Raw genomic sequence first — 288,358 nt, 5'->3', positions numbered from 1 at the left:
CTGATTTTTTAACAAAACAGTCAATTTCAGTTTTCATATGGTCTTTGCTGGTAGCAGCCACCATCTGATACTTAAATTTAGAAGAAAAGCATAATAATAAAAACCCTGAATAGCACAGTCAGATCTTTCAAGAAACAAGTTCACACAAAAAAAGCAAAATACATCTATTAGGTATTCAGAGGCAGAAACAAAACAAAACAGGCACACAAAAACATCCATCAAGTGATCATCACTAACATTCTATTATTACCAAAGTGACTGCCAATATGTGAACTGTTTATTAGACTTAAACATCTAAAAACAAACCAGTAATCAATAATGCATACAGAAAAACTAACTTAAAGTCACTTTTGAACACCATCAACAGTTTGGTACAGCTGACATACGTTGAATTCTTTTTACTTCATTACTGCGACAAATTCCTTTAAAATGTTCTTTTCATAATACGTAATTACCTAAAGGAAACACGGTAAGATGCTTCCCAATATGCATCCAGTCTTTCATCCACCATTCAGTAAACACTGCAGCAAATTAAATAGTACCTATTAATCAGACCTAAAATACAATGGCTGCATAACTAATACAGAAAATACTTTTGAATGAACTATTTAGAGTAGACTGGCTAATGCTGCTGAAGACAGCACTGACACACACTACACACACTGTACACTGACAGATGGAAGGGCTGATCCATGGACATTTTTTAAAACTTCTGCAATATCTATAATTGTATGACCAGTTACTTGCTGAAAGAATAAGTATGAAAATTTAACATAACCCCCTCAACCATGTTTCTCTCACATATTCACACATAATTATTTTGGGGGTGGGGGAAGTATGGGGAGACAACTTTAGTGTGCTGTTAGATTCTAGCTAAGTAAAATTAAAAAAAAATTGGGCTCAGGTTTTCTTGGGCAATGGTTCGAGTCTTTATACTGGGAAGGAAACAACCAACTTTGATATATTAAAGAGAAAACTTGACAGCATGGTGGAGAGTGCCTTTGTACATGCACCTGACGAGTAAAATGTTTGCTATTAGTACCATATTTTCAGCTTACTGAAACAACAACAACAAAGTGTCACTAGTTCTAAGGTAAGTCATACAAATTATAATCCTAATCAATAGGGTGTCCTTTATTTATGAGAGCACGGTTCTAATGCAAGAAAGTCAAGTTTACTGTTACAAGTTAGGAATGGTTCAGACAGAATGAGACAATGCTTATCACTGACTTTAACATGTTATTTTAATGCTAGTTCCTTCTCATTTAATATATTTCCCCCAATGAAAAGCTAGTGTGTTTGATTTTTTTTATATTACAAGATGAAAATATATGCATGAATCTTAGAACAGGTTATTGACAACATCAAGAATAGGTATTAAGTAAGTGCCAACACTGCATGGAACTTACTAGGCACTGAGTCAAGATAAAAAAAACTACAAAAAAAGATGAAATACGACAATCAATGTACATACGAATATTCTCTGGGACATCAGATTAATTATCAAACCCAAGGTTCTTCCTATTTTATCTTCTGGTGTTTGAACATATGAACATGTTATTACATTGACTTGCATTATTTTCAACAACGTATTATTAATGGACTCAAAAACCTGCATTTTAATTTCTAATTATAAAAATCCAGATTAATCCAGAAAACATAAACCACATGTAATTGAGGTAGGTTTTTTACCTTAAGAATACATTGCTTCATGTATCTGCCCCGATAATTTTCTATGTATTAAACTACTTGAGCAAGTATGACAGAGCTAATCTACTATATTTAGTAAATTCCCTTAGAAATATACACTCTAATGCCTTCTTCTTCCTCTCTAAAGGTAACTGTAGTGCAATAAAACTAATAATTCTAGAAAGATGAAATAGAGATTATTTCTTCAGTAATATCCAAGTTAATGCGTATCAGAAATCAAGGAGGCAAGTCACATTCATTTTAAAGATACAAACTTATTGTTTTGAAAATAACATCATAAACACATTAGAACTCTGGATATTTGGATATGCTTTATTATGCCACAAATTCCCAGGAAATATAAGAAATAATTATTTCTGAATGGGACTAATAATTTCACACATACTAGCACTTTACTGACAATAGCCCAAGTTTTTTAAGGTAGTGTACATGTATTTAAGTAACCTTTCTAAAATTTCAATGCTTTTTATAAATTTTAAAGGGAAATTGTAGCAGATCCTACTTATTTTTCAATATTCGGTGTAAAAAATCATTAAGTGATACAAATATACATTTTAAGCATGGGAGAGAGGACTGCACGTGAACTGCTTTGCCTCAATTGTCGGGCTTCTCTATTTGCACTAGGTACCGTTATGTATAAGGTCACTGTTGGAAATGTTCCTCATAAACTGAAACAGAGGAAAAACTTTAAAAGAGCTCAGTCTTTAAAAGCCTTAATAGCTGGTATAATTTTAAACGGGGAACTGAAATATTCCTTTAGTTACAAATGGATTAAACAGAAAATTCAAAATACTTCTTTTATTGAAAAATCAGTATATTAATATATTTTAAGGTTGGATACTAACAGCGTTTTCACAACATCCAAATTGTGGTTGGGAAGCTAGACAATACCAGTACTTCTGCCACACAATTAAGGGTAAATTATCCAAGGGAAATGAGGACCACACAGCCAAAGGCGCTGCCTGAGCCTCGAACACCACTGTGACATATGGGCAACAAATCACTGTTACCATGCTGGGACTATTCTCCAAAAAAGATGCCCTAATGCAGTAATTCCACAACTATATCGAGCTTGGTAATTTAACATTGAACTTTTTGGTAAATACATATATTGACATATGTGAACTTCTCCAGAGACCAAGTTAATTATTAAATAAACCAAGAGGTTAAAAAGTGCTGGTAGCTAAAACTATGTTAATTCCAAGGTCTCCAACGGAAGATACAGGAAGAAAGTGGCAAGGGTAGCTGTTTCCCAATCTAGGTTATGACCAAAATCTTCAGATGTTGAGTTTAAAAATTCTATCCAAGGTCTCAATCTAAACCAATCTAGAAGCTATAACCCGATAATTCTTAAACAACCCAAGTGATTCTGATGATCAGCCAAGGTTGGAACTTCTGAAGCGGGGTGGGCAGGGGCAGGGGCACGGGACGGGACACCTAGGTTATTGCAGAGAGTATTAAAATTCAGCATTTACTCTGCGCTTTTTCTAACTGTCTTACCTTCCCTATCTTTCTAATAAAACAAATAATGAAGGGGCTTAGCAAGTAAAAGAAAGAGTCAGAAGGGTACCCAAAATGGATTTTACTATGTTCAAGACATTTACATACATTAATTGGATAAAAGGGCATTAGTACACTATCAAGGCTGACATTTCTTAATGTATTTTAAAGGAGAGGGCTTTCTTACTCAACATGAAAATGTAATATAAAACAACTCTAAACACTAATGATATTTAATAGAAGAGAAAATCTGTATAATTCTTCAAAATAATTCTGTTTTTAAAAAATCCAATGTTAGGAAGAAAATCCCTTAAATTTGAGGTAGGGGCATAATTCTCCACATGAGAACAACTGTGTTACAGTGTTACTCTCCAAGTTAGAAGTTAAGCAAAGTATTTCAGTATGATTTCTGTTTATGTACTGTATTATTAACATAAGTATAAATGTTTTGTGTGGATAAATAGTTTCCTTTTGGTTTTAATGCATATGATAATTTAAAATGTGGATTTTTTTCTTATATGCTGAAATTGTACACACTCTAGGCTTCATGAATAAAAACACCTTTTAAAAACCCCATGTTCACTTATAAACCTTGGAATAATAAAAAGAGTACCTACATAAGAAATTTTACTTTAAAAGTACAACTGTATGTCTTTTAGAAGTCAAAGTGACTTAAAGTTTTTTCAGTACTTGAAAACAAAATAGTACATTTTAATTTACGAGAGCACAATTCAAGTATTCTCTTAAATTTTATATTTAGTCAACTAGTACATGATATTAAGTGACATTTTATAGTAGTTTTCCTTTTTAAAGATGACTGTTATACAAAATAGCGTGACTCTATATTCCTCTAAGTTGCTTAGAATAAGTTGAAAGAACAGACTGTAGACAAAGACCTTTATGAATAAAAGGTTGCACATATCAGTGATAAGGCATTTGCAGGTAACTCCCCAAAAAGTATTTGAATTCATGTAAACAAAGACTATGTATATTCTCTTAGGGAGAAAATGCATTCCCACAGATGAAATATATTCAAATGGTTGTGACTTTAAACTATGTATTACTTGAATACCACACAAAACCAAAAGAGGCATAAACCTACAAGTTTAATAACTAAAAGTGGTTACTTCTTTGTGAAATAAATGGTTGATTTTTTTTGAAACTGATAATGAAAAAGAAATATTTTGAAAATAAACATCCACTGTTTTCTAGAAATAAATATACATACTTGCATAGGAATATTGTCCTAGCGTTAACCATAACATTCGATCAGTAGTTTTAAAATATTTTTTTCCACACTGAGCCTTGAATCTTCTACCTTGTTAGCTGCCCAACAACTTTCAAAAGAGTTTTATTCTCCTGCTTTAGTTGTTCATTTTCATCTTCTATGTCATCTAGGTCCTTAAGGAAACAAAAAGGAAAACAATACGTGAGTTTTTAAAATACTTAAAAATATTCTGAAAGTGATAAAAAAAAAAACTTCAAAATACACATTCAAAGATAATTCTTACAAGTAATTCAATTGGAAACAAGGGCTACCTCTGAAAAGAGCTCTGGATAGACTATGCCCCACCCAAAGGCAGCATCCACTACTCGACTCCTCATTGGTATCACGGTATTACAGGCCAGCTCTCGCCAGATCTCTCAGTTTTTAAACAGAAGCCAGAAATCAGAATTAATTGTGAATCTTCCAATTTTTAATCATTATAAATAACTTTAAATTTTTAGTTAAAAACAAATCCCTCCTTCCTCAAATTGAGGGCTAAACAAAATACATAAGTAGCAAGTATGAGGTCTAGGGCCTTAGATAGCAACTTTGTGTCAAATTAGGCATCAGAAAGATCCAGGTGCAAGTTCTGAATGTACTCCTACTACCTGGTGTGATCTGTGTACATGTTGGGGGATAAGAACCCGGGAGGGGAGAGAACTCAGGCCCACAGAAAAGGAGATCTAGGGCTTATAGAGTTCATCTGGTTCAGCTTATGTTAGGCTTCTCTATGACGTTTTGTTTGAGAGAAAGGTTTTTGAGCTTAAAAAAAAATGTGAAAGCCACTAAACTAGGTAATCACCTCCCAGCTTTAAAGTTATCCAATTCCAGCTCCACATTCCATAAATTAATCCCAGTGCCACATATACAACCATTTGGTAAACATGAGAACAATCCACTATAAGTTTTAGTTAGAAGAAACACTATTTTAAGGCAGATTATTTATTGATGGTTGGAAAAGCAGACATTTATATTTATAGCTTTATCCTTGAAATTCAAAATACTAAACTTGGAGAAATCAATGTGAATTCTAAGTATGCTACTGAATAGCTGCATTCTGATACATTTAGTATACTGTCTTTGGACAATTAGGTAAATGATTTAAAAATGTACAGACACAGAATTTGTATTTACTCACAAACTGAATGATAATAGGAAATTAATTTGTTGAAAATAACAATAATGAAGATATTAGATTGCTAAAATTACTACAATTGAGACCCACCTAAGACTTACAGAATTAAATGAAAAAATATACTCATGTATCATTACTAGATTATAAACCTGTAAGGGCAGGTGGTTCATTTTTCTTTTTAATGCACACAGTGTCTAAGACAGTGCCAACAGATCACAGACATCAAAAATATTTGCAGATTTTATATCATATTACAGAAATAATAGAGGAATGCTTGTGTTCTGAACCAAGATGAAAGGCAGTCTATAAGAATGGAAGAGCTTCCTTAGTATTAACACTGTCAAAGACCTGAGGTCAAATACTGGCTCAGCAGATTTCTAGGTGATTACTATGTATGACCTTGAGCAAGTTAAACTCTTGAGTTTCAGTGTCCTCATCTACACCCTGCAGTTAATGCCTTACAGCTTCATTAGACCGAGTCTGCACATAATGAAGCTTTCTATTTTCTCTTCTTCTAGAATTAGAGTTAAGACTGGATTAGGAATTTGTTCATTCCTTTTCTCCCTGAACCAAACTTGTTCCTTTCCTCTATCTTATGTAAAGCCTTCTAAAAGGCAAAACTATGAAATCTGTTCTCATTATCATTACCTAAGTATGGCCTAGCATTAATACCTGCTTCTTAAGCAGGAAGTAAATTCTAGAGCTGAAACTGATTAAAAAAAAAAAAAAGAGTTATGAACAGTAGTAATAGAGACCCTAGGGTAAGGCTGAACCTAAAGCCAGGACGCATACATATAACTGGAGAAAAAAAAAAAGTGAAAATACACACAATGACATATAGTTTCTTATGGCAAGAAAGCAGCAATTTTAGTTCCTCACTAAGGCAACTCTATGCCAGAGCCCTTTTATGTGGCGCTGACCAAGCTGCTTCTCACCTCCAGACTCCAACAGAACACAGACTAAATCCATTCACCTGGTCCATCCCCAAAAGAATAATATTAAGTAAATACAACTGATAATTGGCCAGAGGAATCAGTTTATGGGATGAAATGATGGTTCTGATCACCACAAATTACTATCTCATTAACAAAAGAATGAACTAAAATATAAAATTAAATAATGTTTTCATATTTATGTACTTTTTATCCAATTGCCATAAAAATGGAAACCGTAAACAGAAATATATATGAATACTCACTCTATTTAACAAATCAATTTCTTCTTTGAGTTTTCCAATCATTTCCTCTTTATCTTGCATTAGTCTCACAAGTCTTAAGTTTTCTTGCCTTTCTCTTACCACTTCCTAGTTGATACAATTACAAAGCATTAATTGGTAAGTAATGGGTTATTTATAATCTTAAATAGCACATCTGCCAAGTTTGATGAAGTACCTCAGATATATGAAGATCTCCAATTAATTTCTTAAGTCACTTGGTGAGGAAAGGAAGAACCCATATCCCAGAAAAGAACCGGAGAATGAGAGGGATACAGGAGTTGTAAAATATGCTTCTGATTAAGTCTGTTTACCCAAGTTTTTAACAAATACTAATAGTGTGACTTTAGCTCTTTAGCTTATCACAATCGTTAGTAATAAAATATCTTATATTTTCATGAATAATATTCTGTTTGGGGACATTCAAAATTTTTATTAAAAACACAAAATTTAAGAAAAAGACATGGCTCTATGGAAAATTCTAAACAGACAAATAATGGTCCTCAATTTTACATCTGGCTCTGCCAGTTAACTGACAACGGATGAAAATGAAGAAACTAAAAATGATTACTGGTTTTTAAATTTTTTTGTCTTCAAATAATGCAGCACCTTTTTCAAAGAAATCTTATGTAGAATCCAGAATCTTGAGCTAGGTCAGCCACTTTGGGGGCAAAAAAGAAGCAGAACTGAAAAGGTCTTGCCCAGAACTTGGCTTCTTCGTTACTAACCCTCAGAGAAAACAGCCAGCCAGCCTCATTAATCAGCTGCTGCCAACTACTAGCAACACAATCCAAACTCATGTGGAACTTCCAAAGCCCCTCTGAAAAGCCCCCTCAAAAATGATTAGACTACGTATTCCCTAAAGTTTTTAACTTAAACCTATAGAAACTAGTGTTAAAGCTCAAATGTGAACTAAAAATAATCATAATGTTATAAAAATTCTTTTTGTAATTCAATCTCTACTTAAAACAACCTTTATATTACAGGGAACAGTTTCAATTCAGCAAAACAAAACATATTTCCAACAATCATAAAGTAATTAAGCACCATTATTAACCTTAGCAGATGAATGTCTATAGAATAAACTTGAGACCCCATAGTTGATAAATTAATGCCAATATTCACTTGAGATGTTCTCAAAGATATTCCTTAACAGGTTTATTCTTGAAATTGTTTCAAACTCCACAGTGGCTCTAGGCTCTAACTCATAACTCAGAAGAAAGTCTATAAATGACAATCTGTAGATAATAAAATAAACACTCAGTAGTACATATCGCCAGCACAGACTTCTAACCATTTCGAAGGCAAAGATTTTCTTTTCAATATATTAAAGATAACACTTGGCAAAATGAGAGTATCCATTAAATATTAAAGAATACAAGAAGTGGCTCCATTTCTAGAAGTTTGAACATCAACAGAACTGGATATTAAAGTTTTAAGAAAATCAGAAGATGCTTAGCCACTATGCATCTAGAAAATATATATTTAAGACAGTGATTCAAAGCTGCTGCTTGACTACACATAGAAATACCAATTAACACTACTGGCATCTTTCATTAGTGCTCCTCATTCCTTCCCTTTGTTGGCATTGGCTTTTCCTCACAAATTTCAGTTTACTTTCTCTCAGCTGCTATGAAAGTAAAAAAGGAATCCTAATAGAATATTAATTTTATAAATCTTAAATAATTTGCATTTCATACCTTTTCAAGATCTTCAATTTTCTTTTCCAATGTGCTACTTGAGACCAAATTACCTGAAGCACTTACATCCCTGTTATATCTGCTGAACCCACTTCTATCTGTTCGGGGATATCTACTTGAGACATCTTCTTCAGAGGCAGTGGTCGTGCTATGGAAATAAAGATACAATTTTTTTTTAAAAATACCTAATATTCAGTAAGAAGAGTGCCAAGAGTATTTTCTATTCACCATAAACAATTACCATTCCCCTGAGGACATATAGCTATAAACAAGTCAACTTATTTATAACTATGGAAGTTAATCACTATTCTAACAATTAAAAAAAAAACAAAAAACAAAAAAACAGTAATTCTTTCGACCAGTATCTACTGAGTAGCTGCTAAGTACCATTCACTGTTCTGAATACTGAAGATGTAACAGGAAACTCACACATGGAGACATGGACTATGACATTCATAAAGCTTTCAGTTTAACATGGAATATAATCAATTATAATAAAGCAAGACAACCCTCACAATAAGGTATTATGAAAACTATTACAGGGGACCTAATGTGGACTGTATGTGGTGAAGAACCGCTTTCTTTTTCCTTCTACTTATAAATTTCATTCCATCATGGGCCAACACTTTGGTGTCGAACTACTGGAAAACACTGAAAATGAAAAATGAACTACTGAAAAAATAAAAGTAAGAAGGACAATACAAGATACAAGTCCAAATGTTTTACTAGATTCAGACCCACAAAATTATATTTTGATAATAGAATAAATAGAAAAAAGAAAAGAATTACAGAAAACTGCATAATTTTCACTGGAAGTATGCATATAATTATAGAAAATAGTCATCATACGAGCAACTTTTGTCATTTCATAATTCTTATTAACCAAAAATTATGAGTGAAACAGCAATTCCTCACATTAAATACCAATTCACACACTTTGAACTAATAGCATATAAGTCAATATTTATAGTCTTTAATGTAATAAATATGCTTGCTTCTTGTTTTTTGTATTAGTTATCTACTATCTGCATAAAAAATTATGCCAAAACTTAGTGGCTTAAAACAGCATACATTTATTATCTGACAATTTCTGCTGGTCAGGAATCTGGAAGCATGTTAGCTGTGTGGTTATGATTCAGGGTCTCTTATGAGGTTTTAGTCAAGATGCTGGTCAGGGCTACAGTCATCTGAAGGATTTGCCTGTAAGCTCGCTCACATGGCTGATGCCAAAAGGCCTCAGTTTCTCACTGGCTCTTGGCCAAAAGACTCAGTCCCTCAGTCTCTCTACTGGGCTGTTCACCACAAGACCGCTGGCTTCCATAGAGAAAGCGACACAACAACCAAGACAGACACTGCAGTCTCTGTCATGACCTAGTCTCAGAAGTGACAGGCTTTCACATCAACCCCATGCTGAACGTGGAGGGGGATTACACAGGTGTCAATACCAGGAGGTAGAGCTTTCCAGTGGTTCTCCTGGAGGCTGGCACCATTCTTGTTAATTTACCTAATCTAGGTTGGACTGATGACAACATTGATCACAAGGGATACGGTATATCTAAACTACCTCTACGATTTCTTTTAACAGCACTTACAACAGAGAAATTAGTTTCACAAGAGTAGGAGAAGAGGCTTGAAAGCAATTTCAGCAAGCTCAGGATTTTCATTTTTAACTCTTACCCCAAACTCATAAAACGATGCCTTTCAAAATTTGTCCTCAATTTTTATTGGTAGCCAGTTCCAATCATTTATCCAGCAAAATTATAGTTAAATCTAAAATAATTCTGACAGAGGTGGGAGGGTATACCTCAGTGGGTGAGCACATTTAGAATGCACGAAGTCCTAGGTTCAACCCTCAGTACCTTCATTAAATAAGTAAACAGATTAAAAAAAAACAATCAAATCAATTACCTCCTCCCTTCAAAAAAAGAATTAAAAAATAATTTTGATCAAAAATAATGGATTCTTGATCTACTCATTCCTATCAGTGGGTTTTCTTTTGATAGAATACAAAATTCAAAGTGTGTCTTAACAAATCCATAAGGTATTTATTTGATTATAACATTCTGCAAATGTGCAATACTAAAATCATCACCTATTTACTAATATATTGTGGAACTCTTCATAACAATTTGGAAAAATTTTCCCCCCAAATTTCTAACTTTCATTTTTGCCCTTTGACCATATGTAACAATGAAAACATTTAACATTCCTTTCTTGCATGGAAGGCTAAGATCATTAAAAAAAAAAAAAAGAATAAAGCTGTCAGACAAATAAGTCTAACTCATATTTTAAAGCTGGGGACCAAACTAGTTTCTTTCTTTTCTTTTTTTAAATTGAAGCACAGTTGATTTACAAACCCTGGTTTCTTATCTTGCAAAAACATGAAGTATTCATCCTAAAGATCAAATACTTTTATCTGAAAATTTCCCTTTGAAAATGATTGTATAATGCAGCATATGGTAACAGATGATTGGCTCAGCTTCCAAACTATCATTTACTTTTTCTTAAACCTGAGGTTTAATGTATTATGCTTAAGTAATTTACACTTTAAGTGAATGGTTAAATTTAGCTGATTAACAAGTACACTGTTTAGTTCAGCTGACGTAACAAAGACTTTCTCAATGAAAGAAGCAGGACAAAGATTTATATTCTGGCACAAGTTCTAGTATTTTTTCCCTGTCACTATCTCTATATAGTCAGAACATTCTCCTGCAAAAAGCAAAGGAAAACTGTGAACCACATATGTTGATTTGCTAACCCTTTAAAGTTTTATATACTTCAGAGCAAGCAAGCTTGTCAGCAAGGAAATTGAAAAATAAATGTTTCCTTCACATTACTGTCATGTCAGCACAATCAATATGCTCATCAAATTACAATAAAAATTCCTTTGCTATCCTGATTTGTCTAAGAGTTGGTCTTCTATATCACTAAACTGTTCCCAAATGTATCAAGCTATGGGTGTTGCTGGCAAGTATTATATGAACTACCTCCATTGCTACAGACTTATCCAACATCTCCAAGCAAACATCTTTGTCTTGTCATTTATGTATAGTTTTTTTTAATGTTAGCAACCAGAAGTCAGACTATAAAAGAAGCTCACAAAACACTAATGATCACATATGGAATACTGACGATCTGCTTCTGCCAGCTTCTTAACTATAATATTCTTTCTTTCAAATAATGCATTTCTGGCTGTGAGTATAATTATGTCATGCATATAAATGCCACTTAAATTTTATTGGGTTTATTGTTTTAGCAGCCAGTATATCACTGCAAATAACCCACTGTGGTTTTAACACTTCCAAATTAATAATGGTTAAAAACTGAACTCAATATAGGAGGGATTAATATTTCCCAACAAAATCAGCACAAACTCTTTTGGTCTTTATCTCTTTGAAATTACTTTAATCATCATCATTTGGTTTACTACTACTGTCACACTCAGAAAAGACGTTATCTTTTCTTGTTAAAAAAAAAAAAGTATAGTAATGCTTGTTTTACCATTGGTAAATTAGGATTGAAAATAAAGAACATAAATTTTACTTCCTAGATTTAGATAATACTAACAAAAGCAGAAACTGAAAAGATTTAAAAAAATTTTTTTACTTTCTATTTATTTGCTTATTTTATTTTGATTTAATTATTACATGTTTACATTTGAATTATTTTATTTATGGAACAAGAATAAGTGTGATTAAATTTAACACAAGATTTTTAAAAAATTTTATTTTATTGAGTCATAGTCAATTTATAATGTCAATTTCCAGTGTAGGACACAATTTTTCAGTCATACACGAACATACATATATTCATTGTTGCATACTTTTTCCACCGTGAGCTACCACAAGATCTTGTATATATTTCCCTGTGCTATACAGTATAAACTTGTTTATCTATTCTATATATACTTGTCAGTATCTACAAATTTCGAACTCCCACTCTGTCCCTTCCCACTCCCCTTCCCCCGGCAACCACAAGTTTGTATTCTATGTCTATGAGTCTGTTTCTGTTTTGTATTTATGTTCATCTGTCTTTTTTTCTTTTTTAGATTCCACATAGGAGCGATCTCATATGGTATTTTTCTTTCTTTTTCTGGCTTACTTCACTTAGAATGACATTCTCCAGGGACATCCAATGTTGCTGCAAATGGCATTATGTTGTCATTTTAATGGCTGAATAGTATCCCATTGTATAAATATACCACTGCTTCTTTATCCAGGCATCTGTTGATGGACATTTAGGCTGTCTCCATGTCTTAGCTATTGTAAATAGTGCTGATATGAACAGTGGGGTGCAGGTGTCTTTCTGAAGTAGGGTTCCTTCTGGATATATGCCCAGAAGTGGGATTACTGGGCCATATGGTAAATCTATTCCTAGTCTTTTGAGGAATCTCCATACTGTTTTCCACAGTGGCTGCACCAGACTGCATTCCCACCAGCAGTGTAGGAGGGTTCCCTTTTCTCCGCAGCCTCTCCAGCATTTGTCATTTGTGGACTTTTGAATGATGGCCATTCTGACTGGTGTGAGGTGATACCTTATTGTAGTTTTGATCTGAATTTCTCTGATAATTAGTGATATTTAGTATTTTTTCATGTGCCTATTGGCCATTTGTATGTCTTCACTGGAGAATTGCTTGTTTAGGTCTTCTGCCCATTTTTGGATTGGGATGTTTGTTTTTTTCTTATTAAGCCATGTGAGCTGCTTATACATTCTGGAGATCAAGCCTTTGTCAGTTTCATCTTTTGCAAAAGTTTTCTCCCATTCCGTAGGTTGTTGTTTTGTTTTGTACATGGTTTCCTTTGCTGTGCAAAAGCTTGTAAGTTTAATTAGGTCCCATTTGTTTATTCTTCTTTTTATTTCTATTACTTGGGTAGACTGTTCTAGGAGAACATTTTTGAGATGTATGTGAGATAATGTTTTACCCATGTTTTCTTCTAGGAGGTTTATTGTATCTTGTCTTATGTTTAAGTCTTTGATCCATTTTGAGTTTATTTTTGTGTATGGTGTAAAGGAGTAACACAAGATTTTTAACATAAGTAAATCCTTACATTTTCTTCAATTCTTAAACATTTTGGGGTACAAATGACTAACATGAAAGTAACACTGGTACAGCATAAAACAGTCTTCTCTATCTTGCATGGTACACTGACCAAGATAAACCATATTCTGGGCCATAAAACACATCTTCACAAATTTAGAAGACTAGAAATCATATAATGTCTGCTCTTAGACCACCATAGAATTAGACTAGCAGCAACAGAAAGATAACTGGAAAATCCCAAAATTACATGGAGATTAAGCAACATACTTCTAAATAACATAAAGGTCAAAGAAGAAATCTCAAGAGAAATTTTAAAACATTTTGAACAAAAGGAAAATGAACCCACCATTTAAAATTTGTGGAATGCAGTAGAAGTGCTTAGAGGGAAATTTTAGCACTGAATGCATATACTAAAAAAGCAGAAAGGTCTAAAATCAATACTTTTAAGTTTCTATCTTGGAAAACTAGAAGAGAGTAAATTAAATCCAAAGTAAGCAGAATAAATGAAACAACAAGAATTAGAGCAGGAATCAATGAAATTGAAAACAGGAAACCAACACAGAAAAAATTAATGAAACCAGAAACTATTTCTTTGAAAATATCAATAAAATCAATAGGCCTCCAGTCAAGCTACCTAAGAAGAGAGGACACAGATTACTAGTATCAGAAATGAAAGGGGGAACATCATTAATGATTCCATGGACATTAAAAGAACAATAAAGGAATATTGTGAACAACACTGCCCCCAAATTTGATAATCCAGATAAAATGGATCAATTCCTTGAAAGATACAATCTGCCAAAACTCACATAAGAAATAGACAATCTGAATAGTCCTGTATTTGTTAAAGAAATTGAACCAATAATTAATAACTTTGCAGAACAGAAGTAGCAGCCCAGATGGGTTCACTAGTGAATCCTAGCAAACATTGAAGGAAGAAATTATACTGATTTTCTAACATCTCTTTCAGAAGATAAAAGCAGAGGAAATACATCCTAACTCATTCTATGAATTACCCTAATACCAAAACCAAAGACATCACATGAAAAAAAAAAACAAAAAAAAACTAAAGACTAAGATCTCTTGTTGACACAAAAATTCTCAACAAAATTTTTGCAAATCAAATTCAAAAATGTATAAGAAGAATTATAAGTCAAAATCAAGTGGGACTTATTCCAAGTATTCAAGGTTGGCTCAATATTAAAAAATCAATTAATGCAATCTATCACATCAACAGGCTAAAAAAGAGAAATATCACATGATCATGCACAGACACGGAAAAATTACTTGACGAAATCTAACACCTATACATGATAAAAACTGGACAAACTAAGCATAGAAGGGAACTTCCTCAACTTGATAAAGAATATCTACAAAAACCTGTATCATACTTAATGGTGAGACACTCAAAATCTTTCCTGCTATGATCAAGAACAAGGCAAGGATGCCCCTTCTTCCCCACTCTTAGTCAACGTCTTATTGGAAGTCCTAGGTAATGCAGTAAGACAAGAAAAGGAAATAAAAGGTATACAGATTGGGAAGGAAGAAATACAACTGTTTTTGTCCACAACTGATGTGATCATCCGTATTGAAAATTTTAAAGATCAACAGCAACAAGAATTTGTAAAATAGTAAGCAGTTATAGCAAGGGTGCAGGATTCAAGGTTAATATACAAAAGTCAATCACTTTCCTACACATGTGTGATGAACAAGTGGAATTTGAAATTAAAAACACAATACATTTACATTAGCTCCCTTCAAAATGAAGTATTTAAGTATAAATTTAATAAAATATGTATAACATTTATATGAGGAAAACAACAAAACTGATGAAAGATTTCAAAGAACTAAATAAATGGAGAGATATTCCCTGTTAATTATGTTAATGAACAGGAAGAGCCAATACTGGCAAGATGTCACTTCTTCCCAGCTTTGATTTCCTATTGACCTATTGGCTCAATGCAAGCCCAATCAAAATTCCAGCAGGTTATTTTGCAGCTATTGACAAACTAATTCTAAAGTTTACAGGGAGAGGCAAAAGATCGAGAATAGCCAACACAGTATTAAAGAACAAAGCTGAAGGGCTAACGTTATCCAGCTTCAAGACTTACTATAAAGCTACAGTAATCAAGACAGTGGTACTGGTGAAAGGAAAGACTAATAGAGCAAGGGAACAGCAACAGAAGTAGAACTAAACTCACATAAATGACACACAACTGATCTTTGACAAAGGCACAAAGGCAATGCAACAGAGCAAAATAGCCTTTTCAACAAATGATGCTGGAACAACCAGACATCTGCAGGCAAAAAAATGAAAAATAAAACAAAGACCTTATATACTTCATAAAAGTTAATTTAAAATGGATTGTGAACCTAAATGTAAAATGCAAATAAGATGGCAAATAAGCTAAGAAGATGCTCCATATCATATGTCATCAGGGAAATGCAAATTAAAATGAGATACCACTACACATATATTAAAGTGGCTAAAGTCAGAAACAATGCTGGCAAGGATGGAGCAAAAGGAACACTTATTCATTACTGGTGGGAATGTAAAATGGTACAACTGTTTTGGAGACAGTTTGGTGGTTTCTCACAAAACTAAACATACTCTTAACATACAATCCATCAGTCATACTCCTTGGTATTGCAGCTCCTTAAGGAGCTGAAAACATGTCTACAAAAAATATGCACATGGATGTTCACAACAGCTTTATTCATAACTGCCAAAATTTGGAAGCAACCATGATGTCCTTTTATAGGTGAATGGACATCCAGAAACTGGAATATTATTCAGCACTAAAAAGAAATAAGCTATCAAGCCATGGAAAACGTGAAGTAATCTTAAATGCATATTACTAAGTGAAAGAAGTCAATCTGAAAAGACTCCATACTGTATGATTCCACACATATGACACTGTGGAAAAGGCAAAACTATGGAGACAGTAATAAGATCAGTCATTGCCAGGGGTTGGGAGGAGAGGTGACAAGGAAAGGGATAAATAGGTGGAGTACAGAGGATTTTTAGGGCAGTAAAAACACTCTGCATGATACCATAATGATGGATATGTGTCATTACACATTTGCCCAAATCCACAGAATATACACCACCAAGAGTGAACCATAATGTAAACTATGGACGTTAGGTGGTTATGATGCATCAGTGTTAAGTTCATCAACTGTAACAAATATGTCTCTCTGTTGAGGAATGTTGATAAGGGGTGTGATGATGACAATGTCAAAGTGCAATTCAAGTTTCTAAATGTTTACTCTAGAGTTCTGTTCTTATCTTGTCATAGATTAGTAACAAACAGTTCAAAAACCACACCTGGAGTAGCATTATGCTAGAGAATGCTTAAACTTAGACTTAAAAGAGGAATAAGAATTCAAATGTCTAGAAACAAAGAGTATGTGGCCATCTGAAAACAGAAAAATCCAATAGGGCTAAAGTATGAAATGTAAACATAGGAGCAGTAAGATATGATGCTGGAAAAACGAGCTGGAGACTTGAGAGCTATTTTATGAAGAACTTAAACTAATGTCTCCAAAGAACAGACCGGTTACCAGTACTGAGATTGAATCGGTAATTTAAAAACTTCCAACAAACAAAAATCCAAGACCAGATGGTTGCACAGGTGAAATCTACCACATATTTAGAGAAGAGTTAACACCTATCCTTCCGAAACTATCCCAAAAAATTGCATGAACACTTCCAAACTCATTCTATGAGGCTACCATCACCCTGATACCAAAACCAAAGATATCACCAAAAAAAGAAAAGTACAGGCCATTATCATTCATGAACATAGATGCAAAAATCCTCAACAAAATACTAGCAAACCAACTTGAACAATACATTAAAAGGCGCACACACCATGATTAAGTGGGATTTATCCCAGGGATGCAAGGATTCTTCAAAATCCACAAATCTATCAGTATGATACACCACCTTAACAAAGTGAAGAATAAAAACCATATGATCGTCTCAATAGATGCAGAAAAAGCTTTTGATAAAATTCAACATCCATTTATGACAAAAACTCTCCAGAACTGGGCACAGAGTGGGCAGAGAGGGAACATACCTCAACATAATAAAGGCCATATATGACAAACCCACAGCTAACATCATATTCAATGGTGAAAAGCTGAAAGCATTTCCTTTAAGATCAGGAACAAGAGAAGGATGCCCACCGATGCCACTTTTATTCAACATAGTTTTGGAAGTCCTAGCCACAGAAATCGAAGAAGAAAAATAAATAAAAGGGATCCAAGTTGGAAAAGAAGAAGTAAAACTCTCATTGTTTGCAGATAATATGACACTATACACAGAAAATCTTAAAGATGCTACCAGAAAACTACTACAATTCATCAATGAATCTGGCAAAGTTGCAGATTTCAAATTAACATACAGAAATCTACTTCATTTCTGTTCACTAGCAATGAAATTTCAAAAAAGAAATCAAGGAAACAATCCCATTTACCACTGCACCAAAAAGAATAAAATACCTAGGAATATGTGTACCTAGGGAGGCAAAAGACTTGTACTCTGAAAACTGTAAGATACTGATAAAGGAAACTGAAGACAACACAAACAGACGGAAAGATATACTGTGTTCTCGGACTGGAAGAATCAGTATTATTAAAATGGTCATATTATCCAAGACAATATACAGATTCAATGCAATCCCTATCAAATTACCAATGGCATTTTTCAGAACTGGAATAAAACAATTGTTAAATTTGTGTGGAAACACAAAAAGACCCCAAATATCTTTCTCATGCTAAGAATTTAAATTTTTTAAAACTTTCACTTAAAACTCCAAAACAAACATCAAAATATTTTTCTACTTTTTAAAAAATTAAAAAAAAATTTTAAGAACAGATGTGATTTTACGTATCTTGCCAGCTGAACAACCACATGATCATTTCTGCACTTACATACTTGATTTGATATTCTCCTTAAACTACTCCTCCAGACTTCCCAATTTTGTGGGTGTTGGTTGAACTACATAATAATTCATAAATCCACTTAACCACTCAAATTACAGTATTGTGCAATTCTTAGAAGGTGAACAAAGAACACTTCCCTCAGGATACCTCCAGTGCTAAATGATCATCAGACACACAGAGCAAGGGAGTAATACGCAAATAACTAGTACACAGTACTACCTATTAAGTACACAGTGGGCCCTCCAAATCTGTGTGTTCTGCATCCACAAATTCAAGCAACTTGGATTGGAAATATTCAGGGGGTAGGGGGAGAATTCCAGAAATTTCCAAAAAGCAAAACTTATATTTTCATAGCATTTATATTGTATTAGGTATCATAAGCATTCTAAAGATGATTTAAAGTACATGGGAGGCTATACATAGGTTATATGCAAATACTACAACATTTTAAATAAGGGACTTGTACATCACAGATTCTGGTATCCTCCAGGGTTCCAGACCCAATCCCCTCCATGGATACTAAGGGATGACTATAAATGCCTTAGTGTTTTTTAGATTAAGAGGTAAACATAAATACAAGATCTATTTTCCCTCCTGTACCCTAACATTATCTTATGTACCACCTGCCTTGGAGACTAGTTTAGACTTCATTTAAAGGTCATGGGAAGCCACTAAAGCAGGAAAAGTGACAGAATCACTTTAACAAAATGCACTGGAAATGAGGAAACTGGAGGCAGGGAGGCCCAGTTTGGAGGTTATTGTAATTATATGTAAGAGACTATGGGTGTCTTGGATTGGTTTGCTGGCACTGGAGGAAGAGATAAATTCAACAAGTTTTGGTAAATGACTGGATGTAAGTGAGGTAGTGGGGTGGGGGGAAAAGGTCATAAACAATGTCCAGATTTCTGGCTTGAGCAAGAATGGATTTTGATACCAACTGCTGAAATCCACCAAGTTTCACAAGTTTACTTTTGAACATGCTGAGTTTAAGATGCTTCTGAGATATCTAAAAGTAGGTATTTAGAAGTTGTTGGTTGTACAGGTAATGATTTGGAATCATCAGAATAGGTATCGAGAGTAACTGAAGTCATCAAAGTTAAAGAAATTTCTAGCACAAATACACTAAAGAAAAAGAACAAAGTCTAAGACAGAGAGCTGAGTAACACCAACACATAAAGAACAAGTAGGAAAGAAGAACGACGAGACTGGGAAATACCAGCAAAGCGGCAGGAAGAAAATCAAGAGTAAGGTATCACTGAAGCCATATATAAAAGAGCATTAGAATCATTTTAAAGGATCTCTTTCCACTTAAAAAAAAAAAGTCCAATTATCTTTATCTGCATCAACCACAAGGTTATTCAAATAGAAACTACAACAGTGACAACTACAAATGAAAACCTAGAAATGTGGATATCCCTTAATAACTTTGTATTTGCTTAAAGTACAAGCTTAAAACAGCATTTCAAAAAGTTTAACCTATTAACAATTTTAAAAATTCTTCATATCAGGCTTGTCAATATATAAATGACACTATCACACAAATTCAAGACAAGGAATAATTATCACTGAAAAATAAATCATGCGTCATCACCATTACATATTAGGTTTGTAAAGAACAGTCATAATTGTGAATAACTGTGTTACTTGATCTTATTGCCAAATTTAACTCTGTTTATTCTAAAAACAGAAATGTTTTAATCTATTTTGAGGGCTGCATATGTACAGTGCAAAATACCAAGAATAAAAAATTGTTTTATTAACTCCAAAAAGATTATAACATTCTACTCAAGAATGTTAACACAAATCTCTAACTAATATAATTCCAAAAAGAATTCCCCTCTGCCCTTAGCTACAAAGTTACTAACCATAATGTTCACAAAAGGAAAAAGAATAAACAGTATCATCAAAGATAAAAACCACCTTTTACTGAAAATTTTCCCCTCTGGGGATTTTCATATCTTCTGTGGAAAGCCTAGAAGGTGTTGTGTTGGGGGATAAAGCACTGTTATTCTAAAACTATCATGAGAACAAGATTGGCAGCATTATGAGATTACAGCTAGAGGAATTTTCCACTAAAATAGATATTTTAAAGCTTAGCAATTAGAAGAAGTACAAGACTCATGAGTAAAATCCTACTTTTAGAATGGATATCAAATATTTAGAAGTACTGGATAAATCATGAAATTCTTAAATAACCAATAAGTACATGACTGGTCTCCGTGTGTTTTATGTGTTTCTCTACCTTATTCTATTCCACCCCTACTCCCACTGTTAAAAAAAACAGCCTCTTACTCTATATAGGTCTTCTCTCTCTCCCCTCTTTAAACACACACACAAACACACAGAGCAACAACTAAAGATCAAAATTACCTCTCAGACTCCTTATTAAAATTATGATACATATTCACTGTGGGAAACAAATAATACGAATCAACATCTCCAGTAATCCTACCAACCCAGAGATAACTGCTGATATCAGTAGTTCATAATCTTTTGGGACTGCAGATCCCTTTGAAAATCTGATGAAAAATACAGCTCTTCTCCCAGATAAATAAACATTATATTCTTTTACATAGAATTTCAGCAGTTTATTAATAGATTTTAAGTTAAGAATGCTTTATGTATGTTATGATAGACTTTATTTGATATCATACTATTTGTAATATGCTCCCCCTCTTCCCATTTAACATAAATAGGTAATAATTTTCCTATAATTATTAATTCCTATCATTAATAGTTTTCTACAGACTCAGTTTAATGTCTGTATTATAACTCTGTATTAGTATGTCACAGCTAAACCCTATCTCATTGTTAGAAATTTTTAAGCTTTTCCAGTTAGGGGCCACCATACATGCTCATTTTTGGTATATTAAATATGGTGGATTATTCTAAAAAGATCACTATAAACTTTACCAAGTAAACATTCTACTAAGAACATTACACACTGGGAAAAAAACCCTACAAAAACACAACCACTGACCCATCTTTCCTAAGCCTTGAGTTTCAGAAATTTTACAACCACTGCCTCTAAGTAGTTTTCCAAAGGTTTTAAAAAGGAGATCAGTGAATATGTAAGAGATGTTCTAGAGAAACAACAGTTGATTAGTAAAATAGAGCATAACTAGAATGAGTGCTTAACAGATTCAATGCTTAAAAAGGTACAGCCTTGATACTTATGAGAAAAAAATAAGTATCAAATTCATAACTTATAAGAGCACACATACAAACTAGTCTTGCATGTGCTTGTATCCTCTAATGACTTTTTAAGAATTTGCCTATTTTACTGAAGTTATTTGATTTACTGAAAATATTTTCTAACATATAATGCCAAATTTCTATCCTTTAGCCCATTCCTTTTCTCCATCTTCATTCATCAGCAAACACTCTCTAAGAAACATCCATATTCTAGTCTTTGTTACAACTTGCTGACAGATTAATGAAAGTAATGAACTGTTGATGTACAATACAACTCCTCTAGAAAGGAATCGATCATTTCAGATCTAGATTCTAGATTTTGTGTTTGTTCTTTTTCTTTTTAGATAGTATTCAAACTACAAGTTGCCATGAGTCAGTGAATAATGACTAGAAACAAATTTTTTTTTGTTTTATAACAGTTATTAAATGTGGCTAAACCTCTGAGAGCTGCAAATTAACAAACCGCATGCTCTAAGCTATGAAAATAAAGGAAGTAATAGGTATACAAACAGGTCACAAGTAAAATAATGGTCTGAAAATCTAAAAAATAAAAACATACACCATGTGAAATCAATTTTCTTCCTGATTTAACACAATGATATGTAAATAAACCTTTTGATGAGGATTTATAAAACCATTCCCCTAACGATTCTAACTAAAGAATACAAATCTGAAAAGTATCAATCATAATTTAAGGTTTATTATTTAATAAGAACTAAATATGTATGAATGATACAACAAACTTGTTAAGTTACTGAAGTTTGTCTTTACTCTCCAAACCAGAAACTGATGATAAAATGTTTTTTGGCTTGACAATGTAACCTGGAAATAGGCCAAATGAAAGCTATTTGATTGGTAATGATTGCTAGAAAAGGAAAGATTCTTTCCAGTTTAAACTATTCATGTTAAGTAAAAATTATCAAGTAAAAACATAAATGTTAGAACCTTAAAAGAATCACAGGTTTCGTTATACCTACATCAAAATACTCATAAATGAAAATGAAAGCAGCAGCAGTGACAAACATATCAGATCCACTTATTCAAATGTTGATTATCTTGGCCTTATCTCTTCTAGAAGTTAAAAACTAAATTTTATTTCTATAATAACTTGGTATTAAAATTAGAGATCTTCTTAATCAGTGTTTTATTTAGATGAACTATAAAAACTACAACTTTTAACCAAATATTTTAAACTTTACCATAAAATAGAGGAAGACAAAGGTTTGATATGTATAAATCTAGGTGGACTGTCTTGTGCAAGCATGTGGGCTCTGGAGTTAGGTGCCCTGAGTTCAAATCTAGATTCTTCTACTCACTAGCTATGTAACCACAATGAAATTATTCTACCTCTTTACTGCATTTCATCTACAAAATGAAAGTAGATATTATACCTACTATACTTACCCTATAAGGTAACTGAGAATTGAATGAAGTTTCTATGCAAAGCACCTTGCACATTATAAGCACTTGATAAGATTTACCACTATTCTATAATTATTAGCACAAGTATGACCACATCTTCTGAAACTTTCATGGCTTCAACAGGGAAGGAAGCTAATATCCCAGGCATCTCCATTAAACACCTTCTCATACCTAACTCTGATTGTTCTTCCTATACATGTGCATACACGTTCAAACACGTTTTCTGGTAAAAGCATTACTCATTGTGTAAAGGTGGCGCCATGGACTTGCTATGGTCTGAATGTGTCCCCCTAAAATTCATTTGCTGAAATCCCAATGCCCAATGTGAGGGTAATAAGAAGCGGGACGTTTGGGAGGTGCCTGGGTTACAAAGGTGAAGTCCTCATGAATGGAATTAGTGCTCCTGTAAAAGAGACCTCACACAGCTCTCCAGCCCCTTCCACAGGTGAAGACAGTGAGAGGCTGCTATTTTGCAACTGGCAAGAGGGTCTCACCAGAACATCACCGTGCTGGCAATCTGATCTCTGACTTCCAGCCTCCAGAACTGTGAGAAGGACATTTCTGTTGTCTGTGGTATTTTGTTACAGCAGCCTGAATGAACGAAGCTCGGAATGAATTGTGTACTCTACTCCCAAAATTCATATGCTGAAGCCCTAGCCTCAATGTGATGGTATACTTGGAAGCAGGGCCTTTGGGAGGTACTTAGGTTCAGATAAGGTCGTGAGGGTGGGGCCCTTACGATGGGATTAGGATTAGTGCATTTATCAAAGGAGACACCAGGGAAGTCACCATTTCTCTCCCCACCATTTAAGGACACTGCAAGAAGGAAGCTCTCTGCATGTCAGGAGAAGAATCCTCATCAGAATCAGACCATGTGGCACCCTGACCTTGGACTTCATAACCTCTAGAACTGTGAGAAAATAAATTTCTGTTTTAGCCATTCTGTCCATGGTATTTTGTTATGGCATCCCAAGCTGACTAACAAGGTGATACACTTGTACTTTCAGTGTTTAAATACACAAAACAAAATGATTCTAAGTTTTTTCTTTTGCTAAGTTTATCAAACCCATACAAATTCATGGTGTGCAGTTTTCAAAGACTGCAGAGTATGTCAGAATAAGTTACGGTCAGACAGACATTACACTCTTGCCTACAATGTAATTTATTTTTAAGAGCACAATAGTAAAATTCCTTATTTTTCAAACAGCGGCTTTAAACAGTTTTAGTCAGTTAAGCCATGGTCAGAAAGACATTATACTCATGTCTACAATATGCTTTTAAGTCTTAACTTATGGATTCTTACCTCTTATATCTGCCTGTAACTGTTCTAGATGGCTCCTGTAAAGTAAAAAGGACATATCAGTTTGGGTATGTTTATAAGCACACAATTCCAAGTTACATAAAACAACTGATAGTGCTAGAACAACTACCACTACTTTTAAAAATTCACATTGCTGGTCAAACAAAACAAGACTATATGTCTAATTTTTCAGACAAAATCAATCACTTTTTATAAATTATATCCTTAATTCGGAAGTATTTTACAAGCTCAGAAAATGAAAAAAGGATCATCATTCATCATCCAATCAGCTTAAACCTTTTCAGAAGTCAACAAGCATTAAAAAATACAACACATCTCCCTTCCAGTCTTTTTTATGCCCTAAGTTTTTTTAAAAAGCTACAACTCAACATACATATAGAATGATTAATGCTTATTTTAAAGACAGCTAAAAATGAAATGTGAGAAAGTACTTTTTATGCTGATTCTAAGCTACCCATAAAAGAAAACAATTGCTGAAAGTTAACATTAAGCATTGGGATGAGAAAGCTATTACCTCACAATTAACCAGTCAGTCATTTCTCTGTTCAATCTTTTGCAGTTTCATCTTAATAACACTGGTCAAAATTAAATAAGTCTTCTTAAAAACTGATGAGAACTCTTTTTTTTCTAGTTAATCATTAAAAATCTCCATGAGAGACTCTCTGAGTTATTTCTGATCTGGTTAAAATCAGAGAATAAGTTCCCTTTGTAAGATGACCAGATTCCAGACTGAAACAGCAAATACTGACTGCTTGCTGCAATAAAGAACATCTCAATGTGGGAAAACAGTGCGAAAAACCATACGGTTAAGAGTAAGATTTAGATTCAAGTTCCAACCAGATTGGCTACCCTAGCTGCGAGACTATGGGTAAGTTACTTAACTTCTCTCAGCCTCAGTTTCTTCACCTCTAAAATAGGAATAACAACTATGTCTATTTTACTGGGTTGTTGTGGGGATTAAATGACATAAGTGATAAAACAATTGGCAAAACTCTTTACAACAGGCTAATAATTTAAATTTGACAGCTAAGATATTAAAAAAAAAAACCCTGGGGTATAGAAAAACCATTATTGAATTTTCTATGTGGAATTTTAATAAATCTGACAATTATTCCAAGTCAGTAAATTCCCATTATAATAGACTACATCATTTACTTAAGTATAACTTTAAGTACAATAGAAACTTCTGGAAGGCAGGGACCCCTTCCAGACTCTTTTCCCCCTCCAAAACCTCAGCTCAAATAGTATGCAATAAATATATATTGGCAACTTACAGAAATAACTTCCTTAGTAATCTACAATTATAGAAAAAGCACCACTTTGGAATTAACCAGTTGCAGGAAGTAAACCAGGTGACAAGGTACTAAAAGTACCCATGTGTGTGGGCCTGACCCTTTACCAGGATTACCTCTGGAGAAGCCATGCTTTGACAGTTGGTTCAAAGACATTTTAACCCTCCCCTGGGCATCAGCTGTTCTTACAGCAGAGACAGCAACAAAAGCCTAGCAAGAAAACTTTAAAGAGTTCTTATCTGCCTGTTATCTGCCTGTCATTAAAGTGTCAGCCTCTAAAGATGAAGCAGATTAATCTTTGTACTCTGTACACCAAACATGTAAAACAAATCTCCTATTTATAAAAATATGGTATCTCTAAGTGAATAACAACAAAGAAAATACTTCATAAAATCTAGCTTTTAAACTACTTTTGAAACCATAGTAACTAGATTAAAATGTTTAATCACTGGTTATTTAGACAAAGTAGAAAGAAATAAGAAGGTATGTGTATCCAACTCAAAGCACATTTTATTGAATGCAGATAATAATGACTTCATATGGAACGTCCCCCTAAAGTTTCACAAAACAATATTCCAACTAACATTTTATCAAGATTCTTTCATAAAATTCTCTTATCTTATTCTATTATAAAGCTATGGCATAGACCTTAAATGATGTCTATCTAAGTATGCATTAGAAAAAATGATAATAATGCCTTAAGTTCCAAAACAACACCTCTCTCATTTTAATTATAAGTGAAATATTTCAAAACATGACATCAGCTTGAATTATCCAGACCACCTCTTGCTGAAATGGAATAAGCAGAATTTTTAAATAAGAATAGCCTTTGTTGCATTTACCGACTTGTGCGTAACTGATGTATCAATTGTCTTGGTATGAACAACCGGGCAATAAATAACATTTCTGAGGCATTTTCGCCTAACATGGTAAAACTTAATATCATGACAGCAGAATTTTAATAAACACAAAAATGTGAAATGGAGGATGTTTTCAGCAACACTACACTATATTGGCATACTACTTTTAAATACTTTGACCCAACTAGAAATGACTTAAAGTCAGTACAAACAACTTTCCACTAAAGCATACTAATAGGAAGTTGTGTAATATCAATTTTCATCATTTTTCACAGCTTAAAAAAAAACAATAACTAGTCACTTGAAACATATCTCAAATTTTACATATTTTCTATACAGCTAGTTTGGTGCAACTGATGAAATTACAACTCGGGCATATTTGATCAAATCACTCCATGCGCATGTCCAAGATATGTAAACAATTAGAATGTAAGCCTATTTCTATAGAATATTCAACAGTTAAGATTCTAAAGCAGATAGACAACACTTAAGCTTATTTATTTGTCAGATTTGAATATAGCTTTTATTAGATTATACATTTTGTAGCTAAATGTTCTTTCACGGTGATTCCAGTAATCAAACTCCATTGCTTAACATTGGAACGTTCCCTAAATCAAATAAACTATATTAGTATTGGCAGAGATTGTGAGGGATGGTAGCCTGTTCCTCATGTCTATTCAAAACTGACATTTACAGATGGAATTTAAAGTGATCTGTATGCCCTGCCAAAAAGAGGAAAAAGAAATGTTAGATAGAAAAAAACAAAATCAACCCCTATAGTGCAGTGAACAGTCTCTTATAATTTTAAGAAAGAAAATGCTTGCTGTTTCTATATCTATTAATACAAAAGTCTGTACAAATATACACCTTTGATTCATTAACTAGAAGCCTTTATATCTCTGTGGCCTCAAAGATTTCCAAGTAAAGAGTGAAAACTTAATAATGACTGTAACTATTAAAGTTGACAATTCCATTCTAAATGTTAGTGGGGTGGAGGAGAAATACCAGTATCACTGAAACTGCTTATAAACAATACAAATGCTAATAAGACTCTACTGGTCTTAAAAGTTTCAAAGACTATGTAATTAGACCTTCCAATAACCCTAAAGTCTATTATACAACTGATTTAAAATGTACTTTCCTGAAATAATCTTCCTTGCAGTAGGATGGTTTACATTACTAAAGGGAGGAGGAAAGATCTATGTAGAGCTTAGAAAATGTTGGCAAAGCACAGACTGTCTGGTGTAAGTTTAAATAAAACAATCCGCTTCATTTAAGCTTAGAATGGTCAAAAAGGAAATCCCATGAACATTGTCTTTACAGGTGCAATGGCAGATCAGAACTTGTGAAGTATAAACAAATACAAAAGCAGATGTGAAATAAGATCAGACCAATACATGCCCAGGAGAATATAGTAAAATAATACTGAAGTGATTGAAATAAACTAATTATCAACAAAGCTAAAGCCTTCAGTAGAACAATGGCATGATGTATTCACTGGCCCTCAACACCAACCCCTCAGCACTAACCTAAAACACCCATACTGGGGTACAGAATATAGTAAGGTGCACTGGTTAAGATGAATGCAGAACAAACTAACTGCAATGTATAACTGACAAAATAATTTTAAAAATGGAAGTAAGAACTTCATCAAATTAACAAAGATTAAAAAAGCAGAAACTATAGTCAATATTTATAGTAACTATAAATGGAGTATAACCTTTAAAAATTGTGAATCACTAAATTGTAAACCTGTAACATATCTAATATTGTAAAGCAACTATACTTCAATTAAAAAAAAAAAAACAGAAACTGTCATCATTCCCCCTCCTTTCCTGAACTAAATCGATTTAGTCCTAAAGCCGTTACGTGGGGCAGAGCAAGCTGCGAAGGAACACGGTGGCCCAAACCGGGGTATCAGGATACGGAAATGCTACTCGATAAAGAGCTGCCTGGCAGAGAGGAGAGTCCAAGCAAACTGAAGAGAGCGTCCATACAGTAAGTAGGAGGATCTGGCCTGGCCTGAGAAATCAGAGCCTAAGCAGAATGAAGGGGGGTCTCAAAGCAGGAAAGGGAAGTCAGGTATCAGGTCTGAGGCAAGGGACGCTGAGAGTCCCAAGTAGGGTGTGATGGTCATCTTTTCAGGAGGGCAGCCCAGAATGGGAATTTAGAGCCCAAGAAGGGTAAAGAAGGTGTTCCTTCAAAGAGGCAGGCTGGCATGGGGAATTCACAGTCCTCGCAGGGTGTGGAGAGCATCTCTGGAGGGGATGACCAGGGCTGATATGCCAGAGCTCAAATACGATGAAGACAGTATCCACAGAGACTAGCAGCTGGGCCTGGAGGCCAAAACCCAGTCAGATTGATGAGGGGTCCCCATGGAGAAGTAACCCAGCAGGATGTCTCAGTAGGAGCAGGAATAAAGAAAAGAACCTAGGGAAGAGCAGCCTGTCACAGGATGGCAGAAGCTAAGCAGGGTAAGGCGGGGAACCACAGAGGGGTTGATCCAGTGTGGGGTGATCTGGTGTGGGGAGCCACAATTCAGGCAGGGTAAGAAGGGTGTCCTGTAGCCTTACGTGGGATGCCCAGGCCTGAACAAAGTAAGGAGAGTGTTCATGCCCAAGGTAAAGCTAATGTGTGATGTCAGAACCCACTTGTGGTGAGGAGGACTTAAGTGTGGGGAAGGAGTGGCAATGGGAGATAGGTTATGCACAAGGGGAACTAAACAAATAGGAAAACATACTAAGAATAACAGGAAATAGGTTCCTCGATGTCACAAAAGGGGGTTACAAATACTAGATTAAGCCTTATGCTATGAGATTAGAATTGGCCATATCAGTATAAATTAGTTTCAATATCTACATAGATAGACAGATGTAGCTAGCTAGGTAGGCAAGCAGCAGACATATATATATCTGTATATACATCCATTTTGTAGATCTGTACATAGAGAGGGACTGGGAATGGTGACATCTCAATAACATGAAGATACCTACAGCCCAGATCTCGGCTTCAAAGTATCATTCTCTGGTAAAAGGAATCAGGGCTCCTTAGAGAGAAATAGCTGCTTCTAAGACTGGAGTAAGAAAGCTAAAGATGAGGCTGTAATATTTCATTATGCCAGAAAACAAGTATTCCAAGAATGATGGAGGCGCAGTAAAGGACACAAAAGGTTGAAGGGGCCCCCACAGGCCACATCCGGGATAATATGAATATTAAAGTAAATAATGATGGTATCATAGGCAGATTAATGACCCTTAAAGATGTTCACATTCTGATCTCTATAACCTTCAAACATATTAGGTTACACAGCAAAGAAAAACTAAGGCTGCTAATCAATGACCCTAAATAGAGAGATTATACTGGGTTATCTGATAAGCCCACTGTAATCACAAAGGTCACTGAGAGTGGAAGAGAGGGACAGAAGACGGGCAGAAGGAGATAATGGCAAAGAAGAAAGGTCACAATGACACCATGTGAGAAGCACTCAACCCATCGCTGCTGACTCTGAAGAAGGAAGAGGGACAAGGACTACAGGGAGCAGCTAGAAGCTGGGAAAGGCAAGGAAACTAATTCTTCCCTAAAGCCTCCAAAATGGAATGCAGCTCTGATGTTAGCCTTTGATTTCAGTCCTTGATTTTAGCCCATTGAGACTCATGTGGGACTTCCAACTTACAGAAATGCAGAATAGTGTATTTGTGTTGTTCAAAGACACCACATGTGTGGTAATTTGTTATAGTAGCAAGAGCAAACTAATACAGATGCTAACAAGGTATAACTCATCAGATAAAATAGGTAATAGTGTGTCAGTATAGATATACAGATATAAACACATGATAAATGGATAGAGATAAACAGAAAGTCCAATGGGGATTAAGATATCTACATGGTTCAAAGCACTCGTGCACAAAATATTTATTAAGAAGGGGCAGAGAACACTGGCGGACATCACCTTAATCACATGACCAAAGTGATCATCATCAGCAATGAAACAAATTAAGATCATTGATCACCTGACAGGATACACAGTAAGAAAAACAGCACCAATCCTGTGATATTTCTGACAAAGACGTAAAACCTGAATCTAATTATAATTAAGTATTAGATAACCTAAATGGAAGGCCATATCACAAAATAAATGACCTATAATCTTAAGAAATGTTAAGATTAAGAAAGTTAAGGAAAGACTGTGGAACTTTTTCTGACTGAAGAAACTAAAGCTATATGACAGCAACTAAATACAGTGTGATTCTGAACTGGAACCTTTTGCCATAACTTAGGACATGATCGGGACAACAGAAGAAACTTGTTAAGATCTGACTATATTAGATGGTATAAAAATATGTCAACTGTAATTTCCTATTTTTTAAAGTTGTATGGTGGTTATGTAGAAGACCTTGATTGCAGAAAACACACAGTGAAGTTTGAGGATAAGAGGGTATCAGGTTAGCATCTTATTCTTAGACAATTTAAGGGGAAAAAGTTCTCTGTGCACAATACTTGCAACTTTTTAGCACACTTGAGATGGTGTTAAAAGGCACATCAATAAATGATCAAATAAAAGAAAGGAGAAACATAAAATTTGTAATTGCCCTTTCACAAAATGCCATTGATTATATAAACTGATAAACTTTTTTCATAAGTAATTTAGGCAATATGTATTACAAATTTTTTAAATCTTTAAAACAGTTTATGGCTTTTGGCCAAATAAGTTTATTTCTGGTAGAAGTTTAATCTATACAGATGTTAATTCCAGTATTATTCTTAACAGTAAAAAACGTTAACCACTGAAAACTTCTATTAATGAGAAATCTATGGCAACTATCATACACATTAAAAAAGTAAATTCTATACCACTGAATATAATACACAAAGTGCTTTGAATAACATGAAAAAAATATTCATGCTGTAACACCTACAAAGATAATTTTGGCAATGTGATCAAAATTACAGATGCACATTCCTTTTCACCCAGAAATTCTAGTGGTAGGGTTTTATCCTACTTATTTATACACACATATGCAAAATAACATATGTTGAAAGTTTTTTCACCAACATATTGTTTGTAATAGAAAAAATATATATATATAACCCAAATGACCACCAACAGAAATGAGTTAGAAAAATGATACATCTATAAAACAGAATATTTTGCATTTACAAAAAATAATAGAGAAGCGCTTTATGTACTATTGTGGAAGTCTCTCCACAATATTAAATGAAAAGAGCAAGATGCAAAACAGTGCTTAAAATTAGGAACATATACACACACATACGTACAGATATACATACAGATATATTCGTTTATGGACTATCTTTGGAAGGACAGACAAGAAAAGCACTAGTTGCCTCCAAAGAAGGTAATTAGGTAGCTGAGGGAGACTTTTCACCACATAGCTTTCTATGCTTTCTACATTTTTACCATGTGACAGTATGCTTCTTCTTAAATTAACTAAGTCTAAAGTTTAAAATTTAATAAGTAGTTCACAAAAACACAAGAGTAAAGAAAGAGAGCAAACTAGGTAATTTCCTCTTTGTTTTACATTTATATTATTTTTAAAATTTTCCATTGATTAAGTATTATTTAATCAGATAATTAATGTATCACTTTAAAAACTGGCATGATTATCTAGGGAAAACATGGCTAATAATGTGTAAAATTACAGTTAAAAACATAAGAATTTTAACGGCTCATTTCTTATTACTACTACTGCATATTACCTGAAAAATGTCAAACAGAATCATAAATTACTCTAACCTTTCACAAAGCATACTGTTGTGTCAAATTCCTATTCCCATTTCATTCTTCATTTTTAAAAATCTGTTTCATTGAATGGCTCAAGTTCACATAGATAATACTAAGGAAGTCTTTCTTTCTGTCCTATTCAAAAAAGCCTTTAAACAACCAATGATGCCTTTCTTTTCTCCCTTTTTGTTGTTTTTTTAAGTTGGAGTTGTAAATAAAATCAATCCTATACGAGTAACAGAATATATGAGTTTAGATAGTAACTCAAAGAGAAGTCATCTACGTAGACACAGAGTTCCTGTTCCCATTCCAACTTCAGTGTGGCAACCTGGGACCCGTGGGAGAGTCTTCGCCTCACTTTCATCCTAAGCACACAGCCTGGCAAAACAGAAACTTACAACCAAGAGCACCAGTGAGTCACATCCTAATTGCTAATGAAACAAACAAATGAACAAAAATGAGAGCAATGAAGGGTGGATCTAGGAAGAGGTCAGAAAAGCTACAGGAAAGAAGATAAACCAGATGAGGCAGAAAGCTCCTGAGAGCTCAGATCAGCTGAGACTGCTCCATATCCCGGTATGCACCTGGGACTGAGCTAAACACTAGGCTCCCCAGCTTTGCCTGGGTAAGGATTTCATTCAACAGAAGGAAATCAGCCCTCTTTCTAAAAGCTGCTGCCTGATGTTTTGAGTATGCCAGAATTAAGTGACATGAACAAGAACTGAAAACAAGACTCAATTCTTAATCAAAACGCTATATTGCCTCTATCCCAATAAATTAAGCCTATTTCTTCACGTGGAATAGGCATATTCAATTTCAACTTTGCTAGACAAAGGATAGATACAAAGATATTTTAGACTCTGAACAGTCACAGAGGTGCTGAGAAGCACTGCTGGTGAGCCTACACCACGTTATAATAGGGTAGTACTCCTCCTAGCAGTAGCAACTCGACTACAAGGGAGCAGATAAACCCGCATCACTCTACGATTCTTTATGTCAATACATCTGCCTCAAACAGCAGAGAAGAAAGAAGCCTTGCACTCGCATCCAAACCACTTCAGAGCATTTTGCCTCTCACTGCGAAATGTCTTTTATCATAAATTTGCAAATTAATAGACAGGTTTGTATGTCATTTTTTTATCAATAAAATGCGAAGATGTTCGTACTGCTCAGAAACTCTTTTTAAAGTGGCATAATAAAATGCATTTAAAAAGTCAAAGCTGTACCTCTGAAAAGACAACACAGTAGCTGAAGATCTCAAAATGTCGTCAAATTAATTTAAGATTAGATTATATCAAGACCATTCCCAAATGACAATTTATATGGAATGATTTTGCAGAGGGACTTGCTTCAAACTGAGGCATACCAATACCGACAACTTTCAATTTTCAGCACCACAAGAACCCAAGATAACAAACAGCTAATTCAAAACTGACTTAATTTTATTTTTACAAATATTTTATAATTACAAAGAAATATTGATGTTTCTGTTGATTCACAATACTATATATTGTGTTTTATTATTATGCTTAAATATCTGAATTTGTAGGATCTTGTTATTCAACTCTTTATTTGCTGCATAATTCTAGTGTAAATATAAGCCTAGAGCAGAACTGTCCACTCACTTAAACTCACTAATTCTGACTTTTTAAGAGCAAAAAGGTAATTATTTTTCCTGGTTATTTTACAGTTGATACTGTTTAAACCTGCTTAATCAGTCAGTCAGCAAATACTGATCAGGAACTAAGGACCAAGTACTGCTTACATTAAAAAAGTATTTGCATATAAGGAAAGTCAGTGGTTAAATCCAGTGAAAATACTTAAATGGAGTTGATGCAACCAAAATGAAACTGGAAAAAATTATTAACAGTAACTTAAAAATTATCATTAAAACAGCTAGTGACATTTCAGAATTTTTAAACACTCACTTGCAGCAGATAGGAACTGCCTGGATCTAATAAGCTTGCAGCCTCATTCTGCATCGTGTTCTGTTGTGTAATTGCATCTTCTCGTTTCCGCTCTTTCTGCCCAGCTTCGTCATCTTCATATTCATCTAAGCACTGAATGAAAGAAGAGTTTCCATTTTATTTCCATATAATATTAATAAAATGTTTTGACAGTATATGAAGAAACATTTGATAGCATTACAAAGTATTTGTGCATTCAGAAACTAATTTACACAATAAAGGTGTTTCTTTCAACAACAGGTTCATTTAACTCATGTAAACTAAATTATCTGCTTAAAATCCAAACCTCCACATTCACACCCCTGCCAATGTATCTTTTCTCTAGGCTCTAACTACCAGTGACAGGGTTTGCTTAAAGGCAGGGTTCAGTCTAATTTTTTATTACTTAATCAAGTAAATGGGCTGTCCATGGTAAACCAAGTAAATGGACATGTGTGCGGATAACTTACTGAGACAGGCCATTTTCTAGCTTAGTAGTACCTTTATGAGTATTTTCACCTGGGGAGGAAGTCGTCTACAAAGACTGTAGGCCAGCTTATAATTTAAAGGATGGGTTTAATTTCAAAATGCATATATAGGGGAAAAAAGTATTTCTGATGATGAGAAGAGCATATGGAAAAGCTTACAGGAAAGGGTGCTGTTTAAAAAGCTGAATCAATACCTGTGTAATCTATCTCCAAACTTTTTACGTGAAAAGAAAACCCATAAACAGAAACAAAACTCTATCCATTACATCCATTGTGAAGTGGGTCATCTGTTCCTTGCAACTAAACACATTCTTAACCAATACACTATCCTATAAGAGACAAAAATCAGTAGTATCTCTGCAGGCGCTCTATAAACACTAAGACACTGACAGCACAGAATGGCAGAAAAAAACAAGAGGATTTACAACTTGTGCAAAGAGAAAAGAAAGACTGAGGCCGCTATGATAACCAAGAAAGGTCACTGGGGCATGTGTAATAGGAGAACATAGCAGATAAGCAGAACATTCAAAGACACAAGGTCCATGGTTGCAGGTATGGAAGAAAGCATCTATTTGAGTCTTAAGTTAGGATGATGTGGAGAGAAAGTCGGGGGACAGAATGGAAGGAGTGAATTAATGAAACAAGTAGGCTGAGATTCCAGAGAATGTCCAGGGTCCTCTCCTGTAATGCAACTAACTGTGTAGAGGTGTCACCTGGCCCTCATCTCTTCACCCTGGGGGAACTGGGGTTAGGTAACTGGTACAAGAAAAATGATAGTACTGTGGCTTCTGCTATTTCTGTGAGTAACAAACTGTCCTTGACTCTGACCCGGAGACAAGTGTCTTCTGCCAGGATCCATTAAACTATAGCAGGCCAATGCATTAACTTTCAAGCAGGGTAAGATCTCAGAACCTTCACAGTTCTTGACAGAAGTGAGGACTGGAAAGGTACATACTCTGATCACAAAGGAACATAAATAATAAATGGCCTGAGAAGTCTGGACTTTTCACTACGTAACATGGAAAGATGTTATAGTGTTATAATTCTCTGGAATAGAAGTAAAACATGATCAAAACTGATTTGAGGGAAAGAGCCTGTATATAGCAATTCAGAACTCTGATTAACAGGGACAGGGACCAAAAGTGGAGAGACTACTTAAAGAACACAGTAGGCAATTTGATCCTATGAAGAATTATATAACCTAGGAGGAAAACAGAACCAATCAAAATCTAGTAAAGGGTAGCAAACTTTAAGAAATTAGTCCTGATTAGAAAAAGAATCTCTCTTAAGACTGTTAAAAAGACTTTCTCAAACCAATAGAGAGTATCATGTTTTAGGCAAAATATCAACAAAATTCAAAAACAAAGCCAAAATTAAGATAACTGATGACCACTATCAACACAGGTGTTAATATCATGCTGAAAGTGCTATCTAATAAAACTAGGGAAGAAGAATAAGAGATTTCAGCATTAGAAAGGCAAATTTCTCATCATTTCAAATGATACAATTTTGTCAACCTAAAAATATTTCAGAATTATTAGAGTTCTTTAAGATGGTTTTTCATTAAGTATACAAAAATTAGTAACCTCTCAAAGTAACATCAATAGCTAGGTAGCTTATATAATTTTAGTAGTAACCATAAAAAAACTAAAAAACTATAAAACTTTACAGAACTTCAATAAAAATAAACAGATATCAAAAAAAAACTTTACTGAGGGATATAAACTAAAACCTATTCTTAAATTAAGGGAAAAATTAATATTGTTAAGGTATCAATAGCCTATAAATCAATTCATAAGTTGAATTTACTTGGAAAGGAAAGGTGGATCATCTGGATGAGTAAATACCTCCAGAAAAACTGCTTTTTAAGGAAAGTTATGACAGAACACTCACTCTAGTTAACATTAAAGCGTATAAAACCACAATACTGAAAACTGTATGATAAAGATCTTGGAAAAGAGAAAGAAGTAAAGAAATTCTTTAATACACAGTACTGAGACAAGAGGTCAACAAGAGTATGAGATCTGGAAAGAATAAAGAGCGGTCTCATCCAGTCTTCTACTCTGTGCAAACAATCATTCTCTAGCACCTAGACTGCAAAACCCCCTGACCACAGGGTCAAATGTCAATAGCATGAAGCCAAAATTCTTAAGTCAGAGAGTAGTACAGACTCCCTTGCCAGCACATTAAAAGTAAGATAAAGAAAATAAACCGGTGAATGTTTGCTAAATGAATGAATGAGTTACCAAGACGAGACAAGTCAGGAGATGGACTATGGCACCCCAAGTCAAAATTCTGAATGCTCTTTCCTTCACAACACTCTTACCCACTGACCCGAGAACCTATTTATCACACATACTTCACACATACTATCTCTGTGGAGAGTGTGTACATCTTACTTTCCAGGAAGCTTTTGGAACAGGGACTACAGGATGAATCACAATTTCCCTCCAAAGTTCTTCTAGAAACCAGTACGGTTCTTTTAGCAACAAGCATCTTACAAATTCTTTAAGCTTTCTTACTTAACTGGGATAAATACACCTGGAGGAACTATTTGGTCAAAATGGTGAGAAATAAGAAAAGAATGAAAGCAAAAAAGAGCTGAGTTAATGGACAAAGGTGGGTAAAGATATTCTCTATTTCTATTTCTTGCAAAGATTAATAATTCTCTGAGCACAGAGTTGGCTGGTATCCTTAAGGGAGAGAGAGCTGCTATTTAAACAAGTACTAGCAAAAAAGAACCAAAAAAACCCTCTAAATATTTTTTAAAAGATTCTTTCTGAATTATAAGCTTTTTATCTGCAAAAGAAAAATATGAGAAGAAAATAGTTACTGATTTTATATTATACTTACATCAACAATGTGAAACTGAATCTCCTGTCTTTCTCAGATCTCATTTATAGATAAATGTAAACATGTAAGTTATTCTCTCCTTTTAGACAGGATTAGACAGGAAGTTGCATGAGAACTGGGTTAACAATTATTTGAAATTGAAACCAAAAATGGAGATTTTATGAAATAATAAGCATCACTAATTCTCATCAAGCTCTTCCCTTTTCCCAAAGATGCATTTTAGAGTTCTAATATTTTAGCAAATAAAACCTCAGAACAAAAAGAAAATGTATTATTTTCATTGCTAATTACAACATACCAATGTTGAAAAAAAAAGAAGCTATTTTTACATGCTATAAAAATTATTCAGATTTTTGCTACAGATCTGACAAAGTAACCAAATTTTAAAAAAGAAACTGGGTGGGTGTTTCTTTTTTTTTTTTTTTTAGGTACTATTAGTTAGGACTTTAAAAAGCTGTACTTCATAGGAACACAACAGAAAGTTCAGAAATAGATCCAAATACAAAGACAAATTGTGTTTACAGTACAAGTGGAAACTCACACCGGGGGAAAGGATGGTCTTTTTTTAAATATGTAGTTTGGGGATAACTGAGTACCTATATTTAAAAAAATATATGACACTGGATTTATTCACATACCCAGATAAATTTCAGTGCATCATTAAAAAATGGGCAAAAATTGGAAGACACTCCACCAAAGAAACTACAGGGATGGCAAATAAACACATGAAAAAAGGCTCGTATCATTAGTTATGAGGGGAATGCAAGTGAAAACAATGGGCTACACACCTACTTGAATAATAAAATTAAAGACTGACTAAAATTAAAGGGTTAATGAGGATTTGAAACAACTGAGCATCTCGTATATTGCGAATAGGAACTAACAGTGGTACGGTCACATGGGGAAAAGTTTGGCAGTTCTTATAAATTTAAATATACACTTACCATATGACCCAGCAATTCTACTCCCAGTTATTTACCAAGAGAAATAAAAACATATTCACTTAAAACTTCTATAAAAACTTGCAAAAAAATCAGTTTTCATAATAGCCCAAAACTGGAAGTAAGTCCAAATGTACATCAACTGGTGAACAGATAACCAAAGAGTAGTGCAGCCATGTAGTGGAATACTACTCAGTCACAAAATGAATGAATCTCAGAAACATTATGCTAAGTGGAGGACACCAGAAATGAAGACTATATAGTGTATGATTCTGTTTATATAAAATTCTAGAGAAAGCAAAATCAGTGACGGAGAGCAGATCAGTGGTTGTCAGGAGCTGTACCTGAGGGGAGGGGCCGGACCAGAAAGGGAGCAGGAGTGATGAAATGTTCTATATCCGGATTCTCATGGTGGTCTACCCAGTTGTGTACATTTGTCAAAATTCATCAAGTCACACTCTTAAAACAGTAGCACGTTATTATACGTAAAAGATACCTTAATAAATGATTTACAAAAAAATAAATATCATGGAGGTACTGAATAAATATAATGAGTATAAAAACAAGACTGAACCTAAACCTGATTAAGAGTCTAGATCCAACTGCCAATGATAGGAAACAGAGAGGGCAGAAAAACATTAGCCAACACGATGGAGATACAATCGTGAAAAACCAGACTGTGGGAACTCCAAGCAGGTGCTGGAAAACTGTAAAGGACTAAGGAGCAAATATTGTCATCTGGGGTTCGTAAGGTCTGTTGCTTTTTTTTTAAATACTTCAAAAATGTAAAAACCATTTTTAGCTCTTTATTATACAGAAACAAGACCCCTGCTATAACTATAAAATACAAATGGCCAGTTCTACAACTAATAAATTGTAAGAAGGGAAGAGAGAGTGTAAAGGAGAAGAGACCCACACATTTGAAACTCCAAGGATATAGGAACAGATACCAATATACTGATCTCACTGGCATCCTTATCCAAAGAAATTATTTTTTAAATTATCATTTAGGAGACAGTTTGAACAATGAATATATGATAAAATCTGAAATTAAGTCTAAGGAGTTTCATGAGATTAAGGTTTGACTGTGATATTGTTCCTTTGTTTGAAAAAGATTCTTTAATCTTTAGAGATATATACTGAAATATTTAAGAATAAAATACGTCATCTGAGATTTGCTTGAAAATAACAGAGATAGAATGGGTAGTGCGTGGTGGTATAGGTTAAGACGCAACCGGTCAGGAGCTGATCCCTGCTGAAGCTGAAGGATGTGGACATAGGACAGAGGTGACTTCATTACACAATCCTCCTTACTTTTGTGTGTGACTGAAATTTCCATAATAAAGTTTTTTTTAATAGCAATAAAATTTAACTGCACATTGACTAAATAACTAGAACTTCATAAGTATCTTTCCTATGTAGCACAACATTTCTGCCTCTAGAGAATGAAACGATGGAATATTACTTGAAAACTGTTTTCAAAAAATGGAAAATGTCTGCAATTTGATGTAGAGTGGAAAAAAACTATGACTAACAAAGAAAAATAAACATTATCTCTAGATTTTCTTTTTTAAATGTTATAATTGTCTATAAATTATATGTTAGATTAAAAATTACAAGACAAGAACTAAAATTTTAGAATCAGAGAGACCTAGATTCAAATCCCAGGTTGGTCACTTAAAGTAGTAACAGCATCTGCTAGTAACTGAGTATTTTCTAGGTGGGTAGAGCATGGTTAAGCATTAACACCTAGTATTTCAAATACAGGTAATTTTCACAAAAACCTTAGGAGGTGTGTACTATTTTACATAAGAGGAGTGTGAGGATTAGAATTAAGTAACTGGCCTAAGGACACGAAGTTGTTGAGGAACACTGTCAGAACTCCAACCCAAGCAGTCTAACTACAAACCCAAAACTCCATTTTCTAAGGACCAGGTGTAACCTATTTATCAGTCACAAAATCCACTTAGTGCTTTGCAACCCAAAGTTTTTATGAAGAAAAAGAGAAGGAACAGAACAGAGAGTATCAGTGAGTACTTGTCTGTGAAACTTTGGTTTCAGATTATCTGTGAGTGTCCTGGGTCACTTTGCAGAACACAGAATTACTCAAAGTTACAGGAAAAAAGAGTGGCTATGAGTTGACTACTATTGTAGCTGGATGATAGATATATAAAGGTGCATTTACTTTGTGTATAATGGCATTTTTATCTTTTTTTTCCATTTTAAATTGACTTCTAGGAATTCCACCAGGTCTCATGTCCATGTTTATTTCAGTCACTGACAGCAGACCAAACCTCCCCAGGTCTCACTCATTACTGTACAAACTCTTATTTCCATATTGCTCTGTATGTTCCCTAATCTGATCCAACCCTGAGTCCCTACTCTCCCTTCCATTCCTTTGTGCCCTCTGGAATTCTTGCTGATTAACATTTTGTTCTCCTCAGCTGCAGAATGAAACCTAGCTGGCTCCTTGAAAAAGCCCTTTACCCTGTAGCTCACTCAACTGGGAGTTATTTGTTTTTGAAGTTCTTTCATGCCTTCAGGCCTAGTGGGAGGATTATTCTTCTCTGACTATCTCTCTGGAGCAAGTATCTCCACTGGCCACAATGCTCTAGGCCAATGATTCTCATTCAGTCAATACCATTCCCTACAAGGCGTGGAATTTAGTGGAGGCATTTTTTGGTCATATTGATGACTAAGAAATACTACTTGTTTATGGATGAGAAGCATGGAATGGATATTTTGCATCTGAAAAATTAGCCCCTCTAAGAAAGAAATGACCCACATCCCATTCAAATACAGAATGTAATACTGAACAGTCATGCAGATGAAAAATCTATTTATAACTATTCGAGCCTAAAAACATTTTACAGGGGAATGGGGAGATGAAGGTTCCAGGGTTTTAAAATATGTATTGATTTTTTTACACAAAATGTTATGATAAATCACAGAGAAAAAAATGTGACAATGAGTGTGTATATGTCCATGAATGACTAAAAAATTGTGCTGAACACTGGAATCTGACACAACACTGTAAAATGATTATGAATCAATAAAAAATGTAAATAAATAAATAAATAAATAAATAAATAAATAAATAAATAAATAAATAAAATATGTATTGATTTTTCCAGGAAGACAACTACCTTTTAAATCCAGGGAATATAATACGTTGTTTGTTAGTAATCTTATTTTTAAAAAGTTGCTCAACATTTTGGAAAATGTCACTAACAGCAAAACTATTCATGGTATTTGACTTACTAATAAAGCACACTTTTATCAGTCCAAAAAATGTTCTTTAATATATCAAACATTTAGTAAGTTCATAGACTGAAATAGCTAAAAAGGATCCATTTCATGGTAGCTTTTCCCTATCAATTTTATAAAGCAGAATTCCACAAAATTCAGGAATCCAAAAAAGCAACCAACATACCATTTGCCTACTTTAAACACAATTTTTATTAAAATATTTTAAAATGCTTTTAATATACGGAGAAGAGCATATTCCATGGGGCTTTTTACTTATGTTAATAAGAATTCTTGGACACTAGGGGTATACCTAAGCACAATAGACAATCATCACAACTATTATTTACCTCAAACTATGCACACTGAACCAAACAAGAAAATACAACTTTAAAAAAATATTTCAAATACATTAAAAACTGTTAAAATTAATTTAGAAAAACAAATGCTTAAGATAAGTTTTGACACTTTTATAATCTGACAGAATAAACTGTGTAGTATGCTATCTAATTCTTGGAAGAGCTCACTAGAGATTGCTTCACATTCCTTTCTCTTTTTTCACATTTGTTCTCTTAAGTGAAGGGTCTTACAAATGATAATTCATTCATCTTCAAACACCATTGACACTAGTTCACAAAAACCATTAAAAAATACTAGTTCCCTTAATTTTCAGAATTCCTCCCAAAAAATGTACTATCACGTTCTTCTTTCCAAATGCCTCAGCCTATGTAATCTATGCACATCTGATCTTAATATAAAGAATCCACACAAATTCCTTAGGTGTTTCAGTTTTCCAATAATTTTTTTAAAGTATAATTACTTCTCTATAAAACTCTAACACTAGGGAATAATGCAACACTTTCTTCATATAAATCAGAATGAGGAATAGAATTATAACAGAATAAAATGAAACTTCAAAAGCCAAGTAAGTTTAATTGTATTGATGTACAATAAGTCATATAAATGTGGCTCTAGAAGTATGCTGATTTCCCTTCCCATTTAAAAGAAAATCAATTAAGCAATCTTAGCAAAGCTTTAAGGGAAAAGAAAAAATTATATATAGCTCTATGAAAAGGAAAGAAGTCTGTATTTGGGATCACACACTTACAAACCATGAAAGGGTAAGTGCCTGTGCTCTCCAAAATGCAAGTTATTCTGTCCAGGAAAGGTATTAGGGGAGTTAAGATAGATTCTACTCGTGTTCTTCAGAGAGACCATGCCAATCCTATCAGTGCTGCTGCTTCCTTATCTGCTTCCCTCTCTGGTAATACCCTTTTTCATCCTCCATTAGTCCTTTATCTAGCATATACCACTCTGTCATCACTCACCCTCTGCCTAGCTTTTCCTTACCTTCCCTCTCTGCTCCCAAGCCAAGAGGTTTATTTAAAATGGTTAAACAAAAGAAACTTTCCAATGTAACAAAAACTGAAGTAAGATCAAATTAATAAGAATCCCTATGTGAAAAGAACTGAGCAAAATAAATGGCTGCTCTCTTCTCATCAGGTAGCTAAAAAGCCACATAGATGTATATAATACAATGATTGAAAATTGCTACACCTACACACACAGTCCTAAGCTAGAAAGTTTGGGGACTAAACGGAATGACTTAAAATGTATGAATTTCTAAGACTAATTATTAAATACCCTGATTAACTTTGTAAATTAGCAATCAGTTTCATTGATCTTACTGAATTAGTTATGCTTTCTAACTTGGTAACATACTTGATTTTATGCATTTAAAAGCTGAGTTTGCACCAAGGGTAGCATTTCACACAAAAAAGAAAACTGATTTGTAAAGAATCCGAACATGTAACTCTCCAAAAACCAGGAAACGAAAGCAGAATTTCATTCTTCCACAATTTTAAAGTACCTTCCCTGCCATTAAAATTCTACACCAATACTATCAGATATGACTCAGCCACGGATGATCCAACCACACTACCCTGTGCTGGGATCCCATCAGATCTCAGGGGGTAGTAGTGTCAAGTTCTCTGAACAGCAATATTCATGATTAGAGAAGCAGCATTCTCACTTTCAGCAAACTCAATAAATAATAATAACTTAAAAACTATAGTTGGGTACTTTTTATTTAAACAGAAGATGATATTTTTCCTAACTGCTAAATTAACGTACATTACAGGAAAAATTTTAAAGTAGAGAAAAGAAGAAATTTAAAATCACCCTTTATCTTAAAATAAAATAAACCAAACTGTCATCAGTTTGGTACAAATTATTGTAGTAGAACTTCTTCCTTTTAAAATCCAGATTAATTGCAGGCATCTTATTCTGAGATCTACTTAGCTCATCTCTTCATTTTCAACAAAAATATTAGCAGCTGCACGGTATTATTATGAATTATGAATACAGCATGATTTGTTTGACCAGCTCTATGTTGTGGGACATACAGGCTAAACTGCCTTTCAAATAAATTTTTGTGCCTACTTCTAATTTTTGCAGTTCTTTAAACATGCTGCCAATTTTTCCTTCAAGAAAGTTAAGGTGGTCTCATCCTTACTGTTATTTTTTTAAACTCTCTCCAAACATATTAGACAAATAATGGTTTCACTGAACTCTAGTTAGCAGGATGAGTGTGTTCTCTTTTCATTGGCAATATGTATTACTTTATGTCTCTTCACTTTCTTCACCGATATCTTCTCTCGATTTTAATACTGGTTTATTCATTTTCTTAGTATTTCCAAAAGCTCTTCATATAATAAGATAGTAATCTTTATCTGGCATACATTGTCAATTTTTTTCTAGCACACTTTTCAATTCTGTTTAATTTTGTTTTCCTTTTGAAATTTTCTTCCTGTGGTTTTATGTTAATAAAATGTTTTCCCACTTTAAGATCTAATTAACATACATATTTTCTAATTTTACCATTTCATTTTTAAACTTTGTTAACTCAGGTTTAATTTCTTGTATAGTGAGTGAGTTTGGAATCTAATGATTTTTTTTTTAAATGAAAAGCAATTGTTCTAGGCACAGACATGGAATAACCCAGAACCGCAACACCGGCAGTAGGTTGAATGAGCAATGTTCTGGGAGGAGTTCAGCATCCCCTCTAGGTTTCATACCTAGGAGCTCTGAGCAACTCCTATCTCCTCACCACCAATTCAAAACTGCTATCTTTATTATATATTTTTACACATGGCTATGGTTTAGCTTTCTATTCTGTTCCATTGATCTACCTATGTTAAAAGCCAAATCATATTAGTTTCATCATTAAAAGTTAATACTATCTGGTAGTATCTAGCCATTTCCTTCATTATTATTCATTTTTAAAATTCTCTTGACCACTACCAGAAAACATATTCTCCTGGTAGAATAATTACTTAAATACATTTGAATTAATGCATTTGGAGAAAACTACTGATAATATTAATTAGCTGTGTGATCTTGTAAAATGGGAACAGCAGTACCCACATATTAGGGTTGTGCAGTGAGTCAGAGCTAAGAAAATGCAAGTAGATATGCATCGTGGACAGACACGGCAAACAAGTGGAATCTGACTGCACTGGAAAGAGCCAAAAGCAGTGAAGTAGCAGTAACAAGATGACTCCTAGTTCATGGTATCATTCTTGCACGTAGATAATTTAAAAAGAGGAGAAATGATGAGGAGTTTGGTGTTGAGCATTTGAAATATTTGTGGGATATACAAGAGGAAGGGAACGACCAAGGTAGAGATCAAAGGCTAAAATAAACCTTTTCTACTAAAACTGCAGGGGAAGCTCTCAAGATGGCTCAAAATGCAGATAAACTGGATGATAACAGGCAAAAATTGAGAGTGCTCTGAGAGAGGGTTCTCTAGTTTCTCTGAGCAGTAACTGTGTAACCTCTGCTGACAAACATGGGTAAAGGTTTAGGATAAGGTAGTGGGTATAGATGGATTAAAAATTTTAAAAAGCTATTTGTAGAAAATACAAAAGTGAGTGAAATAAAAATACAAAAAGGATTTCCAGACAAGCTGAGGATCTAGCTTAAAAGGAAAACCTTAAGACTTCAAAGTGGTGCCAATCCGTAATATCAGCTGTTACTAATTTAAAGCTTATTACTGCTATGAGTCCAATTCTACCACAGAAACTTATTCATAAATATTTTCAGCAAGTTGTCTAATTATTTTTTGAATGAGTAAGGAGGAGGGTATCCCCATATTCCTTAACTGTTCAAACAGGTAACTCATTAATTGTGCAATTATCCTTGAATATAACAACTTTTGTTATTATCATTTTCCATCAACATCTGGCTTTCCCCCACTGGATTTTTTTTTTCTTTTAAGTTACTGAACTTAGTAAGAAAGATTCCAGGATCATATAAATTTTAGGTGAAAATTCTTCCCACAGTTTTATATTAAACACTTTTTTTATTATCTACAACTCAGGTCTCAACCTATTTATACTTGTTTTAATGCTTAGCAATTGAGAGTACTGGGCTTGGGTATTTATAACATAAAAATTCCTCAACATGAGTCACACAAGCAATGCTAGGGAAACAAACTAGCCACCAGTGTAGGGAAAAAGACTATCCTCAGAAGGAACTACCAAAGGAGACAAATATGTAAAATATATTCTTTCTTAAATGTATCAATGATAGCTTTTAAATAAGAATAGTGCTGAAGTTGGAAAAATAAACACACTTTTGTGTGTGTGTGTGTGTGTGATATATATTTTGAAGTATAGTCAGTTTACAATGTGTCAATTTCTGGTGTACAGCATAATGCTTCAGTCATACATGAACATACATACATTTGTTTTCATATTCTTTTTCATAAGTTACTACAAGATATTGAATATAGTTCCCTGTGCTATTCTGTAAGAACTTGTTGTTTATTTATTTTATATAAGTAGTTAGTATCTGCAAATCTCGAACTCCCAATTTATCCCTTTCCACCTCCTTCCCCGCCTGGTAACCATAAGTTTGTTTTCTATGTCTGTGAGTCTATTTCTGTTTTATAAGTAAGTTTGCCTTTTTGTTTGTTTGTTTGTTTTTTAGATTCCACATATATGGTATTTTTCTTTCTCTTTCTGGCTTACTTCACTTAGAATGATGATCTCCAGGTCCATCCATGTTGCTTGTTGCTGCAAATGGCATTATTTTATTGTTTTTTATGGCTGAGTAGTATTCCATTGTATAAATATACCATAACTTTTTTATCCAGTCATCTGTTGATGGACATTTAGGTTGTTTCCATATCTTGGCTATAAACATCACACTTTAAGCTCAGTAGCCCACAAATTATTGCTTATACTCCTAGAGAAGAAATGAATAATCAAAGGAAACAAATAACCTAATATAGCTATATTTGGCTTTCAACTATTATCAGATTTAAACAATCTAATACTCACTGCCTTTCTTCAGCTACACCCAATGACTCAATCTAATCCTATGTTAATTCTTGAACTTCTTAAGATGTTTGGGCAACATACTTATCTGCTCTATGCTTCAGTTTTTTCTTTCCATCTGTAAATAGGGATAACATCAATAATTATGTCCCATAAAATTGTAAAGATTAAAGGAAATAACATATGCAAAAAGCTAAGAACAGTGATGCAAAAAGCAACTTAGTAAATGTTTTAACATTATTGTAACTCCCATCAAAGAACACTCAGATGTGCATGCTAATAATAATAGCAATAGCTAACTTTTACTGGACATTAACGATGCACTAGGCATTATTCTAATACTTTATTAGGATTATATCATTGAATCCTCACAGTTAGGTACTAGTATAGATTTCTTTGGTCAATGCTGTTTCCACTGGAATCACTTTCTCCTTACTTCTCCACGCTAATTCAGACAAGTATCCAATTCTCTCACGTAGTAGACACTTTCCATTTATTGAATATTTATTGACCAAAACCTTGTCTGATTATTTCAAATGTAAAAACAGATTATGAACTTTCCATTTTTAATTAGTTTTAGTTCTTCATTACGTACTGTATAGCATTGTTCCTTTCTTTCATGTTGCAAATCCTATCTACTTACTTAGGTTTTAAGGTTTCCAAAGGCAGAGACCTCATCCAGTATTGGTTCTGGATCCTTAGGTCTCTTGTCAGTAATATCTACATAATGGGACCTTAAGTACAAATGCAAATTCTCTAATTTAATATTTCCTAAGACTGTCCTATAAAATTTTTAAGCCATTTTAACAGCAAATTTATTCACTTTTATTCAAAAACATTCCTTCTGCTTAAAAATAGTTTGAAAAATTCTCCTGTACACAGAAATAACTTCTGTTAACTACTTCCCATTTTATCACAGTCAATTTCATTATAGATTCTAATGAGAAACACAGGATTTTCAAGAACTCTCATACACAGTATGCTTAAAGAAACACTATATAAATGCAGTAAAGCCCTGTTTCTTCAGCACCGAACCAGCAAAACTTCCCTATCTCACATAATGAACATGGATCACTCTCAGTCTCAAATTCCTCCTCCCAAAGAATGAAAAGCAGTGATTAATAATTTAGAGGGTCTGAAATGAAGTCTAAAAGCATTATAGCCAGAAGCCCTTTTGAAACTTTTAAAATAAGTTATCTTACTCGTTCTTGTGGGAATGTTTATTTATAAACACACTCAGAATTTCCTACAGTCAAATCACCTATTGAGATTCTGGGAAGGGAGAGATAAGATTATAAAACAGAAGGCAATCACCCACATGTTGAGATCTCTCCAACGCAATATGCTTTTTCCAAGAATTCAGAAATATTTGGATAAACACACTGACAGAATAATTTGTATACATACTTGAACAAAAGGAATGATAGCACCGAATCCTTTGGAACTGAGCAATTATCCTGGAATCTCTTTCATGCTTAGAGAAACAAAACCACCAAACAGCTTCTCTGTCTCCTCTGCCAGAATTTTCAATAATGAGTATCACCAATGGTCAGTACTAATAAAAAGAAATTGCTAACAAGGGAAGATTATAAGAAAAGGGATCCTAGAGAAGAAGAGGTGGAGAGCCATAGTTTTGCTAAGGTGTCCACGTGCACAGCATAAAGCTCCGTAGAGGTCCTACAGGGGACCTCCCCTTTTGGTCTTGTGCGTGTAAAGTTTATTCATCTCAGTCCTCTTTTGCCCTTAGAAACATCTGTCCAGCCCCTCTCAAGAAGCTTTACATTCCTGTTTAACTTTCCTTGTCCTCTGTGTACCTCCTTCCCTCCTCCATAGAGTCAATCTGAAAGTAATTTAATTTAAACTTATGAAATAAATCATTCATACTAATATATATTTTCAGTTTTAAGAACAGTTCCTCTCACAAAAAAATAAAAAGTTTTGTCTATATGAATCAAAATAAAATTGATCCTGAATATAAGCTAGCACTTAGCACAGAGGCTGGCACACTACAGGCACCTGAACAGAAAATTAATGAACAACTTAACAGGTAAATTAATTCATCTACTGGAGTTTAGCATGCTCCCCATACATCAAGGATCTTTCCTTAGCACTCCCTTCATCCTAAATCTTCCATGTCTCACCCATCCCTTGGCCCCAGGACTCAAGGACTCAGTCCTATTTGCTGTACCTCCTTCCCTTATCCAGGCCTGCAATCATAAAGTAATCCAAGGAAGCAATCCAACCTGTATGACCGAGAGATTCTGTCTTCCCAAGCTCTTTAATACTTTGGATACCCACATCTCGGGCACGAAGAGAAAGGAACTAGGAGAGAACTGATTAGCTGGGAGTACAGGGGTACAGCTTAAAGAAACTCAATCCTGGAATGGTTTGATAAATAGGGATCTTGGATGAGTGCTTATGAGTATATGTGTATACGCATCTAAGAGTCTGAAGTTAGGGGGAAAAACTAAATTGTACCGGCAATGACTAGATAAAGGAAGTAAAGAGAGAAAAAAACATTTAATCTCAATTTTGTCTAATTACCAATATAACACCCATCATTAAACAATGGGTTAATTTTAGTTTAACTTTCATTAAATAACATTAAGCTCTATTTATGCCCTTAATTAATTCTCAGCTTCTATTGATTATACAGAGGTAGTTAACGAATATTTAAAACATTTACAGAGAGAACACAACTCATGTTAACTCAAATACAATAGCAACACTAAAACTATACAGCAACTATCCACCAGACAGTGTTCCAAGTACTTTTCAGAGCATAACTCTTTTAACCCACACAACTCTATGAAATAGGCACTATTATTATCTGTATTTTACAAATTGGGAGCAGGTAAGCACAAGCTAACAAGTGATGGAGCCGTGATTTAGAAGCAGGCAGTCTGGCTGCAGGGCCTACGCACTTAACCACTAGGCCGTATTTACTATTCTGTGGTGCCTAGGTCTGAAATACAGCAGACATTTTATACAATGTTTATCAGAAGGATTAAGAAAGTCTAATGATTTACCAACGGACACTGCATAACAACTCCTTTCCCAGCATTTTAAGAAATCATAAATATTTACAGATTATCTGAGATACTTACTACAAGGGAGAATTTGGGGTGGGGAGTGGATAAAAGGAAAAAATATATTTCATTGAATTTAAGGATGTCATTGATTGAACATACACCATTATTTTGTGTGTCCTGAGGAAAAAAAAAATGTGCCAAACTATAACATGCCATTATTTTAAAACATATCCTTAAATAAAGAGTGGAGCAAAGTATAACTAATCAATGAACTACACTTATTACTTATCAAGGGCACTTCCAATATATGGTTGCTTAACAGATGAGGCCATGTAAAAGAAAATTAGCATTTCTTGAAATCTGCTTTATCATCCTGGGAACCTACATATTTGGAAGAAATTAAAAATCTGAGTGTAAGTTCTGGTTGTAGAGAATGTCAAGGTAATATGAAAAATTGGTGAGGGCATGTGTACTAGTTTGTTGGGGCTGCCACAATAAAACACCACAGACTGGGTAGCTTAAACAACAGTTTATTTTCTCATAATTCTGGAGGATCCAAGTGCAAGATCAAGGTATCAGCAGGTCTGGTTTCTACTGAGGCCTCTCTCCCTGTCCTGCAGATGCTGCCTTCTCACTGTGCCCTTATATGGCCTTTTCTCTGCACGTGCATCCCTGAGGTCTCTCCCTCTTCTGCTAAGGACGCCTCACTCTTACAATCCATTTAACCTTAAATATTTCCTTACAGGTCCTATCTCCAAATACAGTTGTATTGGGCGTTAGAGCTTCAACGTATGAATTTGGGAGAGGTGTACAAAATTCAGTAGATAACAACATATAATAGCTGATCCTAGTGAAACCCATTCCTGCAATACAAAACATCATATCTGTTATAGCAAGCTATTATTGAGCTAGCAGTATTCAATAGAAGTCATTTCTACACTAGGATTAACAACTCAAAAAAGAAAAAAACAGAATAGCTCTTCATTTGAGACTAAAACAAATTACTCCATGGGATTTTTAAAAATTGTTTTTGAAGGCTCAAGAAAGTGTCCTTATTTTTGGTTTTTGCTATATTTTTATACTAGAATCAATTCACATTTTATATTACAAAGGCAGATCTTGCTTTCAGGCAAATTTGCACATTATTCCCACATTACTTAAGAATAAGAACTACTATTTACCTTTGACTCACTAGCACCTCACAAAGTGCCTGGCATATAGTAGCTGCTCAACAGTATCAGAGGAATGAAGAGTAGAGGGAGAGAAGGAAGAACTAAGTGAGATAATTATCAATTTAGGGTATAGCACTCAAATCTTATCTGCTTTTAGTTTTGTATCCTGCAGATTCCTTGAACCAAAATACTTAATGTTCAAAGAAGGCAGAAAGATATAGCAAGTTTTAGGTCTAACAGACTTTGGCTGGTTCTTAGCTTCATGTCACAGCTCATAAAAGTAGAAAGCAAGAAAATCTTATGAACAAAATGTCCAGCCCCCTGAATGAGTATTCAAATACTATCTGAAAGCAGAAACAGACACAGTTTAAAAGACTTTTCAGATCTTATGGGCCTATATAATTGCCAGGATGTCTACTAGTTCAAAAGCTGGTTTCTGAAGCCAGCTGATTCTGCAGTTTCAACAAGAAATTTTTACAAAATTTTTTACCTCCTTCCTCCCCCAAAAAGCCTTCATGAAACACAGTATTTTCATATAATACCTACTCTAAATCCTAGATATTCAGAAACCACCCAGTGAGTAGCCAACTCATTTAGAATTTATCATCTTTGTGGCTGCAAATCTATAAAGGGAAAAGTGGAAGCACAGAGTTAGGCTAGAGCTATGCAAAAAGAAATATTCTTAAATGGTTACCTGCTATTTTCAACTGTCAAGGGATATCAGAATGTACACAGCCAAAAGAAAGCAATATTAAAATGTTTCATTGGGTCTTAACTACATGAAAGATGGCACTAGACTAAATAGTAGATAGGTGGAATATTTCTGGTCTATTATTTGATTTGTGTCCATGCTTCTCTATAAATTTAGACTATTTAGTATGAAAGCAAATGGTAAGATAATAACTCTAATTTGACACATCTGAATCAATGAACATTAACATACAATAGTTATTTATTATTTAGAATGAAAAGCATTCCCTCCACACAAATGTGCTTATTATGTGGTTTCTTTTCTTTGTAATTGAAATTTAAGATTTGTTTAAATTGCCAAAATCCTGTATCATTGAGTTTTAGTTTATTTTAAAAGGATCCAAAGTTCTTGATCTCATGTCAGAACTGAACAAGCCTTCTATGAGAAAACAAAATTTCTACAGTAAATGATAAGTTCATTTTGTCTTAACTCTGATATTTACTGAAAAATGCTCTTTTGTAGCCTACTTTTCAAAGGCTTTTAAAGAATGATAATAATATGCCTTTCTCACTACATAGTTCAGATCAAATTATATACCTAACAATTACAAGCATGAAGTATTCATTTACATACCTTCCTTCAATACTCAGAGCACAACTTCTATTGACCAAATCACTTACATAGAAGATGTAAATACGACACTAGGTAACAAAAATTCCATTTCTCCATGCCTTGGTTGTTTTCCTATTCCCTTTAACAGGTATTGCAACAATGCCCTCCAGAAAGTTTCAAAAAACAACTTTTACTTACATCAATGATTCACTTTTAAAAAGTCTGTGAGCAAAGAGAGGAAACTTTGTATTTTTGTTATTTTGTTCGTAAAACTATATTTTCCTTTAAAGACTAAAAACCCAAGGTAAAGAAAAGACAACTTATTTCAAGTTTAAATTAAAACTAGGATTTTAAATTCTCTTAGATTTCAAATAGATTTGAGTTAACACATTCTATCCGTAATAATTCTTAAATAAGGATGATGGTTCCTATACAGTGCACCAAGGTACAGTGAACTCACAGGCTCCTCCAGGGGAAATTAAGAATATTTGACATCTGTGGAACACTATATAAGCCACCTGCTCAAGGTAGTTCAGCTTCAAAATTAGACCCTGCTGCATTCCTTTAAAGCACTTGCATCTTCGCAAAACTAAGTCTCTGTAATTAAAAAAAGGAAGGTTAAAAAAATTGTACCCAGCCAAAAACAAAATAAAATCAATATGGAATAGGAAATGAGAATAGAAGTTCCAATCTGATTCCAAGTTTTAAGAAGTCATATACTATGAGATATACATATCCATTAGAAAAAAATTTTAGTTAATCAAGAATAAAATAAAAATATTTCTTCAAAGAATAAAGTTAAATAATTCATATGCATTATTCATTCAAGTTGTTAGGACAAATACTTAAGCTGTTTGGACATAACCACTAAGTAAATGGAATTATTTGGTATAATTTGTTAGTTCTAAGGGCATCGTGAAGAAATTACTGACACACTAAGGATGTGGTAAATTGAGAAAGTTTGGGAATCTTTTGCTCTGAGTATAAAATGAAATGCCACTAGGACTGAACTTAATGTAACATTAAGTGACTGTATTTTCATCAAAAGACCATATATAAAAGTTACTGTGTGGGCTTTAATATACTCTACATAACAAATATCTGACGTCCTCACCTTTTCAAAGAACATTCTATACCCTGCCCTCCCGCACTAACCAAAGTCCAGCTCCTGCCTAAAGAGTCCAGTTTCTCTGCAGTTGTCTTCAGAGTATAATACTCCTCTGTCCTCATTTGGGCTTGTACAAATCCATTTTCCTTTTTTCCATACTTAGGGAAAACAACTACATAGCATTCTTATGATAAAAGACTAAAATTCTTCAACAAATTAACACAGTTCTTGGTAACAACATATACAATACGAATAGTAACAATATTAGTATTATATAAAACTTCCCATATCCTGAAATAGCAATATCCCAGCAATACTGTTTCTCTGTATAATTTGAAGGCCCACAAAGCCACCTCAATGTTGATCTGACTACAGCAATTTAAAGAGCCAGCAGCCTTCAATATCAAGCCCAGGACCTCAATTAAAAACAAGTGGTGGGGAGGGTATAGCTCAAGTGGTAGAGTATATGCTTAGCATGCACAAGGTCCTGGGTTCAATTCCCAATGCCCCCTCTAAATAAATGAATAAATGGAATTACCTCCCCCTCAAAAAAGAAAGAGAAAAAAAAAAGACTAAATGTGGAAAAAGAAGTGGGTAGCAGTCAGGTTCTGCTACCATGTAACCTTAAGCAAGTCCCTCTACCTCCTAGGTTCCCATTTCCTAAACCATAAAAAGGGTCATTTATTTATATAACCACATTTAGGGATGCTCAAATAAAATTATGCTTTTCATAAAATGCTACTTATCACACAAGCAAATGGATACATCATTCCTCCAAACAGTGATATGCAAAGCACTGTGTTAGCAAATGGGGATAGAGCAATAAACAAGACAAATAATCCCCTCTTCATGGAACTTAGGTTTTAGTTGGGAAATAATATACATAATATCAGTTCTCTTCTACTAAAGTGATAACAAAGACATGTGAAAAAGATCTTAGCACATATTGACAAAAATTAAGATAAAAGAATGAGATGACAGCTAAATTTTGGAATACACAAAGCAAATGGACAATTGCTGATATCACAGGTCAGAGAAAGCTGAAATCTACATGTCAACCAAAAAAAAGGGGAAAAAAACGTAGAAATTGGGGAAGAAGTTCAGAAGCCCCTAAAGGCAAGGGAGAGGGGTGGGCAAAAATAGGAGGAATGGTGAAACATCTACATAAGAGGAAGTTAGGACACTGTACTCCCTACCCTCCTCAGTCAGGCAACTATCTTATCCTGTGGACAAGGTTTAAAATCTACAAATACTGAACCAAAGAAGTGCTGGACTCTGAGACATCAGTAGTAGTCAAGGGTGAAGGTGAGGAAGGAATCATACTGAAACTAGGAGTGAACATCTATTATAAAATAGTGGTATTTCCAGTCCCCTCTCCCCAAGTGAACTCAAAACATCAGAATGAAAACAGTAAAATAAGCAAATATTCTCCGTATTTTCAGAATTACCAGATAACTATATACAGTAAGTATTTATGATGATTCTTCTTTATCATGAAGCTATATTTCACTATAAAAACAATTTATTTCAAGTATATATAAGAAAGAGTAAAAAATGAGAAAGGGAATTATATTCAGAGCCTAGAAGATCATCTTATCAGGATTCTTTGGGCAATGAATTAAGAGGTAATTCAATACAATTTAAAATAGTACATAAAATGGTTATGTAGTTATTTTAATATACAATTAGAAATAATACAGCTAATTTACTGAACCTGTAATTTCACAATTATTGCTTAGCTAAGGCTAAGTTTAAAAACTATTAGGTATATTAACATAGGCACATTGCAGAAATGGCAGTAGTATGTAAATGTCTAAACTATGAGGTACACTACTGCAGAGACAATGACTAAATTGGGTGGTCAAGTTAAGGCCAGATAAACTAAAATTCCTTCAGACTCCCAGGATTCCTTCAATTCTGATTCTAGAACATTTTTAATGGACATATTTTAGAAAGCAAGTGTTTTTTTGGAAGTATACTGACATACTGTAGGTTGGTCAAAGGGATGCTTTTTCAGAGACATTTTCCCAAAACAGGATATAACATTAGATAAAAAGTATTCTTTGAGCTATAGTTATTTAAAGTTCTAAAAACAGAATAATAGACTAGATGAACAAGAAAGCATTGACATAAGTTAGGGAAGAGAATCAGAAATTATATTAACAGAAACTACCACTTATTGAGCTTCTACTACATACAAGGCACTGAGTTAGGCAATGAAAACAGGAAGTCCTTACACAACTCCCTTTTACAGATGAAAATTCTAAGACTCAGAAGTTAAGTAATTTAATTGTGGTCGCAGTCGGTGAGAAGCCAGGTAGCTGAAGGGGAAAAACTGTGACATAAGGGGAAAAAATCTTTGATAATCAACAAAGTATCACAATTAAATTCCCAACCCTATAGTTTTCTACACTCCTAATATTTGGAAGTCATTATGAAAATCCATAAAGTAAAGACTAGCAGGTAAACAAATGGCCAATAAATTAGATTTACTCCATTTAGCACTCTATAGAGGTACTATACCCAGAAAACTCTTCAGTTCAACAGAGTAGATTCACCATGTTCATCTTATCCTAGCTGAGGACTTAATTACATTGCTGGTTCAGCCAGTGAAGAGTCATAGCAAAAAGAATGTCCCCCCAAAAGGAGACAAATGAACGTATTTACAAAACAGAAACAGACTCACAGACATAGAAAACAAACTTATGGTTACCAAAGGGGAAAGGGATGGTGGGGGGAGGGGTAAATTAGGAGATACAAGCTATTATATATAAAATAAACAACATGGTCCTATGGTATAGCACAGGGAACTATATTCAATATCCTGTAATAACCTATAATAAAAAAGAAAATGAAAAAATTATGTGTATATATGTACAATTGAATCACTATGCTGTACACCAGAAAATAACACAACATTGTAAATCAACTATACTTCAATTAAAAAAATGTTTAGTTAAGAAGAATGTCCAGAACTTCTTAAATGGACACATCTCTATTTTTCAATTAAACATGGTCAGAAGTTATTGAGCAGCCCAACAAAACAAAACAACAAAAGTAACTTTGCCATATGCTTTATAGTTCTACAATTTGTGTCCTTAAAATGTCAAAGAATGTTCAGCAGTTAAACAAATTCTCTACGTTTTCAGAAATCCTCCCATATTTGCACTATCGTAAAAAGCAGCAATTCTGTGAAACTGAAGGGAGACTGCTATTCATGCTTTTAAAATGTGCTTCTAATTTTTCTGACTACTAAAGGCTATAATAATGTCACTTGGAAAACAGAAGGCTGAGTGAGCATCTGAGGGTAAAAAGGAATGTTTTCACAGGCGCAGTGGGTAAATACCACTGGCTCTACATGAACATTCTTCCCTAACTGGAAGCCGATCACAATTTAACTTTAAAGATCTCCTTGTTACACAGCCCACTGGGAGATGGTATTATCTCAACTATCCCTTCACATAAAACTCAAAAGGTTGAACTAATACTTTAAACATTATCAACATCCATTTCTTTTTACTGTGTTTCCAACCGAGTCCATATCCAGAGTTAAGACTTTGTTAAACTAGTCAACAGGCTTAGATGTTAGTTCTCCAGTTTGGGCACTACGCAAAGCTGAGTTTTATACTCCATGCTTTCCATTTTGATTATGCAAACATTCAATTTGCAAGTTACAATACAATATAAGTGCTCTCAGGGAAGAACAGCTTGTGAGACCCAAGCCAAACTTCAATGTCATAGCAATCCTTCATTCTCTTACAGCACAGAAGTGTGAATAAGGCCAGTATGGCATGGGAAGATTTAATTTTATACAAATACATTTTATAGTAATAAATCTACAACAAACAAATCTACTTGGGGGGAAGGTTTAGTTCAGTGGTTAAGCGCATGCTCAGCATGCACAAGGTCATGGGTTCGATCCGTTAAATTAAAATAAATAAGTAAATAAACCTAATTACCCCCCAAAAAAATTAAATAAATAAAGCTACCTGGATGCTGGAGTAAATGATCTTGAAGAGAGAAGTAGGTGCCTCAGAAATAAAGAAAGCATAATCACATGAGACAAATACAAATATTAAACTAAAACAAAATATTACATTTCTGAAATTTAGAGTATTTTGCTTTCTCCACACATACATTTTTTACTCTGTGTAGAAAATGCACCATAAACATCAACAGGCAATTCAGAAAATGCAAAACCCAGTAAGTAGATGTAGTATAAACATACATAATCTCAAAGAAAAGCAAATTACAACCAAAAGAGAGAAAGCTGGTTAATGAAATTATGGCACATATGTAATCTGCATTTGCTTTTCCCTTACAAGCCGGAATCCTGGATCCTAGCTCTCAGCTTCCATGACTCGGCTCATATAGCTGCCTCATGTGGTATTTCAACTTAGATCCGGCCCAAGGATCAGGCTATTCTCCTAACCAGGCTGGACTACCAAAACAAAAGACTCCAGTGACAATGAGGAAAACCAAGGAGGAAAGGAATAGTCAGTCCCAAGGCTTAAATCCCTTGACCCCCTTCCACAGTGGGTTTCTGAACCACTTGTAAAACACTAGAAAGGACTGATCTGATCAGTGTTTAAAATTTTTGTTATAAAAGGAAAGAAAAGGGAGCGACCCATGAATGGATAAATAGAAAGTGGTGTATGTACATATATATATACATACACACACACACTGGAATATTATTCAGCCTTAATAAGGAAATTCTGACATATGCTACAACATACATGAACCTGTGAAGACATTAAGCTAAATGAAAGGTACTAACAAGGGACAAATGTAGTAAGATTCTACTTCTCCAAGGTACCTAAAGTACTTAAATTCATAAAGACAGAGAGCAGAACGGTGGCTGCTAGGAGTGAGGGCAGAGAGGGAGGGGAAATTGTAGGGAGTTGTTTCTTAATGGAGTTTCAGTTTAGGAAAATAAAAAACTGGCTGCACAACAATGTAAAGATACTTGATGCATTGAACTGTAAACTTTAAGATAGCTAAAATGTTAAATTTTATGTTATGTATATTTTATCACAATAAAAAAAAAGAAAAAGAATGATAAAAACAATTGAGCTCACAACCACAAAGACTGAAAAACTTTCAAGTGTATTAGTGGTATTTAAATATTTAATTTACTAAGTAATACAGAGATACTCATTGGCTAAATATACCTTGTAATACAGATCACAACTTGATGAATATAAATACTTGAGCTGATTAAAGAAAGGCTTTCAATACAAGTCACTTTAAATCTTTTATATGAAAAAGCTTCAGATTTGTGATTATGCAGGGAATGTCTTTTCAAAAGCTCTTTGGAAAGAGTTCAATCATAAAATAAGATAAAAATATGAACCATCATGTGCTTACTTCATTTTCCAACCTTTATATTAACCTGTTCCTGAAATGTATTTACAAAGAATGCAGCAAATCTTTTCATCAATCACCATGTGAAAACCTTTGGCAGGGACACTGTGCATTCCTGGGAGGATTTAAATTGGTTTGTGAGGGACTGAAACCTGGCTTAAAAGCAAAGAATTGGATTTAGGATTTGACAAAGAGTTTCTTTTCTGAAGAACTTAAAATGTTCTATCATGAGTTTTCATATTTATGTTCTTAATCATTAGCAAAGAAACAAAGTAACATAGAATTTCAATTAAAATTATCCTTTGGTAGTTTTCTACACATTTTTGGGTTAGCCTTATCTGCCTACAACAATATAGTATTTGAAATCACATTTCTACCTTGAGTAAAAAAGGACTAAATTAAATATTCCAAATGTAGGAAATCTTGTTTCAGTTGCATCATTTAAAAACTCTTAACTGATCTGCTTTTGAAGAACAAGAGTTCTCCACCAGAAAGTGGGATAATTTTTTAATTGACAGAATTTCAATTTCCTTAAAGACTTTTCACTTGAATGTATCAGTGCTTATTAAAAATAAATTCAGTCTATCTTTTTCATTTCAAATTCTAGTTTATTTTTTAAAAAGCTAGTTTCATAAATTATTTTAATTATAGACAACAAGCGCTTAATTTAATTCTGCATTTTTAGTTTAGGCCTAAAAACTCAAATTGCTCTGAAAGATCCTTCTATGTGGCGTGGTAACTTACAGAAACGCAAAGAGCACTAGAGGTACTACCTGAATGATAATGCTTTCTTCCAATAACAGTCAATTTGTCAAATCAGCTTAATTTAAGCACTCAAACATGTTAAATAGCTGCAGTAAACGTGACAAAAATAAGAAGAAAAGATTTACAAAAATAAATTGAATGAAAGAACAGAAATGGAGAAAACCAAAAGGATCTTGTGGCAATGGAAGACTACTCCAGTCCTATGACTCAGGGAAATAACTCAAAATCTACCCATAATGGCAGCACCCTTCAACTGCATAAACAATATGTTTGGTTAAATATGACTGTATTTTAATTTTATCTTAATTACAAATACTCTTCCACTAAAACACCAGCAAAGAAGGTGTGTACAGAAGGAGAAGACAGGGACTAGCCAACCCAATTGTTCTAATATGACCAAAAATAGTTAACAATGGTCATAGCAATAAGGTAGTACCTATGGTCAATACACTAAAAAGAGGGGATAGAGTCCCACAGAACAAAAGCTTTGCATCAATTCTAAAACAATGGCTCAAAAGATAGCCCTCTTGTCCCTCTGTGCAAAAGTAGTGTGTTCCTCCTTCCCAGAAATCAACCAACTAAGGAAGGCTCTGGGAGAGTACGTTTCCCCTCAACATGGAAAGCTGCTCAAAAAGCCTAATTCTAGGGGTGCTTTACCACTCCTTGGGCAAAAGAGTTACCACCTAGATACTGGGGACTGCAGCACTTAAATGCCTCTTCTTCTGTTCAGTAACAACCAAGGAATACTTCTCGCTTGTGAAGTATTGCTGCTGGACTCTGAGGGGAAAACTAAGGAAACAGGAGGAAGCACAAGTTTGTTTTATTAAAGTCTCTTAACATCTCTTAGTTTTCTAATGCATTCAAGCTTGCTAAAATGCAGAATCTCAGGCCTCACCCTAGACTTTTCCAACAAAATCTGCATTTTACAAAAAAGCCTTGGGTGATTCGTATGCACACTTAAGTCTGAGGGTCCCGGTCTAAAGTGCCACACCTGCCAGCCTGACATCCTCAACTCAAGCCCCATGCCTCATTACACATCACTTCTCTCTAAACATTTTAAAGCTTTAGAATGGAAGTGTGAAAGTAGCTCAAAATCTGAATATAGTTCTGATATTGGCTTTCTCCAGTGTCAGACTAAAATGAGAGAAGACATGAACAAAAGTATAGGTTCTTATTCCTGGCTCTCCTTAGGGCCCCCTAGGGAGTGTTGCAAAAATCTGGATGCCCAGGACCTACACCACAGGATTAAATACTGAGCATCAGTTCCCCAGGTGACTTTAACATACAGCTAAAAAAGATAATCAATAAACTTGAGCTTGGCTTCTCACACTTTAATGCACTCATACATCCACTGTGGATCTATGAAAATGCAGGTTCTAATTCAGTAAGTTTGAACTCAGGCTTGAGGTCTGCATTTCTAAGATGACTGATTCTAAGAAGGAACAGCTCAGCCTCTGTCCATGTGGTCTAAGAACTCAGGACAAGTTGTCAAAAACTAAGATTTTGAGTTTTTGCTCTCAATTCCTTTTTCTCACAGTCAAGTGTGAATATGATCTCCAATTCAGAATATTCACATACGTGTCAGACATCGTTTTAGACAAAGCCAATACAAAGATTAACAAGACACATGACACTCAGACCTTCATGTCGTCTAATGTGGGAGAGGCAAGCAAACAGTGCTGATGGAGCCACCTAACCCAGATCTGCGGTGGAAGAAGACTTCCCAGGTAACATATAAAGGAGATGAGCATATTTGGGATGGAATTCCTTCAGGGGCAGACGGAGGTACACGTGAAGTCCTAAAGGTGAGGGAGAGCATGTCATTTGAGGAACCCAGTATTCACTATTTCTGAAAGTCCAGAATATGAAGGATAAAAGATGTGAGAGATGAGACTTAAGGGGCACAGGGAACAGAGGTCAAAACATGAAGAATCTTGTAAACTACCTTAAAGAGTTTGGATTTTTCCTAACTCCCTTTCCAACAGGAAAACTGTATGAACAGATTTGTGCTTTGAAATCTAGCTCTGACTACAAGGTGGAGAATAGACTGGAAGCAGACGAAGTAATTAGGAGTGACTACAGTGATCCAAATGAGAGACAACAGTGATCTGAAAGAGTGCAGTAGTAATGAGGGTGGAAGAGAAGACGACGAACCTGAGCCACATGCAGGAATAAAGTTGACAACATGTGGTAAAGGAATGGGTGTGGCATGGAGGTGGGGCAGGGAACTATAGAAGATGCTCATGTTAATTCAGAACACTCACATCAATAACTTGGAAAAACTAGGTAGATGGCTGGACTATTCACAAGTTAGGGAACACAAGAAAAATAAGGTTTAGCAGGAAAAAGATTATACATTTTTTAAGAAAAACAGCAGAAATGTTCAGGTGGCAGTCTGGCACACAAGTCTCAAGCTAAAGACGAAAATAAGGACTGGAAATATATATTAGTAAATTAACAGCAATGACATCCACTTCTGACCAAGCTGGAGAAACAGGAACCAGATTTACTTGCCTGCCTGAAACAATGAATAGAGCAAATCCATGAAATAATAGTTTTCAGACAATAAACATAAGGCAGCACATACTAATGAATCCTGAGAGACAGAAAACTGACAAGGTGAGCTCTGGAATTACTGCCTAGGGAGTTTCCAGACTGCAGCACAGTGAGAAAGAATGTGGGCAGAGACCAGCAATCTCTGAATCAGAGAAATGGATGTGGAAGTCAAGGAAGGCCAAGGTAGCTAGAGTTCGCAGGGTAGAATTCTGGAAGGGAGAGAGCTGCACAGAAATCTCCAGACATCTGAAAGGGTTGCCTCTCTAGAGTCAGCTAAGCACTGACCAGCACATGCATACGAGGAAGCCCCCCAAGCCAACTCAACTAAAAGAATTAGAGAGAGCGAATCTAAACAAAACTGATACAAGCAACATGACTGTGCTGAACAAGGACAGATTTTAAAAAGAGTGCACACTCTATGACTACATTTATATAAAATTCTAGAAAATGTCAAGTAATCAACTGGCAGATAGAAAGCAGATCAGTGGTTGCCTTGGATGGGGAAGAAATTTAAAAGGATCATGGGTAAACTCTTGGGAGTGACAGATACGTCCAATATCTTGGTTGGAGCAATGGTTTCACAGGTTCATACATATGTCAAAACTTGTCAAATTGTATACTTCAAATTTATGTGTCTTACTATATGCCAATTATATCTCAATAAAAAATTTTTTAACTGTTAGCATACACATGGAAACTGAAGCTATGGGGGGGCTGAGATTGCTGAGCAATTATATACAGAGTCAGAAGTTCTAAGAAAGGACAAAAAAGAATACAAACATTTAAAGAAGCAATAAAGCAAAGAGATTGTGAAGGAGTGCTCAAACAATTAGAGGGGAAACTTGTTGAGTGTGGCACCACTGAAGCAAAGGAGTGTTCCCTTAGTCTTTCAAGGAAAGAGCAATCTACAATGTCAAATGTAAGATAAGGCCTAAAAAAATGTTCAATATACAAAAGAGAAGAGGATAATGAGGCAGGCAACATGGTGTAGGAGAAAGAGCACTAAGACAGTCCTTTTTTTTTTAGGTAGGGAGTGGGAATTTCGTGCATTCAAAGACAGTCATTCTTGATCCAATCATTTATGTTATTTTAACCAGAAAGACTAAGAAATACAAGAAAAATGTATCTGAGGTTTGACAGTTTAGAAAAATCATGAATCCTAGATGCCAACAAATTATCTGCCATCTGGCACTGGCACCCTCTTAAATAATATTCTATATTCAACATAAACAACAGTAATTAACTGTCCTTAACTGAGTCTTTAAGGAAACTAAATCAGAATCAAGCTAAGAGTTATTAATGCATATACTCATTAAGCATGAGGGAAATTCCGACTTGGAGGTCTATCTTCCCATCTAAATTTAATAGGAAACTAAATACTTGAAATTCTTCCAGTTTTTCTTTTTTAATGAGTAATGGAGTTATTTATGTTCTTCCTATCAGCCAACCAAGCATAATATTTTTTTGGCCTAATGTTAGAATAAAAATTTATGTTTACATACAGATGCACATCATGAGTACACATAAGAATTTAATTCAGTAAATTAAATTTAGCGAATAATCTTCAAATAAAATGTAGATTTATCTATGTTATATAACACTAAATTCCAACAGGCTAAACTAATCATCCTTCAAAGTAAATAACACCAAAGAGCAGTTATGTTTAGCTGCTTTTAAATGTTTACACAGAATGAATTTACTAAATATTCCAAAGTGAAACAAAAAAAAAAACAGTTTTACAATAGATTCTAACTCTTTTGATTATTCATATACATTTTAAAATCTAAGCTCAAGCTAAAAATATCTAATATTTTGTAGCAGGGGCATTTTAGACCCTGCATAAAATAAGCCAATGTAGAAGGCCAAACACTGTCATATGATTCAGAGACAGGCTATATTTGTTCTTGTCATTAAAAACACTTTCTCTGCTCTCTACCCCATCTTAGTAGCTTCATCTCCATTTGTACAGTAATAATGAATGTCTGGAGAAAGCCCACTAGTTCGCAATATTGTCCACACCAACCAATCCCTAAATAAGACATTTTAAAATATTAAAAAAAATGTTCACAGTAAATCCCACTTTACAACTATGAACATTTTTACCTGCAATCATTCAGAACATCAATTGCATTCTTATATAACTTAAGAGGAAAATAAGCTATATTAGCTTGAGACCAGACATTCATTAAAAAACTTGTCAATGATAAAGACAGAACATCAGAAGTTCTAAAAAATTATTTTCTGTGCTATTTAGAAAAGATTTTGTTTTGGCCCACCCTGTTTCCATTTTTTTCTTTTCTGATATTTAACAAAAGAAAATACTTGGATTTAAAATTACATACTCCCCAAAAGCAGTTTTGCAAATTGTTCAAAAGAAGATATTAAAGGCGGATTAGGGGCTGGGGAAAGATGGGTGTGGAAGAAAAAGATTCACTCTTCTTAACCAACTATTTCAGAACACAAGGCTGCAAGAAATAATAGTAATAAAAAATGCTGAAGACAATATTATCACTCACTATGATTAGTGCTAGGCCTGTGTTATCAGTTTGGGAAACATAACTAGCCTTTTAAAGGTATTAAAAGCCAATCTACTCCAGACATTGCGGGTTATAAATGCCAGTACTTGGAGCTCCGCAATCAACCACAGTGAGTAGCCTCTGATGAAATTACCCTGGTCAGGAGTAGCCAGAGGAAATGAAATGAGGGAAACAGGAAACAGCACAGATAAAATGCCTTCTCCTGAGGTAAACTTCAATGTGGCATTGACAGGAATCTGGTCCTCTCCTGATCAACTGACCATGTTAGACGGCAGAGAATAAAGCAGTTATTAAGTACCACAGGACACTTCAAGATGACAGAGAAACAAGCAATGAAAGTGCTGAGGGAAGGCATTGAGAAAAGGGAAAAAGAAGGGGAGGAGAATGAAGGAAAGCAGAGCTTAACAAACACTTCATGTGGATAATCTTCACATACACACACCACCCGCATCACTTCACAAGAACGTCGTCCAGTGTTACACGATTTCATAACAGCCTACACCAAAGCTCTCAAGCTCTAGCATGCATCAGCATTATTTGGAGAGCCTGCTAGAACAGTAGGTCTGGGGTGAAGCCCAAGAATTTGCATTTCTCACAAGGTCCTGGGTGATGATAATGCTAGACCCCAAATCACACTTGAAGAAACACTGCCCTATACTTTCCCTTTTGTAACACTCGTCCTACTCATGATCACTTATTTAATACCTGTTTCTGTGAAAAAGAGACTTAAATTCCTCCATGTTCCGAGCATCCAGCACAGTGCTGGACACACCACAGTCTTTAAATATTGTTTGCCAAATAAAGACTGCTGTGAAAAACGTGGAACGTAGTATACAGAAACAGGAGTGAATGTGGGGAACCAAAAGAGAAAAGTACAAAGACGCAGAAAACAAAAGCACAATGTATATGTACTAGTATTTACAATGAGAATGACAGTAACTGGACACCAATCTAATTTCATAGAGAGGTCATAAGCCAGAGAAATGTAAGAGACAAAGGTAGAAAAAACAAAAAATCTGAAGTGAAAGAAGAAAAATCAATGAATATTTTATATCATTAAAAGGATGGTCGTTTTAAATGGCAAGTTTTAAATTCATGTGGAGAAGAGAATGTGTTATGGATACACTGCCATTAGACATCTATGACATCGTCATCATCATCATCACTACAGTTCATGAAGTACCTACGAGTCAGACACTACACTACGCAGTCACATTTACTCAGCCACTCCGTATAACTCTTCTCCACATTTGACAGATAAGTAAACTAGGCTGTAAGTGATGAAAGCATTTGTCTTTAGAGTCAGATGGACCTAGGTTCAAATCCTAGGTTTTCCTACCTCATCTCCTAGTAGAATGGCCTTGGGCAAATATTTTGGCCTTTTAACCTCTTGCCTAACTATTATTCTTTCCATTGCATCAGTTTATTTGTTATAGTTGTTTTGTTTTGTGTTTATTTTTAATCTAACATTTAATGAATACCCAGTGTGCTCTGTAACATGGTAGTGAAGGGCATTAAGGTATAAATTCAATTAACACAATAGTGCATGGGTCTGAATTCTAGATAAAGCCAATTTCTTCATTTATAAAACAGAATAATAATAATATCAACTACACAGGGCTTAGCAGAGTATTTAGCAATAAAACCCAGCTTCTACTGTTATTATCCATTCTTACTACTAATCATATATCAACATCAAGATGAGTGTTAGTCTCATTTTACAAGTAAGGAAATTGAGGCTAAAACAGATTAAGTCCTGGGATCTGTAATTAATTCTTATTTGATTTAAGTACTTGTTGAATTTGTTTATTTTATCTCTACTCAAATTGCTGTTACTAAAATTTTGTTTCTAAAAGTTGCAATTTGTAAAACTTATAGTATTGAGTCTTCTCATTTATAGGAAAAAATTGTGTTTATGTGATGGGGGTTGGGGAGACATTGTGTAACAGAATTAACCTCCAGTTAAGAACAGGTAGAGAGGTGGGGTAAAAGAGAAAAGAAAGCAGGGGCATCATCTATCCAATGCTACATCTAGAACTCATAAAACAGGCCTTCAAGAAATACTTGATCTGACATAGTTCCACTTTCTGTATTTCTCATTTCAGGGTACATATAACCCCTTCTAGGAACACACATCCTGGTATGCAGAGGCACAGCACATAAATGGCCTATTCCTAGACCACTAAGTATATTCAAAGACTGGGGAGGAGGGCAGTTGAACAGACTTCAAAGAACAGGGCAATCATAACTAGTATAACTCGGGACCCCTGGGGTACAGAACTATGTTCTCTTCTAGCCAGGAGTCATTTGGTGGCAGTTTGAGTAGCACCAGTTTGTATAATAAACCTATCAGTGGCATGACATTAAATCTGTTTCTACAATTACCAAAAGTGAGGGCTATATGATCAAATCAGATAATACATGTGCATTTTCCTCAAATTGTCAGACCCTATCTATATAAATTAATACAAATGTCTTTGTTTTTTAAAAACTATGGCTCACCTCCTTGAGAAAAAGGGCACGTGTAACAAATAGTCGTTTTTCTCTCCAAAGTCATTTTTATAACTAACATTTATGTAAGATTCTCTATCGATGGATCTTTTGAATATATAATGCAAATTACTATTGCCAAGCAACTGTTAAAGTAACAGATCTGTGTTAATCTTTTCATAACACTATATGATTCACTATCTGGTTGACCTCTTCCCTTCCATACGTAGTTTTTTCATCCACTGACAAATGCCAGAGTATTAAAAGTTAGGTATTTCCATTGTGATTTTCTCCCCCCCATATCTAAGCTGTTCAATGGAAATAAAATGCAAGCTACATATAATTTGAAATGTTCTAGTAGCCATATTTTAAGAAGTAAAAAGAAACAAGTAAAATTAATTTTATTTAATCCAAAAGTTCAAAAGTATCATTTCAATATGTAATTCATACATATTCATGTTATATATGAGCATTTAATATTTCAATAGTGTTTTAATAACACTAACATTTTTTCAAACAAAATCTTCAAACTTCAGTGTGTATTTTATACTTATAGCACATCTTAACTCAGACTAGTCACATTTCAGGTGCTCAACAGCCAGCTGTGGTAGTGACCGTCTACTAGATAAGGAAACTTACATGGTGATGCAAACAAGTTTCACTGATCTTAAGGCTACAAATTCCTGACATTCATGCCTACCTAATCTGCTAAAGCAATCAGAAGAAAAGGCCTTTATTTACTCCCTACTCTTTTATTATGTATGAGAGTAAAACTGAAATTGAATGCAAAAAGGTGTAACTCAACATAATAAATACAGAAAGTATAAATCTCTGCATTAGCAAAATTAAAAAAACTCTAAATATATCTACAAGCTAGAAAACAAAAAGCCTGTTTTGTGAAAGTTAAATTTTATTGAGTAACTACTGTGTCTGACATCGAATCTATTAAAAAAAAATACAAATACCAGTATTAGTCAGTGATTCTCAAACAAGGCTGGAATTCAAACACAGCAAACTGACTTCAGAATTAGGAAACTCCACTAGGATCTTTTCATTGGGATCATATAGTTTCTACCATAACTCAGATGACTTTCCTTTTGTAACTGCCAATAACTCTCCCACTTTCATACCACACCCACCCTCCCCTGGCCAGCCAGGAAAGGGAACAGTCCCTATTGCAACCCTTCCCTTCCGTCCTAAGGCAGATATATAGAACCTTTCTATAAAACATGTGTAATTCTTTCCTCGGGAACTTTATCATGTTTGTGCGTACTCTGAAACTTCCAAGAGAGTGATGTAACACAAAAGATCTTCCAAAATTACTTAACTACTTGAACTTTTTTCCTCCTCCTGGCAGGACCTCACCGTACCTCACCCAACCCCTTGCCTCCATTAAGTAAAGGTACTCAGTTCTCAGAACTCTGTTACATCCAAGCTAACTCTCTGGGTGATCTACCTACTCTCACCTGGTTTAAACAGCAAAAGTCACTGGTTCTCAAAGTGTGGAATCAGAGTACCATCAATATCCCCTGGAAATAAGTCAGAAATGAAATTCTTGGACATCAACCCAGACCTCCTGAATCGGACCCTCCAGGTGCACCTCGGCAATGTGTGTGTAACAAGCCCACCAAGTGATGATGCGTGCTAAAACTTGAGAACCACTGCCATAGACCAGCTAGCTCCAAATTGTCATCTCTGGGCCAGGTCTCCTCCCTAAAATCCAGACTTGGTCTATCTAGTAGGATAGTCTAAAAGCATTTTATTGAACTTTGAGAAAGATGAAATCATACAAAGTAGAGAATATATATAGTAAATATATCTATTTACAGCTAAGGGGAAAAAATCTGCCCTTTAGAACTTGTATTTCATACTCTTAACCATAACATTTCTAACTAGAAAACTTACAAAAGATTTCAAATTCATGACAGTATTTATTATCAGCCTTGAAAGAAAGAATCTCTGATGATATCCATACATATTTGTTGGCAAAAGTAGAGAATATCCCTGGAAGCTACACAAAAAAATAACAGTGGTTGCCTGTGCCATCTGAAATTTTACCAGGGGCAGGTAACTCTTAAAAATTAATATATTTAAGTTGATATTTCACTTTTAGTTATATGAAGATATTTTCTTATTTACTTTCTAAAAAAATGTTTTTATCAGTACCACTTTAACTTAAAGCCCTGTAAGAACCAGGAATTTTGTTAACTACATAGTTTGATGCTGCCTCTACATTATTATGTTACGTTAAACCAAAGCCCCCTCCCCTCACCGTGTTCCTCATTTCTCCACAAAACATTTGTTTCAGAAAGCATCTATGAAAAAGCCCATGTGTCATTCATAAGAGAGAATATGATCAATTAAGGGCATACCTCAAGCAGAGCTCAGAGTCAATAGGATTCAGGGAATTATAATATAGAAGAGTTACTGCCTGGATAATCCTATTCAGAAAGTCAAATGCAAAAGCAATAAACTTTAATAAATAAAAATATCTCAAACAAAAGCCCAAATGTTGTCACTCGAGAAAATGGTAGAAAAGATTTTCAAACTAAAAAACAGCCTTCTCAAAAGAAGTTGAAATGCTACCTGAATTACAGAAAAATCTCAATAAGTATAACACAGCTGAAAAGATCCAGACAGCTGAGATGGGAAACAGTGATAAAAATCACTTTACTTTTAACAAAATAGGTTTTATAGATAACTCTTCATTTGATTCTCACAATAATTCCTTTAATATGCTGTGATATTAGAAATAACTACGTTGTGAAGTATTCTAATTAATAAAGAAATCAAAGGTCAGAGAAGACAGGTAAATACACAGAATCATACAGCTACAGTAAAGTCAAAAATCTTTTAGTCTTTAGCCTGTATCTTTCTTCTGTATCTAGTCCTATCTCCATATGGGGAAATCTAGGAAGCCTGGGATCACTAACCTCTTACTTCCATTCACATTCTCATTCTGGCCCATTCACTAGTGGACAAATCACATTATCAAACTGAACTAGAATTCAGATTCAGTCCAACTTGCTTCCCTTTATCCTTTCTGTAAGGCACAAGCATTACTCACACATAAACACGAAAGAAGGAGCCCAGCTCTTGGGGATTTCAGAGTAAGAAATCCATGAAGGATTAAACTAAATCACATAAAATCCATTTATGCATCTGCAAACTGTAAAGTCATAAAATGGCACCCATTCCCATCAGGTCTATTCCTAGAGGACAGAAGATAAATATAGAAACAGTTTAAAATGCGTGAATCAACATTTAAAACTATAAGATAGACAGGAAGAATGGGCAGGGCACCAACAAGAATCTCAGCAGATCGCCATACCATGGTAATACCAAAAATATGGCAGAGAGTCAGCCATTGGGGGTTCCAATGCAAAACCAAGGGAGCAAGCCCCATATTATCAAACACCTATCCAGTTATTATGGAATATTAATTATTAATGATATTAATTTTTAAAAAGATGGATTCAGAAGTTAGTTAAAAGTGGATTTTAATCTCAGTATCATCAGTTACTACTTGTGTTAAATGGAGCAGGTACAGATTTCTCATAAGTAAAATGGAGATTCGCTTACCTAGCTTTAAATTCAGGACTAAATAGTGTTTACGCAAAAAATTTGTCAACTAAGAATACCCAGATAAGTGGCAGTTATTTTTACTTACAATAACAACATAGTATCATTTTTATCATTTCCTTATGATTAGCGATAACATTTTTTAAGTAGCATTTTTTCAATGCTTCTTCACTATACCTTCACAGACAAAATACCAAATGTTTAATAACTCTGAGAAATCTTTTCAAAAAGTAGGATTTTAAAAATGAAAGTCAAGAAAAACAAACCAGAGACGAACTGAGTAATCTGTTTTAGTTAACAAGAAGCTATTAATAAATTCTGTACATCAATGTTTCTCAAAAGTATTGTTGATGGTCCACTTTGATCAAAATTATCTGGTGAAATCTTTAAAATATAGATTCATAGGTCCTATCCTAGACTTAATAAATCTCCCTTAGTGATTCTTTGGCAACTAAAGCTTAATAAATTTGTTTTAAGTTGGCTAGTGTAAACTTTAAACACAGCAATTTATAAGTGAAATAAATTATTTACTAACACCTCAGTTAAGAATGTAAAATTAACTAGGCTATGTGTTTATAAAGTAATAAATTGACAAAGATAGATCCAACTACAAAGCATATGGAAAATACACATTCCAGGAAAAGTTCTAAGTCTTGGCAAATATGAAATTGTCAAAGGGAGTAATAGCTCATGTCTTAGTCCCTTTGGTCTGCTATAACACAACATCATAGACTAGGTGGTTTATAAACAACAGAAATTTACTTCTCACAGTTCTGGAGGCTAGAAGGTCCAAGATCAAGGCCCTGGCAGGTTGTTCACAGATAGAGGTCTCTTTGCTCTCCTCACACAGTGAAAGGGGCAACGTAACTCACCAGAACCTCTTCTGTAGGAGAACTAATCCCATTCATAAGTGCTCCAACTTCATGACTTCATCACCTCCCAAAGACCCCACCTCCAAATACCACCACACTGGGAATTAGGTTTCAACATACTGAATTGGAGGGGAAGAAAAGGGGAACATAAACATTTAGTCAACAGCAGTTCATAATAAAGTAGTTCATTTTACACTCTAAACAAAAAACTGTATTAAAAATAACTAGACCTAGTGAGAAACTTAGTAGGACAATATTCACCTATTTTTCATAAATGATTATTTTCATAATCAAAAAATAGTTCTTAAAATAGTCACCAGAGGCCACTAGTTCAAGGGCTGGGGCCTGCAACTAGCCCCTCAATTTTTTTTGAAGTGAGTTTTCATCACTCAAAAAGATTTAGAGATTTAAAAAAGGAAGGCTAGAATGATTTTTTTTCACCACACCTCTGCAAAAACCTCCCTCAATTAAAAAAATTATATTATAAATTAAAAATTCAAAGAGAAAGTTTTTTTACTACCTTAGAGTCTTCTCTAAATGTTGGCCCTTTAGGGTCATGTCATGCTTTTAGATCATTAATTACCATAAACCACAACTACCAAATTTTTTGACTAACTATATTTACTGGAACATGCCCTGAAAGTATATTTTTGTTTATGTTTTTAAACCCATGGCATTAGCCTATTTTGGGTCATATATTGTTTTCCAGAAAGTCAACACTTCTAATGCAACATTTAAAAGAAAGTACTAAATGGCACCAAATTATTTCAAGGTCAAACTAAGCATTTTTTATAAAGGTCCAAGGTTTATACTTTAAGAAAAGAATGAGAACGAAACTCACTTATAATTGTGTGAGCACAGTCAATATGCATCTACTATACTACCTTATGTAAACTAAATTTTTTTTTAACTTTGGAGTGAACATTCAGTCACTGCATTCATCACTGACAACTGGAAAGTTCCTCTTTAATTTCTAGGAAGGCGGGGCAGTTCACCAAATATTTTTCCAAAAATCAACAATATTTATATGTTAGGGTTTAACTATTAAAAGGTTTGATATATACCCCCAATAAATATTTTTTAAAAACAGATTAGGACAATGAAAGAAAAGATTTAACTTTTCCAAACTGAGATCTTTTTCCATGGAATGATGGTGGTTACTCATAAGAGTCTCAAAAAAAAAAAAAAGTAATTTTCAAAGAAATTTTATAAATGTAAAAATTACTCAAATTAAATTTTTTGTTATAGCATACAAATAAATCTAAAACAGATACCTTCAAACCACAACTATGCTATTAAAGTCTAATCTCTAAAATAATTTTTATCAGTTCCAAAAACAGTAAGAGATTAAGTCTAACAGGAAAAGATTTATTTTGCTGACAGATTATTCTGTTTAGTTCAGCTTCTTTCCATCCTTCAATTCACATCCTTCTCACTTCTAACCCACATTAAATGGCTATTTAAACTGCCAAATATTTTAAGATCTACAGATGGTTGGCTCAATAAACTCATCTCAACATATTTCTATTGTATCGTAAAAATTCCAGAAGTCAATTAAAATAAAAATTAAGTACAGGAAAACTGATTCTACATTTCATCTCAAGTACACACAAGTAAGAAATTAAGACGACCTCCCTCTTTTACTTGTGTTTAAGAACAAGAAATTAAATTTTATTATGCCTAATTAATCTATTGCTTACACTACTCTGACATACATCTCCTCTCTCCAGACTTCATTCCATTCCAAGTTTCAGTCTCTGGATTTTATCATTTATGACAGCTTACAACTCCCAGTCTTGCTTCAAAAGTGCTCAAATTTTGGAAGCAATTCTGGAAGTAGATTAGAAAGTTCAGTTTTCTAAAATCAAACTGCAGCAAAGCTTAACATCCCATAACAGTAATATATCTCACAATATACAAGAACTTTAAACCATTCAGACATTATCCTGTTAATCTTTACAAAATTTCTATAAGGAGACAAATAGGTAAAAGCATCAGATAACTTGGATGCTTCCAATTCTTTTTATACTCTTCAAGCAGTTTCTTTAAGAGATTATAATGTTATATGATATCTACTAAAATAAGCAACCTGTAAGATACAAACTGCACCTCAATAATTTAAGAAGGCAACTCAAATGTATTAGCAGAGGGCTTTCTTTCCCCTGCAGGAGTATCTACCTGGAAGAAATGGTTTAAATTAGTACAAGGGGGCATCATGGTCCTCTCTTTTTCTTACATGGTAGAACAAATGCAATAAAGCTTCTATCTCTCTAAAGGGAAAGAACCAAGCATGTAGCCTACCTTATTTGTACAAACCGTATCTCCAGGTAACTAGGTAAGTGATAAAAATTCTCTATATAAAATACTTCAGTACTCGCTTTGGCAGCACATGTACTAAAACTGGAACAATACAGAGATTTAAAAAATATATATATTTCAACTTATAAGTTACAATGGAATGAAAGAATTAGAATATCACCATTTTGCAACCCCTAAAAAAATGGAGCTAGACCGGCAGTCCCCAAAGCACAGTCCAGGCACCCTCTATGGGTCCCCAAGACCCTTTCAGAGAATCACAAAGTAAAAAATATTCTACATTACAATAATACTAAAGTGTTACTTGCTTTATTTTCCCCTCATGCTCTCATAAGTGAACATGACGCTTTCAGACGCTACATGATAAATGATAACACGACAAACTAAATGACAAAGCAGCTATGAGAATCCAGCTGTATTCTTTTAAGTCAGACAATGAAGAGATTCATAGAATGTAAAAATATGCTACTCTTCTAAGTTTTTGTTTTGGACAATAGTTTTCACAAAAATGTTATTTATTTAAACATGCAATAGGTTTATTATTATTTTTAAATAAATAACATATTTCTAAATTTTCTTAGTTTTAATTTCTAATAAAGTAAACAATAATAGATGTAATAATATTTACACATAAACAAAAACTCTTTAGGGTCTTCAATTATTTTTAAGATTATAAAGAGGTCCTGGGGGGGAGGATGTAGCTCAGTGAGGATTAACACCATGGGGAAAGTTATTGTTTTTAATGGATTACTCTTCTAAGAAAAAGTCAATATGTTTAACCTGTGTGCACAAAAAGCTAAAGCTAGATGTCTGTTTGAAATAGGAAAGAAACAAAAGTTGTCAATCACAACTTGTTCCATAGCAAACTTTCATTATTTTCCCCCACCTTAACAACATAAATAGTTTTAACAACAACAACAACAACAATTAAAGAACTCATTGATAGTATGTAAGCAAGGTCTAAAAGAAAAATGCAGGAAAGTTACTAAATTACAAAAGGGTTTTTCCTTTGCTTGTTTTTAAAAGTATCCTCAGAGATTACCATGGAATCAGGTAATTTAAACTTAAAAAACAAAACTATAGTCCCAGTTAATGCAGTAAGAAAAGGAAATAAAATGTTTATAGATTGGAAAGGAAGAAATAAAACTATTCATTGACACAACATTGTAAAATGATTATAAATCAATAAAAAATGTTAAAAAAAAAAAAAAAGAAAGAAAACTATTCACAGATGACATGGTCACCTATGTGGAAAACCCAAAAGAATCAACAAAGAAACTCCAAAACTAATAAGCAATTATAGCAAGGTTGCAGAATACATGATTATTACTTAAAAATCAATCATTTTTCTACTTATCAGCAATGAACAAGGGGAATGTGAAATTAAAAACACAGTACTTTTGTATTAGCTCCTTCCAAAAATGAAGTATTAGGTTTAAATCTAACAAAATATGTACAACATCTACATGAGGAAAACTACAAAACTATGATGAAAGACATCAGAAGAACTATATAAATGGGGAGATATCCCATATTCATAGTTAGAATGATTCAACATTGTCAACACACCAGTTCTTCCCAACTTGATCGACGGATTCAATGAAAACCCAATCAAAATCCCAGCAAGTTATTTTGTGGATATCAACAAATTGATTCTAAAATGTACATAAAGAGGCAAAAGACCCAGAATAGACAACACAATATTGAAGGAGATCAAAGTTGGAGGATTGACACTACCCAACTTCAAGACTTACAATAACCCTACAGTAATCAAGATAGTGTGGTACTGACAAAAGAACAGACCAGCAGGAGCAATGAAACAGATAGCCCAGAAACAGTCACGTAAAGACAGTTAACTGAAGCAAAGGTAATACAATGGAGCAAAAATAGTCTTTCCAACAATAGTGCTACAACAACTGGACATCCACATGTTAAAAAAAAGAATCTAGACACAGACCTTACACCTTTCACAAAAAAAATTAACCTAAAATGGGTCACATACCTAAATGTAAAACCTAAAGCTATAAAACTCCTAAAAGATAACTAACACAGGAGAGAAGCAAGATAACTCTGGGTTTGGCAATGACTTTTTAGATACAACACCAAAGGCACAATCCATGAAAAGAAATAATTGATGAACTAGACTAGACTTCATTAAAATTAAAATTTTCTGCTCTGCAAGACACTGTCAAGAGAATAAGAAGATAAACCACAGTTAGGGAGAAAACATTTACAAGCCATAGTCAGGGAGAAAATATTTACAAAAGATCCATCTGAAAAAGGTCTGTTATCCAAAATATACAAAGAACTCTTAAAACTCAACAAAAAGAAAACAAACAACCCAATTTAAAAATGGGCCAGAGACCTGTTAACAGACATTTCACCAAATAAGATATACAGATGGGAACACATGTCATCAAAGAAAAGCAAATTAAAACAAGGTACTACCACATACCTATTAGAATGGCTAAAATCCGGAACAATGGCAACTCCACATGCTGTCAAAGCTGTGAAGCAACAGAAATTCTCACTCATTATTGATGGGAATATAAAATAATACAGCCACTTTGGAAGACAGTTTGACAGTTTCTTACAAAACTAAACATATTCTTAAAAATACAATCCATCAATCATGCTCTTTGGTATTTACCCAAAGAAATTGAAAATTATTTCCACACAAAAACTTGCACATGGATATTTACAGCAGCTTGATTCATAGCTGACAAAACACAGAAGCAACCAAGACGTCCTTTAGTAGGTGAATGGATAAATGGTACATCCGAACAATGAAATATTCAGCACTAAAAACATACGTGTGATCAAGCCATGAAAAGATATGGAAGAAACTTAAATGCATATTACTGAAGTGAAAGAAACCAGTATGAAATGACTACATACTGTATGATGTTCTGGAAAAGGTAGAAATACAGAGACAGTAAACAGATCAGTGGTTGCCAGGGGTCAGGAGAACAACTGCATAGATGCAGCACAGAGGATTTTTAGGGTAGTGGAACTACCGTATGGTGCTATAATGGTGGATACATGTCACTGTGCGTTTGTCCAAACCCACAGAATATACAACACCAAAAATGAACCATAATGTAAACCATGGACTTTGGGTGTCTGTATAGGTTTATCAATTCTAACAAAAATACCACTCTGGTAGGGGATGTTGACAATGGGAGACGCTGTGCAAGTATAGAGACAGGAGATATATGGGAAATCTCTACATCTTACACTCAATTTTCTTGTGACCCTAAAACTGCTCTTAAAAATAAAGTCTATTATTTGACACAACATTGTAAAATGATTATAAATCAATAAAAAATGTTAAAAAAAAGTCTATTAAAAAACAAACCAAAATATTGAAACTATCAAATCTGTTCCTGGAACCAAAATAAAATTAAATGGGTAAAACATTTTACCATTATAATGTCCATCTTACGTGTTACACAAAGTAATAGTAATTTTTCTTGAAAAAAAAATTCAAATCAATAACAGTGAAAATTCTTCATAGAAAAATCAGTAGGTTTCAAAATGCTAAGAATATCTCTTATTGAGTTTCATTCTGAAAATTTCCACTTGACATAAAAAAAGAGGCTTCCTGAGACTCAAATGTTGTAAAGGGAGTTATTTACAAAATATCAAGCTAACAGCAATTACTGTAACTGACTTTATGTCCACACAAAATTTTCGGCAGGTATTTTCTAGCATGTTATGTTCAACTATTCATTGGAAGACATAACAACATTAAAAGCTGCCCGTTCACAATAAAAAGGGACTATTGTAAGCTGAATTCCAAATTTTAAGTCAACTTCAAATTTTGTAATTTTAGAGTACAAATCTAGGAGAAAATATAATTTATAAATGAAATTATTTATTGAAGACACACCACATTCTTAATAAGTCAGTCTTGATTCTGCATAGCAAACAATGAGCTAAATATTGAGGATACTAAGTTAAGTAGCCTCTTATGGAAAACTGAGGGTAAAAAAAGGAAAACATTACATTCAAATTATTATTTCAGAACCAGTGATAGCCTAAAGTTCTTTTGTGTTCACTCTTTTAAATTTGAATTCAATGAAATGAAAAGTGTTGAAGAAGATAATTGAAGTCCTTTTTCTCTAATCAATTTACCATGGAAAATATTCCACCAATCTCAAGACTGAATCCCTCCCTTGGGAGAAGAAGGGACAGATTTCATTGACACAGGAAAAGTTTTAATCAATAGACTAGAAACACAGGTCTTATGTTCTATGTGCTGAAGGTGGAAGTAACTTCTCTGAATTCAAACATAGTGCCATCTAGAAATGAAACCAGGCAGAAAGAGAGCACTTAAGCTCCAGATGTTTACCTTTTGATGTACCAATTTGCCAATCCATCAGTGAACATCCCTTTCTAAGGATCCCTGGAGAGTCAAAGATACATTAGATTTGTTTCTTTGTGAAAACATCTGATCAGATATTTAGTGGAAAAAACCACATAAAAAGCTACAAATATGGACTAGAAAGTAATGATTAATTTTCTAACACAAACATACTCTAATTGACATGATCAAATAAGCAACAGGATCTTCTCAAAGCATTACATACACCTTATGAAGATGCACATGTTTTATGAAAATATCATCATCAACCAAAATATTTTAGGGGCTCCTCTTTTGGAACTTCCATTAGAGCCTTGGCATATTCTGCTGAACAACTGTTCACTTTATAATCATTGATTCGTCACTTTATTTGTGCTGTAACTCCTCAATGGTAATAAATGTTTGTCATCTGGCGTAACTTAGGTAATTAGGTTAATACAATTATTATATGATTTATAAAAATGAAATGTTGGGATCATAAATTCATTTTTCTAAAATCAAAAAGCCAGTCTGAAAAGGCTGCATTGTAGGATTCCAGCTATAAGACATTTAGGAAAGGCAAAAGTATGGAGACAGTGGAGACATCAGTGGTTGCCAGGGGAAGGGGAAGAGGTGCAAACAGGTGAAGCACAGATTTTCTAGGCATTGAAACTATTCCCTATGGTACTGTGATCACAGATACATGACATTATGCATTTGACAAAACCAAAAAAAAAAAAGTACAAAGAGTGGACCTTAATGTAAACTATGGACTTTATTTAATATTGGTTCATCAATACTGATTCATCAACTGTAACAAATGTACCACACAATGTAAGATGTTAATAATGGGGGAAACTACACGGAGTAGGGGAGTACATGGGAATTCTCTATTTTCTACTCAGTTTCTCCATAAACCAAAACTGCTTTAACAAAGTCTATCACAGGCATACCTTGTTTTACTGCACTTTGCTTTATTGCACTTTTCAGATGCTGTGTTTTTTTTTACAACCCTGCCATCAAGCAAGTCTATCAGCACCATTTTTTTCCAACAGCATTTGTTCACTTCCTGTCTGAGTCATGCTGTCGTAATTCCTGCAATATTTTCATTATTTTATTTGTTATGGGAACCTGTGATCAATGATCCTGGATGTCACTATCATAATTGCTTTGGGGCGCCACAAACTGCACCCACAGAAAACAGCAAACTTAACAGATAAATGTTGTGTGTGTTCTGACTGCTTCACCAACCAGCTGTTCCCCATCTCTCCCCTTCTCAGGCCTCCCTATTCTCTAGGACACAACAATATGGACATTAGGCCAATTACTAACCCTACAATGGCTTCTAAGTGTTCAGGTAAAAGAAAGAGTTGCAAATCTCTCATTTTAAATCAAAAGCTAGAAAGGATTCAGCTTAGTGAGGAAGGCACATCGAAAGTCAAAACAGACCAAAGCAAGGCCTCTTGCACCAGGTAGCCAAGCTGTGAATGCGAAGGGAAAGTTCTTGAAGAAAATGAAGTGTTGCTCCAGTGAACTGAATGGTAAGAACACAAAACAGCCTTTTGCTAATATGGAGAAAGCTTTAGTGGTCCAGATAGAAGATAAAACCAGCCACAACATTCCATTAATCCAAAACCTAATCCAGAGCAGGGCCCTAACTCTCTTCAATTCTATGAAAGCTAAGAGGTAAGGAAGCTTCAGGAGAAAAGTCTGAAGCTAACAGAGGTTGGCTCCTGAGGTTTAAGGAAAGAAGCTGTCTCTACAACACAGAAGTGCAAGGTGAGGCAGCCAGTGCTGATGTAGAAGCTGCAGCAAGTTCTCCAGAAGATCGAGCTAAGATCATGAATGAAGGTGTTCCACTAAACAACAGATTTTCAGTGTAGGAAAAAACAGCTTTATACTGGAAGATGTCACCAAGGACTTTCACAACCAGAGAGGAAAGGTCAATGCCTGGATTCAAAACATCAAAGGACAGGCTGACTCTCTTGTCAGTTAGGAGCTAATGTAGCTGGTGACCTGAAGTTGAAGCCAATGCTCACTTACCATCTGAAAATCCTAGGGCCCTTAAGAACTATGCTAAATCTCCTCTACCTGTGCTCTATAAATGGAGCAACAAAACCTAGACGACAGCACGTATGTTTACCACATGGTTTCCTAAATATTTTTAAAGTCCACGGTCAAGACTTACTGCTCAGAAGACTCCTTTCAAAATATTACTGCTCATTGACAATGCACCTGGTCACCCAAGAGCTCAGATGGAGATATACCAACAAGATTCATGCTATTTCCATGCCTGCCCATATAACATCCATTATGCAATCCATGGATCAAGGAATAAGTTCAATTTTGAAGTCTTATTATTTAAGAAATATACTGTGTAAGGCTATAGCTGCCATAGACAGTGATTGCTCTGATGGATTTGGGCAAAGTAATCTGAAAACCTTCTGGAAAGGATTCACCACTCTAGATGCCATTAAGAACATTTGTGATTCATGGGAAGAGGTCAAAATATCAACATTAATAGGAGTTTAGAAGAAGCTGATCTCAACCCTCGTGGAAGACTTCGAGGGGCTCAACACTTCAGTGGAGGAAGTACCTGCAAGTGTTGCGGAAACAGCAAGAGAACTAGAAGTGGAACCTGAAGATGTGACTGAATTGCTGCAATCTCATGATAAAAACTGAATGGATGAGGAGCTGCTTCTCATGGATGAGCAAAACAAGTGGTTTCTTGAGAGAGAACCTACTGGTGAAGATGCTGTGAAGACTGTTGAAATAACAAAGGATTTAGAATGTTACCTACACTTAGTTGACAAAGCAGTGGCAGGGTTTGAAAGGACCAATTCCAATTTTCCTTTCCTCTCCTCTCCTCTTCTTTCCTTCCTTCCTTCCTTCCTTTTTTAATTGAAGTACAGTCAGTTACAGTGTGTCAATTTCTGGTATACAGTGCAATGTCCCAGTCATGCATATACATACCTTTATTCCTTTTCATATTCTTTTTCATTAAAGGTTTTTTTTTTCTGACCTATTCCAGTTTTGAAAGAGGTTCTACGGTTTTTGGTTTTTTGTTTTTTTGACCAATTCCAATTTTGAAAGAGGTTCTACTGTGCATAAAAACAATATCAAACAGCATTGCATGCTACAGAGAAATCATTGGTGAAAGAGTCAACTGATGAGGCAAACTTCATTGTTCTAGCGTAAGAAACTGCCACAGCCACTCTCAAACTTCAGCAACTACCACCCTGATTATTCAGCAGGCATCAACATTGAGGCAAGACCCTACAGTAGCCAGAAAAAAAAAAAAAAAAAGACTTGCTGGAGGTTCAAATGTTGGTTAACATTTTTTAGCAATTAAGTATTTTTTAATTAAGGTATGTACTTTTTTTTTTAAGGTATAAGCTACTGCACATTTACCAGATTACAATATAGTGTATACATAACTTTTATAGGCACTAGGAAACCAAAAACTTCATGTGACTCGCTTCATTGCAATGTTCACTTTATTATGGTGGTCTGGAACAATCCACAATATCTCTGAGGTATGCCTGTCATTTAAAAAGAAATGTTACTATAAACAACTGTGAGTGGTTCAAATGATCCACAGAGTAGAGCTTTGAAGGTAACATCAAACCAAACTATCAACTATAATATCTGCATCCCACCACTATGTGTCTGAAAGTTGAAATATTATCTATCTCCTAATATAAACCCTCTACCCCAATCAGGCTGCCACTCTCACCTTTGTACCACTGCCCACTCTGCTCTCTCAGTCTGAAGTATGACTCTCTTCATCAGCTCATTTCTTATCAGTCCTTCAAGATCAGCTCAAATCTTATACTCTCTTCCCAGACTATTCAGTCCTCTAGGAACTCTCACCTCTCTGTACTAACAGTATGACATAATATTTAACACTTTACTATACATTTTTTAATGTTTCAAAATTATCTTATATAACTTTACTTCTCCAAATTAGATTTTAAATTGCCCAAGGACAAAATCACGAATTAGTTTGTCCAAATCACGGCAATGCTGATAACAGAGCAAATACAACAAATCAAATGACTGAGAGGCCTAGTTCAGTGTCTAATATTCAGGAAGTACCAAGAAGGTAGTAAATGTATTGTAGCTTTATTGGAACATCCAAATTATGGAATATTCTGTAGCCAACAAAAGAAAAACAACACATTATTATTGCTATGAAATGATGGTATTTGTGTGTGTGTGTGCTATTAGATTCTAAGCTCAGTGAAGGCAGAAGCTTTGTTTTCTTTACTGCTGTGTCCCCACTGGGGCATAGTAGGCTCTCAGGAAATATCTGCTGAATAAATACTTTAGGAGAGTTAGTAGAAAAAAAAAGAATAACACAGCCACATATTCACTGGCATAGAAAGATGTTCATAAGATATGAAAAAAAGTTATATTGTAAAATTATGAAGTTTCTGGATATGTATTATTTTATGTGTGTGTTCTCAAGAATTGTATACCAAAATATGAAGTAATAGTTATCAATCATTGCATAGTGGGAATTACATTTATGAAACAAAAATATGTAGCAATTAATACCTCTGCTTTCAAAACATTTTTAATAGGAAATAATATTCATGATATGATGTCAAGTTTAAAGGTAGGTTATAAAAATGTACATACAATATAATTCCAATGCATAAAAATAATAATGAAGGAATATAAGTCAAATTGAAAGCAGTAATCTATAGCTGATGTTTGCACAATCCTGCTTTTGCTGTTTAATTTCAGATTTTCTACAATAAGAAGGCATTACCTTTATACCATCAAAAATAAACACTATTTCTAAAACGTGACTTGGGGAAGCACTTAATTTTCTCTAAGAGAGGGTAAAAGAAAGGGAGTGAGGAAGGGCACATTTGTAGAAGCTGAACAAATAATATGCAGAAAAGACTCAAAGGCAATGCCATCCTTTAGTACTTGTATTCCAAGCATCTGCACTCTAAGATGAACCAGAAGAATCTGGCAATGGAATTAACACCTACTTTGATATCAAGTACAGGGCAAAGTCTAAACCCAGGGACAATATTAAGCTAAAACCTCTCCATGACTACTCAGAACAGGATCTCGCAATTCAGTATCACCAGAGGCCCCTATTTCCATTCCATCCTGTCCCCCACAAAAAGTCATTCCCAAATCTATCTGTAGTACAGAATTATTTTTGTAATAAAAAGAATCACCTGGTAAAATTTTGCTTAGAGCCTATAGTCTCATTTTCTTTTTAATCTATGTGGAAATTTGGATTTATTCTATTATATGCATATTATTTTTACAGGATTTTGTATTGTTTTCTATTCTTAAACAGATACTTGTCTCTGAACAAGAAAATTCCTTTAATGACTTTAAATTAGGCAGCCAAAACTTCTTCCACTCTAGAAACTGTGAGTTATTATATAACTAGGTATGAACAGGGGAAGGAAATGCCCAGCCAACAATACTGAAAAAAAAAAAAAAAAAACCAAAAAACCACAACTGAGTAAGTTTGAATTCCCTGGAACGACATTCAGCTCTATCACAACTGATCAGTATCATTCCTCTTTAGCTGTTCTCCATTCACTCCCAACCATGAATTTCTCTGCACATCAAAGTTTCCTCTGTTAGAACATAGCTCTCCTTCTTTCCATCAATGATAACCAATGTGTGCATATAGGCACCTAAACAAATGTGGAGTCAAATCTAAATTTGCCAGTATGGACTCTGGGCGTCACATCTTCTCTGAGGCTCAAGTTTCTCATTTTGTAAAATGAAAAAAAATAACAATCATCTACCTTGTGAGTTAATGTGAAGATTAGAAATGATGCATAGCAAGCCCCCAGTGCAGTGCTGGACACACAGTAGACGTGTAATACAATGCTACTATCTCCTGCCTGTGTATCTTCGACCATGCTATTTGCTCTAGCTAGAATGTTACCGAGTCCCCTCTATGCACTTGGGGAATCCTCCCTCATCAGTCAAGGCCCAGGGCTTAACACCACTTCATCTTAATAAAGCCCTCCTTGACTCCCTTACGGAACTGGTGGCTCAGCTAGCTCAGTACTTTGTTCTTTTCTCCATCATAGTTTTTATTACAACAAATTCTAGTTACTTGTTATCTGTTATGGACTAAATATTTGTGTCTCCCCAAAGTTCCTATGTTGAGATTGTAAACCCCGATGCAACAGTATTAGAAGATGGGGCCTCTGGGAGGAGATTAGGGCACAAGGGTGGAGTCCTCATGATAATCCCATGGATTAGTGCTCTGATAAGAAACCCCAGAGATCTCTCTCACCCTCTTCCATCATGTGAGGACAGAGAGAACAGGAAGCAGGCTCTCACCAGATTCTGCTGCCACCTTGATCCTGGACTTACCAGCCTCCAAAACTGTAAGAAACAAATCTGTTGCTCATAAACCACCCAGTCTATGGTGCTCTGTTATAGCTGCCTAAAGGAAAACATCTTTTTCCCAGAAAGAAGGCTGGAAGTTCCTTGAAAACTAGTGATATGTAACTCACTGTATCACCTAGCACTGGACCTGGGCACACAGATGTCACTGAAATGTTTCTGAGTAAATCAACTAAAAAACATTCAAGGGAAAGTGACAAGGGCAAATACTACAGAGAGGTCAGATAGGACAAAAATAGAAAAGTTGCCACATTTGGCAATTATGAGGTCATAAGCAACCTTGAAAAGATCAATTTTAATAAAGTAGTGGAAACTGAGCAGTGAAATGGGAGTTAGCAGACGAAAACAGTGCCTTTAAATTGAGTCATTAAGGAAAGAAAACTAAACTGAAGGTGAAGCAGTTTAGGGAACATTCCTTCATGGCAGGGTGAACCAAGAAAAAAAGGCCAAGTATTTACAAAAGGAGGAATAAAATACGCAAGCAAGATTCTAGATAGGAAGGAATCAGGGTAGAGTTAGCCCTGGGGCAGGGATGGGGTGCAGGGTGGGGTTGGGGGGGGAGAACTGTTACACTCAGCTAGAGGTAAGAAGGTTGAGGCTGAAATACAACATAAGTTTTGAGATAAAAGTACTCTGGGAAAAATTAATACTTTTTTATAGCAGACTAGATGGTCTTTTAAGACTTTTACAGCTCAAAACATCCAGTTATGTAATTTTCTAATACCAATGAAATTCCTCTCAAATCCATCCACTCCTTTTCTCCCACCATTGCCCTAGCAATCAGTATTAGTATACTCTTAGATGAGTGTTCTCAGCTCTAGGCACTGTCTGCTCCCTAGACCTTTCTCCACCTCACTACTTGGAAGATCTTCTCATGGCACTGTTTGACCTGTTTTGGATACATGGATGTGGACATGCATATAGATGTGGATATATAGGCAGATGTGTATGTATGGGTGTGTACATACACACTATAACATTTGTTGAGAAAATTGGATTTGTTCCGAAGCAACTAATATGTTAGGGAGCAAGCTGAGCCTAACACAAATTTCGCATTTGCTTCTGCGCAACTGCATGAAACACTAGATGAGCACAGAAAATACAACCCAGACATACAGAAACACACAAAATGCACACGCCACAAACATCTGCATGTGCTATGAGCCACGCCCATTCATATCTGGTGCTACATTTCCAGTCCAATTTCAGATAACCCTTCTTACACCACCTCACAAGTTGCAACCCTCTTGATGCCCAATTCTATGAGCAAACTTCAGGTCTTTTTCAAAGTAATGTGTCATATTTACTGCCGTACTTACATACTGCTTAACCATTTAACATGGATAAAACTGTGCTAGTCTTTATTAGATTTCTTTTTACATGTCACTGACAAAAGTTTTCGAGTGCTATGCCCCTAAAACTCCATTTTTCCATATGCCCTGTGGTTTTTATCATGTGATTTTGTATATCATGTTGAGTTTCATGAACTTGTAGGCTGAGTTATAGCTTACACACCCTTATAATTACTGCCACTATAATCACCAATTTCCCATCAAAATCGAAAGTAATAGATAAGGTAAAAGAAAAAAATCTCTGGGCCTTCTTCACAATTATCTGAAGGTCCTACTATTTATGAGGCAGTCTGATCCACTTTCCTTGAAGAATGTTTCAGGAAACATAATATATGAAAAGAAATAAACAGCTGTTTAGAAGTAGGGTCCTTTCCCAATGAAATAATGTTTAAATATTTTAGCATCAAATAATACAATAAATCTACCCTTGAAGACAGAAAGTACAATGGTGCCTGTTAGGAGCTGGAAGGAGGGTAGAATGGGACTTACTGTTTAATAGGTATAGAGTTTCAGTTTTACAAGATGAAAGAAGTTACAGGGATGGACAGTGGTGGTGATGGCTGCACGACAGTGGGAATGTATTTAACACCACTGAATGTACACTTAAACATGGTTAAGATTTTATGTATGGGTATTTTACCACAATAAAAAAAAATCCATCCCTGTTTTTGAAGAATAACACTATAAAAATGCTCATAATAAACTACCAAATACACATAAATCTGTATAGTGTGGTTCCCTTTTTATGTCAATACACAGAAAAAGGATTAGAAACAAATGCTAGTATGTATAAGATAACAGGTGATACGTTTCTCTATCTTTTCTTGAATTTCCACAAGGGAAATACAATGAACACGTAACTTTTTTTTTTAAACACATTACTTTCACCAGTAGAAAAAAATTAAGATTACATGAATGTGGTTTTGGATCAACTTTTGCTTGCATTATAGAATATCAAGAAGCCTTGTCAAGAATTTGAAACCTAAATTAACTTCTTTAACTATTTCAGCTAAAACAATTTTTATTCTTATTCCTCAAGTACCATCTTTGGAATGTTAATGTTGTTCTTCATAACTTAGATTTCCATTCTTTTTAAAATACTACTAAAAATAGTCTGCAGGGAATTCCAAAAGTAATAGAAAATCATTTCATATTTTATATAACTTGAAAATTTCTCAAAGAAGTAAGATTAAGTAGTTCACTTGTATGGTCCATAGATAAGCTGAGTATTAGTAACTTTTAAAATTAATTTTATTACATGCTTTCATCTGTACCACAAACTATATTTTACTATTTTTACAATTTATAAAAAGAACCTGTAAACAAATCTTTAACTGTCATAGAATCGTAATCTACAACATAAACTCTCCTATCTATTCATTTCCCAAAACCCCTAAAACATGCTCACTTTCAGAATATAATGGCCCTTTTTCTTTAAATTCAACTTATACAACAAATGAAAACTATTACTGAAAACCACACTGTAACAGGTAAAAATCTGGTGAAGAAAATTTCTAAAGACTATCATAGAATAAATGCTAATATACATGCTAAGTTTTGAACTCACTGAAGCTGATTCTACCTTTGAAGCATATAATTCTGCTGCTTTTAGAACTTAAATATTCTTACCATTTCAGTCAGACATAGCATTTTTTAAGTAACCTGAGGAGAATGTAATAAATGGCTGAGACTCAATCCTAACACCAGTATGTATACAGCTGTAAACAAAAACGTCTAAGACTTAAAGCTGCTTCAGCAATAACCAAATACATTAAGAATCAATTGGCTGGCCAAGGATATCTGCAGGTTTAATGAGAGAGCAGTGAACAAAAGGGAGTCTTGAGAACATTTGGATAAGAAGAAAAAAACCTATCTTAAGATTAAATTTAATAATTTGAACTAATCATTAAACACATTTATACACATAATTATACACTTCTCCTTAAAGAATACAACAAAGAAAAATGAGTTGAAGTTCAAATCGCCCATTAAGTGTTAGAAGTTTTTTCTGTAGTCTAGGCTTCTAATAAATTCTGGACAAGAAACAAGGCAGACACAACATTTTGCACTAAATATATGACATTACATAAATGTTTAAGGTGATTTGAATTTCCAAGTAGCTCCATCTGACTCTTAAAATATCTATAAAGCTCTTAATTAAAAGGGAAAAATGAGAATGATTAAAATCCCAGTAAGAAATTTCCATTAGACATCAACCAGCTATCAATGTAACCTATACAATAGCTATAATTTGTCATTTGGTCATTCTTAGAACATTTTCACAAACGTTCTCTAATAAGATTGTTATATGAATTAAATAATCAGTATCAATTTCATTTCATAGATCAATAACCAGTACAAGGCATTTAAGTCAGTTCTTCTCAAACTTCAGTGTACACAAGAATCACTTAGGAACATGTTAGAATGCAGTTCCACGTAACCCCTCCCCACTCCTAGACTGAGGGGGGTCCCAGAAATCCACAATAAGCAACCACAGTTGATACTGGTACAGGTGGTCCTTCCCTCCCACACACACATAGCCGGATGTTTTAAGACCCTAATTTAAGTAACATGAGTTAAGCCATTAATGGTCTAAAATTCCATTTTTACTCTGAATCAAAGTTTCCCAATGTTTAGATTATAGAGCTTTGCAGATCTCCATGAAAGATTTGTCAAATTTTAAATAAGTTGAAAATCCTATATTCAGTTAAATTAAATACCTCTTATACTAAACTCCAGTAAAAATAAATGGTAGTAGATGTCTAAATTTTAAGAAACTTAAAACTGGGGCGATTCTGCCATTTTTCTCTGTGAAATGCAGGGAAAGCGGATATTAAATTATATTAATTTAATAACTACTCATGGTTTGAATACTGCTGTAATTTACTGAGTAGGGGAAAAATTTAGGTACCACAGGTTTTAGGAACATGATAAAAAATTAAGATGAAAATGTAAAAGCACTTAGGGTACAACTTTGTGAATATATTAAAAACCAATGAACTGTACACTTTAAAAGGGTGAATTTTATGGTAAGGAAATTATATCTCATTCTTTAAAAAGAAAAAAACACTTAGAAAATTTCAAACTCTAATATTTTCCAGTAATTTTAAACTTCTAACATACTATAACAGCATTACTGTTAAACAGCGTAATTGTGTTCTGGCCTATGTCACAGGTGCTAAAAACCAGTGTAGAAATAATAAAGAGCATAAATGGGGTCACTAGCTTCATAAAGATTTTAAGAATTTTAATGCCACTGTTTATATATTTATTTGCTCTCAAAATTTTCCAACAAAGTCCCACTTCATCTGCCTTTTATAATAGGACTATTTTCAAATTCTAGAGTAATGAAATTCTTAGAAAATAATCTTGGCATTTCTTAACCTAGGTATATAGTATGCGATACACTGAAATATAAGAAGATGGTTATTAAGCACAAGGCTTTGAAGACAGACTTATCTCTACTCTGTTTCTTACCACACATATGACCTCAGGCAAGTAAGTAACTTACCTTCTCTGCTCCATTTTCCCATAAGGTTGTAGTGAGAGTTAAATGCACCAATACAGGTAAAGCACTTAGATCAGTGGCTGGCACTTAATAAACAAACCATAAATATCACCTACCTTAATTACATAATTATTATTTTTATGGAAAAAGGCATCTCACCTTAGAAAATTCATTACAAATCCTGATAATATTAAAATGTTCATTTACTTTATCAAGGAGTGCAAACATTTAGGAAAGTAGGGCTTGATACCTTAGGAAGGAGCCTCAGTGTTTATGCTGTATCTACCCTATACACACGTCCAATTTTCTCCAACTCTGAATCACTATTAGTTCTTCTCCTGACTCATCACATAGAAAGGTAAACAGTCTGGAATATAATGGGCATACCAAAAGGCATTTCTTAATCTACCTGGATTTATAAGATTTACTAAGTGGAACTTGTCCTGTATAATGGTAAATAAATATACCAAATAATTATGAGTTGAATTGTGTTCACTTAAAAGTGTTTCTATATATCAAGTGCTCCTTCAAACTATGGAGTAGGTGTTAATAACCCGATCTTGACAGAAAAATAACATATCACTTGAGCAAAATCAAAGATTCACATTTTCTGACTGCTAGCCAAAAGCAGACTTATTTTTGCTATGACCTGGTGTTCAAAACTTTGCCAAGCAAACTACAGATCAGACGGTCAGAAGCAATCTTTGAGCTTACAAATTTGACCTTAATTTCTATTCAATTCCATACTTTGACTATTTTCCCCATTCAGATGTTTAAATTATTTAAGATAACCTCTAATAAAAAGTTATTGAAAAAATCTAGAGAAATAAGCCAAATAAAGTAAGATACACTAATTCTTAAAAACCCTCCTTTCCCTAGACACACAAATACAAAAAAAAAAACAAAACACAAAAACCTTTAAATTACTGCTGTGCCACTTATTCACTTTCCATGTGATCTTGAGCCTTTTAAACGTAAGCCTCCATTTTCTCCTCTGGAAATGGAGATAAAAAGAGTAACTACAACTACCATATGGGATTGCTGTGAACATTAAGATAATACATACAGCACTTTAGCCAACCACTATGGAAACAGTAAGTTTAAATATGTTAACTTTTATATTTGAATCAATACTTTAGTGTCATTTGACCTCTATCTATTGAAAGATTATATTTTCTACGAAAAACATCTCTGTTAACCCATTCATGCAAACCTACTCAATGGCAGTAACTTCACAAGCACTTGGAAAATGGGGGTGTAACTATCTAGGAAGCCTTCCTCAACTATTCCCCTCCTCTTGAGTTAGGGACCCTGCTCAGGAAAGAGCCTGTACTTCACACTGTACTACTTAACACAGTTTCCTAATATTACGTGAGAGACCCTTGTGTGCAAGGCCTGTGTTCTATCTATTTCTGTGTCCCCAGACTGTAACCCATTAGTTCTTAAACCTGACTCACAAATGAATCACATGGGAAGCTTAACAAAATATTAATGCCTGGGATCCATCCCAGACCCACTAAATCTAAGGGCATCAGGGAGGGAGAAGACAAGTCATCAGTATGAGGGACCATTTTTTTTTAATATCCTCACATGATGTTAATGTGCTGCCACAGTTAAGAACCCACTACACTCTGACATTTAAAATATGTGAATTTATGTGTTAATATATGCATAAATACATAAAGAAACTTAAGTCTTAGCTCAAGACCCTCAACTTCAATAGCTTCTCTCAGCTCCATCATCTCTTCCCTTTAAACACATATTTTTAATAAACAATTAGTTACATACCGCATTAAGATGGCTTTTAAACTGTTAACTCAGTACTTAAGTCCCTCATGTAATTATGCCTTAGTCTTCCTCCCAGATTACAGTCTTGCGCCTTGAAAATACACTATTCCTGTTTTCTCCACAGTGCTTACGATAGTGCCCTTGAACAGACATGTAATGAACATTTGGCTGATCTAATGAATGTATACAAAAATTACTGGCACGATGTATGTCACATTCAAATTATCCAATTTGGGCTTCTACCCCCAAAAATAGAAAAAGTAAAAACTTAGGGTAAAAAGAAAATCTTAGTAAATGAGAATAACTGAAGTTTTCATTAATGAGCAACTGTATATTCACTCTTATTACAGCCATCACACGCCCTACCATCATCAACCATTTTCAGCTTTTGGACTGCATCCTTACTAAAACCATCTCCTAGTTGCTTGTGGTGGCTTTAGCTGCGGTCAGGTTCCTTTATAACAACTTTATAACACTCAGTAATTAGTAAAATAAGTTAATGAAAGTCACAATGCATCAAACAGATGCTTAATAAACACCTCCCAAAGGAACTTTTTATCAACCAATAAAACTGGCCCTTTGCATGCAAGTTAATTTACTAATGGTTGGGAATACTGTCTGAAAACAAGAAAGTCTTACCCAATACTGTATATAATACAATACAATATTGACGGGTGATTTTTTGCTTTTATAGTATTTTTACACCTGATAATTTTGTAAAATATTATATGACTTTTCAAAATCGGCGTGGTAGGCTGTATTACACAAGAGCTCCACAGCAACTGGCTTTCTCAATGTTGAAACTACTAAGCGAAATGAATAGCACACAATTCTAAAAAAGCTGACAACCTAAAGATATGAAAATGATTCACTTTTAAAGTTTTGTGTCACATGTTTTACCACTATCAACATAATATGAAAGACTTAACTTTTTTTTAAAAAGTGAAAATATGGGGAGGAGGCACTGAAGAAGTATGTCAGCTAATCAGACACTGTGGTAAAACATTACCATGTTTTGCTGGGTCCTACAGCATGAAACAGATAGAGCCACAGTTAGCACAAAAAGGACTCAATTCCCAACTCAATAAAAAAGGTTAGGTTCCACAGGCAAGAAATGGTACCCTGGGTTGTTTGTTTTTCAGGAAGATTAAATTTAGGAGTTGCCAACACCCAAACGAAAAACATTCCAGAGTATTAGACTCAATTGTAGTGGGGAGTCATCTACATTCTCAGCACTATGTTCCCTTACCCAAAGCAGAAAATATTAACAAAGGATGTTTCTTAGGCTCTCAAAAGATTTACCATGCTTATTCCTCCCAGTAAACACTACCCTTGTTAAAAAAAAAACAAAAACAAAAAAAGATATTTGAGAATAACTATTTTAGCACAAGTAGCCAGACAAAAAAATGAAGTTTAACATCTGCCAAGATATTTTCCAAAATAAGACCCCTGTCATATGAACAATGAGGAAAAGATTGGAAATGACAAATTCTTTTATTTGGACCATCAGCTACTTTAAAAAATAAAGTTGAGGAATGTAGCTTTTCCAAAGCCTTGTCTTCAATTTCCCCTTAATCTTCATATTTTTAACTTAAAAAAAAAAACCCTAGAAATTTGATTACCACTCTTATGAATTCCTTTTAAAGCAATTTAATGAATAACAGATCTTTTGTGCAAGTAGCAAACCACAGAGGACAGTTTTGCTGGCTGATAAAAATCTCTCTGAAACACTCATAAAAATACACCCTTCAAAGGCAAACTCTGATTTTTTTAGGTATGGAAACAGTATTAAACCTTAAAAATGTGGGTATGTTTGATATACACCCTAACTTACTGCAAATGCTTTTATTTGAACCACGATTAAAGTTTGTAAATTCTACCTATTTATCTACTATGTCAAAGTTGAATAAACTAGAAAGCCAGGAGGCAAAAAAAAAAAAAAAAAAAAAGGAAAGAAAGAAAAGACAAAACCTAGAGCCAATGAGAAAAAGATGCAACCTACTTTGAGTGAAACAAGGTTGTTGAATTACTTCCCCACCGGTCAGTTACTATTAAAGTAACCAAAACTTGTTAAGGATTGTTTCGTTTTGTTGAGGGTAGAAAGAGGTACCCCAAGTAAAAAATGTTTCACCAGTCACACTATTGGGAAGATGCTGCTGCTGCTGTCGCAGGAATGTTTTTGAGACTGCTCAAAAATACCAGAAACAAACAACATGCAAACAAAACAAAAAACCAACCGTACCAGAAATGTTTCCCAGGATACACAGAGTCAAATACTTAAATACAAAGAGAGATCGTCTTAGCAAAAAGTATTGCGAGTTGATACAGTGTTCCTACTGTGCTGAATATCACTCAGAAAAAACGGGTGGGGGGGGCACTATTTCCAAAAGCAGGTTTATATATGAAATAGTGCTCATTTGGATATACTTATCTTGGGTTCATTGAACTTATCTTGGGTTCATTCTCGGACTGTGCTAAGGCCACGTTTTCTTTACAGGTGCTATTAAACACTGTTCAGAGAGAAGAGATAAACTATCTGATAACTTGAGACGGACACACGTGGGAAACTAAACAGTATGTCGTCATCACCATTAATCAATTTCTCTAACTGATCAAGCATAAACAAACCAGTCCAGGGGAGCAAGTTCTGGAACCCCGAGTTGTATTTCCAGCACTGAAAAGGATCCTGGGTCTGAGATCCCAGCCAGGAAGCCTGAAAAGCACGTGTCCTACTCTGGGTTTGGGGAACTTCCCAGGAAGCAGTTGTTCCGAGTAAAACTCCATCACCCTCTGCCTGCCCAGCGCAGGGAAAGGGAAAGCAGTACGAGCTCGAGTGGGAAAGCTCTGCGCCCCGGGGGGAAGACCCAGGGAGGCGGCAGCCCTCCAGGGTCCGGCTGCGGCCCCAGCCAGGCTCACCTCTGCGGCTGGGATGTTGACCACGCCGGTGGAGCGCCGCTTCTCCCGCAGCTTCCTCTTCTCGATCTGTCCCTTGCCCTTCCTGGCGCTGGGGCCCGAGCTCTTGCCCTTCTCCGGGGCGCCGTCCCGCTCCTCCTCGTCGCCCCGGGCCGGCGCTGCCCCCGAAGCGGCGGCGGTGGGGGCGGCGGGGGACTCGTCCTCGGGCCGCCGGGAGCCCGGGGCCGCGCGGCTCAGCGGCGCGGGGCCCACCGCGCAGTTCACGCCCCCCGGACCGGGGGCGGCAGGTGCGGCGGCGCCGCCCGGGAGGTTGTTGTTGAGCTCGTTGGCCGCCGCGGCGGCTGAGGTGCCCAGAGACCCCGGAGGGAGCTTCCCGGCCGCGTCGCCGGTGCCCCCGCCGGGCGCGGGGGGGTTCTGCTTGGCGCGCATCTTCTCGCGCTTCGCCTTCCACTCCTCCAGGAAGTCTGTGGTGCTGCCGCCGCCGCCGCCGCCGGTCCGGTAGCCACCGGTCGCCATATTCCCAGCGGGGCCAGCCGGCCGGGCTCTCACCTCAGGCCGCCCGCCCCAGCTCCGGCCGCCGCCGCTGCCTTCCCGCCGCCCGGAGGAGGCGAGGGAACGACCCCCGGGCGCGGGGGTGGCCGCGGCTCCCCCAGGGACCGGCCGGTCTGCGGGGAAACACAAAAGGGGGCGGGGAAGGGAAGCGTCAGGTCCTCGCCCGGCCTGAGGGTCTGCCCCGCGGCCGCGCCCCTCAGAGCGCCCCCCACGCCCGGAGAGCGCGCCCACTCAGCGCCGCCGGCGAGGAGCCGCCGCGTCCCCACCCTGCAAAGTTTCTCCGACGCACCTACACGGCGGGTCCGGACGATCGCCGCCCCCGAGGGGAGGAGAGAGGCGCTGTCCCCACCCCCGGCCCGCCCGCCCCATCCCCGCCGGAGTCCGCCCCGGCGGCGGTCGAGGGGCCCGGGCCCGACCCCGCCACCTGTTGGCCCGTCGCATCTCCGGCCCCTCGCTCCGGTGCGGGGCCCCCGCCACCGACACCCTCATTCCCCGGGCGAGGCGCGGAGTCCCCTCACCGGCTCGCGGAGAGGTGGGACGCGTCCCGACCCAGCTGTCCAGCCAAGTCCGGGAGGGACGGGTGCGCGCGTGGAGCGCGGGCGGCCCCTTACCTGAGAGGAGTTGAGGGGACGAGGAGCGGGGCTGGGAGCGGGCGCCCAGGTGAGCCGCAGCGCCCGCGCGGAAAGAGCCGAGGCCAACTCGCCGTCCCGAGCCCGCGGCTCTCCCCGGCTGGGAGGGAGGGAAAGAGGGAGGAGAGGGAGGGGAGCCGAGCGGCGCCGAAGCGCGGGCGGAAAGGACCGAGACGGCGCGCGAGGGGCGCGGCGCGCGGCGGGGGGGCTGCGCCCGCCGACGCCCCGCCCCCGGCGCTCAGGTGCGCGGCGCCGCGTCCGGCCCGCCGCCGCTGCCGGCCCCGCGCCCGCCGATGGGACCGCACGTTCCTGGGCTCGCAGCCTCGCGGCGTCCGGCCTCTCGGCGCCTCCGACTCCGGGGCGGGAACGGCCCTCCACGCCCTTCTCCCCGCGCCTCTTCTCCGCCTCCCCAGGCTCCCACCACTCTTCCTTTTAAGTACAAGACATATTCTTCCAGGGAAAATCTCGAGTGCTGCTGGCTGAGGGGGAAAGTGCAATCGACTGGTGATGATTCAGGGCCTGACTAGCCAAGATGGGAAAACACTCGCGCGTCACTTTCCCTCGTCGCTGCCCCCTTTTCAGATGCTCTAGGGTAGCAGGCAGAAAACTAGAAAGAACTGAAACCCAGGACCCTCCTTATGAGTCTGTTGGTCTCAGGTGAAATGGTCGGCTGAAAGGAGGGGCTTAATTGTCAGTGAATAGTCAAGGCTTTACTATTTCTTAGGCTCGCAGGAGAAAATGTAAAACTCGCTTTGACAATGGGCGATCCCAGTCGTATTTGGAGTTTCCTCTTAACTCTGTCTCGACACCTCCTCTTTACAGATAGTGGTAGCAGCAAAGGTCCCTACCAAAGTCCTAAAGCTGCACAGACGCTGATTTGATGTGAGCTCAGCGATGATTGTCGCAATTTTTCTATCTTTAACATGCCATAGGGTAAATCTTATCTTCAGATACAAGTCATCTCAGATTTCTGGATCAGGGCTGGATGGACAGCCACCGTCAGGCATCTGAGGAGATAGATCTCAAGGTATCCAAGCAATGCCAGGGCACATCATTGTCAGAGGGTACAAATGCCAGGTTACCATTTTGTAAGAAGTAGGCGAGCCCTGAGTCACATTCTTACCTAACATAAATCTTTCTTCCTACTTAGTACCTGTCTTGCCCAGGTGGCACCTGGTGGGTGAGCAGTCAGCGTGTGCCTGCACAGGAATGAGAAAAGGAGAAAGTGTTTCACAAGGGATTTATTTATCAGAGGGGAAAGTCACTCAGTTCTGGTCTTTGGTCTGGTTGCTGGGGTGAACATGTGGATAACCCAGAGAGAGCTCTGGAAAAATCTTTAGAAAATTAAAGGCTTTCCTTGGGAATCGGTTTAAAAGGCTGAGCCTAGCTGCTACCAACCTGGGTGCGCCACCTGAAACTCCTCATTAATGATTCATTACTTTGTTTTCTGAGTTTTAAGGGGGGAGAGGGAGGGCTGGGCATTAAACAGATTCACATGAATATGCTTTGTAACTTACCAGAGGATTTTCTCTTGGAGGGACTGCAGGATGTGGAAAGAGGATATCATGTGCCTGAATACAAAATATAAATAGCTGAGCAATCTTGGGCATGTTGTTTAAATTCTCTGAAACTCGGCTTTTGTTACTATAAAACCAGTAATAACAGCATATGTTTTTGAGTTGTTCATAAGAACTGGCAGTTAATAAGAATTTCCTTGGTTCAAGGAAATCACCCAGTAAATATAGTCTCTTTAATTCCTAGGACATTATAAATAGAGTCCTGGGTCTCTAAGAAGGGGAGAGGGGCCGACAAAAAATATAAGGTCCTAAATATACAATATTAACTTGAAAACAATAGACTTTGAATGAACTAGGATAACACTTATGACACATAATTTATCACTCCATCTCTTAGACCAGTTCTCTTAGTATTAATAGGTGCTGAGTCAGGAATGTTGGCTACTACTGACTTGTGTGACTTTGGGCAAGTTGCTTAACTTCTGTGCCTCTGTTTACTTACATATAAAATGGGGATAATAATACTTCCTGCTCTGTGAGAGGGTTGTGAAAGTGCCTGAGATCCTTAGATAAAAGGTAGGATGTGAGTACCAGGGTAGTTATTATTAGTCTATAAAGTGCCCTAGGAACCATGGATGAAAGAGATGATTGAGGTACAAAGCAGTGTGTATTATCGTTATCGTTTATTATACCTTCTGTCTTTACCTTACCATTCTCAATATTCCCAAAGATACATTTCACAGCCAGATGGCTGCCAACATTGCATCAAGATATTTAGCTGAGTCAGTCCTAAATTGCCATGTTTACATGTCATCAATCTTTGTGTATAGTGTTCTGATGAAATAAGCCTCAAAGACTCGGAGCTTGGTTTCCCAACTACAGCATTACTGATATTTGGGAGTGGATAATTCTTTGGGTAGGGGGGCGTTGTTCCATCTATTATAGGATGTTTAGCAGCATCCTTGGCTTCTAGTTACCTACCAGTATCTGTCCCCCACCCCTAGTTTTGAATTTGCCAAGTATTTCCTGGAGGGCAAAATCTTCCCCAGTTGAGAACTTCTGAGCAAGCCTAAAATAGCTAATTTTGGTGTTACACTTGTCCTTAATAATAAAGGGGAAATACGGTGATACTAAGAAAACAAATAAAAAGATTCATTTTAACAAAGGCTTAATTTCCAGAATATATAAACAGCTCATACACCTTAATAAAAATTTTTTTTAAAAACCCAATCTAAAAATGGGCAGAAGACCTAAACAAGCAGTTCTCCAATGAAGACATACAAATTGCCAATAAGGACATGGAAAATATGCTCAATATCACTAATCAGAGAAATGTAAATCAAAACTACAATGAGGTATCACCTCACACTAGTCAGAGTGGCCATTATTCAAAAGTCCACAAATGATAAATGCTGAGTGGCGAGGGTGTGAAGAAAAGGAAACCTTCCTACACTGTTGGTGGGAATGTAGTTTGGTGCAGCCATTATGGAAAACAGTATGAAGATTCCTCAAAAGGCTAAAAATAGACTTGCTGTATGATCCAGCAATCCCACTCCTGGGCATATATCCAGAGGGAACCTTAATTCAAAAAGATACATGCACCGCAATGTTCATAGCAGCACTAGTTACAATAGCCAAGACATGGAACAACCTAAATGTCCATCGACAGATGACTGGATAAAGAAGCTGAGGTATATTTATACAATGGAATACTATTGAACCATAAATAATAAAATAATACCATTTGCAGTAACATGGAGGGACCGGGAGATTGTCAGTCTAGGTGAAGTAAGCCAGAAAGAGAAAGACAAATACCATATGACATCACTTATATGTGGAATCTAAAAAAAAAAAAAAAAAAAGACAAACTTATTTACAAAACAGAAACAGACTCACAGACATAGAAAACAAACTTGTGGTTACCAGATGGGGAAAGTGGTGGGAAGAGATAAATTGGGAGTTTGAGATTTACAGATACTCACATATATAAAATAGATAAACAAGTTCATACTGTATAGCATAGGGAACTATATTCAATATCTTGTAGTAACTTATACTGAAAAGGAATATGAAAATGAATATATGTATGTTCATGTGTGACTGAAGCATTGTGTGATACACCAGAAATGGACACAACATTGTAAACTGACTATACTTCGATAAAAAAAAGTATATTTAAAAAAAGGTTCATTTTAATATGTCAGAATGAAACTGATTCTAAATGTTGTCTTACTTAATGTCTTCCAGGCATAATGTGGTACAGCCTATTTGTATATGTTGAAATAATTAATATGATATTGAGAAGTGATTTACCTTCAATGCAGATATTTCTGGGACATATGCAATTCACCCTCTAAAATTAAAATAATACATGTACATAGTCTTAATGGTTAAATACTTCAGTTCTATAAGGATCATAACAAAAGACAGCAATCCTCTACCTAACCTTCCCACTCTCAAAATCCTACCCAGAACTTTGAACTCTTATAACTATTTCTGCTAATATAGATCTTCCTATTTATTTTTTAATGCCCTTACTTGCTAGCTTCTACCTGGTTTCTCCATTTTCGTACATTCTTTATTGACTTCTTGATACAGAGGAAGAAAATTTAGTTTTCTTATCCTTGAACTTACACATACACCTTTCATATTCTTAAATTCTTGCTATATTTATACTGCAATTTTTACTGAATAAACATTTCATGTTTATAGTTATGACTTCGCAAATGTTCACAACTGAGCCATGCAGTGTACTACGATTGCTTTCCTTTTTTTTAACACCTTTTTTCTTGTTGCACAATTACTTTTTTCCTACAGTTAAAACTTGCCTTTCTTTTTTTTTTTTTTTAAATCATTGGCTTCTTTTTCTATATATCTGTCACAAATTTACACCCAAACTTCCTCCTCTCAATGCAGTTAATTGTGTCAGATGATCTGTTCCTTCTGTCTCTTTAGCTTGGAGATATGTCTTCTAAAGCCCTTCATCCGCTGCTCTGGTCTGGACTGACTTTAAGGCTCATTGCTACATGGTCATCCTGGGACTATGCTTCCCTAACAACCTGGTAATCATCTCCTGTGCAGACTCCTTGTTTCCTGAATCCCACACTGTCCTCTTTCTTTTCTCTTCACATTAGTGGAGTACTTCTTTGGTATCCTCGGGAAATAGGATTACACATTCTTGGAGAACTTACGTGTAAGCAAACGTTTTTAATGTATCTGCACAATGGTTAACAGTTTGGTGAGGCATAGAACTCTAGGCTGGAAATCATTTTCCTTTATAATTTTGAAGATAGCACCATATTGTCTTTAGGTTTACAGAGTTGTAGGTGAGAAAACCCATGTCATTCTGACTCCTTTGTATTTTCTCTCTGGAAGTTTTTGGAACTTCTTACCCAGATCTTCTGAAATATCTTGAAGATTTGTCCTGATTTTTTTTTTTCATTATTATGTTAGGCACTCAGTGGGTCCTTTAAATCTGCCACTGCCCTTCAGGTGGGAAATGTCCTTATCTTATACCTTTGGTAACCCTTTCCTTCTGTTTTCTCTTTCTGGAATTCTTGTTAAATAGATTTTGAACTTCTAAGAGTTTTCCCATAAATGTCTAATCTTTTCCCTCCTAGTTTCCATCTCTTGACATGTTTTTCTACTTTCAGTGAAACTTCCTCCATCTGATTTGCCAATCTTTCTTTTGAATTGTTTTGTATCTGCCACCATTTTTCAGTGTTCTCTTAGCCTCTGTATGTCCTTCTTCCATTTTATTGTGTTCTTGTGTCAGATTCATCATCTTTTTTCTCCCTGAGGAAATTAACTTAACTTTTCTTCTGCTAGTCCCGCACTGTGTCTCTCACCTATATGTTGCCTTTTTTCTCTTTGTTTTAGCCTTCATCTTTCATGCCAGAGGATTTCCTCGTGACTCTGCTGTTCATTTTTAAGACTGAAGCTTTGAAGAGCTGATTGGATGCTTTTCCGTGAAAAGGCAGAGCTTGTTGACTACTGGTCCCCATTTAGGGGGCTGGGGTGTGGATCTAGACATTTTTTGGAGGCATGTGTCAACTGTCAAGAGTATCTACAGGGCTATTCTCTTGGCCAGATCAGTTTGCCTGAGAGAAACTCTGTTTCTGCCTGTTGCCAGTTGTCAACTGTTTCAAGTAAGCAGACTAGGGGAGTCTCCTTCCTCAATATTCAGGTTTCACTCCGTCCCTATGGTGTGCTCAAGTTCAGTACATTTTAATTCAACAACTCCGAAGAAGAACCTTCCAGTCCCCTGCCGGGATCAGGAGAAACAGCCTCCTTGCTTCTGGGCCTTGCCGGAAGCACTTGAGAATTGAGAATTGAGACTCTAACTGTCCCTTATGCAGATTTTCAACTAACCTTTCTGTTTTCACCACCATTCTTTCCTCTCTCTCAGAAGCTTATGCTGCTGCCTCTGATTTCTGAGCTTTCTTCACGATAGAAAGGATTCCTTCTTGCTGGCGTTGCCCCTTGCATGTGGTTAGAACTCACCTTTCTCTTCTCTGCTAACATCTGTTTTTCCTCTTCCTTATCTTCCACAATTTTGTTCTCATCTCTCACCCTCTTTTTTTGTTACTGGTTTATCACCTTACTTTTGTTTTAGCGAAGTTACTTGAGGGAGTAAACATGTGCGTTCAATCGGTTGTGTTTAACAGGAGGTCTGATCTATCCATTTTGCAGATTTCCAGATACCCTGACATCTAATCTGGGATGAAGAGACCCCTGCCTCTGATTTCCCCCTCACTGAATTACAGCATAAGCCCCTATTAATTGATACTATTAGAAACAGCTCTGTGAAATGTGTTGTATTTTCTGTAGGCTGTTTAAGAAAATGTGGCCCATTACATTACATAATATTCCCAGGAAAAAATGCCTGACATTCATATTAAGAATTGCTGGGGGGAGGGTATAACTCAAACGGTACAGCGCATGCTTAGCATACACAATCCCCAGTACTTTCTCTAAAAATAAATAAGTAAATCTAATCACCTCCTCCCTACAAAAAAATACAAAATAAATACAAAAGTTTTAAAAAGAATTTTATTTCCTTGTGTTACTATTTTTTTTAACCATAATAAAACTACGTGTTTTATAGCTTAGAGAGTTTCCCTTTTTTAATTGACTACTGGTAATCTTAGGCCAGATTTGTGGCCTATTCAGGAAAGATCTTATTCTTTTGTGGTGCCTGAAGCTTATAAAACTTAGGGGACCTTCTTCAAGAAAAAGAATAGGTGAGGGGAGGGTATAGCTCAAGTGGTAGAAAACATGCTTAGCATGCATGAAGTCCTGGGTTCAATCCCCAGTACCTCCATCAAAAAACTAAATAAATAGATGAACCTAATTACCTCCTCCCTGCAAAGAAAAAAAAAAAAAAAGAAGAAGAAGAAAAAGATAAAAAAAAATATTTAGAATGAGCATGAAATTTTAAAAAATTATATATTGTAACAAATTGAAAAATGCCATAAACATCACAAAAATCCAGAAAAACAACCTGAATTTTTTTATTAATTTACTCTCTGACATATTTCCATAATACTACTTTATCTGGATTTTTATATTGATTTTATTATTTATGGATGCATAAGATATCTGACTTCATACACAGATGTAGCCTCCATTTGTAGTACAAACATATAGATTTGTGCACCATAAACACAGGAACTCTGGTAAATTCTATTCCATATATGCTCGTCAGAAAGGAAAATAGCCTATTGGGCATGTATAATTTTAAACCTTGAATTCCAGAATATATTCTTGATAGGAGAGAACATCTGATTTGACTAGACATCAATGAAAACACTCCTCTGCTGATTTTTCACGCCTGATGACTGGAAGAATCTCCCACAGACTGGATTTAATGCTGTCAGACTTGCCCTGTCCAGAAGCAACCTCCTTGTTGTGTCATCAACCACCCTCCCATCACTCCAATTTACTAAGGACCTTAGCTCCTGGCTGACTGTCCTCTTCTCGTATTTATTTATGTCAGTTCTTAGTGATAACATATACAAAATAATCTATTCAATCTTTTGGCATCTCAGATACTTGAGCTCCTCCCTTCCAATAACCATTTCCTCTCTACCCTTCTTTAGCCAGGCATTCCCAGATTCAGGCCCTTTGTCATCACCAGTCAGTGCACCTCCAAACTCAAATGCATGACCATAGTCTGAACTGGGCAGCCCACACTGTCTGACAATCATGCAAGTCTTAGAAGGCTTGCTCTCCAGTGCTGCAAACAGACTAGTTCACATAGTCCCTTAAACCTCCAGAATCTCATCTCACCCTCACTCTTAGTTGATGGGTTTGCCTTCTTCATACGTCATTGACTAAATTGAGACCTACCAAGGTGGGGCCCCTCGTCTTGCTAAGACAACTCTCCCCACTCTCCTCTATCTGGATCTGCTCTCTGCCTTCTTACTTGTAGATGAAGTTCTCGACTCCTTTCAGAGCAGTCCTGTCATCTGTATCTTTCCCCTTTCTAGGACTTGGCTCCTACAATGACACTCTCCTCTTGTGTAAAATTAATTTCTTCTTTATTAAATCATTCTGTTCAACATACAAATGAGCTCTAGTAATCCCCTCTGTATTCGTTTTCTATTTACCATGGTAACAAATTTCCACACTCCTAGCATCTTAAACAACATAACTTTGTCATCTTACAGGTCTGTAGATAGACGTTCTACATGGATGGGTCTTACTGGGCTAAAATGAAGGAACCGGCAGAGCTGCATTCCTTTCTGGAGGCTCTCTGGAAGAATCCATTTCCTTGCCCTTTCCAGCTTCAAGAGGCCACACACATTCCTTGGCTCTTGGTGCTTTTCCCTCATCTTCGAAGCCAGCAGGGCCTGGGTCTCTCTGTGCCTTTCTTCCATAGTCACATACCCTTATGATTCCCTCTGTTGCCTCTTTTCCACTTTTAGGGATCCTGTGATTATACTGGGACCACCTGGATAATCCAGGATACTCTGTTTACAAGTCAGCTGCTTAGCAACCTTAATTCTATCTTCAATATTAATTCTCTTTTGCCAGGTAACTAATATTGACAGGTTTCAGAGATTAGGGCCTGGAAGTCTTTGGGGCCATTATTCGGACCACTACACCCTCCTAAAGAAAAAAACTTTCCTTGACTCTAGAGTCTAATCTGGTCAGTGTCCTGTTTCTCTGTTCTCATTCACAGTCGAAATTCCTGGAAGAGTTATCTTTACTCACTGTTGCAGCCTTCTGGGACTGAGCCACTGATCTGTGGGGTCTGTGCTAACTCTGGGTAGTTAGTGTCATCAGTGAATTGTAAGACTTTCTGTTGGTGTCCAGAAAGTAGGAGAATTGGTTAGTGTGGGACAACAGCACACACATTTGTTGTCAGAAGTGTTGAGAGTAAAGGAACAGAGTGTTTGCCCTTTCACCTGGTTAAGATGAAGATGTGATTTCCTGACAGTCCAGCAATTACATTCCGAGAGAAACCTTGACGTGTACACAGGGACACGTGGACATAAATGTTCATTGCAACACTAAGTATAACAGCGAAGAAAATGGAAAAACTACTTGCAGTTAGCAGGAGAGTGGATATATAAATTATAGTTTATTAGTACAATAGAACATTTATAGCCCTCAGAAATATCATTAAAAGCCAGTTTCAAATGGATATGTAAAGTATGATACTACTCATAAATTTCTAAAAGGTACAATAATATATATATATATTTACAGATACTTATTTTTGTAATACAATCACAAATACCTCAAATTCAGCACATTAGTTATTTCTGAGACTAGATGGAGGGAAAAGGTACAGGAGCTGTAATGTTGTTATTTACGTTTCATTTCTTCAAAAAGAAAAGAGATCTAAGACAAATGTTGCAAGACATTAACATTTGTTAAATCTCAGTAGGGGGCTACCTAGGCTATTTGTTATATTATTTCCTGTACTTTTGTATGTTTGAAATACACTACAATTTAAAGCAAATTTTAAATGAAAATGCCTGGGCTTGTATAAATAGTTTCATAAGAAAAGGCTTGATTTTTAAAGTCTGAAAATTTAACACAATTGAATTGCCCAACATGTCTTGGGGCAACCTTAAAATATCCCCCCTTTTTAGGCCAAGCAAAAGAGGACACAAAGTTATAGAAAACTTAATGAAGCCACATACCTTGGACATATCTGAAATGGTTTATGGCGTGGGGCAAAGAAGAAAACGGGAGCCATGCTAATTTCAAAAGGCACAATTTCCTTGAGCATCACTGATTTTTCTTTTAGTATCTGGAAACAGATCCTTACACTGGCTCCTAAACCACTTTCCTTCAAAACAGGCAAGAACTGGATGAAACTACTGCCTCTCGCTGTAATCAGCTCTTTGATTATCACTCTTCATCTGCACACTGAAGAACTATTCCAATTTTTCTGATCCCCTTTTGAAGACTTGACAAGCCCTTATCATTTTCCAAATAGTGAAAACATATCTTTGTCCAGGAAAACTTTGTGTGGACGGAACGTTTTGGTTCTCTGGGCACAGGTGGAGAACCTGAGCTCGCTAACACATTTGGTTGGGCTGCTTTGCTGAAGACACTCCATGCGTTGTCATGACCCATTGCTCTCAGCATCAACAAGACTGGAGCTGTGCCAGCAGTTCTGAAAGGAGTCTTGTCTATGGCTGTGAATGCCGATGACTTTTATACAGCCTGGTCCTGATCTCAATCTTTTCAAGAAATTTTGACTAGAAAATCGGTCGGAGTAGGAAGCCGACTTCCCAAAGAACACATCTTAAAATATGTGATTGAACTTCATGCATAAGTCATATGTGTGCTCAGTAGAGTGGGACAGAGAGACGGAGAGAAAGGAAGTGAGAGAGAGAAAGCCTTCTCAGAACAGTTTAACTGGGAGGTGCTCATTCCTGGTTTTGTTACATCATAGGTGTCTTTGACCATGAGAATAAGGTAAATATTTTGATTCAAGGTCCTAAACAGAGCATTATGGATGCTGCTAAAAGAAACCCCACCAACTCTTACAGCTCAGCCGCCTTGTTGGGAAGGGACAAGAGAATGCAAACAACAATGTAAACTTTCCAATGAGGAGGAAGGACTTTCTGCGGTGTGAAGCCCACAGAGAAAGTCTTCTTAGTTTCTCTGCAAGCAGAAACTTTCCATACCTGCAAACACCATAACATTCTTTTGAATGTTACTTCTGCTTACACGACTTTAAAATTGAAACATGAATTAATCATCCTTTTCGGTCCACAGAAAGCTTCAGTGATATACATCTCACCCAAGATGGTTCCATTGATTTACAACGATGAGGGGGAGGAATGAATTCAACTCAGTCTTGCTATATGTCCTTTGACCTATATTAAGCCCATATTTTGAGAACTTTTTGCCGTATTAAAAAAAAAAAAGAAATTAAATGGGGGACATAGATGACATAACCCAACCTCTTATTCAAATCAAAAGCAACCTTTCACTGGAATTTACTATTGAATAAAGTTGAGGTTGCCTTTCATTTTATAGACACTTGGATTTAATTCAAATTAATGAAAAGAACATTTTGCATATTAACATTTATAGCAGTTATTTACTGTTTATGACAAGCTAAGCACTGTGCTGTCACTTCAGATACAGTGTCTAACTGAACCCTGTGAGGGGAGCACTAATATTACTTCCCTTTAGCAGATCAGAAAATTGAGAGAGACTGTGTGACTTGTCCAGTGCCACACAGTTAGTATGTGATAAAGCCAAATATTTCAGCACATATTTGTCTGATTCCAGAGCTCATCCTTATATGTCAAAGGAATTAATTTTCAGTGCAATAAAATAAGCAATTCGAACACTCAGTTTCTGTGCATTTTTCTGTGAAAGATTTGTTTTGATCTTCTCAGAATATTAGGGCTTTATAATCAGTGCTTCTTAGGGTGAAAAACAACTGGACTAGATAAGCCACATGACGTGGGCTCCCTGAGAAGCCCCTTTCCTCTCTGCCTTTGCATTACTGTATGTGACACACAGCAGGTGCTCTGTATACAAATATCTGTCAAACAGCACACAGGCAGGACGGCTGTCCTAAGGTTGCCCTGGAAGTATGCTGACTGTCTCCCAGGGCTTTACTTGGGAGATGGGGACGGTTTGGGGTGGGGAATATTCCCTGGCGTCTGTACCACAGCCAGCCTTTGATCCTCAGCTTTGCAGATTCAGAACTCAGATTTTATCAGCAGTTAAAGAGCTTATTAATGTCTCAGGGACACAGTCACATTACTGTAGCCCACTTGCCCTGGCTACATTTGTCTAAGGACCAAAGAACTCAATTTATAATGAAAAGTATGAAGGTCAGAAACACAGGAATGTTAAAGTCATCACAAACAGCGTGTATCCTCCAAGAAGGCAGACCTACATGGGAGTGGAAGCGTAACTGGAAGCTTCCTTGGTAAATATGGAAAATGAGCAAGAGGGGTTGATTTGAGGAATCCAGTGTGTACTGGCTTCTGCTAAGAGAGCCTGAGACATTTATCTTAAAAATAAGGAGAGTCCTGCCAAGCCGCACAGAACAGAATGGCTCTCCCCAGGACCTTTGCATTCCGACTCTTGTTTGCTAAGGGGGCTGCTGACTCTGCTGCTGATGGACACATTCTTCCTTTGTATATGCTAATGACGTTCCTCTGGTTACGGTCCTGACTGATTGGTCAGACCTCTTTCAGGTGAATTTGCATATCGCTGCAAGGTCCATTTAGCCAATTTTTTTAAAAGTTTAATTCCCCCAAGGCAGTTTTATTGGTGGGCATTCTACTCTAACTTCACTGTACAAAGACCAGCATTTTCTAAGGCCATTCCATAGCGGGGTAGTCCCTTCATCTTCCAACAGCGATTGCTCCTCCTAATTTTAAAGTCAGTATATAAGCTCCGTGAAGAAAAGGATTAGAGTCATTTACTCAATGAACATTTTAGGGGTGTGTCTACTGGGTGTCAGGCTTGTTCCGTGCAAATTACCCTTTAAGCAATAGGGTACAAAGGCGAAAGACACCAAAAGAGTATTTATATTAAAAGACTTATAAACAAAATGATGGTACTTCATTTTAAATAGAAATGAGAACCAGTCACTGTGGGAGCACAGACTGTGGAGAGATGGCTTCACCAAGAAGGAATGGAAGATTTTTTTAAAGTAGACAACAGAGGGCATTCCAATAGATGGAACCACTTACGCAAAGGTACAGAAACAAAGTGCTGCCTGGGAATGGGGGAGGTGGTGGCCCTGGATGGAAGGCTGGGAGTGGAGGCGAATGTGGGCTGGAGGGGACGCAGGCACAGGGATGAGGCTCCTTGAGTTCAGGGTCAAAGGCACAGGAGACCTTTCCCACCATTCCTGTTGCCCCTGGAATACTCACCTCTCCATGTTTGTCACTTGTGCCTCCGGCTATTAATTCTCTGTCACCTTCAGAAGCTTCTGCTTTCCTCAGGTCATTCTTTAAATCAGTAGATTTTTTAAAAAAATATTTTTATTGGAGTATAGTCAGTTTACAATGTTGTGTCAATTTGTGGTGTACAGCACAATACTTCACTTATATAGGAACATACATATATTCATTTTCATGTTCTTTTTAACCATGTTACTACAAAATATTGAATATAGTTCCCTGTGCTTTACAGTATAAACTTGTTTATTTATTTTATATATAGTAGTTAGTATCTGTAAATCTTGAACTCCCAATTTATCCCTTCCCATCCCCTTCCCCACTGGCAACCATAAGTTTGTTTTCTATGTCTGTGAGTCTGTTTCTGTTTTGTAAATAAGTTTGTCTTTTTTTTTAGATTCCACATACAAATGATATCATATGGTATTTTTCTTTCTCTTTCTGGCTTACTTCACTTAGAATGACATTCTCCAGGTCCATCCATGTTACTGCAAATGACATTATTTTATTATTTTTATGGCTGAATAGTATTCCATTGTATAACTATACCACAACTTCTTTATGCAGTCATCTGTTGATGGACATTTAGGTTGTTTCCATGTCTTCGCTATTGTTAAATCAGCAGTTTTAAAAATTGAGTTTTTTCTTTTTTCTTTTTTTGGTGGGGGGAAATAAATAGGTTTATTTATTTATTTATTCTTAGAGGAGGTCCTGAGGATTGAACCCAGAACCTCACACATGCTAAACATGCGCTCTACCACTGGAGCTGTACCCTCCCCCGAGCCACACTGTTCTGCTCCCCTGCTCCCAGGGACAACCTCTGGTACCAGCTTCCTGCATATCCTTCCAGAAAGTCTCTGCATTGTCAAGTACACACACGTGTGTATACACACAGGCATTTATAGATAATTTTTCTATACAAAGAACAGAATACTACTGCATCTTGCTTTCTTCACTTTAAAATAGATTTTGGAGATCTTTCCATTTTTATTTATTCTTTTATTCTTTCACTTGACAAGTATTTATGGCGTGCCTACTGTATGTCAGGCATACTTAGGTCGTGAGGATGTAGCAATGGCAGAATAGGTAAAATCTCTGTCTTCATGGAACTTATATTCTAGTAGAAGTGGTACAGGAAAGCAGACAAAACCCAAATAAACATTGAAACACACACAGTATGCCAGATGGTGATACGTACTATGGGGAAAAATAAAGTGGCGTCCTGGGAGGGCAGAGGTGGGAGAGAGGCCGTAGTGGTTACAGAAGAGATGGAGACAGAGAGATCCTGTTCCTTCTTGGTCCAGAAGCACTCTATCAGATGAATATACCATAATTTGTTTAATCAGTCCCCTACTGATAGAAATTTACCTTGTTTCTAATATTTTGCTGTTAGAGGGATGCAATTTTTGCCCACATGCCATTTGACACATCCAAGAGTATATGTGCAGCTTAAATTCCTAAAAGTGGAATTGCCATTTCAAAGAGTCTGTGCAGTTTTAATTTTAAGAGATATTGCCAAATTCCTCTCCGAAGAGTACCAGTTTACTGACCTTTCAGTGATGAAAGAGAGGGCCCTGTCTTCAACAACACTGTGTGTGGTCAAGATTCATGATGCTTGCCTATCTGATAAGTAAACCATGAAATCTTATAAGTCTAATTTGCATTCACTTTTTATGACTGAAGTTGAGCGTCTTCCCACTGTTTAAAGGCCATTTTTATATCTTGTAAACTGTCTATTTATATCCTTTGCCAGATTTTCTATTATGTGTGTGAGGTGGGGGGAGGGGGCTGGTTGTTTTGTTTTCTTTCATTTCTAACTTGTGGAAACTCTTTTCAGTAAAGAATTTATATCCTCTTTGGGATGTGAGTAGCAAATATTTTACCCAATTTGTCATTTCTCTTTTGACTGTGTTGATAATAAATGGCTTTTGTGATACAGAACATTTTTATTATTATGCAGTCCAATTAAACCATCTTTTAATGGCTTCAAAAACTATTATTCTTTTTAACTTCCCGTGTTTTCTTCTAGTATTTTTACAGTTTGTTTCTTAACATTTAAATATTTGAAATTCATTCTGTATAAAGTGTAAGGCATGGCTCCAGTTATGTTTCTTTCCTGACTCATGACCCATTTGCCCCAACACTATTTATAGAATAATTCCTCTTTTATCCATGATTTTAAAAATCCCACTTTTTCACATGCCAAATTCCAATAAGCATTTGGGTCCAGCTTGGATTTCCCAATCAACTTCATAAATTTGACTGTTCATTTGTTCAACAAATGTACATTATATGTGTCAGGCACTAATCTATACATGCATCAGTGCCTATTTTAAAGTGTTTTAGCTTATAAAATAGGTTTTACTGTCTGATAGAAAAATGCATCTCATTTATCTTTTTCTTTCTTTCTTTTTTTAGACTTTTTAGGGCTCTTTTTATTTGCTTGTTTTCCATTTGAACCTTAGAATCAGTTTTCTAGTTCCAAGATAAAGCATCTTTTTATTGGGATTATCCCAAAATTTATGGATTAATTTTTGGAAATTGACATCTTTGTCACACTGAAATTTCCTGAACAAGAGCATGGGATGTCATTTGATATATCTTTTCTCGTGTCCCTTGGTAGTTTTCTTTTTCTACAGATAAATCTTTCCCATGTTCTATACATTTTATCTTTTCTTTTGATTTTTGTCTTCTAACTGGTTATATAAGTCTTAAGTTTCCATATACTAACTCTGAATTCTCTTATTGTTTCTAGTAGTTTTTCATTTGATTCCCTTGAGTTTTCTTGGTAAACAATCATACCATCATCAAATAATGATGATTTTGCTTCACTTTTTCCAATTTTTAATTTTTTATTCACTTCTGTTACCTAATTATGTTAGTTAAATAATAGTGGTGATAAAGAAAATCCTTAACTTACTCCTGATATTAATAGGAATACTACTCTTTGTCACAGCTAGAAGCAGCAATCTCCATTCAGTAGCTTTAATCATAAAAACCTGAGGTGCTTATCAGAGATCAAACTTTTTGAAAGAGAAGAGACTTATACAAAGTTTCTTTCTAGTGATGAGTGTTTATCATAAGACTATTTAGAGAAATGAAGACGATAAGAAACAATAACGGTCTCGTCACTAATTGCTCGTTGTTTCACTCTTCTTTTGTTTTGTTTTGTTTTGTTATCCCAACACTATTCTAACAATTTTACACATACAAGATTGTCTGAAATTAATCTCCTTAAAGGTTACAGGCTCTACACAGAGGCAAAATGCCCCCAAAGGAAACTCAGTTGATAGGAGTTTCAGTGTCTTGCTCTGAAATTGCTCATTCTTTAAGGGATGTACAAGAGGAGAAGTAAAGTACCAAATAAAAAGAATACAAAGGGAGTATGAGACCCAAATAATCTAGTAGTACAATAACTCATCAGCCTCTAATTAGCTAAAACTTGGCCTTAATTTAGAGGCTATTTCTTTTTTTTCTAAAACATGCAAAAATTTGGCGCCTGCTTGTCTAATCTATCAATACTCAAGCTTTCCTGCCTAGAAAAATTGCTTTTAGATTGTGCAAAGGCATTCACCTTTGTTTTCCACAATGCCTTAAATGTAACAGATGTTTAAAAGGATCGGTTGAAAGTGTGTTAGGTAATTAGTGCACCCTGTGTGGTTCTATATTAGCGATGTGTTGCAATGTCTCCTGAACAAAGGAAAGGCTTTAGTTAGTCGGAATATGCATCAGCTTTTAAAAAGATGATGATTGTAGATAGTTTCAAAATGTTACATTACTAGAAAACTAGGTTTATGGATTATTAACAATTGGGTTTGTACTGAGTTATGGTTACATTTTACTCTATCTTCTGTTTTATTTTTCATTTTCCTTTCAAAACACCCAAAAGGCACTGTAACCCTCTAACTCTGTTATTCATTAACAGCAGGCATGTTGACGTAAGGACATTTCTAAAGCCCCAAATTGCTGACTTTAAGGTTTTAGTGTCTGGTTTTTTTGAAGTTTGCAACGGTGGGAGTAAAGAGTTGAATAATTTAAGTACAACTCTACATGTGATAAGACAAAACCGGGACAACTTTAATAGCCTGGAAAAGGCTTGTCAAAACAACCCCTTTGGTTTCAGTTTCTAAACTCTATTCGGAAGATCTGATTGATTCAATTGTCACAATACAGTATCACTTTCCCACTTGGATTAATCCTCACCTCAGGTTCCTGACTAACCTGTGCATCAGCAGCTTCTAAATATTTTGACCACAATCCACAGTAATAAATATATTTTACATTGTGAATTTGTGCATAGATGCATAGAGTTTCTTAAGGTAATATTTAGGCAATCTACTGTCTTACACTCTCATATCTTCTGTTCTTAATCTAGCCTATCCCATTCTTCTCTATTCATTAAAAAAATTGCTAGTCAGAACTTGCCAAATTGACTTCGTAACTCTGCAGCTTGAAAAACAATGCTATAGATCAGTGCTTCTCAGATTTTAACACTCATGCAAATCACCTAGGGATCTTGTTAAAAGTGCAGATTCTAATTGGGTGGATCTGAGATCCTGCATTTCTAACAAACTTGCGGGAGCTGCTCTGCTGCTGTTGGTGGAGCCCACCTTGAGGAAGTAAGCCTGGAGGTATTTCTCTTTGGTTCTTGGGGCCCGATCTCTGGTTCGACTGCTTAAGGTGAGGGTATTCAAATCTTCTGGCATAAAGCACAGAGCTTTGTACAGGATCTCTGGCTGCATTGAGAAAGAGCCATGGCCACGGTAGGCGTTGAGAGCAGCACAGATTCTCATTAGTACAGTGACATGTAGCTCAGATACTGAAGACTGTAGCATTTGTGTAATGACTGTTTACTTATTTCACTGTTTACTCTGTGCCAGGCCCAATTCCAGGAAAAGATAAAAATCTTTCTGTATTTTACATTGTATTGGGTGAACAATTAAATCTATACCTTCAGGTTGTGGTAAGTGCAGTGAAGAGAAATGAAGCTGAGGGGGAATGATGGTGATGGGGAGGGGCACCAGATGTTTCTATCAGGTGTTTGGACAATGCCTGACTGGGTCAGTGACATTTAGCAAAGACCTGAGGGAGAGGAGAAAAGTCTGGGAAGGTCTAGAGGAAGGACAGCCCATGCGGAGAGAACGATGTGCAACAGAACAGAGAGGACTTTTTGTTTCAGGTAATCAAGTGATGTACCCGGTTAAAAGCATCAGCCGGCTCATCTCTCATAGGTGATGACCTTCTCCCTCTCACCCTCCTGCCCAAATCTCATCTTCTTCCTGTGTCCCTGATCTTACTTCCCATATTATACTAAATCTAATTTGTCATCATGTGGCTGATACACTATTATTTATTGTATCACAGAGAAAGGAAAAAAACTACTTATATTAAAAAATTAAGTTTGCTTTAGGATAAAGTCCAGTCTTAGCATAACCAAAGCATACTTTGGAATCTCGTCTCTGATTCCTTTTCAAGCAGGATCAAGTACATGGAAACAAACCAGCGTATAAAAATTGTGTTGTCTCTCTGTAGTAGCTTCCTCTGCTCCCTTTTCTGCCTTGAAAACACCTACATACTCTTCATAAATCAGCTCAGATGTCACCTCGGCAGACTTGGATGCCCACTGTGCCCACTGTCAAAGGAGCTCAGCGCTTGTTCCTCTGTAGCAGTCGACCCACAGACCCCCTACTTTAGCCTTTATCATATGTCACAATTGTTTGTGCTTCTGGATTGTAAGCCCCTCAAGGTCAATACCACGTTCAGTCCATGTTTACGTCCTCAGCACGTAGCATGAGTCCTGGCACACAAGCAGGTCCTTAGCAAATGTTTGCTAAATGAATGAGGAAATGATTCACGACCGAAAAAGAGCTCCCCTTAATAAACAACAAGATGTAAAAGTTATGAAATATCCATCACTCAAGCTTCGACGAGGGAGCCAGGCCAAACGGAAGACTTGGTCCCTCTTGTCCTCCTCAGCCCCCAGGGTAAAGTCCACGGGTTTCGCATGGGCCCAGAGCCCTCTGGACCCTGATCTTGGGACCCTTTTCACCCTGAACCCATGTTTGTGAGGCCAAGCACTCTGGGTGACCACAGAACTTGGGGTGCCTTTCTGACTGCCTCCTCCACAGTCAAGAAAAGGAATTTAGATTTACAGTCAATTGATTCATATGGCTTATTATTAGAAATCATTCTATCAACCACCATTCCAAAAAATCATAATTGGTAATTTGCAAAGTACATCAACAATAAGGGGAGAGGGCAACAGCCCCAGGCAGACTTTCTGTGTGCGTAACTCTCCCTTATGGACAGATGGCAGTAACCAGAAAATCCCAAAGAAAGCTTAATAGCTTAATAGTATATAAGCTGGCCTTTAAATTCTTCTAGGGCCAAGATGATGATTTTTTCCCCCTCATTTTACATCTTTCAATACCTTATTGCCCCATAGAGTGCCAGTACTTTGTGAATACTTAATACATGTTGATTGAAAAACGTTGAAAGGAGACACTTTGAAAATTGTTTCCAACTTTATTTTTGCCTTGGGCTTGTTTCTTCCAGACTGGAGTAAATACCAGAGGGAAAACATACTCAATACTCCTAAGCCACTAAAATCACAACTGGTATTTCCGTTGCCTTATGTTATTGTAATATAAATATCACAATAAATGTACAGTGCAGGGTTCAAAGGTAGTAGGTTAGAAGTAAACAGGCCTGCATCACAGGGAAGTGAGGCCCAAATTTCTTATTCTTCTATGGTATGTTTCTAGTTGTATGGTCAACACAGTTGCAAAAGTTTTTAACAGTAAGATAGAGGATAGCCTGTTCAAGAAGTCAAGGGAGGGGAAAGAAAAAAATTATACTGAGAAAGACAGCCATTTTGTAAATGATTGAATATCACCAATTTCATATGGTTCAACCTACTAGCAAAAAAGGAAGGGAAAATGGAGGGCAAGTATTTCTGAAAGTACAAGATAGGTTCTTGCCATGTTAACGCTTGGAAGGACTCAACAAAAATGAAGATGGCCCTTCAGTATCAGAATCAGCCAGAGGCTATACAGTGTATTGATTAACATGCGAATTTCAAAGTTAGACTTTAACTGAATTCTGTTTGATCTTGGCCTTCTGCCTCAGTTTCTTCACCTGTAAAAGGGAAAAATAATACTTTTCTTATTGGGCTTTTGAGTAGATTAAATGGAATAAAAGTGTACTGTGGTTAGGAACGTGCCTTAGTAGGAACCAAGCTTTTACTAAATGAACGATGTTATTTCTATCAGCCTTTTTTAACCAGAAGGCAACCATGACATGATTTTAGCAGTCATTTACATGAAGGCAAATAAGAATTTGGAGTTCCTGAGTATTTTTATGTATTTACTAGAGGAGATCAGGCTTTAGGGTCAAATAGATCTGGGTTTGTCTTTGGGGCAATTTATTTACCTTTTCTAAGCATCATCTGAAAAATGAGCAAAAGATGTACCTAATCCATATGGTTGAAAAGTAAATGAAAAGATGAAAAGTAAATGAAATTATTTATGTAAAATCCTCAACAGACAAGTCACAAAGTGTTTAATAAGTCATAGCTATTGCTATTAATATTAATTAACTACATTGGCCTGAACATTACAAATGTATCTTATTAAAATTGGTTTCTAACATTAACGAATTCAAAAAAGAAGTTAAAATGTTTATTTTACAAACTTATCCTTAAATAGTCTGTATAATCATTGCCTAGTTAATTTTTTAAGTGAATTAGAATTTTTAAAAACATAAAATTTGAAGATATTCAGTTGCACATAATTCTCATGTACAGTGTTGTAATTTCAAAATAAGTACCATATAGAAGCATTAAAAATAGTATTTACTGTATCTTAAAATATTATTTAATGCATCTTAAAATATTATTTACTACATCTACAGTTTCTAGTTGTAAAGTTCTACTGACAAATACATAAAAAAATATAGAAAGAAACAAAAATTGTTTGGTCTTTTGGTAAACAAAGGCGTATTTTGTTGATTATTACAATGAAGGACAGGCGACAAAAGAACTGACAGGCCTGCCATGTATCTGCTCCATTTCCCTTCCTTGAATCTTCACATAGCTCTGACTCAGTGGTACTGAGATTCACAGGCTTCAACTCTAAGGAGATGATCTTCCAACCAAAATGTTCTTGTAAGTGACATAATTTAAAAGGCAAGCAAGAAAGAGCAAACATCTTTGCTAAAACTGACTCCAAAAATTGGGAGAAAAGCATATAGAATATGAACAAGAAAAGATCAGCTCAGATTGAGTCTTCAGATTATTTTGAGAGGCATTTGTTCAGAAAGATGCTTCAAGGGATCTGTAGGTTCAAAGAGAAAAAGGATGAATTCAAAGATGATATCACTGTGATGTATTTGATTAATGTAAAGGACAACATTAATGGTTATAGAAAAAGTGCTTTTAATAACTTGAAAAAATAGAACTGATACACAACTTCATAAAACTTCATTGACCAGGAATGTATTTTCCCCTGAGGCTCAAGAGCTTTAAAGCCACATAAAATATTTCATTGTCTTGTGATTCATGATGCTGGCATATCTTACATCACACTCAGTTAAAGAACAGTGCCTGTTTCTCCGTATCATCTTCCCACAGAGAAACTGAGGAACGTGAAGGAAGGCAAGTGACATTGTCAGGAGGAAAATCCTCACTTCTGTATCAAATGTTTTTGTTCATTTCTTGTTTGGTATCTCCATATCTCATTTTGAAGTTGTTGCTTCTAAATGTGACTGTGTATTCAGATATTTTTCTGTATCAATCAGTCTGCAACAGTTTGGTTTTGGTCTGAACTAGACAGATGGTGCCTGAAGGTCCCCTCTACATGCATTTGTTTTGACTTTGAAAGGAGTGAGTCAGCATGGCAGAGTGGTTAAAGTTCAGTATTTGGTTTCAGACAGGTCCAGTTCAAATGCAAGATTTGGCTTCTTTACTTTAAGTCTTACTTTCCTTAACAGTAAAATAGGTAACTATGATGATGCTTACTGCATTTGGTTGTTGAGAGCATTAATTATATGTAAGACAAGCAACATTGTGTTGGCATGTGGTAAAAGCTAAGGGCACAATAATTATTTTTGAGCTCTTTATTAGGATAATGCTTGGAAAATTATAGGACTTATATGATAGCATTTACTTATTAGGATGGACTCAAGTCCTTCTTGACTCATGAGGTTTCCTTAAGCTATAAGAATCTCTTCTGTATTTGATACTAATTGCACACTTTAAGATAACTTTATTATCTTCCATGGCAGGATTGTCTCAAAGTAGGAGATAAGAAAGACCAGAAATGAGACTTCTACTTCTGCAAACAGGGAGGAGATATACTTTCCCTACTTCTAATGTTATGCATAACTTAAAAATTCTGTACATTTTCTATAAAACAAATACAAATACACTCTGAAAGGTAGAGAGAAGAAGTCAGACCAGCTAGGAACCTTGGGACCCAAGGAATGACATGATGGTAAACTCCCTGGCTGTTCTTTTTGCTTTATGTATCCTGGAATGGGTACTGGAGAAGCCCACAAAAACCAGAAACACCAATTGATAGAGACCACCACCACCACCAACAAAAAAGCCTACTCTCTCAAACCAAAAGACGAGGAAAGGGGTGGTCTAGCTGGGCAGAAAACTTTGAGACAATAACCACTCTATTCCCACCAAACATCAGAGAAAAAACTGGCGTCACCCTTACCCATACCAGCAAAGGCCAAATGGAGGGTCTAGATTCTACCCTCTCCAGGCTGAAATGAAGCGCTCCAACTGCTCCAATGGTGTGGTGTCAGAGAAGGCTAAGTAAGGAGCTGGAACTTTTACCCTCATTAGGTAGTAATGAGTTCCCTACCCCTATACTCCACACAGATGGTATAAACCATGTACAGAGCCTGGCAGTAGACAGTGAGAAGTTATATATGTAATGTAACACCTAGAACTACCATTAAAAACTATGTAAATAGTTATACTCAAAAACAGTATAAATAAATAAACATAGAATTCTAAAAAAAGTTTAAGCGACCAGCAGAAAGATAGTAAAGACAAAATAGAGAATAAACAGAAAAAAGTATAAAATGGCATACTCAAGCCCTAAAATAACAATAATTACATTAAATGTAAACGGTCTAAACATACCAATTAAAAGACAGATGGAGTAGGGAAGGTATAACTCAGTGGTAGAGTGCATGCTTAGCATGTACAAGGTCCTGGGTTCAATCCCCAGTACTTCCATTTAAAAAAAAAAAAGGCAGATTGGCAGATTGGGTTAAAATACATGACCTAAATATATGCTGTGTATAGGAAACTTACTTCTAATATAATGATACAGGCAGATTGAAAGTAAAAAATGGAAAAAGATACATCAAATAAACATTAATGAAAAGAAAGTAGGGGTGCCTATATTAATATGAGATAAAGTAAATTTCAGAGCAAAGACCGTTGCCAGGGACACAGAGGAATGTTATAAATGAAAAAAAAAAGTCAATTTACCAAGAACACTCAGCAATGCTAAATGTTTACACACCAAACAATAGAGCTGCAAAATATGCGAAGGGAAACCTGATAGAACTGAAAGGAGATACAGGCAAATACAATAATTCAGTAATTCAATAATGTCAATAATTCAACACCCTTTTCTCAGTAATGGACAGAACAACTAGAATACCAGCAAAGACATAGAAGAAACCATCAACCAGCACAACACCATCAACCAACAAAATCTAATCAACATTTATAGAACACTCCACCTGACAACAACAAAATACACATTCTTTTCAAGTGCCCACTGAATCTACACCAAGATAGATGATATCCTTGGCCGTAAAACAAACCTGGACAAATTTAAAAGAAATGAAATCATATGGAGTATGTTCTCTAACCATAAGGGACTCAAACTAAAACTTAAAAATTGAAAGGTAACAGGAAAATCTCCAAACGTGCAGAAACTAAACAACATGCTTGAAAATAATCTATAGGTCAATGAGGAAATCTCAAGGGAAACAAAAAAATACATTAAACTGAATGCAAATAAAGACATAACATACCAAACTTTATAGGCCATAGCTAAAGCAGTGCTGGGAGGGAATTTAAGCACTAAATTCTTATACATGAAAGAGAAAAAGTCTAAAATCAGTGATCTAATCTCTTACTTAAAGGTCCTAGAAAAGAGGAGTAAAACAAAACCAGAGCAAGGAGAAGGAAGGAAATAATAATGACAAAGCAGAAATCAGTGAAATTAAAAACAGGAAAACAATACGGAGAATCAGTTAAGGAGTTGGTTCTTTAAAAAAATAGTTCACCAAATGCCTCGGGAGAATGAAAAAGGGGAAAAAAAAAAAAAGGAGGAGGCACAGATGATCAGAATCTGTGAATGAAACAGTGATATCACTATACACTTTGCAGCCAACAAAAAGATATGAGGGTAATAGGAACAACTCTACACACATAAATTTGACAATTTGATGAAATGGAAGAATTTCTTGAGAAACACAAACTATCACAATTCGCCCAATGGGAAACATAATTTGAATCCTTATAACTGTTAAGGAAATTAAATTTGTAATTTAAAACTCCTCCCAAGAAATATCCAGGCCTAGATGATTTCACTGGCAAATTCTACCTGTTGTTTAAAGAAGAATAACCCCAGTTACATAGAAACTCTAGTCTCTTCCAGAAAGTGGAAGGAATATTTCCTAATTCATTTTGTGAAGCTTCTATTACCAAGAAACCAAAACCAGACAAAGACAGTACAACAAAAAGAAAACTACAGACCAGTATTCTTCATGAATACAAATGCAAAGATCCTTAACAAAATACTAGCAAATAAAATTCAGACATCCCTATATTTACATATATACATACATGTACACATAAAGAATTATACACAATACCAAGTGGGGTTTATTCCAGGAATACATGGTTGGTTTAATATTTGGAAATCAACTGCCATATTTGTTTGGCTATATTAATAAGCTAAAAATGAAATTTATTTAGATTTATTTGCCATATAAATAGACTGAAATTTTAAAAATCATGTGATCATATTAATTGATGCAGAAAAGCACTTAACAAAATTCAACACTCATTTATAATAAAAAAAGCTCATAAAAAGAGGAATAGAGGGGCACTTCCCCAATTTAATCAAGAACCCCTACAAAAAACCCCGAACATAGCCTTATACTTAATGGTGAGTGAAAATGCTTTCCTTCTAAGATCAGGACCAAGGAAAGGATTTTTGTTCTTACCATTCTTCTTCAAAATGGTTCTAGAAGTTCTAGTCAGTGCAATAAAGCAAGAAAAGGACATAAAATCTTACTGATCAGAAAGGAAGAAATAAAACTATCCCTATTTACAAATGATATAATTGTCTGTATAGAAAGTCCCAAGGAATCTACCAAAAACTCTTACAGCCAATAAGTGAGTTCATCAAGTTTACAGGATATAAAATAAGCATATTAAAATCAATTTTATTTCTGTATGATAGTAATTAATATGTGGATACCAACATTAAAATATGGTATTATCTCTAATAGCAAAAATTGAAATTCTTAGGTGTAAATATCACAAAACATGTCTAGGTCTTCTATGCTGAAATCTAAAAATCACTCTTGAAAGAAATGAAAAAAGACTGAAATAAATGGAGAGACATACTGTGTTCATGAATTGGAAGAATCAGCATAGTAAAGGTGATGATTTCTCTGATAATGACATACAAAGTCAATGCAGTTGCTATAAAAATTCCAGTAAGATTTTTGTAGATGTAAACAAGATTATTCTAAAATTTATGTGGAAAGACGAAGTACAATAGGTAAGAATTTTGAAAAAGAAAAATGATGTGGGAGGCATCAGTCTATTCAATTTCAAGATTTATTGTATAGCTTCATGAATCAAGACAGTGTGGTATTGAGGGAGAGACAGACACATAGATCAATGGGATAGATTAGCGAGCCCAGAAAAAAAGCCTACATAAATATGCACAACTGATTTTTGACAAAGGTACAACGCAATTCAATGGAAGAAAGATAGCCTTTAAAAAAAAAGTGTTGCTGGAGCAATAGGACATTCATTTTTAAAAAAGAATCATAACCTAAACCTCAGATCTTATCCAAAAAACTAACTTAAAATTGATCATGGAAATAAACGTAAAACACTAAATGATAAAACTTTTAGACAAAAACATAAGAGAAAATATTTGAGATCTAGAAATAGATAAAACGTTCTTAGACCTGAGACCAAAAGCATGATCCACAAAAGGAAAAACTGATAAATTGGACTTCATCAAAATTAAAATCTTTGGCTATGCAAAAGATCCTGTTAAGAGGATGAAAATACAAACACTAGTGTTTAGAATACGTAAAAAATTCTCAAAACTTAACAGTTAAAAAAAAATCCAGTTAGAAAATCAGCAAAAGACACAAAGAGACATTTCACTAAAAAGAATACATAGACAGCAAATAGTCACGTGAAAAGATGTTTAATAACACTAGCCATTAGGGACATGTAAATTCAGACCACAAATGACATCATTACGGGTCTCAGAATGGCTAAAATAAGAAGTAGTGAAAATTCCGGTGAGGATGGTGGGAAACTCGATCATTCCTACATTGCTGGTGGGAATGTAAAATGGCACACGCTCCGGAAAATACTTTAGCATTTTCTTTAAAAAATAAACATGCAACTACATAATGCTTGTGCTCCTGGGCATCTATCCCAGAGAACTAAACACTTACATTCACACAAAAACCTGCACGTAAGTGCTTATAGCAGGTTATTCGTAAGAGCCCCAGACTGAAGACCACCCAGATGTCCTTCAGTGGGTGGGTGGCTGTAAGTCTGTGGTACATCCATATCATGGAATACTCTTCAGCAGTAAAAAGGAATGAACTCTTGATACATGAACAATCTCCAAAGAATTATGAGTGAAGACATAAATCATACAAGGTTATGTACTACATGATTCCCTTTATAAATCACTCTTGAAATGACAAAATTATAGAAGTGGAGAACAGACTAGTAGTTCCCAGGGGATCAAGAGGGGGTAGGGGTAGTAGGGAAGTGTGTGTAGCTATGAAAGCACAATAAAGGGATTCTTGTTGTGCTGTAAGTGTTCTGCATCTTGACTGTAATAATATCAATATCTCGGTTTTGAAATGATACTATAATTTTGTAAAATATTACCATTGGGGGAAACTAGGTAAATGGTACATGGCATTTCTATGTTCTTTTCTTTTTTTATAACTGCATGTGAATCTGTAATTTTATGAAAATAAAAAAAGTTTATTTGAAAAAAAAAAAAAACAGAGACCAGGAGTCTTGGACTCTGATCCTATGCCTAGGGGATTTTTAGTAAGACATTGCTCAGCCTCAGTTTATTCATCTGTAAAATGGAGGAAATAATATATGCACTATATCCTAGGAATGGACAAAGGAAGAGGAAATTTTAAGAATTTTCACATAGCTATACACTTGGAATCAGACTTCTGGAACAGAAGGGACCTTAGTAATCTCCTATGTCATTGTTCTCCAAATTAGTTTTTCCTGGACCACAGAGACCATACCATGGTTGGACACAGGGCAGAGTGATGGGAAGCATACCTCCTTCTCTTTCTGTCATTCCACCTCCGCTCCCCTCCCCACTCAGCCTTGCTTTCATTTGCTTTCCATATTAGAATTCTGAGGGGTTTATATGAGAAAAATGTTTCTTACTCAAGGCATTTTTGAAATCAATTCTTCCAATCCCAATCTTTGACTTTACTGACTAGGAGAGTGGTAACCAGAGAGCTTTAGAGACTTACTCAAGACACTAAGATAATTGGTGGTGAGGCTGGGAGCAGAACTAGGGCTATCGACTCTCAGTCCAGTGTTTTTTGTTCTTTCATTGAGTCATGGTGCCGTGTATTTTGATTGCTTTCTCAACATTTTTGTCACCAATGCAAATAGCTTAAGCAGGTAGTAAATCTGCCAAAGTAACAGCATTTATTGTTGTCCAGAACCATAACTTTATACAGTCTTCCTCAACATATGGGTTGAATTTGTTGACATGTTGATAATGGTGATACTGGGTATCGTTTATAGGTGAATGGAATTCAAGGAGTGTCTTACACATTGTTTAGTGTACATATTTGGAAAAAGCTTGTTGGTGCCACCTAGTGGTCCAAGTGACAGATGCTAATAGCAGGACTTTAGAAGACATTTTAAACCCCTATATTTGTTAATGCTATTTCAATTAATATACTAAAAGTCATTGCCAACTACTTGAGTCACTTTATCTCTTTTAGGTGAAAATGCTTTTCTCAATAAAAAGGAAGAGGCTCATTTTTGGTTTAGCTATAAATTTTATCTCTGCTAATTAAAATTTTTCTCATTGACAGAGCAAATTACTTAGATGAATTCTTTTCAGGCCCCGATTACCTGTTAACTGCAACCAGTTTTTCAATCGGAGTGGTGAATCCTTACTTAGTACAGATCTTTAGGATTCCTGTAAAGCTAACAGTGAAGTTACAGTAGGGACTTAAAAGCACTAACATATTCTTTTTTACAAAATCTGGAATTTAACCCTTCTCCTAAATCAAGTATTGTTCTGTGTAAAAAAAGCTTGTGACCATGTTAAAGACTAATGTCATAAGGGCTGCAATTAGAATTAAGTGCACAATTTAATCATTAGAAGGGCTTTAACTCTGAAGTTTTCCAATGAACATGTATTTTTAAGTGAAAACTTTAACAGATACAACCTTTCTCCTAACATCAAAGCAATTATCTGAGCAGACCAAACCCATCCCAACAACTACTGAACACTTAAAACACTTAATTACTTCTATATTCTCACCATATAACAATTTTCTTTCTTTTATGAGGGGTCATGAAAGGAGTGAATCATAAAATAATTTGTTTGCTAAAGGTGTTATTAACTTTAAAAATTGTCTTCTGGGTTGGCCCACTTACCAAAGCTATTTTTGGAACAATTATGACAATGATGACTAAGTACTCAACTACACAGAAGATATTTGGTTGACAAGGAAAAGGGAAGTTGTTAGTAAGTCTGTGGCGGGAACCTGAATAAATCCAAGAATAGCAGGATACAAAAGCAGCCATTGCGAGAAATGGAACCAGTGACAGAAAGAGAAGAGAAAAAGGTTTTAGAAACAGAGGTGAGGTACCACCGTGGCAAAAGGAAAAGAGATCTGAGACAGTGCTGAAAAAGTTTAACTAACAGGAGAAATCTGGAAAACAAATTTAAGTGTCCATTTAAACATATCAACCGGTGCAAAATTTTGCTTTCTGCTGTTCCAGATTTATTTTAATTGAATATTTTTAACTATTGAGTGAAGGCATATTTTCACAATGCCAATTCAGAAAAGATTTATTATGAAAACATGATGCAAATGTAGCCCATCTCGAAGGGCTTGGATCAGAGGTGAAGTTTATGGGTAGCCCTCATTGGTCACGTCAGGCAATTTTAAGTTCTTTGTGTAAGTTACCCACTGACTAACTGAAGCTATTTCCTCCTTTAAAAAAAAATCTGAACTCTACTGGATCTTTCCAGTTAAAACAGTTCAGACTCAATGCTGAAGACAGGTGGGAACAAAGCAGATTTTGAGGAAAAGTACCTGAAGCCTTTTGTGCTGACTTCCTGAAGTCACATGAAATAGAACGGACGTTGGGTTGGGTATTGTTCAGATCCTGACTTCACGGCTTATGCCCTGAGCTCATGACTTCAGTTTCTTCTTCTGTAAAGTGGGAATCATATTGCCTCTTATGTCTGTTGAGATGACTAAATCATATATATGTAGATATACACATCTGATACGCATGTGATTATACGTATGTGCTATACATGTGATATTATATGTGTATATATATGCGTAAGGTGCTTCTCAATGCTTGGAACACAGTGGGTGATTAAGAAGTGTTAATTTCTCTTTCCTTTAAGACTGAACATACCAGGCAGTATTTAGTACAGCCATCAGCAACGCATTCTAAGTTCCTTCCCATGGTCTTTTGGTTTCACTGGCAGCACAGGCTTGCACTGGCAAAGAAGTCACGAGCTGTTTTTAATAAGTCTCACATAAAACTCTTAATGCCCTAAGAATCTATTATTACACATAATTATAACAAGTAGATTTTATGCCTAGGGATACATATTTTAAACTCTTCTAATAATTACAAGATAGCGAAACTCACTTGTTCCATTTTAACTTGAGGTTGCAAATTTTTTAGTTTAGAAACTAAACATGGAACTTTTTAAAGAATAAGGGAATAATAAATATGGAGGGTACAAAAAGAGCATTTCTATTTTGAGGATCAGTATCAGCCCAAATGTGAAAAGCTGGTGGCATCTAATGAGATTTTTGTACCAAGATTTGAGAAAATACTCTTGACTCCTATTAACATTTGCAAAGATGTATAAATGAATAGAGAATACAACTTTTAAGAATTCTATTCAGGACTCACTACCTGTTCTGTTATTCCTGTCTAAAATCCAGAACATAAACATGCTTTAACTGGTAAAATGTCACTGTTGAGATGCAGTGTCTATGTAAAGGATCTTCAACAACAGTTTAAAACTCATGCACTCTCACATTAATTAGTTGTGCCTATAGACATATCCACTTTTAACTCAGTAGTTTACTGATGAACTTAACAAAAGAAAAAAAAAAGATTCACATATTTGTAAAGGGCAAGTTTAGCCCTTTTAAAAAAATCTGGCAATAAAGTAAAATTATAATTTTTGAAACTCTGAGTACTAATCTTATGTAAGAAGTAGCACTTTAGTAAGTATGCCTATTTATATAGCTTTGCCATTTGGAATCTTGCTTAACATTTCTGTTATTAAGCCATGAAATGTATTTTGTCTCCTTATTTTTTCCCACTAGATTATTTAAAAAATTAAAGCCCCTCAATGTAATTCTTTGCTTTTTCAAATTCATATTATTCTCTCTTTATTTACATCAAATACTATTTTACTTAGTTAGTTATTCAATCATTCCTTGGTTCGCTCAGTCTCGGGTGTGTCTGATAATACGTGAAGGTTTGGATTTGCCGGGGTTCCTTCTGCACGTAGCTAGCCAGGGCTGCAGGAGAAACACCTACACGTGCATTTCTTCATTCTGAGGGTTGTTGAATTTGTCTTTAGTGTAGCTGCAGCTCACCTCTTAGCCTCATCTCTCTCTTTCTGTCTCAGGGGAAGAGGTATTTATGTGAGTGAGGATGGGGGCTTCCAAATGGTGCTCTGGTCCCCAGGTCCAGATGGAAAGGAAAGATGGGGTGACCTGCACAGTTACCACCACTGGCTGGAAGAGGAGGCTCTGAAGGTGTGGGGATGGAGAGGGCCTTTCACATCTGGGATCAGAAGTTACCAGCCCCGGCTCTCTGCTCTGACTCTTCCTTCCACTCATGCCTCGGTGACATCCTAGCCTATCTGGCCGATGATTCTCTGGCCCGGCAAGAAGAATAGTAAATTAGTAAATTTCATCATTGACAAAATGCTTCATTAAAGGTAGATATTACTATAACATTTTTATTAGATTCAATGAATATCTTTTTTTCTTTGTCACTGAACTAGTCTTACATTCTAGCATATCAGACACATTGTTCTTTCATGCTTAAAATAGCCTCTAAAATGGATTCAATTTGTACTAGTGTAAAAGGAAGAAATGACTCATTTCGGGGCCTTGAAAAAATAAGACATGCTGCCAGTTTATGGTCTGCTGGGAGGAACTGATGGACTCAGGGCCGATTACAACTACTGTGGCAGAGGCAGAAAGGAGTGCCGTGAGAACCCAGAGAAAACCAGGCTTCTTGAGAAAGGTGCTACTTCAGCTGAATCTTGACAGCTGCCTTGGAAACAAAGTGGGTGGTGGGCAAAGGCTTGGAAAATCTCAGACCTGTTCTGAGTGCAACTATGCTCGCGTGGACGGGGGTAAGGAGACAAATCACAGTGGGATCGAAGAAGTAGGCCTGGCACAGTGCTTGACATATGGTGAAAGAAATGAAGATAACCAAATGTCTCTTCAGTCTGTTCAGTCAATGGTGAAAGAAAAGAAGATGTATGTATCATTCCTGTGCTCGGAGTCTTCCCATCACATTCGGAATACCATCCCGGGGCCTTACTCTGGTTCATGTGGCCCTTTGTTTCTTGCCCCCTTAACCGTCTCACCTCATTTCTTACCACCTGTCACCTTGGCTATCCTGCTCCAGCTCACTGGCTCCCTTCTCTTCCTCACCACGCTACATCTGTTTCTGGTTCAGAAATGGCAGTTCCCTCTGCTAACACCACTGTCCTGTCAGATGTGCACACAGTCCCATCTGTCCCCTCCCTCAGGTCTCTCCTCCTCAGAGATGCCTTCTCTTCTGGAACAGTCACCCCATACCCAGTTACTATCCACTCAATTTTCACTTTTTTGAATAGCACGTATTGATGCTCAATATTACATCCTTTGTTTATTTGTTAATATTCTATCCCCCCCACTAAGCTGTAAGTTAATTCACTGAGGATGGGCACCATTGTGTCTCCTGTGCCTCATACGTAGTAGGTTCCAATACATTACTTGGGGAAGGAAAGGAGAGAGCAAGGGGGCAATTGGTGGAGGGCGTTGAATACTGTGTCCGGTTATTCTGCAGGACACTGTCTCACTAGTCATACTTCTTTCGTCTCTGGGCTTACATGTGGACCCTCCATAAACTCTTATCATCTCCTCCTTCATTAAATAGGAATACATTCAATATGTAGCATGTAGTTAATATGTTATTATATGCACGAGGGAGAAAAAAGCCCCAAATCAGTGGGTGATTCTTTAAGTCAACAAAGGGCACTTCTTATTGCCAGATGCCAGGCTAGGTGCTGGGAATAGAGCAATGAACAAGACAGGTTTATTCTCACAGAGTTTAGAGGCAAGTAAGGAGAGGTATAGGGAAGCATGAGGAGCCTTCTGTATATGGGACAAGAGCAGATACTCTTGTCTACTCTTATTAGAGGAAAGGATGTTCATGCTGAGACCTGAGGGGCGAGTTAGCCAAGTAAAAGGGGAACGACAAAGTATCTCAGAGTGAGCAAACAGAATGTGCCAAAAATCAAGGCAGTCTGATATGGCCGGCGCCTTAACTCTCTCTCCTCCAGTGACTGACATTCCAGTGGGGAGAAAAGATATGGACATTTGAAGCACTTAAATAAGAATGTGAGGTCCTTACAGGAAGAAGATCAGTGGTTACAGAACTGAGTGAAAAAGCTCCTACAGAAGAATCTTAGAGAAGAGGAGAGAAATGAGGGGAGAGTCTGGGCTGAAGGTAATACAAGTCTTCAAGGAGCAGATGAGATGCAAGCAGAATGTGGAAAGGTGGTTGGGATGTGCCTGGACAGACAGAGAGGGAATGGACCTTCTAATCAGGAGAACTGGTGTTTGAGGGACTAGGATAAGATAGGACTGCCTGGACTATCAAAGTGGGAGAGGAGGCAGAGATCAGGTTTGAGGCCCTCAAAGACAAGCATGAGGAATTTGGACTTTATCTTGAGAATGATGGGGAGAGAGTAAAATGTCCAGAAACAAGTAATTCAATAACAAATATTTATTGAGCACCGACTATGTGCCAGATACAAGGTGTGCCAATACAGCAGTGAATAAAACAAAGTTCCTGCCCTCGTGGAGGTTACATTATAAGAGAAAACATTAGGTGATAAAAGTATAGAGGGTAAACCACGTGGGAAGGTTAGTACTGAGAGCTGAGAGAAAGTGATGCACATGTGATACTATTTAAAGTAGGGAAAAGGACTTGGGCAGACATGAAACACGGTGAACAAAGGCAAGACAACAGTTCTGGATCTTTGCTTTGCTCTACCTTTCTGGCTTCCAGTTTGTTTATCCTCACTATTGAGAAGTTAGTCAAGACTTTTAAGAAACTGAGTATTGACTGAAGCCTGACATATCTTAGGTTATTAAAAATCTATACATGTAACTTTATAACAATCTGAATTATTTAAAACAGGGATTCTCTCAATCTCTCTGTTGCCTTCCATGGGTATCTTATCTAAACCAGTCATAAATTGTATAACCAATAATTTTCAATAATACAAATACAATTCAAAAAGAATTGATATGTTGTATATGGCAGGCATTCAGCAAATGTCTATTAAATGAATGAATGTTTTATAATTAATAAGTTAGAGCAGAATCAGAGCTTTCCCAATCATAATATTCTCATTTACTTGAATTCTAATATACTACCCGCAGTGGGAGAGAAAAAGGCAGGGCAGCATCTTACTGCAGGCCAAAGGGAAATTTCCCATAATCTCCAGTGTGTCTTATCTATACCAGAGGCCACCACCTAAGAATTCCCTGGGAATGTGAAAGTCACTCATTAAGTGTGTCCCTGGGGGAAAAATGGAGTTTTACTGTCTTAGAAATCATCCCCAAATGTCATCGCTCTACAAGTTCCTTGTTTTCCCTTTTCCACATCCCTTGCTGATTTGCATCCAAATACATACACATTAGTTGGATATGTATACTTTATTATTTTAAGAAATATTGAGTTGGACATTTTAAGTAAAATTTTCAAAGTTCTCTATGGCAGTTTCGGTTCAGTTATTCTTCTACTACATAAGGTAATCCAACAGGTTTATAATAACTCAGGCATTTGGCAATGAGTTGAGGCTAACTGCCTTTGACTATGGTAGAGTTTCCTTGTTTCTTTATGCTTCTCCAACACTGCTCCACCCTTGCAAAACCAATCTGTCCCTACCCAACAGCTGATCCAAGGGTGACTCATGTTCTTCACGTAAACACACCTTTTACTTTAGTTTATATATTACCTACTATCTTGGATATCTCTCACTTCATGAAAATTCTATAAAAAGAAGTTTAATTTAAAAAGATATTACAGAAAATTTGGAAAACAGAGGAAAAACTATTATCTATCAAGCTACCCCCTAACACAAAATGCTGTATTTGGGCCCATTTGTTCCAGCCTTTTTTAAAGCTAGTTTTCAAATTATAAAATTAATACAAAGGTTTTGTTTCTAGTAATGGCAGAGTATGTTAAATTGGACTAAGCCTTCCTACAGATAACAGTTATGGACTTTGGAACACTTGGAACACAAAATAACTGGAGTGACCAAAAGCAGGCACAAACTGGGGAGGACTCAATCCTGAGAAAAAGAAAAATCACACTTGGTGAGATCCATGTTTAAACAAATTTACACCTGAGAGTATTCCCCAGTGAGTGCAGTAAAGGGAAGCTAGAAGTTAAGCTGAAGTCTTATTGGCATGAGGCATCAGAGGACAGAGTTTGGGGTTGCCAGAACATCTGGAAATTAAGGGGGGAAATTTTGGAAATGAGAACCATAGAGATGGGAGTTCTGAAATCTGTGCACAAATTTTCTTCAAATTTTTGGATGACCTTTGATTTACACACACATGATCTCATAAAAGCCCAGGAAAGCAACAGTCAGAAGATGCTGAGTGGAGATTTCTGTTGTTGCCCAGTATAGAAGAGACAGAGTTTAGAGTTTCAATCCTACTCTTAGTCTGCTTGGGCTACCATAACACAATATCACAGGCTAGGTGGCTTATCAACAGTGGAAATTTCTCAGCATGGTTGAGTGAGGGCCCTTTTCCAGGTCACAGGCTTCTCACTGTACCCTCACATGGCAGAAGAGGCCAGGGAGCTGTGCGGGATCCCTTTTCTTAAAGCACTAATCCCATTCATGAGAGCTCAGTCCTCATACTAATCACCTCCCAAAGGCCCCACTTCTTGACCTAACACCGTAACATTGAGTTTGGGATTTCAACACGTGAATTTGGGGGCAGGGTGGGCACAAATATTCATAGCACCTACCAAGCCTGAGGTGCGTGGTAAACACTTCAACCTTTCAACTGAAACTCAACAGGGTCCACACCTCTGAAGTAAAGACTATTTCCTAGGAATAAAGATTTGCTCTAAGATTAAGTTTAAAATTGAAATAGATGTATCGTAAAAATATAAAAAGTAAACTTACATACAAATTCAAAGTCATCAGCCAGAACTCAGCTCCCTGCAAATCAGAACTCTTCAGAGGAAGATAAACTCACATATCATCTACAATGTCTAGAATAAAAAATATTAAACATGTAAAGACACAGGAAAATATGACCATCATCAAGAGAAAAAGTAGTCAATAGAAACAGACCCTGACATGACCCCTATGTTAGAAGTAGCAGACAAGGACTTTAAACAGTTATTATAAATGTTTTCAAAAGCTTACAGGAAAAGATAGTCACAGTGAGTGAACAGATAGAAGAATTTCAGGAGAAAGATTAAAGCTATTTTAAAAAAAGAACTAAAATGAAATTCTAGAACTGAAAAGTATAATATCTAAAATGAAAAATTCTCTAGATGGGCCTGAAGCCAGATTGGAGATGGCAAAAGGGTCAGTGAATTGGAAGAAAGATCAACAGAAAATACCCAATCTGAAGATCAAAGAGGAAAAGGATGGAGAATAATCGACAAAGACTTAGTAGGTTGTTGGATAACGTCAAGCAGCCTAACTTGCATGCAGTTGGAATCCAAAAAGAGACAAGAGAGATAATGTAATTACAGTCTAGAGTTTGTCCAGTGCTTTGAAACGAAGGGTTGCAGGAATGGGCCTACTTAGAAGACTTTTTTTCCAATCATATTAACCAGCTGAATAAATCCCTGTGAGATCTTGTAGAAAAGGTTTTGATTTCAAGTGGCAAGATACTTGGACCTTAAAGGAAACTGAATCTTTGGAAAAATCATATTGCAAAAGGCAATTCTGAAATGTTTCTACTGCTGCTAGGGCTCGAGAGTGAGGAGGGACATCACCTTTTGTACCACTGTCGTATGTTTTACTTTTACATATGTTATAAACCATCAATATATTGTCTTTATTTTTGATTTAGTCGATTATTTTAAGAGGTATTAAGTATAAGAAAAATGTCCTTTATATAAAACCTACATTCTAACTACTTCCTGGAATCTTCGTTTCTTTGTGGAGATCCAAATTAGTCTTGATATCCTATTGCTTCTGCCTCTAGGACTTCCTTTAACATTTTTTTTTTGTAGTGTCAATCTGCTACTGGATTTCCCCAGTCTTTGTCTGAAAAAGCATCTTTCCTTCATTTTTAAAAGATAGTTTTGCTGGGACTAGAATTCAGAGCCATCAGTTCTTTTTTCTTTTAGTACTTTAAAGACGTCACTCCGCTGTTTTTGCTTTTCTCCCTTTGGTTATCTACAAGATTTCTCTGTAACTTTGGCCTTTCAGCAGTTTGAATATAGTGTATCTAGTTTTTTGTTTTTGAAATCCTTCTTGGCATTCTCTGAGCTTTTTGCAACTGTGATTTGATGTGTTTCATAATTTTTGGAAAATTCTCCAACACTATCTCTTCAAACATTTCTTCTGTTTCATTCTCTCACTCCTTCTGAGACTCAAATCACACATACATTAGGCCACATCTCTTGTGTGTTGTGTTGTTTCTGGGTTTTTCTTTTTTTTTTTCCCTTTTTGAGCCTCATTTGGATAATTCCTGTTTATCATTTGCCAACTTCACTCTTCCCTTGGCTGTGTCAAATCTGATGTGTATGCAGGAGACATTCTTAAATTTTGTTATCATGGTTTTTTATTCTACCATTTTCATTTGACCTTTTTTTGTAGTTTCCATTTCTGCTGAATTTCCTTGTCTGTTCATTCATGTTCCCCACTTTTTCCATGGTAGGTTAACATGTTACTCATAATGATTTATTTATTTTTATTTTTCATTTTTACTTTGTTCTCATGATTTTATATTTCCTATCAGAGAGTTCCAATATTCATGCAACCTCTACATCTGGTTCCGTTGATTGCTTTGTCTCTTGACAATTGATTTGGAAAAGCTTTTTCTCTATCCTGTACTTATTGATTGCTTGCTGCACATAATGTGAATAGCAGAGACTGAGATAAATAGTATTCATTACTGGAAATGACACTTCTTCTGCTAGGCTAGAGGACTGAGTCATTATACTTAGGATTGTCTCTTGTTGTTGCAGTGTTTACATAATCTATAAGACTGGTTTTAAATTCCAATGGACTCACTTTGTGGTTAGGGTGAGAATTCATCTACTAGAGACTTTTTCTCAATGGTCTGCTTCTACCTTAATCTTTTCTATTAGTTTGTGCCTCACAGGGGCACTCTCCCTGCACTTGCTCCTTCCCCAACCATATACTTCCATTGTTTGTTCCCTGGTACTTATTTAATGCTGGCTGGGGGTGTGGGGTGGGCGGTGAGAAGCTGGAAGAGTTTTCCATAGTCCTGTTTCAGCTTCAGACTTAGCCAGACCCTGTATCTCTGGTCTCAGGAGTGGAGTTTTCTCAGTGATCTTCTGTCTCACCCAGAGGTAGGATACTTCCAGTGGACTGGGACTCCACTTGTACTTCATAAGCACTTAATAATAAACTCATTTTATAGTATAACCTTATCTTCCCTTGAGTAGAAATCCGTTGGATTCCTTTTGTAGGGAACCGTTAAAGGTGATGCTCTCCCTGTGAGATGAATCTGCTCTACGTCAGATTAATTCATTTGATTATGAACTTCCCCATTATAGTTTCAAGAGTAAAAGTAAGATTATCATTAGTATTTTTCAGGCTGAGTGGAACCAGCAGTATGCTCCCAATGTAGCTAGAGGTTTCTCACTCCCCACCTGATAATTCTTTTCATTTTCCACCAATATTGTCTTTGAGAATTTTTTTTAAAGTTACTTCCATTTCAGTCCAAGTGATCCAGATTTGAAACCTACACGCTAGTAGTTCTCAAGTTTTATCTTCCATCATAATCCTTTTGAGGGGCTTGTTGAAAAGACTGCTGGGCTCCGTCTTTGGTTTCTGATTCAGTAGGTCTGGGGTGTGGCCTAAGAATTTGCATTTCTAAGAAATTCCCAGGTGATACTGATACTGCTGGTCCCATGACAACAACTTTAGAAATATTGATATAGATTAAATATATATGAACATATATATGAACTGGTTAAGTACATCTTTATTAATCCAAAGGAGCTTATTTATTTAGTTATTTTGGGGGGGAGGTAATTAGGTCTATTTATTTATTTCTAAAGGAGGTACCAAAGACTGAACCCAGGACCTCATGCAGTTTATAGTTATAGTAACTAGCAGCCCTGGTATATCTAGCCACTTAAGACATGCAGCAAAGTGGATGCCCATGTTAGATGTAGTCCAGCCCCCACAGCATGCTGTGCGACGTTTGTGATGCACCGTGTGAAACGCAGGCAGCTTGGGCCTCCCAGGTGAGAAGGCAGTTGTGTTAGGCTTTTCTGACTTAATTTAAGCTGGCAAGAGACCTAGATTTTAGGACATTTGCCTCCCTACACCTGGAGTTTTAGGCTTTTTCTCTCTCTAGCAAGTAGAGAAATGTTGGAGGACTGGCTACCCCTTTTCTAATGAAATGTATGGGCCTATTGTCAACTTGCTTGTCTCATATAAGAAAATCCTTTTCTGTTTATACTTGATTTCCTGGTAAAATGGATTTGATCTGTCTGCATGTATCCTTCTCCCTAGCCAGGTATACGTGGTCTTCTACTTTTTAATGTAATTTTACTTTATTTTATTTATTTACTTTCTGGAGTAAAGGTAGGTTTATTCAGAGAGATACATACTCCATAGACAGAGTGCAGGCTGTTTGAGAAGGCAAGAGGTGTGGGGGTTGGGTGCTTGGTAGATGCACACTCTGTAGACAGAGCGTGGTCTGTCTCGCTCAGAAGGGAGAGTGGCCATGATCTTCTATTTTTAAACTGTCGTTGGTGTTATGCAAAGTTTGGTCTACTTGATCTCCTTTTAACTATTAATGTAGGACACGTACCTTTAAGGTTCTCACAGAGGATTTTACTTTTGAATTCTCCATTTTCATTTAGAAGATGAACAGTTGATATTGTAATACAGTAGGTCTCAAAATGTCATCCCTGGACCAGCAGTGTCAGCATCATCTGTGAACCTGATAGAAATACAGATTCACTGGCCCCATCACAGACCCTATGTGTGGAATTAAAAAACAGGAGTGGGGCCCAAACTGTGGCTGAACAAGCTGTCCAGGTGATTCAAGTTTGAGAACCACTGGTGCCGGTGAATGATTAAGGTAACCAGTCCTGGGACATTCCTAGGACAGGAAAGACATTGGATACCACACGTTTGGGTAATAGTACTCTGTTCCCTTTTGGAACTATGTCATAACATTTATGGAAGTCCATCTTTTATTCTAGATTTTGGTTTTGAAAGCAGAAATAAGAAATGACCATCTGAAGAAAAATACTACCCCAAAATGTAGACACAAATGAGGACAATGTACATTAGGTGTACAGACCAACTGTAAAACCAACGAGGAGACTCCTTCCTGAGCTCTGGTCTGAAGTGTTCATTCTGCCCTGTGAACTGCTGTGCTTCCGTTACATAGTAATGATGTTTGTAATAATCCTTTTTTCCATTTCTAACTTTGCTGTCATGGAGTCTTAGCAAATATTTTACATTTAACTCAGTAAGTTTCCCCTTAGGGGAAGGATATAGTTTAGTGGTAGAGTGAGTACTTAGTATGTATGAGGTCCTGGGTTTAATCCCCAACTTTCATTAATAAACAAACAAACAAACATAATTACTACCCCCCCAAAATAATAATATAAAATAAATTTTAAAAATAAATGAAGTTAAAAAAAATTCAGTTTTTAAAAAAAGTTTTGGCTTAGGAAGCTTGGCCTAGGTTTTCTAGTATAATTATTCTCCCCAATTTATAATCCAATTCTCTCCTGTAAAAAATAATCTTACAGTATGTGGCTTTTATTATAAAGAGCTACAAAATATTCTTGGGAAAAGAGTACACACAAGAATAGCCAAGTTCTTGAAGGAGCAGGTCTAGAGAAGAGAATGTGGTTAATACTCGTCTAAACAAGTCCCTAACCCAGCTCTCAGTTGCGTCTCCGATCTTGTCTCCTATCTCTCTACCTCTTGCTTACTAGGCTATAAGCCTTACTGTTTGTTGAAATACTTGAGAACATCGGCATCTCAAGGCCTTTGCTTTTGCTTTCTCTGCCTGGACATGCTCTTCTCCCAGAGTATCTGCAGTTTTTGTCCTCCTCTTCTTCCAGTTTTGACTCAGATGATACGTGCTCAGGGAGGCCTTCTCTGACAATCTCTCCCTCATTCCTGAAATCTCTTATCTTGCTCTATTTGCTCCATAGTACCTATTATCTTCTAAAATAGTGTAACTGCTTGTTTTCAATCTTTCCACTCCTTGAATGTAACCTCCACAAGGCAGGGGTTTTATTTCTGCCTGTTTGCCCCTGGGTGTATTGCCACCACTCAGGGCAGTCTGGCCTGGAAGCGCTAACAAGAACTTGCTGAATGACTGAGACAAAGTCTGTAGGAATCAGAACCCTTACATTTAATATCTTAAAAAGCTTTCTTAAAAACCTAGAGGCCAGTCAAGATTTTTTTCCTCTGCAAAATGTATATATCACAGTTGAATTATTCAGATTTACTCTTTCCGTTTAATAACATCAAATTAACACCTACTGTTTGCCAGGCACTATACCAGCTGCTGAGAACAAAGATGAAAAAGACCTTGTCAAGAGTAAAATAAAAGGAACAGATTACAAAGAACTTAACAGCAGAAAACCAATCTATGTAGGGTCTAGAACAAAGAAAATACTAAAATGTAGCTCCCTTCCTCTGGTTTTCCTACTGCTGGTTACTGTGAAGGAAGTACTACACATCAGAGGTGCAGTGTAGCACGGAGTACAAATGAGATGGGCAGGACTCTAAATTTCAGACAAAAAGAACAGATGAGATTTTATAACTCTTATGCAGAAAATCATTATCTGACAAGGTTAGTCTTATCTGAAGGCTGATAAATGGCCCAGATGACCTCAGGATGTTTTATGAGAAGCATTAAGTAAACTTAAAAAGCATCCCAAAGTAGTGATAATCCTGACATTGCAACAAGTATGAATTTTAACGAAAACAAGAAATACAGAGTAGCAATTAACAATAAGTAGTAATTAAAACACTTATTAGCCCATACTTACCATCCATCTCTTCTATGGCAAATGCATTTTGTATGTCACATTTATAAGCTCCTTGACACTCTCCCCTATCTGTCCCTTTTTCATAACAGCAACTGGGGTCCACAATGGATTGGATTCACACGAAGAGTCAGAGTTCCTGGAATCTGTTAGGGCAGATGGGGCATGGTTACAGAGGTGTACTTTTTCCTTCTTTCCAATGGTTGAAGGAGGTCTTCTGAAACCCATCTCTTAACCTCTTCCTCCCTTACTGATCCCAGAGTTTAAAAAAAAAAAAAGGTGTTTATGGTAACTGGGTAAATTATTCCAAAATTTTGCTCTAATATATTCTAAGACACAATCCTATTAAAATTTTTTCACAATAGAAGATTCTTTGGAAATACTAGTTATCAACATTTATCAAATGATCCAACCAAAAATAAATTACATTCCAAAGTGAATTAGTACTTTTGAAAGTCACAAATTTCTAGTATAATTTCTTCAGAGTAATAATATAGTAATTGCATTTGTTAAGTCTCTAGCCACTAAGCTCCAAAAATTGTCCAAGGCACTTTACACAGATATGTTATTTACTTGAAAAAAACTGAGCCCAAATGGTTAAATAATTTGACCAATGTCACACAATTACAAAGTAGTGTAGCTGAGATTTATATCTAGAGCTGACTGAATCCAAAAAGTTTTTCGACCATGTCAAGTGTTTAAAAATCAGTACCCCCTAGGTTTTGCAAAGGTATCCTATGGATCTCATAAAATTTTGATTCAAATTGTTTGCTAAAATGCTTTCCTAAAACTTAAAAAACAATACACGTGGGCACATGTAAAACTGTAAAACATCAGAGCACTACCACAACTGCCAAGTGATCTCATTTTTGTTTGGAGCTTCTCCTGTCTGCACTTGGTTTTGATGTAGGCCAGAACATAGTCACTCACATATACTAGTACACTGCTAGAGCACGTTTAGCAAATATATTGTAAAAGCAATCGCACGTTAAGGTGCATGCTCAGTAATGCTCTGGTCCTAAGAATTAAACAGTAACAAGTGAGGCAGCCATGCTGCTGTCATGCATGTCGTACAGAGGCTTAAGTTTTTGGGTACAGGTGTCCCTTGGTATCTGCAGATATTCAAGTCCCTTATATTAAGTGGCATAGTGCGGTTGGCCCTTTGTATCTGTGAATGCAGAGAGCCAACTGTGACTTTTTTGGGGGTGGAGTCATATGTATGAGTTAATGTAAATGCAAATTTTGTTTTATACATTGATACTCCATACGTTTTCATTGGGGGAGAAAAATTTGTTGCTAAAATCGTAGCACTATCAATGTTGCCTATCTTACTTGGGAATTAAAGATACTGTTGGGAATTAACCTCTGATCATCAACTGAAAAATCTGTTTTTGAAGGATGTAAAGTTCTTTTGTATGTAGGTATGTGAAAATCTTTTACAAATGTATGATGGTCTACTGGGTATAGCTAGAATTTGCACCAGGGAACCAGCTTGCTGCTTGAGTATTAAAAGCATTGTCTTTAAAAAAATCCCATTATAGGGCAAAATAGTTTAGCAATAATAAGTCCTAAGGAGAGAAAAGTTTAGTGGGTGTGGGTGTGAGAATGTGGGATTAGAGAAAGAATGTGAAAGAAAAAAAATCAAGAAACTCCATCCTCAAAGTATAAACTATCAAACTGACTAAGTGATACAGTGGAAAAAGTCCTTGATTAGGAGCTGGGAAGAATGACAATCACCACTAAGTCTGGGTAAGAGCTCCGCTTTGCACGAGGCTTGGAATGTTGACCCAGTTTATGATCTGTAAATCTCAGCTTTCTCATCTCACCTATAAAAGGGAGACAGACTTAATTTACCCAGCCTGTTGTAAGGATCAAGTGAGATATCCTATTGAAACAGACATGTATCAATACAAACGTGTAAGAATAATTGAGTGTGGGGAAGAGGAGAGAAGGTAAATTCTTCTCTTTCCCATTTCCATTCTCCCAGACCTACAAAAAAAGTACAGGCCCGACTAGCTGTATATTATTCAGGACAGAATCTACTAAGACTGCTCATTTCTTCACGTTTCCCCCCCTTCTTTTTCTTCAGCCTTTTAAAATGAAAATCTAGTTAATTTTTGTGACTTACATGATATTGGGATTAAAGCACTGACAAGTTGGGACAGCCTAGTTCAAAAAAGCTTACTTCTAATAAACTTTAGAAAACTTGTAATAAAATTTCAACTTAGAGTAATAAGCCAGAATTATTTATCTTATTATAGAATTATGTCATCTTATTACAGAATTTTAAACTCCTGACTCCTATGTTTTAAAATTTATTACTTTGTCATCTGGTCATTTTGTAGGCATGGAACAGCAATATGACACTATGCCACTTACCTAAGAAAGCACACTGTTGTTTCAAAGCACATAACCTCAGAGGACCTTTCCAAAATCGAAGTCAAGAAATGTATTTAGCTACTTAGAGATATACAATAAAATAGCAAAATAAATACTTCATTCCACATCCAATCCTTTTTGGACAACAGCTCTCATATGTACATTACCTCTGCTGGACATGCACACTCAGACACACAGAGACTACCCACAGTGTAAAACATGGAACGTCCCAGAAAAGATTGCTTATCAGCCAGCTTTCATCTTTGCAACCAAAGGTTTTCTCTAGCAAGATATGGCTAATGGATAGTTAATAATTAAGAGTTTGCTCTGTGTGTATTCTGCTTATAATGACTAAGTGAAGGACAACCTATAAGGCTATTATTTCCTATGGGAAATACATGGCCCTAGTTTGGAGAGAATTTGGCCTCTGGGTATGTTCTTACAACACTCAGTGAGTATTGACACTGGGAGTCATGATTGTTTCAGACGAGGCAGGAAAGACTGAGTGGTAATAAACCTTTAAGCAAAAGAATAAAGTAGTCTACTGGATTAGTGAATATCTACTTTACTTTTTAATATGAATATTCTCCTAGATAATTCTAGCTGCTCTGAATTTGGTTTTAAGAATTTGGATGTGAAATTCTTTTTTTTGTACGGAGGACAAACAACAGTAATCTCTCTCAGTCTGTGAGCATGCAAAGGAAAAGTACTGTAAGTAGAAACAAGAGAATTCAATTCTAGTATTAATTTAGTTAAACACAGGCTTACTACGAGTCTTCTACCGAAGTCCCCAAACTGAAAGTGCCTCTTACCTAGTTACAGATGTGTAGGAGATTAGGGTTGAACCTTGGACAAATGTAGACTGGAGAATGATCTAACAGTTTACATTTCAGTGGAATATTATCTTTATATGTATTTTCAAGACAATGTCTGCAACTAAGAAAAAGCACAGGGTTAATTTAGAAACCACGGGGCGGGAGGGGATAGCTCAAGTGATAGAGCACATGCTTATAGCATGCACGAGGTCCTAGGTTCAATCTCCAGGAATTCCTCTAAAAATAAAAAAGTAAATGAATAGAAACCAGAGAATGTTTAGGTAACTGAGATCTCATGCTACAAAGCTACTATCTTGAAACTCACTCTTACCATTATTTCTTACCCACTTATTATCATAAAAAAACTAGTTCTCAGATTCTGCATACAGACCGCTTTATGTAAAATATATAAACATTTGTCCAAATTGGTATACAGATTGCATAAATATGGCAATTAAGGTTGCATTTACAGATGTGCACGTACAATGTTGTGCAAATTACCACAATATTACAATTTCAAAAATTATTCCAATTAGAATCCAAGTAAAGCAATTAGTGAAAAAACACCCATGCAGAATTTAAGTATCTCAGAACAAAATTTTAAATGTCTTCAGTAAAAGTTCACACATTTAAAATAGTTTTATTCATTTTATTTGTATATGTCAAAATACATTTTTATTTCCAAAATAGTGGGTTTTGCAACTAGTTTCATGCAGAAACAAGGTCTGCTCAATACTACCAATAAAATCAATATAGCACAGTAGCTGTTCAGTTTTAGATACAAAGAATAAATAACCTAAATACAAAACACTAAATATTAGAAACACGTATTTAATCATTCTTCACAGGCATCCAAACTTCACAAATATAATCCTTAGCATGCCTAACTGCTGGGCACCAGAACATGTTGCAGTCACTCAAACTGGTCAATTATCTGTATATTTTACGTCCACATAAGACCATGGAAATTCTCTATAGTCAGACCCACCATTCATACAGTTCAAATATAACCAAAAATAAAATTCCCACAACTATCCTTGTACCTTTAAAAATCAAGAATCCTGAGCTTGGTAGTAAGAGCATAACCTTATATCTTCATAAAACCAATCAAGAGAGAGAGGACTTAAAATCCTGCTTACCAAAACACCCTTTCCCAACCCCAAAGTAATCTAAAATAGGCAGTAGAACACAATGACCTTTTAAAATGAAGGGGTACAAATTCACATTTAATATAGTATACAATACAATCAATAATACAATTAGCTACTATAAGCTTTACAATGTACAATTTATTCAAATGGCTGAACTGTTCAGTGGTTAAGGAGACAGTTATGTGCCAGTAAGATAGAGAGTATTTTTTGCATGGTTTAATGAAAATATAAAAGCTATTTGTCCAAATAAAAGCCATCTTCACTATGTACTTGGTTTTGCTTTTTTTTTTTTTAAAAAAGGCCACTGAAATGTATAAAATGGTCTGAACATGATGGTGGTATCAAAGTCAATGCCTCTTCACATGGCAATAACAGTGCATTTAACGTTAACTCATGGTTAAGTCTGCAAATGACTTCATAGCATTACTTTGGCTAGCACAACAGTTTTAGACAGCACTCAGATAAATATAGGTACGTGAAATGTGAAGCAATTATCTTATGCAACTTTAATTATGGTTGAATACTATCAAATGAAAACTGCAAATAAAAGTAAAAGCATTTTACAGTAGAAAACTTTTTTAAAGATAGGGCTCCACATAATGTGTTACTTTAAAAGTCTTTATATCACATTGTTAGCAAACTTTGTTTTTAACACTATCATGGAGTAGCCTACTTTGCGTTAACAGACAGTTGAAATAAGAAAATAGTCAAGCATGCCATGTGGTGGTCTAAAAATCAAAACAATACACTTATTTATATATACAGTATCACTCAGTACCTGCTAAAATGAATGTGAAGATTACAGAATCTAACATCTTATACTACAATAATAAAAAACAAACAAAAACAAAAAAGTGACCAATGAAGGCAGAAAATAGGACTTAAGAATCTAATCTCAATCGACGTTAAAGCATTCATATAAGGAGTAAATGCATATTGCACAAACAGTGAAAGCAAATGTTCCACCAAGCAATTCAGTTCCAGGTGGGGGACAACACAGCATTAGCCCAATACATGACAATGATCTCAGAAAAGCAAGTGTTCTTTTCTGTAAATGAGAAGGGTGTGAGAACATACAAGAGTCTGCCACATGAAGAGTTAGAAGGAAAAAATACAAACCCAAACTTAGATGTAAAGCAAAAAAAAAATTAAATATCGAAAAACTGGAAACTGTGGCACATCAAAAAATGCTGAATAACTGTCTTCTGTGAGAGCTGAAAGTTTTTGTTGACACAAAAGTATCTATGTACAACTAAGGCTTACTGGTTAAATATCTGAGGCATATCTGGCCTTGAACACTTTCCTTAGATGCTGGAGCTGTAAACAAGTTTTCTCAGTCATTAAAAAAAATCTTCTCAGCAGCTGCATTAACATGAAACAATGGTCTTGATACAAGGAAAAAAGAAAAAAGAAAAAAAGAAAAAAAAAAAAAGAAAGAAAGAAAGAAAGAAAGAAAAAAAAAACCCAGAAAATTAAACAAAACTCCTAGATAAGAGGGCATTTGGCAGGATATCCAAAGTGACAGTCTCCAAGGATTCTTCCCAGGCTTCCAGTGACTGTCACTTATGGTCCACTGGGTCACTAACACGTGCAATTCCATTACTTGCTGCTTTTTCATTTGGAAAGTTTGCTTATAACTCTGATCAAGGCCCCATTTTCATCCTTTAGCCTCTGGTTGTCTGCTTTTAGGTCTGGTAACATCTATGAGAGGAAAAATAGAAGAAAAGGTTTTAATTCAATAAAAAGAAAAAATATTACTCTTAATAAATGTTATACTTTTACCACAAGACACATGAACAAGCTTTGTCAGTTATATGTATTTCTAGTGCCTAAACATGTATCAGGAAGAAAGAAAGAAAAAAAAAAAAACAGAACAAAAACAAAACCCAATCTGTGAAGCTAATTAGTTTAATAAATGATGAAATGAAAGGTTTATTCTCCCAAAGTTATCAATTGAAATGTACTAAATCACTTGACAGTATGACTCACAAGCACACCATATTAGAGCAGCCAAAAAAATGAAGCCTGTTTTTGTTAGGATAGGCTTTTAAAGGGAGTTTCTGTCACACCTAAATTAAAGCCTTTTGCTTTATGTCAGACCTCAAACCATACTATTATTCCACAAGAAAGCTAGACTATTTAGGGAAGTTTTGAAGGAGTTAGACTTGTTCTAAATTATTAAAATTCCTGATTTACCTTGCACTAAGTTTAAGTACCTAGTACAAACTCTGACTCAAGATAGGTGCTCAATTAAACAGTAACAAAGCAATTATTACTATTATTAGAATAGGATAATGTAATTTATAAGTCAAAGTAGTAAGTCTGTACTTATGAAAATATCCAAGCATAGAAAAAATAACCAGTATTTGTAGTAACCAGAAAAACATACCCTCACATTCTCAAAACAAATCAATTTTTCTGTTTTACAGACAAATTGAAGGAGGGGGTGGAAATATAAGTTAACTGGATTTTCTACTAAGAATGATTTAAATTATATGTGCTCTGCCAGATTTGCTAGGAAATGGAATAGCTTATATTTTGGATATGAAAACATACTTTCCAAGATATTTAGTTTTCTTTGCTTAGCTTTCAAAATGTACTAAACTACTGAATTAGATAAAAGTAAAACTACCTTAAGCAAAATCTTTAAGAATAGTTTAATTCTATATATAACTAGTCAATACCAGTCAATTCTGACCTGTGCTCAGGATGTATGGATATAAATACAGTAACCTTAAGTTTATGTATTAGGCTACCTCTGTAATAAAAAATATTAACTAAGATGGTCAATTAATAGTGAATATTAACTAAGATGGTTCTGATGGAAGATGACATTATTTTGAAAAACACATATTCCAAGTTTAATCTTCAGTTTCAACATATGTTGATTCCATTTTAAGTATATTATACTGTTTATGTTCCACTTTCTCTCTAGTAAAGAATTTTAAATAGCTCTATTTTTAAGCCCTAAAATATTTGTAAAGCCAAAAACGTGCATAAGTTTTGCAACAGTGCAGACAAGTCTTTTATTTAAATGGTTAAATCATTCCCTCAGTTTATCATAGTTTCTCAGTTGCAAAATACAATTAGTGGCACTTTCTAACATTCTGAGAAGCCATGCATAATTAAACAGTTATATGATAAGCTCCAGACACAATGGCATTAATTTGTAAAAGTGAGCTCAAGACACGCTTACTAACACAAAAACACCTGCCTGGCTCTACCAAGAAGAAATGATGAAACTATAAATTATAGGTTCACAGACTGCAGTTGCCTACAGAACCCTGAGCGCTTGGCTACCACTCTTGTCAAGGCCCTATTCTCAGTCAGCAGTCGCTCATTTAACTCCCTCAGAGTCTGAATTTGCTTTATTTGGTGCAGATTCTGCAGGAATCAGAACATAAAGAAATAGAAAATAAAAAATAAGAAAGTGGAAAAAAGTACAATAAAAGTATAAAGAATCACAGGTAACAAATATAAGAAGAAAAAAATTAAGAATCTTAGAAGAATATTCCATGAAATTTACAAACATAAACAATGTAGCCCTAAAATTCCTTATCAAACAAAATCCAAAAAAATTTTCTCCAAAGCCATTTAATAATAATGTTCTAACAAGAAACCAAATAATTCAATGGTAAAAACACTTAAACCTTGAAATTCTAATTCTATGAGCACAATTTCCCATGCATTTAGTTCGTTAATTCATAACGTGATAGATATTTTATGCAAGACAACATAATAAGAGGTAATCAATTAACTATGTTTTTTTTTCCCCTGCAAAGAATACTCCTTCCAATATTCAAAACAAAGTTATCTTCACAGGTAATGCAGAGTTCAATAAAATATACCTCCGACTGTCCACTATTCTAACGTCCTTTATTTTCAAAGGAGAACATTTTTATAGTGATTCCCCCCTCCACCATTTACTTTCCAAGAAATAGAGTATGTGAAATGTAAAGAATAAATAAGAAATCCCAAATCTTATAGTAATTATTGTCTAACTTATTCTATACCTGAACATTAAAAGTGCCATAAAAATTGATTAACAAAAGATTTGAGTTTTAAATAATCTTCTAGCTCACCTAAACCTGGATATAGGAATAAAGAGAAGCACAGGATATAGATAATTCATAAACTGCATAAGCAGCTTTGAGAATAGTACAAACACAGCCTCTACAATAGCACTACACAATTGGAGTTCAAAAGCAGCATGGTTTACTTACTTTGAGCTCTTCTTCCATTTCAGATATTCTTCTTTCTAGAGCTCTTCGTTCCTAGATCAATTGAAAAGGTACTAGTATTAATTATATAATTATTATACCCTTACATTTTTTTCTCAAATGTGAAACAGTGACATTCTAGAATAAAAAATCAAATCAGGAGCAGTGTAGAAAAAGATGTGATGCCAGTGATGTGTAAAAAGCTTTCCAAAATTTGAGAGAAGTAAATACGAAGATCATTATTTTTATTACTTCCTATAAGCTCTTTGTTTACAGCTCTCACTTTCCGGTTAGATGCTACATAACATGTTCAAACTATTTTTCAGTTCATATTAAAACTTAGAGATAGAGTAAACCAATACTCAAGACAGGATTGTACAGAAAAGGGAAAACAAACAAAAAACCCCACAAAGATGCAATTATTCTATAGTGATAAGAAGCAGAAAAGCAAGAGCATACGTGCCTACAATATGTGTACTTCAAAATTTCAAAAGGATCTAAGAGAAGTCCATCTTGTCCACGCACAGTATTTACTGGTCATTATTCAATTGACTCTGCAGCTCTGTAGTTAGCATTAATGCAGTGAGTCTAATGAAGAAGCAACTGTAGCACTTATTTTAAACTACCTTGTTTCAAAGAGTGACAGGCAAAGGCAACATACATTATTGCAGTGTACAGTTTTATTTTCCCTTAAATAATAAGCATTCTAGGGTGTTACGCAAAAAGCAAGCAGCAGTAATTAATGTGCTGTAAAACTTTGGTTAGGTCATACCGCCCAGAAGATACTGACTCTTGCCGGTCACCTTTCAGATACAAATCATTTAAATTTAGTTTAATCACACTGAAACTATTTCCAAGACATTCTTTCCCAGATTAATACTTAATGTTAATATTTAGTAAAGCAATACATTTACTGTAAATGTTAACTTTTTCTGGGTATGTGATTTTACAAAATAGATGGAATCCTACTCATGGTCTTATAAATACTGTGTTATTTTATTATTAGCATTTAAACATTATTACACAGACAAAAATGTCATTTCTGATAAACAGGCCTTTCTTCCAGTTAATAGTACAGCCATGACAAATTCATAAAAACTATTGCTTTTCTCAAAATACTAGGACATATAGTACCATATCTGATCCTCGTAACATTGTGAAATATCAGGAACAGCATATTTCCTCCAACTGACAGGTTAACTCCCATCATCCCCAATTTTATTCCATGCTTTCGAGATTTTAACTATTTAGTGGTAAAGCAAGACAAGAACAGTATAATGAATCACCTTGTTCCCAAACTGACAACTGTTAAGTTGTAGGCAATTTCTCACATTTGACAAATAAACTTATTAGCATTAAAAAATGTGGTTAAGAGAAAAAAAATGCATTATCAAGTACTTAGCCCAGTGCCTGCTTGGTATGTAAGAGAGTGATGAATAAAAGTTAGCAATTATTAATACTATGATTACCAATGTCTGTTCAACTGAAAGTAGATTAGCTACTTTGTAATTTATCTGCATTTGACAGGTAGGAAATGGAGGTCAGGTGAGAATGTCAGAGTAAGAACATGTGAGTATTGTGTGTACAAAAGCCTAGGTGGGAAAAAAAAAAGGATAGAAATAAAAATATCACTTATCTCTGCATGATAGGATTATGAAGATTTTATTTTTATCTTTTGCTAAATTTCTGTGATAAACACATTACTTTCATATGAAAAATTAAATATTCTTAAAAATGTGTCTCAAGTAGTATTTTGATCAAGTATATGGTTATCTATGTCTTCCATCTCAACCATTAGTATGGATAATAGAGAAGTGAAAACATTACTATTTTTGTGTCTTGGATATAAAATTCAGTAAATTATATTGCGAAAGGAATAATAATCATTAAATTTAATAAAATAAGTGATTCTAATATTTTAGTAGTTACAAGTAAGATCAATAGTTTTTTAAATGGCCCAAAACAATGATTTTTAAAATCTGATGAAATCATAATGGAACTAGTAGTTATTATAAGCTTATATTTTAAAAAATGACACAGACATTAACTATGTTTATTTATATATTCTGCATTTTTATCATTTCTCTCCCTTTTTTTGGTCAAAAAGGTAAATTGCCTATTTTTAAAATGGAATGGAAGAAATTAATTCTTATACCAATTGTTCTTGATTATTTATTCTTTGATCTACAGATCATAGCTCCTCAGGATGTAATTTCTTCTCTGGCTGAAACCTTGCAAATCTAGCCGCTGCTCATTCGCACTGCAGATACTCAGAGCACTTTTCCTTTAACTTTGGATCATTTATACATCTTCAACTGCTCAGACTAAAGTTGTGGAGTTATAACTACGGCCACTGCCAGATCCTTGAGCAGTAATAACAATAAATGGAGAAAAATACGAGTGAATCTATCATAGCTGCATAAAAAATTGTAGAAAGACATAAAATGGTAAAAGGATTTTCTTGTAATCTTTTTTTGGTTTAAAATAGCCAACTTAAGTTAAATATTTAAACTCAAAATTAAGTATTATTTAATTATTTAAAAAGAATTAGAAACTTTGGTCCCCAGATCTTTAAAAACCTTATTTCAAGATGGAAGTATTTTAATTTTGTAAGGAATTAAACTAAATGTATATATGATTTTTTTAAGTATACTGCCACAGAAAATTAAAGGGAGAGAAAATATCAGATTCACTATCACAATGTGTACATTTTAGAATCAAGGCAAGATTTTTTTTATCCATTAAAAGAATACATGGTAATTAAATTTTATTTAACAATGAAATTTCACATATAGAGAGTTCCAATAGAACTCTATGAAGATAAGCTAGAAAACATTCATGATCAAATTAATATTAACTTAAACTAATTAAAACTTGCATCCTGAAGAAAAAGAAAACAAAAACAAAACATCTACCATTGCTTATACAAAACAATAATGGGGGAAAATGATTACTTATTCAAGTAGATGGACACTTACCCTTTTTTCCATTTCCAATAATGACCTATCAGCAAATCTTTCTTGTCTCTGCAAGGTAGTAAGAAATATAAAAGGGATGTAAGTGCAACAGAGATGGGGAAAAGGGGAGGACCACAGTAACTCTCCTCTGTGGTATTCAAAGAAATCACACTGTTCTGGTGGAGTAACACATAGGTGGGAGTAAAGAAAAAACAGGATTTGTATTGAAATAATGAAGAGGAATATAGAATGGTCTCCACAGCTCTTACGGTCTCTGTAACACTTTTCCTCACGTCTTCACAGTTTAGCTGGGGGTAAGAATGCGGAACGAAGCCCAAAACACCCTAGTTTCCCCTCTGATGCTCAAACTCTCTCCTTTCCTATACCACCAGGAAGAGTGGCTAAACTGAATACTCAGATTCCAGGACCCTGACTGCAATGTAGTTTGGACCTGGCTGTGTGACTCTTTGTTCACACAACAAAACCAGTAAAGTTCTTTTTTTTATGGTTGTGGTATATACAATTTTGAGATCTAATCATGGCCATCTAATCTGCTGTTTTAAATGATTTCATGTTTTTTTGTGCTAACTCTTTCTGGAAAAATAAGTTATGTATCCCAACTGCTTATTGTTAGAAATCAAATTCAGAATTTCAAATATGATATTTTCAGCTAATTCTGATACACTTTTGATGTTTCTAAATTTAAATTTATATTTTAATTGCTAGAAAAATAAAGCAAAGGATAATATGCCATTTGAGCAAGTGCAAATCAATAGTAAAAATGCTTAAAAGACTGGAAAATGTTAAAAAGATAGTCAAAAGCACCTGTACGAAATAAAAAATGTCTGGAACAATGTCAACACATATAAATTAATAAATTTTAGATGAAAAGTCAGCATTTTATTGGGGATTTTTAGTAGTTTTATAATTCACCCGCCAATTTCTTAGGTAAAATAACTTTAGTCAGTATTTTTGGTAAATATTCTAGTTAAAGCTTTTAAAATAACAATTAGTTAAGTCTGGTGAGCTGACATTTGACAAAATGATTAATTATTCATCATCTGGTTTCTAGTAAGTTAGTTTATTTCCCTCCCTTGGATTCTCTACAGGGAGGAGAGTGGGTGAGCTAAGGCAGGACTCAAGGATTCTACAGTCCTTGGCTAAATACTATCAAATAGACCTAAACTTCAAGATTAATTCCTAATGGAAGATAGATCCCTTGGAACAATTCCATGCAATTTCAAAACTCATGAATAGCTATGAAAGTAATATTTAAAAAAATCAGGCTGAAGGATTCACAGTAGACTTAAATGCTCAGGATAAATAAAGCTGAACAAAAGTTTAATGTTTATCAGTTTTACAAATTAAATTTAAATCTAAATTTCTGAAATGACATATTTATAGTATTTCCAACTAAGATATTAACTTTGAATACTTACTCAGTATCTCATACTCTGAAGTACCCTTCCCATTCTTAAGTATATTGGGCATGCTAAGGCAGAAGTTGTCATACTCTTTAATCTAGTGATTTATTTCTCTGGCCACAGTCAATGGGATCAGAAATTGGTACCTGACCCCAAAGCAGCTTGCTATATATAGCTGCCCCGTATCCTATGTATGAAATGGTCACTAATGGGACTAACACGCAGCACTAACAGGACTGCTCCACACTGACGATAACTGGCTAATTCTATCAGTTTCCCTCTCTTGTAGGTCTGAATGAGAAACATATAGGAAGAATTAGATGACAACAGGGTAGGCAGAAGAGCAGAGGAACAGAGGAGGCAGTAAGCAGTGGAAATACAGATTTAGATGAGCCGCTGTAATGATAGAACACTACAGTAGGGAGCAGAGGACAGTTTTATATAGAAAATTTATGACCAAATCTCTAGAGCTGAAACTATTTTCAGAGAACTAGTTATAATATTTTTATGTGTGGAGGCTCACTAAGCTACTAATGCAACTTGAATGATGACATTCCAGTTTACCAGGAAGCCTAAGGGTTAAATCAGCAAGTTTAAACTTGTGTGACATTCCTAGTTTTTATGACACCTATGAAATGTGTTCTTGTTCTGCAATGCTTCTGTGTGTATCTTGACAGTAAGCCCTCATTAACTGATGAAATCTAGAGTCTTCATAACCTTATAAGGTTAGTTTGATACCTGGAATTTTAGCATAGCTCCAGTGCACAGAGAACTGCTTCACAATGTAATAGCAGTTAACAACAACAGAAACGAACCTGGTAACAAACAAGTGTAAGTTCAACATAGAGAATTAACTTCAAAATTTATGAAAAAGAGAAGTGTGAAAGAATGAAGAATGCCCAACGAAAGTATGCAGTCTCATTTATAGAACTGGAGATGCCATTTTAGACCAGCGTTTCCAAACTAGATTCTGAGTTTACTGCAGAAATGTGTCTGTGTTAGAAAGTCTCATGTTAAAATGAAGTTTGTTTCTTTAACTCCCTAATAGTAGTAGGGGGACAATATAAGTGTGTATGGACTTTTCTGAAGTGTACAAAAAAAATAATAAACCATGCCCCCCCAAAAGAAAGGAAAAAAAGTTTGTTTCCTTAAAAATTACAGGACTCCTTAGAGCCTTTAACATATAAATAAACTCTGTAATATCTCTAAGATAAAGTATATAGTATTTCCCAAGTTTCTTGGATCACGAAGCTCTTTTTGTTTGTTTGTTTTGAATGAGGGAAGGAGGAGAAGGAGGAGGGAATGTGTCTAATTACTATCTCCCAGAACTACTGTTTTATGAAAAAAGAGCTTGGGAAACTTGCCTCATACACATCCTGGACCATATGTGGAAGGCTGGGAGTTCTGCTTGGCTATCCTAATTTTCTTGTCTAAGACTATCTCTGCTGGGTTGTTGCACAGAAGGAAGATAAAACAGGTTATGACTAAACTGGCTTATTCTAGCATTATTACATCAAATTAATTTTTTTGACCAAACAGGAAACATTCATAACAAATAAAAATCACAAAGAAATTTTATGGCTTTAAGAAGATTCTATACAGATGCTTTTATTGCCCTGCTACATCTCGTATGCTGGAAATAAGCATTTGAAATTCTTCACGTACCACAACATAAGTATTAAAAGGCTTAAAAACACTTTGACTTTCCACCGTAAGGCTATACGTCTATATTTTTAATTTACTTAAAAAAAGTAAATTATCAGTAAACAGTATTATCTTGATTCCTTCTTACTAACAAACAAATTATTATCAGTAACCAAACTTATGCCTACAACTAACACCAGAGAACATTTCACTGGAACTTTTAGATAGGATAAATCACAACCATTACTTTCAGAGTAACAAAGAGAAAAAGGTACAAACCTGGGTGGCCTTTTCCAATTGTAATTTAAGATCTGTCAGTTCCATATTTGTATCATGTAGCTGTGCTTTCAGCTTTTCATTTTCAGCTAGAATTTGTTCATAAAGCTATACAAATTAGGAAAGAAGAACAAATTACTTTTCTGCTTTCTTATTATTTTAAGAAAATTTCTCATTGATTACTTTGCAATATTAAAACCGACAAATTAATATAACATGAGTTATTAAGGAATGCATTAAAATATTTTAATGCTTTATGGCTTCAAAGCAAAATTTTTTAGTTATGCAGATGTGTTTCTCCCACAAAAACTCTTTAAATACTACTTTCAGTATTTAAAATGTATGACTTCACTGAAAAAATCCCGGCTTTACAGTTTCCATTAAAAAAAAATTCAGTTATCTGATAAAGAAGGACCACATATCTGCACAGCGACTATAGCTGGAGTTAAGGAGCCAGGGTGATCTTTATTTGGAGTCTGTGAGCTTTTCAGCCTACCATTTCCTCCTTAATTTCTGAGACTGAGATGGAGTTAACAGTTGCATTTATCGTTATACTTGTATTATTTTTAAAGGAAAGTGAAATATTTCTTGAACATTTCGTAACACTTGAATCTACTACTTCTTTGCCCCTCATCTCTATTACTACCACCATAGATGACTATAATCATCTCTTATCTAGACATTTCTATTACTAGAATTATTCTCCTGACCTCCCTTCTAAACTGTTTTATACACAACAGCAAGAGTTAGCTTTTTAAAAGGACAATTACATAATTTTCATATACCAACCATTCCTTTACCCCCATACACTAAAAACCTCTGAATGGCGCCCCAATGTTCTCCATATAAGGATATCCTTAAAACAGCCCGTAAGGCACTGTCCTAGCCTACACATCTGGCCATCACCCCCTGGGCTCTAGCAGCCACACTGAAAATTTAATTGCTTCAATGCATCACGTACACTCCCACCACCAGGCTGGTCTGTGTGCTTGCTTGCGGTTCCCTCCACCTGGAACACTTTTTTCTCCCATTTTTGCCAGTTAACTGCTAATCATCCTTCTGTTCTTGGCTGAAATTTTACTTCCTTAGGAGATCTATCCTTATGCCCTGTCACTTTCTTTTGTTACACACTTTTATAAAATGGTTTGTTTACTTCAGGATAATTGTTTCAATTTTTAAATTAAACATTTATTATTATGACTATATGATAATGTCTGTTTGCCTACTACCTGGAAGATGCTCATAAAAGCAGGGACAGTACCTCCATCTCTATTGCCCATGAGTAGAAGTCCACTACTTAGCACAGTTCAGTGTTCAGCTCCTAACTGAATGAATAAGTGAATCTTATTCCTAATGTAAACTGATGCTCTACCTTCCTTCTCTTGTAGATTTGGCTTGTAAGAAACTGGACAATTCAAACAGATGCCAGACATCTGGGGACATGTACAAATACCACAGGCTTTGTCATCCAACAAACTTTGTTAGGTTTATTTGAAGCTTATGCTATGAAGAATTAAAATCATCAGAATCCTAGATTGTTGAATTTCTAGGACTTATTTCTTAATTAGTTCAATGCTTCATCCTTAATAGCACCTGAACTATCACAAGTCAGTTACCTGGGACAAGCTCCTGGGAAAAGCCATATTTGGCTGTTTCTTGTTAACAAATAGATCAGGAAAAGAGACACACACACACACACACACACACACACACACACACACACACACACACACACACACACACACACACACACACACACACACACACACACACACACACACACACACACACACACACACACACACACACACACACACACACACACACACACACACACACACACACACACACACTATCCCCCTACCCCAAATCTACTCATTGTTCCCTCTTTCAGCCCAATCACAGTATCACAGTACTGGCCTACACTTAAATGTGAAGTAAAGTCCTGGCCCCATTCCTTTAGAAAACAAACAAACAGCTATCTATATTCTATTTACCATTAATTGACCAAAACTGAAAATTAAAGTAAGTTATTTCAAGAAACTGATTTAATTACGAGTTTCCAAGAGTAACATCCAAACATAAATATCTCAACAAAAAGATTATTTTAAATTAAGCATAACTAAATAACCCAAATACCTTTTTAAAGTCAGTTGAATCATCCTTCTCTAGCCTGCTACCGTAAGGTTTTCTTTCTTCTAAGTAACTGTAAGATACAGACCGACCCAGTGAGGAATCATACCGATCACTAGCTGATGTGGAACTGGTTTCATATCTTCAAAAGATGAGTTTAGAGTCAAAATCCTTATTACAGGCTTTCACCACTTATGTTAACATACGTCTTAGCATCTATTACTGATACTCCAAAATAGTAGGCAACATTCTCCTTCATCTGCTATCTAATCAACTTTCATGATACATAATAAATAATTGGGAAGTTATTTTTAATACTAATTTCAATTATTTGAGAAAGGGATTCAAAATTTCTGTATCTGAAAGTAAAAACTGGTTTTACATCATGATAAATTATTTCAACTATTTTAAACTGTGTATTTTTTTCACACTTCTGAAATCAGAACAAGGCTTACAGTTAATGGTGTATTTTAGTTTAACTGATACCATTTTTCCTTTTTTAAAGTGGCATACAATATAATTATATTTTAAAATCAAGTAACATTTTAGATGATGAACTACAGTCTATCCAAATTGACAGTACTATGCCAATTTAAGAAAGGACTTCAGCATTTGTGAATTTTGGTATCTGTGGGGGAGGAGAATTCCTGGAACCAATCCCTCGGGGACACCAAGGGACAACAGTAATAAGTTTGTCTTAAACAAGAAGAACATAACGCATTTGAAGATGAGGATCCTCTTATTATCGGGTTCTAAATTTGGATTACCTTTTCTGATAAATGCTACTGTCCCCACATTTCAATTTAATACAACATCAGTATATAAAAATTTGTTCTTGGTTTTACAAGGCTTTGTTAACAATGATGGGCAAGAGAAGAGGAATGGAAACTAGATTCAAGGGTATTGTGGAGGTTCCCTGAAAAGAACAATTTGAGCTACATGACACTTTTTACAAGTGTCTTCACTGGTTTTCTTTGATCTACAGTAAGGATAAGAGAAAAGATCCTGAATGCCTAATGAAATAAATTTCTGTTGGGTTTCATCAGCTCCTGATGTGAATAATGAGATGGTCAATGCTGAAGTAACTTAGGAAGCTTAGGAAAACTTATCACTGTTGCAGATTTGAGAAAAATCTTTCTTCTTAGTGACTTACTGTGACTACTGAACTAGAAGTAAAGTAACTGACAAAGAAAGCTAGTAACAGTAAGTCATCTAAACATCTATAGATTTTTATTACTAAAATAATTCTATCAACTTAAAAATTCATATGTATCTAGCAACATATTTTCAGAAAGAATACAAATGAGAAAAAGGTCAGTAAAAAAAAAAAGTAAAACATACCTAGAAATGGAATCCGTCTATAAAGAGAGAAAAACAAAGGCATAACTAAATTTTTATGCTTTCATTAAAGTAACATTGATTAATCAAGTAAATGTAACATAAAACTGTTTTCACACTATTAAACTAACATTTATTATATGTTTTAACTTTAATGTGGCTGATCTTGGAAAGAAGTTCTAGAATAGTCACTGTATATTTCTACATGCCTAATACTATAAAATTAATTACATTTTGCAATTTATAGTCACTTTTTGTGAATTCCTACAAATGCCACCACACATTATTTTTTTTAATTAGAAGGAAAAAAAAAAGAGAAACTAAGACATATATCCACAACTTATACCTACTTAGCAGGAGAAAGTAACGTATTTACATTAAGATACGCAAGTTAACTATGTGATATCTTTTAATGCAACTATTTTTCCCATTTTTCTATTTTTGAGGCAGTAACATGAGAGACAAACAAATGAATATTTAAAGTATTTTACATACAACAGTATATACATATTTTGTTGAAAATTTACTTTCTGGAAATCCAGCTGTATATTCTTTCAAAGTTTAGTAATTAGGTGATAATAAATTATGATTAATTTTTTAAGCAAGTATTGAAATTCCAATAATACTTCTTATCTAAATGCTGAAATGATTAATAGGATAAAATAGTCTTACTGGAATTGATTAATTTATTTTTGGTGGTCCTCTTTAGCTCTTTCTCTTTCTATTGAAACACTCTCTGAATCTATAATTTTCTATAAAGTAACTATTCAGAAACAGTTTGTTATACTCTTGAATTTAGTCCCCCTCCCCCATTATATGTAACTTTGAATGCATTGTGAAATTATTCAAATCCTTTGGGACTGTCTGAAGTCTAATTTGGACTAAAAATGTGTTAATAAAATCTATTTAAATTTCCTTTGCAAAACCAATTCTGTACTTGCTTCCTATTTTTTTGATTAATGCTTTACTTTATTGATTTATTCTTTAGTTTTATAATAAACTAATAATTTGATATTAAATCTCAATTTTCAAGATATTTAAATTCATATGCTGCTAAGAATAAATTTTTAAAGTTCTTATCACAAAAAAAATTTGTAATTATGTGTGGTGATGGATGTTAACTAGTCTTACTATACTGATCATTTCACAATATACAAACATTGAATAACTATTTTATACATGTGAAACTAACATCTTATATGTCTACTATATCTCAATGAAACAGACAAAAGATACTATTTATTCAAATTCAGGAAAATATCCATGCATGAAATAAAATGTATACGTATCAAATGAAAATATTGTTATCTCACCTCACAGTCTGCACTCTGGTTCACTGATTTAAATTTTAAGAATAAATAAGAACTCCAGGCAGTCACAGAAATCACTCAAATTCTATTTCTTTGTCTTTAAAAATCATGGTGCTATCACTGGTTATATTTTATATTTTAGAAATTATACTAAAAACACACAACAAAGAAATATACTATCTAAGCCACTTTTAAGAGTATAGTCGAGTAGTGCTGACTTGATTCACATTGTTGTGCAACAGCTCTCTCTAGCATCTTTTTTTATCTTGCAAAACTGAACTCTCCATATCCTCCGACCCTCAGCTTCTGGAAACCACAATTCTATTTTCTGTTTCCATGAATTTCAATACTTCAGGTACCCCATATAAGTGGAATCATACAGATCATATACTGTTTTTTGTGACCAGTTTTTCACTTAGCATACTGTCCTTGCTCCCTGCGTTTAAAAGTTCTTTTTCCAAAGTAAAAATACCCTTTAAAATTTTTCTGATTCAGTACCATAAGCTAATGTAAGTACCACAGTATAAAAAGTTCCTCTATAATTCCCCATCTCTCAACCCCCCTAGATAACCACTGTTAACCTTTTCTATATACATATCTACGTAAATACATAAAATATCTATCCATGCAAATTATTTTATTTAATCTCTTCTCATCTAACAGACACTTAGGGTGTTTTCAATATTTTAAGAGCCATGCTGCTATTAACACTCAGTATATTTGTCTTTGCACCCTGAAGTCATTTCACTGGGAACAAATTTCTCGAAGTAAAAAGGCTAAACTAAAAGGCATGAACTTTTTTACAAGTCTTCAGATTTGTATTGCTAAACTTATCTCCAAAGAAAATGAATCTATTATAGCCCCAAAGTCTTGTATGAAAATGCCTATTTCAATATTAAATCATGCCAAACCTGGGCATTATTAACCTTTGCAATTTCACTTTTGTATTACTTGTTATGTCTTTGGTTTATTAATGAGATTAAATACACATTTCAAGCTTACTGGCCATCCACTTAGACTTCTTCTTTTGTAACATTTATAAATTTCATGGATTCTGCCTCCATTTATTTTTTACTATGTTTTTCAAACAGTACAAATATTAATCTTTAAAATAATATGAAAGAGAGCTAAGATTATTTACTTTTGACTGAACAAATATGTGTCTCAATTTTAATGAGTGTCTCTTTTTTGCCACTGTTTAACTTTACATGTTTAAATAATCAAATCTGTTAATCTTTTCTTTATGGTTTCTTGCCTTGGTGTCTTACTTAAATTCCTGATTTATTACCAATGTGCTTTGCATGGTAAAAGTTACCATCCAGTAATTTAAAGAAAGCAAATCATAATAACCAAACCAATGGAATACTACTTAAGGAATAACGAATGGTATTATGATAAACTAATTCAAATTTTCTGTGATCAAATTTTACCTTAATTTTCTCTTAGTTTATATCCTGTAGGCAGCTTCGTATACAATTCAAAAATTTCAACAACTTTTTGGCAAATTATAATTTACTTTTCTCTGAAGCAAAAAAGTATATGCCACAAAGCCATTTTTCAATGTGGTGAACTTGGATTCTATAAACCAAATATAAGTTTTATTATCAAACACACTTTTGAGGTGATGATAATACAATTTCAGAAAAAGCAAAGAATTGTGCTGCTCATATTTTTCATAGAGAGATAAAGGCTAATGCTACAAAGTTTCATAAGAGTGCAACACACTTACTGGGTGGAAGTACTTTATTTGTCTATTGTGGAGGATTTCAGGGTGCGTTAAGTGTCTTAACCTCCATTCTCTCTTTTCCTCATGGTATACCAGTCATTAGGTTTAGGTGAGACGGTCACGCAGCCCACATTAATAGCAAAACAGCTGCAACGTCTCAGTGGGAGGCCTCGTCTGGCCTAAACTAGTTATTATAATCCCAATCCTATGAGGTAAACCATCCTGAGGATGAAGCTGACCTAGTGGATTGTGTAATATAACTGGAATACAATAAATTCTCTTTGTTTAATCCAGTTTAAGCTGGATTTTCTGTTACTTGTAACTGAAAGATGTTAGCACAAAGCAAGATCTAAACAATCCTCTATTTAAAATGAACAAACTGTTTCAATTGTTTGGAACTAGGAAAATTTTTCTTCCTGGAAACAATATTCTACTCAACCTTAATGTATCTCGTGTATAATTTTAACAGTAAAACCTAAACACAACATATATTAATATGTTCCAAAATCAACTTTGGAAGCCAGAAAAATCTCTTCCCTCCTATCCCAGCTTGGTGGGATACGGGATCTGCGTGATGATGGCAGTGAGAAGTGTCAGCTGGAGATGGTTTACTAATTCCCTTGTTCTTGTTTACCTGTCCATTGTTTTTCCTTGCAAGATGGGAGTTCATATGTACCACTGGGCAAAGAAGATGATGGACAAGTTTACAGAATATAATAAACAAAGAGACATAGGTGAATTGGGGGAGTACGGATAGGCAAAGGGTTTAAAAGTGACAAAACTTGAGCCCTGCAAATAATTTAGCCTTGGAAGTAATTAATTCCTCAATCTGTCTGGCCACGTAAAGATAAAATAAAAGTACCTATTGGGTCAAAATAGGCAAACCTGCCCTTAAGAGTAATGTCCACAGTCATCTAGCACAAGGAACCAACTTCTGGTCACTTCACATTATTGTAGGTCCTTGTGACTAAAAGTAATTTTAACAGCTTTATTTAGAACACCAAGTCAAAATGAAGATAGGACCAGAATGCCATTTCAGGTTAGACAGTGCTGAGTTTATAACATGAGGACTAACTAAAGTGGCACAGGTCCACCCCTGTGTGAATGGAGCTCTTCAAAGTATGTCAGCCTTCTGCACAGCCAAAGAGCAGAGAATAGAGGGGGGGTGGGAAACTAGTGGGAAGAAACTTTCACCATTGCTAGCCATGCAACCTTAAGTCATTCAAACTTGCCTTAGTTTCTTCATCAGTACTAAGGGAAAAAAACCTTTTTCCTGAAAACTACCGGGAAATAATTAATGTATAAATCCTTTAGAGACAGTAAATTTTTAAACAAAAGTAAAGAAAGTGAAAAAGACCTATTATCTTCCCCAGAACAAAACTTTGCCATTTACAAAACTAAAATCTGGGTCTAGTAATGTATGCATTACTTCTGGATATCCTTTACGTACTTTTCTTTGGTCAGCAGTATTATAGGTAGCCCCTGCTTATCAAAAGTTCACTTTGTACCATTTTGCTTTTACGAAAAAGTTGAAAAGTAATGATAGCATTTAGCATCTGTTTCGCAGCGAGCCATCACAGAGGCGGCACACCCTGGGCAGCAAGGGAAGCACACTGCCAAGCTCCTACACTCAGCATTTCAGCATCAGGCTGCCGTAGTTTTGAACTTGTCCTTGAGCATTGTGATTTATCTTAATTTATCTCTTGCATCCATTAGCAAAATGTATCTTAAGGTAATTCCTTCTTCACTTTACCTGGCTTACAATAGATCTCATGGGAACATTCTACTTTTGGATACCAGTGGAAACCTGTATTCTCTTTTTTCTTATTTCTTTTCAACTTCAAAGTTTACTATACATATAATAAGCCACATCCATTTAGAGTATACAATTTGATGAGTTTTGACAGCTGTGTATATCCAAAATACAACCTCTACAATGAAGACTCAGAACATTTCCAATGTCTCTAAAATACGCTTTGTGCCCCTTCCCAGTCCCTTCAGCCATGATCCCAGAAAATCACTGATGGTCTATCCCCAGCATACACGTATAGTGGGCAGTAACTGTCTTGCATCAATAAATATAAACACAAGTAAAAAGTAAACTTTAAAAAATACGAATACTTCTAAATACAAAAATTAATGTTATTTACCTGAGTTTCTTTCTTATTGGATCCCTCTTCTGTATCTGATTGTTGTTCTTGTTCATTTTCATCACTCTAAAACAGATTATCAACTTATTTTAGAAAAGTAAGGATAAATTTCAAACGGTTAATATTTAAATACGTTAGGGTTTTCTAATTTAAAATGACCCTTGAGAAAAACCTAACAGGAAATGGATCAAAAGGAAAACTGGTTTTTAAGTGGGACATTTTCTACCCTATTTGGAAGCCTCTTTTGTCCGTATGGTACAATCTAAGTATGTTAGTATATACGGTGAAGAAAGACCATCTACCTAACAATCTGATTTAGGAAACACAGTCATATTGGGAATGAGGAAGCTGGAGGCTTAGAATGAAAAAGAAGATACTCAATTTTATATTGTAATGGTACCACATACTCTTTAATAGTCAGTTTAGGTACTGTTCAGCTGCTCAGCTATAAGGAGGCAGCAAAAATAGGAAACTCATTATCTTAAGTAAGAAGAGCTATATTCTATAAGCTTGGCAAGATTTATGCCACAGTCCTATTATGTTTAGGTAGTTCATCCGTCTAGAAATTTCTTGGGAGTTTACAGCACACCAAATAGAAAATGAAGGTGTCAGCAGGCTAAAAGCCTAGACCCCAGACAACGGGAACATTCTACTAGAAGGCTCAACAAACCTCAAAGGATTCAATGAAAAGGGAAACTTGCACTCAAACGTGTCTGACTCAGGCTCAGTATAAACATACGGAAGGCTTTAAAACTAGATCATCCCATTTCAGACTGGTATAGCTATTTTCAGCAATGTGACTTAGGGTAAATTTATTTAAAAAGTTATTGAGCCATAGTTTCCTCACCCATAAAGAAGAAATAAAAACTCAACAGAATTGTCCTAAGGATTACAGGGAATCTTGGTACAAGCTGTCACGTATACCTAGCGAAAATAATACATGAAGTTACTAAGGAGAAATCAGTTCTGCTACTGCTAGTATTATTTATTAATATAAATGTATGAACGTCACATTATGAACTGACTGTGTTCATACACTGCAGTTTCATGGGAGAACACAGGAACTGGAAATTCACAAAGTAGGGAGGCTCAGAGGTCCTGAAAAGAATTAACTAAAAAAACGAAAAATAAAAAAAGGGGGAACTTATTAAATTAAAAGAGCAAAAACTTGCCTAACTACACACTACCTTTCTTTGACAGAGCCCTTGGTTCTTTTGTATCTTGTCTGATACAGGATTAAACATGTGGCTGTGAAAGGAAAGGAGACTTTGTTGATGGCTGATTAGAATACAACTGAATGCAAGTTCAACTTAAAAAGATGAGTATTGCCAGTATGGATCTCACGAAGAATCCTTATAATGCTGGTTAAGTGTTATGACTTCAGAAAGTGGACTTTTGCAGGGAGAGCTGGTCTAATAAAATTGGTAAAAAATAAGTATTACATAATAAACAGTTTTGCCTATGAAACTCTTAATACATTATATACATATGTTACTTAAAAGATGAGATCATTTTAAGTAATAAGAGTCACTATGTTAAGGTGCTAAGACTGTGAGCTTTTATTTTACTATTATTAAATGTTACTGGGCAATCAATTAAAATCAACCAGACATCATGGACTTCCTGATGGAGGAACAAAATACCCTGCCAAAAAATATCGAACCAGAATGTCATCATTTCGCTACCTGAAATTATCAATTTATAGGAAACATTAAAAAATACATGAATGTGTTAAATTACATTTCAAGGATCTATGATAACTCAGTTCATTCAAAAATAATGGTAAGAAAAACAGATGGAGGGAGTAACTTACTGATTAAAAGATACTTTAAAGAAATAACTAATCATAATGTATGATCATTATTTGGATCCTAATCAAAATAGCAAAGTATAAAATCTTAACAACAAACCATTTATGGCAATATGAGTCAATAAGACATTAAAACTGGAGTTCAATATTAAGGATTTATTGTTCATTTATTTAAAAATAAGCATGGTCATGGTATTGTGATCATTTTTTGTTTAATAATGTACTGTGGTTATTTTTACTTATTTTTTAAAAATAAAATTTTAATAATTTTTAAAAGGGAGTCTTTATCTCTTAAAAGGACATACTGAAAATTTTACAGATAAAATGATATGCATAAGAGTTTCTTCAAAATAATATGGTAGCTGGGGAAGTGGTGAGGATTTAGCTTAAACAATGGACACCTGGGGTTGGGGTCATATACTTTTTTATGTTTAAACTTTTCTGTATTAAAATTTTGTTAAAAAAGGAAAAAATAAAAAAAATTAAGAAAAAAAAGGAAAAAATAATCAACAGGTTTAAAAAAAAAATCAAATTTTGCCCTTCTGTAGCTATCCGTTGTACTGAAACAGTATAAATTTCACACTAACCCTGTTACGCTATAGCTCTTCTTTCTCCTGCGTATGAGTAGCAACATCAGGCATATAATCAAAGATCAAGAAAAAAAATCAAATTTTATAGGATTGCTATAATTTGATAAGCAAAACACTTCTTCTATCCAGCATTATTTGAGATGGAACTGTTATATATATGATAAACATATTCATGAAAATGGGATTACACATAAATCACCTTTCTTTCAGGAAACTCTAAGGAAGCAGTGTATCCATTATACAACAACCAACATACATATGCTGAGCTGCAGCCATTATTATTTTTATTCCAAAACTGGAACAGAACTCTTGCTTTCAAGTAATACCAGAAATCTAAGCAGTTGTTCATTCTTATAAAGAAGTTTCCGAGGGGGAGAGAGTACAGCTCAAGTGGTAGAGCGCATACTTAGCGTGCACAAGGTCCTGGGTTCAATCCCCAGTACCTCCTCTAAAGATAAATAAATCTAATAACCTTCCCTCTGCCAAAATAAAAATAGTACAATAATAAATCAAATATTAAAAAAAAGAAGTTTCCAGACTTCAGTAAGATGGCTGAAGATACACAGTGATGATCTAAAGGATATACTGTCTGAGGCATAGAAGAAATCATTAGTGTGTACTCTTGGAAAGATGAAGCATACTATCAAGTAGTATTATTTTAATAGGTTCTCACATCTTGTGTCCAAAATGAAACTCCTGTAGATCTTCTTTTCTCTCTTGGTCGCCGTCGTTCTCTGATTGATTTAGGTTGTGATTTATCTTCTCCTTCTTTTTCCTCTTCTTTCTTTTCTCCTTCTGTTAAGGATTACAGTAAATCACATGGTAGCAATGTATCTTCATAGCATTTTGCCAGGTACATGTAAAAACAATTCTAAGCCAACCTCTTGTGTGAAGCCTTCTCAAATTCTCTAATCAGAAATAATTTTTGCCCCATCAGTGCTCCTGTAACACTTCGTTTAACCATGTATCCGTATCCCTAATTAGATATGTTCTTGAGCATAAAGATAATAACTAATTTAAATTACTTCATTTGTCTAGTGCCTGAAATAAAAACTTTGCTCAAAAGACACACTTAATAGTATTTATTGAATAGAAAATAACTGAATCCTATGAAGAGAATGAGGCCCCAGATATTAATGTCTGATAGGGAGATAGTTACTACACCCAATGTTAACACTTTAAGAAATAAAAACAAACAGTAACGATGGAATGGCTAGTAGGCATCACACAAATTTATCAGTTTCTGCTACTACCTTTCCCAGGCCTCATTCAGTAGTAGACTAAATATACAGTATCCTTTCATTTCTATTAGTATCTAAGAGCAAACCTTTTTTTGGGAAAAAAAATGTCTTTCATTAAAAACAAATCATTGTAAACAAATGTCAGTCTTCAAATTTGTTTCCTTCCCAGGATAGTTAAAATAGCTTCCCACTTACATATTAGAAAAATACTAGGGCCTCTGAACATGCTTTTAAACAGTAAACATATATGAAACAAAGTAATGTTAAAAATGATTTTTAAAAGGCTCTTTGGGTCATTAGCAAAGTCACAGCAAAAGAAACTTCAAAATTATAGTAGTAAGAGGGTTTTTAAAGTTGTTTTTAGAATTAGTTCAGAGCAGAGATCTCTAACTCCACAATGCCTATAGTGGCCATCCAGGCTACATGAACGGGTAAAATGGGCCAGGAGGGCCCTATTCCAGGGGAATGGGGGACTGCTAACCACTTGGCTCCAGCCAATCGTTGACATGTGAGAATTCAGACCCAGTGTTGTTACAGCTTCTAACTTATCAGTAGAAGAAAGAAACCTGAAATTTTATACAAATACCCTTAATTTTAAATGTTGGCTCAAAATTTTCAAACATTACATGGGCCTCACACTTTAGGGTTTAAAGAACTGAAATATCTCAATGACCAACAAAAGAAAAGCTAGCTCGAAACTGAAAAAAAAAAAAAACTTTAATTTTCTGAAGTTTATTCATACATAATTACTGATGTTATCATAACTAATATACTATGAGATTTTGCTTTTAAAACATAAAATGTCTACTATTAGGAATAATTTCACTTAGTACCCATCTCTTATTTAAAATAGGAGTTATTCAGAGTTTAGAGCCTCTGAACTTGCTTTAAAAAAGAAGACATATATGGAACAAAGTAATGTTAAAAGTGATTTTTTAGAAAGTTTATATAAAATAATAGAAATGTTAATAGCATCAATACACCAATATACAGCTAAAAAAGGAATCTATTTCTCAAGAAATAAACATAAAAACAATTTTGTTTTGGCAAGGACACTACATATGTTAAGTGATTTAAGTTTAAAACAATTTCACAAAAATACATTTAAAATATATGACCTACATAATAGGCAAGAAGTGACTTAAAGTTCCAATAAACTGCTCCTAGAAATAGTCGCTCCATCAGTTCTAAACTGACTTTTCTGCATTGACGGATGTAAAGATTTTTGTTAAGTCTTAGTTTATAAAGAGCAGTGCCAGACCATATATTTTGTTCTTATTTTCTACTTTTCTTATTCTCAGCCATCATACTTTTTTTTTTTTTAAATTGATGTTTAGTCGGTTTACAATGTTCCATCAATTTCTGGTGTACAGCATAATGTTTCAGGCATACATATACATATATGCATTCGTTTTCATATTCTCTTTCATTATAAGTTACTATAAGATACTGAATACAGTTCCCTGTGCTATACAGAAGAAACGTGTTGTTTGTCTATTTTATATATAGTAGTTATTAGTATCTGCAAATCTTAAACTGCCAATTCATCATATTCTTTCTGTTAAGGTAGAATGAGTTCCAGTTTAGGATGTTGTTTCTTTTTTGTTAAACTATTAATTAGGGAAAATCAACTCAAAAATTATTTGAAGGAAACAAAGTAAGTGTTTTTAAAATTTGGTCTTCTTACCTCTTTCATTTTCTTTTGTTAATCCTCTGGAGTAAGCAGAAGTAATACCTACAAGACTATTTGGCCTGTTTAGTTGACTTGAAGCATAGAGTGAACTACTCATGGTAGAAAGTGAAGAGGAAGGAGTGGTTGAACTTGAAGTTGATGCTGGTCTGTAGCGTTGATAAGTCTGTGAAACATTAAAATTAATACCCATTTGAAATATTATATACAGATATAACATACATAACACTTAAATTCATTTCAAAGGAAAAGTAATGTTTCTAATCATATCAAAATAATTCAAATTTCCAGTTAAAATCCTTTTGATTATTTTGCATATGGTTTGTTAGTATATAAATCTGTTGCATTTTGAGAATCACAAGAACTATCCATACCATTCGACCTAGCCATACCATTGGTATACTACTACCTCATCATATGTTCTGGAGTATTTTTGCTTATATTCATCTTCTCTAGATGTTTCTGACTCCTTCTTTTCTTCTTGCTTCTCTCTATCCTGTTTTTCTTTCTCCTCTTTTTCTTTTTCTTCATTTTCTTGTTCTCTGGTTCGGGTGGAACGACTTCTTCCTATTGTTTTTTCAGCTTCCTGAAGATCAGTCAATGTTACCCCCTACACATACAGAAAGATAAATTTAATTATGAGAGACACATCAAGGCTCATTTCAAAGGAATATTTTATAAGTAAATAAATTAAATGTATTAAGTCAAATATGCATGTTTGGAATTGGTTTGCATAGTGAAAACAATTTTTACTTTGTTAAGTCGCATTCATTCTATGAAGAATCATCATGAGCAAGCATAATAAGAGACACTGGGAAAGAAATAAAATGTGTATTAAAAACTGCCACTATATTCAAGAAATTAACAAAATAGCATAGGAGCTGACAAAAATACCATATAAACATTCCCAAGAACTTCTGAGAAAGAAGGAAAAGCCAATATATGCATTATTTACAATGTTAAATTTGTATGTATTTATGTTTTTATGTATTTATATGCACACAGAGACAATTTCAGTAAAGAAGTGATTTTGGAAGGTTAAGTCTTGAAAAGGACCAGTTGGACTTCAAGAAGTAAAGGCACAAAGGCAAAATAATATGTTAAGCTCCTAGCACGTACATAGTTTAATGTGAAATATAAGTAATGGTAAGGATAAAACAGTTAAATCTGGACTTTGGAGCTCCTCAACTGTAGGAAACAGAAGATACAAAGGGATATAAGAGATACAATTAGAATAGCAAGGAGGAGGCAAGAAGGTAACTAGCCTAAGCGACATTTTTCTCATACTTGCACATTAGCTTTTTGATATACCTAATATAATAGATCTATTCCTCGCCCCTTTCCAATAGTCATAGAATTCTTTAATAATTATTAGACATCACATATGACTCATTTTAATCCTTATCAAATCACATTAGGAATAAAAAAATACTCAAAGAGATACAAAGGTATATACTAATCAGATGAAATGTAGTATTAACAGTATAACCATACACAAAAGGCTATGGATGAAATGCAATATTAACAGTATAACCATACACAAAAGGCTATGGTAGGATTACTAAAGCAAACTTCATCTTTTAAGATTTACTCATATTATATACTGACATCAATATTTTCACAGAGAAGTGAAAAAGGGAAAGGTAATTTATTTTGGAATTTTACATAATATTATATACACATTAAATATACCTGTGTTGATCTTCTAGACTGTCTTGCTTGTCTAGATCTTGCTTTTCTTTGGGATTCAGATTCTTCGTCTCTAACAGGAGTGAGGTATGATCTACAGCAATAAATAAAAATTGTTAGCTGGAGTATGATACCTGTGAATGTAATTACATATGAACATGTGTAAATGAAATACGTAAGTTTAGCATTTTAATGGATTTTAAGAAAGAGTCTTAAGAAAATGGTTACACCCACTCTGAAATTCAATGCAATCTAATAGTTTTTTAGATTGGAATTAATCACACTAACATATTTTTCAAGTTCTTCCTAACCAGAGTTTCTTTTTTTTTAAACTATGTAACATCATTCCTCTTAGCTCCTTTCCTGATTTTCTAAAATACCATCCTAGCTGGTATGCGACGTTATCATTAAACTCTAGACTGTCAATGTCTTTTCATGGTATAATGGTTAGGACTGAATGCAACATTCAGGATATGGGATGACTAGTGAGGAAGCAGAACTCCTGCACTCTTGTCATTGTGCATTTATTAATTCATAATTTATTATGAAGTTTTTGGCAAACTTCATACTTAATAAGTTCTCTAAAAATTCAAGTGTTTTTACACATGAACTGCTTTCAAATCAGCATCTTATTCTTGGGTAATTGATTTTCTGACATAAAGAAGAAAACTTGGCATTTATCTTTACTATATTTTATTTTATAAATGTAAGTCTATGTTCCATCTTGTCACAGGGAATGCACAGTTTCAAAGGTATGCAATCTCCATCAAGGGTTAAATAGCGAATTAAAGGGTCGAACAAAGACCAGAGCCTTGCAACATAAAAACACTTCCCTCCAAAGATCATTATTATTTGGAAAGTTCAACTGTTAACACTTTATCTAGTTATATTACCATCTGGCTCACATTTCTCAGAGAATGCTCTAAGTTGAGTATCTCTATTTTCTGTTTTTTTTTTATCAAGTTAAATCCCCTACCCATATCTCCAAATACTATTTTTTTAAACACTCTCTTTTCAACTTTATAATTCTTCTCAATATGCAATTCACTCTGCTCTTTAACCTCACTAACACTACTCATGCATTCATAACAAACTTTGGAATTTATTCTTGGTTTTATGGCTTATTTTCTATTTTTTCTATGTGTCCTTTAAAGCTCTGAAGTTCAGGGAGTACAACACCTCTTCAAACACCTTAAAATTACTTAGTTTCTTCAAAATTCTTTTTAGAGAACCCTCATTGTTTTTAATAAATAAGAATGCATCTTTCCCTTTAGAATCTTTAATTTCTTGGAACTTGTCTGAAACTAGAATACATGATTCATTATTCCTAGGAATCACTTTCTTGAATAATTAACCCTAAGATGACAAAGTCATTTCTCACCCACGATCATAGTTGCTTGAATTTCATCATTTAACTCTTACTTACTGGCTAGTTAGTTCTTGAGGACTGGTCCTCCTCATGTCTACTCTACTTACAGATAATCTGTGAGCAAAGAAGGTGAAGAAATTCTCAAGAGGGTGTTTTTACTTGAATGAGACATCCAACAAACTTAAAAGATGAAAATCCCATCACTTCTATATTTTGACTTAAGTTGTGTTTATTATCATCTGGTTTGAGAAAATATCACTGTGTTCTCTATTCAGTTGAATAACTTACGGCACTATATCATAATGATATAACTTTTCTTTTTCTCTTTATCCTTATGTTTTCTATCATTTTTTACCTTTAGCTTTCTAGACTATCCTGAATGATTGTCTTTTTGCTGTCACAGTAATTACTACATTTATCTCATCAGTAAGGAACAGCTCATCAAATTAAATTAAAGCATTTCATTGAAGAGCTCTGTTTTTCCAAACTTAGTTTCTATTAAAATATTAGTACTGATTTAAGTTTATAAAATAAATTTTTAATTAAAAATTAAATTTCTAATGGTTTTGTGACTTTAATTTGTCCCCCTAAAAGTGGAAAACGAGAAAATTCACTAAATAAAACATTTTGGTCGTCACCATTTTCTTACTTGGACTTTTTCTTGCTGAAATTCTGCTAAATAAGGCTTCATTAATACCGACGCATAGATCCAAAGAGAAGAGTACAAATGGTAGGACATCTGCCCTCTTTCCTTCTACGATGCTCAAGTTATACTAAAGCTTGATACTTCCCTCTCTCCTATTGTTTTATAATTCCTATTCTGTCTATATATTGACTCTCTTGAGTCTTAAGGTTTTTATTTAGCTAGAAGATACTTCTTCAATTTTATAACAACTCTAGTGATTTTCTAGGACAAGAAAGAGGATAACCAATAAACTGTCATCAGAGAATAGGAAACATTAATTCTCAAATAAAATTTGTACTGTTTATTGTAGAAGTTCATTATATAAATTTGGAAAATGCTATATATTGTGACCTTCTCTAGGAACACAACAACATATTAAAAGGTCTGAAGGACTGAGGAAGAAATGTGTTTAATGGTGTTTAACTCAGCATTTTCCTAGATCATTTAAATTAGAAATATTTTTTCTTTTCTTTTGTGGTATACCTATTAAATGTGGAAAAGTCCTCTGTGAAATATCAGCTTGGAAAATATGGTCCAATGGCTATTTTTTTCCATCCATTCATTTAACATTTATTTATGCACTTACTGGTCCTATGCAATTCACTGCCTTTGGACTTCCACCAGATGATGAGGGAAAAAAATAATAAGAAGAAATAAGACCTAAATGTGATAGCATATCTGGTTAAACAAAAGTTTATAGCAGTCCAGATGGCTGCATGTATCACTACAGCATTTCATGAGCTGCTCTGAAAGTAACCATGGACATAAACTATTGAATTTTGATTCCCATTATGTATGGTCTAAGTTTTCATATTTAGTTTAAAACAGGGAAATTCGCATTGCCACTATACTCTTTTACCTCCATGGCAAATGGCACTAATCAACCATCACACTCTCTTCCAAGAAGCCTAGATTCTTTTTCAATAGTTTCAAGCTGTCACAAAAGTTAATACATCTATTTATCATAACTGGTTTAATTTATGCAAGTGAGGGCATAAAACTTACTAGCTGAAAGACTTGTAAAATCTGTTCATTTAGAATTTCCAAACAAGTATTTGCCCCAAACTAGCATAAAAACCTGGCCTATCAGTTTGTAATGCACAATATATTTCTTATATTTGATAGTCCCCATCTGATACTCAGTTCCTTTCTCTTCCCTTGGGGTGTCTACACAGAACAGACTGCTAAGAATAGAATGTAGAGGAGAAAAATAATTCAAATTCTTAATGTTTTTAATTCTAAAGAACTCTTCATCAAAAAGACGGTAGGATATACTAAATTCCATTGCTGCCTTAATCATTACTGTATCAAACTGTCATACTGGATCTCTTTCTTACAAAGACAAAGGGCATATAATTTTACTTATTAGTCTTAGATTGCTCACTATTTTCTGAACAACCCAAAGGTTATTTTAAAGTTAAGGGGTCTTCCCCAGTAGAAGGAATTACTCTATATATTTTTTACATCACTGACATCTATTGGCTGAAATATTCATAATATTTAGATTCTGGTAAGTCACTAAATTACATCTCTGAAAAACTGAATACCAAACCCGTTTCTCGCTCAGCCTTTTTCCTTCCAGAGGGAAAATAAATGGGCAAATGGAAGCTGCCTGAGCCAAAGGAAAATGGTAGAAGAGAGTAGTTATTCTAAACCAAGAGTTCCATGTGAATTCATATTACAAATTTGAAGTTATTAGTAAGGTACTGTTTTGCAGTTTGAAAAAACTACAGAGAATTAGAAATACTTAAACAATGAAAGAATTTGCCATCATATGCCATCTATGTAAAGCTAGCTTCTCCTCCCTACTTCCCCAGTGCCCCCTCCCTCCAATTAATCCGCTGGAAATCTTAACTGACCAAAACAGAAAATCCTTGGCTCATTCTGATCAATAAAAAATGGAAAATTAAAAGAATACTGTGGAACTTAATACTGTGCATGGTAACTTTACATAATATCTAAATATCCATATGCAAGGGTATCAATAAATGGCATAAATATATAAATACCTTATCCAGTCACAATATATTCTTAAATCATCATAAATACATTTTAGGGTCAAATTTTCAACTATATACACTTTGAAACCATTAATGAAATTTAATTAAAAGACAAACAGAAGAGGCCAAAATTGCAAACAATTATTTGACATGAAACAAAACACAAACATTATTGCAAACATCATTGAAATAAGACAAAATTTCTGTAATGTAGACCAGGAAAAATGTTAATAGACATTATGCTACTAGAATCTGCTCTGTCCTAACAATATCGCCAAATATTTAATTCTCAATCTTTAATGTCTCCCAGGATTAATTCTATAAAATTGAAACTCAACTCTTTTCAACAGTACTAACAAATAAAGAAATATGAGGTTAAGAATCATAATTTGTTCTGAAATAACTGATGATTCTGGGGAGATGGTCATTAGGCTTTAATTGTCATTGGAAAATTTTTAACAGGTATGGAATGCTAGAGGTAGAAAGGATCCTAGAAGTTACAAGTTATATAAATCAAACACCTTATTTTACAGAAGAAGAAATTCTGACCCGCAGAGAACTCTAACTTTAGGATTAAGGCAAAGCAAGGAGTAAAAACCAAGAACTCCTGGCCCTTTTCCCCTTTGATTCCCCACCTTCCAACAAAACACAAAGTCCTCAAATTCATTTTCATGAGAAAAGAATAATGGATGCCTCTGATTCTCTCATTTCTGCTGGCTGTGTAGTCTCACTGAAAATACCCTCAAATCTAAAACTGACTGAACTTAAGAGAAAAATAAAGCAAGAATAATGAAAATATATGACCTATACCGGTATTCAAATCACAAGATGTTAACTGCTTATGTTACAGACGTATCATTAAATTTCACTGTAAAAACAGATATGCACCATAAATATAGTGACAGAAACTAAAGATGCAATGACAGGAAAGACTTTTTTTAAATTAAAAAAATTTTTTTAATTTAATGTTTTGTTACTTTCCGTATATTCACCACAAATACTGCTGTAAAGAATGCTACTACTTAGTACAAGCCATGCGCTTTGCTAGGGACCAGAGACAAAAGCTGTATAAAACTGTCTATGTATGAACACTATGTACCAGAAATAAAACAAAGTTACTCTGGTTAGTATTTTAATTAAGGAAAATATCAGTTACGTAGCTAATTTTGCCAAGAATAAAATATAAAAAAAGGCTACATTTACTTTTCTAAGATGTTCTCCTTTCTCAAGAGGGAAAACCAAATTTAAAGCTAGGGATTACAGCAGATAGAATTTTGGACTGATTCTCCTATAATCTTGGGCCTAGCCTTAGCTCTCACATTTAACCATATAAAAGTGGAAAAGTCACTTAATATCTCTAGGTTTCAGTTTCCTTCTGTAAAGCAAGGATATCACAAGAGGTAATAGGTAAATTCCTTTCCACATCTATGATTCCATACCAACTGGCTGCAGCAGGAAGAGCAATGCTCATAAATACATTTAAGCACACAAAATAAATTCACAGCCCCTTAAAAATCTTCATTAATGAGTGCTTTCTATGTACCAGAATTAAAACAAAGTGAAGGTATTCAACATACTTAGAATTATTTGGTTTACACAGATGTATAAGAAGCCATTCTATAACAAGAGAATCTTAAAACAAAATTCCCCAAAGTAACAATAACAAAAACTGTTAAACATCCATTACATTTCTTAATAAATAGGACGGTGGTGAGGAGGAATAATGGGAAGAACAAAAAAACCTGTTTTTGTCATGTCACATCTAATTTTCCATGAGTGTGACTGTATGTATTTAGATCTTCACTACAAAAATGTTTTGAATTAAAACCACCATTAAAAATACTAAGATGGCTAAGTAAGAAGACAACTGTCTGGCTCACTGCCTTTAAACAAGAACACCGATTGTGTCAGAGGCCTAAGCCTAAATGCTAATGTTGCTAATTACATCAATTTACATAGTTCTGAGCTGATATAGGTTGTCTTATGCATTAACCTACTGAAGAGAGGACCACCATCTTCACAAGATCAGAAAACAAAACAAACAACTTTCATCACTGGGGAAGATACATGAGCAGTCCCGTCAGGACCTGTACACACCTGCGTCTCTCCCTGACCTCTGAAGTGGAGGAGACAGTGCCGGCAGTAGTTGTAGTCAGGGTTGTAGTAGAGGCTGCAGCATTTACAACAGTTGGAGCAACAGGAATGGTCACTGCCGTAGGAACACTGTCCTTTTCTTTTTCAGTACTATCCTCAGCCCACAAACGATTTGAGGTACTATAGCACATAAGCGGCAACACAAAAAGAGAAAAGGAAAACAGCTAAACAATGAAAGCACTTTCTAGCAGCTGAAAACATGTGACTATAGGGATGGATTTTTTTAAAAAACAAGGTGAGACATCTTTCAACTATGAACCAAAAAAGTTCACCCAGAGCTGTCAAAGAGAGAAATTTACATTTTAAGCAGCCTAATTCAAGGAAAAGTTCATAATTCAGGAACTTAATTTTTCCCCAAACATGCATAATTGCCTTTTTTTGGAATCAATTTTTGTTTGTAAATAATTTTAATAAGGTCAATGAAAAAATCCAGAGCCCCACAATCTTCTAAACAAAAATGCATGCACGTACATAAGCACACAGGAGGCCTAAACACAAATGTATCTGTGACTCACCTGCTTTGTGTGCCTGTTGAAGAAGAACCCGTTGTAATCTTTGTAGTAGTGCTTGTGCTGGAAAGCAGGCTTTTCTGAAGCCCAGCTGCAGAGGTAACTGTTGGTGTTGATGTGGTGCTTGGAACACTAGAACTAATCAAATCATCTTGTCTTCTACCAAAGGAGCAACTAAAGGAAAGAGTCATATCTATATAGGATATGTCTGTATGTGTATTCTATACTTAATGTCTATACATTGTACAAATCCACAAAGCTAGGGAAAATCTAAAAGACTGTGTTCCTACATACACCACCGGCTCCAGCACCAAGAGTTGCACCTACAACTTGCTAGAGTCTAGATAATTTCACTAATTTGGCAGTGTATCATTTTACTGCATATCCCACCCTTCTCCCCAACAAGATTCAAAGATGATCTGATAGTTTATTTTTCTGGAACTGTTCCAGACCATATGGTAACACCAGGCTGGGTCTGAGAAAAAATCATTTTGGTTTGGTTTTATTCAGGGAAGTTAAGATTTTAACATTTTTAAAGAAAATTGTTTCAGCAATGGGTCACATCCCTAGGAGCGAACCATGCCTATACTTGTTCATCTTTTATCCTTCTTTTTGGTTGTTTTTAGCAGAGAAAATAATGCATAGTCCCCCCGCAAGACATTATTAACATTCCAACTTAAGGCATTTCCATTGGCTCTGAGTTCTAAAACAAGTGGAAACTCTCCAGGTCACGAAATGAGATCAATGAAGTCACTAATATATTTCAATTGCTCTAGTCAATTATATAATTGACATACATATATACATAAGTATATAGAAGTTTCTTTTTAATATACTATAATCTAAAAGATTCTTCACAGTATATCAAACTTAATTAAAAATGAATAATAGGAAGGCATGAGTAGGAGCAAATTTTCACTCGTCTTTAAATATATACATTGTCTTTAAATGAAGTTTTATTTAAACAACAAAAGATGTATTTAATAAAAGCATGTATCTTTATATTACATTAAATTGAGGGCTCCAAACAAATTGCCTTATATTTTTTATAAAAGAAAACATAAAAATTGCTTGAGAATTATATTACCTTTTATGATAAGTTGATCCTTCATTAATTGAACTATTCTTTTTAAGATCATCTTCCCATTTTCTTCTTGTGTATGAACTACTTGTTCGCAAACTTGAAGAATCTCTGTGAAAAGAATATCCTTCAGATTCTGGTAGATAATTTTAAAATAATTTTAAAATAGAGGTAAAAAGAGGTGAATATCAATAAATATTAGTAGAAGTAGAAACCAGTAAAATCCCTTGGAAAAACACTTTGGAATATTTATTAAGAAGTCCAAGTAACTCCAGTTCTAAGATTCTATCCCTAAGGTATAATCCTAAATCCGGGGGGGGCGGAATTAAGATGTCTACAGATGTTTTATTTATGATCACAAAATACTAGACAATTTAAATGTCCATAGTTGGGGAGGGGAAATGGTTACTTTAACCTCAGCAGATTTACTCTATGGAAGACTATGTACTGATGAATAACAGTGCTTGCTGAAAATACATACTAATTATAAAAGATTGCTCATGAGATCTTAGGTGAAAGAAAAAATCAAGACCAAAAATTGAACATAACATGATTATAACGATATTAAAAAAGTTCTCACACTCTTACGTGATGAAAAATAAGAAGATTCAAACTAAAACGCTGACAGTGATTAAGTAAGGGCTTTTTCTCCTTTTCTATTATTTTACAAATACTTAGAAAGCATGTACTAGTTTGTGACCTAATCTTTCACCACTGTCCCCTCACTCTGTTTCAACCACAATGCCTTTTTTTTTTTTCCCTGCTATTTCATGAACATACCAAGCCTGCACCTCCTGAGGACCATGGACTGGGTGTTCTCCCTACTAGGAATACCCTCCATCTCTTCCTGAAATCCACAGCCCACATAATTACAACAATGCTCATGTTTTAACTCTCAAGCTAGTTAGTAAAGACTTTATAGTAAAAACAAAGCAAATCATAATGAGTCCACCTGTTTTCCTTCTCTTCCGCGTCAGACGTACTGGCTAGTCGTCTTGGTATTGTAGGTGCCACGTATGCAAGCCTAGCTCCTTTACTATCTTTCTCCTACACAAAAGGGGGGAAAATGAGTGAAAATAAACCTGTGTGATGATTACAGGTGCTACTAAAAGGAGAGTATATGGAAAGCACATTCAACAATGTATTATTGCACAGCCACTAGTTTACTTGATTATATTTCCCTAATTTTAATTCCTAGTTAAACTCTAAAACTGATGTCTATCAATATTCAAGTACTAAAAGCACTAAATGACAGCCTGTTCAAACTAATTTTCTTTTCTTTCTCTAATCCAGAATTAGGTAATTTTAACATAAGAAACACTCCTCCACATTTTAATGACTTTTTCTAAAATGTTTATAACAGAATATTCACAGTAATGCAGTATTGTAAGATAAAATATCCTTATTTCTTTCAAAGAAATAAGGTCTCAAATATGATTCACCAACAGGTCCCAATTATTTATATTATACAAGTTATTTACTATCTTGATAGTCTATGCTTTAAAATAACATTAAAATATTCAAAACAAATTATTTAAATTATATTTATCCAAATCTGGTTGAGAGAGTAGTGACAATGGCACCTGTTACATTCTCATTACACTGGTATCAAATATTTGGGAAACAACTGGGCAATAAATTTATACAAAATTAAAAAATTAAAATTACTTAATGAGAAATTACATTTCTGAATTTCTGATACATGATTCCTGTATAGAGCAAGAAAACCATATGGAAAAAAATGTCCAAGCACTAAAAATGCAGTAGAAAATAATCCTGTCATATAAAATAGCACTGAATGAACTGTGGTGCATTCTATTTCATACAATTTTAGTACTGCCTTAAAACTACTAAGAACAAGAAAGCTGTGATGTATCAGATAAAAAAGCAGGTAAAGAAATCGCACATACTGGATAAATGCAGCCTGAGTATAATCACATTCTAGAATAAATGTGCTCTTAAACTCCAGAAACCTTTCTTAATAAATAAGCTTGCTTCTTACTGCATTTTATTATAAATTCTCAAACAGAATAAAGAATTGCTCTATTGAGTATAATCTGGTAATTTATGTTTTGGGCAGATATATCTGATCTTCCCAACACTTTTAATTCCATATAGACAGGTACATTTATATTATCATGTAATTCATTAAGTAAGGTGAATTAAGTTGATATAACGATGCATAGTAGAAAATCCAACAGATTTGATATTCATAGAAAGCAAATTATGAGTTTTTATAGAAAACAAATTGTGAAATAGATTACCTTTTCTTTATTATCCAAAGAGGAGGAAAGTCTGGGACTTGAAGCTGAACGCATAACACCTGCAGTGTCTTTTTCTTTCTGAGCCTCTTTAGATGCTGTAATTTCTGCGAGTGCACCATAACTGCCAGTCTTTCTAAGCCCTAACCTCCAAGATGCGGGAGATTCATCTTTTCGCTCTTCTTCTTTGGGAGAAATTTTTGTAGCTGAAGTTGGAAACTTTTTATTTTATTTTTAAGAAAAAGGAAAAGAAAATTATCAAGACTGATCAGTCCTTAAGCTGGAAGTAACAAGTTCACAGATAATATGTCTAAAATAGTTAATAGTTTCAGGAGAAACAATTTTAACTAAGTAGGTTAATGTCTTAGTCAAAATGTAAAGATCTAAAACTGAAAAAGGAAATACTACCTTCCCATATGTTAGAGTTAAGAAAACACACTCCACACTTTGTATCACACAGAAAAATTATGATGCAAATACAGAGAACAGAAATGAGCACACCATAATGACTTAAAACCATGCATCTTTGGAACCAATGTTCATATTAAACTTGTTACGTTGTAACCTAATATAAATCCTTGCACATAGAAATGCCTCACCATAGATTTTTCACCCTTACTGGGCACAAGAACAATGCCAGTTTTGCGCAAGCCCTGCCTCCATGATGCAGGATCTACTGATTCCACCACAGGCATGATAGGAGCAATGAAATCATACTAAAGCCAATTAAAATAAGACAGGTAAAGAGATAAAGATTGAAAGTATGAAAACAGAAAAGGAAGTTATGAACAAAACACATTTTTTTCCTTTTTAAAAGAACTTTATAATAAATTAAAACCCAGTAACTGGGTAATGATCTGATCTTCAAAAGTCCCCGGGGACAAATTCCATTTTTGTATGAGGGAATCTAAAACAATCTAATAGAGAAACTTCCAGACCAGTTAAAGGCACACAGAAAAGATAATATAGTATGGGAGTGAATAAACTACTGCACTTGGAATTTTGGTTTTATTCATATATATATACTTAGGTTATAAGTTTTTATGTCCAGCAGCATCAACAGAAAAATAATAATACACTTCTAATGATAATATTTAATTCAGTAATATTTTAAATATCACAGCCTTAAATTTACTGTTTGATTTTTCCACCAAATATTGAACATTTCAACCAAAAACTGTTTTTGTACAAATATTTATTTCATTTTCAGGGTTTTCCAACAGCCCTGAAAATGAAACATCTGTTATCTTTAACTAGTTCACTTCATCACCTTCACTTACAGAGTTTAAATATTCAGCCACAGTTAAATATAGATGGTGAATAGAGCAACTAACTAGTTGCTACAAGCATAGGATATGGATAATTAAAAAAGAAAAAAAGAAAACAACCTTTCTTTCACAATTATTGCCAAAATTTGCCCTACTAAAGCAGTTTAATAGTTTGTTAAAAGTACCCAGGATGTTGGGGGCTACTTCATAGACAAAACTATTACAAGATACCTCCAGTACTTTCAAATAATTAATTCCTATCAATAGGGTCGAAAAAAGACTCAAGATAAACAGCATTTCACAATCCCCAAAAATGTGTACTGAGACATTTCAGGGCACAAGAACAAAGTCACGGGGCGCTGTGGGATATTTTCAAGTTTTGAGAGAAGCACAGTGACATCTGTTGGACACTGCACAAAATGTCATTATTAACTTGATTATACCTAACTACTTAATAAATGAAACAAATAGGCATTTCTTTTGGCCAAATGGCACTGTGAAGAAAAATTAATAAAACGCTAGGGTCTCCACTAACTGAGAAGGTCAGGAACCTCTGTGATATTTTATGCACTATGATAGGCAACTGGGATGACTGGTTACTGATTTCAGAGTTTAAAGTCGCAGCACTCAAGAACAGAGGCTGGCCAATCTTTCTGTAAAGGGCCAGACTGTACATTTTAGGTTTTGCAGACCATAGATTCTCTGTTGTAACTACTCATCTACGCTGTTGTAGCACAAAACCAGCCATGGGAAATACACAGGTGAATGAACATGGCTGTGTTACAATAAAACTTTATTTAGGGGCAGTGAAATGTGAATCTGTGTCACAAAATACCTGTCTTCTTTTGATCCCTCCCTGCCTCCGCCAACCATTTAAAAATATTAAACCACTCTAACTCACAGGCTGTACAAAACAGCTAGTGAGCCAGCTTTGCCCAGAGACCACAGTTTGCCAATACCTCCCTGGCCCAGGACCTCCCTCAAATTGGAAACAAATGTTATCCTTCTGTAACAAAACAGTCAGACAGCAGGTAACACTTACTGAATGTGACAACAGAAGCTAACTTGCAGCAAAAGTTTACTCATGTCAAGCCGTAAACTAAGTGCTTCATACAGGTTATACCTCATTTAATCCTACAACCACCCAATGATATACCATTATTTTAGAGTTGACAAAAGTAAGGAAGTATTATCAATTTTGAAATGGACATTTGTTGCACTGTAATGATTAGTATACTTCCTCTCTGCCTAACGTGAAACTGGACTTAAGTACTGGTTTATGCTTTCAATTTCTGGGGTATAAATGAATCTCTCTGAAAAACTCAAGTATACCTAATCACTGAAACTCTTCTTTTGCTTTTTATAAACAACACTATTTTGACTTTCCTATTCTTCTGATCACACTCTTTCTTGGTCTTTTGCTTGTTTGTGGTTGCAACTTTGTCACAGCCCTGCAACATAAGCTCTCCACAAGTCTATTCTCACAGATAGATAACAAATTTATACTGTATAGCACAGGGAACTATATATAATATGGTAACCTACAATGAAAAAGAATATGAAACAAATATATACATATGTATATGTATGACTGGATTATTATGTTGTACACCAGAAACTGACACAACATTATAAACTGACTATATGTCAATTAAAAAAAGTCTCTTCTCAGATCTCCTATCTTCTCCTTACACTTTCTTCTCCTGAGTGTTGGGAGTAGGGTCTTCTTTATATCCTCAGGCAAAATATTAATTATATTCAGCTTATTCTCAAATTTGTTATTCTCCAGCTCAATCTGACTTCTAAATTTTTAGCCCTGAATTTCTATTTACCTGTAGAATGAACTATCAAGAACTATAATTGGAACCTGAAACTCAACATGTGTAAAATCAAGTATCTTTATTTCCAAACCAGATCTTCCTCAGTTCCCTATTTCTGTTACTGGCACTAGTAATCTCTTCAGTTCTCTAAATTTTAAACTTCACAGTCATGTTAGACTTCTTCTCTGTTATCTTCCTCCACCTACAAATTAAGTCCCAGTCCCTAATTCTCCTCCTTCTCTTTGTAAGACCACTGCCACTTCTCTGGTTTATATTCTTATCATGCTGGGCAACTTCAATGACCTTCTAATAAACCTTCTCTCAATCAGCCTCTCACCTTCAAAAACACCTGTACATTGCTGCCTGAAAAATATTCTATAAAGACTAATTCTCTCGTGGCCTGCTTCAAACAACTTCTATGAATCTGTTCTACCTATCAAATTACAAAAATGTTACCATAGAATGAAAACATTCCACAGTTTGGCTCCCCCTTTCCTGTTTTACTTTGTTTATGTGTCCTATAAGGTAACCAAACTAGACAACTCATTTTTCCTGCAAAATACTCCACATTATCCCCTTACTTTGCTCACATTGTCTCTCTTCTCTCTCTTTCAACAAACTATACAAACTCTCCTCTATTAGGTCAAATACCACCTGCTCATTCTTCAAGATCTATCTCAAATGTTCTGATTCTATTACCTCAAATCAAAAATGCTTTCTTCCATTTTAAAACCATCATTTTACAATTACACACTTTTAGTGGCATACTTCATACACCCATAGCACATAGCAGTCTTTTATTAAATTTTATTATGCTTAATAATTAGGTTCAATTAGCCAGAACATTAATTTCAAGAAAATTCTGAATTTTTATCATCTGGTAAAGAAAATACAGTTTACACTTATAGAAATGTATGTGCATACAGCAGAGTAGGTAATCTTTTTCAGAGATTCCAACAATATTTATTTTGACTAGAGAGTTATATAAACATTGTTAGTTAAACTTATTGTCAGTTAAAACTTTAACTAACAATAAGCTTATTGTTAGTTAAAATTTTAATACAAAATTTATATTATTTAACTTACTGTAAGTTAAATAATGCTATAAACTTATCACTTAGTTAAAATAAATCATAAGATTAAACTAATAGTTTTATAGATAATATATCCACAAATCATAGGCCTGATCTCATTTCTACAGAAATAGTTCTTTAATTTGAGCTGAAGAGTTAAGAACTTGAGAGATCATTTAAAGTGAATACAACTATGTTTCTCTGTAGTTATAATGAGTTATTACAGCATATAGGTTTAGAATATATTACAGAATACAGAACAATACTGTTTCACAGCTTCCTGTTTCGTGATCTATTCCTTGCCATGAGCATGTGTGTGTGTGTGTGTGTGTGTGTATTTATATATAGTTTGTGCACTGGTGAAGAAAGCTAGAGAACTTAAAATAACTTTGTCTAAATATTAGTAGAGTGGTGAGTGACAATCCCAAAATAGGACTTTTAATTACAATTTTGTAACTGTATGCATTTACATTTTATGATGCATATAAAAATTAACAATTCATCTAAGGAAATTTGTATTAGGTCTCTAAGTTATAGCAAAAATCTTGAAACAAACTTTAAAAAAGCACTAAAGTGCTAAATTAAATAGAAATATCACTGAACAGGATAACAGACTTTAAAAGTCATACAATATTGATAAGAAGACTGCCCCAATCCATTAAAAAAAATACTTCAAATTTTCTGTGTGTGCACCATGACTTTATTGCTTTGAATAAAATTTGGCTACAGGGGAGTGGGTATGGCTCAGTGTTAGAATGCATGCTTAGCATGCACAAGGTCCTGGGTTCAACCCTTGGTACCTCCATTAAAAAAAAAAAATTAGCTATAAAACTTTAAGAACAAAAACTGAAATAATACAATCTTTAAAGTAAGTTATGATGCTTGAAATTGAGAACAAAAAGGAGTTTCTAAATATGCAAAGTAGAGAAGAAGATAGTTGTCATTATATCAATTTAATTATAGAATCACAAGTAATTCTGAATAAGAATTTTTATAGCAAAGACATTATTGACCCACTAACCTAACAGGGTTTTAAGCATTTGCTTTAAGGGCAGTTGGTATAAAATGAAAAGCAAATTGTCATAAATCTATGGGTATACCTGAGAAGTTTATCACTGATCGTAAGAATTCTATTTTAATTATGTGACTATAGTATGAAAGAGACTGCTTAGCTAAATACTCAGAAGAGTGACAGTCGGTATTCTGGCCAGATATTCAAGAGGGAAGGAACTTTTGGGAACTTTTGATAATCCTGCAGTTCTAACAGATAATAAATCAAAAAAGCTAAAGTTCAGTATTCACTGAAGAAATACAAGAGTTCTAGAATGAAATAAAGCTTTAGTTAAAGCAGCTCATGCTGATACTTGTTACATCAGGGTAACTGTCTTGAAAATTTTGTGGACAGATTGCTTTAGGAGAATTTTATTTTAAAGTATATAAAATTACGACCATTTGAATATATGGGTTCTAACTGAATTCAAGAAGCTCCTGGTTCTAGAATGCAGAAGGTAAGATAACTCATTCATAGAGTTTCCTGATATTCAAACTATACCAGTGAAATTCATACATACCTACCATTAAGAATTCACACTTGAGAAGAATTTTAGAGGAGGATTATTACTAAAGGTATGGACTTTAAAGAACTTATCTAGTTTATGATTTTAAAAAGTTCAAATTTAAACCACCTGGAACCAAATCCAAAGATTAGCAAGACTGACAATATAATAGAAACACTGTGGGGATTTAAAATCAGTCCTCAAATTCATGCAAACCAAATAATGTCAGACAAGCAACAAAATAAGTCCAAAGGCAGAGACACGACAACTAAACACAATGTGCAGTCCGTGAGTGGGCCCTTACTATGAAAAATCAAACAGCTAGAAAGACTGTTACTAGGACAACCGGGAAAATTCTGAATAGGGTCTGTATATTAGTGAACATAAATAATAGTATTATATCAAAGTTAAATTTCCTAAGTATGATGATTTTAGAGTGAGAATGCCTTTGTACCCAGAAAATACATACTCACATATTTAGGGGAAAAGTGTTACAGAGAAAGCAGTCAATTCTTAAGTGGTTCCTGAAAACAAGTTTGCGTGCATGCGTGTGTGTATGTATGTGTGTGACACACAGAGGGAAATAGTTTGTTCGTGAAAGGTAAGTCAGGGCTGGTGGGGAGAAGCCTTTAAAAAGAGACCAACAGGTTAAAAAAAAAAACCAAAACCAAAAAACTCCAGACAACAAAACTCAATCTTTAATTTGGGTTAAAAGAAGTATAGGTTCTGAGACAGCAGGAAAAGCAAGTCTTTGAAAAGATCAACACACTAAGTGGAAAGCAGTTTAGTCAAGAAAAGAAAGTAAGAAGGATGAAGAACAAATGGAGAACAGAGTAAGACAAAAGAGGAAGAAAGGAAGTTAACATTCTGGGAGCACTTAAGTCACTAGCCCAGCTCTCTCTCAATGAACGCTTACGATGTTAACGTATTTTCTCTCCTTATTTATTGTTTTTGTTTTGTCCCCTTTTTTGGGGAGAACAGATAAGGAAGCCGGTAACTTGCTAAAGGTCATAAAGTAACTTGCTAAAGGTCTTAACAACTAACAAAAGGCGCGGTCAGGAGTTATCTCTGTTCTGACATGCCTGGTGCTTTGTAATCAAATTAGAAAATCTAGATTTCAGTACTTTCAGTGACTTGTGGTAGTACTTTTTGTGCTTAACTTATACATGTGTGAAATGATCAAAATGCACCTTTACTTAACAGAAACCAAGGGTATAAAATCCGTGTTCCTCAAAAGTTCAATGGAAATAAAAACTACCATGATCATTAGTTTCTCATATGAAAAACTTTATCTGTTATCTTTCCATTTGTTAACAATCAACTATATCAACTGCAAAAAGTATTTTTAAAAAAAGGTTGTAATAGGCTCGGAGGAAACTGCAGTAAAATAAAAGAAAGAACAATATGTTATTCTAAACCTTACTTATTTCTGTAATAAACTATCAAAATTTAGAACTGTCTTAATGCTTTATCTCAAATAGAATAAGCAGAATGCATTTATTTTTAGTGAACATAATTTTGGCTTACCTTTTTAATAGGTGACGTAGGTGTTGCCTGACCAGATGACACAGTAGGTGTTGTAACAGCTACAGGAGCTGTTTGTGTACTAGAAGTATTGGCACTAGTTACAGAAGCCATCAGTTTTGTCTTATCTTTAGAAAAAAGAAAAAGAAAAAAAAACATTAAGAGTCAACATTCTATATGAATTCACTTTCAATGGTATTAAAAAATAGTATTTTATATTGTATTTTTGTTTAAGGTTTTGTTAATTCAAAGCCTTTTCCCACTATTATCCCTTTTAACAAGTGAATTTTTCAGACAGTTTCTAGAAATGTCTCAGTATGTATGAGACATAAATAAAAATATGACATACAACCAGGCTTTTAAGAATAAAAAGCACAAATAAAATCTGACTTGTACACTTTTACCACTGCATAAATTTTTAAGTATTTTAAAATTAATATTTAAAATGAATGCATGAATATATCTTTAAAAACGTAAGAAGTATGCAGTTTTATAATGGATAAACAACTTACATTGGTTACCTTAAAAAACTGACAGCTCCTCTTTATTACAGAAAATCTAAAAGTGCTTCTTATTAATAATCACTTATATTCCTGTCAAACAGTACACTTAAAATATCACAAAGAGCATTTTTCTTACCCTTAAAAAGACAAAATATCAGCTAAGTTAGATTAAATCTCTTTTCACAATGTATCAAGACAATTTCTAACTAGTAATTGATTACTTAGAAAAAACTTTTTGAAGTATCAGAAGAAACTCAGACTATATTTGAAAATGTAAATTGGCTTTTTAGCAAAACAGTCATGTAGATGTAAATATTTAAATTAACTGTCATTTATAAATAGGCTAGAAGAATTCACTTTTCAAATGGTCAAGTCATTTTATCTAGTTTTAAAGTATTCCTTTGGTTTCAAATGGAGTAGAACAGGTATCTTTCTATACTTTTAGGAAGAAGTATGCTGCTTTTAAAGCTCTATGAGATATTCATTTTCCTTATACTACCTTTCTCCCATTTTAAGGTCAGTTTTCCAAAGGAATCTTCCACCTTATCATTATTGTATACTGTTATACTTGATAAGCAGGCAAAGCTAACATATCCTTATCTTTAGGGCAAGTGCAAACTTCCCACCAACAACTCTGAAGTTGCAATGATTCATTTAGTTCTATTTGTGACTAAGAAAACATCCGTAAGATGTTAACAGGGCGAAAAGCATAATCTCAAACTGTACCAAAGGACAAGGCAAAACTGACACGTTTAAAAATCACTATAACCTTGTTTTTTTCAAATAAACTGAATGAGCTAAACTCGGTCTAACAAACTTTATTCTCACTGTTAAATGCCTCTTCACATCCAACAGGAGCTAAGTCCATTCAGCACAGTTAAGTACAAACCATGCACACCCTAATTAGACCATCTTCCTAGGAAAACAATCCATTTAACTGAAGGGAGTAGTTCAATGAATACTTATTAAGTGTCTCCATATCTTAAGTACTGTCCTAGGTACTGAGAATGTATCAGTCAATGAAAACACGAAATATCTTAACTGCGTAACTTTACAGCCTAGTAGGAGGAAAATAAATAATAAAGTTCAAAAGATTTCTTTTCATTTTATTTTCTTCTTTTACCCCAATTTTCTGTTGGCTTAAAAATTTGTTTTATATTAGTGAAATCTATACACCAAAGAATATGTATGTATGTATGCAAACATTTATGATTTGTTTAAGAATAATGAAACAAACCCCAGGTGTCCATCATCCGACTTAGGTAAGCGTTATCAATCTATTAAGTCCTTCTAACCATTTGATTTCAATGAAGAATAAAAACTTCATCCTCTAGAGGAAAAACAAATACCTAAAAGCAAAACTACGTTTCCCTTTCCTCATTCCCTCAACTACCTCTCAAATTTATAAATCATTAGGAAGGAAATTAAACTTTTGGTTAAGTTTTTATTTTCATCTGATTTACAAAAAAGAACAGTGATTAAATATGGCCTGGTAAATAATTTATGAAAGGAAATTCAGCAAATGGTTATTTAACAACAAATAGTTTCCCAAGGAAATAACCTTACTAAAAGAAACAGTTGAGAAATAGTCAAATCAAGCCGTAGCTCTACAGAGAAATGGCTGCTTTCTCAAGCTTGCCAAATAAAGTATGATAAAGTCTTGATATTGAAAGAGTGAGAGAGAAGGAACCACATAGCCTTTACACGGATTAATTCTTGAGACAGAGTCAAATTTTCCTGGCACAACTGGCTACTAGCAACAGGAAGAACAAAACTCACTTAGTACAATGCTTCAGAGGAACATTTAAAGTTAGATCACTGAGACTCTGAGCAGAGAGTGATTGGTACACTTAAACTCCAAACTGGGAACTAATGAAATATAATTTGATGGTAATTAGCTATATTCATATTTATAGAACAGAAGAGTTTAAAGAACTATCCAGATCATCCAGTACAATTTACAAGCAAGAAATTTTCACCAAAAGGGGTCAGGAGACTTGCTAGTTAGTGACAAGACTGGCATAAATCTGAAGTCCTTTTTCATTTTAAATTAAGAAATTAAGAAAAAAATCAGAGAATAAGATCTCAGAAATCTCTATGAGATATCTGGACTTCAAGTGCTTGAATTTTACTACATGAGTTAGGAGATCTGGGTGTTAGTTCTGGCTTTTGTGTGCACATGTGCATATAGTTTGATTTGTAATGACATATTTTACTAGAGACTGAGAGTCAAGGCATGTCTCACAAGAGGAGAATAACTACATAAAAATAAATACTTGCAAAAGTATCTGAGTTAATTTAAATTTTAATGATATCACTTCATCTTGCCAATGAACTGAGTAAATTTAACTGAACTGCTATTAGGTCAGCCTGTATATTAATCATATTTAAATTAGAAGACTTTAACTTTATATAATTATTATATGAAAGCTAACATATATTACAAAGCAATTGATTCTTATATAGTATCTATGTAAAGTACGTGTTATTATCTTGATTTCACAGAGAAATCTAAGATTAAAATTTACCCATATTTACAATTACATGAATCAATTCTTAAACACTAAACATGCCAATTCTCATACAATTTGCTTTTCTAATTAAACATATTTTAATAAGCATGATACAAAAATAAATTATAATATTCAATGAACACCTGTTGCTCTAGCTTCCAATTTTACCCATATTACTGTCTCATCAAGGCAAAAGATATGTTGACTCACCTGACCAGCAATGTGACAGCAATAATAAATAAAAAATTAAATCACTAAGTGATTAGAATCCAGCCATTTACAGACCTCAAAAACTCTTCATGTATTATTGAAAAATAATTTACTCGTAGGATTAGTAAGTTTTAGGAAAATACAGAAATCCATAACACATCACCTGGCAACAAAGCTAGCCTCTACCTGTTTAGCAAAATCTTGTTTTCAATGGGAAACAGAATTATCAGTACGTTCCTTGACATGTTTATTTAGTAATCTTTAGCTTCTCACATCTTCTTAGAGAAAATATTTTGCAGAGTGAGTAAAAATAAACTGATTTAAAACTGTTGTTGTGTCTAGAGGAAATATGGAGAGTTCAAGAAATATTAGGGCTCCATTTTTGTTTATCAATGACCACATGGTCCTGATAATGATGACAGTTTTTTATTGATAAAAATCTTAATAGAAATGAAATACTTTTTCTGATAAATTTGTATGTTAAAGTGTCAGGTTATACAATTCAAAGATGGCAACATGGAAATCTCTTGGGGTTTTTTTGTTTTTTTACTTTAATTTTTTTTGTTTGCATATATCTTATCTTTACTGAAATACAGTCAGTTTACAATGTGTCACTTTCTGGTGTACAGCATAATGCTTCAGGCATACATGAACATATATATACATTCGTTTTCATATTCTTTTTCACCATAAGTTACTAAAAGATATTGAATATAATTCCCTGTGCTATACAGTATAAACCTGTTATCTATTTTTTATGTATTAGTATTGCAAATTCGAGATTTGCAGATAACCTATTTTATTTTATTTTACTTTATTTTATTTTATTTTATTTTATTGAAGTTACAATGTGTCAGTTACAATGTGTCAATTTCTGGTGTAGAGAACAATGGAATCTCTTGTTTTGAGTAATAGCTGATACAGAATAAAAGGAATCTGGTAAACAAAATCTATAAAAACATGTGAGCCAGAGGAAAAAATGAAGAAGCCATATCCTAGATTAAAAACAAGGAAAAGAATGTAAATTGTGATAGGGATTTTAAAAAGAAACTTAGCAGCATCTATGAAAATTGAAAATGTGACTCAATAATTCAATTTTTAAGTTTATCAGAGAATCTTGCACATACACACAGGGAAGCAATTATAAAATGATCACTGCAGCATTATTTACAGCAACAAAACACTGAGAATAAGGTAAATTTTTATCAAAAGGGAAATTAATGTATTTAATGAATACTATACAGCAGCTAAAGGGAAAAGTCACATACATAAAGATATAGATAGATATGAATAAATCTAAAAAATATAACTTAAGTGAAAGCAAGCAAGTTGCATAACAACTCCTAATGTATAAAATAAAAACACAAAACCTTATAATTATTGTTTATTATTTCTGAATGTAAGATAAGAGTATAAAAATGGACTAGAAGATTCAGAAAAAGACTCACGACAGTGGTTTTGGGAAGAAAGGAAAGAGAAGCAGACTAGGGCTGATGGTTAAAGAAGACCACTGTAATGTTTCAGCTTTATTAAAAGAAAAATGTAAAGCAAATATTGCTGTTAAGTCCTGGTAGCTGGAATATGAATGTTCATTATACTACACTTTTCTGTATCTATAATTTCTCAGAATGAAGTAAATTTCCCCACATTGCTACAGGAAAAAATCCTGACTCAGCCCCAACTTTCTAAAACCTTAGCATACTTTGGAAATACTTGGGGTACTGCTGGAACCAGCTTCCTGGATTCTGGGGTCTCAGAAAGCAGCAGGAGCATTCCTGAATTGCGGGGAACTCACACCCTATCTGCACCATCCAAAGGAATATTAGAAGCCTCTTCACCTTCCTCAAACCTAAAAATATAGGTCAACAAAATGCAGAGGTGATCAAGAGCCTCCAGGTAATTAAAGAACAGTAAAATCAAACTATACCTACATTTCTAACACTCTCTGAAAGGTAGTTTCCTGGCTTGACAGGTATCCTAACAAGTAGCAAATCAGTCTGAAATGTTTCAAAATTAAAACCTGACCTCATCTTACTGCATCAAAATTCAATGCAAATCTTTTTATCCTTCAAATTTTACCTGTTTCAGCTTCTGATTCCGAGTCATCTTCCTCATCTTCTTCACTAGAGCAACTAGATTCATCTTTCTTTCCTTCTTCTTCATCATCAACCTTTTCTTGTTCCAGAGATTCAATACGGGACGCATTTTTCTCAGGCTCGATAATCAATGTTTCTTTGCTGTGAAAGGAACAAAGCCTTCAAATGATTATAAATACAAAAAGTCAAAAAACATTAATTTTCCCAGATCCCTTAAATCTAATAATCATGTCTATGGCTATCATGCCAACTCACTCATAACAATAACAAAACCTACTTTAATATTTTACTTACTTTTTAAAGGTCTTCTGTGATTGATTATTGTCCATATTGGCTGTTGATTCAATTAGTGGAGATTTCTTCTCCCGTTTTTCACTATGGAGCTTTATAAAAGTTATGCAAAGGAAAATAAGAATACAATGAGTAAAATACAGAATTTAAAATAGTAACAAAATATTTTCAAACACTAAATGAAAACAAAACAAATAAAATATTTAAGTTTTATCTGAAAAGAAAAAGGTTTGGATAAAGTATAAAAAGGACTACAGTTTAAAAGTTCCATAAAGGACTAAGTTGGATTTTTTAAAATCCCTCCAACTTCAGTTCCCTGAGTAAGTCAGGGTCCATTAACCACTAAGAATGCCTGATGATATTTTACTTAAAAATGTGTTTCCCAGTTACATAACTCCTTACTTATCTAGGGCCTGCTATTTTAGAAATCTGAGACTTCACAGTCTCTACCTTCTAAGCAAACTTTCCTATGAAATTATAAAACGTTATTAATGAGAACATACACATTATAGAAGCACTTATTTTGGGAAGGGGAGGCTACAGAGATGGGGATAAACAACACAAAAGGCTAAATAAGCACTACCACTACAAAACAGGACAAAAATACTTTTTCAACTGAGATTCAAAGCTATTAAGAGAATTCACTAATACAGACAATTTTTGGACAGTCATGGCAAACATACCAGATTTTGTTTCTTTTGCAACTCTTCTAAATATCCTAAAATATCTTCATCTGCTACATCAAAGGCTGTCTGGCCCTAAATAGGAAACAAAGGAGTTGGTGATGATAAAGAAAAAAAAAATCAATAAATCATAAAATTCCTTTGATGATTCTGGCCAAAAGAAGTTAGATAACATTTTCATAGTAGGTATAAAACATGGTACATATGATTTGAAGGAGATATATGAGAAATTCATATGAGAGAGGAGCAGCTGATACATTTCCCCTTACTTTTTTTTTGGTAACACCTTTACTGAGATATAATTCACACAGAAGTCACCCATTTAAAGTATACAATTCAACGATTTTTAGTATGTTTCAGAGATTTACAATCATTAAAACAATCAATTTTAGAACATTTTCATCACCCCCAAAAGAAATGACATACTCATTATTATCAGTCCCCTCTCCACTTGCGCTATCCCTCCCACTCCCCCTGTCTGAAGTGATCACTAGCCTACTTCCTGATACTACACATTTTCCTACTCGTGACATTTCATGTAAATGGAATCATACAATACATGGTCCTTTGTGACTGGCTTCTTTCACTGTATATTTTTTTTCAAGGTTCATTCATGTAGCATGTATTACAACTTTGTTCTTTTTCATTACTGAATAATATTCCGTTACACAATATACCACATTTTGCTTATCTATTCATCAGCTGATGGACATTTGCTCTTGTTTTCTGCTTTTTTTGGCATATAATCAATAATACTGCTATGAACACTTGTGTACAAGTTTTTGTGTGAACATCTATTTTAATTTTCCTGGGTATATAGCTGAGTTGAATTACTAGGTCATGTGGCAACTCCAAGTTTAACCTTTTGAGGCCTTATTTCTTTTTTATCCCCATAAAATTAATTAAATTCTTAGTAGAGTAATAAAAATATGTATTTCTAAACTGTTTCATGTTCAGTCACCCACAGGTATGACTTAGTTTCAAAAATTAGTCCAGATGAACATGTCAACCTATTTTTATTCATTGTGGAAAACAAAATTTCAGAGAGCTGCTGACCAAACATAGTATTTTTTCCTGCTGCCTGCTTAGTCCTTATAATAACCTTACTGGTACAAGTTTCCAGAATGCCAAAAGGTTCATTATTTAAAATATATTCTACCTTATATGTCTGCCAGTATGTGACCCTTTTCAGAAAAATTTAAGCTTTCTTCCAACTAGAAAACATATCATTCTGAGAGGAAATTCAAATTTCTTTCATAACTGAAGTCCAATTTCCACAACAAAGTCAGATGGGTAGATAATGACTTCCAAAATCACACAAATCCTTCCATTTAAAACCAAACAAAACTAGAAACCTCCATTCTATACAAACATCAGGATGTTGACATTTACTTGGAAAGTAGTTACACTTCCCAACACTATAAAATGAAATATAAGCTACTCAAATCTGAGCTAGTTTTTCCATTGTCTGTTTATGAAGTAAAAGCTATGATCTGTGAAACATATCTCAAAAGTACATAAAAAGTCACTTTATCAAGATAGGAGAATGTGTGTATTTAAAATTTGTAAGATCCAAAACCACTTTTATACCTGCTTTTTCTTGTTAGAAAGTCTTCCCAGTAGGAATTTAAAAGGCAATCTTAGCCTTTCCTACTCAGTCCAAGAGAAAAAGTTTTAGCTTTAAGAAACCTTTTTTCCCATTTCCATCTTGAGTATTAAATGCTAAGAACTAGGAACAAATAGCTCTGAAACAAAATAACTGGCTCAAAATGTGAAGGTGCCCTTTAGATTAGCAATATATGTTAATCCTTGTTATATCATAGCCTTTTTGTATAATTTACTCTATAATGCTACACATGCTATACTTGTTAAGAAAACTGTGTTCAAGATCACGTGGAAGTAACTCACTGGCTTCTTTCTAAGCATTATTTTAAGCATTAGTCAATTCTTCTCATCAATGAAATTTTGTACCTTGAAAATTTTGTTGACATTAATTAAATTTTAGCAGCAGTTAAATGCAGTGGTTATTTTTAGTAACCAAGAAATTTTTCTTTATAAGGATAAGAAATTGGACCACCTTACTAACCTTCCTTTTCACTTTCTCCCCTGATAAATGAGTCTATTTTGTAAATAGCGGCTGACAGAGAATAAAAACTAGAGTAAGATGTAGGTTATAAACAGAGAAAAGTTTCTAATTCAAAGAAGCATATCTATCAAGTGAACTCAGTAACTTAACCATATTCTTTACATAATCTGTACAACAGTTATGAAGTCAACCAACTGTAAAGTCATAAACATTACCTGATCCTTAACTACTATAGGGCAACTATGCTTCACTAAATGGGGTACAAACACAGTAGGGCACATAAGCAGAGTCACATAAAGCAAACAGGAAACAACTGAGGAGGACACAATGCTCAAGGAGGTATGCAAAATTAAGAACTCTATCAACAAGAAAACTATCTTCTAAAAAATTGCTGCTTAAAAAAAAATCAGTTCAATATATCTATAAATTACCAGAGCCACACTAGAGCCCCTGTTTACAACTAACCTCATAGTCTCTTCATTCTTTTTTCCTCACTTATTCTAACTGAATTGTTTTTGCAGGTATGATCTCTCGTCACCTTCACAACAGCCAGTCAAGTAGTCAGCACAAACATTACTATGATTCACACAATACATAAGAGGAAACCCAGGCTTTGGGTATATGATCTTTGCCTAAGGTCATGCAAGTAATGAAGGGAAAGTGGGAGTAGAATCTAGGTCTCCAATGTTCAATGTCTTTATAGAAAATAAGAATAAGCTCAGAATCAGGGGGAAAAAACCTTTGTGTCCATCAATAGCAGAAGCAGTTCTGTTATTAATTTAAATCTTTATGATGACAATTATCAAGCTAAAAAGTTTGCTTGATACCTGCGTTAAGAGAAATTCCAACTAGAGAAATACTTTAATTCATATTTTAAAAGAGACAATATTTGGGTACAGTCCAGTAAAACAATTCTTTTAATAAATTAGGGAAGCAAAACAATATTCTAATATATAAAATTTGTATCACATAATTTATAAGAATGAATTAAATCATAGCAAATGTATTTTTAGTCTGCAATTAAGTTAAAGAAATGAAACCAAATTCTCTGAATATTTACTTTTAGAACATTTTCCCCACTCATGTAGACTTTCAAGTTTTCCCTAGTATGATTGGTTTTATTTTGTATATTATACATTTCCCCAACTTACATTTTCTATTAGTAAAGAATTCATGTAAACTTTCTGAGGTGCCTTAAGTATATTTCTTTTTATTTAAAAAAATTTAGAAAAATTTTCAATGTGTAAGTTCTGAAGAAGGTATCAAATGACACAAGATAAATTCATACAGGCAGGCTTAAACAAGTAAGACTAATTTGCTTTGATTGAACATGAAGCATGCCATATAATTTTAAAATGTTGCCAATGAAAACTGAGATTGCCTAGCTCACATAGGCAAAATCATAAATTTAAAATTTTTTAAATTAAGGAAAAAGTCTTATAAAAATAGCTTCCATTACTATAGAATACAGTTCTCAAGAAAAAACAAAAGCAAAAAAAAAAAAAAAAAAAAAAAAAACCTCAAACCAAACCAACAAACAAAAAATCTCCTTGTATTTGGGTTTATTTATGACACAACGGCCTTTAAGAATGCTATACACATATGTAGCTCCTCAGTATTAAAAGATATCCTTAATATCTTGATATTTTTAAAACAAAAACAATATTTTGATAAAAATTTAAAAGTAATATTTTTACAACTTGTGAGTTAATATCTGAAAAAATAAAACACATAAGAAATTAAAAAACAAAGAAAAGGTTTCAGTGGAATTTACAGAATAAAAAGAAATAATTATTAGGGCTTTAGGAAAACAACTTTATTTTTCTGATCATATTCTCAAATCTGCAAAACTCAGCTAACAACTGCATACGGTTGTTAAAAGTTGAAAACTTTAACATGAGGCACAATTATAAACACTCACTGAAATACTGAAATGAGGGGGTAAGATACCAAAATTTAGGGCAATACAAGGAACTACTACTATAGTAATACAAGAACTAAAGGAGATAAAGCAAAAGGAATTTATAAGCAGTCTTTCTCTTAGAGCAAAACTATGATAAATTGTATGGCATAGGAATCAGACAATAATAGAACAGATGGAAAATAAATTTCTTATACATACTATATATTTTGTACATTTCACTAGCATAATGTAACATGCTTAAATTAGGAAGTAACATAATCTCTATGGAAAACCATTTCAATTAATAAGCTTCTCTCTTCTCCTTATCTGGAGACCACTATCACTGAATAAACCAATCAACTCTGCCCACATCAATGGACAAGTGGTTTTTAAGGGGCACTATTCGGGAGAGAGACAGGAATGTAGAACAGAGACCAGAAAGTAACAGGTATCCACTAATTTCTTCAGAAAAATCCCAACTGCTAAGAGAATTTCTACATGGAAAGAGAGGGATGATGAATTAAGCTAAAATTAGCTGGGTTTTTACATAAACTTAAATAGTATACTTATTTGTCTTTTAATGCTGATTAAAAACAGAATACTGTTAAAATAAGAGCAAACCTATACTTACGGATGGACCATTCTCAAATATTTCATCTTGACTTCCTATGATTTTTCTTGCCTGTACATTTCTTATATAAAATACATTAATAAATACATACATGAAATATCCAGAAAGAGGAAAGTAATTCAGAGGGCTTCTTTATCTCTTTATGTCAGCAACTAGGATATGAATTTATACCACTACCCTCAAACTCCAGCCACTTACCCTTGAGCAAACCTTGGGCATATGGTAAATCATAATTGCTCTCTTCCCTTTGGAGATTCCCAATTAGAAACTGCAGTTACCAGAGTAGCCAGCACCAGTACCCACATTAATGAGTATAAGGGAATTAGATAGCCTCATCTGAATAAAGATGAGAACATTTTAGGAACCTTTGCTAAGTAATCTACTATATTATACTATGAAATGCAATATATAAGGGCTATTTGTAGGAGTTAAAGGTAATTAAGCTCACTAGAGGAGACATGTTTTGAGCTCTGAGACTGTTGGTAGGTGATTCTGATCATCTACCATCATGGAGTGAGAGGGAACTAAGGAATATTGGTGACACTGGTAACTAACCAATGGTACATGAAAGGGAGCAGAGAAGAAAAATCTAACAAAAAATGTGATAACCTGAATCTGTTCATAATTTTGCAAAAAACACTTAAATGATATTCACTCCCTCCTTCCCTCTACCCAACTGGGTGATATTAAGTAAGTTACCTCTCTAAACTGTTTTCTCATCTGCAAAACTATGAGTCTAGATGCTGAATCTCAATGATCCTATCTGGCATAAAACTTGATGGTTTTTACTATCCTCACCTGTTGTAAGACCTCCCACTATCCAGGTCACTTAAAAAACTACTATAAGCAAGCTAATAAGACTATCAGCTAAAGAGAAAGAGAAACAGTCTTCTATATGTGTGCCAACTCATAATAAATATGATGAGAGAAAACATTCACATAGAAATGCAAAATTTTCTTAATTTATGACTTTCTAAGAATATAGTATCAATGGAAACACCCAAATCTACTCTACATGTATGGTAATATGATTACTGAAGGGGTAATGCTTCTTTTCTTTGCAGAACAGGGCCAAATCACCTCATAAGTAGCTGAAAAAGCCTTACTTATAAAAATGAATAAATGATTGACAAAATGTTGTTTTGTACAGTTAACAAAACTGAATACAATCATGTAATTTATATTCTTATAACATTTTTTAGATTAAAACTACATTTCTAAAATAAAAATACATTTAAAAGGCCTACCACTTTGTTGACCATCTCCATATCACACAGATTGTCCACTAAAATCCGACATGCTTCTTCTTTACCCCAATGAGCTGCAGCATGAAGAGGTGTCCAGCCATCATAATCTTTAATATTAACATCATATCCTGCCTGTATTAAAAGTCTAAAGAAATTATAGTGAATTAGATAATTATTAAAATCTAGAGGTGAGTGAATATAATTAACAGCTTTACACCATGCGAGTTAACAAAAATTAACAATATATTTATTTTCATAGTTCAAAATTCCTCCTCCCCTCAATGGATTAACTAGGGCAGAAAAAATAATAATAATTCTCAGAAAACACTAGCATAGAGGATCTTGAGTTACTTCCATAATAATGCATTCAGTTTTAAGTAATTCCTAATGACTGAGCCTTACAGTTTGGCATGACATTGCTTAAATCTTGTTAATATGCTTCTGACTGAAAATTTCACAAGACTGTAATTTTTCAAAACTATTGGATCAATTTGTATGCTAAGCTGATTTTTTTTTAATTGTAGGGAATGTCTTCAGGAGTCCATATGATATATCATCTCAGGCTGAATGTGTTCTAAAAATACACTGGGATCAAACAAACTTATTTGTAGCATTTTCGTTGCCTTGTAGTTAAGGAACTGTTTCTGAATGCCTTCATGAACCTTTATGATATACCATGGGAAATGTTCATAGGAAAATGACAATCTGACTATTAGGAACAAAACAAAGCAAAACAAATATTCCAAAGAGTCAGATTTACTTTTTTTGCAGCAATAGAAAGCAAATATTCTAATCATCAATAAAGCCAGAAAACAGGAATACATTTTAATACAATGCAAAGAATTACATAAATGTTAGTATTCCCTTCTAACTGTATACTGACATTGACCTTTATTTTATTTACAAATTAAGCTCACAGAGAGCAAAGAAAGAGTCTATAAATTGTATATAGCACAGCCCCACACACAAAGGTGAACACTAAATACTTTGTAACTCAAATCTGGTTGACCTTTACCTTACTTTCCAAGATGTCGACCTTGAGAAGGGCTTCTTTTTACCTATAGGAGGTGTAGTGGTAGCTAATAAATAACCACTTATTTATGTTTCAAGAATTGATCCCCTATTTCCTAACAATATCTAAAGGAGATGCTTCTAATTCAACCTCCAAGTGGAACCATCTGAAGAACTTGCTAAAAAAAAAAAATCCTCATCTCCACCTCAGTCCCACTGAATTAATCAGCATACTGGGAAATGCGTCCTATCAATTTGTATTTTTAATAAATCCCCCATGTGATCTCATATCACTGCCTATCACCTGCCTGCAGACCAATGTTCAAGAGCCACCAATCAAAAGAACAGGCTGAAGTCCAGAGATTTAAGTTAAAAAAAAAAATGGCCAATAACATATACATTACAAGGTACTTTATTAATGGAGACAGAAATAATACTGGATCATAAGGTAATAAAAACATACCCTCATTAGGAAATATGAACTATAATAATGTTAAATATCTTAAGTGATATAAAATTGTAAGTACTTGGGGGTCTATACAGGGAGAAAGGTAGACGTAATTCCATCCTCCCCACAAATCTAAGGCTCTCTATATGCCAGGCCATGCAAGGATACCCAAAAAAATAAGACAGTACTTATTATATTCAAGAAAACTTCTAACAGAGGACAGAAGTCAAGTGAAACAACCAACCCTCAGAGAGGTTCTGTGATGACGATGCAATGGGACTACTGCTGAAAACCATAAAAATCAACTGAAAAGGGTCGTGTGTATCTGGGGGGGAGGGTGTAAGTGGGGAGAAAGTTATATTTGAAACAGATCTCTTCTATTTATTGTGATTTCATGTTTTCTTTCCTAAGTAATATATTCTCAAGTTTCAAAAATAAAAAAGAATAAGTGGTTATATAAGGAAGTCACTCCCACTGCTGACTTAAGCCAACCACTTTCTCCTCCCCATAGTTACTTCTGGTTAGATCCTTACAGAGAGATTTTATGTATATATAAGCAAATACAATTTAAATTTTTAAAAAATTAGCACAAATGAGGCATACTTCTGTCCTTCATTTGTTTGATACTTAATAATACATCTAGTGCTCTTTCCATATCTATATGTAGTGTTTCAATTGCTAGAGTATTCCAGTGAAAGGATGTATCATAATTTATTCAACCATTTCCTACTCCTATTATAAACAATGCTGCTAGCACATACCTTATTTCCTACGTGACTGAGACTATCTGTAAAAAAAAAAAATTCCTAGAGGTAGTGCTGCTAAGCCAAAAACTGTTTCTTTGATAAAATTTGCTTAACAGTCAATTACACTTTCACCAGTAAAGTAAGAGAGTGCCTTTCCTAACCTTGTTGTCAATAGTGTGCAAACATTTTGATCTTTGCCAATATGATAAATGGAAAGTGGTAATTCATTTTAGCTTTATGTGCACTTGTTATGAATGAGATTGAGCATTTTTTCCCCATAGCCTTAAAAGCCTTGAACCAAGTCAAAGGATCGAAAGAAGTCTCCAAGTTGAAGAGACGGTGAATGAAAGTATCTAGACAGGAACAGGAGGCAGCATAAAGGCATCTGACAGAAATTCAAGTAGTTATACAAAGCTGGGATCATTCATACCTGAAAAGTAATGGTAGCAGCTTAGCTTGAAAGAAGAACCAGTGGCCAGATGACTAATGGTCTTAAGTGCTAAAATGAGGAGTTTAAAATTTAATCCCAATTCCCACTGAGAATCTTAATAAAGGATTTTAAGAGCCTGGACAACTGAATTACAAAGACTACTTTGAAGCAGCCTATAAATTTATTTTATAGTGCAATCCAATACTCTTAATAAATGTTTATAAAAACAAGAGTTTTAAGAAACAATATTTACCTTTACCATATGCAATATTCCTTGATATTTTCAATTCTTTTTTTAAAAAAATGCTGTTGGCAACTCAGTTCATTCATGACCCACTAATGGATTCAAAGTTTGAAAAGTTTTTAATTAGAGAGAAGCAGATGGGGGACAAGGAAACTAATTAAAAGCTAACTGTACTATTCTAGGAGAAGGCTTAAGTTATTAAAGTGAGTAGGGTTTGAAAGAGGAGGAAACTTGGAATAACTGACACACTTAAGCTTATTCACTGTTTTTTGCTGAGGAGAGAGAGTAAGAATAGACTGACATTAGAAGGCCAAGTGGAACAAAAGCAACATAAAGGGTGCAGGAGATTTTGCTGAGGGCCAGTCTTACCTGCATTCACACACATGTAACAAAAGTTATGCACTGAATCATGTTTTCATATAGTTGCCAACACCTTTGCATTGCATTTCATAAGTAAAAACCAAAACAGAAATTTATGTGACACAAGGGAGCCAACTTGTTCCAAGGACATTTGCCGATCAGTATATAGCCCTATATAGTAGTCTAAGGTACTTGTGCTTTGATATTTAATATTATGCCAACAGCACTATGAATTCCAGTGTCCATGTACTGAAAACCTAAAAAAATTTTAGATAAACTACATTAAATAAATAGTCAGTAGGAATCAAGTTCTCAGAATTTGATGATATGTTTAAATACAACATTGTTCTCAGTTTCAGTAACCAGAGCTAACCCATGTGGGAACCTCAAAATGACTAACTATTTACTAGGCCAGAAGGTTAACATAAAATAGTTGTCTGACACTTAAATTTAATGTATTGGAAAATTGCAATGGAAGACAATAACAGTAGAACAATCAAAACTTCAGAGTGAAAGAAAGAACTTTAGAAACAAAGCAATAATATTCAAGATAGTCCTCTCTTTCTCCTGGTAAAGACATGAATTAACTTTCATAAGCTATTTCAAAATGTTTGCAGGTATCTTAAGGAAAGGAGCAATGAAATGAAGAAATCAAAGCAGAAAAGTTACTGTGAGAAACCATACTTACTTTAAAACTTCTGTATAGCCTTTAGCAGCTGCAACGTGGAGTGCTGTACCTCCAGATTTCGCATGCCGGACATCATTTATATGACCACTGTTTAGCCACTGTCTTGCATCTCTAAGCATTATCCGTTCTTCTTCCTTTCGAGCTGCTTCTATATCGACCCCTGATAAAATAAAAATAATTGTTTTTATTTTTTTTATAGAAAGAGTTTTTGTTTGGAAATAAAACTACCCCAAACATTTCAAGTTTAAATGAAAGTTAAAAGCAAAATTTTATTTTTGAAAAATCAGCTGCCTGGAACAAGCTGCTTAAAGAAATGTGGGAATACTGTAGGTATTTTACTAGCATTCTCTGACTACTTAATTTTTGTCCCACAATAAATATTATTTTGGCTTTCTTTTTACCTTTTTTCTTATTCTTTTTGTTTTTAAAATTTTGAATATTTCCCAAGGTATATTATCCTTTGGTCTAAAAAAAGAGTTTGTTTCTTTTTTTAAAAAAACAATCATATGTAATTAAGTCTCAAATTTCTATCCATTGCGTTCACCAGTTCTCTGAACTCTAGCCTAGAAGGTACAAATATTTATTGAACACTTCAACTTGGAGGTTCCGTCTTCATCTAAAATGTTACAGACCTTACTTAAAACAGATCATTTTTCTACCAAAGCTTCTTTCCTTTTCCAACACAGTACACTGTTCATACCATCAGTATCAGTTTTATGATTGTTATGTAGATGTTTATTCATTTAAAAGCATTAAGCACTGTGCTAGGTTGAGGTGGTAAGAGTGGGGAGAATTCAAAAAGAAACAGGGCGTTCAAGGAGCTCAACACCCTGAGAAAAAAATTAAGACAGAAAAAATACTCCTGAAATTCCTGAGTGATCTCCTGTTATCTTACAGCTTCAATTGCTGGCTGTTTAATTAATAATAGCACACAGCACAATGCATTTACAATCTGTCTTACTCCAGAAGACAATGAGTTTACTAAAAAGATCAAGACTTTTTTTTTTACCTTGTATCCCCATCACCTGGATGAGTACCTGATACAAAGTAAAACAGATCACTAAATGTTTACTAAATAAATGATGAATGCATAAATGAGTAAAAAATAATTATACACATAGTACATACAACTCCTGAGATCTCTCTTGTAATTCATATCCACATATCCAACTGTCTGGTCAGAATTTTTCATTCATTCATTCATTCATTCAACATGTACTGAGTGTCTACTCTATGTCAGGTACTTTATTAGGAGCTATGCATATAGAAGTGAACTTATTATATGGCAGAAGATGGTACATCTGTGAAGGAAAAAAAGCAGGGTAAAGGAAAAAAAGAGGGTAATGAGAAAGAATTTACATAGGCTGGTAAAGAAGTTTCTGATAAGGTGACATTACAGCAAAAAATAAATGGACAGGCATACCACACATAATCTTGGAGAATACTCCAGAGGGAAGTACCACAGATCTTTCTAGACTTACAATGGAGTTTCATTCCAACAAATCCACTGCAAGTTAAAAATATCCTAGGTCAGAACTGCATATAATACACTGAATCTATCCAACATCATAATGTAGCCTAGCCTAATTTAAAGATGCTCAGAATACTTATATTAGCCTACAGTTGGGCAAAATCACCTAATACATAGACTATTTTATAATAACATGCTGAATGTTTCATGTAATTTATTAAATACTGTACTGAAAGTGAAAAGCAGAATGGTTGTATGAGTACAGAATAGATGTTTAAGTGTATCAGTTCAGTTGTTTACCCCTCAATCATGTGACTAGGAGCTGCTGCTCGACGTTGCCGACCAGCATCACTAGAGAGTATTGTGTTGCATATCATTAGCCCAGAAAAAGACTAAAATTCACAATCTGAAGTACGGTTTCTACTGACTTCATACTGCTTTCATGTCATCATAAAGTTGAAAAATCATAAGCTGAACCACTGTAAATCAGGGACTGTCTGTGGTAAGAGGTAGAAGCCTGCTTGGAATGTTCTGTTTAGAAGACTGGGATGACTACAGAGCAGTGAGGACAATGAGCAGAGTGACACCACCTGACAATTTAAGAGGATCACTTAAACTGACAAATTAAGAGTAGAAACTGAGGTATCAACTGGGAGGTCACTACAGTAACTCAGGCAAGAGATGACAGTAACTTGAACCAGGTTAGTAGGAGTAAAGGTAGTAGAGAGGCTCAATTCTGGATTCTTCAAGGCACACCAACAGAATCTGCTGTTGGTTTGGACGTAAGAAGCCAAGGATGACTCAAAGGTTTTTAGCCTGAGCAACTGGAATAATTAAAATTTCAGTTTCAGAAATGTAAAGTTTGAGATGCACTAACAGACATCTAATTGGAGATATCAAGTAGTCAGTTGGATATCTGAGCCTGGAGAACAGAGAAGAGATCAAAGCTAGGGAAGTAATATAATAATAAAATAATACACCATGGTCACCTCAAACTCAATGCTAAAATAGTAACTCAATTTTCCCTAGCCAATCTGCTTGCTACCCATCTTTTATTTTCTATATTAGGTATCACTACTCACTTAGCAACCTGGAAGTGATCCCCGGTACCCATCCAATTAGTAATCAAGATTTTGAGTTGCCATCTCCTAGACTGTCTTCTTGATGGTGCCTTATCACCATCTTAGTTCATGTCTTATGTCTCACATTCTGACTGGCCCTTAACTCATTCTCCTCAGTCCCTCCTGAGTCACTCCCCGCATCACTGCTGGACTGGTTTTTCTGTGTCAAAATACGATCATCTCTCTTTTCTACATAAGTTTGTCAATGATCACTCACCTCCTATTAGACAAAGCTCAAGCTCTTTAGTGTAGCAGACAAAGCCTTTTATGATTTGGTCTCAATGCATTTTTAATCTCTAGTCTTCCTCCTCTATCATCACCCAGTGTTCTAACCATCTAGATCTTCACATAGGTCAAGTACAACATGTGTCTGCGCTGGTGTGCAAGCTATTATCCTCTACCTGGATTATAGCCTTATCTTGCCTGCTTAGCAAACTACCATTTTTTCAAGACATAACTAAACTGGTTCAATTTAAGCTCAACCTCAAAAATGTAGGTCATAACTGAAAGGTATTTTTAAAATCCCAGGATTACACAAGTACAGGTAAAGTCATCTTCAAACTAGAGATCTTACTACCACATTTGAAAGAAACTCACATAAGATTTTCCAAATAGACTATAAAAAAAATCAATTATATACCCAATATATATGTAATTAACAAAACATATCATAATCCTTATTAACGAAGTATCACCATTTCTATAATAAAGCATTTTACATATATATAAATTTCCTATCAAAGGATAATCAGCAATCTTAAGATGCTTTCTATTGTTATTCATAAAAGAAATTATAAAGCTGTCACTGTAATACATTAAGAATATCCTACTAAATGACTTCTCAGATGAATTTATTTTATTTTCTTATGCTTTTTTTTTACTGTCTTTTAAAACATGAACCTCTTTATTATCAATCCCTTTGTCTTTACTATCTTAAACATTCTGACTTTTATTGTCTTTTATTATTTTGAATTTCCTCTGGACTTGAAATAAAAAAGATACCTACTTCTTACTTCGTCTAATTTCATGTTATCTTTATCTAATTACAAAGCAATTACCCTCTTTTGCCACCAAGTTGTGCTTTTATATGAATTATATATAAAAACAAAACAACTCGGGTTTAAAATTGAAGTATTATGGGAAGGGAAATTTCTAATGTTTAAGAAAATCCAGTTAGAAAAAAAAACAACATTCTTCTCTTGTTCTTAATATTTAAAAAAAATACCACTGATCAGACCCTGCTTATTAGTTCATTAAAAATTTTTTTAACCTCATTGTACTGTACGTTACAATACTTGTTTCCTAATTCCAGTGCTTTAACTAGGCTTGTAACCATGAGAAAGGCATAACTTATGTAAATATCAATATAACAGGTTAAGAATATAGACCTGAACCTAGACCGTTGTGTTTCAATCCCTGATTTGCCACTTGCTAGTTCTATTATCTTGGGCAAGACACTTAATTTATGCTAATAGTGTTTCTTTATTTGTAAGATAGGGGTAATGAAAGTCCTTATCGGAAATTCTGTTGTGAGGATTAATTTAATTAATATACATGAAGTGCTTAGGTCAGGAGTAAAGCACCAAAGTGTTATCACTAAGCAGTTCTAAAAGTCTTCATGATTTTGCTTCTCTTTTCTTGCTTTATATTCTGATAGAAGATTTCATAATGCAACAAGATTTTTAACTCATCCTTAATCCACCTACTATAACTGCAAGGTTTTAAAACAATGAAATTAACAGATATTGAAACTAAATCGGGTATGATATAATAAAGTGATTAGACTATTTGAACTGTCACTGCTATTGAAAAACAGCAAAAGTTAGCTTGAAATGCAGCCAATTCTCTTAGGTAAGAAGTAAAATCAAACTGAAATTTGGTTACCTAAAAGACATAAAAATTTACTTGTGTCTCAAGCTAAAAAAAGAAAATTACATTAAAACATAAATTAAAAATACTTTCAGCTACTATTCAATCATTACTACTCTCAAGGGCAATTTACTTAAGCATAACTAGTTGTTAACCAAATACATCAAAAAAAGAAATAAGAGCCAAAAGAATGATTAAATTTTTTTAAAATAGTAAATAAAAACTTTCATACCAGGATAAAGAATTTGAGAAATCTTATCACCACTAGAGATACATTTAGGGTGCTCCCTTTATGATTATTAACATCTGTTACAGATGTCCTTATCTTTTGTTTCTCTGGAATAAAGTTATGCTATATAAATTCATGTATTTCCATTATATGAATAAAATGAACATTGTGAAATACTTTCTAGAAGACATTCTTAATAAAATACAATATGGTACAGTAATGAAGAGTGTGGGCTCAAGGTATCTGTTAAGCTGTTTGGGAATGAACTACAGCACCATGTTCTACCTGCATGACCCTGGGCAAATGACTGAGCCTCCATTTCTCATCTGTAAAATGGGGTAATAGTAGCATTAACCTCTTAGAATTGCTGTGAGGATGAAATGAGATAATGCATGTAAAGCCTTTTGCTCAATGTCTGGCATGAAATCAGCATTTAAGAAGAGTCAGCTACTATTTTTAGTATTAGCACTCCACTTTTCAGTTTCAGGGCCATCTTATATACTATTTCCCAGAATTCTCTCTCATCTATTATTCTCCCTGAGAATAATACATCTACATTTTTCCTCCTGACATCTCAAGTTCCAACAGCGCACTAAACACTATCATCTAGGTGTGCTTTACCACCACAAACTCAATATATCTCCAAACAAATTCATGCACTCTCTAAATCTGCTTTCCTGCTTTGACCCCCATTTTCCCAATCATCATCTCTTAAACTCGAAACTTTAGGAGGCAAGTTAGCCAGCCTCAATTCTTCCTTCATCTCCATGTTCAATTCTTCATCAAACTGTTTTAATTTTACCTAAATATTTTCTCAAAACAACCCTGGCTCTTTCCACCTCAAACGTAATCATTTTGGCCCTTATCATCTTTCACCTGGAGTAACTGAAGAGCCTTCTTCAAGGAAGATAACTGTTGTTATCTCCCATTCTAATTCATTTTCCAGATAACCATCAGCTTTATTACTAAAAACCAAATCCAATCAGGTAAATTTCCTGCTTGGGGATTTTTGTTGCATCTGGCTATGCCTACAAAATAGAAGTCCACCATATGGTTCCAGCCTAATCTTTTCAGGTCTCAACCTTGAACCAATTCCATCCTGACTTTCTGATGAATTCTCGATTGTCTGTGTCTCCAATTCCTTTTCCTTGCACGTGTTGATACCCCTGCCTGACATGCTTTTTCTGTCCACCACCTCCCCTCTCTGCCAAGCAAACTCCCTCTCAAATGTCATCACTCTCAAACCCTTCCTGACTATTGCAAGCAGTTAGTCATAGCCTTTTCTGTTCTCCCACATCATTCTGTTCTTATCTATATTTTAGCACACAGCATCCTGCATTGTGAAGCTCTCTTTATATATTTGCCACTTCTACTACACTGTGAAATCTTTAAGAACAAAGATTGTCTTACTCTTTAAAAAAATTTTTAATACCCAGCACTCAGAACACATGCTGGCACATTAATCAATACTAAATGAATCACTAAAACTAATGTCAGCCTTGCTAACAGTTTCCTTTATAAATAAGGAAACCAAAGGCAAGAAGTTTTCAGTACATCTCCATGCCTCTCCTAACTCATAATAATTGCTAACTAATATTAAACAATATAAAAAGATCTATTTTTAACCACTATTCAACAAGAAATTGTTAGCTATCTGTCTGGGCACTCGTCAGAGAAAGATGGGCCGACAGTGTAGTCTTTTCTAGGTTGTGATACTTTATATCCACTCTTCTAATCTTGAAGATGCCATTACTCCAAAACCACCTGCGTGGAACATAGCTTTTAAAAGCTCCTCTGTGTTTATCCAACCTCCAGTTTATGACTACTTTTCTGATATGTGCCCTGTTTCTCCCAGGCTCCAGGTATCTTCAGCCTCTTGTTACAATGCCTCAATTCTATTTAGGCATTAAATATTTTCTCAATTTTAGTGCCTAAGATTGTTTTTTTTTAAACTGGGTAGTCATGAATTTTCCTAATCTCAAGGAATAAAAATCTCTTTTCAAGGGTCTGACTTAGCTCCTACTTCTTTGCTTTTTATTTCCTGAGCCACACTTCAGCAAAAATCAACCATTTAAACCAGTATTCCATACCTTCCCTTTATCTTTTAACCTTAGTAAAACAAAGTTCTCTTCTGATAATACTGATTTAATCATTGCCTAGACATAACACAGTAGAAATCACACACAGTAATTCATTTGTATGTATTTTTAAATTTTTAAAATTATAGTAAAATACATGTAACATAAAATTTATAATCTTAATAACCATTTTGAAGTATACAGTTCAGTAGTGTTAAGTAAACTTACATTGTTGTACAATCTCCAGAACTATTTTCATCTTGCACGACTGAAATGTTATACTAATTAAACAACAAATCCCCATTCCCACCTCCTCCCAGCTCCTAACCACCACCACTCCACTTTCTCTATGGTTTTGACCACTTGAGGTACCTCATGTAAGAGGTACTTTGTCTTTTGTGACTGGCTTATTCTCACACAGCATGATGTCCTTAAGGTTCATCCAGGCTGTAGCATGTGTCAGAATTTTCTTCTTAATGCTGAACACTGTAAGTATGTATCACTTTTTGTTTATTCACTCATACACTGATGGACATTTGGTTTTCTTCTATCTTTTGATTATTGTGAATAATGCTGTTATAAACATGGGTGTACAAAAATCTCTTTGAAACTTTCCTTTTAATTCTTTGGGTATATGCCCAGAAGAGGAATTGCTGGATTATACAGCTTTATCTATATATTTATCAAGACATAAATTTGGGAGATGTCAATTTATAGAAGAGGAGTGATTGCTTATGGGCAGAATTTCTTTTAGGAGTGATGAGTGTTCTAAAACTGACTGTAATGTAATGGTTGCACAACTCTCCAAATTTACTAAAAACCACTGAATTGTATACTGTAAATAATGCATGAATTATATATCAATAGAATAACACTCCAGCTTGTACCTCTCTCTACTCACATATTCAATTGCTTGGATATCTACCAGGCAAAACAAGCTTATAACGTCTAAAAAATGAACCCTTGAACTTTCCTTACAAAATGTACTTTTCCCATAATAGCCACATCTCCCTTAGAAACTTCACCCATCTAGCTGCTCAGACCAAAAATCATAGAATCTTCCCTGCCTTCCTCTTTCTTATATACCCTACATTTAATCAAGAAATAATCTCCCTGGCCAAACTTTCAAAATGTATCTAAAATCCAACCTTTTCTCAATACTTTTGTCTACTACCACCCTACTTCTCTGCCCTTCCCTTCCTACCATCTATTCCCAGCACAAAAGCGACAGAGATCCTTTCTAAAGTAAGTCAGATCATGTCACTCCTTTACTGCAGTCCTTCCATGGGCTCCTAATTCACTCAGATTAAAAGCTAAAATCCTTCCAATGGCCCAAGAGGACTTGTGTGATATGGTGCACTGCTATTTCTGTGACCTCAACTCCTTCCAGCCTCTTCCTTGTTCTGCCTGCTTCAGTCACACTAGTCACTCTGCTCCCTCTTTATGTTCTTTCCACAGATTGACGTGACTCATTCCACCACCTAACTCAGATCTTAACTTAAATACCAACTTATCTGTGAGGTCTTTCTTGATCGCTCTATTTAAATTTGCAATGTGTCTCATTCATCCTTGTATTATTTCCTGTCCTCTTTGCCTGTTTCATTTCTCTCCAAAGCTTTTAATACCAAATAATTTTATACCTGATCCTACCACTTATGACACTTCTTTCAATTTAAAAAATATTTACTGAAAGTCAAGTATCATATCTAAACAGTTTTAAACATGTTTTCCATTTAGGTTGATGTACATTTACCTTGCCGATTAACTTCATTCTGAAGTAGCTCTTCCATTGCCTCCTCCTCAGCAATATCTAAAGGCGTGTCTCCTTCACTGTTGACAGCTCCTACATGGGCTCCCTGACCAATCAAAAACCTGTAAGATCAAAGGGAAGACAGTTAAGTAATAACAGTATCACTGAAATAAGACTAAATGCATAGCTAATGAGGATGACAGCAATAAAACCAAAAATAGCATAGGTATTATTTAAGTTTTAAGAAACTACTATAATTTTCTTTTTTAAAATTTGTATTTCCTAATTTTCTACAATGTACACACATTAATACAAAAAATGATTTTAAAATAGTAATTAGAAAGTCTTTCATAGGATCATTTCAGACTGTCTCCATTAAGATTTTTCATTATCTCCACATTGACTGGTTTCCTAACTGATCTCCATGCTCCCAGTCTCATACCATAAACAACAGTTCCTAACCTGGGGTCCATGGACGAAATTTAGAAGGTCATTCAGCTGATGCAAATATCTTAAAATACTGTTTATGCTCATCATTGGTTTGAAATTAAAGTAATTACAGACCAAATACTAGGTCTTTTTATTCAATATATTACTAAAGAAGCACATATATACTTCGTACTCAGTATTTTATTTCACGTATCCAAAACATAGTACTAAAAAAGTAGCCACAGGTTTCACCAAACCTTCCAAAGGGATTCAGACACAAAATGGTTATGAATCTCTTTCACTGTGTCAACTGCACATCTCCCAGAATCATTTCTTTAATGTGACTAAAGTCAATTTCCAACTTAAATCTTTGAATGGTTGTACCATGCCAGGAAAAAACATGTATGGCCCTTAATAATCTGGTTTTGTCTTCTTTTTCAGCCTCATTCCTCTTTCTTCCTGTATCATACTTTAGACTTCCACAATATGGAACTGTTTGTAGTTTCAGATTAAATCATGTTGTTTTGGCATCACTGATTTTACTTTTTTATATGTAAAGAATGGGCCTCTTTATTTTTTTTTATGTCCCTAATCAACTTAACTCTTTTTTGTAATTTCTTTTACAGGCTACATTAAAATATTCTCATTATAAAAATAGTAGGGGGAAAAACCTACAGTTTAAAAAAAAAAAAGAAGGAAAAAGACAAGACTTTCCCACCCTTATACCTCTCCTCCTACGATCATGTTCCCTCCCCAGAGATGAACACTATCAGCAGCATGGCAAATATCTTTCTCAGGGTGTATATAAACAAATAGTCACTTTTGAAGTTCTTTTCATAAAACAAAAATTAATGGGATCTGCAACACTTCCTTCTAATAGCTGAAAAATATTCCACAATACGGCTGGATCATACTTTTATTTAATCTCATCCTAATGGATGTGTTCTTCAGTCTAACCAGGAAACTTTACTAATGGATGTATTCTTAAATGGACACTTGACATGATAAATCTTTAAAATTTTTTTCAACATGATGGAAATGCACATTATCATTGTTCCAATTTGTTATTTTCTGATTACATATGAGGTTGAAAATATCTGGGTATGTTTACTGGCGTTTGTATTTTCTCCTTTTGTGAATTTTTTTTTACACCTTTTGTTTTTATTTCTCATGTGCTCATTAATTCAACAAATACTTATGGAGTGTTGTTACAGACTAAATAATTCTGTGTTCCCCCAAAATTCATGTTGAAACCCCAACCACCAATGTGATTGTATTAGGAGGTAGGACTTTGGGAGATAATTAAGTTTAGATGAGATCCCATGATGGGGTTAATGTTTTTAAAGAGGAAGAGACTAGAGCTCACTGTCTGCACAGAGGACACATCAAGATGGCAGCTATCTGCAGGTCAGAAAAAGGGCTCTCATCAGAGACAGAATTGGCTAGCACCTTGATCTTGGACTCTAGTCTCCAGACTGTGAGAAACAAAAGCCTGTTGTTTAAGCCACCCAGTCTATGGCATTTTCTTAGCAGCCACAGTTGACTGACACAAGTGTCTACTATGTATCTAGCACTATGTTACATGCCAGGAATACAACTGCAGGCAAAAATAAACGTAGATCTTCCCCTCAAAGAGCTTATAGTCTAGAAAGAGAGCTAGATTAATTATCTAAAATAAGTGTAAAACTTTGATGTCTATGACAGAGATTTATGTCTAAAAGTGAATTAACAGGATAATTTGATTTAGTAAGGTCAGGCAAGATTCTCTGAGAATATATAGGTACTAATTAACAAGATAATCAAAGGACAGTGTTCCAGGAAAGAGACAACAAAAGGCATCAAAACGCTGTGACAGGGATGTGTGTATGGCTAGACAGGGGCCTAGTTAATCTTCCTGAAAGTAACTGAAAGAACTGATCAATCTCTACATAATTTCTGTCATACACACACCCAAACCCCAAAGTCAGTGAGTGTTTATTTTATAAGATGCTTATAATAATCAGGTATGTGTTCAAAAAGATCACTTTGCATAGCATGGAAAATAAATCAGAAAGGAGAAAGAATTAAAATAGGCACACCAGTTCATGAGGTAGTGCTCAGTAGAGAAAAATTATGTTGGAAAGCTCGATTTTGTTGGAGGAAATGGATGAATTCTAGAGATATCTAGGAGATACTAGAGATCAGCTGGATACGAGAAGTGAAAGCCAGGTAGGTATCTATGATAAATTGAAGTTCTTCTCTTGTGTGCTGTGACAGATGGATGGTGGTACTAATTAATGATATTCAGAAAACTAAGTTATTCCCAACATCTGACTAATAGATGTGTGTCAAATATTTTTTCCATATTGTCACTGCATTAAAAAAAACTATTCTTACAGTATTTTGTATTTTACTGAAGTTTAAAGGTTGTAAGAAGTCAGATGTGTCAATCTTCTGCTTTAAGAAGGACTTTACTAACTAGCTATCTATATCTACATGGAGGTGTAACTTTTACAAGACACATACAAAGAAAAAAAAAGAGAAGAAGGAAAGAATATACACTATAAAGTTAACAATGCTGATCTGTAAGATGTCCCATTAGAAGAGATTTGTATTAGTTGGGTTTTGTTTTTGGTGGGGCGGAGAAATTTTTTATCATCCTAGTTTTCTGCAGCAAGTGCATTTTGTACATGTTTAATAGACTACAAAAATGGTTACCAAACCCTTTTGTAGCCTGGTATTTTTACACTTTATGTTGCAAACATTTCTCCTCATACAAAGTAATGTTTCATTTTTATGATCTCCAAGGGATTTCTACAAACAGACGACATACCTGAAGCAACATTTTTTGTTTCAGTTTTTTTTAAATAATACAAAATTAATCAAGAACATTTACATACTACAAATAAATAAATTTGGAGCCAAAAAAAAAAAAAGGTAGTGGATTAAGAAACTGTTCTATGCTCCAGAGGAGTATGTAGTTATTCTGCTAGGCAAAATCCGTATCAAACAATTAGAAACATTTACATAAAACCACTTCTATTTTGCTTAGGTATTAGAAACCAAGGGACTTATGGGATGGACATAAAGACAGAATAAAAGGAAGACCTCAAAGTAGCTGCAATGCTTACAGCAGAGGGAAGCAGAGTCCCAAGGAAATACAGGTCAAAGTCAAATACAGACAATCCAAAACTTATATAAACAGGAAGGATGTTAAGAGAAACTAACAAGAAGAGTAAGGTTCTGAAAACTGCTGGCAGGAAGCAGGGACTGGAGCAATCCCTGGGCCAAAAGTTTAGGTATAAATATGTACGTATACAATTCACAAACCTCTTCAACACTCCAGAATTATTATTTATAAACATAAAAACTTTAAGCGGATATACTAATAAATAAATAAATATAATCCCACGGCATTAACCCTTACTTACCATGAATAATCTCTAAAAGCCATTCAAAGACTGCTTGGGTGAAAACAAGCATAAACATTTGAATTCTGCAGACTTTGACTTTGATTCCCACCTATGCTTTTTGGCAGCTATGTGCTATTCATTAACTTAAAATAATCGAAACCAAACTTCTAGATAACTTAGAACGCTGTAGGAGGTTTAAATGTGTTAATGTCTAAAAATAAAATTAAAATTCTATCTGTTACTAGATCATACAAGATAATTACATTTAGAAAATAATGTTTAAGATAATGTGAAAAAAAATACAGGCTATCTGGAATACCTGAAATTCACCTGAGATACTGAAAACAGATGGCTAGATTTCCTTCAGAACTCAAAAAAAAAAAAAAAAAGCTGGGGTATTATTATAAGCAGCTCATGGGACTGCTAATTAGGAAAAATATACTGTATTTATTTTAAGATTTCTTGGAAAGAAGAACAAAGATTTCATACTGGAGTCCCAAACTGAAAGTCAGCATATTAGGCTGTTTCTCAGATGGGCAACTTTTTTTGGGGGGGGGGGGATTTTTTAATTGCTTAACAATGGTTAATGATTTCTTCAAGCAATACAAAGGAGATGCCACCTAGTGAATGATGGAATTCATTATAAATTATAGAAGTGAAAATAGTAAACTTCTAGGTTTACTGAAGTAAATCTAACAGCTCTGAGTCAATAAATCATTATGAATAATTAATAAACCTCAAAATCAAGACATGATCCAAATGGATTTTTACAAAATTATTTGCCTATTTGCTAATTTAAAAATGTAATGAAAGGTATAAAGTTGTTAACCTAGCTACTGGCTGCAACCTGGATGTGGTATATTAGATGAGCGGGCAGGATTCCATCTGGGTTAGAACGATTCAATGTTCACTGAATTTGGAAGACAAATTTTGACAGTCTTTAGTTAAATTATCTTGGATTCTAAGTTTTGTCAAAAACCAAACCATAGAAGAGATTGTTTGAGAAAGGGAAATAGTTCACTTTAAAATTCTGACTTTTTAAATCAAAACTTAAAGTTAGAAACTAATGAGAACATAGTGATCAAAGAGGACAAGGGTAAATTTCATCATCAAGGGTTAATATATTTAGTGTTCAAATTTCATGTATAACATTTTCTTATCTACTGTAGAAAACTAGTATCAAGAAGTCATTTTAACCAATACATCAATTTTTAAAAACTGAAAAGTTAGTGAAGCCTTAAAAAAAGTTGTGTCACATTGATTAACCTCAAAGCCATTACGGTAAGCAAAATAAGCCAGTCACAAAAGGCCCAATGCTGTATGATTCCTCTCATGTAAAGCATCCAAAGTGGTCGAAATCATAAAAATAGAAAATAGAAATGTGGTTACCGAGGGCTGGGGAAAACGGGAAAGGGAAACTAACGTTTACTAGGTATTGTTCTAGTGCAAGATGAAAAATTCTAGACATCTGCTGCAAAACAATATGAATATTCTTAACCCTATTAAACTGTACACTTTAAAGTGGTTAAGATGGTAAACTTAATATTCTATTTAATATTAAACACAATAAAAGTAAAAAATCACTAAGTCAGAATACTACTGAAATGGTTGTTTCCTGAAAATCCAAATGAATTATTTAAAGCCATCCAATGAGACAAATTATAAAAACTAAGCTACCTGAACTTCTCAAAGATGAGTAAGTAGAGTATTATACTATTAACTTCAAAAATAAATGCTATTTTCTTTTGGAAGCCTCTGAACACAAATCATAAAATAAGTATAAATAATCTAATGCATTTTCAGTGGGAATGCACTTTGCTATTTCATTTTTGAAGTTCTATGGTACAATAAAAAAAATTGTTGAAAATAGCTGGAACAGTAAGAATCCAAACAACAGTTCTGACCTGGGACCTTGTAAAGTTTTCATAAAAATAAGTTCTTTCCTTAAGCACTTGACAAATGCTGTGCCTCTTCCTTCTGGCCTCCATGGTTTCTAACGAGAAATCTGCTTTAATTCAATCTCTCCCAGCCCCCACCTCAATGTTACAGTTTCTTTCTCATTGCTTCAAGATTTCTAACTTTGTCTTAAGTTTTCAGAACTGCTTTGGTTTATCCTGTTTGGAATTTGCTAAACTTCTTGAACCTGTAGGTCTTTGTCTTTTGCCAACTTTAAGTAAATCTTAAGCTACCATTTATTATTTTGTTAAATACTTTTCAAGCCATGCCCTCTCCTCTTCTTCTGGGACTCCAATGGCATAAATATTAGCTTTATGGTATAGTCCCACAAGCTCCTGAGGCTCTGTTCATTTTATTTTAGTCTATTTTCTCTCTCTTGCTCAGATTTGGTAATCTATATTGCTCTATTTTTCAGTTCACTAATTCTTTCTTCTATCCCCTCCATTCTGCTGTTGAGCCTATCTCTTATTTATTTTGGTTACTGGATTTTTCAGTTCTAAAATTTCTATTTGGTTCTTTATATCTCCTATTCCTTTGCAGACTTTTTTTTTTAGTTGAGACTTTTTCTCATTTGTTTCAGTTACTACTACTGTAATTGCTTACTGCAGCATTTTTGTAACTGCTCTAAAATCTTTGTCAGATAATTTTAATATTAATATTTGTTACCTCAATGTCGGCCTCCATTGACTGTCTTTTTCATTCTTGATCTTACCGGGGTTACACGAGGACAGATAATGACAATCATGTCCTGGCCAAAATCCATTAAGACATCAATGATTGTAAGATTAACTGACTAGAAGATTTCAGCAATATTAAAATGTGGGGAAAATGTACATCTTAGAATTATTACACGAGTAGTTTGTCTCTGGGAATTGGGAGTTGTAGTAAGACAGTAGCACATGCAGTTGATTTTAATAAACATATATGTGTTTTCAGAAGTTAATGAATGATAAAGAAAGCAACATCAAAACTTGCAGAATTCTATAATAGCAGCTTAGAAGAAAATCCCAAAGGCAATAATAGAACATTCTTAAGTCATGTTGCATTCAAGACACTACAGCTGCATAGAGAGTGACATTGTGTGTGTGTGGGATGGAACCTCAAGGTGATTAAAAACAAAAAACCACACACTGTATCATAATTTGATTTTTTCTAACTTTTTAAATTGGTACATAAAATATGACACTGTGTTACAACAATGGCATTTCAGATTTGATGAAATTTAGTATATACATTATAAACATACACAAAATACCCCTGGCTTCCTACTGCACCTTTTCAATGGACATCCATCTCAAATTAGGCCTATTTACATCCACATTCCACTACTCTCTCCTCTGCTTCCCTCAGTCTGGCTCTTTAGATCCCTTAGTAAGTTTAATGGCATCATTTCCCCAATTACAAAGGCTAGAAATGGAGGCAGAATGGTGTGTCCTAAGTGCAGATTTGAAGAGTCAAGACTGTCTTGGTTCAAATCCTAGCTCTGCCACTTACTGTGTGTGATTTCTCTCTCTAACTCAGTTTCCTTATCTATAAAATAAAAATTGTAATACAGAACAACCATCATTCATCCAAACTCAAATTTCAAAAATTTTCTTATTTTAGAAGATAATGTTGTAGACTATGCGGTCTGAGGCAGTACTCCATAACCAAACACATTAATATCTTTGGAAAAAATAAATTTACAGGAAGACTATTAATAGCTCATATCAATTCAAGTCATGGTTTGTCGTTATATGAGCCTACACCAAACCTACATTTTATTTTGTCATTTTTCAGAGTTTTAAGGGTTTGGAGTTGTGCAAACGGGCATGTGGGGTGGTAGGTAACAGCAACATATTTTCATGTAACTGGTAGGATGACTGAAATTATGTATAGTTAAAGAACTTAGACTGGTGACTAGCACACAGTAAGCACTCAATAAATGTTAGCTATTATCAGCATTATCACCAATTCTGGTATTTCCCCCTACCATACTACCTAGATTCAGTGAATCACGTCTTATCAATTTCATTTTTCAAATTTCTTTCAGACCTGCCTACTTTCAATCTCACTGCCACTGCCCTAGCTCTCTTCTCCAAACTCCCTAATCTGTCAAGACTTGTCTTCTTAAAAGTACAGAGTAAGGATCACCATGTCCCTAAAAATGCATCACCACTAAATGTCAAAGTTACCAAAGCATACAATTCCTCTAGGCTGTAGTCCCAGTTCCCTCTCCCAGTTTTATCAGCTACTCTCTCCATATACCACTAATGAGACTCTCCTCAAAAAAATATGGCTCCAAAGAAGCCCTTTTATCCAATGCAATCAGTACCAGTACTTACTTGGTTAACCAGAAGAGCTGATTAAAATAGGGAATTATAAAACATAATACATATATGAAAGTAAATAAACGCTAATAAATAAGACATTTATTTCAACATAAAAGACACTGGAGAATCTCTTCCAAGACTTAAATCCATGTTACCTTTCTTGCATAAATGATACTCATAATGCATTGTCTAGGATTCTAACGTGTCTTAAAGTGCAGCAAACACTCGAAGTCAACAGAAAAGCAATCTGAGTATATAATTCTTCTACATTTTTTTTCTTTCAGTCTTTCAGTTGTTGCACCCACATCTAATTAAACAGCAGTTATATTTTTAGGGCCTTGTCTTTATTGAGTTTTTCTAAAATATTTAACTAAGTTATAGAAACATTTTTCTTTTTTGTACACATTTCCATCAGTTTTGGGCTATCATTAAATAATATAATTATCGACAAGTGGAACACGCATTAACAGGCTAAAACACACACAACTAACTTTTGTAGGTGTGTAGTTCAACTGGTGGAAACAGAAGTGAGTTAGCTTAGAAGTAGACTATTTGCTGCAATGTTCAGTTTTAGCAACTTTATAGGAACCAGTCAATACAAGTTTTAACAAAGAAATGGCAAATGTTAGTTAACAGAGTAGAGTCCAGTTAAAAGAGCTTCACCATGTATTATTTCTCATTCATGAATAACATGACTTTTCTCAGACAGCTCCCAGGGGCAAAAAGCTTGCTCACTGTTTAACATAATAGTTAATGTCACCTCCTCTGGAATCTTTCTCTGACTGGCTAAACAGAATCACTTCTTCCTCAGATGTTCCTTGTACATCTCTTGGTCCATTTATTCTATCTAGTATTAGTTAACTGACTTCACATGTATCTGTAAGCTTGAAGATTAGGAGCTGTTGCGGCCATTTCTGTATCTCACAATGCCTACTACTACTATAGGGCACAGCTGTGATATAATAGAAAGACCATCAGAATTTGAGACCAGAGAACGAGGGTCTAGTTCTGGCTGTGAATCAGAAATAACACTGAACATTCCCATAGAGCTGTTAAAAAAAATGACTAAAAATGTACATGAGAATATTTGTTTGGGGCAAATACATCTCATTATTATTATAGTAAGATATTAAGTATCTCTCAAATAAAATTTGTATTACTTTCATAGGATCCTTGATTTAGTTTCACCTTGTGAGACTTCCAGTCAAAACACATGGTCTGTTTTACACTAACCATGTATCATTCTTAACAAGAAATATGTAAATAAAACTGAAATGCATGGATTTGCCAACTCTTCTTGGGGCTCAAATACCCACATACCAAACTATATATGCAAATGACTACTTCACTCTCCCCTGCTCCTCTCATCTGGTTAGGTCTGCCCTAAGACCAAATGACAAGATAGTTTCCTTCATTAGAGAATCCAGGAGAAATAAAGAGTTTAGCTATTTTTCACTATAAGTAGTAATCAAAAATAGTATTATGAATACTAACAACTGACTTACCTAACTTTACTGAATTCTAAATATATGCCACATATTGTGCCAAGTGTATTATAAACATTATCTAATCTTCACAATAATCTTATGAAGGATGGACAAGTATTAATATTTCCATTTACAGATGAGGAAATAAAGGTTCAGAGAAGTTGGTAATTTGTCTAAAGTTAATAGCAATTAATTGGCAGACTTATGATTAAAATAGAATTGTCTGATTCCTGAGCTCGAGCTCAGGAATATTATAACATTTCTCATAGGCATAGTGGTGCAGTTTATATAGCTCTTAAATTGGCAAGGATTTCTGATTCTTTTACCAAAAATAACAACATTACTGAATTCCAAACAGAGGAATCAGCAGGTGCAGACCATGAAGCAAGATGCCTAGTTTATATAAAAGGCTCAGCAAGGGGACCAGTGTGGCTAAAAAAGAGAGAGCCTGGAGAAGAGTGGAGAAAATGACATCAGAGAGGTAAGAGAGGGTCAAACCATAGACTTGCAGGCCACTAGAACTTTGGTTTCTAAATGTTTATGAATCCACTGGGGGTTGAAGGACTATGAATAAAAATGTGATGTTATCCCACTTGCAATATTTTAAAAGGATCATTCTGGCTGCTGTGCAGAAAATAGATAGGGGGAAGAGGATGGTTATGGTTAGAATGATTCCAACTGCAATAATTTCAGTGAAAAACAACAGTGTTTAGGATCAGGGAGAAATGAAAGAGGCGATGAAATAGTTAGGTACTGGATATATTTTGAAGGGTAAGCCAAGAGAAATTTTGAGGATTCTGTTGGATGTTTATGGAATAAAGGTTATAACAAAAAAGAAAAGCCATGCCATAAATAAGCCACCACAAATATTTAACAGTTATCATAACCCTAAACAGCTGATTCTTTAACGATCAAATGACAAAGCTAATGAAACTTTTCCCATGCTGTAAATAAGACCATGAAAATGCCACTGCCAGTATTTTATAATGATATGAAATCTTCAACAGTAACATCTTCAAACTACTCCAAATATATTCCAAAGAAAAACATATTAAATGTCCTAATTAATCAATATTCCATTCTGTGTATTATGAAATTACATAATACAGGGTTAATTTTCTCTATTAATGAAAGATTTTAATGCAAACACTAAAACTGCTCAAGATAAAAGCGTTCCTTAACTATCCATGGTAGAAACTTAAAAAATAAATGTAGTGATGAAATTAAAACACAAAAAAGATTATAATCACATCAATAACCAAAATGTTAATAAATCAGCTATTTCATTATTCACACAAAAATTTTCCATATAAACAAAAATTCATATGATTTGCCAAGAATAAAAAAGACAATGCGAAGGCTAAAATTATAGTCATTCAAATAAATAACATTCATTGATCAATCAAGAGGGACAAGCTGCATAAATGACGTACGATGATGTACTGCACAGTTCAGTACGAAATACCAAATCTAAAGAGAACAACGAGAAGTATCTCTATATTCCACTATACAGTGATCTCAACGATAGACTGAAGTGAAAGAAGAAAACTGGAGAAACATGTGTAGGATATTATTTTTTTTAATCTACAAAAGGGGAATAATACTTATATTAAAACATAAACTAGGGTAAAATATAAAATTTAAAAATAGTGCCTATAGGAAATAGGGTGGTAGAGTAGGGACTGCCGATAGAAGCTAGTATTTTATGTAAACTATAAAACAAAATTAAACAAAAAGCAAACTCTAAAAAAGAAATAAAATTAAATAATCAACTTAATGGTATATCTAGTTAGTGGCATAATCATACAGAGAAGAACTATTTCAAGTGCCTTCAACACAGATAGTAATGCGATGGTATATTCCAAGTGGGATACCATAAGGACAAAAAGAAATGTCCCCCTTCATCCCTGCCAAAAAACAAACACAAGTAAAAAACCCTCAAAACTTTAAATTGCTTTCAGTAATCATTACTGTTGGTGGTGGTGTCATAAGCAGTGTAATATATGATGAAGCAAACTAGTAATTACATGTTATTTTAATCCTATAGTTCCTGGCAATGAAATAAGGGAGAAAGGAAATATTGATACAAGATAGAAGAGGTTAAAGCCTAAAACATGTAGTGCTGAATCTGAATTTGAAAGAACGATCAACTCAGCAGCAAAGAGCACTTCAAGCAACTATTACAAGGAACAGGGCTCCTCAGAGCAATGGCAATTCCAGACCTAGGGCAGGAGATACAGAAGATGAGTCTGAAATATTTTATAATACTAAAGAGCAAGGAAGTTTTTAAAGATCACTTTATTTGATCATGTCCCAAGGCCACAAAAAGCCAACATGAAGAGACTCTTGCTGACCTCAAGCTGGTACAATTTGCTAATTAATAAGGATAATAACCATAATGGACTGAAATACATCATGCGTGTTTAAATGCATGTGTTCCTAAAGTTCCTTAGATCTCAAAAAACCCAATTAGTCCTTTTTGAAAGTAACTAGTAAATCAACTCATTATTTTAACAATCAGTATGTAAAAGTAAAGAATAAAGAATATATCCTGTTTTTCCTACAAAACTTGTACTAGGGGTAATCAAAGAGTAGATATGAGAATGTTTCCTTTACAAAAGAATGAAATGAGAAATTATGACAAAATTTAAATGCTGCCATTATAAAACTCCTATGTTTCCATCTAATTATTACTTCAGTCAGAGGACTTGGTTTTCAATGCTTTGCACATAATAATTTAAATATGTAATTTAGCTTTAGTTTATGATTAGAGAGCTATAATTAATCAACTGTTATAGATTGAAACAATAAATTTGAATATATAATTTCTTGGGCTCCATAATTATTCCAGTATGTCTAAAAGTCATATCATTCAGTTTTACTTCTAATCCACAGCCCAATGACATCAAACTATGACTTTTAAGGAAGAACACTTTGATTTGACAGTGAGAATTTTATACTGTCTGTATCAGTTTGCTAGTATTACCATAACAAAACACCATAGACAAAGTGGACTTAAACAATATAAATTTATTTTCTCATAGTTCTAGAGGCTGGAAGGCAGAGACCAAGGTGCTGGCAGGTTTGGTTTCTTCTGAGGACTCTGTCCTTGGCTTACAGATGGCCGTCCTCTAGCAGTGTTCTCACATTGTTGTTTTTCTTTGTGTACAAGCCCTTTGGTGTTTCTTTTTGTGTCCGAATTTCCTATTTTTAAGACTGGATCAGGGCCCACCAGAAGGGCCTTATTTTAGCTTAATCATCTCTTTAAAGGTTCCATCTAAACAGTCAGGTTCCAAGGTTCTTAGGGTTAGGCCTTCAACTTACGAATTTTGTGGGGACACAATGCAGTGCATAATATAGCCAATTCAATACACCAAAGGAACAGAATGATGTTAACGAATACATTTCAGTATCTAACCCATCAGTATTTAGTAAAACAATGCACAGGCTGTGCAGTAACATTATACTCCCTAAACTCACTTCATTTATTCTTTGTCTAATCCACTCTGGAGAAGGAGCATTATTAAACAATCTCTATTTTAGTTTTCCCTAAGTTTTCTACCTTATTCAAGCAGGGAGATGTTAAAAGTAATTATTTTAATGAAAAGCTGAGATAATTGAGCCAGAATATGAAGAGCTACCATTCATTCAGTTGGCTTTTACTAGGCTACAGACCAGAGGAGAAACTGTTAAATGTATAAATACTAAACGGCAACCTCACATTCTTTGTTCTACTGTCTCCAATGAAAGTCAGAAATTTAGAACTCACTGTATCCTCATCATCCTGAAATCCTCAGAGTAAACTATCTGTGCTTCACTGTTTGTTTCACCTCTCATTTTAATAGGTCTGAATTAGTACTATTCTGTGCAAAATACAGTTGTTAAAGACACATGTAAACAACTGATATGTTACAAATGATGGTGAATCATCCAGAAACATTAGAAAGGCTTCTGGAAGAAGTAATCCTAATACAAACTGCAGCTTGTATCTGCTGCCGTCTGGTAAGAGCTGGCCAAGTACAGACATGAGGCAAATGAACCACTATAAGCAAAGACACGCTGACACAAACCAGCAGGGAATGCTGGTGAACTAAAAGGAGTCCAGTATTGACAGAGTGAAAATGTGGAAAGCAATATGAGAAATTCAAGTTAGGAAGAAGCCAGATCATTCCTATTTTATAAATAATATGAAGCATGGAGGCTAAGTAGCTTAGCCAAGGACACAGAGCTAGTGAACAGCAGGATCTGCAACAAATTTAACTCCAAATACATCATTTAGCAAAGTGACCCAACTTCCCTAGGTCTTTGATGACTTACAACTGTCATCTCTGTATCATTATTAACAGGGCCTTCTTTTACCCTATGAACTTTCTGATCTGGGAGACAGCTTCACCCTACTTTGTAGGCCACCATGCTGTATTTTTCTAGACCCAGGAAAACAAGGGTTTCATATTTCATTTAACTTCTCTCACTCATTAGTGAAATCAATTGCTGAAAGAGATAAGCTGATAAAAATAATCATGGATTTAGAAGAGTTTGCGATTATCATCACCTTAACAAATAGCCCAGTATATACTACAGCTGAAATATCTTCTATGAAAACAATGTCATTATTTTAAAAAGAATCTTAGAAGGCAGAAAGAGCAAAAAAGGAAAAGTTACCATATTCTAAATTTCATTTTGTTTAAAAAAACTATGAATTTAAATACAGCTGACCCTTGAACAACGTCAAGGTGAGGGGTGCTGACTTTCCCCGTAGGTGAAAATCCACACATAACTTAGAGCCAGCCCTCCACACACGCGGGACCTCTGTATCCATGGTTCCTTGGTATTCTGGATTCCATATCCACAGATGCAACCAACTGCAGATCATGTACACTGCAGTATTTACTACTGAAAAACTCCATGTGTAAGTGGACCACGCAGTTCAAACCTGTATTGTTCAAGGGTCAACTGTACTTCAGTTACACCACAGCCATGAATTTAACTGTCTATACAAAGGTAGTGAGATCAGCAAAACTCTAGTCAGCCTTGGTCAAAACAGGTCACTTTTGTTTGTACAAGTCTTATGAAACACATATTCCATATCCAACCTTCTAAAAGTAAAGAAAAGTTGTAATTACTTTATTGAAAATATTAACACCTGCAGCAGACTGCCTACCCCTCCTTACACTTATTTCTTGGCATTAAAAAAAAAATGAATATGCCATGTCAGATACTTGTTACTCTCAGCATGGACTTGGCCAATGACCAAGCCCAGGCCAAAGTTAAGTCCCTGAAGGGGACACCTGCTGCAGTCCAGCCAGAGGGCTCCCTAGGAAAGGTTCCCCGCTGTGACATACACAGAATGTGGAGAAGATACTTCCCACTCCCCACTTACTTTATTTTACTCTTGGATGTGCATATGTAAAAACACAATTAGGAAGTTGTGGCAACCTTCTTGTGACTGGGAGGGGACAAGGCTAAGAATAAAGTCCGTATTTTGGGAAAGGCAGAAAAAGAAAAAACAAACCGAAAGACCCCCAAGCCCTTGATTACATCACCGAGCAGCTTAATAAACCTGAATGTCCTTCCTATGAACTATGTATTGTTGTACACAAGTGCTCTAACTCTTTGGGTCATTTTAAGTTTGATGCTGTTACTGGAAGTTAAAATCATCCCAACTGATACAATGGGTTATGAATCAAGTCTACAAGAGGAAATTATTCAGGACAATTATAACTGTCTTTTCAAACTCAGAAGTATGAATTAAAAATAGCAACGGAAGGACTAAACTAAATCTGAAGAAAGAAGTTAGGTTTTCATTTTCCCAGAAAAGATCAACAAAGTAATGGTCAAAAGTTAATATATACCGAGTATTTCCTATGTGCCAGTTACTATACTTGGTGGGTTACCTCAGTTAACCCTCACAACAAATCTAGGAAATATTATTCCCATTCTATAGAAGAGAAAATGGAAGATTGTAAAAGTTAAGCAACTTGCCCAAGGTCATACCCCTTGAGAGTGGCTGAGGGAGCCTTCATAATCTACATTAGTTGACTCCAGAGCCTAAGTGCCAAACATTTACGGACAGCTGAAGATAAATGCACATTAGCTACTTTTTTCTATGAAGAAAAGATCCAAGTCCTTTGTTGAGCATGAAGAGAACAGAAAGGATTAAAGAACATGAGAATCATGATTAAAAATTATGAACAACTACTATTGTTTTGCAATAGCAAAAAGACTTTATTTTTACACATAAAGAAATCAAAGCCCAGAAAGAGGAAACAAATTACAAATGACGTAGTGCAGTTAGTGTTACAGTCAGTAATAAAACCCAAGTGACCCAGACCTGCTGATTCCCAGGGCACTTTTCATCTCACCAAACACTACCTCTGCTTTAAATTGGTGTGTTGTATCTTTAATACACATGGGGGTGGGGATGGGGATGGTGACATGTACAAAGAAATAAAACTATGAAGACTTACTAAGAGAGATGCACAGAGTAGGACTACCATATTCAATACTTATTAGTGTATAAGCTTTGATTTCAGCAAATAAACAATAAAAATGTTTATGGTGTTGGATGCATAATAACAAGAAAAATAAAATAATTTAATGAATTGTCAGGATACATATACTTCCTTGTTAAATGTTTGAAGAATCAGATTTTCTCGGAAAATAACCATCTATTAAAGATAGTTAAGAATACAATAACTATTTCTCACTATATTTTTCTTAAAAATATATTTTTAGAAAGCAATCTTAACAAAAACTAAGCAAGCATAAATATATTGAATACTTGGAGAATTAGGTATCATATTTCCTCTTTAGTAATCTAATTCAGAATTGTTGTTAATTTTTCCCAACAATTCATGACTACATAGAGATAGACTAGACTGCTAAATATTAACCTTGAATTATTTGACAATGCTTTACATGTACTCAAAAGAAAAGGAGATGGGGATGGAGAAAGTGTGGTTCCTGGGAAGAATAATTTTCATGAATTAAGGTAATATGAGAATTCATTCATTTATCTATAACAGTCTCTATAAAATCTCACATCTCTAAAATAGTATTTGGATAAAAATAAACATAGAACTAGCTTACTCTGCAATATCAAGATATCCACAGGAAGCAGCTGCATGTAGTGGTATCCAGCCTTCATTATCAGGTTGATTAATATTTGCTCCATTTTCTACCAGAAACTTCACCATATCAACATTGTCATCAATGCAAGCCTAAAAACAAAACAGAAAGCATAATTAGAAAAAATACGAATCAACACTCCCAATAATACAGCAATAGAATAAAACCCCTATTTTGCAGCTTTTATAACAAACATTCTCTATAAGGTAGTCTGCAGCTATTCTGATTGTACTACTATCAAACAGGCCAGTGGTACCAATTAAATTGCAAGAGACCTTGCTTTAGATACACGTATAATAATACTGTATGTGACCAGAATTTTTATGCCAACCCCATGAGAAAAACAAGTATGTACTAACATGAAAAGAATCAAAACATTATAATTAAGACCTAATAATAACCTCTGTAGCAGTGGTTCCCAAAATGTGGTTATGTCCAGGGAGAAGGAACCCTTTCAGGGAACTGACAAGGTCAAAACTATTTTAAAATAATACTAAGATGATACTTCCCCTTTTCACTGTGTTGACATGTGCACTTGAGGGTACAAAAGTATTAGTAGTAAATCTGCTTGTGCCTTAGCACAAATCAAGGCAGTGGCAAAAACAAACAAATAACCCCCCCCCCACTAACTGTCACTGTATTCATCACTACGCATTTGCATTTTTAAAAGCTACTTTTACTTATGAATGTCCGTAACTATAAATTTTATTAAATTTTGACTCTTGAATATACATCTTTTAAATATTCTGTGGAACAAGATAAGAAGTATACATAAAGCATTTCTTCCGAGTATAATGACTGCCCTGAAGAAAAGCATCTGTGTGATTTATTTGCAGGCTGACCTCGTCACTTTTCCCATGCAATATCATTTTTACTTAAATGACAAACTATAGTTAGTCTAACTTGGATTCTGAAAGAAATTTTCTTGAAAATGAACAAAAGTCAGTCTGTCAAAACAGCTAACAGTATCTGCTGCTAATGATAAACTCAAGCTTTCAAGAGTAAATGAATTATTTAATTAAGAAATGTTACTTATTTAACATGGGTAAAGTATTGCTTTAATTTAAAAATGAATTAATAAATATGTAAGGTGCTCTGTTTTAACCTCTGCTATTATAAATATTAACATGTACAACCCACAGAAACAAAAGCTCTTTGAGATCCTTTTTAAGTTTTAAGAGTATAAAGGGGTCCTGAGGTGAACAAATTTGAGAATTACAGCCTATAGTAAATAAGAAGAGAACTTTTTGAATGCTTACTTTGTGCCAGGTAGTATGATTGGTGCTTTATCAATTTTACTGATTTGTATATGTTATCCTCACAAATTCCCTCATAAGGATGGGAATTTTCCTGTCTCCCCAGCACCCTATACAGGCCTTTAAATGTGGTAGAATTTCAATAAATGAATAAGTGAACAAGAAAGCTAAGATTCAGAGATTAATAATTAGCTTGTATAAGTCAGAGACAGGAAATGAGAGCTAAGATTCTATCACAGATGTTCAGATTCCAAAAATAAGTTCTTTCCACACTTAATACCATTTCCACAGATGTTCCTATTTCATCAACTCTTTGTCATCTATTTGCAGTCTCTGCAATAGGGTAGCATACATTCTAGGTACTTAGTAACTGTTTGTTGTATAAATAAAACAAATTTTCCTTTACCTATCACAGAAGCAAATGAAAATGCTTTTGGTAGCATTTTCCTAGGGGGAAAAATGACAAAAGTTGGTGTCAAGAAAAGCACTAAGGACAAAGTACTTCATATCTAAGGTGGAAGAACACTCACAAGGAATCACTGCTTTGGCTGCAGGTTCTTTGCTGGCTCTGATACAAATGCTGTAGCTGTGGACAAGTAACTTAACCTTTTTGGGCTTTGGTGTCTTTATCTTTCAAGTGGTGGGTCATGTACCTCTAAAATTCCCTAAAATGTTTAACATTTTTATATATGCATGATTCTTCCCTTTGGAACAAGCTATAAGCAATCTGATGGCAAGATTCCAAAGTGTCCAGAACAGTACTTTACACACAGCAGAAGGTAAACGAACATATAAGTCACATTCATATAAACTTTAAGTATATACTACTTGGGAAAAGAACTGTTTTTCAAGAAGCAGTGGTTAAAGAAAGGGTAAAAGAGATTGAAGAACCATAGCAATCTAATAACATGAGAAGAAACAACAAAATTCTACTGATTAGGAAGTGGTTTATAAAATGTTATTTGAGATAGCTAATGACACACAGTGACTCGAAATAATATTAGACCTATTTAGAAGTTTAATCATTAATTTTCCTTGAGAAAAGATATTCTTTAAATTCTATTCTCCTTCATTCTCAATCTCTTTTAATTCCTATAGGCACCAAAACAGTATTCCAATCTTTATCATCAATATAAAAATATAAGACTCTGATAAATGTTTTAATACTAATATGATCATTATTTTTTAAAAATGGAGAAAAATGTCAAATAAGAAATGATTATACAGGGATACGGGAAATGCTCATAACATAGTAAGTTTTTGAAAAAGGATGCAAAGCAGTTTGCCTAATATGATTTCAGTTTTACTAAAAAAGATGTACACAAAAAGACCAGAAGGATATCTACTAAAGGTTAATAGTTATTGTCATTGGTTATAAGACTATGAATCATTTTTACTCTTTAAAATTTCCTTTATTTTCAAAATGTTTACAATGAATAGGCAGTGTTTACATAAAAAGAAAACATAAGACTTAAATGAAAAATATTAAATCTGTTGTATTACAATATGGAGAAACAAAATCGCTTGCAACAAAAGTGTAAAATTCATATAACTTCTTCAGAAAACCATTTGACAGTATCTACTAAAGTTATATGCAGTATTGATAAATAAATGGGGTGGAATGTATGTGTATGTGGGGAGAATCTATTCATGTAACAGAATCCTGTATATCAATGAAAAAAGCACAAACAAACAAAAAAAACCGAACTACTGCTACCTTAAACAACAGGATAATCTTCCCAGACATATAAGTGAGTGAAAAAAGACAGACACAAAGGATACAAACTGTAAATTTCCAGGTAAAACTAACCTTTGGTTATAAAGCTCAGAATCATAGTTAAATTTGTAGGGAAATGATGGGAGGAGCATGAGGGAGCTTTCTGAAAGACTGGAAATGTTCTCTAGCTTTCTGATTTTTAAATAGGCATATGTATATGTAAAAATTCACTGAATTGTATGCTGTGTACTTTATTGTATGTAAATTATACCTCAATTTAAAAAGGAAAAATAACAGGCTACCATGTATTGAAAGCCTAGTACATATTACCTCCAGTATAAAACACTTTATTTTTCTCTAAACTGTATATGCTAAAATGTCTTCCTGTAATTACTACCTCCTGCCTCCTGAAGCTCCACATACCAAGTGGAATCTCTCTTTCAACTGGTAATCTTTCAGTATTATGAGGATTTTTTCTTTTTTTCTCCCAAGGAGTCTCACATATTCTTTTATAGGCTAAATATCCTTAATTCCTTTAGCTACGCTTCGTATTTATATATGCCAAGGCCCTAGGAACACAGGAAAGGGGAAAGATCATGTTAATATAAGAGGCTAATCCATAAAACAACAATGATTATATAAGGGCATAATAGCAGTGGGTGGAAAGTACTAAAATATTTCTGGGAACATAAAGAGATCTTGTGATTAAGACAGTTCATTTAGGTCTCATTAAGGAATATACATTTGAGCAAGGTTTTGAAGATTACATAGGAGTTGTTCAATTAGCAATTCAACTAGAAGGAACTTCTAGTTTGAGCAAATGCACTACGATTTTTTAAATGTATGGAGTAACCAAACAGTAAGTCATCCATTGGTATACAGTACCTGTAAGTTATAGAACAGAATAAGGCTGGGTGGTAAAAAGTCTGAATATACTGCAGGTAAAAGATCTGAACATAATGCATAGAGGACTGGATTTGATATTATAGGCGGTTTTCAACCTACTTTCTACTCCTACTCTTTAAGGAAACCTGCTACACTCCCATCAGTAATAGTGGCTCAATTCAGCAGTAGGAGGGAGTAGGAAAAAACAATGTAGAATTTCAAGAAGATGATGTTTGAAAAAGCTCTTCAGAGTTTATAAAGCAGAGAGGTGACATGATCAGATCAGTATTTCAGAAAGATTACTGGAAGCAGAGTGAAGAGGAAAGAGCCTGAACTGAGCAATAGCAGTTACTCAGAATGGATAGTAAGAGAAATTTAGGAGAAAGCGTCTAAAGCTTAACTAAAGACTGGGTATGAAGGGTGAGGGACAGGGAGATGCTGTTCATGAAAATAAATACCAGAGGTTCGAAAAGCAGGTGGGAGAAGAAACCAACCTAACCATGCACATCATCCAGTGGCCAACTGGATATGCTGATCTAGAACTTTGAAAACAAATGTGGGATGAAAATATCAATTTGGGAATTATCTGCATTAAGGTAATAATTAAAATAAGGGGACCTGAAATCACTCAGAGAGAGAATGCTAGAGAAGTGATTTCTATGAAAACAGTAAAAGAAAGGTTAAGATTAAATTATGATCAGTATATTCTTCTTGGAGAAAAAGACATTTATAATTTATAGTATTTTATTCAGTCAGCTAAAGAGAGGGTTCTGAGGAAGGTCACAATATAGTACAGAAGACAAATACACAAGTAGATAATTATATCAAAAGGAATATGATAAATAGAGTTACAGTGCTCTACACTGCTCATTGTGGAAGCTAAGAAAAAGAGAACTAAGGAAGAATGGTGGTAGTCAGGGAGTATTTCCTGGAGGGGACTCTACACCCTACTTGGGCTTAACATACGAACAAGTGACAAGCACTTCATGGTGTATGAAGATGCAGTCACATTCAGGGAGGATAAAGATAGGCAAGATGCAGAACAGCGTCTTATTTGTGATCTTACGGGTAATTCTTTGACATTCAAGATAAAACAGTCTCAGAATAAATGGTTAATTTTTTAAAGTTTCTCCATTTTAAGAAAGTGACTGCTCTGGCTCTTTGAAAAAATTAACATATAGGAATAGTTATTTCCCAATAAATGAAGCATTGCTGATTTTGATTTAAATCTTCAGTTTTAAGTCAGTATAATGTAAGAAACATCAACCAAAATATCTAAAGCAGTTAATATTAAATCTGTTCATTCCTTTATTTGTTCATAAATATAATAAGGTTTTGAAATGTTTTAATATAAATTGAATGCTAAAAAATTGTCATAAAATATATATTACAAATGAACCTCAAGTTTGTGGTGTAAATTGCTCAAAGTATTCATTGGACATTTACAAAGCATACAGAAGAAACTGACAGCCATGCCCATAAAAATATTGTTGCTAAGAGAATTAAAAGCTAACACATGCAGCACATTAAGAGATACAACACTTGCTGACTTTAAATATTTGAATTGTCCTGTTTCTTAAGTTAAGTTCTAAATCGTCAGTTTATTAAGCCATATATGGAAAGAAACAGAACGATTCAAATATACTTCCAGAATCTTATCTGATATGGTTTATCTCAAGCTTTTCTTGATTATATATATCCTGAGTAATTACCAATAATAAATGCTTGTGTAAAGACACTTCTGTCATTTAATTCCAGGTAAGGGCAGCTTTGTCAACTTGAGCTATTACTTAATTTAACAAACCAGTTCAAGTATATAAAACATCTCTTTTTATTGAAAAGGAGGTCTAGTTATTTTTCTCAGCAAGTTAGCTCAAGGAAAAGATTTGTTCCTCACACTTCTAAGAGAAAAGTTGAAAAGCCCAATAACAAAGAACTGAATTATAAAGGGGCTGCACAAAGTTGGCTCCAAGAAGATAAACTCCATGGCTTAAAGACAGATTTTGGGTGGGGCATGTGGAGGTTGAAAAATCATTAAATTTCATTCCTAGAAGAGATAAAAACCAATGTGTTCAGCAACTATATAATTCAATTAAGTAAAACCAAAATTACAAAGTTAGTAGCATTTGAAATAAATTCTAGCACTTTTATATTCCTTTTCATGACAGTGGTTTTGTTAAAAGTACAGACTCTAGAGCCAGACTGTCTGGGATTAATCCAGTTCTGCCAGTAGGCTGGTTGTCATTAGGTCAATTATGTAATGTCCTCTGTGCTACAGTTTCCTCTGGAAAATGAGGATAATAATAGTACCTACCTCAAAAATTTACTATGAGGATTAAATGAATTAATATATAAAGCACTTAGACTTGTACGTGTCAAATAGTGGGTGCTATTATATTTATGTCAATATATAATCCATATGCTAAATCACAAAATTTAGCTTGCAAAAATTGAATTTGGACATATCAAAGGAGGAATTATAAATGTTTATACAAGAAAAACAATGAACTCCAGTCAGTACTTCTATACTAAATAATAAATACCTTAGTCTTGTACTGAGATGGGCAAATATATGAGCATGTATAATCTTAGATCATCTATTAAATTTAATTACAAAAACAAGTAACAAGTTCAGCATTGCATATAAGTTTAGACTTTTTTTGGCCTTTCTGCTCTCTTATCATATAAGCAGACGGGAAATCTAGACATAAAAATTAAAATCTGGTATTATAATAAATCACACATTCAAAAGATAAAATGATTAGAAAAATATATTCAAAACATAGATTATACACAACAGATAGAGCATGGGAAATTCTTCATTCATATTAAGAAAAATATAGACTTACGTATATATAGCATCCTAGAGAGAACCATAAGAGACACGATGTCTGACAAGGAGAAGATCCAATATATATTTGTGGATTAAATGAACTGGACAAGCCAAAGAGACTATTAAAAAAACTAAAAAACCATTTTTGAACCACCCCCTCCCCAAAAAGAAAGTTTCTAGGAGAAAATAGTCATCAATTGGTATCCATGAGGGACTGGTTCCAGGATCCCCCCAACAAATATCAAAATCTGTGGATGCTCAAGTCTCTTATATAAAATGGGGTAGTACGTGTCATAACCTATGTACATGTATGTAAACTTATGTATGTAAACCTATGTATGTAAACTTAAATTATCTCTAGATTACTTATCATACCTATACAATGTAAATGCTACATTAATAGTCTTAAGTGCAATGTAAATGCTATGTAAATAGTTGCCAGTATGCCACAACTTCAACATTTTGCAACTTTCTGGAATGGGGGGGAGTGGGAATATTCTCAATCCTTGGTTGGCTGAATCTCTGAATATGGAAGAGGGCTGAATATAATCTATGTACTGCTTAGATATTCATACTTAACCCAATACGTACTAAGTATTTGAATGAGAATGCCAAAAACTGGAAACCACAATTATTCAAAGATTAAAACATGCACTATATCTACTCATTACACAGCTGGTATCTTCTTTACTGACAAAGATATATAAAGTAGTAAGTTAAACCTGTATCTCTGGAGGCGAAATATTTTCTGGAAACTTAGTAAGAGAAGAGTATTACTTCTAGAATTTAGAATCCTTAGGGATAGAAGAAATTAAACTCCAGGATCATTCTCTGATGAGTAATTTTTATTGATTGCCTACCATGTATAAAGCATTGAACCATCCACTTTGGTGAAGGCTCAGAACTAAAAAGTATATTCTTTTTGTTTCCTTGAGGTACAGTGCCTGGCATACAGCAAGTACATAATAAATATACGTAGAATGAACCAAAATAAAATGCTAACTTCTTGCTAATGAGCAGGATTCAAGACCTAGTGTGTATATGTGTACATAAAACTGTACAAAGTACTGTGTGAGACATGCTGCCTTTACTGTTGTTTCATGTGTTCCAGCCTTTTCTCACAACTGGATTATAGTCACTTAAGAACAGAATCTGCCTTATATACCCCACAATACGTAACAGTGCTACTCAAATTTTTCTTAATGAGCATGTTACAGAACTGTCCTCAGGATGCTTATAATCTAATTCTGAAAATAAGCAGATAAAGAAGAAAAATACTATGCAATTTAAAAGCAACACAGCATTAATAAAGCAAAAGCCACTATGTGAGCAGAGATGAGTCAAAGAAACCTTTTTATAGAAAATAAATCTCTTGCCAGGTTTCATTACTGTCTGAGCTGTGGAGATAGAAAGGTAGTTAACAGGTAGCTGTTTTCCTTGTTGAATTCTTTTATCAGACATGGTCACACACTGACCTAGAGGGGATTAATTGATGGATATACACTAAGAAAATAATTCAGTTTCAGGGGAAGAAATAAAAGCTTCTACATACTATCTGATTCAATTAAACTAAAAACAACAATAGGTTACAAAAGCGTACATATGATATGATTCAATTCTCACCACTGATATTCCTTAACAAGAGTCTGGAAGAATACAGGCATACCTTGTTTTACCGTGCTTTACTTCATTGTGCTTCACAGATATTGCATTTTTTATACTGCAGACACTGCACTTTTTACAAACTGAAGGTCTGTGGCAACCCTATATCAAGCAAGTCTATCAAGGCCATTTTTCCTCCTCCTCACTTTGTGACTCTGTGTCACATTTTGGTATTTTGCATAAATTTTCAAAATTTTTCATTATTATCATATTTGTTAAGATGATCTGTGATCAGTGATCTTTGATGTTAATACTGCAAAAAGATTATGACTTGCTGAAGGCTCAGATGATGGTTAGCATTTTTTAGCAGTAAAGTATTTTTTAAACTATGTATAATTATTCTAAGCATAATGCTATTTCACAGTTAATAGACTATAGTATAGTGTAAATACAACTTTTATATGCACTAGTAAACCAAAAAATTTGTGTGACTTGCTATATTTTGATATTTACTATGGTGGTCTAGAACCGAACCTACAATATCTCCAAGGTACACCTGTATATGCCAAAATGTTAATTAATAGAAGTCAAAATCATTGAATTATTTTCCAGAATTTATAGTAAGGACATAAAATTCTTCTGGTTTTCAAAAACAAAACAAAAAATTCATACGGTTGTTAGCTATCTAATTGTCTCCTGATGAACTTCTTCAGTGTTCAGCAATATATGTGGCCAGTAAAGAGCACAGACTCTTTGATGATTCAATGAATATTTATTAAATGCCAACTACAGCCAGACACCATGCGAGCTGCTAGGAACACACCAGTGAAGGACATAGACCAGATTTCTATACTTATAAAACTTATAGAGTCCAGCAAGCAAGAAAGATAACTAAACAAACAATAACAAGAGCTATGATAAATGCTATGGACCAAACTACTTAACCCAGATTTGGGAGAAAGAGAGGAGAAATCAGAATCTCTGAGAATGGTGCTCAAGAATTTCCACTTTAAAGAGGTTCCCTATCTAAACTGTAAAAACACCCTAGACTGAAAACCACTGATATCCTTGGTAACCAAAGCTAGAGAAATATACAGCAAGGCACAAACAGCATATGTAAAACGTGATCAGAAAAGTCTATGTCAAACCTGGAGGGCTATGAGTGTTTAAGAAAGGGGAAACAAAATAAAGGGGAAGAAAAAAAAAAAAGTCTGAAAGTATGCAAAAATCCAGGTAGAGAAAGCAGTGGAGAAGAAAATGCAATTTGACAAGCTAAAGGGAACGCCCCGTACTCTGGTTCTACTTACCAATGTACTGAATACAGCATGAGATCAGAAGGTCAGATGATAAACTATTTAACAATAAATCTAACCAATTAAAATAAATTCAGAAATAAAGACAGAGGAGTCAAAAGTCATAACAAGTAAACCAAAAATAATGTAACTATTATGAATTCTAGCAAAGTAGAAATAATAAAACAGCTAACCAAATGAGATTAGGGGAGAAAAGAATGAAAATGAGTAAGTTAAGAATATGAGTCTGGGTCCTGAGGGAAAAAAAATCTTATTTCTTTGGTTATTTTAACCAAATACTATTTTCCATTTTAGACTACCAGGCTACTCTGCATTTCTGGGACCATTCATGGAAGACTGTAGAAGAAGCAGGAGTTAATACTTTCAGGTCACAAAGAGGAGCACCAAACACTCGAGTGGAGAGCAGGGGAAAAAAAAAAAAGGAAATATATAATTGATTTTTAAGTATTTTGTTGAACAGTAAGAAAAGGAGAAATAAACAGTTCCTAGTGAGCAAATGTAAATATAAACCAATTGTTAAGTATTTATATTAATATAAACTGAGGGATGTAAAACATCATAAAAATTATTTTAATTTGTTGCTTTTAGTAGGTAGCTTCTAAGATAGCAATGATCCCTGTGTCATAGTAGATCACACCCTTGTGAAATCCTCCTCTTGAGTGTGGGATGGACCATGTGTCTTGCTTCTAACAAACTAAATAAGGTAGAAGTGATGGGATGTCACTCTTGAGATTAGGTTATTAAAAGATTGTAGCTTCCATCTTGGCATGAACTTTCTCTTGCTCTCTGCTGGAATGCTCACAACCTGGGAGAAACTCAACCACAGTGTCAAGAGGCAGTCTTGTTAAGAGGCCCAAGTGGCAAGGAAGCAAGACCTGCCAATAATCACAGGACTGAGCTTTGAAGTGGATCTCTCCCCCTCCCCCATCCCAAGTTAAGCCTTCAGAGGAGATGAAGTACAGGCTAACAGCTTGAAGTCAATGGAAGTACCTAGCTAAACTACATCCAAATTCCTTAATCATAGAAAAACTGAGATAATAAATGTTCGGTATTTTAAATGTAAGGGTAATCTGTTATGCAGAGATAGATAACAGCTAAACTGCTGAATGCTTGATGCAAGCAGAAGGTATTTACATCAGTTTTCACTGCTTCAATTTGTGTATCCAAACATCATGTTCCCTTCTCTACTTAATCTCTAATCTGTTTTTTCTCCTGTATTTCAACTCCTCTTAAATGTCATCAGTTAGTCCTTTAAGCTGACACCTAAATTTAGACCTATCTATATTTCCACAAATTCAAAGTTCTAATCATACTGAACCACCCTCCATTTCTTAAATATGCCAAGCAATCTGAAATTACAACTTCAGAATAAACAATAATCCCCTGATAATGTGTCAGTACTCATGCTTGATGAGTAAAAAGGTATAAAAGAATAACTTTCTAACTAACTAGAGCTATCCTAATAAAAGTAATAAAAACTATTATTCTTTCAGTATTTATTTTTGAGAGGCAGCATATGAATAGCAAGAAGAAAAAAGTCAGCTTTTATACATTCCTTTGCACTGAGGGAAAAGGATATGTACAATATTCTGTTGCACAATTCATTCATTTGATCATTTTCCCTAAGCTGTTGTAAAAAGATGCTAGTACTTTTATTTTCACAGATTCTAGTTTTGACACTCCTTCAGATGTAGATCATTAGTCAAAAGAGAAAGCAATAAGATAGAAATAAAAATGTTGAAATTTTCAATGTGTCTCTGGGAACAACTGTTAGTATGGAGCCCTCCTGAAAGCAATTTATCACAAAAATTTACTTTAGTATTTATTTCCCAAACAATTTCCATGAAGCTACTAAAACGAAAAGGTTAATAAATGGTCTTTCATAAAATTAAATTTAGGAAATACTGGATTAAACAGATTTCTTTACTGCAGAACTTTCAACAAGTCCCTTTTCCTACTGACATCTATTTTTATCACCAAAATCTATTTTTACGTCCACGTGAAGGCAGTCTAGAAACCACTGTCCCGTAAATACAATGTATCTGTAATATGATAAATGAGTATACAACTGCACCGTATTCCAAGTCTCTCTCATAGAAAATCAATAATGAACTAATTTCATAATTTTACATTTTTTTTACCTTTAAGGAAAAACTTTGTAAGCAGATTTTGTGCACCAATAACTACATAGAATCCAGAAACTTCTGAAAGATTTTTATAAAATTTTTTTATTGTTTATCTAAAGTAGGCTAACTCAATATGTTACAAGTGAAATTTTCGCCTTTTGGGATGGTTCTCCAGCTACCTGTAAGACTCTGACACACATAGGCATCTCTGCCAGACAGACAGAAGCTATAAAATTCTGCTGAGACAGATGTGACAAAGGATCTTTAGATAAAACAAAATCCAGTGCTAAAAACCCTACAAAAGCACATTCTTAGGCTCCATCACAAAAAAGCAGGGTGGTGGGAGGAGGGGGTTGAGTCCAGTTGCCAAGCAAAGTACTCTGATGATAAAAATTCAATTCCTTCTGATCAATTAACTAGTCAGGGAGTTCTCATGAAGACAGAGGGTACCCATGAGTAATGTTAGGCACTACTGGACCATATAGATTGCGCCTCAATTTAGTCTTCTTTTAACCATCTTAGTCCTTTATTTCTGATAACTTCCCCAGTCTTATGTTCAGGTAGTTACAGTTAAATCACTTACTCCTTCCATTTTCTGTAACACAGTGAATAAATCTGTCCTAACAAACATAAAATATTATGTTATATTAATCCACCCACATATCCTGTGTCTGCATTAATTTTCCTCTCCTGTGCCTGTGGTTCCACTATACTATGAGTTCTTAAAGGCTAGAACTCCATTATGTGTTCACAGTATAGTACCTAGACTGCACTAGGCAGTAACCAAATGTTGAATGGCAGAACCTACAAGTATGATTTAGCTTCACAGGTAGGACTCAGAAATAGGTTGCTGAATCTTTGTTACCTGTAGACGACAGTATCAGAGAAATTAATTTTTCCATGTCATATTACTACAGTGGGTAACTTATGGAACACTTTGCAAACTTCTTATGATAGCGGAAATAATACCTTCCCTTTTTTTACATGAAAAATGTATAACTGATATGAAGAACTCTAGTATCTACAAAGTACTAAACCATCTAGCGGTTAAACATACAAGAATGACACTCCCAGATCACTCAGAAAAATCACATTCTTCAAAGCAAAAAGATGACTAGAGCTGAGTAAGATACCAGAGAAGAGATAAGTTACTGGTTTAGCAGCCATTTTTTGGCTATCACTGCTGCTCTTGAATGTTTACACCTTTTTCACCTGGTCCCCTAGTTAGGTAGCAAGAGTTTCAAGATAGGAAAGACTCCAAGCAATTAATAACTTGACTTTCACTTTCCCTAATTCCTGCCATTAATGAAACTTGAATTTTCTAATTGTACTACATGCAGATATGATCCCTTTCCTTCTCCTTTAGTGAAATAAAGTAAACCAAAACTGCTTTTAAGTTTCTTTTTTAAAAAAGTCAAATTATATAACCAATATCATGTAATGTTTTGTTAAAAATAACATTAGCATTCTAGCATAAAACTACTGCCACAAAAGGAATTCCTTCAACTAGTAAGACAGACGCCCAATGCACATAAGGTTCTTAGTAATTTAGCTACTGTGGTACTAAAGGCAGCCAAGAAGAGAGCACTGAAGACAAAGTGAAAGCCAGCTTTTTTTTTTTTTTGGAGTGGTGCCTTGCATTTCACTGAAAGTCTAAAAGCTAAGTCTTGACCATATAAGGCTTTGGGATTCCCATGGATAGAAATGCCTAGGCAACAGTCAAAGCTACCAACCTTAAAATACACAAAACATAGGTACTAAACTACCACAAAAGAGTTCTTATTTTTTTATTCTAGTTTCACTTAAATATATTCTTGCAGATAATCACAAAAGTGTTCCTGCAAAACATGATCAAATTCAGTTAAAATATATAAAAAGTTTATACACATCACAGAAAATTCCTTAAAAAACAAACAACTTTCGATGGAAATCTTCCTAACGTCTGTTACACATTCCTCGTCATTTTAAACAAGTATCAAAAGATGTAATTTTATTTTTCTCTTTTAACTCATTAGATATCAACTATTAAACTCGATGTTATGTAACAATGTCCCTGCAGCCAGTAGTGTACAGCTAAAATGATACTTAGCATGCTTTTTGGGAATCGTTTGCTTTTAATAGGATTTCTTCCTTCTTTCTTGCTTCCATCTGTCACCTTTTAAAACTACCTGATAGCTTCCTGTCTTCATTTTAATTTGTAACGCTTAATTGCTAAACATTAAAAAAATCTGAGCCTAAAATAAAGAGTACACAGAAACTATGTGAGTACTTCTACGTAAATTGAAGTACTTGTGCTTAAGTGTGTGGATTCTGCAACATCTGTTCCAGTTTTATGAGTAATGCTTATTTTCCAGCTATTTTTAAGGTCATAAAGTTTCCAATATGAGAAAAAGAATGATTAGAGAAATTATGCCCTGTAAAATGTAGACGGCTACCTATAACCAAGTAACGTCAAAACTCACAACTGCTGAAAAAAAGAGGAACTAATGTATGTTACTGGCAATGTTTTCTTTGCACAGGAGTAAGAAGAGCTCATGTGATGCAACTATACTAAGCATTTCAGAGCTCCTGGAAAAAATAGTGGTGACCCTAAGAAAATGAGCAGAGATCCTGAGAAAATAATTCACTTTTATATTATTTATATTTTATTTACAAACTTTGCACACTCATGTCTTTAGAATAATAAGGTATCCTGATAACTTACTTTGTGATTTAATTTTCAAGAATTCTAAAACAACAACAAAAAAGACAGTACTTCACTTCACAAAACTTAGGAACGTGTAAAGCTCAGTGGAACAGTCATGCCTGATACAAATGGGAGTCTTTTCTGATAAAGCTATTTCATGTTAAAAAGAGAACAGATTATATAAATAAGACATGAAAGTAAACCCCAAAAGCTCTTTTTTTCAGTCACAGTAATACACTTCTTCTTTCAGAAAATATCTTTCAGAAGACCAAAACCAATTTCTGGACTTAAAATTTAATACCCCTTACCAGCACCGGCGCACAATTCAGATCTTTTCAATAACTATTGAACATCTATCATTTATTGGGTACAATATGCTGGTCATAAAAAGATGAATCATGATTGATACAGATCTGTTATGAAATATATGATCTTACTGGGGAGCCAAATAGGAGGAAATAAGATGATCTTTAATATGGCAAGTCCCTGTTTTGTAAGAACTCAGAAGGCAGGAATAGTCTAGGAAAGAATCAGGGCTTCTAGGAGTATGTGTCTTTAAGAACAATGAAACTGTGAAGGCTAAAACAATTTTTCTAAAACGTGGGGAACAGAGTATAGATAAAGAGCTTTTGGTACTGCTGAAGCATCATAAAGTGCAAGAAGGGATGATTAGGGAGAATTAAGCAGAGATGAGAGAAGGAGGCTGTGGCTGGCCAGATAAACCAGGCTAAGACTACATTTATTCTGTACAATATTTCTCAAATATGAGTAATAAAAAGGGATCCGTCTAAAAGGAAAAAAAATCCCACAAACTTTCCTAAAATTGACTGATACTACTTTTATTAAGTTATTTAAATAGCTACTAACATAAACTTAGGCCTTTATGCATGCCTTAGAACATATACAAATCTAAACATATTTACAAATTTTTTCACCATTTTTTCTTTAGTTTGTAAGGGGGTCTGTGATGTCATCTGGCTAGAAATTTACTCCCAGCCAGTTGCAAACGTGACATTTTCACTAAATTCATCCTGGTCATTCCTCATTTGTCTCTCACAGTTAAATCTGTTATATTTGGCATCAACTCCACCACAATTGCAAATTTATGCAACTGAAACTAAGAAGGAGTAGTCAGTTGTGAAACAGTCATCTATCTGTCTACCTGTCTTTCTAGCTACCCATGCTCGTAAATTTTAGATTATCTTCACAATGAAGACTCAAGAATCTAGACGTTCTTGTTGAGATCCTTATTATACGAAAGGCTTCGTTAAGCAAAATGTTTATGAGATTCATTCATGTAGCTCAGCTATCAGTGGTTTATCCTTTTTATTGCCAAGTGATGATTCCCTTGTATGGCTGTATCATAATTTATCCACTGCTCTACTGATGAATACCTGTGCTGTTCCCAGTTTTCAACTATTAAGAATAACGCTGCTATGAACATTCTGGTACTAGTCTTTTTACAATATAAGTTTTCATTTCCCTTGGTAAACATTAGAATTTCTAGGCAGGTGTATGTTTACTTTTATAAGAAACTCATGAACATTTTCCCAAAGTAACTGTACTAATTTACATCTCGGCATTCTCATCAACTTCTGATGATTTTTTTTTTTAATTTAGCCACTGGCTGGTGTAACACCCCCCTTTTCTAAATATAACTGGTATGGTGTTTGCACCTTTCATCTTGTCCTGCATGGTACTGGTTATATACACACTTCTTGAAGTTGTAAGTTGTGTTAGCTCTTTCTCCCCCTACAATGTTTATAACAGAGTGCTTTGCACATGCTGAGACAATACATATCAGTTTAATTAAACTGCTTATTAAAATGTATTTGTCCTTCCTGTTCTGGATAAGCAATGGAGAAAAAATCCAAAAGGCACATCTGTGAAATGGAGCTACAGACAATCAAGGGTTGGTAGCTCTCCTCCAGTTTTATTGTAGTCCTCTGCTAAAATAGGAAACAACCTTAAAACCATTTATTATGCTGTTTCTCCTACAAGAGTGTCATATCTAGACACATGTATATGAAACATACAGAAATACAATGTAAGCTCCATGAAAACTCCACAAGTAAGGGAATTTTTGTCTACTTTGTTCATTGATGTGTCATAGTGTCTAGAATAGTGCCTACCATATAATAGGCACACAAATATTTGTTGAATACACATGTGTTTCTACAAATGTGCCTTTAAATTAATGGCAGTGAACTTAAAATAATGAACAACAAAGCTTCTTACAGCTACAGTTTTAACAGCTTTAAGCCATAATACCCAGGAACATATCCTTTCAGATACAGATTTAAGCTTCTGTCTGGGATTTTAAAACATTTTCCAAAGTGTATCTTCACACAATCTGGAATGACAATTTTCTTTAACTTAAAATATACAACTCCAGGAAGCATACATACTGAATTTTACAGAAAGAAGGTGGCTCCTGAACAGCCTGTGCAGCTGTACCAAATCAAGCTGGCATCAGTGAAACTGTTCCACAGTATAGAAGGACTGTCCACCTACTAAAAACCTTAATTTAACCACTCAACTTGTTTTATCTATTCACTAAATAAAATAGGGAGAGCAATTTCCAAATGTCCACTTCTATTCAAAGCCCTAAGATGAAGTCTTTGAAATCGATCAACGTGAAAAGAATTCTTCATACCATTAAACATTTCCTGACTATCTAGCAATCAGTATTCTATGTACTATGTTAGGTGCCAGGGCTACAAAGACAAAATTAAGGAACTTGTATTTTAGCGGAAGAAATAGTCAAGTAAATAAACAATTATAGAACTGTTATAAAAATACGCAAGAGTTCAAGGACAACACACAAGAGGGCTCTAGATCAGAACAAGTGAGGAAAGCTTCTTGGCAGAAGTAATTGCTTGAGATATCTAATCACATGAGCCAGAAAAACAGGTCATCTCAGAAGGAAAAAACTCACTAGCAGTCATGCTCCAGAGTCAGCTTTCTCTAGAACAACTTGATCATCTTCAGGAGGGTTACCATAGTTACTGAAGGACATCTGGGTTCTAGACATGACAGCTGAAGGATATTTGTTTCCAGTTTTTAATGATTATAAAACCACTATAAAATTTGTATACGGGTTTTTGTGTGACCATATGTTTTCATTTCTCTTGAAGACGAAAAAAAGTAAGCTTGCTTTAACTTGCTTTTCACTTTTTGAAGCTGTTACCAAAAAAACCCAAAAACACGTGTAGGACAATTGCATAGATTTCTTAAAGGTAAATATTATTAAGCAGTAATGTTAACAGTTATTTACTATCCAAATCTGACAAAAAAAGAACAAAAGTAAAAAAGGGAAGAAGTAAAAATTGGATTTATATCCAAAGAGAAGCTAGTGAATTTTAAAATTTTATCATTCAACAATTATTTATTGAGACTTCACCATGAGCCAGGTACTATAAAATGCTTGGGCTTCACCAGTAGATAAATAAACAAACATGTAAATGTATAATTACACCCTAAGAGAAGAGGTATGAAAGAACAAGCTGCTAACAGGGAAAGACAGGTTTGAGGAGAGTACGACAGAGTCAGCGAAGGGAAGTCACAAAGTTTAACGAATAGGAGTTAGCCAAGAGGTGGAGAGATTGACCCAGGCAAAGGAGAAAAATACAGGGGTTGGAGGTATGAAAGAGCTTTGAGATCTAAGGGTCTGAAGGAAGTGTAGCTAGAATATGGACAAACTACAAAAGTCAGCTGATCCTAATAGGTCGTGTTAAGGATTTAGAATCTTATTCCTTAACAACTTTGTTCAACTTGGATAGAGTGTCAACTACTTTATACACCTGACAATTCCTTTAAGAGAGATATAAAATTGAAGGCAGATTTGAATTTCAAGTCTATAATAAGTGTTCTCTAACAAAAGGCACCATTTCCTTTGAGCTTCAACTGTTACTGATAATATCAGTACCAATGTTTAAGGTGAAAATTTGACATTTTCTCTTCAGCCTTTTTATTAGTGTTGCATTTTATATATCATTTTTATACATTTAGCATTTCATCTATTTCTCACAATTGATCCAACTTTTCTAGCAAATGTTAGGTTTCTGAAATCTTTGATTCTCAAATTGGAAAAAAAAACCCAGTATGAGATTGTCACTCTAAAATTATAAAATTCAGTTCAAAAAGTATTTATTTAACTGATACGAAAAAGATGGTTTTCAGAGAGAAAAAATGAATGCTAAACTTTCAAAATAACTTACTCTTTTTCTGGAAACTCTTGTATCCAAGCTGTTAACCTTATAAAGTCATTTTTAACTGGCTCTACCAAAATGCCAATCAAGAAGAACATAAATTTTTGTATTATTCTAAATACTACAATGTGGATCTTGATAATTTAAGTCCATTTCTTGCTTTCTAGTATTATGCATATAGCTATATTTTATCCTTTTTGCTTATTACAATAAATTCTTTTAAGAAAATGAAGGTAAATATAATTACAATCATGAATTCACAGCTCTTCAAAAGAATGCCTGTAAAACCACACTACACATCTATTACTGTCTAGCTGACGCACTTTCACCTCTACTCAGTAACTGTGCCCCACCTCTAACCACATTAGATTTTTTCCCCCCTGAAAACCTGATGGTGTGTATCACGTACAAACAGGAAAGTAATTACCTTTATGTAAAAGTTTTTCCCTTTTCCTTCCAATTCTGTTGAACTATAATAAAATGGTACCATTTATATGTAGTGCTTAATTAAACAGAGAAAATGTTCTAAATGACTAAAGTGATATCAGATACATTCATTCTGTACCCCAAATAAATATAAACTCAAAGGTAAGTATTTTCTATTTGTGCTCCAACACCTAATAAAGGTCTGAAACAGAGCAGTTTACTCAAATACTAGCTCCCTTTCCTTGCTGGTAGAAAAGGCTGTGCTCGGTACTTCCACATATACCACCTAATTTCATCCTCCCAGAACCCTCCTGCAGAATATTATTATCCTTACTTAATAGACTCTGAAGAGGACAGGACTCCAGTGGGAGAAGTTCTACAACACTTACACCACACTACAATACAACATTTTATAAAGCAATTTTTGTTTAATAAACTTGAAAATATCTGCAGATTTCACTTCCTTCATGTTCAGTTTTTTTTGAAAAGTAAATAGCTCTAGGTGCTTACAAGGGCCAAACAAGTATGGCCTAGAGGTAAAGCAGAAAGCAAGGTGAGAAAAGAACTACTGTTTAATTTTTTCAGACACACTGAAGCATCTTCACTTGCCTTAAAGTGAATATCAAGACTACACAAAAGTTAAGTTCAAATACAAATACAAAAACATTTTCAAAACCTAAAATAGCAAAATTCATGTTTGAAAATCCACTTTAACACATTATAGTGTAATTCAGTTCACAGATGGCTTGGCTAATCTTTCTCTCAGCTGCCATGTTACCAAAATAACCTTTCTTCACTAATTCTATTCATGCTATTAGTACAGCTATTGTATTTCTGCTTGGTATACTTAAAAAGTTGTCAAACAATTTTTTACAGGCCATTCTACAAATTTCTGTGTAAATATTCTAACAAAATAAAATTGAAAAGCCCACTAATCTAAAGATAGCATCATTAGAGCTTAGTAATATACATGAATGGTAACGATAGTTAAGTGCTGGAGCTACATGAAGAAAAGTCGTTCAAATATCCTATTCTAGAACCTGTTTTTCTTTTCCTTTTCTTTTTTCCTTAAGGGGAGGCATACAGTACCTGTGTATTCCAAATCTTCTTCCCTGTCTTTTCTGGCAATCATTTTATAGGCTTACATCATCCACATTTTACAAAAGGGGAAACAAGATCAGAGAGATTATATAAGAACAGAGAGCTAAAAAGTGACACAGGAAAGATTTAACCCTAAGAGAGAACCAGTGTTCTTCCCAGCTACCTTCTCTATACTTGCAGTGTTACATCTGACTCATTATTTGTTATCTGGTATTATAACCATCTTTCCAATTAAACACATTTTGTTTGTACATGAAGTTTTTGCTTCATTCCTAATTCTTGTGCATGGTTTTTAATTATGATTTTGAATCAAGCATTTTCTGTTGAAGAAACCACTGAAATAATTATGAAAAGGACTTCATTACATGTATTTTTAAAATTTACACTATCTATCTGTAATATATGGAGATGCTAAAAATGATCAATATCTCTAAACTCAAAGGGGCTGATGATATGTGTATAGCACAACTGAGGCTAGAGTAAAATAGACTTTCGTTTCAAGTGGGCAATTAGATTGGTGCAACCCTTTGGGAGCAATCTGGTAATGCTTATAATAAGTGGTTTAAAATATTACTTCATTTTGATCCAGAATACTCAGTTCTGAGAATCGATGCTTAAGAAATCATCCTACTTTCATTGAAATTCCTACACATTCAAATTCCTACACATTCATTGAAATTCCACATTAAAATACTTATTAAAATATGAGTGCTAGACTAAGCATACAGTATTTGCTGTCTGAATGAATGAATAAATGAGTGAATAACAGAGCTATGAATAATGGAAACCTATACAGAATTGGAATGGTTAAGAGAATTGTAAACATCCAAATAAATATTATTCAAAGGTAAAATTAAGAAAAATTAGCTATATGATAAGTAGGATAAAAAACTATATTTATAGTACAACACTATATAAAAAATATACATAAACACAGAAACATACCAATGCAAGGTAGAGGGACTGAAAGGTCATATACAAATTTATTAACATAGAGTAAAGGAACTACTAATTTTCTTTCTTTTCTCTCTTGTTCACTTCTTTCTTTTTCATTCTTTAGTATTTTCCAAGTTTTCTATAGGGCTTGTATGTAACAATTAAAAAGAAAAAGACTAAAAACTTGAACATTTAGCAAATATCAACAGAAAAAAGTTAGTTTGCTATTCATTGCTTATTGTATATAAGATTGATTATACTTCATGAATTGTCTAAGTTTTTTTTATTCATGCATAATTGAAGTTTAAAATGTACTTCATTAATACATAAATATAGGTTATAATAATTCTCTGGCTCTTCTCACCTAAGCTCTCTAAGGTATGTATATTAGTAAAAGAGAGAGGCAGATGGGAGGAGTGCAGCCACCTTCTAGAAGACAGCTCTTGTGAAAAAGATAAAAAAGAGAAGTAAAATGTCTTTTGATAAATTTCCCAATTAACCTAAGAGAATATTAAGACAAGTCCTAATCCCTGTCTTAGTTCTACTGGAACACGTTGCTCATGATTTTTCATTTATGATAAACACAGTTTGGCTTTCAAAGACTACTAAGAATGTAAACCTGACTGTCAAAATTGGGGAAAAAATTTTGAATGTCCAAAGATATTTAGCTTATACTAATAAAAAGATTAAGTTAAAAAAAGTCAAACAGAATAAAACGAAAAATTTAAAGTATAGAATATTTCCTTGGGAGGGGATGAAAGGAGAAATTGGTAAATAGAGCAAGCACCTTCAAAGGAAGATGAAAATTCATTCTACTATTACCTACTTTCATTAATGGTGGCCTTAACCTAATTTTATTACTGTGTATTACAGTAAATCTATTTTCTTTAAAAATTAGAAGACTGCTATACTCTATGATATATAAGTCAATAAGTCTTCACAGTATTCTAAATGGAGTGATCACCATTATTAGCCTAGGGAGCAATCAGACTGTTTGCTACAATACATTTCTGAAAGAATAGAAGATTTCTTCATACAAATACGTCTCTGGGACTGGGAATGTTTAGTTAGGATACTAACTCATAAATTCATTTTACCTATATAAAGCTTTTTTTGAATAATGTTAATTACTCCTCAAGACACTGTAAAATTTTAAAGTGCTGAATCTTTCCTAAAAATTCACTTCTTTTTAAAACAAGGTGATGATCCAAAGCATTGTTTAATTATTTCAACTCTTGAAAGAGCATAATGCGTCCAGTACACTGTAAGTATCAATGATAACCACCATACCTAAACTAGGCTCTGGTTTTACTTTTATTCCAAAATAGGAAGAGAACAGTTAATAATAGAAAAAACCAGATGCCTTTGAATTTTCTGCTGAAACTAGTAACTGCTTTTCTTGTAGTCTTTTCGTTTTTTATCTCCCTGTCATCCACAGTCCTGTAAAACGTAGAAGTTCTAAACTTGGAATCAGATTATCCAATGAAAACAAACAAGCTTTTAGTAATGGAAAAAATGACTTATTACAAGAGAAGAAGCTAGCAGAAAAGCAGGTATATGGTTCCATATATGTAAATTGAAAATGAAACAAAAGCATTTAATAAGGCTTTTTACACAAAGTCTTCTGACAAACATTTTAAAGAACTTAATGGAAGCATAAAATATTAATGTAAGACTAATGACCTGCTAGCTGTGTGTTACACTTAAGTCATCAGATGTTCAGTTAACATTTTTCAGGTAAGAGGTATTTAGAACCGAGGACTGACAATTCAAAAACTAACCATACCCATATCAGTCAGGGTCCTAATTTCTTGTCTAATAGTACCTACAATCATAAACAGTAAGCTCTGGGACAGAAGAGCATGTCAGCTGGCAAAAGCAAAGCTTCATGCTCCCTGGCTATATATCGGGAGTTTCTTGGAACACCCCACTGGTATAGCTTTAGAAAATAACTGATCTATCAGATATGCTCTTGCCTATCTGCTGACCTAAAGTAGCCCCAGGGATTCCTCGGGATACCAACAGGGGTAGACTCTCGTGATTCCAGTAGCTCAGAAACACTGTAACATAGTGTTTAAGAGAACAATGTTAAGTCAAACTGCCTAGATTTAACTCCCAGCTGTGCTATTTATAAGCTTTGTTGTGACCTTGTAGTCACAACCATATCTCATTTTCTTCACTGGTATAATGAGAAAATAAGAATAAAAATATTTATCTCACATGATTGTTGTGAGACAATATAACTGCCTAAAACTGTGTCTATTGTAAAGTTAAACATTATTATATGTGTTTATTATTTATTATTCCAATGAAATAGGTCCCTCTGAAGATGGAGACTTATAAATTCTCATGCTTATTATAAGAACCTGTTATAAACCAAAAGTTCTATGCCCTAATCATGGCCTCTACTTAATACCATATTATTCTCACAATAAAAAGGGGAGGAATCATTTTGTAAACTGGCAACAAATCATATTTATCATTTGGGTGGGAGTAAAGAGAGGAGTTTATTGGGTAAGAGAAGGGCCTATGTGAAAATACCCAACTCAAACAGAACTGCATGGTGTAACTGACAGCTAATTCAAATGAATCTTAAAAGTATGTTTCAAAATATAGTCTCCATTAATTACTTTGCTGATCTTTTAAGAGTTACACAAAATTAAAATGTCTTATATATTACACTATGAATTTCACTCCTAAAAAAATCAGAGTTAATGAATTACTAGAACATACAAATTTAAAAAAACCCTCCAATTTCGAGGGTTAGCCACTGTACAAAGATGAAAACAGTTCAAATTATTTAAAAAGTTCTCAACTTAGTATTAAGTATATGAAATTCTATTAAAGCACAGAATGTAGCTAATGGCTAAGAAAATTAACATTACTGACGTGAAAAGGGAAAGCAGAAAAAAAGTATCAATTCCTAACTTCTTATAACTTCTAATAAAAATCGCTTTGTAACTTCAGCACATAATTCTAGAAAATAAAAATTATAAAATATTGATCCAAAAACCAACTCTTTCAGTAAATAGGAAACTTACTGCCCCAAATAAAGTCAAAGGAAGACTGGAAGGAATGTTTTCATTTCAGAGCTGAACTACTAAAATGTCTTCTAAGCTGCTACTTTCCATAACCATCACATTAATTCTCCTACAGTACACCTTAATTCACTCCAGTGTTACAAATTCTTTACCAACTTATACATTGAGTCTATACTTCTGGGCTTGCCACCAACCATCCTCCCAACCTTTCTACACAGACTAAAACTAAACCTAAAACTAAACCTCCTTCAGACCACTTAGGTTCAGTTCCTTCCTTACTCACCTCCTTCAGGACATTTTGAAGACTATGAAAAATTCTAGCAAAATCTGATTATCCCTGTTCTATGAATCATCTCAAAGTGACCACAGAATTCTTACACTCTTTTCCCCTTAGCATGCCTTTTAACATCTTATAAAATGCGCGTGTTCAATTGAAGACACATCTGAGAAAAGATCTCTTGTCTAAACTATTGTAATATTCTCTGGAATTGGTCCCCTGGTAGAACTCCCTCTTCCCTACTCGTCCGTACCCCGATCTTTTCTATAGGCAGCAGTTGTCTCTGAAAAAAATGAAAATCTGATTACATTAAGGCAATTAAAATTGTCCAATGCACTTCTAGAGCTCTCAGCATGAAATTGTCTTAACAGGGCTTCCCAGGTTACTAGATCTGACCTCTACCTAACTCTTTATACCTCGTGTGGCACCTCATCCACGTGCTTTAGTCACACTTCTAGTTCATCCAGCAAGCCCTGCTCACTCCATCCTTCCGATGAAGGACTTTTGTATGTTTCCTTTGGCCAGAACCTATTTCTCAACCTCCTACCAGCAAGAACCTACCTCTTCACCCTCTACCAACTCCAGTTCATCCTTCAGTTCACAGTGCAATCCTCACTTCCACAGAGATCCCAGCCAAACTCTCAAAGCCTTTCATTCCCTTGTAATATTTTATTATTCATTTTAACTATAATATAATCGACATATACAATATTTTATGTTTTTCCTTCAAAATACTCAACACAACTTGCACACATTATTTGATTAATGAGCAAAGTCCTGTCTGTATTCCTCAGCTCCTAGCCAGGCACACACACAGCACTCAACAAATACATCTTAAATTCATGAAATACTGAGTTGAATCACCAACTAATAAGTATAAGAGAATCTATACCCTCTATAAATATAAATTCTAACAGTTCTGAATGAACCAGTTTAACAAGGAGCCTCAGTAGTCTGTTGGGAAATTTTAGCTTTACAAGGTGTATTTTTTCTTTTTTTTTTTTTTAACATTTTTTATTGATTTATAATCATTTTACAATGTTGTGTCAAATTCCAGTGTTCAGCACAATTTTTCAGTCATTCATGGACATATACACACTCCTTGTCACATTTTTTTTTCTGTGAGTTATCATAACATTTTGTGTATATTTCCCTGTGCTATACAGTGTAATCTTGTTTATCTATTCTACAATTTTGAAATCCCAGTACAAGGTGTATTAATCCAGAGTAAATATTTCCATTGGTATTATACATGTCTAACTTAGCAAGAGAGAGAATTTTTAAAGTACTTGAATTCATTTGAAATCTTACATATTTCTTATACCAGTTAGTGTATGAGAATTCTAGTTTCTCCACATCCTTCCTAGCATTTGATATTATCAGTCTTTTTAATTTTAGACATTCTGGTTGATATATACTAACACCTTATTGTGGTCTTAATTTGAATTTTTCTGATGAATGACATTGAAAAACTTCTTGTACCTTTATCGTCATTCAAACATTTTCTTTTGTGACGTGCTTGACTGTATTTTTTTCTTACTGATTTGTAGTTTAACACACACACACTTGAATATAAGTCCTATGTTAACTGTACATGACAAATATCTTCCCATTCTGAAGCTTATTTCTCTTAATGTTATCTTTTGAGGAACAGAAATTCTTCATTTTAATGTAGTCCAATTAATCAGTCTTTTCTTTTATGGTTAATGATTTTTGTGTCCTGCTTAAACATCTTTTTCCCACTCAAGGTTATAAAGACAGTCTCAAATGTTACCTTCCCCAATATCTATTATTTATTTATTTCACATTTAGATCTACAATCCATTTGGAATTGATTTTTGTGTATGGTGTAAAGTTCAGGGTGTCAAGATTAACAATTTTTCCATATGAACGGGTTGACTGAGTTCCATCTATTTTCCATCAGAGTAAATTAAGGTCTCTCACCTTCTTATTCTTAAAGATTAACCTGGCTATATATGGCCTTTTTCATTTATATATCAGTTTGTTATTTCTCTCATACACACTAAACACACAACTGGAATTTTGGTTGGGCTTGTGTTAAATCTTTGAACGGCTTGTGGAGAATTAACTTCTTTACAATATTCAATCTTCTAAACCATGAACATGGTATACGCCTTCACTTATTTAGCTCAGAGGTTCTCCGAAATTTTTACAGGAAGTCTGGTGAGGTTAATACTCTTATTCTTTCATAAGTTTATGGTGGAGTTTTTCAGAAGCTATATATGTGAAATAACAAAAGACTAGATGCAGAAAGTTATGGGAATCCATTTATCTTCCATAAAGGAAGACATTAAAATTATAAAAATGAAACAATGCCTCTCTCTTCATTAAACTTTTTGACTTGTAAAATACTTATCTTTCATAAATGTTATTTACAATGGCATATAATGTTATTTTTAAATAAATAAATATTTTAAAGCTTTTTGAGTTTTATTTTCTAATTTGTTAAATACTGAAAGACAGCCAACAGAAACAAAAAATCTTTGGGTTCTTCATTTTTTTACATTAAAATAATAATGGACAAAAAATAATAATAGACAAAATTTTTAATATTATTATTTTACTGAGAGAATTGTAGATTCACATGTAGTTCTAAGAAATACAGAGATATTCTTTTACTCAGTTTCTCTCAATGGTAAAATTTTGCAAGAACTATAGAGTAATATGATACCCTTGACACTGACATTGTCCATCTATCTTATTTAGATTTCCCCAGTTCTACTTGCTGGTGTAGTCTGTTCTCAAGTTTTAACAGTATAAAGAGGATTCTGAAACAAAAAAGTATGAGAACTGTTGATTCAAGATTTAACATTTGTTTATGCTTTTTGATTTTTATAGACTGTCTATTTATACAATCATTTGCTTCTTTATGAACTCACTTATTAATTCTAGCTTTATGTCTTCCTCATCTCCTCAGAATACATTAGTTAGAATTACAGTCAGCATAGGTATGTTTGTTCAAAGGGACCCAGCTCCATCAGCTATTCCTGATGACCTAAGATGATATATAACCTAAGCTGGATCAAGTGGTCCCTTTCCTGGGAATCTGGAACTAGAACTCAAAAGGAGATCAATCTCTCTGGATATCTAGACCAGAATATAAACTCTGAAATTGCTGTTGGCCTTTTATTTTGCCTTCTGAACTGGGAAAACAAGAAATCTAGTTTGACGTTAAAAAAAAGAATAAAATGGGTTTGTTAGAAACAATGATGAGAAACTTAGACTACTTCTTGGGTTGCATATACTTCCTGACTCTGACTCATTCCGGAAGTCCAGATTCTGTAAGATATCTATATAATCTTACAGTGAAGTACTTTATTTAGGCTAGTTCCAATGGCCTTTTCTTACTTAAAACAAAGAATCCTAACTAATATGTACAAGAATTCCTTTTAACATTTTCCTACTAGTCGTTGGTCTAATACCAATGGGTAATTATGTGGCTATGAAAACTGACTCCCTTTTATTTTCAAGGGACTCACAAGAAAATAGTTGAGCTGATGATTTTGAGGGTCTTAAGGTACATGAAGATTTACAAATGTGTGTGCAATTATGTATAAATTTGTTAACAATTCTAGAAAAAGGACTGGAATACAGGTTTTTCTCTGTAGAAATAATTTTGTTATACAAAACCATTCCACTGGTGGGTAATCAAAAGAAGGGTATAATTGGCAAGATCTGCTGAATCAGAAGACAAATCTGAAACTGTAAAACAAGACACAGTTCTACAGATGTGATCTCACAGTGTAGAGGAATAGATTTTTTAAAAATCTAGGCTGAATACTAGTTTAGCTTTACATTGAATTAGTTCATTTTAAAATGATTATACTGTCATCAGATGCTGGGCTTGCTTTTAAACTTTCAGTAACTCTTTTCTCATGTCTGCCAAAAATGCTCTCTAGGAACATATAGTCATCAGTATTTTAATACAGAATTTTACATGAATACTTATTATCTTTTCATTTTATTGTTTAAATAAATTCATACTACTCTCTCATGCCTTTTGAAGTTCTCTCTCAACTTCTAGTTTTATTTACTAAAACGTTGAATAAGATAGGGTTAAGAACACACAGACCACTATTTTAGTCTTCCCTCTGGGTTGACACTGAGTGATTTAATCAGTAGGCTGCCGTGTATGTGATGGTTCATCCAGCGGTTAATCCATCTAATCCTGCTAATATTCACGTCAGATTTTTGTCATGTTAACCACAAAGATCTAACAAGAGCGTGTCCAAGTTCTTTACTACAAATCAAGCTACACTAGGTTTCCAACATTTCCCTCATTTGAACTTACCAACTGTCAAAAAAGGAAGTAAAGATAGGTCAACATAGAACTTGTTTTCAGAAAACTCAAACTGGCATCTAGTGATCAGCATAATCTCTTCTAAAACTATCTATTTAATAATGGATATTAGAATTTTGCCAGTTAGACTACAAGACTATTTTAAACAAATGTACATGTAAATTAAATGCTGTGCCATCAGTTATTTCCTTCTTCCTATTCTTGCTCCATTTTACAACCCTTAAAAGCCCTTTCTTCACTGTCTTCAAAAATATTTTCACAAAATTCACGTAACTCTGGGCTTCAGCATTCTTGAGTCTATTCTTAGACATGTGTCCATTTTTTTCAATTCATTCTTGAAACAGATATTCATCATTAAATGTTTTTCATATTCATATAAACCAAGGCAAAAAAGCTCACCGTATAGAAATTGCTTTTCTAGATCTTTCCTTTACATCTTTCCTACTAGAACTGATTAAAATTCTGAAGTTCAAATTGTATCTTTAAAAACTCCTTTACTCCTCAAAAACTACCTGCGTTTTTGGAAATTGCACTTATCTTTTCTCTGAATTTTCTAGAGTTCACTTGCCAAAAGCTTCAAAATACATTCACTAAACCCCTAATTTTCTTTCTTGTTTTAAAACTCTCCCAAGGCATCCATCACAATGACAATCAGTCTTTCCTTATGAAATAAAAGGTTCAGAGAAAAGACTGGCATAATACAGAAATAACTACTTAACCACCAACACCAGCTTCCTTGATTGGCCAAAGACTAGCATTAGTAATGACAGTATCTCTATATGTAATCCCAAATACATAACTGAAGGAACCATTTCAGCATTTTTCTCCAGTTCAGATTCATCTTCATCACTTTTTTCTGCTTGTTGTAAAAGATTCAGAGATGACATAACCCAAGATATTCCCTATTTCCCTCCCAGATATAATCATTAATAGTTGGGGTAACTTCTCCAGATTTTTTTTTTTGTATGCGAACAACATTTTTCCTCAAATGGAATCATACCATATATATTGCCTTGCAACTAACTTTTTGACACTTAATTGTATTTTGAAAGGGAACAATTTATATACCATCAGTCCATTTCATATGTAAGACAAAGACAGACATACTCTCCCTCCACCCCCCCCCCAATAAGATTGGCTTTAACTGTCAAGGGTGGATTAAAAAGGGGAAAAGATGCCATGTTAATTCTGAGTTAAGGTCTAACATATAATACCACTTCCTACTTCATTTAAGCTAAAACAAATCCAATGATGATTACTCAAGGTCAAAGTAACCCACACAACCTCTCTGCAGAGCTGCTGCTTTTCTCATTAATTGTGAAACTTAAAAACAAAACATTAATCTATGTAAACTCTCAAAGCAACTCTATTAATATTTTGAGCAAATAAGAAAAAATATTAAAATACATTAGGCAAACGAAAAACTGTATCAAGGTATAAGTTTCTATGTTAGAACTAATATTTTACCTTTATTTTCCCTGAAAACATAACTTAGTACATTTAGAAACTGAAGAAGTTACAGATTTTGTTGAATAATTACTTTAACTGTACAATTCTTAGCAAAATCAGCATGCTCTGAGAAAATGTACTGTCACCTCTCATTTTAACCTATGACCTCATTTTCACAGTGCATTATTTCAGGCAATAAAAGACTTCTAAGATTGTTACTACCACTCCTTTATTCCTCTCCCAACAGTTCTGTGCTCTACTCCTCCCCATATCGCTAAAAACACATAATATGTCCTCTTCCACAATATCATAAAAATACATTTGACCTTTCTTAGAAGTTATTAATTAATTCCTCTGAACTGAAAGACACAGAAAAACAAACACAAAATTTTGCATGTATTTTTACATAGTTCACCAAAAATCTAAAAAATCTAAGCATGTATCCTTATCCTGTGGTTTTTCTGTAACCTCATAAATTCTGTTCTATTTGGTATTCACACTTCCCAAGAACCAGGAAGGCCTAAGAAAACAGGCTAAGTCCAAGACAAAAAACTCTCCAAATGAGATTTTTATATATTATTTGTAAGTAAGCCATCTCTCCTCCAGGCTAGCTCAACATCCTATACATATCCTTTAGCATACATTTCACACTTGATTGTAATTTCTTGTTTACTGCCTGTCACTCCCAGTAGCATTCAAATATACTCTGTTGCTGACCTACACAGTAAGCACAAAGTATTTACTGAATAAATATATCCTTTGAAAAGCATTCCATTCACCTAGTTGGCAATGCTTCACGCACATCTTTGCTTCTATTTCCCTCATGCCAAACCACTTTCAATTCCTACCAATTTTAATTCTTAAGTAGATGTCCTGAGTCTATCTACTACTTTCCAATCCCACTCCCATTAAGCTAGTTCATTGTCCCTAGACTACTCAACTTCCTCAACTAGTCTCCCTGCCTTCCATCTTGTCCTCTTTTCAGTGCATCCTCCACACTGCAGCCAAAGTGACTTTTCTTAAAGAGAAAATTTGTCTCATTTAACCTGATCAAAATCCTTCAACACTTCTATACACCTCCAGCTCTTTGCACATGCCATTCCCTCTCCCTGAAACAGTTTCCCATACCCCAGCCTCCCTTCACAGCTCTGGCCAACCTTGACTCCCCACTCAGCAGCGCTAAAGGTAACTCTCTCCAGGAAGGCTTCCTTTCCCCACAGTTAAGTAAGATGCACCTTCAGAAACTTCCATACAGCGCTCTGTGCCACAGCCACAACGTATTGTTACACACAACGGACATAAAATGTGTAATTACCTTATATTTATCTAGATATCCAGATACCCTGCAAGCTGTGTTAGGACAGGGACAATGACTGGCTCTCTCTTTTGCCATCATGATGAGCACCAAGCCTAGGCTGGGGTTGGGGGATTAGCAGAAGAGAATTACAGCCTCTGCCAGTGTCTCAATTTTTAGTGATGGACACTAATAAATAATTGCATTCTTTAAAAATATAACAGCTTATTAAAAATTAATTCACTCATTATACAATAATCCATTTCAAGTGCACAATTAAAGGGTTTTGGTGTATTCCAAGTTGCGCAATGTGAATCATCACGATTAATTTCAGACCACTTTTATTACTCTAAAAAGAAATGCTATACCCATTAGTAGTCACTCCCCATTTCCCCGCAACACCTACAGCCTTTGGCAACCCTTAATCTATCTTATGTCTCTATAGACTGACATATTCTGAACATTTCATACAAATGGAATCCTACAATACGTGGTCTTTTGTGACTAGCTTCTTTTTCTTAGCATAATGTATTTAACATTCATCTGCTGTCCAAGTATCAGTACATCAGTACTTAGTGTCTTTTTACTGCCAAATAACATTCCAATGATTTCAGTGACAAAACATACCACATATTATTTATCCATTCATCAGCTGACAGAATTGTGTTGTTCCCATTTTTTAGCTATTATGATAATTCTGCTATAAACATTAATGTACACATTTCTGTGTGAATACGTGTTTTCAATTCTCTTGGGTATATACATAGGAGTAGAACTGCTAGGTTATATGGCAACTCCATGTTTAACCTTTTGAGGAATTGCCAGACTGTTCTGAAAGTGGCTGAAGGTGGCTGCACCAGTTTACATTACCACTCGCAATGTATGAGGGATGTAATTTCTCCATACTCTAGTCAACATTTGTTATTATCTGTTGTTTTTATTATTGCCATTCTGGTGGGTGTGAAATGGTATCTAACTATGGTTTTGATTTCCACATTCCTGATAGCGAAGCAATTTCACTTTACTTTAAACTCCATGAGGGTAGTGTTGATATCTCTTTTGTTTATAAATATATCCCCTAGCACTTAATAGTTCATGGCAGAGTAGGCCTTTAATTCTTTTAAAGGAACATATAAAAAGTAGTATGGATTTGAGAGTATTTCTTTTTCAGGTGTCCATGATAGGAGATATTGATTATATGTCAGAAGTGGAGGGAGAAAACACAAGAAGACCTAAAGCTGTAGTAATTAGAAGATTGATGATGTCAAAAATAAGATGTGGATTATATACCCAGGAGAACAGATCATATGAAAAGACAGGTGAAACTAAGAATGAATGATATGGAAAAGAAAAAAATAGAGATATACATAGAACCCTGGGACATTCTTCTTTAAGGAAAAAAAAAAGATCAGAAAGGGAAACTGATTAGGGGCACTCAGAGAACAATGAGGGGGCAGGGTCATGAAAGACTCAAGACATCTGTTAAGTTACCTATAACTTAAACGTAGCTTTCTCAGCAATGTCTTTCCTGACATTCTACGTTAAGTTCTCCTAATAAAAACTGTCATCTCACCCAATGTCTCTATACTAACTAGATTATACACTACATGTAGGCAAGGACTTCATGCCAGGCATATGGTAAATAATGATTTATGTATTTGTTGTACAAATATCACCAATTTAAATGAACAGCATCATTTATCTATAAATACAAATACTATTTAATACTTTAAGCAATTTATATACAAATTTTATTAACATACAGAGTAATAAAGTAATAAATTAGATTTTCTTTTGGATACCTTAGAGAAGAATGATAACATCATCACATTATGAATCAACAGACGTGTGTCAGCAAGAGTACTTTCAAGGTTAGCCTTCTATATTAGAAAACTTCACTGAAAATATCTTCTGCACAAACAAGCATTGAAACAGCATGTTATTTTGGGCAAAACATAAAACTGCAGGTGAAATCTCTAAGAAATACTCGTAACAATAAAATGTCACAAATGAGCAAATATGTATACTATCCACCATACCATGAGAAATTGAAAATATACTAAATAGTCATCATCAGACGACTGGGAAAACAGATTTTGGGATTTACACGTGTACTCACACATGTACACACAAGCTCACACAGTGGAACCAATATCCATTAATATAGAAATATTTCTAAAAAAACTATAATTAAGAAAGCAGGTTATAAACCAGAAAATCAAATATAATCCCTTTTTTAGAAAATTATATATTGGATAGAGATTGATAAAGAGGGTCAACCAAAATTTTAAATGGGGCTAGCTATCTCCATGCCTGAAAATTTGAACAGAATTTATTTTCTTTTTTATATTTTTCTATGATGTTTTAATTACTTAAATAATTATTCTTCTTCAATTTTTGTTTGGGATAAAAAAACATATAGAATAAACAAACTTGAAAGTAAGCCATGTTTAAAAATAAAAAGAGATGGAGCAGACAAAAAGCAAGAATAGAAGGCACTGAAGGCTTAATAATCACTTGAGACATTTTCATGTATGTCACGTTGAGAAAATCAGAAACTTAGATATTTTGGTGTTAAAAAAAAGATGGCTGAAAGAGTTAAATAGCAACACATTTTGAAAGGGGAAAACTTGAAGATGAGGCAAAATTTTTATGCAGATCATTCCATGTACTTGGGAAGCATACAGAAACTGCTGAACATGTCGTATGTTCTAATCTTTTAAGAAAAGTTATATAAATTAACATATCTTTGAGAAAAACAATAGCTCTTAACAAAATACAGTGCTATGATTTGGCAACAGCAGCATCAAAATCTTTTGTGGAAAACACAAACATCCACAAAAAAAGACCATGTTCAATTCATAAGCTATGTAAGCTACTGACTTGTTTCATGCAAAATCTAGAATACAAACGAAGAGTACCCTAGGTTAATCATAAAGAAATTCTGACGCATACTCAAGTCCAAATAATGTAAAAAGAGACTAAAATCCAAGATGGTCTCCTTATGACCATGTTTCAACTAAGAATAAGCTTTTCAGCAAATATTGTCTAGCAGTGATAGTATTTATCAACCATGATTACTCATGATCTACTTTGTTCACCAGACACATCTCCAATGACTATCATTTTCAAAACTTGAAAACTCTCCTGAATGAAAGAAAGAAAAAAACACAAACTCAACTCAGTGCTGGTGATATTCAAAAGAGCGGAAGCTCCAACAGAAAAGTGCCAGGAATGTTCCAAGCAAACGCAGAAATACTGGATTCAGTTTATAGCCAACTAAAATAAATTTGAAGGCTAATTAAATGTATATACATCAGTTTGTCTACTACGAAGTAAAGGTAATTGACGTGTGGGTGTGTTTTAACATTATTAATCCAGGAAAATACACTTTGCCCCGTGGCTAACTTCTAAAAGGGTATCAATTCACAAAATTTCTCCTCTGCACCATGCAAGTAATTTAGAACATGACACAAACTTCTACAACCTAATTTTTTTGGGGGGGGGTTAGGGAACATGTTAAAAAATGTATTTTCAGCTCATATGAGTTAATAATCAAGTGAAAGTAATGCTTTTTATTCAGTGAAGCTCTCCCTGTGCAGTATCTCACTCAATGCACATAACGTATTTAAATAGATTACTGAAAAGGTGACAGCTGAGGAATGCCTTCATTTCTTTCCATGGTTTCTACTGAATGTCATTTCAGAAATGCCTATATAACACATGACGATGTGGAATGTCTCCACCCATGAAAGAGCATTCGAGTAGAGCAAGCACACTTAGGGCAGGAACACAGAGCTCATCTTTGCCTTTTTATGGTTAGCCAGTACGACAATGAAAAGATAAACAACCAAAATACTAATAAGGTCAGAAAATACTGACATACAGGGATCCATAGTGAACGTGTTATTTAGGGAAAAAAGTCATTAAAATCATTAGAAAATATGGATTAGCTTCTAATGATAGTATGCTAGGGATTTCTTTTCTAAACCAACACCTAATGATTTGTTTAGAGAAATTCATTTTTAAAGTATGTCACATAAACTGAGCAAAATTCTACTTGTATTGGTAATCAGAATACATTTCATTAAAAAAAAAAAGAACTAAGATCCTGATCAATTTTGACCATAATAATGGTTACCTTTACATTATAAGTATTACAAAAGTAAGTTATTGGTATAAGCTATTTTATTAGAACATTTAAAAATATTTATTATATTTACCCACACAGTCATCATTTTGTTATATTTACCCCCACACTGTCATCATTTTGTTCTCTGTGAACTCTGCTCTTCACAAGGTTAGTCTACACTATGTTCATTTTTTCTTTAATTAACAAACATTTACTGTGCACCTGCTAAAATAAAATACAGATACCAAAGGGGATTTAAAGAAAAATGAATCAGATTCCCCACTTGAAGGAATTCACTATTTTGTCTGGAGATAAGCTATACTAACAATAGCAGGTAGTGTATAATGCCAAATTTAGGGTTTAAACAGTAAGTGAAAGAATCACTGTGCACCCCAGTGGTCAACCAAGTCCACATTTTGTGCTTTGAGATGTGCCCTAATATAAATAAACTGGGAAATACATTTCAGAGGAAGATTACATGTGCAGAGGCATATGGAAATATAAATATGAAACCAGCTTTCACTGATCTCCCGAATCTCTTCAGGTAAATTCTTTTTCACTCTTTATTGGGTGATCAGGGACCAGGCACTTGCACCCTGATGATGAGACCAGCTACCACCTGCACGCTCTTGTATCCTGGAGACTATGTATAAGGAATAGAGCTATGAAATCTGTTCATCCTCAACTACTCCACTTGCATGAAAGAGCATCAAGAACATCTGTTGTCAACAGAATAATAATCTTATAGATTGATATATGAGTCCCCACTGTCCTTTGTTTAGATACCACATGTTGTTAAAATATTCTTAATTTCATGAAGTGATGATGGTAGAATGTGATCAGGTTGTTTGTTTTTAATGTTCTAAAATGACAACATGAATATTAGGTCCTCCTCTTTTAGTCACTGAAATTAAAAAAAAAATTTATTGGTCCATGAAATGTAAAATTTCAAGAACCAATGATTTGATGGACAACAAGTAAACTACATTTCAAATGGTGCTCTCTCTTATCACTAAGAAGACGAAAACTATTACCTTTTCCAAGGTAAGATCTGAAATATAATTTGGCTAAATTTTGCAAAATGATGTAAGGAATGGAACAGTCTAATGACTTGGATATTCCTACTAACAAAAGGCTTCCAATTCAAATCAAATATGATTAACATTAAAAGGTTTGTTTTAGTAACTCAGAAGTTAACGCAGGCAACTTTATTAGCATTTCAGACTGTCTCAAGTCCTAATTATAAACACCAATAATCGCTGTACAGAAAGTAAATTTCAGGAGATTAAGCTAAATGGTACTGACAAGCTGGAGCTTTCTTTCTCTCTTTTCTTCCTTCCTTCCTTTCCTTCACTACTGCTGATATGAGTTCACTTATAATTTATATCTTTTCACTAAAGAGTTAAGGGTCTGTGTATAAGGAATTTACAGTAAGTAAGTAAAAATAAAAATGCCTAGAGCATTAACATAAATTGTTATTAGGATAAAGAAAAATGAAGGTGTTTAAAGATTAAATAAACTCTGTCCTAAAAAAAGGAGAGTACTGTTGCTGTTTTCACTTCCTTTGTACTTCCCAAAGCACTTGATCAAACATTATGCATGTAACAGTCAGTCAAAAACAATCTTTGCAGTTCCTAAAATTTAGGGCAGATTCTAAGACTAATTTAGATATAGGATCACGCATTTCAATTACCACAGAAATGCTCTTACAAGTTTTGACTAGCTAAAACAACAGTAGATGAAGAAAAAATGGTGTCTATCGTGTGTTTCGCTTGATTCTTGGCTGATTAACATGGAAACCTCCAACTATTAATCAGCAACCATAATGACTAGGAGACTTAAGAACATTTTCTTCTTTAGTCTTAAAAGAAGGCATGTAACATAGTGTTAAGTTTGGTCTCTAGAATCACATAGACCTGTGTAAGAACCAGGCTCCGCCATTTATTATCTTGGTAACCTTGAGCAAGAAAAAAGGGATTTTGTGAGAATTACATGAGATGCTGGTTATAAAACTACCTATCACAATGTTTCACATGTAACAAATCTTCAGCAAATGTTCACCAGCTAATCTCCCTCCTGAATAACACTGATAAATCATGACTAGTACATATCCAACCACAACTTAGAAGAAACTCAAAATGACTGTGGGAAGGTCTCTAACCTTTCAAAAAGATATACCAAAATGCTAATACTCGATTTCCCAAACGATTGTGGAACCTTACAAACTTTCAAAAGAAAAGTGGGGTGAAAACTGCAATTTTGGGCAGGCAGAAAGGCAACGAAAATAGCAATTTCAGGAAGTGTCAAGAAGTAACATGTTACAGCAGTAACAAAACAATGTTCTGTATCTCACCTCGCCCCCAAAAGTTTCTAAATAGTTATATTTTTAAAATCATCTAACTAGATAGTTTTTAAAGTACTTATGTGAACAGTATTGTAAAATGTGGCAACAAATGGATGATGAAAATAATTTTTCCTCTATTCCATCTAATGTTTCTACCTGACTATACTAGAAAATGCTCAGTCACAGCTTGCAATCACACTGTAGCTGAAGCATATGAAAGATGGTCTTGGTTATGACACTTCAAAGTCAGACCACAAAACTGTTGCCAGGAAGCACAAAGGCAGCAACTGCACAGAAGGTATTATAACAGCAGCAGTGTGGGCACTGGTGCTCTACCAGCACCCCCCATATATGGCTAGGGTTGTCCATTTATTTACAGGAAGTGAGGGGCCAGTTTAGGGTTAGAAGTATTGTTTGTTTATTTTTTTTAAATAGATTTAGGATGATTTCAATAAAAAGTTTTAAGAGCCATCAGCATAAAGTATAGCTATGTAAATAAAATTATGTAGAGAAAATAACTTATAGTGCACATTTTTAAAAACACAGATTTTAATATTATTTACAAGGGATCCAACAGAGTCTTCTAAGATCTTAACATCCCCAACCAAAAAAAAAAAAATTACAAAGTCTATATTCAGTTTTAAAGATATTTCTCATACAAAGCAATCACACTATTCTACAACAGGAGACTCAGTATCAGCTGCTTCCAGTCTCTTTTCCTTTTTGGTGAGAAAACACTTTAAGTAGCCCCATTAGAATACTTTTTAAAAGAGAGTTACATTTCAGATTATGATTCAGTGAACTGAGAAGATTAAGCACTTAAGACTGCACAAGAGTATTCTTTTTACTAACAAGAGGGGAGTCACGTATTTCTCAAAGAAACTTCAAAAGGCTCCCTTAAAAGTTGATTAAATTTCTATTTTAAGAACAGAAGGATAGAACATTAAACTTATCTGCAAGTCTTGTCTGTACTGAAAAGTAAAAGAGAAACTTTATTTTTAAATTATAATAGCATAGAACATAGATTTAATTCTATTCTGTATTCCTCCATAGGACCTAATTCAGATCTTTATAAAGAAGGTAGTAAATTAATTGATGATTCAAGTGAATATTTTTCTATCATTTAATATTTAAACTGGTTTAGGATTTTTTCATAGGAAGGATGTTAATATTAGAAACTTTTTTTTAAATTTCAAGATATTAAAAATATCTGCACAGAAGATCCACAATGAAGTTTTTATTTATTTTATAAATACGCAAGTTCTACTATGTGCAAAAACCATACCCTAAGTGCCTGGGTGTGAAGGTTTTAATGATTTATCTCACAACATAACTATAAAACTTCATATCTATGTATGAGGTAAAAGCTAAATTCAACAAATCTTTAGTGAGCACCTACTATGTGCTAAGCTCTGGAAATACAAAAATGTGGAAGACTGGGTCCTTACAGTCAACCAGGAAATGTAAACAACTTATACACACACACAGTATTCAGTAAGAAGTATTTTAATAGCAGCACAGAGGCAAAATATAAGGTACAATGAGCACCCCAGAGGAGAGCCCTTCAGTCCCACAGTATTATACAAACTCAAAGAACAGAAAGATTCTTTCTGGATGGCAACTGGTTTGAACCACTAGGATTTTTGTTGGCAAAGAGGAGGAAGTATATTCTGGTGGTGGAAAAAGCATGGCCATAGGCATGGAAATAAAAAAAGTAAAGGATATAACACAATGGAGATATATCAGGTATAAGCGAAATGGTGAAATACTTTAAATCTGAACTTATGGAAAGGCATGACACAATCAAAATGATATTATTAAAAGATTAATCTGATAGCAGTATGAATGCTGAACTGGACCAGGGAGAGAAGAGGCAGAGAAAGCAATTAAGCCATTACTATACGCTAGGGATAAAAATAAAAGAGGTATGACCTAGGCTGATAATAAGAGTGGCAAGAAAAAGAACTGATGCCAAAGCAACTGTGAAGACTGATTAGATATATGCAGACAGGAGGATGAGTAAACAATAACTAATATGTTTAAAGCCTGATCTAGAGATTAATGACATCATTATCAGAAAGAGAGGTATCCATGAAAAGAGTAGGCTTGGTGAAGAAAAGTTTCATTTCAGGTTGAATTTAAACAAATTCCTGATATTGATGTAAATAAATAGTTGCTATTCTATGGCAAAGGGGGTGGACCTCTATTTACTACATCACTACTTGAAGATTATTTTTAAATATAAAATCGCAATATATTGGATAGTATTTTATTTTAAATCAACACTGTCATCAGTGGAAAAGTGGAAATGAAGGATTGGAGCTCTGCAGAAATGTGAGAACTGGAAATTGACATGGAAGTCACTGGCACAGAAGAAGTAGACAAGATTTTAAGTAAAATCAAAAGGTTCAACTCAAAACTGTTGGAAGAAATCTCAGTCCTGTATTTTATGCACATAAGTTTCAGGAATAATCAGCAGTAAAACATTCTATAGAAAACTCTATTATTATTCTCCTAAAATCTTTATAAAGTATACTGAAACATATAGATCATATAGTATTAAAACTCTACCAAGTAGCCCTTAAATCAGAGCTGACTATTGCCCACTGATAAAAATGAAAATCTACTCTAGATCTCAGTTCTAGACAGTCAAAAGTTTATATTAAACTTCTACTGTTTTCTATATATTGGAAGGCGTTTGGGGGAAAGAGGCTATTCTAGAGACCAAGACTGGAAATTTGACTAGAAACACTGAATCTTCTATATGGATCACATATTTCTAACCCCTAGTCACCAAAAAAAAAAGTGCAAACTGACTGCCTTTTGTAACTTTTGACAGAGAACATTCAACCAAATAAAGAACCTTTTAAATATAAGCTGTTTATATTAGAAATGGAAGTAAAATTCTAGATTAAGAAGTGTATTCGTGGGCTATAAAGTTCCTAAAACTTTTCTTCTGACAGTGAAATTTGAGACACTTGATCAACACCAAAGATGTAAATGAATATTCCAAAAGACTAGCCAATAATTAATCTGGTAAAAACATTCTAAGTATTCTATGAGCTTTCAAGGGGTTAAATATATATATATTTTTTCAAGGGCTATTAAATCAGGGGGTCAATTTTAGTCTTTATAATTTAAGTATTTAAAGCAATCAGTATTCAAGAGATTTCTGAGCTTAAAATTTTCCTGTGACTCTTTTTAAAAAATTTTCTTTATCACCTTTCACTATCTGTTGCTCTGAATTTGCTCAAAGTGAACTCCTTGTTCTCTGTCACAATGGGAAAAAAGTACAAGAGTTATTAATAAACCAGAAATGAGGATGGAGAAAACATAATAAAAATTTTAATGCTTAATATTTTAAAGACTTTGGCTTCACTGACTTAAGGAGTGTGCAGATAAATTACAAAAAGGTATGCAAATGATTATGCATAAACTTAGAAACTTCTGCTTAAGCGCTTGTCAGCTAAAACAAAACATCTAATAAAAACAACACCTATATAATGGCAAAGTAACTGCTGAATTCAGTTAATCAGGAAGACATTATTAAGTATGATAATTCTCGCAACATGTCCAAATTGAGGGGAAAAAAAAACTGTAAGAAGCCTGTTACGTGTATTTTCTCTCTCTACCTTAACCAATAATAATAAAAGTATTAGAAACTTTCCTCTTCCTCCAGGCCAATACTATTGGGTTCCCCAACAACAGTAACAACTTTAAATTTCTAAATGAGAATTTTAATAAAGCATACTGATATAAACCATTATCCAACTGTATCCTGACCTAAAGCATACAATAATGTCTTTCCGAATCAATTCCATACTAAACCATGTAAATTAATTAATTTGAAAGAAATCTGAGAAGATTCATCTTACATAATTAAATGATCATTTCTAATGTCCATTTTCTTTCATTCTTAACACCATGTTTTTAGAGTTATGCTATGCCTTAAAATAAACCTCAGCCAACTAAAAAGTTTGTTATACATTAGAGGTTCTAAATTAATAGAGAAAAGAGCTAAAACCACGCTACATTTTTACTGGGTACCACATTCTGAATTCCAGATTTGTCCTGCAGTTTGTCAGTCATTATAGTTCATCCAGTCAACTTTGTAAACAAAGGCTATAAGCCAAGTTTGATATGAGAATTCAATTATATAAAACTTAAAACGGTCATCATTCACTAAACAGGAAGCAGTAAAAAGGAAAAATGCCACCACACACCTCTTTTTAAAAGGCAGCAAAGTAATATGCATAAAATATAAAGCCTTAAGTTTCAACCTCCCAAACAAGTTTTTGCTACAGTATTAATCCAAATAAAGCTACTATCTTCCACATACAACCAAAGCAACTTTGAGTTAGTTTATAAGTCCTCTCAATGTAAGGGGAAGCTATTGTTACAAAGTCGTTTCCTAGTAATTTCAAGTTGCCCACTAAGAAAATGTAAAGAGTTTATGTCTTGACACCTATTATCATCGCTGAAAAACTGCTTTTTATGCAGAACTCTACGTGCTTGTGTTGCTTTTGGCCTGTTAAAGGCAAAGCAACATTATCTCTGGATTGCCAATAGTTTCTCCTTATTTGGCTAACATTGAGAGATCCCAATCAGACTACTATAAAACTTTAACATGCACAAAGCATCCATTTTGAGAAAAGTTTGTGGCCAGCTTTCCTTTTTCCCACCCCTAAAAGAAAAATCTGAGCTTGGTAACCGGCTTTAAAAAGAGTGTCTCGCATTATTCTTCTCTTTCTAACCCCAATGCACACCCCAGGACCTGGGGCCAAAGGATCTCTGACACTGCGGCAAAGTCTCCCCGGAGTAAGAGATTCTTCATTATGTTCCGGTCCCGCGGTGGGCAAGCCCTTTAGAACGCTTCCTTACCCTATCCACTTCCATCTCCTCCCTTTCAGCCGGTGCAAATCGGCTAATTACACCCCGTTTTCCCTCCTCCCCAGTGACCAAGAGTAATAAAGGAGAAAACAGGAAATCGTCTGCTCCGGGCATTCGGCTTAGGGCTCTTGATTACTATTATTATCATCATCGTTTGTAACCAAGTCTTAAAAACTACAATAAATCCAATGCCCACCTAACAAGCCAAAGACATCCATTTACCCAAGTGTCCCTAATGCCTCTTGTTAGTCGTTTTCTTCAGCAGCCCCCGTCCTCCAAGTCTGTTACTGACATTGGGGGCCCAACCACAACCCCACTCCCACTGCTCCGCACCTCGACCCCAAATCCCAGACACACGTCCACAAATGGCCCTGGGGCCTTAGCCGACCACAGTCCTTTTTACCCCTGCCCCGGAAATCACCCGGTTCCCTTACTCCACCACCAACTGGTCTGAGGGGGGCCTCAAGCCCAGCGCCCTCCCTCCACCAGTTCTCGCCCTCCCTCCTTCGCGGGAAGCCGCCCCCCTCACCCCACAGCAAGGAGTCTCCCGCCGCCCCCAGCCTCAGGAGGCCGAGAGCGGAGGGGAGGCCTCGGCGGAAGGCCGACGAAGACCCGCAGGGTCAGGAGAGCCGGCGTTGGGGCGCACAGACCTGGTGCAGGGCAGTGAGTCCGTCCACATTGGCGTAATTGATGTCGGCGCCGCGGTGCAGCAGCTTGAGGACCTCGTCCGTGTCGCCGCTGGAGCAAGCAGCCAGGAAGACGGCGCCATCGTCGAACTTCACCTTGGTCTTCTGGCGCTTCACCACGGGAGGCTCGAGGTCCGTCTCGGAGCCGATCCAGCGCTTCAGCTGCTCGTTCCGCTTCTGCTTCGCGTCCGCCATCTTCATCCCCTCTCCTGCCGCCGGGTCTTCTTATCGCGAGGGGGGGAAGGGGGAGGCGGAGAAGGAGGAGAGGGGAGGCAGGGGGTGTGTGACTGTTTCTATGAGTGCGGGCCAGAGGAGGGCTGGGAACCGGGAGGAGACGCTCCAGACTTCCAGTATCCCACAGAGCACTGGGGCGGCGCGCCCGGCCGAATGGACCTCCCTTCCTACCACAGAAGCCCTCCCGCCCCCGGCCCGGCCACCCGTCACCGGCGGCCAATCTAACGTAACTTCGCGAGATCCGGGCAGGGAGGCGCCCTTTGGACACTGCGCATGCGCCCTGGGCGTGCGCCCGCCCCAGGAAGAGCGCTCTCGCGAACTGCGGCGGGGGCGGCCAGGCCACCGGAGGGAAGCGGGTGTGGTCCAGGCCGCCCGGGCTGCGGGGGCTGGGACCAACCTGGAAGGGCGGAGCCGGGGAAGGAAGGTTGTCCTGCCTGGCTGAGGGCTCCTCGGGTTCCGGAGGCCACAGTCAGGCCGTGCGGCGGCTCTTCAGGGCAGACCTGCCTCCAGGGCTGTCTCTGCTCTGCGGAGTCCTTTGCTCAGGGCGGAGGATTTTCCTATTGGCTGCGTTATTTGAATGGAATTGAGGAGAGATAGGTCGTGCATTAAGCGCTTGTGATTTCTCTCGCTAACGAACTCGGATGAACTTACTGAGAACCTTTTAAAAGTGGGGTCTGGGTAGGCGAGGGCTTCGGTGGTAGTTACCTCAGATCTCAGTCTAGGGTGACCGCCTAGTGACAGGTTGACCTGTGGTACTTGCAGTAGCTTTCTATCAGCCTTCACTGTGGAAACGTAGTTCCTCTTATGCTTGTTTTTTGTTGCTCTGTGTGTGTGTATGTTTTCCCTCTCAGGCGTATTTTGGGTCCTCTTTCCCTTCCTTCAGTGCTTTAAGCCTGTCCAGTACTGCCCCGTGCTTAGCTCAGCCTTGTTACTGGCCCTGACCTTTTAAGGGATTTCTGGTTCCTGCTCCATCGCTTTCTAAGGATGGGTAAAGACCCAGCTGCTGCTAGAGTTCAAAAGGAATGTTAATATTACGCAGTTGATTTAACTGGTATTTATTGAATACTTACTATGAGCCAGTCATTGTTCTAGGCACTGGTGATAAAATGATGATAACGACATTTTAAAACCACCTTTTGAGGTCACGTGTTAAAAAACTAATGTATCACAATCATAGAGGGTTTTAAACTTTGTCTTGTATGATACCACGCACATGATTTATAACAAATACTAAGGTCTTTTGAACCATCTATTTGTAATCTCCACCAATTGATATTTTTCTAAGCAATACATTGCTTTCACCCACTATTTTCTGGAGTATTTAGAGCCAAAATAAGAAATCGTAAAAGGTTACCACTGAATGGAACTTTAGGGATCATTTAGACTGAGTCCCCAAAGAACTAATTGATTTACTTAATTTTTCTCAGCAGCAGAATTAGAATTCCTTCAGCAAATAAGTAACTGTAGTGGGTCATTCGTTGTCCTGGATGCTGGAAAGATAGCACTAATCATTTAAGCTTCTCTTATTCTCCAGTAAACTACATTACAGCTATCATATTGAGAAATTTTTTAAAAATTGAGTGAAGTGTGATTAGGAAACCACCTGACTGTGAGACTGAATTTTCTGAACAGCAGTTACTGGATTAGTAATAGAACCCAAGTGAGAGTAAAAATACTTCCTCTGAAATTACTGTAGGAATAGAAAGTGACTATAAAATGCATAAAATGCAGCAATAATAATATCAGACCTTTGAATAAGATGGTGTTAGGTGCTGGAGAACTCGTAGCACTAAAATACAAAATTCCTATCCACTTTAAGAACTTCAGAGCTCTTAGAATAAAAGAAAGGAATTTGAAGATTGCCTTGTCAGCTCTTCTATCTACCTAGAAAAACTGACAGCTTATCTTTACTATTTGCCAAGAATGTTATGGTCTATTTGGTAGCTCTTAAAAGTACCCTGGAATATAGATTGTTATCTTAAGTTTTGATTTGGGCAAGGGTTTGGTGGGAAGTAGGTTATTTCTGACTCAAGCTCTTACTTCAGGAGTAAAATTCATCAGTAAAACAATTAATTAGTTAAATATCAGTTTCCAAAAGCTACCAGTGGAAAACAAAACAAATGACACTCCACGTGGGCTATGAGTATATGCAAATTTCACCGAGGTTCCTTTTCCTTCCCCAGCTCTAAGAGTCAAGAAGTTCTGTGTTAATCTCATTGGAAGTGCTGTTAAACTGCCACTTGCTTTGCCTTTTTAGGGAGATTTTTTTTTTCTTTTTTCTTTTTTTTTAACTGAAGTGTAGTCAGTTTACAATGTTGTATCAATTTCTGCTGTACAACATAATGTTATAGTCATACATATACATACATATATTCCTTTTCATAGTCTTTTCCATTATAGGTTACTACAAGATATTGAATATAGTTCCCTGTGCTATACAGTAGAAACTTGTTTATCTGTTTTATATGTAGTAGTATCTGCATATCTCGAATTTCCAATTTATCCCTTCCGACCCCTTTCCCCCTTGGTAGCCATAAGTTTGTTTCTTATGTCTATGAATCTGTTTCTGTTTTGTAAGTAAGTTCATTTGTGTCTTACTTTTTTTTTGGATTCCACATATAAGTGATATCTTATGGTATTTTTCTTTCTCTTTCTGGCTTACTTCACTTAGAATGACCATATACAGGTTCATCCATGTTGCTGCAAATGGCATTATTGTATTCTTTTTAATGGCTGAGTAGTATTCCATACCATATATATATCACAACTTCTTTATCCAGTCATCTGTCAATGGACATTTAGGTTGTTTTCATGCCTTGACTATTGTAAATAGTGCTGCTGTGAACATTGGTGTGCATATATCTTTTCGAATTTGAGTTCCCTCCAGCCCAGGAGTGGGATTGCTGTATTGTATGGTAAGTCTATTTTTAGTTTTTTGAGGAATCTCCATAGTGTTTTCCACAGTGACTGCATCAAACTACATTCCCACCAGCAGTGTAGGAGGGTTCCCTTAAGAATTTTTTTTAAATGTTACTGAATTCATGATACTGAAGACCTGTGGCTAACTGCGGAACAGGCCAAACTTTTTGTTTAAAAAACAACAACACAAAGTCAATGACTTCTTACTACCTTAATAGCTGAGTGAAACTAAATATTTATGTACGCAGAAGAAGAAATTGGAGAAATGCAATATTTTAATTTCATAATGGCCTTTAAGTAAATTTAGGTGTGAGGGTAATTTTCAGCTCTTTTAAGGCAAATTAAGCCTTAAAATAGAAGTGCAAATGAAACTATACCTATTAATTTGCTAAATGTTTTTCTTTGCTGCAACAAATCATTTGTCATGTTGGGGTCTTTAGTTATTACAGGCAGGAAGTCGTCAGAAGAGGATCTGTATACTTTTTTTTCCAAAACTTGATTATACTACAGATACCTCTTACCAACAATTAATTTACTTATTAATTATCATCAATTTGAAGACATCTTAATTAAATCATAAATTTATTTTAAATATTCACACACATACAAAGCTTAGATTTTTTTTTCCTGGTTTTTTTGATGTACCATCATCTAGCATAATATGATACTATGCTTACAGTCAAGTTTATTGTTAGCAAAATAACTATGTATGTAATTATAGAGGCACAGAATATATGCTTGTGTGTATGGCCTTAGTACCAACCTATGCAGTGTGGAGATTGATTGATTGCTTGATTGATTTCTGAATCCAAAATTGAAAATACATTTGACTACATTGCAATATGTGAACACCAGACAAAAAAGGAAAATTTTAAAGTCAACTGAAGAAAGTAAAAATTTTTAAATTAGTCTTTTGTTCAATAAAATGTTGGTAAATTGCCATTTGGTAAAACATATTTTTACAATTTAAAAAAACTTAGCCTTTGTTATAAGGAAAATACTTAAGAACTTTTGGGATCTAAGTTATTTCTTTGCTTACTTAACTGAAGATTGCTGCTTTGCCAGCCTTTACATTCTTTATAAAGTAATAGTGAGGGTATATATATCACTCTTACAGTGTAGCATATTAAAATTGTCTATGAACCAATTCTCTGTTCAGTAAACCTTTTACCCAGTTAACTTTTATTATGCAATTAGAAATATATTTTGATACAAAAGTGTACATAATATATCGATAAGTAGTTTTAAGTCATATATTTAAGTTCTCCTAGGATTCTAATTTACATTTATACACTTGAGGATAGAATAGTCAAGAAGGCAGTTTGATCTTATCTCCTATATTGTACACCTGGGCTACGCTCTTTTCCAATAATTTCTTTCCAATGTTGCTTTTAGGAACCTGAAGAAAAGTTTACAGTCTGCTAGCATTGTAAGATATTCAGTCCCACCTAGGCTGTTGACTGCAACCATCACTGAACCACACTGTAAGTTGCTTCAGTCTACACTTTTAGGCCAATCCTGATTTCTAGATCTCACCCTTTGCCTTGCCTCTGAGTTACAAAGTGAGCCTCACTTCCCATACCCAATGGTTCCTTCCACTACTCTGAAAGTCAGCTTGCTGTTAACTCTTCAGGGTAAATTCTCTGCCACATCTGGCTTCATCCCATGAATTTAACCCTCATAAAGTTACTTGTGGTTGTTATTCCTATACAACTTCTCTTTCCCCACAAATAGGGAATCCGATGAATGTCTGGCAACTATCCAAAGTACAGGCATAGTGCTAAAGAGATGATAACTTGCCTCTGATGCATATGATGTATCAGAACATCACATGGTCATTCATATGAATTGCTTAATTTAGTGTTTCCCAAACTGTATCATGATTTTTGCCTGATCTAGTGAGCCACAAATACTATTATTAATATTTTCTTCAAACTTTAAAAGAACTATTCAAGTAAATTTATTTTAAAAGGAAACATTGTCACTTTTGTAAGTAGAAAACATTTCCAATCAACATAAGGAAAAGACCTTAAAATGAAAACAAGACAATGTTATTCTAATTAGGTTGCCTGTCCAGGATCTGAGCCCAAGGCCATCTCTCAATCTGTTAGAAAAGAAAGATTGGTTAAGAGTTAGAATATTAGCATCAACATGATATTTTTCTACTTAATATAATCAGGAAAATTCAAGGATATTAAAAAGAGAATAGCTTTTTTGCTAAGTGTCACTGGTATTTAAATGTGCCATCCATCTAAAATTACCTCATGTAGAACAAATTGGTGGTTGCCAGAGGGGAGGAGGGGCAAAATAGGTGAAGGGGATTAAGAGGTGCAAACTTCCAATTATAAAATAAATAAGTTAGGAAGATGTAATGTACACCATAGGGAATATAGTCAATACAGTTGTAATAACTTTGTACAGTGACTGATGGTAACTAGACTTGTTGGAGTAATCATTTCATAACATATAAAAATATTGAATCACTATGTTATACACATGAAACTAATATAATAGTGTAAGATAATTCTACTTCAATTTGAAAAATATAAGTTAAATAAAATTACCTCACGTACCATTAGTCTACACATCCTATACTTTGGAAAACACTACCTGACTTTCTTTACCATGTATAACAATAATTATAATTAATTTAGTGAAGGCACACCCAGCTCAGGCTGTCAAGGCAGGCAATTGGAAGGCCAGCTTCTATGAAAGCGTCTGTAACCTCTGGGAGAAAACACAAAGGGAACTTCGCAACTAAGAGTCATCTTCCGTGGCACTAAAATTACGAAAACTACTAAAGGCTGCTCCAGCGTCTGGAAGGAGAGTTTAGGAGCATGAGCTCCCTCTTGGAACACTAGCATTTAGTTGAGGGCCTCATTCAAATGTCCTTCACCTCAAATCCTGAGGAAAGCTTCTAAATTCCTCCAGGGGCCAGAGTGGAAAAACAGACGGAGTAGGATTTTATTGACAATAAACATGTGCAGTGGTGACAGACACAGCATCACTGGTAAAGGCTATGCTCAGTTTTGACAAGTGGGAATAATATCAGCTTCATATGGCTATTTTAAGAGTAAATGAATAATTATGTCAGGAAAAAAATTGACATTTTTGTTTTCTTGTGTTTGCCTCTTTTCCTTCCCTCATTTAAGCTGATAGTAACTCCACTTCCTTGCCTCAGGGGATGTTTGTGGTAGAGAAGAAAGCAGAAGTTGCTTTCAAAACACTTTCCTGCCTAGCTTGAAATGACCACCCCCAAATTTCTATTTAGTAAAAGTTTAGAGCTAGTAATCTGGTTGGAAGTAGTATACTAGGTGGCTAAGAATTTATTGAAGCTACATCTGCATGGTATTATAGATCGAAACAAACAGGAACATTTTCTAAGTTGACTTTTATTCTCACTTGAAAAAATGTTCCCTAATGTCATGTAATATTATTTATATTTAGGGTGGAGAAGGGGGAACCAAGCGAAGGGATTCTCCCAAGACATTTTTGGACACTGCCATGGGAAAGAAGGATGTCACTGAGAATAAAAAGTGATACCTAGGCTGAAAGGATGAGAAAGAAATCAGTGGGTCTCTAGAACAGTGAGGATTTGCTCTCTGATCCCTGGCAGTGTCCTTAGGATGTGACAAGATCTCAGAGTAAATGGCCGAATGCTGCACCAGAGAGGCTGGAACCTAGACCTGGAACTCCCACTAGCCAAACATGGGTGTGCCACCGACTTGGTTCATACTGCTATGGTCTGAATGTTTGTGTCCCCTCAAAATTTATATGTTGAAATCCTAATCCCCAAGGTGATGATATTAGGAGGTAGAGTCTTTGGGGGAGGTAGTTAGGTCACATTAGCGCCCTTATAAAAGAGGTCACATAGAGCTTCCTGGCCCCTTCCACCATGTGAGGACACAGTGAATAAATAGTCTACCATCTGTGAACCAGGAAGCGAGCTCTTAGTAGACACTGAATCTGTTTGTGCCTTGATCTTAAGACTTCCCAGCTTCTAGGACTGTGAGAAATTAATGTTTGTTTTTTATAAAGCTGCTGAGTTTATGGTGTTTTGTTATAGCAGCCCAAGGGAACTAAGACAGCTGGAATGTGGCAGTTGGGTAGACCTGAGGTTGATCAATCCATGCATACTGTTAACACCTATTATTCTTAATCATTGTTCCAGGTTCTGGGCATACAGGAATGAGTAAAACAAAGGAAGTGCCTGCCTTCAGTAAACTTACATTCTGTGGAGAGGGAGGGGCAGAAAGTGAACACATTTTAAATGAATAAATAAATTCAGATATTACTAAGTGTAGTGAAGAAAAAATTAGGGCAAGAGAGGAAGCAAAAGTCTATGTCTGAAGTTACAGACAGGTAGGGGAATGTGGCGTAGGGAAGAAGGGATTAATTTGATTAGTTACACAGGAAATTTCTGAGCTGAGGGAGTGTCTAGGTTTTGTGGTGCCTGACGTTTATACAATTTAGGGATTCCTCTTTAAGCAAAGGGATATAAAATTACAAATACTCAATTAAGTATAGGGCCTTGGAAGGGATCCATTCAAGTAAGTTTCACAATACTGTGAGTTTCATGGTGAATTTGCCCCAAGCTAGACCTTGAATATGAGAAAGCCACCTGAAGAGATCATGCAGGCTAGGATAGATGTTCAAGCATTAACTGGTGTGAAAACATGCCTGGTGAACAGTAGCACCGGGTAGTCTGATTTCAGAAACCTGACACACACCCTGGTGGAGGTTCAAGACCACCAAGAATGACTGATCTAGAGTTCCCTACTGGTCAGGTGTCAAAGTTGAAATTAAGTTATTTATAGAACATTAGGCAGAATGAAGAGGTTTTAGTGAGATTCATTCTCACTATGTCTGTAAAGAGCCTTGCATAAAATTGACATGTAGTTAATTTTCTACTGATGCCTAAGAAATTACCACATACGTAACACCTTATGATAACACCCATTTATTATCTCACAGTCCTGTAAGGTCAGAAGTCCACATGGGCTTAGCTGGGTTCTATGCTCCAGAGACAAAAAGCAAGGTGTCAGTCAGGCTGGGCTCTTGGCTGGAAGCTCTTGGAAGCTCATTCAAGTTGCAGTCGCAGAACTGAGGTCTCCATTCCTTGCTGGTGGTAGACCGGGAGTCACTTTCAGCTCTCAGAGGCCTCTTTCTGTTTCTTACATGCAGCCCGTTCCATCCTCAGAGTCAGCCACAGTGTGTCAGATCCTCCTCTTGCTTTTCTTCCTCTCTCTTTAACTTCCCCTTCTGCCACCAACCTGAAGGAGGTGTCTGCTTTTAAAAGTTGGCTGAAGTTAGATAATCTTCCCTGTTTTATGATCAACTGACCATATGAAACAGCCTAATCAAAACATCAAATCCTATTTACAGGTTTCAGGGATTAAAGCAGGAACATCTCTGAGGGAATGTTATAGAAATCTTGCCTAACACAGGGCTCAATAAATAATAGTTTCTTACCATCTTAAATTTCAAGGAACATTTCTTGATCACCAACTATACTCCAATAACTAAGTTTAAAGAAAATGAATAAGATACTGTCCTTTAGGCTAAGGAGCTTACACTTTAGTAGAGGAAACTGATACTAAAATAGTTAACTTTAAAGCAATGATAAGAGCTAATACTTACACAGAATTTACGAAGTGCCCGTTCCTGTTATAAGCACTGTATGAATATATTACTTTACAGAGTAAGGGAAAAGATATAGATAAAAGGAAGGGATACAAGCAAAAGGAAAGGATACAGATATAACTGCATACTGTTGAAACACAGAAGAATGTACTTTGGTTTGGGGGTGAGGTGTGAGGGAAGGGGCAGTAAGCATAGCCTGTCAGGGAAATCTTTGAGAAGGTAATGATACATGAACTCCTCCTCAAGGAAGAGCAGAAGTTGGCCAAGCACACACATGATGTGTGTGTGAAGGGGAGAGACATGGGCATGGGGAGTGGGAAGTTTATATGTATAAAGGTAGAAAGAGGGACAGTTACATGGTATCAAAGCACAAAAAGTCAAGAAAGTCATAACAGGATATAAAGCTAGAGAAATAATAACTTTGTTATTATTTCTTAATGACAAGATCTTATTTCATGGAAGATCTTATATACAAACAAGGAGGAACATATTTATTCATTAAAATGATAGGATGATTGTAGGATTTTTAAAAGGGTCACACAGAATTATTCAGAGTAGCTTAGATAGCCCTAGATAAAATGTGAAGAAAGCTTAATATATCTTTGAAACTTTTCTCTCCTCCCCAAGCATTTATCCTGTGACTCATTCTTGCTACTAGCAGATTTAATCAATCATTGGCATAAACTGAGAATTAAGATCTTAGCTAATAGGGCTTAAAATACGACTTATCTCATTTAAAAGAAATGCTCAACGACTGAAAATTTGTCAGTAAAATGACAAGCCACCAAAAACCTCGTGTATTTAGGCAAGAATGGGCAATGCTTTTTCTTTCTATTTGAAAGGCTAGTTTGAATGGCAGCTGGAGCTGGAGAAGGGAAGCTAATGGGATGATGAGGACTGTGTGTCCTGCTATTTTCTTTCTCTACTCATTTGTCCTTTTCTCTTCTCATTTGTCCTTCTGATTGCATCTTGGGGCATTACGTATATCCTACTGGGTTGTCCCCAGTTATGCTTCAGTCAAAGAGTTTAGCTAGACTGAATGACCTCACGGTTCCGTGGAATTTACAGAGAAAATTTATTTGTACCCCACCATCATAACTTAAAGATAAATAAATGAGGGCTTGGAACACACCTCCTAAGACAGTGGAGACTTGTGGTTAAAAATTAATATTAAAAAATTGGGGGAAAACGAGATATAAAATAATAACTACATAAGTAGTTAACTTCTTTTAAGTTAAATGTGTATACACACACACACACACACGCACACATACATACATACATATACATACACAGTATAATGGACATCCTTTAAATTTTTTTTTTTTTAATTTCACCTGTCAGGCCAGGCTCTGTCTTCTATTATTAGTGATGGATGGATTTCCCTGGAGGGATTACTTATTTCATAGCACAGAGTCTTGGAAATGTCTATCGAGTTTCCCTGGCCAAGCATAGATACATGAACCAGTCAGGATTCTGGATTGCAAGCAAGACATTGCCTATTTGTATTAGTTTTCTATTGCTGTGCAACAGATTCCAACAAGTGTAGTGGCTTAAAACAACACAAATTTTTAAGTCATTGTTTCTGACACATTTTAGCTGGGTCCTCTGCTCAGGGTTTTTCAAGGCTAAAATCAAAATGTTACTAGCCATACCCTCAACTGAGTCTCGGGGTCCTCTTCTAGGCTCACTAGTTGTTGACAGCATTCAGTTCCTTACAGTTGTAGAATGGAGGTCCCCTGGCTGTCAGTCGGAGTCTGCTCTCAGCGACTAGCGGCTGCCTTGAGGTCCTTTTCATGTGGCCCCCTCCATAAACAGCCCACAACATGGGGGCCAGGCCAACAGGAGAATCCCTCCCTCCAGGAAGGCCCCATCCTTCTTTGAAGAGCTTTCCCTATTAACTGAAGTCCAATCAGGATAGTCCCCTTTTTAAAAATAATTTTTGTTTTACATTTCAAAATTTTTAATGAAAAAGTTTTAATTGTGTTAAAATATATGTAACTTAAAATTTACCATTTTAACCATTTTAAGTATACAGTTTATGCCGTTAAGTACATTCACATTGCTGTGCAATCATCATCACCATTCATCCACAGAGCTTTGCTTATCTTGTAAAACTGAAACCCATTAAACAATAACTCCATCCCTCTCCCCACCCAATCCCTGGAAATTTTTTTTCTTCTTTCTGTCTTTATGAATTTTACTACTCTAAGTGTCTCATATGAGAGAAACTATATAACATCTGTCCTTTTGTGACTGGTTTATTTCGGTTAATATAATGTGTACCCATGCTACAACATGAATAAAGCTAATTTTCTTCTTTTTAAGGCTTGAATAATATTCCATTGTATATATCTACATACCAAATTTTGTTCATCTATTCATCAGTCAGGGGATGTTTCCTCCTTTTGGCTATTGTGAATAATACTACTATAAGCATGGGGTGTACAAATACCTTTTCATGCCCCTGCTTTAAGTTCTTTTGGCATATACTCAGAAATGGTATTGCTAGATTATATAGTAATACTATTTTTAATTTTTTGAGCAACTATCATATTGTTCTCTGTAGCATCTGTACCATTTCACATTCTTACTAGCAGGATAACCTGCTTTTGATTTGCTCAGAATCAACTGATTTGGGTCATTAATTACATCTGCAAAAAAAAAAAATCCACTTTTGTCATGTAACAACCACAAGAGAGAAATCCATTGTATTCAGTTTCTCCCAACACTCAAGATGACAGGATTATACATGGTGTTTACACTGGGGATGAGAATCTTGGAGGGCATTTTAGAATTCTGCCCACCACACTTCCATAAGCAGAAAGAATATTTATGGACAAGATGTTGAGTGGTTCCAGAATTAGTGAGAAGGCCCTCAAAATGAGCAGGGACAAATTGTAAGGCAGGCAATAATAACAAACATGGTCAAGATCACACTATATGAAAATGTGGCTAGAATGTCACTGTTGGTGCCACCACCACCCGAGAGTAAATGTTATGATAACTGTGGTAACCAACCTCTAAGAAGGTCCCCGGTGACCTCCTCCTAGTGGTAATCACATCTTGCACAGTGCTCTCACATTGTCCCTGTGTTGTTCTGAGTGACCTGTAGCATTCAAAACAAGTGATGATGGGTCACTTTAAAGATGAATTGATAGAATACAGTATGGCTCCAGACTTGGTTGCTCGATCACTCTCTCGAATCACTCATAATGGAAAAGAACCTGAAAAAGAATATATAGATAGATAAATAGATATTTGAATCACTTGGCTGTACACCAGAAACTAACACAGTATTGTAAATCAACTATACTTCAATTAAAAAAACATAAGTGTCTAAACACTGGCATAAAAATAATGATGAGTGGAAAATTATATTCTCATTATAAAACATAAGATCTAAAACTATAAAGAATAAATACTCAGTAATTTATTTCCTCACTTAGATCTATAACCAGCTATTCTAGAATTTGTATATCAGAACCCAACTCCCTCTTTTATTGTTAGCTATCACTTAAAATCAGTTTATATCATTCATTTATTCAGTTGTTCATTCAACAAATATCTAGGAGCACCTGCCATGTGCCAAGCCCCCTATTAGTGCTAAAGTTATAACAATGTAAACCTATAGTCCCTTAAATCAACAACAATCAGTAACTCAATTTCATGATCAAACATAGCACCATAAATAATAAAATAGCCTCCTTCCATTTATGTCCTTCCATTATCTGTGACATGTTTTTACCAAAAATGAATAGCTTGAGTCTAACCAAGCCCTTTAGATCAGGCATCATTTTATAAGAATTAAAGAGGATAGAATAACATATTAAATTATACCATAAGGATTCAATCAGAAAAACCCAAATGTAAGATAGTCTATAGGACAATTGGCCTGGTCTCTTCAGGAAAGTTGAAATCAATATAAAAAATACAAAAGTGAAGATTTTAAGGTTAAAAGAAACTGAAAAATATAACAACCAAATTAAATATGTAAATTTTGACTAGATTCTGATTTGGAAAAATGTTATAATTGATTTTGGGGAAAATTTTGAATAGGGATGGGGTTTTAGATTTTCAAAAATTTTTTTGAAGATTTATTTAACATTTTTTTGGAGGGTGGAGGTAATTAGGTTTGTTTGTTTGTTTGTTTGTTTATTTATTTATTTTTAGAGGAGGTACTGAGAATTCAGTCTAGGACTTGTGCATGCTAAGCATGTGCTCTACCACTTGAGCTATACCCTCCCCTCAGATTGATATTAAGAATTTTTTTATTTGTGTTCTAAGACATGGTAATAATGTTATGATTATAAAATTGGTCCTTAATTTAAGGATATGAACATATAAAATGTCATAATGTTAACAATTTCTTTTCAAATGGTTCAGCAAAATAAAAAATAAATATAAATTCTCATATAAGTAAATAAAGCAAATGTAGTAAGATGTTAATCTAAATCTAGCTAATGGGTATTTAAATGTTTATTATACTATTCTTTCAACTTTTCTGCTTGAGATTTTTCCTAATGAAAAATTGAAAGAGGAAAAGAAACTTTTGTGGGGGGACTGTGCTGTGATTCTCTGATAGGGCCAATACTGTTGCCTTAGAGGCATTTGGAAAGTGATAGGGATATTTTTGATTATCAAAATGATGGGAGCAGTACCATGATTTAGTGAGAAAGGAGGTGGCAGGGATGCTAAATAATTTGCAATGTGAAGGAATTCTTCACACAATAATGAATTACATTTCTCAAAATGCCATTACCTCCCCTGTTGTGAAATACTAAAAATAAGTGAATAAACAGCTCTTTCCTAAAAATCCTTCCTTTACCCGTGTACAATTCTAGTGTTCCTTCTTTAATCCACACAAAAAATAAATAATAATAATCCTGATAGACTAATCTTTAGTCCTGATTCCCACTTACTGTTGTCTTTTCTTTCCTTAATTTGTTCTAGTTTGGTTTCACAATCACCATTCCTTAAAAACTGATCTTATCAGGATGACCACTGATGTTATTACTAAGTTCAAAGGACATTTTGCGGTATTTGACCGTGATGGATAATTCCTCCTTCTTGAAAATTTCCCCTCGTCTTTCATAACACCACTGACTTTTAGTTTTCGTCCTAATCTCTAACTACTTTTTTTTAAACACCTTTATTGTGGTGTGATTCCTGTATTTCAGTAAACTACACATATTTCGGGTGTACAATTTGATGAATTTTGATAGAGGTATACACCAATGAATCTCTAACTGCTTTTTAGACTCCTCTCATATACTCCTTTTTTTTTTCTGCCTACATTTTCTTTCACAGGATTTCATCTGTAGCCCTCTTCTCTTTTCCCTATACAAAGCTTTTTTCCCCCCTCATATCCCCACCTCAAGGGCCAGATAGTGCAGCTAAGTTCCAGGTCTGTTTATACAACTGCTTACTGATGTGAAATATCTGAACCTAACAAAGGCAAAATGGGATTTAACTGCTCCCCACATATACTTGCTTCTCTTAGAGTCATTATTTGAGGCCCTGACTGGGATCTACTTAATGCTTTGGGAACCCACTATAAAAAGACATCTGTCCTTGGTGGCAAAGGAGGAGAGGGGTAGGACAGAGATAGCCTCTGCAAAGAAATGACTCTTCGTCAAAGTAATTAATCAAAGAGGAACTGGATGAGGTGTTTGAGAGTGATGCAATGTGAGTTAGGGAGGAGACTCCATCAGAAAAACAGAGGTGGAAACACAAAGGCAATTAAAACTACGGAAGTGAAGATAATTCACAATTAAGTATACGTGTTTTTTGTCAGGAAGAACTGGCAAGAGACAGGATTGTAAGAGCAGACAGGAAATAGATCATGAAGAGTCATTCATGCCATGCTAAGGAGTTTGGATTTTATCCTATCAGGTCAGAGTTGGCGGATTAATTGCCCACAGGCTACCAAAGTGGTTCGTTTAGTTCTTCTTGTATTTTAAAAAATATAGATTTAGCTGCCAACATTTAAACATTGAGAAATTTTACATACAGATCTGAACTTCTTGCCTGTCCTGAAGAATTGGGAGTTCTGGCCACATTTTTCCATATTTGACAGGTTCTGCTGTCATCACTCTGTAATAGTCCCTATTGATCTGCTTTATTCAAGAATCATTTATGCCACCTGCCTGGCCCCTGTGGCCATTGGCAATTGCTACTTACCGTTCAGATGATGGGGAGCCATTGAAGAGATGTTAGCGGGTAGAGGAGATAGCTTCATCAGATATTTGGGTCAGAAAGATAAATCTGGAAGAAAAATAGAGGTTAGATTCCAGGGTGTAGGAAAGGGTACCATAAGTCACTGAATATTTAAATTCTAGAGCAAAACTGGGCTGTGGATGTGGAGTGAGAACATACTCATTACCTTGACTGAGACACCATCTACCCCCCTAAACCACTGGATAAGTCAGAGGAGGCCAGAACTTGGCAGTACTGGAGTGACAGTTGAAGACAGCCTCAACCAGGGCAATGATAATACAGATGGAGAGGAGGGGACAAAACTCAGTAGAGTTTAACGATTGATTGTTTGTGGGATGCAAAAAAATGGAAGAAATCTAGGGTAGTTTCTGAATGGATAATGAATGACAAGGTCAATTTTGCTTAAAAATCTTCTATCACACTGCCTAGTAAAAGGTAAGTTCTCTCATGTTAATTGCATAGACTTGTTTCTCACAGCCACTAGATGTATTTTCACATATTCCTAGTAGCTATGCATCAGTAAATAATGCACCTTTCCTGAGTAAAACTCTAGGAAAGATAATTGAACTTAATAACATAAATGAAAGCTTTGAGAAGAACTTGGTGATCACTAGGAACTACTAAAGGTTCTTGAAAAATGAGGCATGCTAAATTAAGCTCATTGGTTTATTATTTGTCTGTTTGTTTTGTTAAGAATGTGGGGCTAGGTCAGGATAATGTAGAAAGAGAGTTTGAGAGAGAAGGCACAATTTGTAAAGTTTCTCTAAGCTGCTTTGCCTTGTTGGATTTCTTAGCCTGACAATTTCTCCAACTCTATCAGATTTCCATTTTTCTTTGTATTCTGCACATTATCCTAATTTCTCTTCCCATTTAATCACCAACAGAGTGACTTGTTTTTTCTTCTTGTATCTGTTAGGCTCTGGATATTTCTAGTTTTCCCAAACTGTGTAACTTTTACTTAAATCTCCAATATTATTACATTTCTTGTACATATCTTTACCTCTAACTCATAAACCCTCTCACTCCTGATGCAAACACATACGCATACACACACACACACACACACAGAGTATACATATTATATGTAAGTTGTATGTGATTTCTCTTTCTTATTTCTCAAATTATTTTAATTTACTTCATTTTAACTGTTTCAGATTCATCCTTGTAAATTTTATCTTTTATATATTATTTTTAATTTTTATAGATTAAATTCTATAACTGATTTTTTTCACACCTTTTTAATACCTATTATGTGGTTATCTGAGTAGCTAAGAATAAAGAAGCTTGTATATATTCCATTCACACAATTGTAAAAGAAGACATGAAAGATGTGCTGAGAGGTGTGAGGGTTATCATTGCCAGATATATATGTACGATACAAATATATTGAAAGTATGAACAAGAATGTCTTTATTCTTAATTACAGTCAAGAAGGCGATCAGCCAATATATTTCCTATCTCGGAAGGTAGCTAATTTTTACTTTTCTTTTAGCATAGGTTAAAAACAAACCTTGGAGTGGATAATAAGGCCATTCCTCTGTTCATTTTCATAAAAGCCACTGCAGTGTTCTCATCCCTCAGGTATAGGAAATATTGGCACAGCATCAGAATAGTTCAGACATGAGATGAAAGCTTGCAAATCTGTCCCTGTAGTATCAGTCTTGTACATTTATAGCCATTTTTGTGTTTCTACTGTGGCACTCTCTCTGACCTTCTTTATCTCCATCACCTCTATCACAGTTCAACCCTGTTTAACTCATTTCTAGAGGTGAAAGATAGCATAGCATAGTTTTCTCTACTGTAAAGTTTTCTGGTATGTTATTGACTTAATTCTGAAGACAAGTGTTTCCTCCTGCCTGGGTAAGGGAAGAAAAGAGGACAAGAGAACATTAATATTTTGAAGTGATGAAGTTGTTCTATGTCTTGATTATGGTGGTGGCTACATAATGATATACATTTGTCAAAAAGCGTAGAACCGTACATGAAAAAGGGCAAGATTTACTGTAGGTAAATTATACCTCTTTAAAACAAAAAAAAAGAGAGAGAAAGAAACCAGTTAAGTTCTAAGATTGTCAAAGTTATACCCAAGAAAAAATATACTATATTTGTAGAGTCATATTGATACTCAGATGATAATTTTCCTGTTAAGATAGTAAATATTGTTAATATAACCTTCAATACAGCTTAGTGACTCTCCTTATTAAAACTTTAAAAGAAAACAGTTAAGTTCTCAAAAGCCGTCTTATATACTAATCATTTGTTTTTCAGAAGTTTAAATTTAAACTTCAGTTAACAGCATCGAACTGGTTAACTAAGTATGGTAGAGAGCCAGCCTCCAAATGGCCCCCAGTGATCCTCACCTCCTGGTGTTCACACTCCTGTGTAACATGTTCACTCTCACAATGCAAAGTGCGACTTGTGTAACCAATAAGGTATTGAGGAAATCAGAGTGTGATTTCCTAACCTAAGTCGTAAAAGCTTTAATGTTTCTGTCCTACCCTCTCAGGGATCAGGCGCTCAGAGAAAAGCTAACTGCTGTGTTGTAGGGATACTCATGCAGCCCTACTGAGATGCCCATGTATAAGGGAAATTTTCCATGTGAGGGAGCCATCTTGGAAGGAGGGCCTCCAGCTTAAGTGAAGCGTTCACTGCCTAGTGTCTACAGTGCAGCCTCATGAGAGATCTAGAGCCAGAGACATCAGCTATGGTGCTCCCAAGTTCCTGACTCATACACACTGTGAGATAATAAATGTTCATTATTGATTTAGGCTGCTAGTTTGAAATAATTTGTTATATGACAGCGGACAAAGATACACTAAAAAAATTAGAGGAGGGGTGCTGCTTAAGTCAGAGTCTTGGCAGCAAGTGACAGGTGGCACCTGAAAAGCAAAAGGCTGTGTAGATTAAAAACTGTAACAACAAAAAGC

At 34.8% G+C, this 288,358-nt stretch overlaps 2 protein-coding genes and 1 long non-coding RNA gene across 8 annotated transcripts in view; all 3 read right to left on the bottom strand.

Moving 5' to 3' along the window:
- Window positions 1–95,889, bottom strand: part of PAWR (pro-apoptotic WT1 regulator) — a 96,083-nt gene extending 194 nt beyond the window's left edge. Inside the window, exons 1-7 of one of the 2 annotated variants that reach the window (XM_072973349.1) lie at window positions 95,737–95,889; window positions 94,577–95,238; window positions 34,278–34,409; window positions 24,437–24,471; window positions 8,526–8,673; window positions 6,811–6,915; window positions 1–4,611 (exon numbers count right to left, since the gene is read on the bottom strand). The exon at window positions 1–4,611 is cut by the window's left edge and continues 194 nt beyond it. In XM_072973349.1, coding sequence (XP_072829450.1) covers window positions 4,525–4,611; window positions 6,811–6,915; window positions 8,526–8,673; window positions 24,437–24,471; window positions 34,278–34,409; window positions 94,577–95,089 — 1,020 coding nt within the window. In that variant the 5' untranslated portion in view covers window positions 95,090–95,238; window positions 95,737–95,889 and the 3' untranslated portion in view covers window positions 1–4,524. Of the gene's footprint in view, window positions 4,612–6,810; window positions 6,916–8,525; window positions 8,674–24,436; window positions 24,472–34,277; window positions 34,410–94,576; window positions 95,239–95,414; window positions 95,446–95,736 lie in introns of those variants that run through there. The other variant, XM_072973350.1, reaches the window with a different exon arrangement.
- Window positions 95,890–141,553: 45,664 nt separating this feature from the next.
- PPP1R12A (protein phosphatase 1 regulatory subunit 12A) lies at window positions 141,554–270,878 on the bottom strand. 5 transcript variants are annotated; one of them, XM_072973334.1, is made up of 25 exons: window positions 270,381–270,878; window positions 226,852–226,982; window positions 210,190–210,308; window positions 201,669–201,828; window positions 197,742–197,886; window positions 191,875–191,949; window positions 191,195–191,283; window positions 190,884–191,059; window positions 185,582–185,706; window positions 178,341–178,556; window positions 177,029–177,123; window positions 176,083–176,187; window positions 175,002–175,169; window positions 174,430–174,606; window positions 168,282–168,372; window positions 166,999–167,199; window positions 166,587–166,755; window positions 164,332–164,453; window positions 161,259–161,324; window positions 156,076–156,092; window positions 154,741–154,876; window positions 152,605–152,709; window positions 149,279–149,326; window positions 146,304–146,354; window positions 141,554–143,781 (listed from the first exon to the last, which is right to left on the bottom strand). In XM_072973334.1, the coding sequence occupies exons 1-25, from the start codon at window positions 270,615–270,617 to the stop codon at window positions 143,695–143,697; spliced, it is 3,111 nt and encodes a 1,036-aa protein (XP_072829435.1). In that variant the 5' UTR covers window positions 270,618–270,878; the 3' UTR covers window positions 141,554–143,694. The 5 variants fall into 5 exon arrangements, with proteins under 5 accessions (XP_072829435.1, XP_072829436.1, XP_015103455.1 ...); XM_072973335.1 differs by having other exon boundaries at window positions 154,741–154,807; XM_015247969.3 differs by having other exon boundaries at window positions 190,884–191,041.
- Window positions 270,879–282,158: 11,280 nt separating this feature from the next.
- Window positions 282,159–285,471, bottom strand: LOC140700477 (uncharacterized). The gene is made up of 2 exons (XR_012078879.1): window positions 285,396–285,471; window positions 282,159–282,439 (listed from the first exon to the last, which is right to left on the bottom strand). It is a non-coding gene; the product is annotated as an uncharacterized lncRNA (long non-coding RNA).
- Between the last annotated feature and the right edge of the window lie 2,887 nt (window positions 285,472–288,358).

Source organism: Vicugna pacos, chromosome 12, assembly GCF_048564905.1.
Source record: "Vicugna pacos chromosome 12, VicPac4, whole genome shotgun sequence".
NCBI lineage: Eukaryota > Metazoa > Chordata > Mammalia > Artiodactyla > Camelidae > Vicugna > Vicugna pacos.
This window is presented reverse-complemented; position numbering and strand designations above follow the sequence as displayed.

Coding starts and splice junctions, on each gene's coding strand:
- PPP1R12A (XM_072973334.1), bottom strand. CDS start 270,617: ATGAAGATGGCGGACGCGAAGCAGAAGCGGAACGAGCAGCTGAAGCGC. Junction 210,309..226,851: donor GGATATCTTGATATTGCAGA/GTAAGCTAGTTC, acceptor TTGATCTTACAG/GTTTTTGATTGGTCAGGGAG. Junction 152,710..154,740: donor ATTCAACTGACTTTAAAAAG/GTATTTGGGTTA, acceptor TAATTTGTATAG/CTTTATGAACAAATTCTAGC.